The sequence below is a fragment of the Pinus tabuliformis genome, chromosome 8 (genome assembly GCF_031772625.1).
Source record: "Pinus tabuliformis cultivar Carrire ecotype Pingquan chromosome 8, CPIR1, whole genome shotgun sequence".
Lineage (NCBI taxonomy): Eukaryota > Viridiplantae > Streptophyta > Pinopsida > Pinales > Pinaceae > Pinus > Pinus tabuliformis.
In genome coordinates this window covers 1,068,765,503-1,069,053,860 of record NC_142294.1, presented here as the reverse complement: position 1 = coordinate 1,069,053,860, position 288,358 = coordinate 1,068,765,503, and positions in this window count along the sequence as shown.

Sequence of the window (288,358 nt, the reverse complement as noted above, 5' to 3'; positions counted from 1 at the left end):
CACAAGAGGTTGCAGATTATATGGGGGAATCAGATCCACGACAACACTTGGAAAGGTGTAAGGATAGATGGAACTGAGAGGGGGTTCCAAAATAACTTTGGGTGCATGGGTTCATACACACATTGGGGACATTTCCTAAAGCCTGGTACATATAAGAAAAAGTAAGGAGGCAGGTGGGAGATTGGGACACTCTGGATGAAAAATTCATTAGTAGTTTCTCTTTCAGGGATAGTGATAGAAGGCTGATCGAGGCACTGTGTGCTATCAAACACATATTTTTCACATCAGGCCAGCTCTGGGATAGATGCATAGACTGTTGGAAATACTGAGAGGGGGTTGAATCAATATTTTTTTAGCAATTATCACTTTTTAATATTTTTCAGAGCATTAGTTAATCATTAGTTATTATTATTATTCTTCTTCAGATGATCATAAATAGTAATCAATAGTAGACAACACCATACAATAATGCAAAAGATAAAACAAAGGACACAAAGATTTTTAGGGGAAAACCCCCTTCGGGTCAAAATCCACCGAACGCTTCTTTAGTAATTGTATTCTCCATGTTATAATAAAATTGATTACAACAAGATTTCAGCAACAACTGAGGGAGGCATCAACCCCCTAATTCATAGGCTATAACCTATAGGATGCTACTAGACCCGAATATCTGGTTTCAACCAGAAGGGCACCCGAATGCCTTGTAGATCAGGCCATAACCTGATGAGTGCCCCAACACTCTATTTACCAGCTATTGTCAGAAAGGATGCTTCGCTGCCCTGTTCTTTTATCAGCCACAACTAAATGGATGCCACAAAATCCTATGCAAGCCACAAATTTCCCTAACACCACCCTGCCACCCTGAAGTGTTCTCAGGCCACAACCTGAAGGTGACTCCAGTCACCTGCCTTGCACCACCCTGCCACCCTGAAGAGTCGACAAACCACGTTTCACAATTTTCAGACTGGATCCCCTTGTGCTTTGAATCAAGAAGATGTTGTATATTAGTCAAATTCTGGTAGCCACTGATCACTTGAAAAATCAAACTCATATTGAAAAATGCTGCACATCAAAGGCACTACTCAACTGCACAAAACTGTCACTGCTTAACTGCACATAACTGTTACTGCAGTGCTGCTCACGAATGAATAAGCATCAAGAATCAATATATCATGCTGCCACACTGTATCAAGTTGCACACGATGATACAACCATTTGGCACTATGATGGAAAAAACCAAGGTGCCTCAGGTCATCCCTATGACCTGCCTCTAATGCTCTCAAATTTTGCCCACGAAGAGCTACCTGTAGTGCCCACTCTAATTTCCTAACCCTAATATGCCATTATCTTGGATACTTTATTATATGCGGACCTCCGGTTGAGGAATCGTGACACATAACTCTATTATTAGTGAATGTGATGTTTATTTATGTTCTCCATTGACATTATGGTGATGATAGTATTAATGGTTAGGTATGTTCTAAAATTAATGGTTATGCACATTTTCTATTGATATTATGATGATTGTGGCATAAATGGTTATGTTTGTTCTCTATTGAATTTATGATGATGATAGCACTAAAGGATATGCATGCTCTCTATTGATATCATGATGATGATAGCTTTGATGGACAGGTATGTTGTCTATTGGTGTTACGATGTTGATAGCTTTGATGGATATGTATGTTTCCATTGATGTTATGATGATGATAGCCATGATGGATGTGTCCCCTATGTTACCTACTTGCATTAGTTCTGGTTCACAATGAACAATGATGTGAATGACTTGGTGATGTTAATGATGCTATTATGACAATGACTAACATTGAAAAACCTTGATACTAATGATTATTGAGTATGGCAGGAAACCATCAGAGGCACTCGCACATGACGAGTTGATGGCACCTGGTTTGATGAAAATTCATATTATTTTATCTTTGAAAGTCTAATTCGATCTTGGAATCTGCCATATATGTTTAACTATATTTTGATGATATGTTAATGGTTGCAGGCACAGATTAGTTGCTTGACCGAATGACTCACATACGGGTGATGGGGTTGTACAAGTGGATGGAACTACATGGGAGGGGTGGGACAGTGTCCCTGATCTCACCCACTAGCACTCCCACCATGACTTGGGCTAGAAGGGTTGAAACAACTTCGCCTTGAATATCACGATGCCATGAGGGCAGGTCCCCAAGTTGGGTCGCTCATGAGGATTTTACCGGGGGGCACGCATCAAGGCGGATTCCTTGATCCCCGACACCATTAGTCTCACTATAGCAGGCAACATAAGAGATGATAGCGGTCTATGATGTTGCACCTATATTTTTCCTTCGTAGTCACTAAATTCTTGAAGGGCAAGTGGTGTGGCACCCTTGGAACTTCAAGGGAATTTCTTGAAGGGCACGACCAACCTGGCACCCTTGGCATCACAAATAAAATGTTAGGCGTGGCACCCTTGGAACTTCAAGGGAATTTCTTGAAGGGCATGACCAACTTTGCACACTTGACATCACAAATAAATTTTTAGGTGTGGCACCCTTGGAGCTTCAAGGGAAGTTCTTGAAGGGCACGACCCAAACTTGGCACCTTGGAATCATTAAAAATAAATAAATTAATAAATATAATCAAGAAATGAAAACTAGTTAAATTTACATCAAGGGTAAATGATGTTAGAAACTGAGGTAATTATATCAAAAATAAAACTTGGGTTAAGAGGATCATAGGAAGAAATAAAATAGATTACCTTAAAAATTCTACCCTTCCCATGTTGGAAAATACTAGGTAGATTATGTGGTTTAATTAGGTAAAAGGAGAAAGAGGGATATAATTGTAAGGATAAATATTAATCCTAAACTAATTAAACCTAATTAAGAAAATAAGAAGGTGAATTAAAATAAGAATAATAAATTAAATTTAGAGAAATGTAGAGAACCTCCATGTGGCAACAACCAACATAAGAATATCCATCTAAGAGATAACTTGAGTTAAATTAGGGGGGTAGATAGGGGATCAAATCTTAACTCATTAATTGACTTTAGTAATGAACCCAAATCAAGGAATAAAAAGGGAGATAAAGAGGCAACTAGGAGAAGAAATAGGAATCTTGTTGAGGTGAGGAAAATATTAATTTTAAATTAAAATTTAAGTAAATAATCAAGCTATTGAATTATAAAAAAAAATAACTAATTATGCATGACATGCCAAGTGTCACCTATGAGGACTCCTATAAAAGAAGGGGCAAGCCATGAGAGAAGAGACTTGGGGGAACCCTATTGTTGGATGGATGAGATGATGTCAAAGCAGTGATTACGATCCTATAGTGAGTTTGGTGAGGTAGAGGATTTTAGAGAGGGGACTCTTGAGCCAAGGAGTGCTCTCCTCTACCAGCTATTGCAATTCTCCATTGTACAACCCCATTGCAGCTCGGGGGTCCGCGGGGAAGAAGAGTACCCAAGGAGTAGGCTGGGAGGTTAATCGGTGGGTCATCGCATTCGGATCAAGTACATTGCCATTTATTCACGGAGGTGACCGACAACAAAGGAATACTAGCAACAACAAAGCAAACAGAGTCTCGTCTTCTGGTGAATGGTACATATGTGTTGCAATAGTATTTTGGTCTTAGTTAAATGTATGTAAATGTTATGATATGTTTCTTGAAATGAATTCCTAATGTGTTTCTCTTCTAGTTGCATTTTGCTGTGATTTAAAAAAAGAAAGATATGTATATAGTCTGGATGTGGTCCTTACACTTGGTATCAGAGCACAAGTTTAACCCTTGAGGCCTATGGGCCCATGCATGCATGACTAGTTTTGTTTGCTATATGTGGGTATTTTTCTAAAATCAAATTACTCAAGTTTCAAAAAAAAAAAGAAGAAGAAAAGAAAGAACAGTTTCTTTCCAGCTGGCCATTCGATTATATCCGAACGACACATAATATTCAATCTCCAGGATTTGTCAATTATAAAATTTGATACCACCTTTCCTTTTTACAGAGGCTTTCCATAGCTCTAGAAAATTGCAGATTAATTGCTGTACATCTGTCTATTCAACCAACTTGCCAATTATAAAATTTTGTATTGATACGACTTTCCTTTTTACTCTAGCTTTTCCATAGACCTCGAAAATTGAAGACTAATGGCTTTTCTAAAGGACTGGCTGCCAAGCAAACGCCGGACATTATGATTACATGTAACCTCAATAATTTCAATGAGTGACTAAACTCTGTCATTGTCCTAGTTACCTATATTTACAGCAAAGCACACAACATCAATGGTAAGTATCCTTCGGTACAATTTTGGTGGCATGCGCAAAATTGCTGATTCTCATTTACAGTATGAAACCAACGTAAAGGATATGGTGTACATTGGGGCTGGACCATTGCCCTGTTTTATATTAACTGTTGAGTGGACATAAGAGGTGGAGTTAGAATACAGTTCAAAGTCGAAGCGAATAATCTGTGTGGTCTTTTCTTAATGAAAAAGGAGCATGGAATATGCGGGACCATTCGTTCCGAGATTGCGACAGGTCCTGCCAAATCCCTTGTTGGTAACCCATGGTTACGCTGTAGTGGTTTTGTAAGAACTCGTTAATCTCCATCCTGGTCCTCTTAAACGGGTCTCTAAAAATCTGAAATTGAGAGGACACACTGATTGTGACTGTATACTGTGAGTATATAGTGTGCATTTCGTAAATAGTCCGAAATCGTAAAATAACATTGGGGCAGAGGCCTATATATTTCCACTTGTGCTGCTGGTTAGCAGTGTAGTGCAGATAAGCTGTTGTTGACATGGCTTGTTTAAGATTGCAGAGCTGCTGCTTTTTCGTTCTGGTTTTTGCTTCTGGGTACTAAATTGAGCTATTTTACATGAATCCCAGGGATGTAAACCGTTGAATAAATTCTTATAATTAGAACTTCCATACAAGCATACTTTCAACTTATGGACTGATCCAAGCACTAAAACTGACTGTTGTGTTCGTACTGAAGTGTTCATAGGCATGGTCAGAGAAAACTCTCCTGCCTGATGACATGTGTGTTGTTTTATAGTTTGAAATCTCAACAAAGAATTCTCATTCCTTACTTGTAGTTCGAGGAGATTCTTAAATTGCGGAAGATTATTGCAGTTTTTAGCCCTTCCCCATCAATCGTGTGCAGTTTTTCCCCTGAGGAAGAGATCAACCTTGACGCAGCAGCAACTTTATTAGTTTTAAGAACACTCCCAATTCACCTTAGATAAGTAATACAATCTAATGAATAAAGCCCTTTATATGAATCAGAATCAAGACTTTTAATAATCCGGGAAGATTTCTATTCTCTTAATTAGAAAAACGCAGATCTAACATAAAACCTTCAAAACAGTGTTGAACACTGTTAATCAATAGATATTATATATATCGCTACCACAGGTCTGGTTCTGCCAGCTAAATTCGTTCACACCTGGAGATACAGTATGCGCCCAAGTTTATGTTTTAACTATTCCAATGCAATATCACACCAACTCGGTATACGCTCCCTTCAATCTGCGTTCATATGGTGTCAATCATCGATTTTCCCAAATGGCTATTTTCAAAACATAACACTATGGATAGTCACCAGATCTGGTTGTCCAATATCGAATCAACCATTTAACTCGATATGCCACAATAATTTGGCGTTTTCTATGCTCCAATGCGAAACTGCCGGAGTTGCTAATCGCAAAACTAGTGAATATCCAATCTCATCTGTTACCACAGATCTGTTGTGTTCTCAACTACAGTTGGAATCGCCTTATTAATATTACAACTGACAATTGACAATATCCAGAACTTTGATGCGAGATTTTAGGAATCGGCAATTTCCATAATTCGGTGTTGTCCCTAATAATCCGCGCAGTCTATTCTAAGCTGTTCTCTGTGGGAAGAGATTTCACTCACAAAATTTAACACGTACAATTTGTCATAACACAGATATTTTAACAATTTTAAATAAAAACCACAGTTCGAACCACTTCAGGCAATTTTCAACGCATTAAGCTGCATACAATTAACACAGGCCACATCTATTCCATTAATTACACAGATCAACCAGATCGAATTGCCAGATCTGTCCCTCGATTGTACACAAACCTCAGTTGTAGATTTTTTTTATATATAAAATGAAACAGAGTTTTATATTTAAACTGAAAACAGAGTATTGCTCGCAAAAATCCCCCTAGACTGATATCTGTTTGATTTTTTTTAACATAACTACTCCACTAATCTGAGCTTTTCGCTCCACAAAAACCTCGCCTAACTCTTCTCCCCTATCACATTAATTTTCTAATAATAGCTTAACTGAAATCTTCTATTTATTAATAAAGATCTTAACATAATCTCCTATCTCTAATTCTGGCTTACACCTGTTCGAACAGATTTTATCACTAAATCTAAATAAAACAGTCTTCTTATTACAATAATAACAAGCTATTTGAAAATCAACCCCCACAGTAACTCAAGTTTGGCAACTTGAGCACGTTTCTTGAATCTTCTTATCAGACATGCTCATTACTTTCCTTGTTACTAGAAGATGGCTCTATTTCATAGTCAGGTTGCCTTCTTCTCTTGGTCATTTACCTTCTACTATCACTTGGAATTTGAATTTTGTGTCAAGCACTATAAAATTATAGTGGCTGCTTGCAAGGTCATTGTTCTAGTATAATTCTCGATTGAGGTAAATCATTATAATATTATACGAATGCATTTGCATTTTTATATACAGTGAATAACTTCAACTGACCTAACTATTGAAAGGCATTTATCATATCCATACCTAAATATACAGTCAGTTGCTCCAATGTACCCAAATCGTCCAAAATGATTTTTAATACCACTAAACTTGATGATTAATTCACTGAAGGAAGAACATTGGAGGTGCTAGTAACTGAGGGGAGGGAGCTGCACATTGCATTCGCTTTTCACTTTCATAAATACTTCATGCTTTGGGGGTTGAACCCATAAACATGCTTGATCTACATTTAGTTTCCTTTTATTGGTGTCAAATTAAATATAATCTTGTATGATTACTTTTAAATAACTCTGTTTTTAATGGAAGACATTTTTATTATTCTAATACTCTAGTATGCTAGCTACCAAAATTTTCAATTTTTCTTTAATTTTAATTTTAATTATCAGAATTTTATTTGTAATGAATTATTATGATATTTCAGAAGAAACACTTAATTTTAGCAAATGCAAAATGGAATTCTTCGAAATTACTATGTTAATCTATTATATCTCATCATTAAACTGTCAATCCTCTGTTTTGTAGTTGCAATTCTTCCCAGAAATTTGTTTCTGCATAAAATTCTCTGATCTCCATTCATGATATTTGTGTACCCCCTCCATCTAATATTGACAATCAAGCCTACATTTCCATTTCTTCGTAGTTACTGATATTATTTTACGCTGAGCAAATATTTCAATCTGGCAAAATAAGTTTCTCATATGCGCAACTCCGAGAAAATGTTGATGTTCCATGGTAGGCTAGGTAGTAATTGTTTAGCAATGACCAAAGTTTCTGATATTAAAATTTCCATTTTTCTTTAATTTAATTTGCAACACTATGTATGTCCCAGTCTCATGATCAGATACCTCGAGACATTGACAATCCAAACTCTAATCACCTCAGAGAAGTCAAGCATGCTGTACATTTAATTTGCTGGATCTAACAATGAAAAAAAAAGCACATGGTTTTTTTCTTTGGAATTCGAGAATAAAAAAAAAAAATGCAAATCATCAGTTAAGAGAATAGGCTTTAAACTCGAAATATTTATGACTAGAAATCCAAATTTTATACTATTAGAAGCATGGTAGCTTCTGGTAAGCAATCTGTGATTGCTTGTAGCAGATGTTGGGGTTAAAAACCCAATGATTTATTGCGTCAAGGTTGGAGATAGTTGATATAAGGTTTTTATACATCCAATCTCACACAATGTCAACATATTCTTGCTCCTTCCTCTTTTCATGGCCTGGCCTGGTATGTTTGTAGGGTTGGCTGTCTGTTTTTGTATGGTCTGGTGTTGGCGTTATGTGGAGGAGAAGGCAATTGGATTTCTATCTTTTGTTTTTGTCAGAGAAAACAACTTCAAGGAAGGCCAGCTGGATTGGTTTATGCCCTGAAATTACTGAAGAGTTTTTTACTTCAGTTCAAACCCTGCTTTAATGTGCAACTCAGATACCCAGAGATGGCTCTGGCTCTGGCTCTATTCTATTTGTTGCTGCTTCTGTTGAAACCCTGCTTTAATGTTCAACATAGGTACGCAGAGATGGCACCGGCTAGCCAAGTTTACTCAATACAGCTTCTCGTTAACTCAGTTTTACATGTTTAACCTATTTAATTTTTCATTAACCCTGCAGGTTTTTCCTTTAACCCAACTATGTTATATAACTCGCCTCTCTTAATAATGACTCTAGCACACTTCCATTAGATCAATTCTAATTTAGTCGGTAAGTGTTTCAATTAATTTAATTGACCTGTTTACCCAACGTCTATAAGTTAATCCCTATGGTTCATTAATTTGTTTCCCTCAGATTCTGCTCTGTTCTGCTTTGCCTAATAGGATTGATTTTTTTTTTTTGCAGATGGTGCACTTGTATCTGGTCGTCTTAGCCATAAGATACTATGCTTCATAACAGTGTTCTAATAAGAAATTTTTGGTTAATATGCTTGGATAGGGGTTGGTCTGTAGGCGAAACCATTTATAGATTCATTCTTGGACCACCAGGCACATGCCTCGAAATTGATTTTTTAATAAATTAGTTCACTCAGACCAACTACGAAAATGCTATTAAAAAAAAAATAAAAACCAATTATTCTTAACGGTTAAATTAATGGTTTTGATTTATTTGAATTAAACTTGAGCTTACCTCAGTATAATATAGATATATATAACAAAAAATTATATATATTTATGATGGTTGATTTCGGCAATCTATGATGGTTGATTTTGGCATAAAGTTTAAATATTGTAAATAATGTTATAGGAAAATCTATGATAGTTGATTTTGGGATAAAGTTTAAATATTGTAAACAATGTCATTTATAACATAGATTGCACCATTTACAATGCTTATTGCCACTCTGAGCATTGGATCCCAGCGGAGTGATTCTAGATCTCATTCACCATTATCTACAGCTATTATATATTGGTCGCAAAGATATTTTGACACCAGATTGGTACAGTCAAATCTCACTGTAAGACTACATTATTTGTTAATTAAAAGAAATATATATATATATATATATATATATATATATATATATTATGGTTGCTATGTGAAGAGTACAAAGTCATACACAAACCTTGGTTGCCCATAATTACATCAACTTTCTTGACATTAATTAAGATATGCCAAAATGGCTCATGATCAACACTACTATAATTTGAAAACTATTCCAAGAGTGAGAATCTTTCTAGATAAACATTACAAATTTAATTCTATAAAAGTATTTGATTTTGCAAAATCATTTATTAAAAGTCACTAGGAACTATTATGAAAAAAAAAAGAAAAAAAAAGAGACTTGCATTATGAACATAGTATGAAGGATGATCATAATAGGGACAATTGTTGGACATTACAGCTCAAGCTCATGTTCGAAGGAACTATACTAGAAAGACATTCTTGAATATTCAAGAGGTTAAAGGAATGAAAATTAGAAGCATTAGTTTTTATGACAATGTTTCATGAGGGCCTAATAGAACTAATTAGGTAAAAATAATAATAATAAATAAACAAATTTGTTGAGAAAATTACTTAATCCAAAAGATGAAAACGATTTTGTTGACTGATTTTAATAGCGAAAATTTGATAAAAAAAAATAAAAAAAAATCAGAGATGCCTGTTACCAGAAGGTTAGCATGAGTTTTAGGAAGGGTTCCTAGGATATGTGTCGTATTTGTTCTTTATGTTCTAAGGACTTCAGGACGAAGTCCATTGTTAAGAGGGGGTGTATGTAGTGCCCACTCTAATTTCCTAACCCTAATATGCCATTATCTTGGATACTTTATTATTTGAGGACCTCCGGTTGAGGAATCTGGACACATAACTCTATTATTAGTGAATGTGATGTTTATGTATGTTCTCCATTGACATTATGGTGATGATAGTATTAATGGTTAGGTATGTTCTAACATTAATGGTTATGCACATTTTCTATTGATATTATGATGATTGTGGCATAAATGGTTATGTTTGTTCTCTATTGAATTTATGATGATGATAACACTAAAGGATATGCATGCTCTCTATTGATATCATGATGATGATAGCTTTAATGGACAGGTATGTTGCCTATTGGTGTTACGATGTTGATAGCTTTGATGGATATGTATGTTTCCATTGATGTTATGATGATGATAGCCATGATGGATGTGTCCCTTATGTTACCTACTTGCATTAGTTCTGGTTCACAATGAACAATGATGTGAATGACTTGGTGATGTTAATGATGCTATTATGACAATGAATAACATTGAAAAACCTTGTTACTAATGATTATTGAGTATGGCAGGAAACCATCAGAGGCACTCGCACATGACGAGTTGATGACACCTGGTTTGATGAAAATTCATATTATTTTATCTTTGAAAGTCTAAGTCGATCTTGGAATCTGCCATATATATTTAACTATATTCTGATGATATGTTAATGGTTGCAGGCACAAATTAGTTGCTTGACCGAATGACTCACATATGGGTGATGGGGTTGTACAAGTGGATGGAACTACATGGGAGGGGTGGGACAGTGTCCCTGATCTCACCCACTAGCACTCCCGTCGTGACTTGGGCTGGAAGGGTTGAAACACCTTCGCCTTGAAGATCACGATGCCATGAGGGCAGGTCCCCAAGTTGGGTCGCTCATGAGGATTTTACCGGGGGGCGCACATCAACGTGGATTCCTTGATCCCCGACACCATTAGTCTCACTATAGCAGGCAACATAAGAGATGATAGCGGTCTATGATGTTGAACCTATATTTTCCCCTCGTAGTCACTGAATGCTTGAAGGGCAAGTGGCGTGGCACCCTTGGAACTTCAAGGGAATTTCTTGAAGGGCACGACCAACCTGGCACCCTTGGCATCACAAATAAAATGTTAGGCGTGGCACCCTTGGAACTTCAAGGGACTTTCTCGAAGGGCACGACCAACTTTTCACCCTTGAAATCACAAATAAATTGTTAGGCGTGGCACCCTTGGAGCTTCAAGGGAAGTTCTTGAAGGGCACGACCCAAACTTGGCACCTTGGAATCATTAAAAATAAATAAATTAATAAATATAATCAAGAAATGAAAACTTGGTAAATTTACATCAAGGGTAAATGATGTTAGAAACCGAGGTAATTATATCAAAAATAAAACTTGGGTTAAGAGGATCATAGGAAGAAATGAAATAGATTACCTTAAAAATTCTGCCCTTCCCATGTTGGAAAATACTATGTAGATTATGTGGTTTAATTAGGTAAAAGGAGAAAGAGGGATATAATTGTAGGGATAAATATTAATCCTAAACTAATTAAACCTAATTAAGAAAATAAGAAGGTGAATTAAAATAAGAATAATAAATTAAATTTAGAGAAATGTAGAGAACCTCCATGTGGCAACAACCAACATAAGAATATCCATCTAAGAGATAACTTGAGTTAAATTAGGGGGGTAGAAAGGGGATCAAATCTTGACTCATTAATTGATTTTAGTAATGAACCCAAATCAAGGAATAAAAAGGGGGATAAAGAGGCAACTAGGAGAAGAAATAGGAATCTTGTTGAGGTGAGGAAAATATTAATTTTAAATTAAAATTTAAGTAAATAATTTTGGGAGACCCTTGATGAGAGAGAGACATTTGGGTGGGTGAATAATCAAGCTATTGAATTATAAAAAAAAATAACTAATTATGCATGACATGCCAAGTGTCACCTATAAGGACTCCTATAAAATAAGGGGAAAGCCATGAAAGAAGAGACTTGGGGGAACCCTATTGTTGGATGGATGAGATGATGTCAAAGCAGTGATTACGATCCTATAGCGAGTTTGGTGAGGTAGAGGATTTTAGAGAGGGGACTCTTGAGCCAAGGAGTGCTCTCCTCTACCAGCTATTGCAATTCTCCATTGTACAACCCCATTGCAGCTCGGGGGTCCGCGGGGAAGAAGAGTACCCAAGGAGTAGGCTGGGAGGTTAACCGGTGGGTCATCGCATTCAGATCAAGTACATCACCATTTATTCACGGAGGTGACCGACAACAAAGGAATACTAGCAACATCAAAGCAAACAGAGTCTCGTCTTCTGGTGAACGGTACATATGTGTTGCAATAGTATTTTGGTCTTAGTTAAATGTATGTAAATGTTATGATATGTTTCTTGAAATGAATTCCTAATGTGTTTCTCTTCTAGTTTCATTTTGCTGTGATTTAAAAAAAAAAAGATATGTATATAGTTTGGATGTGGTCCTTACACTACCAACATATGCCTTTTCACTATTGATCTGTGCTCATACACTACTATCCATCTTCACGTCAATTTGCCATACAATGAAATTAGATTTCCTTCAAAGACCTGCTAACTTGTAAGGTCACGATCATGTCATCACCAAAAGACTTCTAGTACAAATCCCTAGGTCGTCATAATCATAGATCTAAGTTAAAGTCAAAGTGTCAACTCATAATCATACCAGTTTTAATGATACAGTCAACCATATGTTATTGCTAAGTTTAACAAGATTGTTGTCATGTCACTATATATCTAAGGACATAGTACTATTATAAGGTTTCTCTCACTATCTTACTAATACTGTAAACACAAATCATACAATCAATATTATTCGCTTGATTTTTCCATCTTCAAACGATAAAACACACTGCATAAGGCAAGCCATGTCACTATTTTCACTATTACACTAGGCCTGTCACATAAATGTCTATATGTCAACAAAGTCTAGTCACCAGAAGTCATTATCATCATTATAGTCTCACTGTTTTTTTCTAATTGTTGTAGGATCACATGAAGTAAGTGTTATGGCATAATGATTATTTGGTACTGTACTTTGGTTCAAAATTACAATGAGAGATTTGTCAACAAGATGCTAAATCAATCATGGGCTTAGTGCATTTGATACCTGAAGTTACTCACTGATACATGATGAGATTACAACCATTGTCTCATAGTGAAATTCAATGTCATAAATTGAGAACTGTAGGTGGTCAAACTTCCTATACACTGCTTCAAGGTAAACTGATTTTTTTTGCTGGCTTAAATGCCATTTTCTAGTTTACATGTCAAGTCTATATCTCAAGTTACTGTAGATCAAGGTCTGTCATATCAAATATTTCTCCCACATAGTCCAAACAACAGTGCCTAGTCAATATCACTAGTATGCTACACAAACGTGCTATACTACTAAGTTATACATCTGAGTGATTATCTTCCATCAAGATTATACTGACAACCTATACAAATAATTACAGATGCTACCTATACATATCATTATCATATGGGAAATATGTGATTCCATATGCTGTCCATATAAATGAAAAATATAGTAATACCAAACAGTTTGGGCCACAAAAGCGAGTCATCATAGCACTTCTATTGCGTTGTAAGGTAATTAAGTTCACTGCCCTAATTCCTAGGTCCGAATCTTAAAACAATTCGTTGTAACTGTTAGCCCTGAGGTGCAGCGCTGCTAGTTTCAAGATTAGAGGAAGAAGATGGTCTGCTTTGTTGTCTTGGAAAGGGCCCCACATGGGCCATCACTCCACTCTCCCCACTCTTCCACTTACATTCTATCCCGCTCATATCTTAACCCGACCCTCACTTCATAGCAAAACCCTCTTCCGCCTTAACCTTAACTAAATTAACCCTCGAAGAGCTTACCTTTCCATCCATATGCGCCCTCTGAAAATTTCTCGAGGACATCCCGTACCTCCATATTCCCTTTGCCGTCGATCTTCCCCCCTGCCGATCAGACGACCCGTGTTTCACCCGATCGACGAAACATGCTCGATCGATCACCGTTGTAAGATCACTTCCGCTAGATGTAACGGCTGTTGCTCATATCGCACGGGCAACTAATGAGAGGAATGCTAGCCTGATAAAGGCGATTTTTCTCTCTCCTCTACTGCTACGTGTCATCTGCTAAGTGGAATCGGGCGGGCTCTGACACTTACCACTAATCGCCCGATGCTCGTCCGATGGAAACCGCTCCCGCCTTAGAAAACCGCCCTCGATCGTTATTCGCTGAGCACTTCTTCCACTCGACTACCATCAGATCTGTCCACCTGAGATCTAATGGCTCGGACTTAACCCACTCCTGCCATGACTGCAAGCCTCATGCAATCGATCTCCTTCGTCCATTTCTCCCGATCCAGCGGCCCTCGTCCATGATTGCTTCTGCTTGTCCTTCACCACCCCGCCATTACTCTGTCCGTCCGATGTAATTCATTCAACAACGAACCGCTCGTCCTCTACCATCCTGCCATTACCCTGTTCTTCCTGATTTGCACATCCAGCTGCCCATGAACCTCATACTCTACTTCTTGTCAGTTACCTGAGGAGGAAGGTGGTTGACTCTGTCAGTATTGTGACAGTCAGGCCGTTGAGCTCAATTAACTGAAAGTATGGCCGAAAGAGAAAGGACGCAACACGATACAAGCAAACAGAATTAAACAGTCATGGAGCCTCACTGGCGCAATCAAGTTAGCCACCTAATAGGGCTGCACTGTACCAAAATTAATTATCGTTTTTGTAATAGAAATGGAATTTTGTCCTTGTACGCAACCAAGAAGTTAAAGACAGTGGGGATAGATTAAGGCACCTCAAGCCCTAAAAAGCTTGAGAGCATTGTAAAGAGCTATAAATCGCTGAAAGTAAGATGTAATCAGGGTTCAATTTCTGGAGACTATAGAGACTTTGCTACTCAAGCTTCTCATCTTCATCCATCAGTAATACAAGCTTCTTTTGTTGTCATATGTTCAATATTCCAATTTCTCTTCTGTTCTAAGCTTGCACTTGAACATGTCGTTCAGGTTTCTTTTGTGTCCAATGCCAGATAACTATCATCTTATCTTTGCGTTGATGTATTAGATTTGCAAGTTTCATTGACTATATGTTTATATATGTATCTTTTGGTATGGTTAGTATTCTCCATTCATTCACCTAATCTACAAACTATTGAGCATTGGTGGTCTAAAGCCTTGTAGGCTGACGATGTTCGTGCATGTCTTGAGTAATAACAGAGTCAAAGTGGTTATCTGGCTTGATCCAAACCATTATTTATTCCAATAGTTTAGAGAACAATATTGAAGATTATATGTTACCAGGCATCTCCGAGTTGCAACCTAGGAGAGTTTCTGGAGTGATAACAATAACAATCAATCAAACAAGCATATTAAAATACTTTTATTAGGGTGATTTACAAAGCAAAGTCATAAAAATTTTCTTCCCTAACCAATACCGTAACTTGCTGTAGCAGTCCCAGGCACAAATTTGCTACCCTAACTAGTCCTTAAGCAATCATAGTACTTCGCTTGTTCTTAAGAGCTTGTTATTGCATCAAAAGAGACTAACATGGTTATGGAATAGATGGTAGGAGGCTTCAAATGATAGGCTGAAAAAATAGCTTAGTTATGAAGTAGTTAGAAGCATGCCCATGAAGATATGTACCGAATACTTGTTCAGGATGCCAAGAATAGTCTCCAAACAAAAATAAACTTACCTCAGAAAAGGCTTCACTGTTTTGGAGGAGAGATTATGCTTGAATGTTTGCTTGAAAGATTCTTGAAAGTTTTCTTGTAAGAGAGATTATTACCTCACTGGAATGTGCCTCAGAGAGGCTGAAAAAACAAAGAGAAACACCACCGAAAATTTCAGAGAATAATCGTTGAGAGTGTGATATGGTTTGACGAGGAGTATGAATGTTAGGAGGGGTGTTTTGCTGAGGATAGAATGGATTAATTTATGTGAGTGTTATGCATCATAAAAATAATTTTTAGGTTTAATAAATTTAATTTAATTAGTAATTGTCAATAACTTTTTTATTAAACTCTAAATAATTGTACACTAACCTTCTTTGGTGTGTTTTGTAGGTGATACATGAGTGTCTTAAGTCAATGATTGGTTTATTGTCTTTGGTTTTGAAGTTATGTAACTTATATGGGGTGAGATTACAATGATAAAAAATGTCATATGTTGAAAATCATAGGAGGATGTGTCATGTCACTACCCCTTGGGGTTTTAGCCCAAAAATGGTGGTCACTAACTTCAATTGTGAATATCTCTGAAACCTGGAGGCCTCTCAAGGCGTACCACATCTCAAGAGAAACATATTTTCGAGGAGAATATAATGACATAGATATCTGACCCAAACTCAATTATTTGACCTACCAAAAACCCTCGACAAAGTCAGGGCACATCCTCAGTCCAGGGAACACAAACCATAGGACTTTGGTTTTTAACCATCCAACAATATAGCTACCACCTTGATGTAATCTGACAATTACTAAGAAGCGTTCATTAACCATTTGACATCAATGACTAGTGTTTTTGGTCAAAGTCAAACCCAGTCAACCCCATGGGTTGACATCAATGATAACACCATCCAACAATCTCCCCCTTTGTCATTGATGGCAACACACGTACTTCCCCTGTGAGTACAACTCCTCTTGCCTTCATGCTTCGCATCCTTCTCAAGATTTCAATCTCCTTCTCATGTTTTTCTCTCCCCCTTTGACATCAATCTAAAAGGGTTACTCCCCTTGAGAATTTTCTTGCTTCATGTGGACCTGTTATCTGCTTGTGTTCTCCTTGACGAGAAGTCTTGTAATAGTATATCTGTTACGATCCCTATGGACTTGTGTCCTATATGTGCTTCCCTTGAAGAGAAACCTTCCTTTATGAACCTGTAATCCTTCAACTATTCTGCTTCCCCTGAACCTGTAATGAAAGTGCCATCTTGTTCAAACTATCTGTCTGTCAATCGTAGACTTGTGCCATATATTGTTGCACAGACAACTCCTCTTCAAATTTCAAGGAGTCGATGAGTTGAATCGTTCATAATAGTGAGTCATCTAACAAACCATATTGACTCGAGTCATTAATTGAAGCAACTATTGATTCCTTACGACCTATTACAAATCCTAAAAGCGTAACTATTGAGACCTTCTTGCCTTCTTTCTTTTCTTGCTCATCTTGTACTTATTCATCCTGTACCTGTTTTCTTTTCCAAACCTTCTTATTCTCGTCGTCAAACTTTTCATTCATGGTTGATTCCATCTTGTACCTGCAGTGACAAGCTATGTGTCCATAGTTATGAAACTTGAAGCATTCAATGTTGTCCATATGTGATTCCATCTGACATCTGCAATCACGAGCACTATGGCCATAGTTATGGCATTTGAAACACGCAATGTTTGGCCCATCTAGAACGTATTCTCTTCTGACAAAATCATTGTGGAACTTGTCTCGTGATCCTGTAAACTTGCTTCTAGGGTTTTGTAGATAATGACTGGACCTGTAAAAAACTTGACAATCCCTAACCATATGTCCATAGTTAGCACATAAAAAGAAATAACCATAAAATGAATGTGCGTACTTGGATAATTCATTCAGATACAATGGTCCATGATAATTGTACATGTCAACAACTTTACAATCCCTGGCCATATATCCATAGTTAGCACATAAAAATAAATAACCATTAAATAAATGAGCATACCTGGAAGATTTATCATTCTTCTTTGGAGTCAGTGCTGTAGTCCGTTGTCGTCCTTTGCTCTTGACTATGTTGGTCTTGTTCTTTGGAGTTGAAACATTCTTCTTTGGATTTTCACTTAGATCAATTTCCTTCTTAGAATCATCCTACGAAGATGTGGAGCTTGTACCTTCATCAACTAGAGCTTTACCAACTTTAATTGCCTTCATTTTTGCTTCATGATGTAGGAGCATCTAGACCTAGCCAACAATGTGATGGTGTGGTCACATGTTGTGGCTAATCAAAGTTTGGAGGAAGAGTTAGTTATTTAAATTGTATTAATTTCAAATTATGTAAGTGGTTAATTGTTGCCTAATTCTGAATAGAATTGGGAATAAAATGGCAAGTGATCCTCCCTGCGTGGAGATCAAGCCAATTAGATATATTGATTAGTTAGAGTAAGAGTTGATTTCTTAAAATATAGTGAATTCCTTCATTTGTGGAAGGAAACTGTTAGATAGAACATATATGTAATTTCCTTTCTTTTCTGGAAGGGGATTCGGGATTGGAGACAGAGAGAGAGGATTCACGAGGGAATTGTAAGCCTACGAGAAGATCAGGAACAAAAGCCACTAATTTGTAGAATCAGGGCAGAGAGGAAAGATTCAGGAGAGGATTGAGTAGAGCGAGATTAAGTATAGTATGTGGATTGTATTTGGATAATAGAGATCTTTCATTTGTGTAATCGGGCCAAGGCGAGAATCTGTAATTATCTTATTATGAATGAATGATTGCTGTGTTTATGATTGATTATCGGGCTTGCGGAAACCCTTGTATGCTTTCAGATTCTTTGTATTCAGGCGAGTGATTATACCTTAGTTTTGTTATGTTTAAACACCTAATCGTATGATTGATAGAAGTCGGGGCTTTATTTTAAATATCATTGTTTGATGTGGGTCGGCAAAGTCTATTTACATAGTTTTGGTCCCACAATCGAAAATCCCATTTACACTAAGGATCGTCGCAAAACATGGAACCGGATTCGAAATCCGGATTTGAAATCTTATAAAGGGTGGCTTATATCCATATCGGGTCCGTAAGAAAATCGGATCGGTGCTTTAGAGTGGCCAGAGCCTGGTTGGGAGGAATGCGACTATGCAATATGCGATTAAATTGTAACTCTTAGATCATGATCAAACGTGAACGTTGGATTGAGTAAGTAGTTTCGTAACAGTACATGGTAATTCGGGCGGCTCAAGAGCCATAAGCTGTATTGAAGGACAATCGCCCAATCCCATTCACCCTTCGACACGTAGCAACGAGGGTGAATAGGGAAACCACTTTATCGGGTGGTTAATCCCTGTATTAATTGTCCGCCCGAAATAAGATGTGGGCTGTCGGATCCACTATGTGTAGGTCGATGGTGGAGAATCGGCGCGTCAATTTAAATGTTCAGAGTGAATGTTGGCCGTTGGATCAGAGGATGTATTGAATGGTGGAGATGAGCTGATCAGAGATCGGTGATTGGAGAGTACAGTAGGAAGGCGATGGACCAAGAGTGGACCCGCTGATATATATTAACGTGGATGTATAATATTTGAGATCAGGGTATATGTGTGGAGTGGAGTTTTCCCGTGTATTTCCGCATTTCTATGTATTGTGATAAAAAGTGTTGACCAGGGTTTTTTTAGGCTAAAGTGATAATGAAGCACTTCTGATAGTGTAATGGCCCGATAAGTTTAATTGGTCCTGGCCTAAAGCAAAAGCATATGAGAACACTTCCGAGAGTACGGAATTGTGGGTATAGCCCAAGGTAATAAAAGTTTTATGAGGGATAAGAGTCCCGATAAGGTGTTTAGGGTGTGGCAGCCATATGGTTGCATCATTTTTGGTATCAGAGCAGGAAAAGGGAAGAAAATTTCCTGCGAGAAGGGTGTTTTGTTTATGAAGATTTATGATACAAAGGTATGAAAGTTGCAGCGGTTGAATGCAAGTTGGGCACCAGATTACAGCAGTGAGATTGTAAGAAGAACTTTTGGAAGTTCTTAGAGATTGTAGCAGAACCTCATTCTAGCTGAGGCTTGGATTAGATAGGGACAAAGGAGTCCTTAAGAGTAGTGAGTGAAGCAACCAGAGAGAGCAATATTTCTCAGTGCAAGTTCTAAGGAAAGAGGACTTGGAGACTAGGTAGAGGAGAAGCTTGGTGAGAAGATCAACTTAGAAGGAAGTTGATTGGTTGCAGGTGTAGAATCTCACACAGAAGAGAAGATGGCTATGGAAAGTCATATGGAAGGTTCAAAAGAAGGCTACAAGATGAATGAGGAGGGTGCTCAAACAATCCATAGGAAATAGATGAGTCAAGAAGAGATTGACAAGGAAATAGTTGAGATAATAGAAGAACTCGATGTGTTAGTAATGCTGCTAGAGGAGAACCAAAGACAAGGTTGGGTATTGAAGAAGAAGCTAGTGAAGTGGCCTAAGTTGCAGAGAAGGCTGCAACAAGCACATGTAAAGTGGTTGATAGAAAACCTCAGAGAAGCAAAGGTAGAAATGGAAGTTTCCATTTGTAGACCAAAACAAGGTGAAATGTTGGGCGAAGAGGATAATGAGAGATCAATTGAAGATATCATGAACTATTGGAATAGTTCAGAACAATTAGGAGATATGTTGACAAGGGAAGCATATGAGGCAATGGAGCCTTGTGATTTTTATTCTCATAGTTTGTGCATGTTTGCAGGATATGCAAAGGATGATGGACAGTCTGGTGAAACTGTCACAAACAGGAATGAAGCTCTTGAGGTGAAGTATGATGGAGAATGCCTTTTAGAGGAAGAAGGTGTTGATTTATTGCAGCAGAAGGAGTTCATAGATGAATTTATGTTTGGTGTAAGACAGTCAGATGAAGTTGATATGGACTATAAGTCTAATGAAAATTCCATAGTGGTATTACAAGAAGGTAAGCAAATGAATTCGTTTGATGGAATTGATGAAAGAACTTTGCAATATGATAATGCAGAAAACACGATAACTTAGGAGGATTGCCAGAAAAAGAATGAAGCTAAGAATGGAAGTTGTGATGAACTGCTGGAGAGATTTCATATGGAAATAGAATTCTTGGAAAGATTGCTTAAGGAACCTGAAGGAGAAATGAAGCTTTCAGAACCTGATAAAAAAGAGAATATGGTTACTATGCATTATAAGGATGAAATGTATTTAACATTTATAGAGTTAAGTAAATGTTTAGACTCTTTAGTTAATGATGTGATTGCAGGTATGGAAGACAACATTAATAAATATGATGCTGAAATCAGAGAAATTGGGCAGAGATTAATTGAAGGTGAGATGAAAGATCAGGAGCAACAAGGAAGTTATGTCCTTAGAGTCATGAAGGAGATAGACGGATTAATCCCGCAAGATAAATATGGAAGGAACCAACAATTTAAAAGAGATGATCAACAACATGAGAATGAATTTGAGGAAGGCATTAGATTGCAAGAGTATAGAAACTGGCAGCAGAATGAAGAACAAGAGATTAGTCTAGCAATACAAAGAAAGACAAGTGAAGACTGAAGATACAGATGGAGAATGAAGAAAATGGTCAAGTGGAAGCTATTGCAACAGAGGTGGAATGGCAAGCTGATGAACAAGTTCAGGGAGTTTGAACAAATTCATATTGATTTGTTAGAAAAGGAGAGACTCAAAGGGATGGCGTCACAACAAGAAGGATCTGTTGAAATCCAGACGATCTATGATGGAATATTGGTGCTTGAAGTATCAAAAGAGGATGAAAGGTATTGTATTTTTAAAACTGAAAGTTGTTGTGTGTTTGTAGGTTATGTAAACTTGAGGGAGAATAGGCAGCTGTTGGAAACTGTCATATCAACAAGTGAGAAGATGACTACCCACAGTCATATGAATAATAAAGAGAAAAGTTACAGTCAAGTGAAGGAAGATGTCCAGTTAGATGACATCCAAAGGATAAGTCAAAAGGAGGATGGCAAAGGAATTATTGAGATCAAAGGAATGTTTGGAAAGGAAGATATCCATTCACATGAATATGGAACAAAGATTTTTCTCAAGAAAACTGATGAAGCTAATACAAACCAAATGGAGAATCTTATGAAGACCTTGGTATCTCATAGTTTTGAAACTAATATTTTGTGTGTAAATGCAAGATACATTGAAGTAAGGCAATTGTTTAATGTTTTCATAAGAGAAAGGAAAAACAAAGATATGATTTTTCAGAAGTAAGAAGAGGGAAATTCACATAATCTTGTGATGCAGAGGAAAGAGCAGCTGTTAAACATAGCTATAGTGAATTATGCAGATATTGGACAACTATTGAGGACTGAAGCCAGAGGAGAACAAGTACTAAAGGTTGATATAGAATACTTTGTAGATATTAAACAGTTATTGAAGATTATTGACTTTGAAGAAAGCCAGAGTAAAGAAGGACTATATGGAAAAGAAGTTGTCAAAAATGTTGGCATAATGAGAAAACAAGGTAAAGCATTTGTGTTTAATGAATTGATTGATTCTGGTGAAGATTTATATGCAGAAACAAGGCAATGTGAAGTCAATTTGAAACAAGGAATTGTTCTAAAGATCAGATCGAAGTAAGGAATGATGAGATTAGAATGTCTCAGAAAGATGGAATGATGTTGAATTTAAAGTATGAAATTGTTGAACTAGAGATGAGTTCAAGGGATGATAGTAACAAGAATACTGTTGTACCAAAAGAGTTATTGATGAAGAAGAGGTTGAAGATGACATTCTAGAAGCAAACAAATGTGATGCCATGATCTTTAAGGGTGAAGAAATTAAATTACTAGAAGAAGAGTCATTCCAAGTACCTAAGCAAGCAGGAAGAATTCTTAGTTTTCAAGAAATTTGTGGAGTTGCAGGTATACTGAGAATTGAAGTAAGAAGATGTGAAGCCATGAGTGAGAAACCAGAAGAAGGAACTGGAATTGTTGCAGAGGATCAATGGAGTAGGTGTTGGCATAGGGATTATGATGTTCTTATGCAAGAACACATCCAGTTGCAGGAGAATAGTATTCATCATCTGAGAAGTGAAGTGGAAAAATAAATTGATGAGTTGTGGAAACTCATAAAACAACATTCCAATAAACTAATAGAGGACAAAAGAAGGAAGGAAGATTGGTTGGAAAGAACGGTACAAGTGAAGGTAATGGTAAATTGCTATTTAAAGTGTGGAATCCTGACATAAATTGTGATGTTGAGAAAAAAGTAGTAAGATATATGGAAAAGACAGCAACAGGCAGTGAGAGCATAGCTAATGGTACAATGCAACATAAAGTATGGAAACCTAAAGAACAACAAACAACATTAGTAACCAAGGATAGACTACTGAACAAAGTATGGGATCCAAGAGGAAACAGATCAGAAGCACATGATCATAAGATCATGATTATTTTTTACCTTGGGAGTCTGATGCAGGAGCATCTAGACCTAGCCAACACACCATCACATGTTGTGGCTAATGAAAGTTTGGAGGAAGAATTGGTTATTTAAATTGTATTAATTTCAAATTATGTAATTGGTTAATTGTTGCCTAATTCTGAACAGAATTGGGAATGAAATGGCAAGTGATCCTCCCTACGTGGAGATCAAGCCAATTAGCTATATTGATTGGTTAGAGTAGGATTTGATTTCTTAAAATATAGTGAATTCCTTCATTTGTGGAAGGAAACTGTTAGATAGAACATATATGTAATTTCCTTTCTTTTCTGGAAGGGGATTTGGGATTGGAGACAGAGAAAGAGGATTCATGAGGGAATTGTAAGCCTATGGGCAGATTAGGAACAAAGGCCACTAATTTGTAGAATTAGGCCAGAGAGGAAAGATTCAGGAGAGGATTGAGTAGAGCGAGAGTAAGTATAGTATGTGGATTGTATTTTGATAACAGAGATATTTCATTTGTGTAATCAGGCCAAGGCGAGACTTTGCAATTATCTTATTATGGATGAATGATTGCTGTGTTTATGATTGATTATTGGGCTTGCGAAAACCCTTGTATGCTTTCAGATTCTTTGTATTCAAGTTGGGTGATTATCCCTTAGTTTTTTTTTATGTTTAACACCTAATCATATGATTGATAGAAGTCGGGGCTTTATTTTAAAGATCATTGTTTGATGCGGGTCGACAAAGTCTATTTACATAGTTTTGGTTCTGCAAGCGAAAATCCCATTTACACTAAGAATCATCACAAAACACAGAAACAGATCTGAAATCTGGATTTGAAATCTTATAAAGGGTGGCTTATATCCATATCAGGTCCGTAAGAATATCGGATCGGTGCTTTAGAGCAGCTAGAGCCTGGCTTGGAGGAATGCGACTATGCGATATGCAATTAAATCGTAGCTGTTAGATCACGATCAACCATGACCATTGGATCGCGTAAGCGTTTTCATAATAGTACATGGTAATTCGGGCGGCTCAAGAGCCATAAGTTGTATTGAAGGACAATCGCCTGATCCCATTCACCCTTCGACACATAATAGCAAGGGTGAATATGGAAGCCGCTTTATCAGGTGGTTAATCCCTATATTAATTGTCCACCTGAAATAAGATGTGGGCCGTTGGATCCACTACATGCAGATCGACAGTGGAGAATCAACACGTCAATTTAAATGTTCAGAGTGAATGCTGACCGTTGTATCGGAGGATGTATTGAACGGTGGAGATCAGCCGATCGGAGATCGGTGATTGGAGCACGCAGTAAGAAGGCGATGGACCAAGAGTGGACCTGCAATATATATTAACGCGGATGTATAATATTTGAGATCAGGGTATATGTGTGGAGCGAAGTTTTCCTGTGTATTTTCGCGTTTCTATGTATTGCGATAAAAAGTGTTGATCAGGATTTTTTTAGGCTAAAGTGATAATGAAGCACTTTCGATAGTGTAATGGCTTCGATATGTTTAATTGGTCCTGGCGTAAAGCAAAAGCATATGAGAATGCTTTCGATAGTACGGAATTGTGGGTATAGCCCAAGGTAATAAAAGTTTTATGAGGGATAAGAGTCCTGATAAGGTGTTTAGGGTGTGGCATCCATATGGTTGCATCACTTCATCTATCTTATCTTGCAAGCGTTATTTTTGCAATCCCTTGAGTTTGTTGATATCATCATGGGTTGCATCAAGTTCTTCTTGCTTTTGAGCAAGATCTTCTTGAAACCATATTTTCAAGATCTCCCTTCTTTTTTCTGCCTCCTCTACCTGTAGCTTGAGAAGAGTGGTCTTCTCTTCTTCTCTATTGAGAAATTATATCCGTTCCTCCCACTTCTCATTTTCAATCTTGAGCCTGCTTATTTCTGCTGAAGTTGTTTCTAATTCCTTTTGCTTTTGGCAAATTGCAGATATGTTTCTTTGATCAAATTGCTTCTTTTCAATTTCTGCTTCTTGCATATGTTGTTTGAGCTTATTAATATCTGCAAAGGCTGTGTTGATATTAATTGTCTTCAACCTGTTAAAATAAAATTGATTACATCAAGATTTCAGCTACAACTAATGGAGGCGTCAACCCCGTGATTCACAGGCTATAACCTGTAGGATGCTACTAGACCCTAATATCCTATTGCAACCAGAAGGATGCCCCAACACCCTGTAGATCAGGCCATAACCTGACGAGTGCCCCAACACTCTATTTACCAACTGCTGTCAGAAAGGATGCTTTGCTGCCCTGTTATTTTATCAACCACAACTGAAAGGATTCCACGATGCCCTGTGCAAGCCACAACTTTCCCTAGCACCACCCTGCCACCCTAAAGTGTTCTCATGCCTCAACATGAAGGTGACTCCAATGACCTACTTTGCACCACCCTGCCACCCTGAAGAGTCGACAGACCGCGTTTCACAATTTTTAGACTGGATCCCCTTGTGCTTTGAATCAAGAATATGTTGTTATCAATCAAATCATGCTAGCCAATGATCACTTGAAAAATCAAATTGATCACTGCACCATGCTGCACATCAAAGTCACTTCTCAACTGCACATCACTGTCACTACTTAACTACACATCACTGTCACTGCAGTGCTAGTCACAAATGAATAAGCATCAAGACTCAATATATCATGCTGCCACACTGTATCAAGTTACACATGATGTTGCAACCATCTGGCACTACTATCAAATGATGGAAAAAACCAAGGTGCCTCAGGTCATCCCTATGACCTGCCTGTAATGCTCTCAAATTCTTCCCATGAAGAGCTACCAACATATGCCTTTTCACTGTTGATCTGTGCTCATACACTACTATCCATATTTACGTCAATCTGCTATACAACAAAATGATATTTCCCTCAAAGACTTGCTAACTTGTAAGTTCTTTGATGTTGATTTTTTCAGAGTAGAAGCAATACTTGATTACCTAGAAGAAATCATGCTTTCCTAGATACAAGAAAATGTCTAGATGAGTACACAACGAAGCAAAGAAGACACACATTCATGTGAGAAGCCGATTACTAGCTAATTGCAGGGCACATATACAAATTGGGCTTAGATAAGGTGTTGCAGTAGTATGTCCTTCACCATGAGTGACACAATGTTTTATGGGAGTGCCACTCAAGAGTTGTGGGTGGCCACGTAGGAGGGAAAGCCACTGCGTGGAATGTGTTGTAGGCAGGGTTATGGTGGCCAACGGTATATAAATATGCCAAAGAGTATGCTAAGGGATATGATGTGTGCCAGAGAGTCGGAAACCATCACATTGTGACAAGATCCCATTACAGTTGGTACGTGCCTTCAGATATTTGAAAAATAGGAAGTTGATTTCATAGGGCTGATCAATCCACCGACGCGTCACACTCAAGCCAGGTACATAATCATAGTGACAGAATATCTCATAAGATGGGATGACGCAGCACCAGTGAAGGACTGCACAACAAACACACCTACAAGGTTTATATTTGAAAATATCATCTCATGGTTTGGGTTCCCCAGGAGCTTAACCAACGACCAAGGAACTCATTTCATCAACAAAACAATTGCTTCTCTGTTGCAGAACTTCATGATAAAACATCACAAGAGCAAACCATATCACCTATAGACCAATGTAACTCTGGATGCATTCAACAAAATACTAGAAAATTGATTAACTGAGGTGTGTTCAGCCAATAGAGATGATTGGGATGAAAGGGTACCAACAATACTATGGGCATACCACACTACAGTAAAAAGACTACACAAACAAACACCATTCCAACTGGTGTATGGACGAGAAGCCATGGTGCCGACAAATTTCAAAATCCCAAACATGTTTATTGCCCAGGCCACAAAAATGACAAAGGAGGCATCACCCTAGAAGTGATTAGAGGAGCTATTGGAGTTGGATGAAGCAATGTTCCTGGCAGATTTTCACCAGTCGATCGAGCAAAAAGGTAGGAAGCATGGTAGGATAGACACATCAAGAAGAAATCCTTTATATCCAGGAGGCATGTTTATTATATGATGAAAAGTTCCAAAAGTTCTAGGGAATCTATAGATGCAATGGCCAGGGCCATTCATAGTTGCGAAAATCAGGGAGTTTGGAGCTGTCAAGCTCGTGCAACTAGATGGAGTATTGTTACTAGGTTGGGTGAATGGTGCATGCCTGAAAACCTTCCATGCATAAAATATTAACATTCACAATTGACTGGGTCTCTAAAAGGGGATCATAGGTAGGATTAGGAGAAGTCACTAGGAGTCAATTAGTCAGTTGTCATTTACTAGGTTGAGTGTTAGTAAGTCAGTTAGTCATTTATCAAAATATTTCCAATAAGAATCTAGGCAACAGTTCAGTTTCGTCTTAAATGTCACCACACCACAATTTTTTTTGGTCGAGGGGGGGGGGGGTAGGTCACAGGTGTTAGGATTCCTTAACATAATAATTAGACAATAATGTTGGTGTCAGTCCAGATTTCCATAAAATATTTCCCATTATAGAAAAAATTAATTCCTAAACACCCTCCATTATGTTAGCATAATTACCCATCAAATCCACCTTGTATTTTTCAGAAGTGCGTCAGCCAAGTCAGGTCCAGCTCAGTTGATAGTGGATCAACATGTTCGAGTCTGCATAGGGAAAGTTGCCATAGTAATTAGTTAGTGAGTCTCGTCAGAAACGTCATGTAAAGGTGGTCTACTTATTTTTCATGTCAATGCTGAATTTCTAAGAGTTTGAAGCTAAGGTGATAGAGTCGCTCTAGTCGCAGTTGAGTTCTCGGTGCTGTCATCCTAGAATTTTCTGTCACCCACTGGTAATTGCAGTCTATTAGCAACGTTCTAGCATGAAGAAGCCAATTATTTCCATTCCTGAAGTTGTGTTGGACAGAAGGATTTCAATTGCAGAGCCGCACTACTGAAAATACGATAAGGTTGTGCTCACCGACAATGATTTGTTGGATTATTTTTAATTCTCGGCCCTGAAGCGGGAAGTATATACAAAGATAGTCACAAAGGAGGATGGGAAAACAATAGTTAGGGTCAAGAACGACTGCAGGGGCCTTCAACGGTCCACATTGTTAAATTTGAGGAGTGTGCCTGTGTTTGCCACGACTCTCATAGCAATGCAGTGAACTAAATTGTTGATCAACATGATGCATGGTGGGTCCCTTTGGGTGGAAAAGTAGTACCCAATTCATGTAGTCGATATTCAAAGACTCACAGGTCTATCAACAATGGGGGATTTGATTTTGATAGTGTTCGAGATGAATTCGAAGAGAGAAAAGAAAGAGGGAGATGTCGACTACTACTCCAAGTATAACACCAAGAGGGGAGGAAAAGGAGTGTGCATCGACCTCATTAATAAGGAAAATATTAAGTTTTATTTCTATATCATTACCGAGAAGTTGATGCGCCATTTCTCAAAGAATGCTTGCACACTAGGCACAATATCAGTTGTAGAGCATTGTACAGAGGGCGCCCAACTGACTTGGTGCATGTTTCTACTTAACAAGTTGTTTGAGGCCTGTAAAGATGTTCATAAGCGGAGCACCAACTTCATCTATGGTTATCTGGTCATGGCTTTAGCGATGTGGAAGCAGTGCCCACCAAAGGGTAGGGACTTGGCATCCATTTTAGAGGACCAACCCTTAGCTCTCTGATATACACCATGGAGGACTTCGAGAGACCCGAGAAACAAGGAAATGAATGAGGCTTCCTTTGGAGGGTGGTATGTTAAGATGCTTCAAGTGATTAGAGCCACTGAAAGAATCTCCAAGTCTTTGCTAGATGACTATTCAAAATCAATTTGGTTTGTGACTACTAATGGGAATACTTTCATCAGGCCGCATTGCATTCACTCGCACACCTTCCAGATCGGGCCCAAAAATTTGTGCTATCAGCTGAAGCTTTTCATGTAGAGGTCGTGCCATGGTCGAGGGTTGTAGGGGAGATTAGAGAAGGAAGTACCTGTACTCATCTGAAGGGACAGTACCACTGTTGTTATCAGAAGAAATAGTTATGGACACTAGGAAGCGGATCGCGGACCATGAGTTGGAGTGGGTCTTCACTCAAATGAAGAAGCAAATGAGTCTGCTCAAGAAAACCATTACAGGCATAACCAATTCATCAGGTTTAATTCCTAACCTAGTTGAATTGCAAGGTTTTACGCAAGAAAATCCTCTGGTCACCACCCCCCTTGTTGTTTCCTTACCACCTGTAGGACCTCATTCGTAGTCCAAGCTGATCATTCCCAAGCCTCAGAAAACAAAAAGCACCAAGCCACTGACTGCAACCAAGAAGAAAAAGGTAAACCCTGTAGTGCCAATTGTCGACCTCACCATGGAGGGACTCTAGACCACCACGACCTACCCAATCATATAAGAACTCCTAGCCTCCACCTCCACTATTTCACCAAACTCACGCGACCCATCCCTGCATACCGCATCCACTTCCACAACCCTGTCAGATACCATTCCCTCTGGGACTCGACTAGGCACAAAAGATATGGAGGTTGAATCCATTGTTCATTCCACCATGATAGTACCCAGTGGAGAAAACATCACCACCTCCATGATATCCCTGCTATTAGAGTCGGGCCCACTACTGAACACAATGCCCATCGCCTCACAACCACTTGTTACAACTATCAAGCCCTTATTGGCCCCCATTTCTTTAAATTCTCCTCTTATACCAAATCCTGTTTCTATACTAGCAACAACCCAATTTGCAGAAACTTCGCAACAAGCCACATTGACCCATGACCATTCAGATAAATCCGTTGCTAGTGGGAAACCCTTGAAGAGATGATCCCTGAATCCATTTAGTATGCAACAAAATGACCTCCATAATGGCTATCAGCTCATTTGTTTAGTTTTATACAACCAGCTATGCAGAGGGCTACCCAAATTCATAATGACCTTGTCGTTGACCATGAGCAACAACAATAAAAAATTGTTGCCCTTATGGCCGAATGAAACCAGCTATACCAGAACAACCAGCAACTGCAGGAACATGTTTATCAGATCACTTCATGGTTCCAAATTCTTTGGCCAACCATTTCTAATGTAGTCATTGAAGCTTCAGAGGAATTTTTTGCTTGCACCCTGGTCGAATGCTACGACCACATCCAAGTTGCATGTAACACGCTGATCTCCTCCAACAGAGACCTCAGACAGAGCCTCGACGCTACAAGGAAGGCGCTGCCAGATTCTTCCATGACGTATGTTGATGAAATTGAACAAAAGATCACTGCTACCGCCGCTCTGAAAGCCTCTATTCTCAATGCTCTGAATGATGGGTAGACATTGATGCAACAGGTCCATGACTGGTTCGTCAGTCTAGCAAAGAAAAATCAACTAGTCTACCTGCTTTTCCAGAGAATTCATCAGCTCCTCGTCGACATCAGGAGCTCTAAGGACAAATATCAGAGGAAGAAGTTTGAAGCAGAGGTAGCCTCTCCAGAAGTTTGTGTCCAAAGTGATGATGGTAGTCTGTTGCAATAGTATATAGTGTGAAAAGAGATTAACAGTAAAGACAACTGCCAAGGAAAAATTCAGAGTTCAGACCCAGTCAGGTCTTTCGAGAGATAATAGATCACATGCTCACTAAGATCATCATGACTTTGAACCAAGACCATACCAATGGAGGATGGTGAGGCTGCCAAGTACAGGAGAAAGTCATGTGAATAGTTGGGAGCACTAAGAAGTGGGGCAGATATAAGTGCCTCTTTCAAGGCATAAAATGATCGTTGGGCTTGATCATCCCACAAGTATGGTACTCCTTTCTTTAGTAGGCACATAAAGGAATTTTTCAGCTCGGCATAGTTCACGATGAATCATTGTAAGAAGTTTTCTTTCACTTGCAAATGTTGGAGCTGAAAAATGGATTGTGGTGCGGGAAATTGAGTAATTGCCTTTAACTTATAGGGATCAACCCTAATCCCATGTTTGGAGACAATGAAACCAAGTAGGCATCTAGATTCAACAAAGAATACACATTTGTGTGGATATATACGTATGATATAGAACCTACACCTAAGAAAAATTTCTCGGAGATGAACTAGGTACTGGGCTCGCTTCTTGGAATGGGCTAGAAGGTCGTCCAAGTAAGCTTGAACAATGTGTCTGATATTACGGAATGCGTAGTTCATGTTCCATTAAAAGGTTGCTCCAAAATTATTTAGACCGAATGGGAGTTTTATATATACAAACATTCCCCAAGGGAAAATGAAGGTGGTTTTATGCTGATTCGCAGGTTTTATGGCGATTTGGTTATAGCCTGAGAAACCATCCATAAAGGAGAAGGATTTGCAACTGACACAATCGTTGATTATCTGGTCAACGAATGGTGTCAAATAATTATCTTTTGGACATGCAATTTTCAAATCCTGATAGTCGACATGGACCCCAATGGTACCCTGTTTTTTATCTATAGGAACCATATTGGAAACCCATTTCGTCAAAGGAACCGCGTAAACATAACCAACACATAATAATATTTCCACCTTAGTCTTGATGGCTACAATTCTCCGGGGGTGGACTAGTTAGAGTCTTTGGTAGACAGGCCTAGAATTTCCATAAACCTTGATCTCATGCTCGACGATAGATGGATCTATTATGATCATTTCCTCATAAGACCAAGCGAATACATCGTGAAATTCCTTGAAAATGAAGGTGAAGCTGGAAATTTCCTCAAGATTGCAATCAACTCCAATTTGTATATTTTCCACAGTGCCTGTCTTGACTGAGATATCAATGAGAATTGTATTTGAAATATTTCCCATGTTCCCTTTCGAATCCAAAGTTTGGACGGTTATATAAGTAGAGGGAATGACCTCAAGTGGTTCAAAGGATAGGATTTGTATGGGTAGCGTCCAAGTCAGGTATCAAAATGCGTTGGTGAGAGTTTTCCCAAGGTCGCTCCTCTAAACACATTATCTCTTGAATAACTTCGTCTGAAGGTAGGACTTGATTGAGGTGATTATTAGAGGGAGCAGTTATGGGAGAGGATATGGCACTGTTGGTCGTGAGCAAAGTGACAGGAGAATCAGATGCATATTGAATGGCTTGATAGGCCACTTCGATTGGTGACAACAACATTATTTTTCCATAAGAGTCAATGCCTGAAGGGGCCGAGAGGATCTAGGGATTGGTTGGGTTATGAGGAATAGTGGAGACCATAGAAACCATATTTGGAACTACAGGCGACGAGAGAGGAAAACAACCCATCAGGGAATAACCCTTCGAAACACCGGTACCAATACTAACATAAGAGTTAGGTATTCCATGCACTAAAGGTACAGTTCTGCTAGGCAATGGAGAGTAATCTGGGGTGCAGAAGGACAACTGGTCCACTGTGACTATTCTTCCATCTAATGGAAATAGGATGATGTAGAAAATCATAGACACGATGGCAGTCATGGCATAAGTCCAACTGCGGCCCAAAAGTAGATTATAGTCGAGTTTTCGATCCACGACTTCAATGTCCACCGTTACCATTTTCCCACTCAAAGTGATGGGGTAGTCGACAAGGTAACCTTTTGGGATGAATGTATGGCCATCGAATGCTTTAAGGGAATTTGACGACAGAGAGAGGGTTGGAGAACCCAAGGTGAGCCAACATGAAGTAGACATGATGCAGGTCGAAGCACCTTCGTCAATGATAGTTCTATGTACACCTCAGCCTTTAAAAAAAATTGCAACTAAAATGAAAGTTGGTGGGAAAGGGGAGGTTTACATTTCTCCATGTTGAATATTGCTAGCATGGAATCTTGAGGGTCAACCGTACCAATAGCCAAAAGAAAATCTTTCCTTTGTGCTGGACAAGTTTGTAATACTTCGAGTCAGACATAGCTGACGGTGCTTGCATCAAGTCTTCTACAATGCTGTAGTTCTCGGGAACACGTGCAGATGTATTATGTGTTGTGCGATGAAGGCCCCCTTTTGGATGGTGAATTATAAGATCAACAACAGAGCTTTCGATATGAATATCATTGGGCAGCAGTGGGTTTGAACTCGAGGCAACATCTTGAGTGTTAGCAACTGGAGCTCCATAAGTTTTGGCTCGTGTTTGAATATCAACCATTTCAGAGGTGTAAACGATCAACGATCCTTCACTAGAGGAAGGGTGATTTGAACTGCCATTGTCCCTTAGCGGGGGTTGAGGTGGGTTCGTAATAAGATGTTGCTACTACTGAGAAGGGAAAGGGTTGTGTAGGACCACAAGGGTCTAACTAGTGTCCTTTTGAGCAAGAAGATCTGTGCATTCTTGGAGACATGGACATAGATGTGCCATATGATCTTCCGCACAGATTTTGTAGGGGAACTTGACAACTTTTTCCTTTTCACTGTCAGGTGGTGCAACAACTTTCTGAATTGGGTTGGATTGCTTGGCTGGCTACTCCTCGGAAGGAGCGGTATTTTTCTTATTCTTCTTATTCTTATTGTTGGGTTTTTGTGTAGACCGCACATAGTTTATCACAGTGGTAGGAAGAGCAACCAATTGGGTAGTGGGATCAACATACAACTGGGTAATGTGCCCTCTAAGTTGTTTTATAGAAGACCTAAAGGTAGTGCTGATAATACCATCAGTGTGCACATCGGGTTGTTGAGTAGCAGAAGCATTGGAAGTTCTGGGGGAATTGGGGATTACGTCGTATAATTTGCTAGACTGTGAATAAATCAAATATAAGTGGTGGGAACGACGAATGGATTGGTATTCAGTGACCGCACCACCTAGGGCAACATCCCTAACGATTTGGGGAAGAAGAGATTTACATAACCAATCTACTAATAGATAATACGGAATGGGGACTTTGACTAGCCTCCACATACATCTCCATTCATGAATGTGATCGGAGATATGGGTGGAGGTGTCTTGGCGTAAGGTAGTAAGGAGTTACATCCCAGTTTTGTAGTGAATGGGTAGTTGAAAGTGCTTTAAAAATTTCATTGCCAAGGTACCAAAGGTATTGACTGACGCGCATGGTAACTCAATGTACCACTTGACAACATTGCGAGTAAGGGTGCGGGGGAAGAGTCGGAGCCGGATACTATCATCCACCATGGATTTTGATACGCACCATAGATGATAGGTGGTGACATGTGTACCCGGATCATCCCCCTGTTTTCCTTTAAAATTCAGGATGTCGACATGTATTTTATGTTGGATTGGAGGCCTATGTAAGTTATGGTAGATGGGGTCATCGGTCAGTTTTTACAGATCGGGGATGTCGAGTATGACCAGGGTGATGATGAATGACTTGAGGGACCTTGTGGTCTACCTATCATATTGTTCTCGACATTATACATAGGGTTTGCTGAATAATAGTTTCCTTAAGGAACAATCATATAGTGTGGCTGTCCATATGGGATGTTAGGCTGGGGGATATAAGCTTGATTTCCCCTAGGATAATAATTTCCCCCTTGACTCAATTGAGATTGGGGATGGGGTGCCTAAATGGATTGAGTGAGACCGGGTTGAGGGATCCCACCAGCCATGTAGTGTAGTTGACTAACATATGGAGGATTGATGTCAAATAATGACTATCCAGCTTGTCCTATAAGCAGAGGGGGAACCGTAATGCCCCTCGCCGGTATGTGCATGTTGGGAACAATGCCCTATGGAATTTGAACTTGGGGGTTTGAACTAAACAAAGGATTCCAACCAAAGGGATTACTGAAGGGACCCATGCTAACAATGCTATTTGGAACACTAGCCAAAGGTCTAGGAGCAGACACAAAAGGGCCAGGAACCGGTATGTATGGGGTTATGCTCATATTATGTGTAACTAAGTTGCTACGACATAGCATAGTTTAGATAGCAGGGTTTCTGATCAATTGTGTATTACTGACTATTAGTTGGGGTAGTGAGGGTGGACCAAAGTTGTCCACAAAATCCCACGAACTATTAGTCGTCAACGGAATGGTGGATGTAGGTACAGTTGAAGACATGGTAGGTACAGGTGCAACTTGAATCAATAACAAGTGTCAAAGGATCACCGATGGGAGGATTATAAGGAGGTACAAAACATTTAGTGAAAAAATATTCCACAGTATTGAGTCCTAGGATGTATTGTTTGATTTAGTGTTAGATACTAGAGATTGATTACCCGAAGAGGGGTAATATGGATCACCGAGGCTTGGTGGATCCTCCATAGTCAATAGAGGAAGACCTTGTTGTTGCCGAGATTGACGACGAGGGCCATATGTAGCCATGGTGACTGATAGATTTGATCAACTTTTTTATAGTGATATTGATTATAGTCTTAGTGATAATAGTCTAACACCTAAAAAGTAAAATACTCTAAAAAGTCAATTACCAAGTAGGAGATATGGCTCTGTCTAATAACCACCGTTTGCTCGAGATGAAACCCAACATCATAATGGATAAAAGAGAGGGTTGGTCAAATGTAAAATTATGATTACTCTTTAGCTTCACCTAAAACTCAGATTAAGGGGCCAATTACTCTTGTGAAGATGGGCACCCTCCCAAAAACTGAAGACAAAGTAGGTTCGTCTGTTTAGGTACCAGGGTAGCCCACCCTAATCACCTTCTGTTCATCCCTAAAACGTATGGCCACTATGGTTACCTAAAATCATAGACACTATCGGGGCGGATATGGCCGCAGACAATATGCTATGTGGGCAGGATACTTGAGTCCCTGACTTAGCTCCAATACCCCCGAAGGGATCCCTGATACACAAAATACCCAATGGAGATGCAATCGAAGGCGGGTTGTTGTAACATAAATAGTTTTGATAAGTTAGATATTTATAAAAGAGGGTGTAAAAAAATGAAAAACAAAAAAATAGAATAAAAGAATGAAGATATGAAATTAGTTGAAAAAAATGAAAAGAAACCCCATCAAAAGTAAAATAAGTGCACAAGTGAGCAAGCTCAAATACCACTTGAAATAAATCATGTTTGAATCCTATAGTAAAATCACGATCAAACATGTTTAAATTTATGTTTTAGGATTATAAAATAATTCAACCAAGCTGTTTAATCTTTGTTGACATTAGAAGATAGGATAGATTAGAGGAAAAAGTGACATAATCATTTAATATGGGTCAATTGTATATTTGTAATAGAATAGGGTTAGAAGTTTCTTTAGGAAATAAAAGGCATGCTTGATCAAATGCACCTTTATAATTATAATTATGCTTGATAGATTTATTTTAGTTAAAAATAAACTAATCATGTCATTAAACATGACTAGTGCCATGTAATAATCTTTAAAATTGAGTTTTATTTTTCATCGGGAAATCATTTGATTTCTTGTTGTTTTGCAATATCCAAATCACACTTATTGACGACCATGATTTTCCCCACCTAGATCAATGGCAGGGAAACCTATTCGAACCCCCCCTCCCATTTCACGTTAATGTCAAGGGGGGTCGGGTCCCAAAAGTGGTATTGCTTTTCACAGGCCCCATGCAACGTGACACTCTCTCGTGAGTTTGCACCCCCTCGTCCTAAACCGCTTACCATCTCCCCTGCCCCCCTCCGAAATCCTCTATCTCTCCTCCACTCCCGCCAACGGTTAGTAAATCATCTCTAGTGAATTTCTCTTCGCTTATCATATTCCGCCACTTGTCCATCCATTATCCGTTTCTACATTCCTATTACACTCCTATTCGTTACCATGTTCCCGTTATCCATTAATGAACTTAAATCCCATTTGGTAACGGTTCCATCCAAATGGTAATTGATTGAGGCTTATAAAAACACTTTGACTCATTTCGCGTGAAAACCCTAGCTACTTTGATCACTGTTCTAAATTGTAAGTACTGTTCAGAGTTTCTGCACTCATACTATGAGCTCCAATCAAATTTCGACAATTTCAGAGCCCAGATACCCTCCACATAGATTTATTTGTTTATCTAGGTACCTGTTAAAACCAAATTATGTCCTACGATATTCTTTCTCTTTCAAAATCCACATTCATGGCACCAAAGGGAAAAAACCAGTCTTCTAGTGACGTGGAGTTACCCTCGCTTTACCCACAGTATGCATATAGTCCTATGCATAAATCGTTTTCCCAGGAATAGATATGACCTACCAGGTCAAAACTTCATTAATGGTGATGGTTAAGGCCCTTTCCATTATCTTTCATATGGAAACATTTTAATAGACTAACCCAAAGTCTAAACCTTTCATATCCTTTCCATCGGGACTCCTTCACTTCTGTCGGGACTCAAAAACCCCGCATATACCTTCGTTAACCTTTTATTAACCTTTAAGCCAACATATATACTTAAATCCCATTTATAAGTGGACTTATACATAAAATCCTCCTATCGGTGCTTAATCCTTTATAACCCGTTTACAAAGGAAGTATACGCATTAGCATACATTTTCCACCTTTATACAACGTCTGCATAGATATCGATAAATGGCTTTATCGCAATCGGCCATCGTAGTTACCCATGGTCTTACCACATATATGCTCTATCGCACCTCCGACTCCGATATGCAACTATCGGAACAATTAAACCATCCTTTTGTATTAAAGGACTCGAGCATGCACTTTATGGAATACAAAGGAATACATTGAAATCCCAATCTGAACACATAAGGCCGGACTTCGAAGTTTATAAGCCCGCGTCTATATTTATCGTTGGGTCCGCCCTTCCATATCAAAAATTTTGCTGCATTGCTCCTCCTCCGATCTTTGATCAATGAAGCCTCCGATCAAATCTTGACCGTCTGTTGTATCCTCTGATCCAACGGTTGATATTACTTCCGACCGTTTAAACTTGCGCGCCTATTCTCCACCGTTGATCTACACCCAACAGATCTGACGGCTGTCGTTGATATCAGGTAGATAACAAACATGAGGATTAACCACCCGATAAAGTGGTTTCCTCTCTCCTCTCACTGCCATGGGTCGTTTGATGAGTGGAATCAACGCTCGTCCTTCAATACCGCTTACGGTTTTGAGGCCGCCCAAAATCCACTTTCACTATTACAAAACCGCCCTTCGCCAATTGTTCTCCGCTACTCCTTTTTACTTAGCTTTATGCTGTTTTCCAGTGTTGATGTGGTTCTCGGGTTTCTTCAAAGGTTTCACCCTTTTCACTCTTCCACTGCTCCATTTACTTCCGAACTTGATTTTTGCGTCTTTCTTCAATCACTGTCCCTTTAAAGCTCTACTTTGATCCTTCGAATGGATTCAAAGATCCATTACACTCCTCTGTCTCACTCTCCTCCCTCTTTGTGTTCACTGAACTTCACTTGCATGAATATATATATTATGCAGAATCTTTGATAGACACATTTATCAGTCAACACTCGAATCACACATCTACGCACTCATAATCGAATTCTCTGTGTATAAATACATAAACAAATTATTACATGTTGAGACTCTGTCTCTCTGGCCTGATCTTCTAATTAATGGACTTTGTTCATTATTTGCCCGTAGGCTTACAAACAATCCAATCTGTTATCTTTCTACCCTATCCAACCTCTCCAATCTCTGTCTATGCCTTTTTGGCTTACATTTATACAAATGGATTCTAAAACCAATTTCTGGTTTAGATCCATAAACTCCTCAACTAAATCCTAAAATCTCTTTCTCATCCCTAAGGATTTTCTCAAATCCACAAAATCATGAACTGACTCCTAATTTAAGATTTACAATCACTTCTCAATCCTCTCATCACTCAACTATCCTAAATCTCTCATGTTCTCCTATATTCGAGAACATTTACAATTAAGCCTCTCAATATTCAATTAATTCCTATTGTCATTAAAATCACTCAAAACATTAAATAATTACATTAACTCAATGATTAGGAAACCAACTTCCTTGAAACACAAGACCCCCTAAGTCTACTAGAATACATTGATAATGTTGAGCTGAATGCTCCTGCATTAGACTCCCCATGTAAGAAAATTTATGACCACCTGGTCATAAGTCTGGATAATTGTTTCCTCTTGGATCCTAGACTTTATTTTGTAATTTGTCTTTGCTTGTCAATTGTTCTATTGTTGTTGTTGCTTGTTGCTATTCTCTAGGTCTCCATACCTTATGCTGTAATGATCCACTTGCCTTGCTTTCATAGTCTGCTACTATCTTCCTCTTGTTGTCACTATTTTCCTTTCTTGTTGTTATCTTCTTCTGAGACACTTTCATCATTAACCTTCTTATCAGTTCAATTTCTCTGTCCAGTATATCCTTAGTTCGTTGACTGTTTTCATCTCTTGATTGCTGAACTTTCATTCTTGCTTGTTCTTCACTTATTCTGATCGCTTCCTTTTCATCCTTACCCTCTTCTTTACTGTTATCTTGCACCTTTTCAACTGTTGCTAGATTGTCTTTTAGAACAATTTCTTACTCTGTTTCCTGCACCTGTCAACTTCTTCTTGATTATTATTTATGACAACTTCTTTGTCATCCTTCTTCAACAATTTATCCTGAACATTTATCCTCTGCTCTTCTAACTTCCTCCTTTGAAAGTCTAATTCTCTATATAACTCAATGATTTTACTTGGAGTGAACTTTGGAAATTTTACACAATCTCCCATTTCTTCATTTGCTATTAATCCATCATCACATGATCCTTCTTCCTCTGCTAAATCTTTATTAACATCCTTCAGTAGATGTTCTTCCTCTTCTTATTTCATTTGGCTGTCCTCCTGTGCCAAATATGTCCCATCTTCTGCAACAACATCTTCAATTATAATACAATCATTATAATAAAAAATATAAGGTCTCTGTACCTCTTCTTCCATTGGCAACACTGTAGTATGTTGCTATGATATCTCTTCTTCTGTTAGCATATCAGTTTGTTGATTCAAACTCAAAGAACTCTTGAGATTTTCGGCTAGTCTCTCCTTCTCATCATCTGTTTCAATGATGTCTTTCAACACGTGTCCACTGTAGCGAACTAATTCTTTCCTAGTCCCTTTGTCATATTCTGCTTCAAAAATTTCATCTTCTGGAAGGTATTCTTTCATGATTTTGACAACTTTAAAAGACTATCTATCTTCTTCCAAACCTGCAATCATACACAAATCATTAGTTTTAAAAATACAACACCTTCTGGTCTCACTTGATGCTTCAGTCATCAAGTATTCTGGCTGCTTTGAATCATTCATATGATCCAACTCCTCTGGCTCTTCATCACTTTCAAAAAGTAATGGTCCACTTTCTGGTTCACATATCGAAACTTCAACATCTTCTTCATCATCTACCTTTTGCTGTAGCTCAACTCTTTCTAGATTCTTTGTCTCCAATTTGGCATCTATAATCTATTCAAGTTCCCTTAGTTCCTTTATTATCTACATATTCACTTGTTGATTCCTCTTCTCTTTTAGCCTCTGCCACTTCACTTTCTTTCTCATGACACAATCATGCTTCTGGTCTACTTCATTTCTTTGCAACATCTCCATTAACACTTCAAGTTGAACTGCTATCTCAACGTTTTCTCTATCATATTCTTCATCACTCATTCTCATGCCATTTTCCTTAGCATCCTTCTCCTTTTGTCCTCTGTTGTGATCTCTTTCAGAACCTCTGCTATGGCTGTCACTAGTCATCATCCTCTCCATCTCTATGAGTTCCTCACTTACTCACTATGAGCTACACTAAAGCTTCTACAACAACAAGTCTTCCCTGCTGCCACTTGTCTCACCAAGATCTCCTCACTTAGTCTTTTGGTAAGCAATTGGTTCCCTATCTCTGGAACCTCCTTTGAGCACTCTTCTCTACTCCTTCTAGGCTTCAACTCATCTGCATCTTCTAAGAACACAATTGTCCTCTTTATCCAATATATATTGGAATTCATCAAAGTTTTGCCACATTTTTCTTCCACTTAGAAACTCTTACCAGCTTCCTTTATCTCTTAGCAATTCTACCCACATCCTTTGTGGAATTGCCTTTGGGAGTTGCAACAATACTTTTGCATCAATGCAAAGACTACAACTTTCCAATCTTCAAATCCAGTTAAAGTAAAACCATATCATCTTACCTTCAATATCTCTGTCTGATCTTGTCCTCCCATTCACTTGCACTTTTGAATGGACTGTCCTTTCCACTAGCCTTCAGCTGTATCTTCAAATTCTGCTACTTCAAAAACTTACAAAGTCCTTCTTACAATTTAACTACTATAATCCTGGTCTAAATATCATTCATTCAATATCTGCTAATCATTAGAAAAATTTACATACCTTCACCTACCTTTAGGATCTCACCATTTCTGCAAATCTGTGCCAGCAGATCTTTATGCTTCCACTACACAAATTCTCAATATTCAACTACTGTCAATCGGATTTAGAATTTGATTCTTTCTTCCAATCTTATGCCTTTATCTTGGCAAAGCTTAACTATGAGCAACAATTTCTCCTTTGCTGAGTTTTCTTCCCACTCAGAAATCCTTAACAGTTTCTTCCATTATTGCTTCTTAAGGCTTGATCTTCTTTTGTTGAGATACCTCATTAGCTGCAACTATCAATATTCAATCTATTTCTTTATCCAGCAAAACTCAAAACAAATTTAAATAAAAAAATTCCTGTATGATTTCACAAGTAGTATCCATTCACCCTTCACATTCGAGTGAATCTCCATTCTCCAAACATCGTTGTGGATTCTTTATGTTTCTGCAATATCTTCTTAATTCTTACTCACCTGCCTCTGTGAACTTAACTGTTCTTCTCCATTCTCCTAGATTTACTCTGGTTGCTTAACTATCAGATTAGAATTTGATCTCCCTTACATACATACACATCTTTCCAAATATCTCTGTTCTAAACTCTTTCACACATAATTTCTTTGTTCAGCTCTGATACCAAAATGACGCAGAGTTACCCCTACTTTACCCACAGTATGCATATAGTCCTATGCATAAATCGTTTTCCCAGGAATAGATATGACCTACCAAGTCAAAACTTCATTAATGGTGATAGTTAAGGCCCTTTACATTATCTTTCATATGGAAACATTTTAATAGAATAACCCAAAGTCTAAACCTTTCATATCCTTTCCATCGGGACTCCTTCACTTCTGTCGGGACTCAATCACCCTGCATATAACTTCATTAACCTTTTATTAACCTTTAAGCCCACATGTATACTTAAACCCCAATTATAAGTCGAATTACGCATAAAATCCTCCTATCGGTGCTTCATCCATTATAACCCATTTACAAAGGAAATATGTGCATCAACATACCTTTTCCGCCTTTATATGCCTCTGCACAGATATTGATAAACGCCTTTATCGCAATCGGCCATCGCAGTTACCCACGGTCTCACCACATATATTCTCTGTCGTGCCTCCGACTCCGATATGCGACTATCAGAACAATTAAACCACCCTTTTATATTAAAAGACTCGGGCACGATACTTTACGGAATACAAAGGAATACATTGAAATCTCGACCTGAACACATAAGGTCGGACTTCAAAGTTTATAAGCCCGCATCTATATTTATTGTCGGGTTTGCCCTTCCATATCAAAACTTCTGCTGTGCTGCTCCTCCTATGATCTCTGATCACCGAAGCCTCCGATCAAATCTTGACCGTCCATTGTATCCTCTGATCCAACAGTTGACATTACTTCCGACTGTTTAAACTTGCACGCCTATTCTCCACTGTCGATCTACACCCAACAGATCTGACGATTATCGTTGATATCGGGTAGATAACAAACGTGAGGATTAACCACCTGATAAAGTGGTTTACTCTCTCCTCTCATTGCCATGCATTGTTTGATGAGTGGAATCGGTGCTCGTCCTTCAATACCACTTATGGTTTTGAGGCCGCCCGAAATCCACTTTCATTGTTACAAAACCGCCCTTCGTCGATTGTTCTCTACTACTCCTTTTTACTTAGCTTTACGTTGTTTTCCAATGTTGATGTGGTTCTTAGGTTTCTTCAAAGGTTTCACCCTTTTTTCTCTTCCACTACTCCATTTACTCTCGAACTCGATTTCTGCGTCTCTCTTCAACCACTGTCCCTTTAAAGCTCTACTTTGATCCTTCAAATGGATTCAAAGATCCATTACACTCCTCTATCTCACTCTCCTCTTTGCATTCACTGAACTTCGCCTGCATGAATATATATATTATGTAGAATCTTTGATAGACAAATAATTTATCAGTCAACACTCGAATCACACATCTACACACTTAGAATCGAATTATCTGTGTATAAGTACATAAACAAATTATTACATGTTGAGACTCTGTTTCTCTGACCTGATCTTCAAATTAATGGCCTTTGTTCATTATCTGCCCGTAGGCTTACAAACACTCCAATCTACTATCTGTCTACCCTATCCAACCTCACCAACCTCTGTCTATGCCTTTTTGGCTTACATTTATACAAAGTGATTCTAAAACCAATTTCTAGTTTAGATCCATAAACTCCTCAACTAAATCCTAAAATCTATTTCTCATCCCTAAGGATTCTCTCAAATCCATAAATCATGATCTGACTCCTAATTTAAGATTTACAATCAATTCTCAATCCTCTCATCACTCAACTATCCTAAATCTCTCATGTTCTCCTATATTCGAGAGCATTTACAATTAAGCCTTACAATATTCAATTAATTCCTATTCTCTTTAAAATCACTCAAAACATTAAATAATTAAGTTAACTCAATGCTTAGGAAACCAACTTCCTTGAAACACAAGACCCCCTATGTCTACTAGAACACATTGATAATGTTGAGCTGAATGCTCCTGCATCATCTAGAAATAAATCTAAAAATGATGACAACCCTAAGACTTCTGCTACCCTAGACCTAGATCATATGCCATTAGCTAACCAATACTTTAAGATTTCTAACACTGAGTGTGAATTCGACTTGTTCGAATTACATCACTGGTTAAAGCAAAATTATCTTGATCAACATGATGGCATTAACCTTTGGGAATCATTATTGCCTATGTTTATCTTTCCTCAGACACACTATTTCCCCATTCTGGTCATGTGGTGTCAGGCCAGGTATAATCCGCTGCAAAGAACCATTGTGGCTCAAAATGGAGACATTCTGGTCTCCATTACACCAGAAACCATAAACCAGATGATGTTGATTCCTCAGAATGACTCCCTTAGCCATTTTTCTGCAGTTGTTCTAATGGACCTATATCATAAGTTAACATATCCTCAGATAGCTCAAAGTTTTTAGATTTTTCTCCCAAAAGACTCTCAACTTACTAAGAAGAATCCCCTTTACCGAGCTTCCATGTTCCCTAGGAAATCCAAGAAGATAATTACCCTTGCTTCTCGCCTTTTAGGGTATCCATTAGACTAGTGGGTAGACGAGCCTATCTTAGGATTTCTATCCATTTTATCTACTGAGCACAAGACAACATTCATGTATAATTTTAGCCAATTTTTGGTTGATAATATGAATGAATAGATGATGAAAATTACTACTGAAGGCATTTTCAATTATTCATATATTCTAGTCTACATGTTTCTTTTTAAGCAGGGAGACACGTTTCTAATAAACCTACACATACAAGATGATCAGGGCATCAATCAAGTAGTGAAACAATTGACCTCGTTAGTCAGAAGAAACTCAACTGAGTTTGAGTTTGAGTATTCACATTTCATTGACAATTTTGTTCATGCAGTTGCAAGGCTTCTTAGCAGTTAGGATGAGCCTAGGATTAGTGCAGAAATTAAAAGGGTTTTACACTTGAGTGAGCAGACAATGACTGCAGATTGGTATTTATACTAGAATGACACAAAAATAAGAGTATATGGATGTGAGTTGGCTCCATACAAGTTGCAAAAGTATGTTACAATGAGAATTTTCTCTTTGGAATATATAAGACAAATGATAAATATGGATGAAATCCATTTTGTATCAGGTAAAAGGAAGTCACAATTCAAAATAAAGACTCAAGTAGGCCCATTTATATGCAAGACTAGAACAACATGTGATGAAGCAGATTCCATTCTCAAGCAGTTCAACTTTTATCCCAGTTTCACCTGGTCATATGATCCATTTAGTTTTATTTCTAATCCAAGCGTGGAGCTCAAAACCACACCTTATAATCATACTCCCAGGCCAGAAATTGAGAAATTTATGAATCAAGACCACTGGGAGGAGAATACACTTCAAGAAGCAGAAGAGAAGACTCTATCTATAGCTACCCTTCACTCTCCTGTACCTCAAGACAAATAGGGGAAAAGGAAAAGAGAATAACCCTCATCTCCACCGTGTACAAAAATAAGTGCTGAATAATTTATTATTTAGTAGAAGAAGCAAAAGACACGACTCCTAGATGTGATCATTCAAAAGGAGGAAGAGAAACAGACTATTGTTATGAGTGGTTTGCAGTTTTCTACTGGGTTAGAAGAACACCTCCCTGACACCCCATCCTCTTCGACCTCATAGAATCCTTCAGACAAGTCATAGTTGACAAAATTGGCTGAACTAGATGACCCCAATATCTTCGCAAGTTTTTGTAGATTAAGCAGAAGAATGAAACCCTAAATGCCAACAACTATGCTTAGTTTTGGAAGCAAACTTCTACCTCCCAGCATAGGTTGTTAACAACATTTTATAGTGAAAAAGGAAGAATGAAAATAACATTATTACAGGCTCAAGTGCCATCTCTAAAACTTTTACGGATTATAAGAAAACCATTTTCTCATTTGATACAAAATTAATACATCCCATTGAGCAAATGGATATGCATAGACAATCTGAACAAATGATTTTCTCCACCATGAAAAACACTGCCATAGAGCTTTCAAAGTTAAGGACATATCTTTCAAATGTCCAAACTCAATTGAATTTGGAGAATATTTCTTCATTAGCAAAGGACACTAGAATTAAAACATTGGGAGATTTGGTGATTAAGATGGGATATGATCCCGGTGATGTCAAAGAAGTGGAGGAGATCATTAAGAAGAATAATTCAGACATTGTAGCACTTAGAAAACAATTGAAATTTCCTTCTACAAAAGATCCATTGACAAAAGAGATTGAAGAAAGTGAACAGAATAGGGAAGACATGCTCAAACTAATCATTGAGTAAAATATACAGATGAAGGAGATGGATGAACAAATTGAGAAAATCCTTAAAGAAAAATAAGAGGTTGCATAGTTAATTACAACTCCAATGACAACCATACCCATCACAGTTGCAGATACAATAGGAGATTCGACATCAACACCTGATGATTTAAGTAAAGTTGTGTAGGACTTGTCTCTTCAAAGATACAAAAATGACAGGCTCTAGCGAAATCTAAAACATGTAGAAGCTCAAAAGATTAAAAATGATTCTCTTTTGGTAGAAGAAATGCAAAAATCTCACCAACTAGCCAAGAAAATTGACAATTTGGAAAATGAGTCACTAATGGCTCACACCTTGGCCCAAGCCAAGGAAAGGATCTGGGTAGATATCAATCACGCCATAATTGAGTCTTTTCCATCTATCCAGATTATATTTGAGCAAAAAGATTTAATCGATAGATACAAAACAACTATTGAGCAGGCCAAAACAACATTGGGACAAAAACCAACGGAGGCCACTTCCTGATCAGAATCTTGAATTCAAAGACCAGGTTAGAGTTGGAACAGATTTAGATTGTAAACAGAACAAAGACTATTCTGGAGATCAAAAAGGTATTACAGAAAAGGAATTTGATGACTCAATTGGAGACCAAGTCTCAAGCTCTAGAAAATGTTGTCCAGAGATTTCACACTAATTTCAATTTACTAAATCAAAGAGGACTGTCGGGCTAGTAGCACCAAATGACAAACTTATCAGCTTGGAAGATTACTTTGAGAAGCTTTACAACATTTCCATAGATACATCAAAGTTTTCTGGTATTAAGGGACATGTCACAGGGAAAGCATTTATTGAAGAATTAGAGTTTGATTTAACTATCAAACATGAAATCAAACATATCTTCATCAACAAGCCAACTTTTGAGAAGTATACTGAGGTAGATGAAGTATATAGAAAGCTAATAAATCTTTCTATATGAACTGATGAAATATGGGATGAGTTATGTGATACTATTGAGTAAAAAGTTTTTATATCCAACAGACAAACAACATGACAACATTTTGGGGGGCCAAGTCATCAACAACTTCCTTGAAGATAGTGCCAACATCTCAACAGTTTAAGAAATTATATATTTTTGTACTATTTTTTAAAATTAGTTCCGATGTTTCTAGAGTCTTATATTTTTGTATGAACCCTTGCACGAGTTTTTCTAAAGAAAAAATGTATTAGACTGAATTCACTTCACATTAATGAAAGGATTCTGGATTTGCTTCAAACAACTTGCTTCTTTGTGAGTTTGTGTTAATGTTTTCACTTCTTTTTTGTTATTCTACATATATTTAAGTTTTATGAAGATAATTAGGTAAGAGAAAACTGAATATCAGCCTATCTTAAAGCCCCATGAAGTTATAATCTATTTTAGGGAATAGTTTATTGGAATGTTTGTCTTTACAAGATCCTCTACATTTATAAATTATCAACCATCTTCATAAGGCTAAATATATTTTGTTGGGCTGTAAACATTGTTTACTTGAATGCTTCCATATGATTAACTAAAAATTCAGTTTGGATATTTAGGAAATCATAGCTTCTTATAATTCTACCTTTTCATACAATATAAATCAAGTTACTGTTCAGAGGTAAAGAATCAAACTTTTCATAGTATGTAATACTAATAAGGTTTAAACGCTTGCCTTAACCTACTCATCACATTGCTTATCCAAAAAACTTTTAAAACAAACAAAATATTTTAGATGCTCTCGCATACTTAATTAACCTAGAACTATCTTAGAGGACAACATCAGATTGCTGCCATTGCTGGGGAATGAAAATTGAATTATTTTTCTCTGGGACAATGATAAAACTCTTCCTTTAAGGTGAATAAAGGAATAGTAGGTTAAAATTTTTCACTTGGCGAATTCACAAACCCAAATTGGCTCCTTCAAGACATACCAGGTCTCATTCTGACTTTGAAATTGTCTCTCCATTATCTAATCCAGAGAGACTGGTAAGAGAAGCCTCTTTAAGAAGGAGACTTGAGGCTTCTTCCTCTTTTTCTGTACCTTTACAACCTAAGGATATTTCAGCTTCTAATCCCTTTAGGTCTGTTCCATCTCCATTAGATTTGGCTAACTTAACACTTAGGGTTTTAGAACTACTATCCAAAGGAGTTGATTTGCAATCATCTCTTTTAGTCCATTCATTGGAATCATATAAAATTCCTGAAATACTTTCAGATTCACCCAAGTCAGAAGAAGAATTGGATGTACATTTACCTGAGTTAAAACCTACTGATTTTATCTCCCCTAGTCATTATACATTTCCATCTACTTCTACCCAACCCGAGGAAATTTTTTCTGTATATTCAAAGCCTTTGTTTGTAAACAAAAAGGAAGTTGAAAGAGAGGTCCAGAAGTTAGTAATAAAAACACCTTTTAAAACTATAAGAGATCCTCCACCCTCTTTTCCTCCTCCACCTACTTTTACACCTCCATCTTCACCTACAATTTCATCATCCTATACCTCATCATCATCTACATAATCATCATCTACCACATCTTCTACTGATTCATCTTTGTTATGAAACCAGTTCAAGAAAAAGATAGAAAAGATAGATCAACGCCTTAGAATTCAGCCTCTTCGAGGGGGCAACCTCCTTTACATTACATAAATGAACAATTCTTGGATGATTCAAATGACAAAACCTCCTTTCTATATATAGGAGTCTAAGGAGTCACAATATAACCCAGTCGACCTAAAAATAATAATATAAAGCCACAAAAATAAGAATAGAGGGATTCTATGGGGCACAATAATAACAATATGGGGATAACAGGGGCACAACAATATTAATAAGGGGTACAACTACAATAGTAATGGGGTAATCACTAGTATTATAGGGACCCAACATGCCCCTCTCCTTCAAAAAAGTGTTGTCCTCAATGCTTGAGAAGTTCTGGATGCTTCTGTATAAAATTCTCATCCTCCCATGTGGAATCTTCAATGGATAAGTTCTTCCACTTGATAAGATACTCCGAAATTGATTGATTTCGTAGCTGTCGAGTTCTTCTTTCTGTGACTGCTTCCGGTTCCAATATAATTTTTCCTTCCTCTTCAAGTTCTGGCAATATTGTTTGAACTGGGATCTTGTCTCCTATACCCTTCTTTAAACATGAAACATGGAAAACTGGGTGCAATCGAGAAGCTGCAGGAAGCTCCAATTTGTATGCCATAGTACCAATCTTTTGCGACACCTTGCATGGACCATAATACTTTGGTGATAATTTATTATCCTTCTTAGCTTGCTTGAGGGACATTTGCTTATATGGTTGTAGCCGTAGGAATACCAAATCACTTACATCAAAACTTCTTTCGCTACGATGTTGATCTGCCTGTTGTTTCATTCTATTCTGTGCCAACACGAGGTTATCCTTTAAGAGTTGGAGGACTTGTTGTTGATGTTCAATGTGATGTTCCATTGCTTGAACCTTAGGATTTTCTCTTAAATATGATGTGATGGATGGTGGCTGATACCCATAAAGTGCCATAAATGGGGTCATTTTTGTTGCTGTATGGAAGGAAGTGTTATACCACCATTTAGTCAGAGGCAACCATTTGACCCATTGTGTCTGTTTATCAGATACAAAGAAACGAAGATATCCTTCCAAAAATATGTTTACTATCTCAGTTTTCCCATTAGATTGAGGATGATAAGATGAGCTATGTGCTAACCGAGTTCCAAGACAAGAAAATAATTCTGTCCAAAAATTTCCAGTGAAAATGGGATCTCTGTCACTTACAATAATCTTTGGGTTTCCATGTAGCTTTTGAATTATTTCCATAAATGCATTGGAAAATGTACTGGCTTTAAATGGATGTGATAATGCACAAAAGTGTGCATACTTGGTAAGTCTGTCAACTACCACCATGATGACACTCTTTCCCTCAGACTTGGGTAAACCTGTGATAAAATCCATTGAAACCTCCTCCCAACGTTGGCTTGGAATGGATAAAGGTTGTAATAGACCCGGTGTCTTAATTGTTTCAAATTTATTTGGTTGTAAAACCAAACATTCCGCCACAAACTTTTGAATATCTGATTTAAGGCCATCCCAAAAAAATTCCTTCTTAACCCTGTGGTAAGTTTTTAAAAATCCTGAGTGCCCTCCTAAGGGAGAAGTGTGCAATTCCATAAGAATCTTTTGTTTTAGCTGGGAATTCTTACAGAAGTATAAGCGATCTTTGTACCATAACGCATCATTTTGCCAGCTAAATGTATCAGACACACTGGAATATTGTTGTAACTTTCGAATAAGTGCCCACACTTCTTCATCATTCTTCCATTCCTCCCTTGCTTCGTTTATCCAATCTAGTTGGATAATAGAAATGGCGCACAACAATTCTTCCACATCCTCATCCTTTCTTGAGAGTGCATCTGCCACCACATTTTTCTTCCTTTTTTGTAGATGATTTCAAAGTCATAACCCACATCTTTGTGACCCACTTTTGTTTCTCTTCAGAGGATAATCTTTGTTCTAAAAAGTATTTTTTTACCTTGAAGTGTCTTCCCATTAGGTAGGGTCGCCATTTCTTAAGTGCATGGAGTATTTCCAACATTTCCTTCTCATAAATAGATTTGTGTAAAAACTTTCCCTTGATTGGACGACTTTCAAAAGCAATGGGTCTTTCATCTTGCATTAAAACAACACCAATTCCATTTCCTGAAGCATCACATTCCACAATAAAGGTTTTTGTGAAGTCCGGTGTAGCTAAGACCGGTGCTTGGCACATTGCCTCTTTAAGATGTTCGAATGCCTTTGTTGCTTCTGGAGTCCATGAAAATGCATCTTTCTTCAATAATGTTGTTAGAGGTGCTGCTATTCTCCCATAATTCTTAACAAACTTGCGATAATACCCTGTCAACCTGAGAAATCCTCGCAGATGCTTTATGGATGTGGGAATTTTCCATTCCTTAATGGCTTTAATTTTGCTAGGGTCTACCTTAACTCCTTCATGAGATACAATATGACCCAGATATTCCACCTCTTGTACTCCAAAGAAACATTTGGATCTTTTTGCATATAATTGTTTTTCCTCCAATAGTTGTAGCACCCTGTCAACATGTTCAACATGATCCTTCCAAGACTTGCTGTAGATTAGTATATCATCAAAAAATACTAACACAAATTTTCTAAGGAATGGTTTGAAAATTGAATTCATCAAACTTTGAAATGTTGAAGGTGCATTGGTAAGGCCAAAAGGCATGACCAAAAATTCATAATGAACCTCATGAGTTTTAAATGCTGTTTTATGAATGTCTTCAATTTTCATTCTGATTTGATGATATCTTGAACGAAGATCCAACTTGGTGAAGTAAATTGATCCATGCAATTCATCCAGTAATTCATCAATGACAGGAATGGGAAACTTATATTTAATAGTGAGCTTGTTGAGCTCCCTATAATCCGGACACATGCGCCATGATCCATCCTTCTTGTGCATCAATACGACTGGAGCAGAGAAAGAACTTTGACTTGGTTGAATTATACTAGCCTCTAGCATTTCTGCAACCATACGTTCAATTTCACTGTTTTAGGCATAGGGATATCTGTACGGCTTGATGTTTGGAGGAACACTTCTTGGAATTAGATGAATAGCATGATTATGATCACGAATAGGTGGGAGACCTTTGGGAGTCTCAAATACCTTGGAATGATTGTCCAAGACTTTTTGGAGATCTGGAGAAATAGATGATTCCACTGTGGACACATCTAGCGAACATAATTGTGCAATTACACCTCTTTGTTCCTTTTTCAGAAGCTTTGTCATACCGTTAGAGCTGATTATCTTTCCCGGTTTCCCTGCAATACCCCTTAATTCAACTTCCTTTCCTTCCACATAAAATTTCATGAAAAGTTCTTGAAAATTAAAAGCTATTGTACCCAAGGATTGTAGCCATTGGACTCCTAGTACAACATCAACACCTCCCATTGGAATGGAAAGCATTGGGCTAGTCAATACATATTCTCCCATTGATAGCTTGATATTATGGCACTTTCCTGAGAAATTTATTGTTCCTCCATTTGCAACCATCACTTGACACTCTAGTGCTGGATATAAGAAGCAATTCAATTCTCTTGCTATCTTACAATGAATAAAATTGTGGGTACTTCCTGAATCAATCAACACTATTACCTTTTTCTTCTTGACTTGTCCTTCTATCTTGATGGTTTGAGGAGTGATAATTCCCGCCAATGCATTACAAGATATGGTCGGATTCATTTCTTCTTTATCTAGGCTTTGTTCCTGGAGTATATCCTCTTCTTTTGACCTTTCTTGCTCCTTTTCTTCTTCCTTTTCACAATCTATGTAGAATAATTTCTTCTCAGCACACTTATGACCTTTAGTGTATTTGCTATCACAACTGTAACAAAGCCCTTTTGCTCTTTTTTCTTCCAATTGTTGTGGTGTCAACCTTATAGGTTGTGGAATACTAGTGGCAACAACACTTCCGTCTTTATAGTTGTGAGTGGTATGCTTCCTGGTTGCCATAATTTTGCTTTCCATTTTTCTTGCTAACTTGAATGCCTTCTCTAATGAATCAGGTTCCCAAAGGCAAACATCATGTTGGATATTATCCTTTAAATACCCTACGAACACATCAATCCTATGCTCCTCTAGAATATCTTTTACCCTTATGTTCAATTTTTGGAACTCCTCAATGTGCTCCATTATTGAACCCTTTTGTTTGAGACTTATCAATTGGCTAAAAAAAGTGTTGCTTTTTGTATCCTCATAATGTGCTATCAATTCTTTCGTAAAAATTGCCCAAGTGATAAATTGTTTACGAGAGCAAAGCCATTGATACCATACAAACTAATTTGGTTCCAAATATAAAGTTGCAATACGTACCTTTTGTGTGTTTTGCACATTATTGATATCGAAAAATTGCTCCATCTGTAATATCCATGTTGCGGGATCCTTGCCGTCAAACTTCCTCATATCGATTTTTGGAATATGGTGGGTCTTTGATCCAACATTAGAGTCTATGGAATGACTAACATTTCTTTTGTTCTCATCATGAGTTTCCTTTACTACCCTTTCACTATTAGTGACTCTTTCCTGTAGCAACTTATTCATATTTATCTTCAATTCTTCCATGTCTGTCTTCAAATCTATCTTCAAAACATCCATCTTAGCTTCCACGTCATTCATCTTAGCTTCTACACCTTCCTTTAAATAATCCATCTTAGCTTCTATGCCTTTCTTTAAACCATCCATCTTAGAATCTGTTCCTTTTTGTGCAAGGGACAGTTGTTGCACTTGGTCTTGTAATTTTGATATATCATGTTGTATTTCTTCCTCTTCTTCATGAGTGATGCTAGAGATTTCAGGTTCCTTACTAGGTGTTTGCATTTCTTTTCTCGGGGCATCAGTTACTGATAATAATGATCTACTATGCCCTTTGAATTCCTTCAAAATAAATTTTCAAACCAAGCTTAAGCAAAAATTTAAGAAAATCTACACACCTTTTTTCATTTTGTAGGAGCTCGATATTGCCTCTGATGTATCTCTGTACTTTCCAATCAGCTAGATCTGAATTTGTGACCTACAGTAGCCCTCTGTGTCCTCTTTCCAATGCCACAAGTTTGACCCAAATTGGATTCTCCAAGGAAGAGTTATGCGAAATCTCCCACAGTGACTTGATTATAGACTAGTTCAGTAGAGCGAACTTGTACGATGTGCCATGAGTCACTGTTTCGACCTTTGGATCTGAAAAATGCATACAAGAAACTATAGTCCGTCCTCTTTCTGTACCTTCTTATGGAATTTCAATCTGATCCCTAGAGAGAAAGTTATGACGCTTTTCCCCAGGTCACCTGTTTTGAATGTAATTCAGGAGTCTCCAGAAAGACCAACTTCCTCAGATCAATTCTCCGCAAATATAGCGCAAACAACTCTGAAATTCGGACCCGAGGTTCAAAGTGATTTCTTCTCAAATGGGTTATTTTTTCAACTTCTGAAACGTCGCAGAAAAAAAGTTATAGCGAAAATGCCACGATGACCTATTTGGAGCAACGAAACCCTAGAATCCAAAGCTCTGATACCAAATGTTATGAAACCAGCTGAAGAAAAAGATAGAAAAGATAGATCAACGCCTTAGAATTCAGCCTCTTCTAGGGGGCAACCTCCTTTACATTACATAAATGAACAATTCTTGGATGATTCAAATGACAAAACCTCCTTTCTATATATAGGAGTCTAAGGAGTCACAATATAACCCAACCGACCTAACAATAATAATATAAAGCCACAAAAATAACAATAGAGGGATTCTATGGGGCACAATAATAACAATATGGGGATAATAGGGGCACAACAATATTAATAAGGGGTACAACTACAATAGTAATGGGGTAATCACTAGTATTATAGGGACCCAACAATCTTCATCTTCAAATATGGCTGCTTTTCAATCTATTGTTCAAGCTAGGTATGCTTCTTTACAACATCCTAATATACTTAATAATTTTCCTAACGGTTATTTAAAACACCTACCAAGGTTTAATGAAGAAACTAGTTTGTCTGCTAAAGATCATTTAGCTACCTTCTTGGATTTTGTTGATAACATGAACATAGAACATGAAGATGTATATATGAGATTGTTTGTTCAATCACTAGAAGGGAATGTTATAATTTGGTTTAGAAAACTAAGAGTTGATTCTATTCGATCTTGGAATGAATTAACTACCATATTTAAGAATGAGTGGGGGGTTAAGAAGGATCCTGTTTACTTTCTCACAAAATTTGAAGAACTGAAAAGAAACGATGGTGAGCCAATGGTAAATTTCATAAAAAGATTCAATAAACTTTATCATAAGATGCCACCTAACTGTAAACCACCAGTAGCAGTAGCCAAAGTTAGATTTTCTAAAGCATTTGAAGATGATTTTGTAGTTATGCTTAGGGAAAGAACATCTCATACCCTAGAAGACATGCAAACAAATGCCATAGAAGTTGAAGCCAATAGGTTAGCATAAACTAAACTCAAATCTAAGGTAGAAAAAGCTGAGAAGAAAATGAAAGCCACAGAAGAAGGTTCTTCCTCAAAAACTAAAAATGAAGATCAAAAGATAGATGAAATCACTTCATTACTTATAAATCTTTCAAATAGAATTTCAAATATAGAAGTTCAGCCTAGAACAATTCAGCAAAGTGCTTCTAGACCTCAAACTCAATTTAGGAGAGCTCCCCATACCCAAATCTTACAAAGACCAAATATTGATCAACCAAATATTGATCAACAAATTCAACTTCCATTAATGATTGATGATCAGTAACCTAAAGACACTAGCCCTTTGATTACCGAGGATATAAATAATATTGATCATTCATCTGTACAAAATTATATTGTCTCTATTCCTTCAAATCAGTCTTCTCAATATGATCAAGAAGACTCACAAGTTTCAAAGTATTAGGCCTTTTCTAAGTTTTTAAATGCAGAATTGAATAGGAGATATGACTTAAGACCTAGGTCAGGCCCTGGTATACCTCCCAAAAATTCCATTGTAAATGAACCACAAATCAAATATATCAAATCTCAAACAACAACAATCCAACCATTGAATCAGTCAAATGAAACAACTTCAATTGATAAAACTTCTTTAACCAGTTTCAATGTTGAAAAGGAAATAGAGAGTCAAAATACCCATTCCTTTATTTGAACTTTCAAAGAATCCAGGATATAAAAATCAAGTTTCTAAATGGACCCAGTCATCCAGTGTTGATGCTGAAGGAGGTAATAGGCTTACAAGATGAAAAACCTTCAGTAGTCTTTGGTCCCAACTCATATATGATTGATGAAAATGTACCACCTTTCTATGTAACTCTAAAAGTTCATGATTTCTTATTATATAAATGCATGTTAGATTCTGGAGCCTCCCATAATATGATGCCAAAGGTAATCATGGACCAAATTCAATTAGAGGTTACCCAAACTTATCGTGATCTATATACTTTTGACTCCAAGAAAGTACCGTACCTTGGACTTATAAAGGATCTAGTGGTCACTTTAGCTCAAATACCTGTTAAGAGTGTGGTATTAGACATTGTAGTCACTGATATCCCTCCTAAATTTGGCATGTTATTATCAAGATCCTGTTGTGCCAAATTAGGAGGAAGTCTTCAAATGGACATGTCTTATGCTACCATTCTTGTATATGGGGGTGAGCATATCAGATTATACAGAGAAGTAAGATTCATGAATACTGTTTACAAATTAGATCAAGCAAGAAATCATCCCATTTATTAAGTAGGTCAAGACTTTGGATGTTTTGAATTATCATAAAATAACTTACAAAACACTCAACTTAGGATTGAAAACATTGTAGAAAAACCAAAGACCATTAAGACTTATATTTGGAGATTATACTTTGATGGTTCTTGCTCAAAGGAAGGAGATAGAGTTGGTATTGTACTAGTTTCACCAGAAAAAGAGAATATAACTCAATCCTATAAGCTTGAATTTGATGTGACAAATAATGTAGCAGAGTATGAAGCCTTCCTTCTAGGATTGGAATTAGCCAAAAGCCTTAAAGTGCAAAATCTAAGTGTATTCAATGACTCTAATCTCATTGTAAAAAAAGTATTGAATCTTTTTCAAAAAAAGAATCCTAGACTTAGATCTTATAGAAATGAGGTATGGGATTCAGTGGATAATTTCTTTCAAGCATTTAACATCACTACTATTCCAAGGAATGAAAATATTCATGCAGACTCTTTAGCTGTTTCAGCTAGTTCTTTTAAAATTCCTAATCAAATTCTTGTGCAATATCAAATTCAAGTTAAGTATAGACCATAAATTCTTGAAAATCTTAAACATTGGCAAATATTTGATGATGATGAGTAGTTGAAATCCTTTTTGCAAGTAATTGATGAATTTTCAGCCTTACAAATTGAAGAAGAACAACTGGATAATAATGAGTCGAATAAGGAAAATCAAACTTCACCATTTGACTCAAGAATTGGTGATCATAGTATCATTCAATTATCTAACAATTTCATTCATAAGCGCTTGGTCCCTCTTGAAAAACTGCTTGACCATAACGATGTTCCTAAAAATCCATTATCAAATTCACCTGAAGAAGATATAGAAGAATGTAATATTGGAACTTTAGAAGAAATCGGAAATGTTAAAATCTCTCCATCCTTGCTAGTGATAGTGAAAGATAAATATTCAGCTCTCCTTAAAGCTTATAAAGTCAGTTGAAGATATATGATACAACCCTTATTGAGCATAAAATCCCTTTAAAACCATAAGCTAAATATTTTAAGAAAAAGTTAAGGAGAATTAATCCCGTCATTCTCCCTACCATTGAAAAAGAACTTAAAAAGCTACTTGATGCCAAGATCATAGTTCCATTGAGATATTTTGATTGGGTAGCTAATTTAGTTCCAGTAAGAAAGAAAAATGGTGAAATCAGACTGTGTGTAGATTTCAAGAACTTAAATAAATCATCTTTGAAAGATAATTATCCATTGCCCAAGATGGACCAATTGCTTCAAAAACTTTCAGGTGCTAATAGAATTTCTATGTTAGATGGTTTTTCTGGATACAACCATATCATGGTGATCCCAAAAGATAGAGAAAATATAACATTCACAACTCCTTGGGGTACATTTATGTATGCAAGGATGCCTTTCTGATTAACCTGTTGTAACACAATTTGGTTTTGATAAGTTAGTATATTAGCCAAAAATAGTTTTAAAATGTTAAGTTAGGATATGGATGCAAAAAGAAAAGTTAAAATGTTAGGCCAATTTAATGTTTTATAGACATCCATATCAATAAAATGATAGGTGTTAGCTTCCCTAAACAAACTAGGAAAAAGAAAAATAAAATGTTAGGGAAGCAAAAAGAAAAGAATGGATTCATTTCATATTTTTATAAATGCATGGGCTGTTAGTCAAAATGCGCCATATTGGGAAATGTCAAATTATGTTGATATACAATTATTTCCTTAATTGGGATTAATTCTTTGATTTAAAAACTTTGGCATTTGAATTATATTGTAACACGCAAGTTTGATTTGACCCCACTGAGCAACCCATCACCTCACATTAACACTCCGCCACCTCTCACTTAATCTATGCCCATCTCCCAAGATTTGATGACCCACACAACATTTCGGCCCCCCCCCTCACCATATGAACTTTACCATTTGGGGGCAGGGGGGGGGGGGGGGGTGTCCGAAATGGGCGGTATTCGAAACCGCACCCATCCTTACATATCAACACTACAACATTTCGGACCCCCCTTGGGCGAAACTGTTAACCGCCTCCCCGCCTCCGAAAAGAAGTTTCTCCACCTCCCGATACCACTCTTCTACCCGTTTCTCTCCCACCACTCAACTTCCACCACATCATTTGCCCGTTGATTCTGCCAATCACATCCTCTCCCTCCAAAACTAAGCCATTACATAATTAAATGGTTTAGTCGTTAATCCAATGGACCCGTGCCACCCTCAACGGAAAAACCAGACTGTTATATAATTCTCCCTTTCACTCATTAACCGGTTACTGAATTCATACACTGCCACTATTATTGCTCTGTTACAGGTTTGCTGGACCAAACTCCAACATTTTCACCCACCAGCGACACTGTCCTCTCACTTGTTTTCAACCTATTACCTCTGTTCTTGTCCTCAAATTCTAAGTCCCCTCTATGTATTGATGCTTGTAATCCAATTTTCACTATTGTCCTTAGCCTTATCTGAAGATGCCTCCAAAGGACAAGGGACTAGAAGAACCTGTCAATCCTCTGATCTATCCTCCCATTGATTTTCACCACATCCCTTTAGCTAACAGAGACCATAAAATCCATGGAACTCTCTACGAGTTTGACCTTTTTGAAATGCATTTCTGGCTCAAGGACAAACACATAGACAAATCCAATGAAATACAGTTGTGGGAATACAATTTACCCCACTACATTTTTCCCCGTACCGACAACACCCCAGAATTTGGTAGGAAGTGTCATGCATGTTATTTTCCAAGACAAAGAGCCATCATTGCCCCCACTGGAGAAATTATGTTTACTATCACTCCTCAAGCCATAGACCAGATGATGCAAGCCCCCACAGTAGAGAATGCCACCCCCTTTTCTTATGAAGCACTTGTTGAATTGTACAAGAAATTGAACTTTGCCAATAGGACCAAAACCCTTGAAATTTTCTTGACAGAAGATTCCCCATTGCCAAAGAAAAATCCTCCCTATCCCTCCTCTATTTTCCTTGAGAGAGCCAAGAAAATTATAGCAATCATCTCTTACCTCCTTATCTACTACTTAGATCAGTGGGTAGATGAGGCCATCATAGGATTTCTCTCCATTTTCTCTACTGATTCTAAGCCCTCCATCATGTTTAACTTTAGCCAATTTCTTGCAGATTCAATTCATGAGCAGTTTATCAAATTCCAGACTGAGGAGGTGTTCAAGTATGCTTATGTGTTAGTCTATATGTTCTTATATTTTCAGTGAGACAACATAAAGCTTTCTTTACAAAAGCTGGATGCAAAAGGGAACCAACAGTTAGTCATCTTTTGGACTACTCTGGTGATGAAAGAACACAAGGAATACACATACAAACAGTTCGTAGAGATGTTTGTGCATCCAACAATTAGTCTCTTAAGCAACACAACATAACCGAGGATCAGTGAGGAAATTAGAAAGGTGTTGCAACTATCAAACCAAGTTCAGACATAAGATTGGTACCTCTATCAGAATTATACAAAATTGAGAATATTTGGGTGTGAGATTGCCCCTTACAAGCTGCCTAAATTCCTCCTAATGAGGATTTTTGCTCTAGAGTACATAAGACAAATGCTTAATATGGATGAGATCCACTTTGTAGTTGCCAAGAAGAAGTACCAATTCAAAATTAAAACATAGATAGGGCCTTTCATTTGCAACAACAGGGCAGCAGGGGAAGAAGCAGATAAACTACTAAAAGAAATGTAGTTCAACCTTAGTTTCACCTGGTCATATGATCCACTGGGGGTCATTTCTAAATTAAGAGTGGAAAACAAATCCACTGCCTATTTTCACACAGCCAGAATAAAGATAGCGAATTATAAAAACCAGCTAGAATGGGCTGAGAACACCCTACAAGAGGTATAAGAGCAACTGGTATCATCCTCCACAGTAGGGACTCAACCATGCAAAAGAAAACAACTAAGAGAAGCATAGAACAAGAGTCCCCTTCAGGGACTGAAATTTTCAGTGAAGGATTCAAAATTATGTATAGGAAGAAGGCCAAGCTTAGTTCCAAACTAAGCCTCAGCAAGGATTCAGAGCAGGAGAACATTATCACCACTAATGAGCCACTTGTTTCCTCATTAGTGGGTGATCAGACCACACTATCTCCCACTACCTCCACGACTTCACAAGATCAGAAACACATGTATACCAACACATCTACTATAGGGGAGACAAAGAAAAGTATAATGGATATTTTTAAGGAGATAAAATTAAGGAATGAGGCCTTGAATATTAACACCTACAATCAGCTCTATAAGTAGACTTCCAGTTCTCAAAGCAGGCTATTGTCAACCTTTGATTCAAAGAAAGGTAAAATGCAAATGGCATTCCTCCAAGCATAGGTTCCCTAGCCCAAGGAAACATCAGACTACAAGAAGACAACATTTGAGTTTGATGTAAAAGACATACATCCCATTGACCAAATGGAGATGCAAAAGCAGATTGGGAAAACAATTTTTTCCACTATCACTAACATTGCTATGAATTTGTTTAAACTGCACGTTACATTGGCTAATGTTCAATCACAACTGAAGAAGGAGAAGTTCTCTGCACTTGCCAAAGACACCAGGATCAAAAATCTGGAGACCTTGGTGATCAAAGTGGGTTATAACCCTACAAACATCAATGCTGCAGAAGATATTGTAAAGAAAAAGAATTTAGACATAGCAGCATTAAGGAAGCAGTTGAAATTTCCAACTACAGAAGATCCTCTAGCCAAGGATATTGAAGAAACAGAGACACAAAAGGCAGACATGATGAAGCTCATCATGAATTAGAGTGCACAATTGAAGCAAATGGAGACAGAGATGGAAAAAATGATTAAAGAAAAGGAGAAAGCTGCCAAAATGGTTGTTGTCCCTTTGGAAGCACTCCCTATCACAACCATTCCTAGAGTCATATATTCTACAACAAGCATATGGGATGCTGTAGATTAGTTGGAAAATGCAGTATAGAACATGTCTCTCCAGACTGAAGAGATTAAAATATTGCAGGCTCAAGTCAATCTTCTACAAGATCATCAAACAAAGACTGAGACTTTTCATGTAGCAAAGCTATAGAGAGCTCAAAATCAGATAGAGGCATGGAATAAGTCAACAACTGAGTCCTCTATTGGCTACACACTGGCCCATGTTAAAGAAATCATACGAAACAATATCATTGAAGAAATAGATGAAATCTGGCTATGTATCTAGATTATATTCATGCAGAAGGAATTGATGGAGAAAGACAAGCAAACCATTTCCACTATCAATGCTGAATTGGGATCTGCTACAACCAACAACATTATAAAATTCCTCAATTCAAAAAACAGATATGAGCTAGATGATCTATGAGTAGATGACAGAACAGAAACCATCCTGGAAGTAAAAAAATTTCTAACAAAGAAGAAATTGGTTGTACAACAGACAAAGAAATGTCACACTCTGGAGGTAGCAGTTAACAAGTTTTTCACTAGAATATATGCATTGAACAAGAAAGGTCTGCCTTCTTTATTAATGATCAATGAAAAATTTATGACTAGGGAAGATTACAAGAAGAAGCTTCAATACATTGCAAAGGATACAACTAAGTCTTCCCACATCAAAGGTACTATGACAGGGAGAGATTTTTATGAAGCTATGAACAACATAAGTTTTATCCAACATGAGATAAAAAACATTTTTGCAGTAAAACCCACTTTTGCTCGATATACTGAGATAGATGAGATCTACCGCAAGGTAACAAAGATTTCTGTTCCAGATGAAGAGCGGTGGGATAAGTTGTGTGAATTCCAAGATTAAAAAGACAGGTCAACTTCACCAGCGCAACACCCGAATAGTGGCCACTCAGCAATTGTTCTCCTCCAAAGCAGGGCCAGATGTCCAGATCACTTCACCAGATTCATTCCTTTTGATCGCATTATTTATTTTCTATTAGTTCAAAGTCAATAATAGAATGCCGTGTCACTGAGGCATTAATTGTAATCTTTTTGTAAATTTTGTTTAAATACTTCATTCTGTCGAAGTATTGAGAGTTGAACCCTTGAACAAGTTATCAAGTAGATTTGTACTAAGCTGGAGCATTTTTTGAGATAATAAAAGATTCTTGATTTGCCTCATATGGTCTGTCTCTCAGTGAGTTGTATTCCATCTTATCTATTCATTATGTTTTCTTCATATAAATTAATTCTTTTGCAATCATTCGATTTAAAATTTAATTGAATATTAGTTTCAATTTGAATCCTCTGTGAAGTTGTAATTTAAATAAGAGATTAATTTACATAACTATTTGTTATTGTAAATTCCTCTTTGAACATAAATTACGCTAGATCTCTGCAATAGTTTGATTATATTTTGTTGATTAAGAAAGCACTGTTTTCTTAATTTCTTCTTGTAAATGGTTAAATATTCAATTTGAATATCAAATCAATTATACCTCTCCATACTCTACTTCTCCATCACATTAAAATCAAACTAACCATGTGCAGTTAAAGAACAACCTTTCATTTTATCAAAAATCCATCTAAGTTTAAAGCACCTGTTTATAAATAGTTCACTAGTCATCCAATCACTCAAAATAACAAAACATTATAGATTCTTTGGCATAACTAATTGACCTTAGGGTATTTCAAAGGACAACATCAGATTGGTGCCATTGTCGGGGCGAAGGACTGAAAGCTAAATTTTCCTTGGGGCAATGATTCTCCCTTTCCTTTAAGGTGAATAAAGGATAAGGATATAGGTCAAAATATTTCACCCAATGATTCCACTTGTCCAAGTTGGCTCCTTTTAAGCATACTAGATCACCTTTTGATTATGAGATTGTTAACCCTCTACCAGATCCATAAATGCTTATTAGGGGATCCTCTTTAAGGAGAAGACATAGAACCCCTTCTTCTTCTTCAACTTTACACCCTAAAGACATCTCATTTGTAGATCTTTTTCATTTGTGCCATCCCATCCTGATTGGACTGAACTACCTCCTAGGGTTTCTGAAGTCCATTATAGAGGAGTATATCTTCCATCAACCTTTTTAATACAATCACTTGAGTCATATCAAGTCCCATCAATTCCTATCAAATCACCTTCAGCTGAGGAAGAATTGGGTTTACATTTACTTGAATTCAAGCCTATAGAATTCATTTTTCCAATTCTTTATTATATTCCATCAACCTCTACTAATCTTGTAGAGATATGTTTTGTCTATTCAAATCCTTTGTTTGATAATAAGGAAGGGTTTCCACCAGGACTTCAGAAGTTGGTTATTAAAACCCCTTTGAAATCCTCAAATATGTCTCCTCCCTCTTTCTCTCCTCCACATACTAATACGCCTACCGATTCATCTTCAACCCCTTCGTCTTCATCATCATACACTCAATCACCCCAAACTCCTCCTGCTATTATGGTTTTTCGACCCATTGTGCAAGCAAGGTATGCTACTCTAGTTCTCCCTCCAAACTTGGCAAATTTTCCTGATGGATATCTAAAAGATCTACCAAGAATTAATGGAGAAACATGTCCCTCAGCAAAGGATCATGTATCAACTTTCCTAGATTTTGTTGACAATATGAACATATAACAGGAAGATGTTTATATGAGATTATTTGTACAATCCTTAGAAGGAAATGTTAGGATCCGGTTTAAGAAACTTAGAGCTGACTCTATTAGAACAAGGAATGAGCTCATAACTATCTTTAAAAAACCAATGAGGGGTAAAGAAAGATCCTGTTTACTTTCTCACTGAATTTGAAGAATTGAAGAGAAACCTTGGTGAACCAGTTGCTGAATTCATCAAAAGATTTAACAAACTCTATCATAAAATGCCTGCTAATTTTAAACCACCAGTAGCAGCTGCAAAGGTCATATTTTCTAAAGCATTTGAAAATGACTTTGAAGTCATGCTAAAGGAAAGGGTTTCTAATACATTAGAAGACATGCAGACAAATGCTATAGAGGTAGAAGCTAATAGGTCAGCTTCTGGAAAACTTAAAGCTAAAGCAAAAAAAGAAAAAAGAAAACTAAAAGCTAGGGTTGATGACTCATCTTCTTCGAAATCTAAACTTGAAGATTAGAAATTTGATGAAATTACATATTTAATTAGAAACCTTTCTAATAGGATTTCTAAAATTGAAACAAAACCTAGAACTGCTCAACAAATTGTTGTCAGACCTCAAGCTCAAACTCAATTATGAAGAACTCCTCAAATGCAGATTCTTCAAAGACCAAGTTCTAATCAAAACATTCAACCACCTTTGTTGATTGATGATCAAAAACCACATGATACATGCCCTTTAATCACTGAAGATATCAATAATATTGATTCTTCAACAATACAAATGGAAATAGTTCCTTCATCTTCACCTCTGTCTTTTGAACAAGAACAAGGAGATGCTCAACTTTTAAAATACCAAGCATTCTCTGAATTTCTGATTGCAAAATTAAATAAGAGGTATGATATAAGACCAAGATCAGGTCCAGGTAGACCTTCAAAATCTACCATTATAACTGAACCTGAAATAAAATCCATTCAAACACAAACTCCAACACCTCAGACTACAGAGTCATCCACTGAAACCTTTTCATTTGACAAGACCATTTTGACAACATTTAGTATTGAAAAGGAATTGGAAAGGGTCAAGGTTCCTATACCATTAGCTTAACTTTCCAAAAACCCTGGTTATAAAAATCAAGTGTATAAATGGATACAATCCTCTAGTGTAGATGCTGAGGGAGATGTTATTAGTTTGCAAGATGAAAAGCCCTCAGTAGTGTTTGGCCCTAGTTTTGATATGATTAATGACATTGTTCCACCATTTTATGTAACTCTAAAGGTTCATGGCTTTCTTTTGTATAACTGCATGCTATATTCTAGAGCTTCTCATAACCTTATGCCAAAGGTAATTATGGACCAGCTTCAGTTACAAGTTACTTGTTCTTATCATGATCTTTACACCTTTGATTCAAAGAAAGTACCATGCCTAGGATTGATGAAAGACCTAGTATTGACCTTAGCTCAAATACTTGTCAAGAGTATAGTTTAGACATAGTTGTCACTGATATTCCTACCAAGTTTGGCATGCTTCTATCTAGATCATGGCTGTGCTAAACTTGGTGGATCACTTTAGATGGACATGTTTTTTGCTACTATTCCAGTCTATGGAGGTGAACATTTAAGGTTATATAGGGAAGTCAGATTCCTTCATATTTTTTGTACGTTCGATCAAGCAAAAAATGACCCTATCTATGCAGTAGATCAGGATTTTGGTTGGTTTCAATTATCTTCACAAAATTCATCAAACACTCAACTTTCCATTGAAAATATAGTTTCCAAACCTAAAATTGTAGAATCAGGTATCTGGAAACTTTATTTTGATGGCTCTTGCTAAAAAGAAGGAGCATGAGTAGGAATTGCTTTAATTTCACCAAATAAAGAAAACATAACTCAATCATGTAATCTTGAATTTGAGGTCACTAATAATGTGGCCGAGTATGAGGATTTTCTTCTTGGTCTTGAGCTAGCTAAGAGTTTAAAGGTTCAAAACTTGAGTGTCTTTTTTGATTCTAAGCTTATAGTGAAGTAGGTTAGAAATATGTGTCAAATGAAACACCCAAGGCTTAGGTCCTATAGAAATGAAGCTTGGGACACAATTGAAAATTTCTTCCAAGGATTTAACATAACTGCTATTCCCAGAGATGAAAATATGCATGCTGACTCACTAGCTGTCTCAGCAAGCTCTTTCAAAATCCCTGAGCTGGTATTGTTAGAATACCAGATTCAAGTCAAGTATAGACCATCAATTTATGATAACCTTAAACACTGGCATATTTTTGAATATGATGAACAATTAAAATCTTTCCTTCAATTCATTGATGAATTCTCAAATATGAAAATTGAAGAAGATCAAAAAGATACTCAAGAATCAAATCACCAAAGTCCAAAAACTTCATTCAGTCCTAAAATTCTTGATGATATCATCCAATTATCTAATAATTTTATTCCTAAAGGATTAGTTCCATTGGAAAAACTATTTGATAATAATGATGTCTCTAAAAATCCCTTATTTAATTCACCTAAAGAAGAAATCGAAGAATGTAATATTGGGACTTTGAATGATGTGAGAAATGTTAAATTGTCATCAACCTTGCCTTTGGATGTAAAAATCAAATACTTGAATCTTCTTAAAAATTACAAAGATTTTTTTGCTTGGTCTTATAACGAGTTAAAAACTTATGATACATCTTTGATTGAGCATAATATCCCTTTGAAACTAGAATCAAAACCCTTTCAGCAAAAACTAAGAAGAATCGATCCCATACTACTTCCAACCATTGAGAAAGAACTTAAAAATCTACTTGATGCTCATATCATAGTACCTTTAAGGTATTCTGATTGGGTAGCCAACCTAGTTCCTGTCAAAAAGAAAAGTGGTGAGATTAGGCTATGTGTATACTTCTGAAATTTGAACAAATCATCTTTAAAGGATAACTATCCATTGCACTAAATGGATCATATACTTCAGAAAGTTTTAGGTGCAAATAGGATTTCTATGCTAGATGATTTTCTGGTTACAATTAGATCATGGTAAGTCAAGCTGACCAAGAAAAAACTACTTTCACCACTCCTTGGGGTACATTTATGTATGCTAGAATGCCATTTGGGTTAACCAATGATGGAACCACTTTCAAGAGAGCCATGGATCTAGCATTTGTAGGTAAAACATATGAATTTACTATCATTTATTTAGATGATTAAACTATTTTCTATGATTCTAATGAAAATCATTTAAAACACTTGAGCAAGGTTTTTGACAGGTGCAGGAAATTTGGCATATCCATCAATCCAAAGAAATATTTATTTGCTGTAAAGGAAGGGAAATTAATAGGGCCTATAATATCCAAGGAGGGAGTAATAATTGACCCAAAGAGAGTTTCAACTATTCAGATCCTATCTCTACCAAGGAATAAGAAAGAGATACAAAACTTCCTTGGAAATATTAATTTTCTCAGAAGGTTCATCCCTAATTATGTAGAGATAGTTAAGGATATAATTGATATGCTAAAGAAAAACAATGAAGTGAAATGGACAGTTTCTGCTAGATATGATTTTGATAAGACCAAAAAGGCTATATCTAAGGCCCCTACATTAGCTAGCCCTGATTATTCTTCACCTTTTAGCATATTTTATTTTGCATCTGGGACAACCTTAGCTACTGTAATTTTACAGAAGAACACAAATGGTGATGACCAGCCTATAGCCTTCTTTTCCAAAGTTATGAGGGATGCTGAAATTAGGTATGATATTATTGAAAAACAAGCTTATTCCTTAATTCAAGCCCTCAAAACCTTTAGAACCCATGTCCTGCATTCACACATTAGAACTTATGTCCCTAATCATGTTGTTAAAATTGTTTTGACTCAGCTTGATACTGATGGAAGAAGAGGGAGATGGATTGCTAAAATCCTTGAATTTGACCTTGAAATTAAGACCACAAAGCTAGTAAAAGGCCAAGGCCTAGCCAAATTGTTAGCTGAATCCAACTGCAAAGTATTGGGAATAAATATGGTTTCTGAAATTTCATATGGGGAGAATCCACAAGAACCTTCCTTAATATTAGGGGAGAATCCACAAGAACCTTCCTTAATATCTGGGGAGAATCCACAAGAACCTCCTCCTCTTATAGAAGGGGAGAACCCACAAGAACCTCTTTCTTCAGATCAAGCCATTCTTGTTCACATAGATCAAAAATATCTACTCTCTGATTGGTACTCTGATATTGTGCAGTTTCTTAGGGATTTTCAATGTCCAGCTGATCTTAACTTGAAGCAGTGTAAAGCCCTGAAGCTTAAAGCAATAAAATATTGCATTATCAATGCTAATATATACTAGAAAGACCCTCTTAATATCCTTCTTCTTTGTTTAACTGAAAATGAAACATAAGGAACTATAGATTAGTTCCATGCAAGGTTTTGTGGTGGACACTATGCCTGGAGAACAACAAGATACAAAATTTTAAAAGCATGTTTCTACTGGCCCACACTTTTTAAAGAAGTTGGAGCAAGAGTAAGAAGTTGCATACCATGCCAATTATTTGCAAGAAAACAGAAACTGTCAGCACTTCCTTTGGTTCCAGTATTGGTTCATGCTCCTTTTCTACAATGGGGGTTGGACTTTATAGGGGAAATTCATCCATAATCAAGTAATCAACACAGATGGATTTTAACTGCTATAGACTATTTTATCAAGTAGGTAGAATCCATACCTGTTAAAAATGCAACTGATACTATTGTGATTAAATTCCTTGAAGAAAATATCCTATCAAGATTTGGATGTCCTCAACAGATTGTTATAGATAATGCAACAACTTTCAGCAGTGTTAAAATGATTGAGTTTTGTCAAAAATATTCAATCCTATTACACCATTCTACACCATACTATCCATAGGGTAATGGCCTAGCAGAGTCTTCAACAAGAGCTTAGTTAAGGTCATTGAGAAGACTCTTGAAGACCATAAAAAGAGTTGGGACAACCACCTAGTCCATGCAATTTGGCCAAATAGAGTTTCTCCTAAGAAATCAATAGGCAAGTCTTCTTTCCAATTAGTTTATGGCAAGGAAATAGTTTTTCCTACTCATTTAGCTTCACCTGTTATGAGATTCCTTTAGGAATCCTATGAAGAAAAATATGATTTCTCAAGAAGGATTAATCAAATTATTGAGTTGAATGAAGACAGGGATGAAATTCAGTACAAGCTAAGGAAATACCAAAATAAGATGAAAGAACTATTTGATAGAAAGGTTAGAGAAAGAAATTTCAAGAAAGGTGACCTAGTGCTTAGAAGGGATACAAGGAGAGAAGATAAAGACAAGCATGCAAAATTTGACAACCTCTGGTTTGGTCCTTTTAGCATTGCAGAAGTCAAGGGGAATAATACATTCATCCTACATAATTTGGAAGGAGAGTATTTCTCATTGCCAATCAATGGGAAATACTTGAAACATAAAATTCAATATTATTTTTTCATCTATTCATTCATAATATGTAAATATCCAGAGAGTTCATTTCATTTTTGAAAATTTTCAAGTGAGTATCTGTTTCAGCAAAGACTCCATGGCCCAAGGAGAAGGCACTTGGACCTGCTTGTTCTTTGCATCCCACAAGGGGAAGCAGTTTGCAACTGGATCCGATGTTGTAACATAATTTGGTTTTGATAAGTTAGTATATTAGCCAAAAATAATTTTTAAATGTTAAGTTAGGATATGGATGCAAAAGAAAGAAAAGTTAAAATGTTAGGCCAATTTAATGTTTTATAGGCATCCATATCAATAAAATGATAGGTGTTAGCTTCCCTAAACAAACAAGGAAAAATAAAAATAAAACGTTAGGGAAGCAAAAAGAAAAGAATGACTTCATTTCATATTTTTATAAATGCACAGGCTGCTAGTCAAAATGTGCCACATTGGGAAATGTCAAATTATGTTAATATACAATTAGTTCCTTAATCGGGATTATTCTTTGATTTAAAAACTTTGGCATTTCAATTATATTATAACGCGCAAGGTTGATTTGACCCCATTGAGCAACCTATTACCTCACATTAACACTCCGCCACCTCTCACCTCATGTGCGCCCATCTCCTAAGATCCGATGGCCCACACAACATTCCCCCCCCCTCATCATTTGAACTTTACCGTTGGTTGGGGGGGGGGGTCCGAAATGGGTGGTATTCAAAACTGCGCCCGCCCCTATGTGTCAACACTATAGCATTTCAGACCCCCCACAAGCGAAATCGTTAACCGCTTCCCCCCCCGCCCCCTCCGAGAAGCAATTTCTCCACCTCTTGATACCACTCTTCTACCCTTTGTGCTCCCTCCACTCACCTTCCGCCATGTCATTTGCTTGTTGATTTTTCCAATCACATCTGCTCCCCCCAAAGCTAAGCCATTAAATAATTAAATGGTTTAGCCGTTAATCCAATGGACCAGCGCCACCCTCAATAGAAAACCAGACTGTTATATAATTCTCCCTTTCACTCATTAACCGGTTATTGAATTCGTACACTTCCACTGTTATTGCTCTGTTACAGGTTTGCTGGACCAAACTCCAACATTTTCACTCGCCAGTGACACTGTCCTCTCACTCGTTTTCAGCCTATTACCTCTGTTCTTGTCCTCAAATCCTAAGTCCCCTCTGTGTATTGAAGTCTGTAATCCAGTTTTCACTACTGTCCTTAGCCTTATTCAAAGATGCCTCCAAAGGAAAAGGGACCAGAAGAACCTGTCAATCCTCTAATTTATCCTCCCATTGATTTTCACCACATCCCTTTGACTGATAGAGACCATAAAATCCATGAAACTCTCTACGAATTTTACCTTTTTGAAATGTATTGTTGGCTTGAGGACAAATACATAGACAAATCTGATGACATTCAACTGTGTGAATCCAATTTACCCCACGACATTTTCCCCATACCCACAACACGCCAACATTTGTTAGGAAGTGTCATGCATGTTATTTTCCAAGCCAAAGAGCCATCATTCCCCCCACTGGAGAAATTTTGTTTACTATCACTCCTTAAGCCATAGACCAGATGATGCAAGCCCCCACAATAGATAATGCCACCCCCTTTTCCTATGAAGAACTTGTTGAATTGTACTAGAAATTGGGCATTGCCAAGAGGCCCAAAACCATTGAACTTTTCTTTATAGAAGATGCCCCATTGCCAAAGAAAAATTCTCCCTATCCCTCCTCTATTTTCCCTGAGAGAGCCAAGCAAATTATCATAGTCATCTCTTACCTCCTTGGCTACTACTCAGATTAGTGGGTAGATGAGGCCATCATAGGATTTCTCTCCATTTTCTCTACTAATTCTAAGCCCCACATCATGTTTAACTTTACCCAATTTCTTACAGATTCAATTCATGAGAAGTTTATCAAATTTGAAACTGAGGAGGTGTTCAAGTATGCTTCTATGTTAGTCTATATGTTCTTATATTTTCAAGGAGACAAAATTAAGCTTGCTTTACAAAGGCTGGATGCAGAAGGGAACCAACAGTCAGTCATCTTTTGGACTACTCTGGTGATGAAGGAACAAAAGGAATACACATACAAACAATTCGTAGAGATGTTTGTGCATCCAGCAATCAGTCTCTTAAGAAGCACAACATAACTGAGGATCAATGAGGAAATTAGAAAGGTGTTGTAGCTATCAGACCAAGTTCAGACAGGGGATTGGTACCTCTATCAGAATTATATAGAATTGAGAATATTTGGGTGTTAGATTGCCCCTTACATGCTGCCTAAATTCCTCCTAATGAGGATTTTTTCTCTAGAGTACATAAGAAAGATGCTTAATATGGATGAGATCCACAGTGTAGTTGACAAGAAGAAGTCCCAATTCAAAATTAAAACACAGATAGGGCCTTTAATTTGCAACAACAAGGGAGCAGGGGAAGAAGCAAATAAGCTACTATAAGAATGTAGTTCAGCCTTAGTTTCACCTGGTCATATGATACATTGGGGGTCATTTCTAAATTAAGTGTAAAAAACAAATCCACTTCCTTTTTTCACATAGCTAGACAAGAGACAGAGAAGTATAAAAACCAACTAGAATGGTCTGAGAACACCCTACAAGAGGTAGAATAGCAGCTGGTATCATCCTCCACAGTACAGAATCCAACCATGCAGAAGAAAACAACTAAGAGAAGTAGAGAAGAAGAGTCCCCTTCAGGGACTGAAAATTTCAGTGAAGGATTCAAAATTATGTATAGGAAGAAGGCCAATCTTAGTTCCAAACTAAGCCTCAGCAAGGATTCGGAGCAGGAGAACATGATCACCACTAATGAGCCACTTGTTTCCTCATTAGTGGGTGATCAGACCACATTGTATCTCACTACCACCATGGCTCCACAAGATCAGCAGCAAATGCAGACCAACACATCTACTACAGGGGAGACAAAGAAAAGTATAATGGAAATTTTGAAGGAGATGAAAGTAAGGAATGAGGCTTGAAGATTAACACCTACAATCAGTTCTAGAAGCAAACTTCCTGTTCTTAAAGCATGCTGTATTCAGAGAAAGGTAAAATTCAAATGGAATTCCTCTAGGCACAGGTTCCCCAACCCAAGGCAACATTAGACTACAAGAAGACAACATTTGAGTTTGATGTAAAAGAAAAAAATCCCATTGACCAAATGGAGATGCACAAGTAGACCAGGGAAATCATTTTTTCCACTGTTACTATTACTGCTATGAGTTTGTCTAAACTGCAGGTTACATTGTCCAATGTTCAATCACAACTGAAGATGGAGAAGGTCTCTGCACTTTCCAAAGACACTAGGATCAAAACTCTAGAGGACTTGGTGATCAAATTGGGTTATGACCCTTCAAACATCAATGCTGCAGAAGAGCTTGTAAAGAAAAAGAATTTAGACATAACAACATTAAGGAAGCAATTGAAATTTCCAAGTACAGAAGATCCTTTGGCCAAGGATATTGAAGAAATAGAGACACAAAAGGCAGACATGATGAAGCTCATCATGGAGCAGAGTGCACAATTGAAGCAAATGGAGACAGAGATGGAAAATATGATTAAAGAAAAGGAGCAAGCTGCCAAAATGGCTATTGTCCCTTTGGAAGCACTCCCTATCACAACCATTCCTACAGTCACATCTTCTACAACAAGAACAGGGGATGATGCAGATTAATTGGAAAATGTAGTACAAACATGTCTCTCCAGACTGAAGAGATTAAATATTGCAGGCTCAAGTCAATCTTCTACAAGATCATCAAACAAAGATTGAGACTTTTCATGCAGAAGAGCTACAAAGAGCTCAAAATCAAATAGAGGTATGGAAGAAGTCAATAGCTGAGTCCTCTATTGGCTACACATTGGCCCATGTTAAAGAAATCATATGGAACAATATCATTGAAGAAATAGATGAAATCTGGCCATGTATCCTGACTATATTTGAGCAGAAGGAATTGATGGAGAAAGCCAAGCAAACCATTTCCACTATCAATGTTGAATTGTGAGAAATTCCCTCTATAGCCAACAACATTATAAAGTTCCTCAATTCCAAGAAAAGATATGAGCTGGATGATTTAGGAGTAGATGACAAAACAAAAACCATGCTGGAAGTAAAGAAATTTCTAACAAAGAAGAACTTGGTTGTACAACTGACAGAGAAATGTCACACTCCGGAGGTAGTAGTTAAGTGTTTTTTCAATAGAATAGATGCATTGAACAAGAAAGGTCTTCAACAAGGAGAGCTTTTTATGAAGCTATCAACAACATAAGTTTTATCCAACACGAGATAAAACACATTTTTGTAGTAAAACCCACTTTTTCTTGGTATACTGAGGTAGATGAGATCTACCGCAAGGTACCAAAGATTGCTATTCCAGATGAAGAGCAGTGGGATAAGTTGTGTGAATTCCAAGATTAAAAAGACAGGTCAGCTTCACCAGCGTAGCACCCGAATAGAGGCCACTCAACAACTTTTCTCCTCCAAAGCAGGGCTAGATGCCCAGATCGTTTCACCAGATTCATTCCTTTTGATCACATTATTTCTTTTTTGTTAGTTCAAAGTCAATAACATAATGCTATGTCATTGAGGCATTACTTGTAATATTTTTGTAAATTTTGTTTAAATACTTCATTCTGTCGAAGTATTGAGTGTTGAACCCTTGAACAAGTTATCAAGCAGATTTGTATTAAGCTGGAGCATTTTTGAGATAATAAAGATTCTAGATTTGCCTCATATGGTCTGTCTCTCAGTGAGTTGTATTCCATATTGTCCATTCATTATGTTTACTTCATACAAATTAATTCTTTTGCAGTCATCCGATTTAAGTTTAATTGAATATCAGTTTCATTTTGAATCCTCTGTGAAGTTGTAATTTAAATAACAGATTAATTTACAAAACTATTTGTTATTGTAAATCCTTTTTGAACGTAAATTACATTAGATCTCTGCAATAGTTTGATTATATTTTGTTTATTAAGAAAGCACTGTTTTCTTAATTTCTTCTCGTAAATGGTTAAATATGCAGTTCGAATATCAAATCAATTATAGCTCTCCATACTCTATTTCTCCATCACACCATGTGCAGTAAAGAACAACCTTTCATTTTATCAAAAATCTGTCTAAGTTTAAAGCACCTGTTTATAAATAGTTCATTGGTCATCCAATCACTCAAAACAACAAAACATTATAGATGCTTTGGCATAACTAATTGACCTTAGGTTATCTCAAAGGACAACATAACCAACGTTGGAGCTACCTTTCAAAGAGTTATGGATTTAGCATTTGTGGGTAAGAAAAATAAATTTGTTGTCATTTATCTTGATGATTTAACTATTTTTTCTAATTCTAATAATTTTTTTTAAAGCACTTGAGGAAAGTTTTTGACAGGTGTAGGACTTGGATTTCTCTTAATCCCAAAAAGTCTATGTTTGCAATTGAAGAAGGAAAATTGCTTAGCCATATTATTTCTAGGGAAGGAGTGGTCATTGATCCTAAAATATTTTCAGCTATCCAAGCACTTTCATTACCAAGGAATAAGAAGGAAATTCAAGCTTTTCTTGGCAAAATCAAAATTTTAAGAAGATTTATACCTAATTATGCTGAAATAGTTAAGGATATCACTGATACGTTGAGGAAATATCATGAAGTTATATGGACAATTCCAGCAAGATATGCTTTTGACCAAATTAAAAATTCCATTCCAGAAGCCCCAATACAAGCCAGTCCAAACTATTCTGAACCATTTAGCATCTTTTTGTTTGCCTCCAAAACTACCTTAGCTATTGTTCTTTTGCAAAAGAATGAGGATTTCGATGACCAAACTATTTCCTTTTTTAGTACAGTTATGAGAGATGTTGAACTCAAATATGATATTATTGAAAAACATGTCCATTCCTTAGCTCAAGCACTGAAATCTTTTAGAGTCTATTCCCTTCACTACTCCATTATTGCCTATGTTCCCAATAGTGCTATTAAATATATGTTAAATCAGCCTGATACTGATGGAAGATGAGGAAGATGGATTACTAAGATATTGGAATTTGATATTATTATCAAAACTACAAAGTTAGTAAAGGGTCAAGGCTTAGCTAAACTCTTAGCTGAGTCAAATTGTAAAGTCTTGGGAATAAATTCTATTTTTGAAATTTCAACAGAGAAGAATCCACAAGATTCTTCTCAATCTTCAGTAGAGAAGAATCCACAAGAACCTTCTCAATATTTAACAAAGAAGAATCCACAAGAACTTTCATCTTCAATCTAATCAAATCCTATTTATATTGATGAAACATTTTTGTTAGTTGAACGATACACTGATATTGTGCATTTTCTTAGAGATTTTGAGTGTCCATCTGAATTTACAAAGAATCAATGTAAAACACTAAAGTTGAAGGCTATAAAATACTTTATCATCAATGCAAATATGTATTGGAAGGATCCCCTCAACATCCTTTTACTTTGCTTGACAAAAAGTGAAACAAAAGGAATTATTGTTCAATTTCATATAGGTATTTGTGGAGGACACTGCTTGGAGAGCTATATCATATAAAATTTTAAGAGTAGGATTTTATTGGCCACATTATTTGCACAAGTAGAAGCAAAGGTTAGAAGTGTACCCAATGCCAAATGTTTGCTAGAAAGCAGAGATTAGAAACACTTCCTTTAGTTCCAGTACTAGTTCAAGCACCTTTCCTACAATGGGGATTGGATTTCATTGGGGAAATTCATCTAGCATCAAGAAGACAACATAGATGGATATTAACTGCCACATATTATTTTACCAAATGGGTAGAGACAATTCTAGTGAGAAATGCAACTGCCACTGTAGTTATTAAATTTATTGAAGAGAATATGCTATCTAGGTTTGGATTCCCCCAATAGATAGTTACAGACAATGCAACAACATTTAGCAGTGTCAAGATGATTGAATTTTGTCAGAAATACCAAATTTTGTTGCATCATTCTAACCCTTACTATCCACAAGGAAATGGAATAGCAGAGTCCTCTAACGAGAGATTGGTTAAAGTCATTAAGAAAACATTGGAGGACCACAAAAGGAGTTGGGACAACCATCTCATATATGCAGTTTGGGAAAATTGAATCTCTCCAAAGAGGTCAACAGGTAAATATCCATTTTAGCTTGTTTATGGTAAGGAAGCCATATTTCCTGCACATCTAGCTTTTCCTGTCATTAGGTTTTTGCAAGAAGCAAATGAAGAACCTGATGTTTTTTCTAGGAAAACCAATCAGATTATAGAACAAAATGAAAACAAAGAGGAACTTCATTATAAGCTTCAAAAATATCAGAACAAAATGAAAATTATGTTTGACATAAAGGCTAGAGAAAGAGATTTTAAAGAAGGAGATTTGGTATTAAGATGAGCTATAAGAAGGGAAAATAGAGGAAAACATGGAAAGTTTGATAATCTTTGGTTTGGACCTTTTAGTATTGTAGAGGTTAAAGGAAATAATATTTTTATCTTGCAGAACTTGGAAGGAAAATATTCCTCATTGCCTGTCAATATGAAATATTTGAAGCATTATATCCAATATTGATATTCCTCCATTCATTCATCATTTGTACATCACCGGATTATTTTTATTTTTACATGCACTGAGTGGTTGTTTTCAACAAAGACCGCATTAGCCCAAGGAAAAGGCACATGGATCTGCAAGTTCTCTGCATCCTGCAAGAGGAAGCAGTCCCCAGTTGGAACCAATGTTTTAACATAAATAGTTTTTATAAGTTAGATATTTATAAAAGAGGGTATAAAAAATGAAAAACAAAAAAAAATAGAATAAAAGAATGAAAATATGAAATTAGTTGAAAAGAATGAAAAGAAACCCTGTCAAAAGAAAAATAAGTGCACAAGTAAGCAAGCTCAAATGCCACTTTAAATAAATCGTGTTTGAATCATACAGTGAAATCATGATCAAACATGTTTAAATTGATGTTTTAGGATTAGAAAATAATTCAACCAAATTGTTTAATCTTGGTTGACATTAGAAGATATGATAGACTAGAGGAAAAAATGACCTAAGCATTTAATCTACATCAATTGTATATTTGTAATATAATAGGGTTAGGAGTTTCTTTAGAAAATAAAAGGCATGCTTGATCAAATGCTCCTTTAGAATTGTAATTATGATTTGATAGATTTATTTTAGTTAAAAATAAACTAATCATGTCATTAAACATGATTAGCGCCATGTAATAAGCTTTAAACTTGAGTTTTGTTTTTCTTCGGGAAATGATTTGATGTCTTTTCGTTTTGCAATATCCAAAGTGCACTTATCGATGACCATGATTTTCCACGCCCAGATCAAGAGTGAGGAAACCTATTCACACCCCCCATCCCATTTCACATTAACGTTAAGGGGGGGCTTCGAAAAGCGGCATTGCTTTTCACAGGCCCCACACAACGTGGCACTCTCTTGTGAGTTTTCACCCCCCTCATCCTAAACTGCTTACCAATGCCCCCCCTCCGAAATCCTCTATCGTTCCTCCACTCCCACCAACGGTTAGTACACCACCTCCAACACATTTCTTTCCGCCTATCATATTTAACCACTTGTCCATCTATTACCCGTTGCTACATTCTTGTTATCATTTTCCCATTACACTCCTATCCATTACCATGCTCACGTTATCCATTAATGAACCTAAATCCCATTTGGTAATGGTTCCATCCCAATGGTAATTGATTGAGGATTATAAAAACAATGACTCATTTCACACAGCTCCCCTAGCTACTTTGATCACTATTCTAAATTACAGGTATTGTTCAGAGTTTCCACACTCCTATCGTCAACACCTATCAAATTTCGGAAAATTCAGAGCCTAGATACCCTTGACATAGATTTATTTGTTTAACTAGGTACCTGTTCAACCAAAATTGATTCCTCTGATATTATTTCTCTTTCAAAATCCACAGTCATGGCACCAAAGGGAAAATCCCAGTCTTCTAGCAGTAAATCTAAAATTGATGACAACCTTAAGACTTCTTCTACCCTAGACCTAGATCATATGCCATTAGCTGACCAATACTTTAAGATTGCTGACACCGAGTGTGAATTCGACTTGTTCGAATTACATCACTGGTTAAAGAAAAATTATCTTGATCAGCAAGATGACATTAACCTTTGGGAATCATTATTGCCTATGTTTATCTTTCCTCAGACCCACTATTTCCCTGATCTGGTCATGTGGTGTCAAGCTAGGTATAATCCACTGCAAAGAACCATTGTGGCTCAAAATGGAGACATTCTGGTCTCCATTACACCAGAAACCATAAACCAGATGATGTTGATTCCTCAGAATGACTCCCTTAGCCATTTTTCTGCAGCTGTTCTAATGGACCTATATCATAAGTTAACCTTTCCTCAAAGAGATAAAATTTTGAGATTTTTCTCCCAGAAGACTCTCAACTTCCTAAGAAAAATCCCCCTTACCCAGCTTCCATGTTCCGTGAGAAATCCAAGCAGATAATTGCCCTAGTTTCTTTCCTTTTAGGGTATCCATCAGACCAGTGGGTAGATGAGCCTATCTTAGGTGAGCACAAGCCAAAATTCATGTATAAATTTAGCCAGTCTTTGGTTGATCATATGCATGAACATATGATGAAAATTACTACTAAAGGCATATTCAATTATGCATCTATTCTAGTCTACATGTTTCTTTTTCAGCAGGGAGACAAGTTTCCAATAAACCTACACAGGCAAGATGATCATGGCATCAATCAAGCAGTGACATAGTTGACCTTGCTAGTCAGAAGAGACCCAACTGAGTTTATGTTTTCACAATTCATTGACAATTTTGTTCATACAGTTGCAAGGCTTATTAGTAGTTAGGATGAGCCTAGGATCAGTGTAGAAATTAAAATGGTTTTACACTTGAGTGAGCAGACAAATATTGGAGACTGGTATTTATACCAAAATTACACAGAAATGAGAATATATGGTGTGAGTTGGCTCCATACAAGTTGCCAAAATATGATACAATGAGAATTTTCTCTTTGGAATATATATGACAGATGATAAATATGCTTGAAATCCATTTTGTATCAAGTAAAAGGAAGTCACAATTCAAAAATCAAAACTCAAGTAGGCCCATTTATATGCAATACTAGTACAAAAAGTGATGACACAGATTCCATTCTCAAGCAGTTCAACTTTTAGCCTAGTTTCAACTGGTCATTCGATCCATTGAGTATTATTTCTAATATAAGGGTGGAGTTCAAAACCACGCCCTATAATCATACCCCCAAGCCAAAAATTGAGAAATTTATGAATCAAGATCACTAGGAGGAGAATACACTTCAAGAAGCAGAAGAGAAGACTTTGTCTACAACCAGCCTTCACACTCCTGTACCTCAAGACAAATAGGGGAAAAGGAAAAGAGAAGAACCCTCATCTCTAGGTTGTACAAAAATAAGTGCTCAAGAATTTATTATTCAGTAGAAGAAGTAGAATGTTGGAAATAATACTGAGAGGGGGGTGAATCAGTATTATCTGATCAATAATTTTAATTTCCCAAACAGATTTATATATGTTACTTTAGCTAAGTGAACTAGCGTGTACACGCGACTGTACTTAAAGCAACCAATGTATATGCAGAGAATTTTTGATTTAGACAATTTATCATGTATTGAAATTTAACCAGTATATCAGAGATTTATTAGACAATGTAGTATAAGTAGAATAAAGCATCACACATGAACACCAAGATATAAGGTGGAAACCCAATATGGGTAAAGACCACCTATTGCTGTCATCTCTATCTTCTTTTTAATAATAAGAAAATCTGTTTACATTCTTGTACTAGTGCAATCTCATACCAGTATGCAGGCACCCACCTGCAGAAGGCTACAACCTTCTCTCGTTCTCCAACTACTACTGGAAGGGAGCTACAACCCCCTAGCTCTTGTACTGGCCAATATGTTTACTTGTACGTAGGTGCCAGCCTACATAAAACTCCACTCTTCTACCAGGGACCATGTTTCATGAATTTTCAGATTGGATACTCCTGGAACACAACACTACAATCTCAAGGCCACGTTTCATTCAATTTTCATACTGGACCCATCAACAACATCATAACTGTAATACAATCATCAAGTACATTTTCATCAACAAATCACTGAACTTGAATCTGATTATTCAGAACACTGTCACCAGAATACAGTCACCTGAACCCAAAGTAGAACCCAGAACTCTGCAACAGCAAACAGAAACAATTAAAACATACTTTCTAAGGTATACGCTAATTCCATGTGTTGAACCTGCGTGTATACACGCTTTTATCAAAGCCAACCAGCGTACACATCTGTAAATATTAATTCATAATTTTGCAGCTATTCCAGACTTCAGTTATACCTAGATCATAATATTTACAGAATAACACACGTGTTAGTATTCAGATCTAGATTATACATGATCAAACCATATAATGATAATTCAATTTAAGCCTTAAGATCTTGATCCATCATTAGATCTTATCCCTCATCAACCACTAAGGTTCATCCTTGGTTCAGATCTAGCAAAGCACCATAAGCCAATAACCTACATACTAGATCTCACACTTCATCAGATATTCGATACTTGCACACCTTGGCCTAATGATCTTCTCCTCCTTATATAGTTTTAGGCCTTTCTCAATACCATGGATCAAAACCACTTAGGACCAATACCTTGGACCAAATACCTAGGGTCAATACCTTGGACCAAATACCTTGGACCAATACCATGGATCAAAATACCTTGGACCAAATACCACGGACCAAAAGCTTAGTTTTCCAACATATACGCGCTTTTCTTTCTGTGAAAGTGCGTGTGTACATATACACAACTTGTGTTTAGTGAACTTGCGTGTATATGCAGCTTGGTCAAGGTGAACTTGCATATACCTCTTTTTCTTCATTCTTTGTAGTCTGATTTGTAATTCTTTGTTGTTGTCATGCTGCACCGTGATCTTTCATCTGAGTGAGTTGCCATCAAGGACAACACCTGTATCATAATGCCAACAATCTCCCGCTTTTGACTTGATGGCAACAAAAAAAAACACTAAGTCACTCTCCCCCTTTGACATCAAGGGCAAAGGGTTAACCAAGATATTCTCTCCCTTTGACATACATTATGCTATTCATGCTCCTTCTGAGTACATGCTAAAATCTCTGATTGAGCTCCACTTTTGTACATGCTGAGATGCACTAAAACCGTCCATGCTCCTCCTGAGCACAAGCAGAGTTTGCAAAAATATTTTCCAAAAGAATAACATTACTCTATAATTCAATTATGTGAGGGTGACCTTCCTATCACTAATGACACATACATACATCCATCTCCCAACCAAGTGGGGATATACCAAATGTTTATAATTGACAGAAACAATAAATATTACATCATCCATCCCATGTTAAGTGGGGATACAAATTACATCATTTGTCCAAGAGGACTCATTCAAATGTTTGAGAAGACATATCACACCCTAGAATTTTATATGACTTAAGAAACAAATGATACAAATATCTGAAGCCATAGCTACACTCAACAACCATAATGCCAACAATGCTGAATGTACGTGAAGGCTAATGCTCCCCCTGAACCTGTGCTACCAATGATCAAGGCATCTTTGTCAGTCAGATAAAATTAATGAACATAGCATATAGACATTAATCATCAATATTAGTCAGAGCACCCATATCAGATCCTACCCCACTGTTTTTCTTGTCTGAAACACATATACGATCTTTTACCCATAGCAACCTGTGTGTGTATCCGACTCTACTTTATGAAACACGCGTATAACAACCTTTTTCTAAAAAAATTGATTTAACAACAGGATGATGAAGCAACTACTCCCAGCCTTTGTCTGAGATATTCAAATGTTTCTATGGGCAGTGGTTTAGTGAATATATCAACAACCTGTTCTTTGGAGGGAACATACTCCAATTTGACCTTTTATTCAAGCACTTGTTCATGTAGAAAATGGTATTTGATGGGTATGTGCTTGGTCTTGGAGTGCATGACTGGGTTCTTTGAAATACGAATGGCACTTGTATTATCACATAGAATGGATATGGGTGGAGTACATGTGATTTGAATGCCTTGCAAGGTTTGCATCATCCAAAGTAGTTGTGTGCAACAAGATGCAACAGTCACATATTCTGCTTCAACTGTAGATAGCGCAATTGAAATTTGTTTCTTGCTGAACTAAGACACTACCTGGAACCCATATAGAATGCACCACCACTAGTGCTTTTTCTGTCATTAACACTTCCTGCTGAATTTGCATCTGTCTATGCATGGAGAGTGAGATCTATATCTCTAGGATACCATAAACCAAAGTTCTGTGTTCCTTGAAGATATTTGAAAATTATTTTGACTGCCTGAAGGTGTGATTCCTTTGGATTTGCTTGGAATCTTCCAACTATTCATACTGCATGCATGATGTCAGGTCGGGTACCTGTTAGATAAAACAGACTGCCCATCATGGATATGTAAGTTGGTTGATGTACTGCTGCTGATTCATCATTTGAGCTGAGACTGCATCCTGTTACCATTGGGGTACATACAGGTTTAGAATCTTCCATGCCATACCTTTTTAAGGTCTATTTGAGATATTTATTTTGTGAAAGAAAAATACCATATTTATTTTGTTGAACTTGTAGACCAAGAAAATAGGTAAGTTCACTAAGCAAAGACATTTCAAATTCTTGCTGCATTACTGAAGCAAAATTATGACTCATGAATTCTTCATTGCTACCAAAAATGATATCATCAACATAAACAACAATAGTTAGCAATTTATCAGTGTCAATCTTTGTATATAGATTGCTATCTGCTGAACCTTTTGAAAAACCTTGTTGGTGTAGATATTTTTCAAGATGGTAATACCAGGCCCTTGGAGCCTGTTTCAGACCATAGAGAGCCTTTTTGAGTCTGCATACAAGTTTTGCATCATTTCCAAGAATGAATCCTTCTGGTTGTTCAATATAAACTTCTTCTTCTAAATCTCCATTAAGGAAAGCAGATTTTACATCCATTTGGTATACTTTGAATTTCTGAAAGCTAGAAAGAGTAAGAAACATCCTTATGGCTTCAAGTCTAGCAACAGGTGCAAAAGTTTCTTCAAAATCAATACCTTCTTGTTGAGCACACCCTTTACAAACAAGTCTGCCTTTGTTTCTAATGACTTCTCCATTTTCATTCAACTTGTTTTTGAATATCCATTTAGTTCCTATTATATTTTTATCTTGAGGTCTAGGAACTAATTCCCAAGTATTATTCTTTTCAATTTTCTCAAGTTCTTCATTCATGGCCTTGACCCAACATTCATCTTTGCATGTTTCATTTACATTTTGAGGTTTGGTGGAGGATAGTAATTCTAGATAGCTTGAGGTTTCTGTAATAGTTCTTCTTGTTTTTACACCTGCTTCTTTTTCCCCTAAAATTTGAGTTTCTGGATGATTTTTCTGAACATACCTGGATGGAGTATTTTCTTCTACCGTTATCTCTTTTTTTGGTGCTTCATTGGTTTCTTCTTCAATATCATCGTGATTTGATATGGGAAAATACTCCCCATCTTCTTCATTTTCATAATCTTCTATTTTTGCTTGTTTAGGATTTTTGCATGCTTCATCAACTACAACATCAATATTTTCAACAATTTTTCCAAGTCTTTTATTATAACACTCATATCCTTTACTTCGTGAAGAGTAACCAAGAAGAATACCTTCATCTACTCTGGGCTCAAACTTACCAAGTTTTTCCTCAGTCCTTTTGATATAACATTTGCTTCCAAAAACTTTAAAGTATTTTACAGTAGGAGTCTTACCATACCAAAGTTCATGTGGAGTTTGAGTGCTATTTACCCGAACATTTGCTTGGTTAAGAATAGTTACAACAGCAAATGCAGCTTCACCCCAGAAGGTCGCAGGAGTTTTAGATTCATCTAGCATAGCTCGAGCCATTTGTTGAACAATTATTTTCATTCTTTCTACCACTTCATTTTGCTGAGGAGTCCCTACGGTGGAGAATTTCCTTTTTATTCCATGTTGTTCACAAAAGTCAAAGAATTCATCTGAGGTAAATTCCCCTCCTCGATCTGATCTGAGGCATTTGATTTTTCGATATGATTCATTTTCAACCAAAGCTTTGAAGGCTTGGAACTTTTCAAATGCTTCATCTTTATGCTTTAGCAGACCTATCCAACACATTATGGAAAAATCATCAATGAAAAAAATGAAGTATTCTTCTCCACGAGGTGACTTTTTCCTTGATCCACATAAATCAGTATGAACAAGTTCAAGAGGCTTACTAGCTGACCCTTCTTTTTCAATGAAGTGAGCTTTGGTTTTCTTACTGAATTGACATGGTTTGCATATTGTATTTTCAGGGATGTTGATATCTGGAAGATCACGAACAACCTTGAATTTGCCTGCTTTTTTATTTGAGAGAAGCTTAGATGTCCCAATCTTCTATGCCACAGCTAGTTTTCATAGTTTTTGCTTAGATAACACTGTTGTTGGCCTCCCTTGAGTATGTATAAGTTTTTTGGAGTTTTTGTACCTTTGATCATGGTCTCCCCTGTATCAAGTTCACGAAATCCATTTGATTAAAGCACCACTTCACTTCCTTGATCACACATTTGACTGACACTCAACAGGTTATGCTTTAAACCATCTACATACATAACACTTCCAACTTTAACCTTTTCTTTCAAGAAAAAGATCCTTTACCTTTTATGACAATAGGAGTGTCATTTCCAAATGAAACATTCTTTTCCTTTTCTAAGGCATTATATGAGTGAAGTTTTTCTTTGTCACCTGTCATGTGCTTTGAGCATCCACTGTCGATGTACCACTAATTTTCTTGTCCTTCTGCATAGAAGGCTATACCAAATATTTCTATTTGAGATTCTTTCCTTCTCCATGTTTTGGGATTTAATTGAGTTTCCTCCTTTTGAGATGATTTTCGAAATTTTATCCTGCATTCAGATTCTTCATGACCAAAGTTGTTACAGATTGAGCATTCTATTTCATTTTCAAGAAGAGAAAAATTATTATAGGAACTTTTCTTGACACCTATTACACTCTTTTTATTTCGTGTTTCTCTAGTCATGATGGTTTTGTAAGCAACACATTGAGCAACTTTGTTTCCAAAATTAGTTACATGGAAAACATTGCCCATTAACGAAGTTCCTGCGACTATCGAATCTATTGACCTGGTGATTGTAGTTTCTGTTGATATTCATCTTTGGAACAAATTGAGTATGATTTACCTGAGATTGGTTGTGGCTTCTATTCATCCTTGGAATAAATTGAGTCTGATTTACTGGGTGATCTGCTTTATTCCTTTGCTGACGATTGTCATACTATTCACTGGTCTTTGCTGCATCAAGATAGCTTTTAGTGGAAGTTGACGACTTCTGTGATTGAGATGCTTCTTTAGTATATCCAAGACCTATCTTTATCAGAGGAGAACGTTGTACTTTGATAATTTCAGCTAAAGTTTCTGATCCTTTAGCAAATCTAAGATTGAGAGATTTCATTTTCTCAAGATCCTTTCTTATACCCATAATTTCACATTCTAGTTTTTCATTGTGTTTTTCTTTTTCAAAAGTTGGTATGTCAAGGTATCTATAATCATAGTCTTTTCTTCTAAACAGATTTTGAGTTTAGAAATTTCTTCATGAAGGTCGTCTCCTTCTAAAGCATCCCAAAAATTATCATCTTCGTAAGCCATAAGAAGTCTATAGTCATTACTATTTTCATCTTCATCACTATTTAATAAACCATCGCTATCTTCATGAGTATAGTAACTTCTTTTATTTACAACTTGTTTTCTATTCCATTTTGCATATTCCTTCCATTTTTCATGTTTATCTTTATGAGGACATTTGGAAGCATAATGACCGACTTTGCCATAGGCAAAGCATTTGAAAGGTAGCTTACCTCTAAATCTTCCAGAACCTCGTTGAAGCTTCTTAACAAAGTTTACTTCATCTTCTTCTTCTGAAATATGTCCCAATTTATTGTGTTCTTCCTTTCCTTTTGCCGAAGATTTAAATGCGACTTCTCTCATATTTGATGGACCTCCTTTTCTGATCTCAAAGGCGATTAAGATTCTGTGAAGCTGTGTCATAGTGATAGTCTACAGATCCTGTTTTTCTTCTATGGCAGACACTTTTGGTTCAAATTTAGCAGACAAGGATCTCAAAACTTTCTCAACTAAGGTAACTTCCTTTATATCTTCACCCAGATTCTTCATACAATTAACAACCTCATCTATATGTAAGAAGTAACTAGCTATACTTTCATCACTGTGCATCTTAAGAGTTTCATACTGAATTCTGAGAGTTTGAAGTTTAGCACGTTTTACCTGAGAGTCTCCTTTGTAGCTCAGAACGATTTTGTTCCATATTTCTTTGGCTGATTTGAGCTGCATGACCTTGACAAACTCTAATTGTGACAGACTTCCCAATAAGGCATTGATAGCTCTGGAATTTGTTTCATATTGCTTCTTACCTGTCGTATCTGTAGGAATTGCTATTGGAAATGTATATCCTCCTTCCACAATTTCCCAGACATATGTTCTAAGTGATTGTAGATAGGTTGTGGTTCTTATTTTCCAATAAACAAAGTTTCTCCCATCAAACATTGGCGGTCTGATGGATTCCACACTTTCTTGATTACTCATGATGATGGATCTCCCTTCAAGTGATCAAGCTTCTTCTGAAGGACCTACTCTGATACCAATTCTTGGAAATAATACTAAGAGGGGGGTGAATCAATATTATTTAATCAATAATTTTAATTTCCCAAACAAATTTATATACGCTACTTCAACTAAGTGAACTAGCATGTACATGCGACTATACTCAAAACAACCAACGTATATGCATAGAACTTTTGATTTAGACAGTTTATCATGTATTTAACTTTAACCAATATATCATAGATTTATTGGACAGTGCAGTAAAAGTAGAATAAAGCATCACACATCAGCATCACACATGAACACCAAGATATAAGGTGGAAACCCAATGTGGGTAAAAACCACATGCTGCTGTTGTCTCTGTATTCTTTTTAATAATAAGAAAATCTGTTTACATTCTTTTACTGGTGCAGACACATACCAGTATGCAGGTACCCATCTGCAGAAGGCTACAACCTTCTCTCATTCTATAGCTACTATTGGAAGGGAGCTACAACCCCCTAGCTCTTGTACTAGCCAATATGTTTACTAGTACGTAGGTGCCAGCCTATAGAAAACTCAACTCTTCTACCAGGGACCATGTTTCATGAATTTTTAGACTGGATACTCTTGGAACACAACACCACAATCTCAAGGCCATGTTTCATTCAATTTTCATACTGGACCCATCAACAACATCACAACTGTAATACAATCATCAAGTACATCTACATCGACAAATCACTGAACCTGAATCTGATTATTCAAAACATTGTCACCAGAATACAGTCACCAGAACCCAAAGCAAAATCCATAACTCTTCAATAGCAAACGGAAACAACTGAAACATACTTTATAAGGTATACACTACTTCCATGTGTTGAACCTGCGTGTATACGCGCTTTTATCAAAGCCAACTAGCGTACACATATGTAAATATTAATTCATAATTTTGCAGCTATTCCAAATGTCAATTATACCCAGATCATAATATTTACAGAATAACACACGCATTAGTATTCATATCTAGATTATACATGATCAAACCATATAATGACAATTCAATTTAAGCCTTAGGATCCCGATCCATCATTAGATCTTATCCCTCATCAACCGCTAAGGTTCATCCTTGATTCAGATCCAAAAAAGCACCATAAGCGAATAACCTGCATACTAGATCTCACACTTTATCAGATATTCGATACTTGCACACCTTGGCCTAATGATCTTCTCCTCCTTATATAGTTTTAGGCCTTTCTAAATACCATGGATCAAAACCACTTAGGACCAATACCTTGGATCAAATACCTAGGGTCAATACCTCGAACCAAATACCTTGGACCAATACCATGGATCAAAATACCTTGGACCAAATACCATGGACTAAAAGCTTAGTTTTCCAACATATATGCGCTTTTCCTTCTGTGAAAGTGCGTGTGTACATATACACGACTTGCGTTCAGTGAATGTGCGTGTATACGCAGCTTGGTCAAGATGAACCTGCGTATACCTATTTTTCTTCATTCTTTGTAGTCTGATCTGTAATTCTTTACTATTGTCACGTTGCACTGTGATATTTCATTTGAGTGAGTTGCCATCAAGGACAACACCTATATCATAATGCCAACATAGAAGACACAACTCCCAGATGTGACCATTCAAAATGAGGAAGAGTAGTAGACTATTGTTATGAGTGGTTTGCAATTTTCTACAGGGCCAAAAGAACACCTCCCTGACACCCCATCCTCTTCAGCCTCACATAATACTTCAGACAAGTCACAGTGAACATAATTGACTGAACTAGATGACCCCATCTTCAGCAAGTTTTTTCAGATTAAGCAGAAGAATAAAACCCTAAAGGTAAACACCTATGCTCAGTTTTGGAAGCAAACTTCTACCTCCCAGGATAGGTTGTTAATAACATTTGACAGTGAAAAAGGAAGAATGAAAATGACATTCTTACAGGCTCAAGTGCCATCTCCAAAAACTTCTGCATATTATAAGAAAACTATTTTCTCATTTGATACAAAATTAATACATCCTATTGTTCAAATGGATATGCATAAATAGTCTGGAGAAATGATTTTCTCCACCATGATAAATACTGCCATAGAGCTTTCAAAGTTAAGGACATCTCTTTCAAATGTCCAAACCCAGTTGAAATTGGAGAAGATTTTGTTGGAAATAATACTGAGAGGGGGGGTGAATCAGTATTATCAATTTCTTTTCAATATGCCTTCCAGATTTATACTTTAATTTATTCTTCAGATATTGATCATTAATTTGTATGTTAGTGCCATATAATAATGAACAAGAACAAGAAAAATAGATAAGCACACCAAAGAATACCAGATATAAGGTGGAAACCCAATGTGGGTGAAAACCACCTGCTGCAATATGTCTCTATCTTCTTTCAATTAAAAAATTCTTTTGCAAGGATTTTGTACTGGTGCAGTCCTTTACCAGTACGCAGGCTACAACCTGCAGAGAGCTACAACTCTCTCTCGTTTTCTAGTCTCTCCTGGAAGGGAGCTACAACCCCCTTTGCTCTTTTACTTCTTTAGGGACCACATTTCATTAATTTTCAAACTGGATCCAAGAAGATCAAATAATCATCAAGTACATGAAAATCACCCAATCTCCTTATACAATCAACCAATGAATCACCCAACTTCTCAGAATGCTGTAAACAGAAAAGTAATACCAAAAATCTAAACCCAGAACTCTGCAGCAATAGATAAAAGACAGCCAACAAATGTTTCAAGATAGGTCCGCAACTTCACAAATAGTGGCCTGCGAATACCCGCAGCTCTTCTGTGTCTAAACTGCGCAGATCCACACCTAGTCAGTCTACTACTCTGCGTATCTCCGCACCACTCGTTTTGCTGCCCTGCGTACCTCAGCTCAGATCCACACCTGCACTGCCTGCCTGAAAGCGTACCTCCGCGACTTGTTCTTTTGTTTCCCTGCGCACCTCCGCACTGCGCCTTCTCCTGCGCTGCGTACCTCGCACTGCGCCTTCTGCTGCACTGCGTACCCCCGCACTACACCTTCTCCTGCGCTGTGTACCCCCGCACTCACGCCGTGGATCGCCTACGAACATCTGATTAGGGCCAAATTAATAGTCCTCCAATGTGCCATAGTCAGTCAGATCCACAGATCTGATCATGCACCCAAGAGATCACGACTTATCAATAGATTCGCCTTAAATTTTCTCCTTGATTTAGATCTATCTTTTAAAACCAATCACCCAAAATTTTAGATCTTAAGATATTCAAATTTCACAAGTGTCTAGCCAAGTGATCTCTTTTCCTTTTTATAGGTAAGCCCTTATCCAAACCATGGGACAAAATCATCGTAAACCAATACAAGGGATCCAAACAGGGGTTCAAATAATTTAGATCCTAAACCACGGGCCAAAACCATAGGATCATGAACGACGAGCTAAATACCAAGGGCCAAACATAAGAAACCCCACGTGAGTGCGCTTCTTTGCATTGGAGTGAGTGAATTGGGGGAGCGCACCTTATGAACGGATAACTTGCGGGTATGTCCTGGACGGCAAACCTGTGGGTTTGCACCTTTTGAACGATGCACCTGCGAACCTCTTATTTTTCATCATTTTGAGAGACTGAAACAGAGTTTTGCCACTTGAGTGAGTTGCCATCAAGTACAACACCTGTACCAGAGAGCCAAACTAGAATCATAATGCCAACATCTCCCCCTTTGGACTTGATGGCAACCTCAAGATCCTCAACGTCATTCTCCCCCTTTGACATCAAGGGCAAAGGGTTATGCTCCCCCTGAGAACATGCTTAGACCTTTGCTTTGCTGATCATGCTCCCTCTGACTAAAGATCAGATTTGCAAAAGGAAAATTTCTTCAAGAAGAACCATAATCCACCATACACCATAAATGACCGTGAAAGAGATAGAGACATATTGCAGCAATATTCAGATCAACATCCATGTTCTCCTTCTGTACTTCCTCTAAGATCTTCTACCATAATGCCAACAATGCATTATTAGAAGAATATATGCTCCCTCTGAACCTGTGCCGTTCGATCTACGACCAATCCACAACCCAACAAATGTACGCGTATACCCCATATGGAACTTGTGTACAACCAACAGTTTTTGAAACAGATGAGATTCAACAACAAGATGATGCATCAACAACCCCCAGATTTTGCCTGAGGTATTCAAAGGTCTCCCTGGGCAATGGTTTGGTGAGTATATCAGCAACTTGTTCCTTAGAAGGAACATACTCCAACTTGACCTTTTGTTCAAGCACTTGTTCCCTGAGAAAGTGATACTTGATTGGTATGTGCTTGGTCTTTGAATGCATGAATGGGTTCTTTTAAATGCTGATTGCACTTGTATTATCACATAAGATGGAGATAGGTGGAGTACAAGTGATCTGAAAATCCTGCAAGGTTTGCATCATCCAAAGGAGTTGAGTGTAGCAAGATGCAGTAGCCACATATTCCGCTTCAGCTGTAGATAAAGCAATCGAACTCTGTTTCTTGCTGAACCAAGATACTAATCTGGAACCCATAAAGAATGCACCACCACTTGTGCTCTTCCTGTCATCCACGCTTCTGGCCCAATCTGCATTTGTATAAGCATGAAGTGTGAGATCTGTATCTCTAGGATACCATAAGCCATAATTTTGAGTTCCTTGAAGGTACTTGAAAATTCTCTTCACTGCCTGAAGATGAGTTTCCTTTGGATTTGTCTGAAATCTTCCAACTATTCCCACTGCATGCATGATGTCTGGTCGGGTACCTGTCAAATAAAGAAGACTTCCAATCATAGATCTGTAGGTTGGTTGATGCACTGCTGCTGATTCATCATTTGAACTGAGGCTACATCCTGTGACCATGGGGGTACATACTGGTTTTGCATCTTCCATGCCATATTTCTTCAAAATCTGCTTGAGATACTTGGTTTGAGACAAGAAGATCCCGCTTCATTTTGTTGGATTTGCAGTCCAAGAAAATATGTCAGTTCTCCAAGCAAAGACATTTCGAATTCTTTCTGCATCACCAAGGCAAAACTTTGACTCATAGCTTCTTCATTGCTGCCAAAGATAATATCATCTACATATACAACAAGTATTAGCAATTTTTCATTTTCAATTTTTATATAAATATTGCTATCTGCTGATCCCTTTGAAAAACCTTGTTGATGAAGATATTTGTCCAAGCAGTAGCACCAAGCCCTTGGAGCCTGTTTAAGACCATAGAGAGCCTTTTTTAGTCTACATACAAGATTTGGATCATTCCCAAGGATGAACCCATCTGGTTGCTCAATGTACACTTCTTCTTCTAAGTCTTCATTCAAAAAGGCTGATTTTACGTCCATTTGAAATACTTTGAACTTCTGAAAGCTTGAGAGAGCAAGGAACATCGGATGGCCTCAAGTCTAGCAACGGGAGAAAACGTTTCTTCAAAGTCTATTCCTTCTTGTTGAGCATACCCTTTACAAACAAGTCTAGCCTTGTTTCTAATTACTTCCCCATTTTCATTCAACTTATTTTTGAAGATCCATTTTGTCCCTATGATATTCTTATCTTTTGGTCTAGGAACCAACTCCCAAGTGTTGTTCTTTTCGATATACTCAAGTTCTTCATCCATTGCCTTGACCTAACATTCATCTTTGCATTCCTCTCTTACATTTTGTGGTTCAGTGGAGGAGAGTAATGCCAAATAGCTTGAGGCTTCTGCAATTGTTCTTCTTGTTTGTACACCTGCCTCTTTCTGCCCCAAAATCTGAGATTCTGGATGATTCTTCTGAATGTACCTCGATGGAGTCTTCTCTTCTATCCTTATCTGTTCCTCTGGTGCCTCTTGAGGTTTTTCTTCATCATCAATTTGATTTGGAGAGTAGTCTTCATCCTCTTCGATATTTTCATAATTTACTTGCCTAGGAATGTATCCTTTTTCATCAACCACTACATCAATGCTGTCAACAATTCTTCCAAGTCTTTTATTGTAACACTTATATGCTTTGTTGTGGGGAGAATAACCAAGGAGAATGCCTTCATCTGCTCTAGGTTCAAGTTTTCCAAGCTGTTCATCATTATTCTAAATATAGCATTTGCTTCCAAAAATTTTGAAATGCTTTACCGAAGGAGTCTCACCATACCAGAGCTCATGAGGAGTTTGAGTGTTGTTCACTCAAACATTTGTTTTGTTGAGAATAACAACCGCAGCAAAAGCAGCTTCACCCCAGATGGTTGCGGGAGTCCCAGACTCATCAAGCATAGCACGAGCCATTTGTTGGACCGTTCTGTTCATCCTTTCCACCACTCCATTTTGCTGAGGAGTCCTAGCTGTAGAGAATTCCCTTCTTATTCTAGTTCTTCACAGAAATCGAAAAATTCATTTGAGGTAAACTCCCCACCTCTGTCGGACGTGAGGCACTTAATTTTGTGATCTGATTCGTTTTTAGCCAAGGCTTTGAAAGATTTGAATTTTTCGAATGCTTCGTCCTTGTGTTTCATAAGTCCCAACCAAACCATCCTGGAGAAGTCGTCAATGAATAATATAAAGTATTCTTCTCCTCAAGGTGACCTTATCCTAAATAGACCACATACATCTGTATGGACTAGTTCAAGAGGCCTGCTCGCTGATCCTTCCTTCTCAGGGAAGTTAGTTCTGGTTTGCTTACCAAACTGACATGATTTGCATATGGTGTTGTCTGGAATTTTGATATCTGGAAGACCACGAACTGCCTGGTATTTGCATGCTTTCCCTATTTGTAAAAAACTTAGATGCCCCAACCTCCGGTGCCATAACCAATGTTCATCATCTTTGCTCAAATAGCATTGTTGTTGTCCTTCTTCAAATATGTATAGATTATTTGGAGTTCTTCTGCCTTTGATCACTGTTTTTCTTGTATCAAGATCACGAACACTACATCCATTTGATCGAAATATTACCTCTGTTCCTTGATCGCACATCTGACTGACACTTAGTATATTATGCTTCAAGCCATCAACATACAAAACATTTCCAGCTTTGACCTTTTCTTTCAACTGAGCAGTGCCTTTTCCTTTTATGGCTGCAGGGGTATCATTTCCAAAAGAAACTTTCTTTCCCTTTTCTAAAGCAGTATATGATTCAAGTTTTTCTTTATCACCTGTCATATGCTTCGAACATCCGTTATCAATGTACCATAAATTTTCTTGTCCTTCTGCATAAAATGCTATCCCACATCTTTCTGTTTGTGGTTCCTTTATTCTCCATGTTCTGGTGCTTGAGGCTTGTTCCTTTGTCTGTCGAAACCTGCTCCTGCATTCAGAATCTTCATGACTGAAATTATTACAAATAGAACATTCAATTTCATTTTCAAGGGCAAAAACGTTGTTATAGGTCCTTTTCGTAATCCCAGTCATACTTCTTTTTTTTTGAGCTTCTCTAGTCATGATTGTCTTATAAGCAACAAATTGAGCTGCTTTGTGACTGAAGTTATGGCAAGAGAAACATTGGCCATTGAAGAAGCTTCTGCGATTATCCATTCTTGAAGCAAATTGAGAAGTTTTTACCTATGGCTGGTTGTAGCTTTTGTTCACCCTTAAGATGGATTTCCCCTGGTTTACCTGGTAGTATTTGTTTGTTCTTGATGTAATTTGTCCCTGCCTTACCTGGTGATCTCCATTGGGCTTTTGCTTATTCCTCCTTGCTGCATCAAGATAACTCTTTGAGGTGGATGCTTGATATGTTTCTCCATTATAACCTAGACCTGTCTTGATTAGTGGAGAATGTTGTACATTGATAATCTCATCCAGAGTTTCAGATCCTTTAACAAATTTAAGATTAAGAGCCTTTGTTTTCTCAATTTCTTTTCTAAGGCCAACAATTTCACATTCTAACTTCTCAAGAGATTTTTCTTTTTCATCAAGTTGGAATTGCAGAGTATTAATGATCATATCTTTTTCTTATAAACATATTTTGAGTCGAGAAATCTCTTCATAAAAACCATCTACATCTATAGCGTCCATGTAATCATCATCTTCAAAAGCCATTAAAAGTTTATAATCATTACCTCGTTCATCTTCGTCACTATTTGATAGGCCATCACTGTCTTCATGAGTGTAGTAACTTTTCTTAGTTGCATTTTGTTTCTTGTTCCATCTAACAGGTTCCTTCCCTTTGTCAATCTTATCCTTGTGAGGACATTTGGTAGCATAGTGACCGACTCTTCCACAAGCAAAGCATTTGAAAGGTAACTTACCTCGGAAACGACCAGTACCCCGTTGAAGATTTCTGACAAAATTTGATTCTTCTTCTTCTTCTGACACGTGTCCTGACTCATAGTACTCTCCTTTGCCTGAAGCCTTAAAGACAGCTTCTCTCCTGTCTGATGGACCTCCTTTCCTCATTTCATAAGCAGTTAGAATTCCGTACAGCTGTGACATTTTGAGGCTTTGTAGATTCTCTTTTTCTTCTATTGCAGAAACTTTAGATTCAAACCTAGGGGACAAAGATCTTAGAACTTTTTCAACCACAACAACCTCTTTTATTTCTTCACCCAAATTTTTCATACAATTAACAATCTCATCTACACGAAGAAAATAGTTAGCCACACTTTCATCATTATACATCCTGAGATTTTCATACTAAATTCTGAGGGTTTGAAGTTTTGCTCGTTTTACCTGATCATCTCCTTCATAGCTCAGAAAAATCTTGTCGCATATCTCTTTTGCGGGTTTAAACTGCATTACCTTAACAAATTCTGATTAAGATAGGCATCCTAATAGAGTATTGACCGCCTTTGCATTTGTTTCATATTTCTTCTTCTCAGCCGGATCTGTAGGAGTTGCTGATGGAAAAGTATACCTTGTATCTATGATATCCCAGAATTTTGTACCAAGAGATTGAAGATAGGCAGTAACTCTTACCTTCCAATAAACGAAGTTTGTCCCATCAAAAATCGGTGGCCTGATTGATGCTTCCCTCTCGTAGTTTCCCATGATGAAAGATCTTTCTTCAAGCGATCAAGCTTCTTCTGAAGAACCTGCTCTGATACCAATTGTTGGAAATAATACTGAGAGGGGGGGGGGTGAATCAGTATTATCAAATTCTTTTCAATATGCCTTCCAGATTTATACTTTAATTTATTCTTTAGATATTGATCATTAATTTGTATGTCAGTGCCATATAATAATGAACAAGAAAAAGAAAAATAGATAAGCACACCAAAGAACACCAGATATAAGTTGGAAACCCAATGTGGGTGAAAACCACCTGCTGCAATATGTCTCTATCTTCTTTCAATTAGAAACTTCTTTTACAAAGATTTTGTACTGGTGTAGTCCTTTACCAGTACGCAGGCTGCAACCTGCAGAGAGCTACAACTCTCTCTCATTTTCCAGTCTCTCCTGGAAGGGAGCTACAACCCCCTTTGCTCTTTTACTTCTTTAGGGACCACATTTCATTAATTTTCAAACTGGATCCAAGAAGATCAAATAATCATCAAGTACATGCAAATCACCCAATCTCCTTATACAATCAACCAATGAATCACCCAACTTCTCAGAATGCTGTAAACAGAAAAGTAATACCAGAAATCTAAACCCAGAACTCTGCAGCAATAGATAAAAGACAGCCAACAAATGTTTCAAGATAGGTCCGCAACTTCACCAATAGTGGCCTGCGAATACCCACAGCTCTTCTATGTCTAAACTGCGCAGATCCGCACCTGGTCGGTCTACTGCTCTGCGTATCTCCGCACCACTCGTTCTGCTGCCCTGCGTACCTCAACTCAGCTCCGCTCCTGCACTGCCCACCTGAAAGCGTACCTCCGCGACTTTTTCTTCTGTTTCCTTGCGCACCTCCGCACTGCGCCTTCTCCTGCGCTGCGTACCTTGCACTGCGCCTTCTGCTGCACTGCATACCCCCGCACTGCGCCTTCTCCTGCGCTGCGTACCCCCGCACTCATGCCGTGGATCGCCTGCGAACCTCTGATTAGGGCCAAATTAATAGTCCTCCAATGTGCCACAGTCAGTCAGATCCACAGATCTGATCATGCGCCCAAGAGATCACGACTTATCAATAGATTCGCCTTAAATTTTCTCCTTGATTTAGGTCTAGCTTTTAAAACCAATCACCCAAAATTTCAGATCTTAAGATATTTAAATTTCACAAGTGTCTAGCCAAGTGATCTCTTTTCCTTTTTATAGGCAAGCCCTTATCCAAACCATGGGACAAAACCATCGAAAACCAATACAAGGGATCCAAACAGGGGTTCAAATAATTTAGATCCTAAACCACGGGCCAAAACCATAGGATCATGAATGACGAGCTAAATACCAAGGGCCAAACATAAGAAACCCCACGTGAGCACGCTTCTCTGTATTGGAGTGAGTGAACTGGGGGAGCGCACCTTATGAACGGATAACCTGCGGGTATGTCCGCACTTCCTGGACGGCGAACCTGCGGGTGCGCACCTTTTGAACGATGCACCTGCGAACCTCTTATTTTTCATCATTTTGAGAGCCTGAAACAAAGTTTTGCCACTTGAGTGAGTTGCCATCAAGTACAACACCTGTACCAGAGAGCCAAACCAGAATCATAATGCCAATAGATTTATTAATTAACAAAGGACACTAGAATTAAAACATTGAAGGATTTGGTGATTAAGCTGGGATATGATCCCGGTGATGTCAAAGCAGTGGAGGAGATCATCAAGAAGAAGAATGCAGACATTGAAGCACTTAGAAAACAATTGAAATTGCCTTCTTTAGAAGATCCATTAACAAAAGAGATTGAATAAAGTGAACAACATAAGGAAGACATGCTCAAAATGATCATTGAGCAAAATATACAGATGAAGGAGATGGAGGAACAGATTGAGAATATCCTTAAAGAAAAAGAAGAGGTTGCACAATTAATTATAGCTTTAGTGACAACCATACCCATCACAGTTGTAGATACAACAGGAGATTCAACACCAACACTTGATGATCTAAGTAAAGTTGTTCAGGACTTGTCTCTTCAGAGACAGGAAAATGATAGGCTCCAACAAAAGCTCAAACATGTATAAGCTAAAAATATTAAAAATGATTCTCTTTTGGTAGAAGAAATGCATAAATCTCACCAGCTAGCTAAGAAAATTGACCACTTGGAAAATCAGTCACTAATGGATCACACCTTGGCCCAAACCAAGGAAAGGATCTAGGTAGATATCAATCATGCCATAACTAAGGTTTGGCCATCTATCCATATTATGTTTGAGCAAGAAGAGTTAATCGATAGATGGAGAACAACAATTGAGCAGGTCAGAACAACATTGGGACAAAATCCAGTAAAGGCCACTTCCATGATTAGAATCTTGAATTCAAAGACCAGGTGAGAGTGGAACAGGTTCAGATTGCAGAAAAAACAGAGACTATTCTGGAGATCAAAAAGGTATTGCAGAAAATGAATTTAATGACTCAATTGGAGACCAAGTCTCAAGCTCTGGAAAACATTTTCCATAGATTTCACATTCAATTCAACTTACTAAATCAAAGAGGACTGCCAGGGCTAGTAGCACCAAATGACAAACTTATTAGCTTGAAAGATTACTACGAGAAGCTTTACAACATTGCTACAAATACATCAAAGTTTACAGGTATTAAGGGACATGTCACATGGAAAGCATTTATTGAAGCATTAGAGTTTGATTTAACTATCAAACATGAAATCAAACATATCTTCATTAATAAGCCAACTGTTGAGAAGTATACTGAGATAGATGAAGTATATAGAAAGCTAATAGATCTTTATATACGAATTGATGAAAGATGGTATGAGTTATATGATACTATTGAGTAAAAAGGTTTTATCTCCAACAAACAGATAGCCGAACAACATTTTTGGGGGCCAAGTCATCAACAACTTCCTCGAAGATAGTGCTAACATCTCAGAATTTTAAGCAGTTCTATATTTTTGTAAATTAGTTTAGATGTTTCTAGAGTCTTATATTTTTGTGTATATAAAAAGTTGCTCGATGTATTAAGGTTTGAACCCTTGCATGAGTTTTTCTAAAGCAAAATTGTATCAGACTGAATTCACTTCGCATTAATGAAAGGATTCTGGATTTTCTTCAAACAACTTGTTTCTTTGTGAGTTTCTCTTAATGTTTTCACTTAATTTTTTTTATTCTACATGTATTTAAGTTTTATGAAGATAATTGGGTAAGATAGAACTGAATATTAGTCTATCTTAAAGCCCCATGAAGTTATAATCTATTTTAAGGAATAGTTTATTGGAATGTTTGTCTTTATCAGCTCCTCTACATTTATAAATTGTCAACCATCTTCATAAGGTTAAATATATTTTGTCGGGATGTAAACATTGTTTACTTGCACGCCTCCATATGATTAACTGAAAATCAAGTCTGGATATTTAGGAAATCATATCTTCTTATAATTCTGCCTTTTCATACATTATAAATCAAGTTACTGTTAAGAGGTAATGAATAAACCCTTTCATAGTATGCAATACTAATAAGGTTTAAACACTTGCCTTAACCTACTCATCACATCGGTTATCCAAAAAACTTTTAAAACAAACAAAATATTTTAGATGCTCTAGCATAATTAATTAACCTAGAATTATCTCAGAGGACAACATCAGATTGCCGCCGTTGCCGGGGAATGAAAATTGAATTATTTTTTCCTGTGACAATGATAAAACTCTTCCTTTAAGGTGAATAAAGGAATAGTAGCTTAAAATTTTTCACCTAGCAAATTCACAATCCAAAACTGGCTCCTTCAAGACATACCAGGGCTCATTCTAACTTTGAAATTGTCTCTCCATTATCTGATCTAGAGAGACTAGTAAGAGAAGCCTCTTTAAGAAGGAGACTTGCAGCTTCTTCCTCTTTTTATGTACCTTTACAAACTAAGGATATTTCAGCCTCTTATCCCTTTAGGTCTATTCCATCTCCATTAGATTGGTTGACTTAACACTTAGGGTTTTAAAACTACTATCCAAAGGAGTTGATCTGCAATCATCTCTTTTAGTCCTTTCATTGGAATCATATAAAAGTCCTGAAATACTTTGACATTTACCCGAGTTAAAACCTACTGATTTTATCTCCCCCACTCATTATACTTTTCCATCTACTTCTAACCAACCTGAGGAATTTTTCTATATATTCAAATCCTTTGTTTGAAAACAAAAAAGAAGTTGAAACAGAGGTCCAGAAGTTAGTATTCAAAACACCTTTTACAACTTTAAGAGATCCTCCACCCTCTTTTCCTCCTCCACCTACTTTTACACCTCCATATTCACCTACAACTTCATCATCCTCTACCTCATCATCATCTACGACATCATCATTTACCACATCTTCTATTGATTCATCCTCATATTCAAATATGTTTGCTTTTCAACCTATTGTTCAAGCTAGGTATGCTGCTTTACAATTTCATAATATACTCAATAATTTTCCTGATGGGTATTTAAAATACCTACCAAGGTTTAATGGAGAAACTAGTTTGTCTGCTAAAGATCATTTAGTCTCCTTCTTGGATTTTGCTGATAACATGAACATAGAACATGAAGATTATATGAGACTGTTTTTCAATCACTAGAAGGGAATGTTAGAATTTGGTTTAGAAAACTAAGAGCTGATTCTATTCAACCTTGGAATGAATCAACTACCATATTTTAGAATTAGTGGGGGGTTAAGAAGGATCCCGTTTACTTTCTCACAAAATTTGAAAAACTAAAAAGAAACCATGGTAAGCCAGTGGCAAATTTCATAAAAAGATTCAATAAACTTTATCATAAGATGCCACTTGACTGTAAACCACCAGTAGAAGCATCCAAATTTATATTTTCTAAATCATTTGAAGATGATTTTGTAGTTATGCTTAGGGAAAGAACGTATCATACCCTAGAAGAAATGAAAAAAATGCCATAGAAGTTAAATCCCTTTCATAGTATGCAATACTAATAAGGTTTAAACACCTACCTTAACCTGCTCATCACATTGGTCATCCAAAAACCTTTTAAAACAAACAAAATATTTTAGATGATCTGGCATAATTAATTAACCTAGAATAATCTCAAAGGACAACATGGGCTACCTTCTCTCACGTTCCAATGTTGTTTCGCATTTAGCTCTGCTTTGACTAGAGTGGTCTCGGATAGTATGAGTGCGACAAGAGTTTCCCTCTTTAATGACACTAGCCTCAGTTTTACAATCTTGGACAGTTAATTCACAAATTCCTAGCCCAAGATCCTAGCCTAGACTAATATGTGTTTATACTAAAAACGTGTTGCTAATTTCTATTATAACGAGATAGATTTTAAATGTAAAAAATTAATGTCTTCAGAAGGGGTGTTGACACATGGAGTTTTGTGGGACTTTGACACAAACCATGCAGAAAATGATTTTTAATTTCAGTGCAACGAATAAGTTATTTCTACAAGGAGAGAATCATTTATACATCAATCAACACCTTGCATCTAGTGTAGTAAACAAAAACACAACTTGTAGACATGAAATGCTTTCTAACAACTAACCCAATATACAATTCAGAATATAACAGACTAAACAGAAAAAAAAATTAAACAAATTTGATTTTATTTTTCTAAAAAACATAAGCACTTAAGCTATTTTCCTAAAACTAAAAAATGCTTAGGAAACATGCAACCAAAGAAAAGTGCACAGCTACAAATCCTTGAACAGACTATAGGCAACTTTCTCAACCCAGGAGTTCACAAAATTGGCTGCTGATCAAGATATGGCTGGCTAACGCACTTCAAGAGAAGGCATATAGAGTTAGTGACAGGACTAATGCTCTATCTGCAAGCCAAAAGAGCGTTATAACTCTCTGGTTGCACTACTGTGGTGTGTTAGGGGGGTAGAAGCTCTAAAAGAAGTCTTTCAGGGTCATAACAAAGGCTGAGCATAGTGAGGAGGGTGTTGTAGGGTCCCAAATGGTCAAAAAGGGAACAATGAAGAACAAGAGGGCATGGAAGAAAGAGAGATCCACGAACTTGGTAGGAAAAAACCGAGGACTAAGTATAGTCCCCAGTGGAGTTTCCAATTCTGCGATAGGGATTAATGCATGGGTGGTTGTGGCTAGAATACCCTTAAGGATATTCCTGGGATCCTTGTAGACAGATTAGATTAACTGTAGATGGCACAAAGAAGCATATACATATCCATATTAATGTATGATATTCAAAGCAGGAGGGAAGAGATTACCTTAGATCTTGATGCAGTTTTGCTGGAGAACCCAATGTAGTAGAGTGGAAGACCTCTTTACTAGCTCCTAGATCAACACCTACATATAAAAAAGACAAGAAGTAATACTACATCATGTAAACTCTGATAATCAAGACATTAATACATAAGGATATCAAATAAAATGAATCTGAGCTACTCATAAACTATGACATTGCATTAAAATGTAATAGAACACAAGATAAACACCATAGAGTAGACAACACAACTGCAGGTCTATATTATTAATAGGAAAGGATGATTACAACCATATGGTGAATCAAGCTTCCCTTAATCCTCCAACTCCTTTCTCTCTCTCTCCTCTTAACCACTTTATTAAAAACTATATCTCATACAACGTTTCAACAATAAGTTGACAATTCTATAGAACGAGAGGCTTATCCTTGCCAACTCTCTCATGAGTTCCCTTTGGAAAAGTCTAGGATGTTTCCTTTCTTTATTTCTCTTTCCCTTTCTATCAGGATCCATTATAAATAACAATATCCTTAAACGTGTCGAAGGTAGATGTTTTCTGCTTTTTGGGATGACATATGAGTAAAGAGTGGGATATTATTTAGTCAACCCGCTCATTTGACCTATGGAATCTCACAAAATTTGACTAACACTGTCCCTAAGGCAACATAGTGAGTTACCCTAGGGACTAATGCACCTGGCTCATACATGGGGAGAGTTATAACTCATCTTGCTAGTTCTAGCAGAGTGTTACCCTAGAAAATAGGCCTATGAACTTAGTCTTGTCTTCAGCCAAACTGTCTTTCTCCTTTGAGATGATGAGGAGGTCATTTTCCTGTATAAAAGATGCCCCCTAAAGTGTGAGGTTAGAGACAAAGATGATGGCCGAAATACTTTAGAATTTTCATGTTGCAAAAAATAGAGAGAAGATTGGAGCTTTTGGACTACGGGAAAGCTGATACAACCACATATGTTAAAATCTAAAATCATGTCTTGATTCAGGCATTCCCACGCTCAATCTCTATGTTAGAGTGATTTCTCAATAAAGAGGTATGATGATCATGTCCACCGATAAGAACAATGTGGAACTGTGTCATAATATGATCATCCTGACGAGTTGTCTTTGAAAAAACAATATTCGCATCTTAGGAGAGGAAAAAAGGCTGAGTGATGTAAGCTTCTACCCAAGGTCTTGATCACTACTTCATTTAAACAACATATTTTGACACATGTGAATAAAGGCGTTGAGGCCAAACATGTGCAGAATCTTCTGATTACCAGTCAATAATGAAAACTGTTAACAAACATGAGGATGGCCACTGATAATGATGATGGTCTCCAAGATGCATAGTACAATCTAGCGAGTGTGAATAATGATGTTGTCATCGAACACTCATAGAATCATTCGATTGGGAGTCAATAATGAAAACCCCCAATCAAACATGAGGTAACCTGCCACTAATGACTACAAGTTCCAAGGCACTGATATGTCTCTGGATCTGCTTCCTAGATAGAGTGTTGAAGTCGATAGGAAGAGACCTATCAAAAGGTAGGCAATAATGTGTCCTACATCAATTGACACGAAATGGTACAAGAATGATTGTTTTTGAAGATAAATTTTGAGAAATGGGTCAAATAGATGGAGGGCATGATGAGAGTATATAAGCGACGATTGATATTGGAAAAAGAGGATAAAGGAATCCCTTGAACAATAGAAGGCATGACACAAAGGTTAACTAGGCAACTTTAGACTCATGAAAACCAAATAGTGTTAGGATACAGGGATGCAGGAACATCATAATATATGGGCTAAACTCATAGGATGGTAAGGCTCATCTGAGATGCTGATAAAAATGAGGTTTTGATGAGGGAGTGCCATGTTCAAGGGAATGACTGCTACCAAAAATCTTTCCAAATACAGACATAGAGAAATTGTGTTGTCTAAATTTTCCCCATCTAATTAAGTTAACGAGTCCAGATGGGTAAACTCAGTGGTCTTTTCATATTTAGAGAGTCTAAAAAGATCGTAAAGAGAAACTCTAGGGGGGTCCCTTTGTCATAGTTGATAACCAGGTGCGACAAATGTTTAATAGTATACCCGACATAGTTCCTTTTCCGTAAGTTAGTCTATTGAGTCCAGATAAAGTAATAAACCTATTCTCAATAGACGTTTGCCTCATTTTGTTATGAGTATGAGGGGACAGAGTAAAATTGATATTCTTCGTGAAATTTTAATGAGTCATGTGAAGACAAACTCAATAGATCTTCATCATGGAGTCAAATGAAGAAAACTAGATATATGTTTTTTAGTTTAATGAGCGAGGAAAAAGAAATAAAAGAACTTCTCATGCCTTCTTCATAGATTTAATGAGCCCGAAGAAGGGAAAAATGTAGGGACTTTTCAATTTAAGAGCGAAAAGAAAGCGCTCATATCATCGTCGTAGGAGTTTTACGAGCCCAACGATGATAACTTAGGGATTTTTTAGTTCAAGAGTGAGAAAGATCCCATAAAACAAAGCACTCATATTGAGTCAAACATGGTTGTTTATGCAATTCAATACTAAAATTATTCATCAGAGCATAAGTAATATTGACAACATATCAAAATGGTGTATGATAAACGTTATAGGAATGAAAAACTTCGATTTCAATGACTAGCTAAGGTGAGTCATACCTCCAGAGTGACTATAAGAAAGTTTGGAAGCCTTATGTTTCACCATTTGAGTTCTGTGAGAGTTTTCTAGAGTGAAAAAGGAGCAAACTTCCCTGAACAATTGCGAGCAATCCAGCCGTCCATTCGACGCGTCATCTATTCCAGGTAGATGGTATAACCCTCATCTTACATTCTATTACCTTTTTCAACTGTTTTTGGGGTGAATTTTTTATTTTTATTTTGGATAAGCCCTAGTTATTTACCGCGACTAACACTACCTCCTATGGCTAGAGGAGCATTAAACGCTCTTCATGACCTGTAGGGATACGTTAGCATGCCCTCTGGGCCTTTGGGAGTAGTGTTAGGCTGTGTGGGCACAAGTTAAAATCCCCATGCATGTTTTCCTATGGATTTTACCACCAAAATGACTGATTATTGGGTGATGTGATGCAGGTTTGGAGCCATCAACATGAGTCTTTGGAGGGAAAGAGCTCACAATAGTGAAGAATTACAAATGCTTAATGATTTGACATGCTTACTTGCTTTGCATAGATGTGGTTTGATGAAGCATGCCAAACTTGACCTGATGAAGGGTTAGGAAGCACTTCTCAGCTGGATTATCCAACAATGGGATGAACAACAAGGTGTGTTCAAGATCAGAGATCACGAGCTTCCGATCGAAAGAGATGACATTTACTTTCTTACAAATTTATTGTGCAGAGGTACATGAGTAAACTTGATCAGTAGCAGAGTAGATCCATGAACCACCCTTGAGTTGGTCCAAACTCACTATAGGCCAGACAGTGGATTAGTTAGTAATAGGGTCCCCATTGAGCGTATTAGGACTAGGCCTATGAGGGCCATTCTTTGGATGATCATGCGCTTGGAGGGGTCCAAGAGCCAACACATAGATACAAAATATCAATTGTTACTAGCCATTGATTGTTTGCAGCCCCATATATTCAACTGGTGCGAGGGAGTTCTTCGCCAGGTGAAGGCAGAACTAACAGCTTGTAAGACTCGGGCCCAAAGAGAGTTTGGGTATGGTACTCTTATTGTATCCTTATTTCTTGAGAGAGTTCCCATGCTAAGGCCTCAAATGAGTTTGGGTCAAGCTGGTCCTAGGGAGCCAAGGCACGGGTGATGGGCTTCCCTAGTTCCTTAGACTGGACAGGGGCTGATTCAACACTTCTTCAAAGATGACTTATTCAAGTGGTTCAATGGCCAAATTCTCATGATCGATGATTATGCCTATGAAAGCATGGATTTCACGGGAGATCCAGAGTTGATGTTGCCACCTGGCACTTAGTGGGAGAAACAAGGTAAGAGGATTTCATTAGAATACAAAAATTATTTTTTTTAAGTTTTGAAAGTTATGTAATGTTTTTGATTTATGGGTGAACAAGTACTGACATGAAGCATTTAATTGACACAGATGTGGCACTAGAATGTCCTACGAGGATGCCCCGCTAGGCAAGGCGAGGGGACCAACTACCTAGGGCTGGAGTAGGTGCGGTAGCCACCGAAGAGGGATATGACACATAGAGTCTCCATGAGGTTCTTAGGAATTTCGAAGGCCTAAGCATGGGCGTGCCACCTCTTCCCATGAGGGACATACCAACTCATATGCAGCGACACACAATGGGTGTGCCTGAGCGATTTCTGGTTCCTCTTAGGAGGTTAGCTAGAGTTGTTCTGAGTTATCATGAGTAATAGTCTTAATAGTAGTATGGTATAGCTGGTAGGTGCCATAACAAGGCTTAGTAAAGTCATTTTGTACTTAAAAACACCCAAGTTTTGGGAATTTTTGATGTAAAAAGATTGGACTAGATATATATATATATATATACATATAAATGTGTTCTTTTATTTTTTTGTAAATTTTTAACTGTGTAAATTTTTACTTTCATGCATGCATCTATAATGAATGAGACATATGCCAATCTAATACATAATTTTCTAATGACTCAGCTACTGTATTAAATTATTGAGGAATTTGTTCATATGTAATAAACTCAAATTGAAGTTCCAAGAGTTGTACCCTTAAATAATTATGTAACAAGATTGGATCATGAATGTGATAATGATTTGTCAATTGCATAACAACTAGCTAAGAGTCTAACCTGACCACCAAATTGGAGATGTCCTGAGATGATGCTTCAGTGAGAAGTGTAATTACAGACATATACTCAACAATATTGTTGGTGTAAGTACTAACAAAACTCCCTCTGAACTAAGTAGTTCCGACTCAAGTGTGTAAATGACCCACGCAACTGATGCAATGTGCCGTGTGTTATGTCTGGCACAATCCGCATATACTACATATGGTAAGGGTGATGAAGACAATGCGCAACGAAAGACATTCATGAGACAAATACTCATGAAAGCCAAAAAAACCAGTCACAACAAAAGAAGCAAAACTTATAAATACATAAAATCACAAAGAAAATGCCTAGTGAAATACTAGGCATAATACTTTTTCAGATAGAGCCCATTTCGGGGCTCCACGAGTGGGATTGCTTCATAGTTCTGATGCTCATAGGAACCTTTTGAGAGGACCTTGGTAACGACATATGGACCAATCCACAATGGTTGAAGCGTTCCTGCCCCCAAGAGGTCATTCTTTTGATCATACACTAGAAAATATCACCCTCTTTGTAAGAACAAGGCTTGGCATTTTGTCATATTGGGCTTTGAATCGATGCTTGTGGGCTTCGAGGGCTAGTGTTACATCTCAAAGAGTCTCGTCTCGCTGATTGAGAGATAGCAAGTGCTATTCTTCGGCAGTGGTGCAGGGCAAGAGTTCAACAACGAGTTTCCATGAAGGAATCTGACACTCAATAGGTAGCACTGCTTCTAGGACATAAGCAAGTTGGAATGGTGTAAAGCCTGTAGCCATTTTGACTGAGGTTCGATATGCCCATAATACAAGATATAACATACGGTTCTAGTGGGTTTTGTGATTGCCTACTAACTGGCAGATCATGGTTTTAAGGACGTTGTTAACGAATTCCACTTTTCCATTAGCTTGGGGGTAGTAGGAGGAAGAATGTTCTTGCCTAAAACCGAGCAACGATGTTAAGTCAGACATCATGTGGTTCTAAAAGTCAGAACCATGGTCTATAATGATTGTGCGGGGCACACCGAAACGACAGATCACCTGATTGAACAGGAATAATTCCATGGTTTCTCCATCGGCTATGAAAGTGGGAATGGCTTCTTCCCATTTCGTAAAGTAGTCCACAACGGCAATAATGTAGTTGTGTCCATTAGAGGAAGTGGGGTTGCATGTGACAAAGTCGATGCCCCATTTGGAAAAGGGGCTGACAAAAATAAACAGGTGTAGGGGGCCGGGGGTGCACGCATTTTATTTGTAAATATTTGGCAAGGGTGGCATTGCTGGATTGCCTTGATACAACCTTTAAACAAGGTCGGCCAATAGTATCCCGCGTGTAGAATTTCCTGGGCAGTAGCCATGCCAGAAAGATGACGGCCACATGCCATCTTCACGAGTGAGTCAACGTCGAAGAAATGTATCAGCGCCACAAAGATATAAAGTATCATTCAACACTAAATAGTGCTGAGCTTGGTTGCAGATGCAATGACGATCACCTGATGATAGATTAGGGTGGGATCGTTGTGATTGGAGGTAGAAAAGAATGTCACTGTACCAAGGGTTAGTTGAGTTAATTAGATAGACAGATTCCTCTAGAAGAGGATCATGGGCTATCTCATTTGGATCGACTATGGGAAGATCTGATAATAATTCTATGAAGACTAAGGATTTTTTCACCTTGGTAGTGGCGAAAACCAAATCAAATTGTGGGAGGATAACAATCCATTTGGAATATTTTCCTCTGATCACTTGACAAGACAAAATGTGTCTCATGGAATTCTCCAAAGCAATGATGATAGTTTGTTGCAACAGTATATAGTGTCGGAAGTGATTGACAACAAAGGGAATTACCAAGGACAACTTTTCCACATGTAAATATCAGAGTTCGGCCCATCTAGGCCTTTCGAGGGATGATAGATCACATGCTCACTAAGATCATCATGAGTTTGAACCAAGACCATACCAATGGAGGATGGTGAGGCTGCCAAGTATAAGAGAAAGTCGCACAAATAGTTGGGAGCACTAAGCAGTGGGGAAATATAAGTGCCTCTTTCAAGGGATCAAATGATCATTGGTCTTTATCATCCCACAAGTATGGTACTCCTTTCTTCAGTAGGTGCATAAAGACTTTCATCAGCCCGACATATTTCATGATGAATCTTCGTAAGAGGTTTGCTTACCCTTGCAAACGTTGGAGTTGTATAATGGATTGTGGCGCGGGAAATTTAGTAAGTGCCTTTACCTTATCAGGATCAACCCTAATCCTATGTTTGGAGACAATGAAACAATGTAGGCATCCATACTCGACAAATAATATGCATTTATATAGATTCATACGTATGTTATAGAACTTACACCTAAGAAACATTTCTTGAAGATGAACTAGGTGCTAGGCTCGCTTCTTGGAATGGGTTGGAAGGTCGTCCAAGTAAGCTTGAACAATGTGTCTGATATCATGGAATGTGTAGTCCATGGTCTGTTAAAAGGTTGCTCCAACATTCTTTAGACCGAATGGGAGTTTTATATATGCAAATATTCCCCAAGGGAAAATTAAGGTGGTTTTGTGCTGATCTGCAGTTTTTATGGCGATCTGCCTATATCATGAGAAACCATCCATAAAGGAGAAGGATTAACAACTGACACAATTGTCGACTATTTGGTCAATGAACGGTGTCAAATAATTATCTTTTGGACATGCAATGTTCAAATCCCGGTAGTCGACACAGACCCGGATGGTACCCTATTTTTTATCTACAGGAACCAGATTGGAAACCCATTCTGTCAAAGGAACAAGGTAAACGAAACCAACACGTAATAATTTTTCCACCTCAGTCTTGACGGTTCCAGTTTTGTAGGGGTGGAATGGTCAGAGTCTTTAGTGAACATGCTTAGAATTTTCATAAACATTTATCTCATGCTCGATGATAGATGGATCTATGTTGGACATTTCCTCGTAATACCAAGCGAATACATCGTGAAATTCTTTGAAAAGGTGGGTGAAGATGGAAATTTCCTCAAGATTGCAATAAACTCCAATCTGTATATTTTCCACGATGCCTGTTTTGACTGAGATATCAATGAGCATTGTATTTGAAATATTTCCCATGTTCCCTTCCGAACCCAAAGTTTCAACAGTTGTATAACTTGAGGGAATGACCTCAGGTGGTTCAAAGGACAATATTTGTATAGGGGTTGTGCCCAAATCAGATATCGAAATGCGATGGTGAGAGTTTTCCCAAGGTCGCTCCTCTAAACAAATGATCTCTCGAATAACTTCTTTTGAAGGTAGGACTTGATTGAGTAGATCGCTAGAGGGAGAAGTTATGGGAGAGGGGATGGTACTGTTGGTTGTGACTTAAGTGACAGGAGAACTAGATGTAGATTGAATGACTTGATAGGCTAATTTGACTTGTGACAACATCATTTTTTCTCCATAAGAGTCAATTTCTGAAGGGGAAGGGAGGATCCAGGGATTGGTTGGGTTATGAGAAATAGTGGAGACCATAGAAACCGTCTCTAGAACCTCAGGTGATGAGAGAGGAAAAAACCCATCAGGGAAGAAACCTTCAAAATACTGGTACCAATATTGACATAAGAGTTAGGTATTCCACCCACTAAAGGTACAATTCCACTAGGCAACGAGGAGTAATATGGGGTGCAGAAGGATAGCTGTTCCACCGTGATTATTCTTCCATCCAATGGAAATAGGATGATGCAGAAAATTGTAGACACAATGGCAATCATGGCAGATTCCAACTACGGCCCAAAAGAAGATTATAGTCGATTGTTCAATCCACGAATTCAATGTCCATCGTTATCATTTTCCCACTTCAAGTGATGGGGTAGTCGGCAAGGTAACCTTTTGGGATGAATGTATGGCCATCGAATGCTTTAAGGGAATTTTATGGTGGAGAGAGGGTTAGAGAACCCAAGGCGAGGCAACATGAAGTAGACATGATGCAGGTCGAAGCGCCTTCGTCAATGACAGTTCTATGTACACCTCGGCCTTTCAAAAAAATTTGCACTTGAAATGCAAGCTGGTGGGAAAGGGGAGGTTTACATTTCTCCATGTCAAATATTTCTAAAATGGAATCTCGAGGGTCAACCACACCAATAGCCGAATGAAAAATCTTTCCTTTATGATGGACAAGTTTCCAATACTTTGAGTGCATAAATATCTGATGATGCTTGTGCCAAGTCTTCTACAATACTGTAGTTCTGGGTAGCACATACTGATGTATTATGTGTTGTGCGACGAAGTGCCCCTTTTGGGGGGTGAATTAGAAGATCAACAATAGGCTGTTTGATATGAAGATCGTTGGGCGGCAGTGGGTTTGAACTTGAGGCAACATTTTGAGCGTTAGTGACTGGATCTCCATAAGTTTTGGCTCGCATTTGAAGATCAACCGTTTCAAAGGTGTAAACAGTTGACAATCCTGCACCAAAGGAAGGATGATTTGAACTGCCATTGCCCCCTTGCTAGGGTTGAGGAGGGTTCACAATAAGATGTTGTTGCTATTGAGTAGGGAAAGGGTTGTGTAGGATTGCAAGGGTTCGGCCAACGTCCTTTTGAGAAAGAAGATCCGTGCATTTTTGGAGACGCGGACATCGATGTGTCATATGGTCTTCCATACAGATTTTGAAAGGGAGCTTGACAACTTTTTCCTTTACACTGTCAGGTACTGCAACAACTTTCTGCTTTGGATTGGATTGTTTGGCTGGCTGCTCCTTAAAAGGAGTGGTCTTTTTCTTATTCTTCTTATTCTTTCTACTGGGTTTTTGTGTAGACTGCACAGAGTTCATCGCAGTGGTAGGAAGAGTAGTTGATTGGGTAGTAGGATCAACATACAACTGGGCAATGTGATTGCTAAGTTGTTTAATAGAAGATCCAGAGGTAGCACCGACAATACCATCAGTGTGCTTGTCAGGTTGCTGAGTAGTGGGAGCATTGGAAATTCTAGGGGCATTAGGAATTACATAATATAATGTGCCAGACTGCAAATAACTAAAATCTAAGTGTTGGGCACAATGAATGGATTGGTCTTTAGTGACCACCACCTAAGGAAATGTCCTTAGCAATTTGGGGAAGAAGAGATTTACATAACCTATTTGGTAATAGATAATCTAGAATGGGGACTTTGACTAGCCTCCACCTACGTCTCCATTCATGAATGTGGTCGGAGATGTGGGTGGAGGTGTCTTGGCGTAAGGTAGTAAGGAGTTACATCCAGGTTTCTAAGCGGATGGGTAACTGAAAGTGCTTTAACAATTCCATCACCAAGGCACCAAAGGTATTAACTGACGTGCGTGGTAACTCAATGTACCACTTGGTAGCATTGCCAGTAAGGGTGCGGGGGAAGAATTGGAGCCAGATACTGTCATCCACCATGGAGTTTGATATGCACCATAGATGATAGGTGGTGACATGTGTACCTGGATCATCCCCTTGTTTTCCTTCAAACTTTAGGATGTCGGAAGGTATTTTGTATGGGATTGGGGGCCAATGTAAGTTATGGTAGATGGGGTCATTGGTCAGTTTGTATAGATCAAGGATGTTGAGTGTTGCCAAAAAAGGAAAAGTATTTGGTGCCCCTGAGTCTGACTAGGGTGATGACGAATGACTTGAGGGACCTTGCGGTCTGCCCATCATATTGTTCCCAACATTATACATAGGGTTTGCTGAATAAGTTTCCTTGAGGAACAATCATATAGTGTGGCTGTCCATATGGGATGTTAGGCTAGGGGATATAAGCTTGATTTCCCCCAAGGATAATAAATTCCCCCTTGACTCAATTGAGGTTGAGAATGGAGTGCCCAAATGGATTGAGCGAGGCTAGGTTGAGGGATCCCACCAACCATGTAGTTGGCCGTAGGCACTTAACTGACATATGTAGGATTGGTGTTAATTACTGACTATCAACTTGTCCTATAAGAGGAGGAGGAACCATAATGCCTCTTGCCAGTATGTGCATGTTGGGAATAATGACCCCTGGAATTTGAACTTGGGGGTTTGAACTAAACAAAGGATTCCAACCAAAGGGATTACTGAAGGGACCCATGCTAACAACGCTATTTGGAGCGCTAGCCGAAGGTCTAGGAGTAGACACAAAAGGGTCAAAAACCGATATGTATGGGGTTCCGCTCATGTTAAGTGTAACTAAGTTGCTCGGATTGGCATAGTTTGGATAATGGGGTTTCTGATCAGTTGTGTATCACTGACTATTGGATGGGGAAGTGAGGGTGGACCAAAGTTGTCGACAAAATTTCATCACCCGTTAGTCGTTGACGGAATGGTGGATGTAGGTATAGTTGAAGACATGGTAGGTACATGTGCAACTTGAATCAATAGCGGTCCCAAAGGATTAGTGGTGGGAGGATTATAAGGAGATACAAAAACCTCAGTGAAAAGATCTTCTGGCAGTATTGAGTCCTAGGATGTATTGTTTGATTCGGTGTTAGATACTAGAGACTGATTACTTGCAGAGAAGTAATCCAGATCACCGAGGCAAGATAGATCCTCCACAGTCAGTGGAGGAAAACCTTTCTATTGCCGAGATTGACGACGAGGGCCGTATGTAACCACGGTGACCGATATATTTTATAAATTTTGTTTTATAGTGATATTGATTATAGTCTCAATGATAACAAATCAACACCTAACAAATAAAAAATACTCTAAAAATTCAATCAACAAGCAGGGGATATGACTCTGTCTAATAACCATCGTTTGCGGGAGATGAAACCCAGTATCGCAATGGATAAAAGAGAGAGCTGGCCAAATTTACAACTATGATTACTCTTGAGCTTTGCCCAAACCTTAGATTAAGGGGCCAAGTACTCTCATGAAGATGAGCACCCTCCCAAAAAACAAAGACATGGTAGGTTCATCTGTTTATGTACTAGGGAATCCCGCCCTAGTTACCTTGTCTTCGTCCCTAAAAAGCATGACCACTATGGTTACCTCAAATCACAAACACTACCAGGGGGGAAATGGTCGCAGACAATACATTGTGTGGGCAGGATACTTGAGTCCCCAACTCAACTTCGATACCCTCGAAGGGATCACCGATACATAGAATACCCAATGGAGATGCAATCGAAGGTGGGCTACCTTCTCTCACATTCCAATGTCATCTCACATTTAGCTTTTATTGGCCTGGAGTGGTCCCAGATAGTATGAGTGCAATAGGATTTTCCCTCTTTAATGACACTAGTCTCAGTTTTACGATATTGGATAGTTAACTCACAACTGCCTAGCCCAAGATCCTAGCTTAGACTAATATGCGTATATACGAAAAAAGAGTTGCTGATTGATTTTATTTCGAGATAGATTATAAATGTACTTTATTAATGTCTTCGGAAGGGGTGTTGACACATGGAGTTTTGTGGGACTTTGACACAAACCATGCAGAAAATGCTTTTCAATTTCAGTTCGATGAATGAGTTATTTCTATAAGGAGAGAATCATTTATACATCAATCAACACCATGCATCCAATGCAGTAAAAACATGCACAACTTGTAGACATGCAACACTCTTTAACAACTAACCCAATATACAATTCAAAACCTAACCAACTAAACATAAAAAACTTTAAACAAACTTGTAGACATGCAACACTCTCTAATAGCTAACCCAATATACAATTCAAAATCTAACCAACTAAACATAAAAAACTTTAAACAAATTTTTATTTTCTGTAAGACAACATAGCGTTATAACTCTATGGTTGTAATAGTGGTGGTGAGCTCCAGTATTGCAGCAATAATGGTGCAACTCCTGGGGCTTTTTTCTTTACTTTTGTCATCCCGGTAGTTCGTAACAAACTTGGAAGCGACGGTGCTGTATGCACAAGTACTAGCTCTCACTACAGACTGTCACTTGGTCAGCTGGCACAAGATCGCTAAGAGCTTAAGCCAACTTCTATGAATTCTTAGAAGAAGGTTTTAACTGTGATGAAAGAAAGCTAACTCTACAATGGCTATTCTATTTGTAGAAAGAGAAAGAAAACTGAAATGAAACACAAACCCTAGAAAACCCTAAGCAAACCCTAGTTTACCCACTAACCCTACTTTTGCAAGAAAAGAGATGGAAACTAATGAAATGAGTGCCATTGACTACTAAAAAGGTAAATTTCATTTATTCAAGCTACTTTTGAAAAGAAATGAGAAGAAATCATCTTTTTGTGCTTTTGAGTATTTTTATGTGAAATTATTATTCTTGTGATTTATCTGGTTGTGATTGTGCAGAGGTTTGGTGGCAAAGGAAAATGGGGTTGGCCTTTGCAGAGGGTGAGGAAGGTGTGGAGAGGTCCTAAGAAGCCCTTAGTACCCTTCTGAAGACTTACATAGCAATCAGATTTCGAAAAATCACTCACAGGAAATTCTATAGGAGGCTGTAGGGGATCTACAGGAGGAGGCCGAGAGCTATTTTTGGAGTTTTGAAAGTGGAAAAATGATGGGAATGGGTAAATGAAGGCTACATGAAGTTGTTGAGGTATCTAGAACATGTCAATGGAGATCACGAACGAACGTGACGGTTGGATATGTTCAAATGGAAAGAAAGCAACTTTATGGAGAAAAACGCAGAAATTAAGGCAGCTTGGCGAAATGTTGCAAATGACTTGGGAAATATATGAGAAGTGAGCTGGTGCTGATTGTTTTATGGATGTATGGTGAGTTGAGGTGTCCTGCAAAACTGAGTGGGAAAAACTAGCTGTACTATGAAATCATAGATATCACTAGTTAACCTAATTCCTGACCTAAACATAAAAAATGCTGAACAGTAACCTGTGAATAGAAAAGCATGCAGAGAGATCTATGGTGAAAGAATAGGAAATGATCTAAGCAACTGAATCTGAACCAATATCAATTTTTCCAAATCAAGTTATCACACTAGCAATTGCATGGAAGAGCAAAAAATTATGTTTTTGGTGGCAGAAGTAGTGCCTTGACCTCAAATCATAGTCCTAGGAAGGGAGAAAGGAGATTGGGGCCTGTTGTTGGCCTTTTTTAGTCTTATTCTGTCACTGCAGTAACTTACTTGAGCAATGGAAACAAAAAAAACTATGCTAACCATCAAAAGCAACCTAATCTAGCAAAGTAAAATGAATCTATGCAACAGAAATTAACTCATGAACTGAAGCAAAAACATATAAGTACACAGTAAGAGGTGTTGGGAAGCTTGGGTTGGGCCCTAAACCAAGAGCTTCAACCCAATGAAAGAGATCAGTGCTGTCTCAAAAACTATTTCATCTTCATTATCAAAAATAACAGTCACATTACATAAACTGTTCTAAAAAAGGAACTCGAAAATGAGCTGAACACAATGTTGCACAAAAGTGCGAAAATTTACTAATAACTGGCTAACTGACTGAGGCTATAAGCCTCCTTATTTATACAAATGGAGTCCTCCAACAGTCCTCCTAAAATCAAGGAACTTGGCTTCCTAAAACTGGAGATAGACAACAATCCTTCTTTACTTGCTCGGTTGCCCTTTGGAATCATCAATGTGGACCTTTGTGCTCTAAGTTGTTGATGGAGGATTCGAGGAAAGGGGTCATAAATGAAGGAGACACCCCCCCTACAAGTCCTCTTCCCTGTTTTTTTTCGAGTTTTGGCTGCCATTTGCTCACAAATCCCTTGACTTTGTTCAAAATTGACCAAAAAGTATACATAAGGCACACATTAGATTACATGGAAAAATGACTAACCCAATTCACTCTATTAGCATAAATATATTAAAAAACTTGCAGTAAACTAATGAGAATGGTGGATTAAGTTGAAATAAGAGGTAGAATGAGCCCATATAATTACCCATTTTTGGGGCTCATCATCACCCCCCTACTGAATGGGTTGCTCATCCTCTGAGCAACTAATCTAACTCTTCATCCTTGATGGCTCTGACAGATTCCCTGACATCCCAAGCCTTTGATGTGATGTCTTCCTCTTTATCATAGAAACCTGCTTTCCTATCCACTTCTTCCCACTATTTCTGTTCCTTCTCCTCTTTTACTCCTTCGAGCAATCCTAGCAGCAGTGGAGGACTGAATTTAAGGCAAATCCAATTTGCATTCAAGATTTGCATTAAGTGCTTATACAGGGCACTCTCCTCATGGCTTCCCTCATCCTGTTTGGGAAGTGATACTCCTTGATCCGTACGTTGTGTGGCAATGTATTCCACCTTTTCAATGCAGTCATCTCCAAACAATCTCTCCATGTCCTTGAAATGAGCAATAGCCTGGGCTTCCTTGTCAACATAGTTAGGGACAACTTGAGGGTTAGCTACAAGGTGTTGGTGGGCATAGATGAGAGCCAAGGGTTTTGCGAGTTATGCTCTAATCATCAAGGGTTCACTCACCTCTTTTTCCATCATTTTTTGGATTTATACTGCCCTTTTCTCTTCATGGCTCATCCAAGATGCCATAGCCATCACCTGCAAGTCTCCCAACGCAACATTTTGATCCCACAATTTCAAGTAAGTAAGTGCCATGTTGTGCAAGTAAAATTCTGCTAGCTTTTCTTTGTCCTCAGCTGATCTGTGATCAATAAATGCATAAATTAGCCATAATCCTGAAAAGGTATTGTGTCCCTATGGGCTAGTGTCTTAATCTAAAATTGGAGCTACTGATCCTTTAGGTATAGTGCATATGATTTGGCTGGTTGCCTGCACTGTAATGCCTCCATTGCCCAGCTGACCATGCAGGCTAACTGGGCTTCCTTTTCCTATAACTGCCTTTTCAAAATCAACACTTCATTTTCTGCCTGGGATTCTCTTTCCTGTTGCCGTTTTTTCAATACCTCACTGTCTGTCTGGGGTTCCTCTTCTTGTTGCTGTTTTTTCAATACCTCACTGTCTGTCTGGGGTTCCTCTTCTTGTTGCTGTTTTTTCAATACCTCACTGTTTGTTTGGGGTTCCTCTTCCTGTTGCTTTCTTTTTAAGATTGACAACACATTTCCTCCTTGAGGTTCCCTTTATTGCAGCTGCTTCTTCAACATTTCATTTTCTTCCTCCAATTGAGCTCTTCTCATGCTTTCTGTATGCCTGACCATGCTCAATTCTTTACCCATTTCTCTCAAATTGTTTTCCATGTGCCCAATGTATTCTACCCCTTTTGATTTTGCAATCTACATCTATGTATGGGTCCTGACTCTTTCCTTTTCCAGCTTGAAGAAAAGAGGGACTGCAAAATTTTGTGGGATGATCTTCCCACCTTCTAGAAGGTTGTAGTAGGAGCCTAAGTTAGGCTGACGTCTAGGCTCTGGTATCTCTTTTGCCTTGTATTCCTCTGGTTCTGTTCTTCTGCTTTCTTTTCAACTTTTTTAGTTTCTTTGAGCTTTTCCAATGTCTCCTGTAGAGAGGCTTGCACCTCCTGTAGGACTGCTTTAGAGTCCATTAGTTTGATCCTTTCTTTCTAGGTAGAGATCTTAGGGCTCCTTGTTTCATAAGTGATGGAGATTTTAAAGGGAGATTCCTCCTTTATTGCAGTAGGGACATCCTCAATGATGATGTGCTCCTTTGAAGGTGGTTGAGGCTTCCCCATCTTGATTCTGGTGCTCTTTTGAGCCTTGAAGTACATAGTGATTGTCTCTTCTTTTCCCCTTGGGCTTGGCTGGAGTACTAAGTGCAGCAAGAACAGCTACTGCTTCTCTTGCTAGTGTCTCAGGGGACACTTCTTCTTACTGTGTTTATTCTTTTCCATCTGTTATTTTTCCTGTGTCTGCTGTCTCCAATTTTGTTTTTGATGTCTTTGGTGTTGTTTTCTCCTCTGTTTGCTGAGTTTTTGCCTTTCCTATGGCAGTCTTTTTCTGAGCTGTCTTGGGCTTCTTCTTTTCGGTTCTTGTCCTCTTCTTTTTCTTTGCTGTGGTTTCCCCTTTTTTTGCTTTTGATGTTGTTTTATTCTCTGCTTTAGGCTCATCTGTGGTGGTGTCATGTTGGTCCTCTCCTCTTTATTTTTTTTTTTCTTTTTCTTCTTCCAATTGAATGTTTTGTTCTTCTTCATGGATTTCCTTCTTAGGTTCCTCTTTTTGTTCTTCTTCTTCACTTCCAAACAGATTAAGGTCATCAGTGAGAGTTTTGATATCATCCTCTTTAGTCATGTTCCTGAAAATCTCCCAGGCTATGGGGATTGTGTAAGTATGGAGGGCATCCTCCACTAGCTATTTAATTAGCCTATGGTGGGCCAATTGGTCTGGAACCCTTGCCTTCAGTTTGGTGCTGGAATCTATCAAGGATTGGAGGAGAAAATATGGAATACCAAGTTTTCTAGATGCAGGCAAGTCCATGCCATTTCTTAGTTCATGTAACAGTTTTAAATGATACCCATAGACTATGTTGTATCTTCCTTCATAGGAGATATATTTCATGATCTGATCGTTGACCTCACCCCATGGATAAGGTATACTTGTCCTCCAGATCCCATTCTTATCCTCCAAAGGATGTTCATCAGGCTGGAAAAAGGTCTTCTTAGCAACTTGACCTAGTGGTTTTTCTTCATTGCTCCAGGGGAGCCCAAGTGGAAGACCTGTAATTTTGCTGATGAACTCTAGTGTAAGTTTTATGGTTAGACCCCCTGAAACTCACTCTAGCATGGGTTTTTGAGTGGGGTTTTAAAGACAATAAAAATTCCTCTGTGACTTCCTCATCATACCCATGAAATTTTTCAAAGAAAGGCATCTAGTTTGCCCTGGTAAAGAGGGCTACCACTTCTGGGTGTTCATGCAGTTTGGTGGAATTCAAAGGCTCCTTCCTCATAAAACCCCCTATCATGATATTCAGAGATTGCTGGAATGTTTTAGGTGAGGAGGAAAGCATAAAATTTTCAAACCCGAGAACAGAGGAACAACTGAGGTTTTCTTTCTAGCACCAGAGAGAGAATTTTTCGCGTTCTTCCTTTTGAACAAAAGAAATTTGTAATTTTCCTTCCCTTCAAACTCTGTTCTCAAACTTAATTTACTTCTCAGTCTGTTTGAGGGAAACAATATCTTTAAAAAAAATAGAGAGTATACCAGATAGTGTTTTTTCTTTACACAAAGTAAGCAGACCACCCAATGCAAATTCACTATTTTATAGGTTTAATTTCCTATGGTTGCGTCATTTCTTTACACAGAAGAATACCACAGAGGAGAAAAAGATAGTTTTTCAGTGCAAATATTAAATTGAGAAACTGTATATATTTCTAAAAAACACAGGCAAACTTCTGTTCTCACTTTTCCTTTCTTTTTCAACTCAATACTTCACTTCAAATCCCACTGCCTTTTGTAGATATATGAAATGCAGAGTGGGTTTTATTGAGCCTACCTTTTCGAGCTCAAATTTGGCATAAAATCCCAAATTTTCCTCTGTAGAGCTGCTCATTGGCCTTTTTGTAGAAAGGCTCCTGTAGACTGTGTTTCCACTCCTGTAGAGTGCGATAATGCTCCTGTAGAGCCTGATAAGCGGAAGGGTTTTGAAACTGACAGAGAGCGACTGTTCTGAGGTTCTGAAGGTGGTAGGTAAGTTTTTGCAGTCGAGAGCACGACGATGCAAATGAAAATAAAGGTGATGAAGGCATCGACTGCAGTGTACTTAAGCTTACAGGCGTTTTCTATGGTGACGAGGTGAGGTGGCAGGAAGGGTATGTTATCCCCATCTGGACCGTTGGTCCCTACTCTAGTGCCATTATGATACTTCATGTAGCCTACCCACAATCACTTCCATCATTCCCATTATACGCCCCTACCACTACTTGTTTTGAGTTTTCTTCCCGAGTTAACTGAACACACACGCTGATTGCACCCATTGAACGCTATTTGAATTGGACGAGGTGCTGTTTGAACTAGACGAGGGGTGCTGGTTGAACTGGACGAGGGTGGCCAGTTAGCTGGCCCCTGATTTTGTTTAATCTCGACCATCTCAATTGTTCATGCAGTTTCTAAATTATACTCATGCAACATAGGAACGGGTTTCGTCACTTACCTGTTAGTTGCTACCGTGTTGTTGCATGCTCAGACTTTGGCACTCTGTTCTTGGATTGCTGTTGCTGGCACCTGTGGCTTTTGGATTGGTGACTCAACTTCCTTGTATAGGTGACCTTCAATCAGGACTGGTTCCTTGCGCGTTTTATCATCTATGTCTACATTGACCTTGCCTTTGGAGCTCAATTTTTAAGGTGATCAGCTATTACAGGAATCCTGTAGGATTTCTTGTAACTGCTTCTCCCTCTAAAATTTCTTGTTGATGCTTGAGTAGGGATTGGAGAGATAGCTAAGGAAGGTTCTAAAGGAAAAGGAAAAGCAGCTGGTATGCACCAGGTAAGGAACAAGTTAAGGATGTTGTTGTTTACTCTTCATTTTTTTTCTTAAAAACAATAGAAACAGGCTTTTTGTGTTTTTTGTGCAGGGAAGAAAGAAGCGAGTGGAAATGAAGTGGTGCAAGTATGGAATGGAGAATTAGGGGGATGAATGGTGGTGGGAAGGTCCACAGGTATTCTGGACAAATTTCTAGCCCTCTGATTCTTTTCTGAACTTGATTTCAAGCTCTCTATGATTTCTACAGGAGCCTCCTGTAGAATACACAGAGCTTCCTGTAGGATGCATAATTTCCAGAACAAGTGAGACTAGGGACTGGGGAAAAGACAATGGCGATGGAGAAATGATCTATCAGGGGTGTATTCAGCCTGGCCATGTCCCTTTTCCTTTTGTGGCCCTCCTGCAATCTGCAAAGCATTCAAAGAAAAGTTAATTTTATGTTTCTGTTTTTCTTTTATTTTATGAGACAGTTGGGGTGCCTCCAGGAGGTTTTCACTCTCACTGCTTGCCCTGGGCGCCTCCAAGGGGAGTTTTTCACCCAAGGATCTTTTATTCTCTTTCTCTTTTTTTTTTAGGGTGTGCGTGGAGTGGAGGTAGAGACTTGCTCCACTGCCAACACTGTTTTACTCAGATTCTCAATGAATTCTTACTTAGAGAGGGGCTTCCGGTAGATTTTCAACCTATGTCCATTGAAAAGTATGGGGATGGCTTCTTCATCGATAGTCCGGATCAGAACTGAACCATTGTCATTGCACTTTTCTACTGTGTATGGTCCCAATCATCTTGTCCTTAGTTTATCCTTGAAATCTTTATATCTTGAATCATACAGCAGCGCCCAATCTCCTTCCTGGAATTGTTTCTCTTTGAGGTGTATGTCATGCCATATTTTCCTTTGAAGCTGGACTACCTCTGAGTGGAGAAGGGCCTGCAATCTCTGTTCATCCAATCCATTTAGCTGAAGTAACCTTTCCTTTTGTGCATGGCAGAGATCTAGGTCCAGCTGAGCTGCCATCCTTATTGTGTTATATCAAATTCTATCGACAACAAAGCCTCCTTCCCATAAACTAGCTCATAGGGTGTGAACCCTGTGGTGGTTTTCCAGGTGGTGTTATAGGCCCAAGTGGCCTCAACCAATCGATCTGCCAATCTTTTCTGCTGCTGCTCACCACCTTGGTAAAAATCCTTTCCAAAGCTCTGTTAGTGACTTCCACTTGCCCATTTTCTTGCGGATGATAAGGGGTGGAAGTTCTGTACTTAATTTTGTAATGTGTGAGCAGGTCTTCAATCAGATTGGAGGTAAACTGACTTCCTTTATCTGTGACTAATCTTCTTGGATAGCCAAACTTGTAGAAGATATTCTCTCTCAAAAACTCAGCTACTTTTTCTTCTATCGCTGCCTTGATTGCCTTTGTTTCTACCCATTTTGTCAGATAATCAGTGCACATAATGATGTAAGGTTTCTGTTTTGAAGGATGGTTGATAGGACCCACAAAGTCCATGCCCCACTTCTCAAATGGCTCGAAAGTCACTTGAGGTTGCAGGGGCATCTCATCCCTTGGAGTAGGTTTCCCCATCCTTTGACATCAGTCACATTGGCTGATATATATCCTTACATCTTGATGAAGAGTGGGCCAATAGTAACCTGCTTGCAGAATTTTGAAGGCAGTCTTCTTCACTGCAAAATGGCCCCCACAGGGCCCATCATGACAGGTTAGGAGAATGTCAAAAACTTCCTCCTCCCTGACACATCTCCTCAAAATCTGATCTAGGCAAGGTTTGAAGAGATTGCCCCCAATCCAGGTGAATGGGGCACTTTTCCTCACGATCTTGCTCCTCTTTTGAGAACAGGTGTGGCGGAAACTGTGCAGAAATCAAGTATTTTGCTATATCAGCAAACCATGGAGAGAGTACTGAGATTGCAAATAGGTGTTCATCTAGCATTTGATCATCCACCATTCCTTCTTCACCTGCAGCCAGATCTATTCTAGACAAAAAATCAGCAACAACATTTTCCTTACTCGGCTTATCAACAATGGTTAAAACAAATTGCTGCAATAAAAGTAACCATCTAATAATACGAGCATTTACATCTGGTTTGTTCATTAAATACCTAATTATAGCATGATCAGTGTGTACGAATGTTCGATAGCCGATGATGTAGTGTCTAAACTTATTTAGGGAATGGACTACAGCTAGGAGCTCCTTTTCGGTTACAGTGTAGTTTAATTCTGCCTTGGACAAGTTTTTACTTACAAAATATATGGCATAAGGCAGATTCTCATCGACTTGCCCTAAGGCTGCTCCTATCACTTTGTTCAAGGCATCTATATGAATGTGGAAAGGTAGGGCCCAGTTTGGACCTCCTAAAATTGGGGTAGTCACCAGTTTACTTTTCAAGGTATCCAGAGCCTCTCGACAGTTGTTATTCCATATGAACTCAGCATCTTTTCCCAAAAGACCAAACAATGGAGAGGCTAGCTTATTGAAATCCTTAATCAATCTTCTATAATACCATGCTAAACCTAGGAAACTTCGAACATCTCTTACCTTTTGAGGAGGTGGGACCCTTTGGATGATGGCAATTTTGTTGGGGTCCACCTGTAATCCTTGCTGAGAAATTGGATGACCTAGCATGGTCCCTTCAGTCATCAAGAATTCACATTTTTCAGGACTGAGGGACAGGTTCATTTCAATAAACTTGTTCAAAACTTTTCCCAGGTTAGACAGAGCTTCTTGAAAGTCAGAACCATAAGGGGTAAAGTCATCCATATAGATTTCCACTGAATCATGAACTAGTTCAGTGAATATACTCAATATAGCTCTCTGGAAAGTGGCAGGAGTATTACACAATCCGAAGAGAAGGACCCGATATGCAAAGGAACCCCAAGGACAAGTGAAAGTGGTCTTATCTTGGTCTTCCGGACTGATTTGGATCTGGTTGTACCCACTAAACCCATCTAGGAAGGAGAAGAACTTCTTCCCTGCCAGGCCATCTAACACTTGATCTATGAAAGGCAAAGGAAAGTAGTCCTTCTTGGTGGCCTTGTTTAGTTCCCGATAATGGAAATAGATTCTCCACTTCCCGTTTTTCTTTGGCACTAGCACCAAAGGAGAGACCCATTCGCTGTCAAAGATAGGGTAGATGAATCCCGCATCCAGTAACTTTTGCAGTTCTTCTTTGACAATGTCCTTAAGGGCTAGATTCATCCTCCTTTGAGGTTGCCTGACTGGTTTGCAATCTTCCTTAATGTAAATGTGATGAGTATAGACTGAAGGGTGCACTCCATCTCCTTGTAGCTCCAAAAAAAGCATCCAAGTGGTTTCTCAATAAGCTACATAGTTCTTTCTCCTGAGAGGTGGATAGGGATGAGTTGATCTTCAAGGTTCTTTCTTGGCCGAATTCCACATTTTTAACTCGGAGATAGGTCAGATCAGCCACACAGAGATCAACTAAAGGATTGGCTTGGGTTTCTTCCATAAGCTCTTCTAATGGAAACACACTGTGGAATGGATTCTGAATCAAGTTTTCAATAAGATCATCCTCAGTTTGTTGGCCCCCCATGGTAGCTTCTACTGCACACAGTGGTGCGGAATAGACTTCATCCTCATCTTCCTCCTCCAACTAGAGAGGTAAATCATGCTCTAACAAAGGTTGGGCAGGAGGATATAGGACTAGCTACTTGGACATATGATCATTCTTGATTGTCATGTTGCTAGCTCGATAACTGATGTAGGCATCTGCAGTAGCCAACTAAGGTCTTCCCAAGATGAGAGGATAACCAGTGAGCTTTGCCTTTGGTTGGAGAACTAGGAAATCAACAGGGTACTCCCAAGAATCAATGGAGACCATTACATTTTCCACAATCCCCTCAGGGGTCACGGTGGAGCGGTTTGCTAACTGTAGTATAGTTGTGGTCTTTCTCAGAGAACCCTGAAGGTTGAGCTTGAGCATAGTGTCCTTGGTCATCACATTAATGGCAACCCCTAGATCAATCAAGGTATGGGGGATTATGGTGCCATTGATGTGGACATCGACTATAAGACTTCCAGGGTCTAGATATTTCGAATAGATTACCTGCCCCAACATTAGGTCGGACAATTGTCCTATGACATTGATAGTTGGAGCTTCTCTTTTGCACCTGCCTAGGTGCCTGAAGCACTTCTCCTTGATCATCTTGTTGTATATAGGCACATCTTTTATGGCTTGGAGAAGTGGTATTTTTACACATAACTGTTTCAATTCTCCCAGAAGTTCAATTTCTTCTGGGGTCGGTTGTGTAGTTGAAGTTAATCTCTCAGGAAAGGGTGGAATAGATTTTGGTTCACTTTCCTGTTTTTCTTCCTCATCCCCCTTGGGGGAGGCTGGTTATCTGGGAGAACCTTCCTAGATCGTAGGTTAATTTCCTGAATCTCCACAACATAGGTCGGGCATGATGTTCCCCAATATATACTTGTTGGGCCTATCTGTTCTTGGGGTTCGGGTTCGGATCAACAGGTATTTGAGGTTGCCTTGGTGGAACAGGAGGCAATGGTTGTGGTTTGTGGTTGAGCAGGTGGTGGAGGCAAAATAGCGGGAGGAGAGTTGTATTGGGGCCTCCACCCCTAATGATGTGCATTCCACTGAGGCTGTGGCCGAGCATAAGAGTGAAATGAATGAGCAGTTGGTTGAGCATGGTATTGAAATGGATATTGCCAAGGAGGGGGTGTGGACCAGGAAGGATGAGTAGGGGGACCCCAAGAAGGCATGGAAGTGGCTTGATTGGGGTTGTAATAGGTATGGAATGTCCCTTGCATTCCTTGCTGGTAAGGTCTAGACCCATGTGGCCTCCTTTGGTTCATGAAATAGAGTGGTTCAGTGGCTCCTTCGGTTCCCTGGTATGCAGCTTTAAGTCTGGGCAAGGAAGGGCATTGATTCGTAGAATGGTTTTCTTCACAGACTGAACACACTTCTATAAAGTTCAATGAACATTCGTTCCTAGGATGCCTTCTGGTGCACCTAGGATAAAAGATGGCTAAAGCCCTTTCTGTTTCCTCTTGTTTTCTTTTGATATGAAAGGTATCCATTTGCATGGCAAGAGTCTACCTCATCTCGCTCTTGAAATCTTCCAGCCGATTCTCAAATTCATTTCCAAGAGATGAACTGGATGAGGATGGGCTGGCTAAAGGTTGACTTCCCCTACCTCTCTTTCTAGCTGCCCTAGAATGGTTTCTAAACACAGTCTTTATGTCATCATAAGGTAGTTGGTAGATGTCCCCCCCAGCCAACAAATGAAGGGTATCTAGAAGGTCTTCTGGGACCCCTCTGAGTAGGACCAACTTCAGAGATTTGGGGTCAAGTGTGCACCTGACCCTTTTATAACTGAGCTGAAATCTCTCTTCATAGTCTTCGAAGGATTCATTGCTTCCCATGGTCATTCGGAATATTTATTCCTTGGTATCCTTTGACCTACAGTAGTCCCGATATTTTTTGTTAAAGGCTTGCTGCATATGAGCCCAAGTTGTGATGTTGTTGCCAGGTAACCCCATGAACTAGCACAATGCTGCATCCTTGAGGGTAGAAGGAAACAGTTTCAACTTCTACTCATCTTCTACATAGTCATAGGTTCGATAGAGAACAAAAAATTCAAACAAGAAGGTATCAGGATCTTCGGTAGTCTACCCATGGAAGTGGGGTAGGGCTGAAGGACATGTTTTTCATTTTAGTGTCCCCATTATTCTCTCGGATAGGAAAGGTACCCTCTACTCTTTCCCCATTTCCTCTAACATTTCTGTTTTCAGCCATGGTCTCAGGAGGAATGGTTTCTTGCTCTTCTTCTGCTATAGGATCTTCGTATATCTCTGGTGGTTCACCTATAGGTTCTTCTGGATCACTGCCATCGAAGAAGAGAGAAGGGTGACTTAGTGATGTGGTGGGGGTGTTGGGTAGGAATTTTCTTGAATTGTCTCTATTCCTACGAGGCATGAAAGGAAATCTCTTTTTGGGTGATTTTTGTTTTTTTTTTTTTCTGCTTGTACTTGCAAAAATGAAATGGATTGAACAACAAATTGCAACTAACTAAAATGAACTCGCTGAAATGAAATTGCAAAATTGAAATGAAAACATGAAATGACTAAACTACTCTTACTGAAATGGAAATTGCAGAATTGAAATGAAAGCGGAAATGACTAATCTATTCTTGCTGAAATGGAAATTGTAGAATTGAAATGAAAGCAGGAAAATTCCTAATCTACTTTTGCAAAAATTGAAATTGCAAAATTGAAATGAAAGCAGGAAATGACTAATCTATTCTTGCTGAAATGGAAATTGCAGAATTGAAATGAAAGCAGGAAAATGCCTAATCTACTTTTGCAGAAATGGAAATTGTAGAATGGAAATTACAGAATTGAAATGAAACAACTACTTTACTTTTGCTGAATTAAACTACTTAGCAGAATGTTGCAGTAGAAAATAGAAGAAAAGAAGTAATCAAAAAATACTCTGATGCTTCCTTGGCAACGTCGCCAAAAAGAATGGTGAGCTCAAGTATTGCAGCAATAATGTTGCAACTCTTGGGGCTTCCTTCTTTACTTTTATCAACCCGGTAGTTTGTAACAAACTTGGAAGTGACGATGCTGTATGCACAAGTACTAGCTCTTACTACAGGCTGTCACTTGGTCAGCTGGCACAAGATCACTAGGAGCTTAATCCAACTTCTATAAATTCTCAGAAGAAGCTTTTAACTGTGATGAAAGAAAGCTAACTCTACAGAGGCTATTCTATTTGCAGAAAGAGAAGGAAAACTAAAATGAAACGCAAACATTAGAAAACCATAGCAAACCCTAGTTTACCCACTAACCCTACTTTTGCAAGAAAAGAGATGGAAACTAATGAAATGAGTGTCATTGACTAATGAAAAGGTAAATTGCATTTATTCAAGCTACTTAAAATAAATGAGAAGAAATCATATTTTTGTGCTTTTGAGTATTTTTATGTGAAATTATTATGCTTGTGATTTATCTGGTTGTGATTGTGCATAGGTTTGGTGGCAAAGGAAGATGGATTTGGCCTTTTCAGAGGGTGAGGAAGGTGTGGAGAGGTCTTAAGAAGCCCTTAGTACCCTTCTAAAGACTTCCATAGCGATCGGACTTCGAAAAGTCACTCACAGGAAATTTTACAGGAGGCTGCAGGGGATCTACAAGAGGATCTATAAGAGGAGGCCAGGAGCTATTTTTGGAGTTTTGAGAGTGGAAAAATGATGGAAAAGGGGAACTGAAGGCTAGATGAAGGTGTTGAGGTATTTATAACTTTTCAAGGGAGATCAAGAACGAACGTGATGGTTGGATTTGTTTAAATGGCAAGAAAGCAGCTTTATGGAGAAAAACGCAAAAATTAGGGCATATTGGCGAAATGTTGCGAATGACTTAGAAAATCTATGAGAAGTGAGCTGGTGCTAACTATTTTATGGATGTATGGTGAGCTGAGGTATCCTGCAAGAGATCTGCACATTTACTTATCAAAACTGAGCAGGAAAAAACTAGTTGTACTATGAGAACAAAAATATCACTAGTTAACCTAATTCCTGACCTAAACATAGAAAATGCTAAACAGTAACCTATGAATAGAAAAGCATGCAGAGATATCTATGGTAAAAGAATAGGAAATGATCTAAGCAACTGAATCTGAAACAGTATCAATATTTCCAAATCAAGTTATCACACTAGTAGCTGCATGAAAGAGTAAAAAACTATGTTTTTGGTGGCAGTAGTAGTGCCTTGACCTCAAATCATAGTCCCAGGAAGGGAGAAAGGAGATCAGGGCCTGCTATTGGCCTTTTTGAATCTTATTTTGTCATTGTAGTAACCTACTTGAGCAATTGAAACAAAAATAGCTATGCTAACCATCAAAAGAAACCTAATCTAACAAAGTAAAATGAATTTATGCAACAGAAATTAACTCATGAACTAAAGCAAAAAAATATAAGTACACAGTAGGAGGTGCTGGCAGCTTGGGTTGGGCTCTAACCCAAGAGCTTCAACCCTCTGAAAGAGATTAGTGCTGTCTCAAAAACTGTTTCATCTTCATTATCAAAAATAGTAGTCACATTACATACACTGTTATAAAAAAGGAACTCGAAAATGAGCTGAACACAATGCTGCAAAAAAGTGCGAAAATCTACTAATAACTGGCTAATCTACTAAGCCTCTAAGCCTCCTTATTTATACAAATGGAGTCCTCCAATAGTTCTTCTAAAATCAAGGAACTCGGCTTCCTAGACTGGAGATAGACAACAATCCTTCTTTACTTTCTTGGCTGCCCCTTGCAATCATCAATGTGGACCTTTGTGCTCCGAGTTGCTGATGGATGATTCAAGAAGAGGGGTCATAAATGAAGGAGACACCCCCCTTATAAGTCCTCTTCTCTATTTTCCTTGAGTTTTAGCTGCCATTTGCTCATAAATCCCTTGACTTTGTCCAAAATTGACCAAAAAATCTGCACAAGGCACACATTAGACTACATGGAAAAATGACTAACCCAATTCACTCTATTAGCATAAATATATTCAAAAACATGCAGTAAAATAATGAGAATGGTGTATTAAGTCGAAATAAGAGGCAGAATGAGCCCATATATTTATCCATTTCTGGGGCTTATCAACTGGGGTGCATTAGGGGGGGCAAAAACTCTAAAATAAATTTTCAGGGTTAGAACAAAGGCTAAGAACAATGAGGAGGGTGATGTAGAGTCCTGAATGGTCAGAAAGGGAACCAAGAAAAATAGGAGGGCTTGGAAGAAAGAGAGATCCAAGAACTTTGTAGGAGGAAAATGAGAACTAAGTATAGTCCCCAGTGGAGTTGCCAATTGTTTTATAGGGATTAATGCACGGGTGGTTGTGGCTAGAATACCCTCAAGGATCTTCCCGGGATCCTTGGAAGATAGATCAAATTAACTGCAGTTGGCACAAAGAAGCATATACATATCCATATTAATGTATGATATTCAAAGTAGGAGGGAAGAGATTACCTCAGATCTTGATGCAGTTTTGCTAGAGAACCCAATGTAGCAGAGAGGAAGGCCTCTTTGCTAGCTCCATGATCAACACCTGCATATAAACAAGACAATAACTAATACAAATCATATAAACTATGATAATCAATACATTAATACATACAGATATCAAATAACATGAATCTAAGCTACTCATGGACTATGGCATTGCATTAAAATGTAATATAACATAACATAAACACCATAGAGTAGACAACACAACTACAGGTCTATATTATTAATAGGAAAGGATGGCTACAACCATATGGTGAATCAATCTTCCCTTAATCCTCCAACTCCTTTGTCTCTCTTGCTTCTTAACCTCTTGGTAAACAACTATATCTCATACAAAGTTTCGACAATAGGTTGACAATCCTTCAACATTTCGACTTTCTGACCCCTTTCACAATGCCCCAAGCCTCCGATATATAGAATGAGAGGCTTATCCTTGCCAACTCTCTCATGAGTTCCCTTTGGAAAAAGCTAGGATGTTTCATTTCTTTATTGCTCTTTTTATTTCGATTAGACTCCATTAGAAATAGCAATATCCTTAAATAGGTCGAAGGTAGATGTTTCTTGCTTTTCATGCTGACATATGAGTAAAAGGTGGTATATTATTCAATCAACCCACTCATTTGACTTGCAGAATCTCACACAAGTTGACTAACACTATCCCTAAGGAAACACAATGAATTTCCTTAAGGACTAATGCCTGTGGATCATGCATGGATATCATTATAACTCATCTTGCTAGTTGTTGGGGAGTGTTACCCTCGAAAATAGGCTTGTGAACTTGGTCTTGTCTTCAGCCAAACTGTATTTCTCCTCTGAGCTGATGAGGAGGCCATTTTCTTGTATAAAATAAGGAGGAGTATGGTGATGGAGAAATGGATATAGGATGAGCATGCCAATCCTGCAAGTCACTGGTAGTATCTGCAAACTAAAAATCAACCCCTTCTTACTCTTGGAAATAACATAAATATGGTGATTAAATTTCAAAAAATTAAATCAAGATGGAAAGTGTAGAAAATTTGTTATAGGTTAACCTGATAATGCAATATAAATGAAAGCAGAATACTATAACCTACTTCTACTATCAATTTGCGGAAGCTTAAAGATCACACTAAACAATATAACCAGAAGAATAAGAATAAATGGCACAATACAGATGAAAATGCTGTAGAAATTTTGAATAATATGACACATATTCAACATAAATTATCCCGATTATACACTATTGCGGAAAACATGCATAATACATAACCTCCTCTACGTTGATCATCAATTTACAGAAGCAGAAACATTCACATGCGTACATAGAAGCATCAATCACACATATCAACACAATATTTTCTCGAGGAAAGAATCTCGCTAAAAACCCCAACTATTTGTATATTATAGTGATTGAATCATGTAAAAATACATAGTACAATATTCCTCACAAGTACTCAGTACTATCTCCACATGCTACACACAATACAGCTTAGATCTGATCTCCAAATCTCCCCCGCTGCTTGCCTGCCTCCATAGCTCAATACCTGCTCAAGAATGGTTTACCAAACTCATATTTAACCTCCAAAGAATCACTCACACTGGAAAAGACGTGAGAAGAGGCTATAATAGTTGGTATTGGCCAATTCATTGGCATACTCAATCCCTTTGATTGTGCAAATCCTCATGCACAACTATAGTCACAACTGATAGCAATCTGATCCTCTAGCATCTGTCCTTGCTGAACTGAACGTGCACTGAAATGCAACTGAGTTAACTGATGTATTCTATAGTTGCATTATGAGTTAATAATTAGTTTAACAACTCATCATTAGTCTATTTTCAGTTAGACTAATTACAACTATTTTAACCAAGTCAAATTGAACACAACTTCATTAACTCTACAATCAACTCCACCAAACTCAACTGATTGAGTTCTAACTGAAGTCATAAATGCAACAACTTGACTAACACATAAGAAAACGTATTTCGTTATGTCCGCTGCATGTACCACATCTGTAGCTCAAACTGAAGTGCTCCAAGAGAATAAGATAAAGTTTATAGTCTAAATATTATTATGAGACAATAATATTTGACTTTTCTATTTTTGATTAGCAGTTTAAAAATAGACTCTGATCACTCCTACTGTGATCACTCCTGATGTGATCACTCCTGCTGTGATCATCCCTATTGGGATCCAAAAATAGAACTTGCGCCATAATTTTCCTGTGGGCCCACTTAGTGAAGGCGACTCTTTTCACTAAGCTCCATCATCTTGTTGCATTCTCAACAAGCATTTCTTGTTGCACACTTTTTAACAAATACTTTGGGGAAAACCTCAGCTCAAAACCCCACACTATTGTATTATCATACATGGTGGAAATACGTAGGAATTATACAAATTTTTAGCTCTCAAAGCTAGCCAGCTCTTAGTACAATCCTCACAGATGCTCACAGGAAATCTTGGCTTCTCTTTGGCTTTCCTCTCTGCCCTCCAAGCTCCTATTTCCTTGCATTTTTCTGTGTGGATGATTCTAGCCTATTAGCAAGTGGAAAAACAATCCTTCAAAACTGCGCAATCCTCAAGGATAAAGCCTTGATTGCATGCATGAGTTTTCTCCATGAGAAAACACATGCAACTGATAGTACACTGTCCTTGAACATTAATCTCAACTGGGTCTTTTTCAGAATAAACATGCATGAGTTTCTGATGAGGGAATTTTCAGTTAACTGGAGTAGCACTTGTTGAATTCATTAATGCATCAACTAACTGTTAACTCGCTACTAGTTCCTCAAACAGTTTGGAATTAATTTAACTCGACTTAATTTAGTAACATGAGTTAACTAATTACAACTCAAATATAAATAAATCTTATCTCCTTAATTTAAGGGATAACTCTTGCATGACTTTAGAAAGACTTCTAACTTGAACTTCTTCAACTCATTAATTTAAAATAAATTAATTAATTATTTTCAAGTAGATGTTAAGACTAAATTTGATTTTAATTCACAGTTTAATTCAAGGAAAAATTAAATTGGAATATTCTTGTTGCCATATTTCAACAAGGATCGTTGAATTTTATTTCATCAAGAGCTACTGTATCTTATAACATGCATCCAATCCATGTGCAAAGACATAATCTTAACTTCAACAATGTAAACTTTTAAACGAGAACGATAAACTCAAAATGAGAACTCTGCCCAAAAAATCTCGAAAAAACATGAAAAATAGTGCTAAAAATGAAAAGTGTGTATACTAGAATGGTGGTTTTTTTTAGGGTCAATTTTGAACATGTTTTAAAAATGGTAGTGAGAACGAATTTTTTGTGCAAAGATTGTGTAAAAACCAGCCTGAAAATGAAAAGTGCTAATAATGGAACGATGGATTTTTTTTAGGGTTAATTTTCAACATTTTAAAAAATGCCAGTAAAACCGAATTTTTATGTGCAAAAATTGTGTAAAAAACACCCTCAAAACGAAAAGTGTTGATGCTCGAGTAACATTTTTTTTTGGTTAAATTTTCAACATTTTGAAATAATGGTGTAAAAGATTTTGTTATGACTCCGAAAAACATCAAAATTTCAAAAAATTAAAGAAAACATAAAATTAAAAATAAAAACAATGAAAAAAACACAAAAAAAAAGTATAAAAAAAAAAAAAAACAAAACGTAAATAAAAATATATTTAAAAAAAAATCAATCATAAAAAAAATAAAAAAAAATATAAGAATTAAAAAGTTAAAAAAAAATTAAAGAAATAAATAATAAGAAAAACATATTTTCAAAAAAATAACATTTTTTTTAATGTGGTGAACCATAAAAAAATTTGGAAAAAATAAAAAATAAAATTAAAAAACTATAAAATTAAGTAAAAATAGGAATTTTAAAAAACTATTAAGAAAAGCTAAAAACTTAAATTAAATTAAATTAAAAACAAACTAGATTAAAAAAAATAGAAAAATAACAAAAAAAGATAAAAAATAAAAAACTACAGAATTAAGATTAAAAACATTTTCACAAAACCCTAAAAAGCAAAAATATGCTGAAATTAAAAATAAAATAAAAACCCAAAAACAATTAAAATTTTAAAAAAATACATATTTTCAAATTAAACATCATTTTCAAAAAATCATTAAAATTAAAAAAGCTAAATATATTTTTGATATTTTTTACTCGAAAACAATTAAAAGTTAAAAAAATATATATATTTTCAAATTAAACATCATTTTAAAAAAAACAATAAAATAAAAAAAAAGCTAAATATATTTTTGATATTTTTTAAAATGGCATTTAAAATATTTAAAATATATATATTTTACAACTATATATAAAATTAAAAAAACATTTAAAATTTATGTATATATATATATATATATATATTTAACAAAATTTATTTAAAAAAAAAAAAAACAATTTTATCAGCCACCGCCCCCACGAGCCGCCGGGCGGTGGCTATTCGATTCCGAGAATTGAATAGCCACTTCCCGGCCACCCCCACGGGCAATTGGATGGTGGAAATCCGATTCCGAAATCGAATAGCCACTTCCCAGCCACCACCACGGGCAGTTGGGTGGTGGCTATCCGATTCTCGGAATGGGATAGCCACTACTCAACCACCTATGGGGGTGGCCGGGTGGTGGTTATCTGATTCTCAGAATTAGATAGCCACCGCTCAGTTGCCCGTGGGGGTGGCCGAGTGGTGGCTATCTGATTCTGAGAATCAGATATCCACCTCAAGGGCGGTCAGGGGTGGTTATTTGATTCTTAGAATAGGATAACCACCGCCTGATCACTGGTGGGGGGCGGTTATCTGATTCTCAGATCGAATAGCCATTGCTCGACCGCCCGTGGGGGTGGATATCTGCTTTTCAGAATCGAATAGCCATCGCCCGAATGCCCATGGGGGTGGCTATCCAATTCTCGGAATCGAAGAGCCATCGCCTGATTGCCCATGGGGGTGGCTATCCGATTCTCGAAATCGGATAGCCATCGCCCAGCCACCTGTGGGGGTGGCCGCGCAGTGGCTATCTGATTCTCAGAATCAGATGACCACCACTCAGTGACCCGTGGGGGTGGCCCGACGGTGGCTATCCGATTCTGAGAATCGGATAGCCACCCCCATGGGTAGTCGGGCGGTGGTTATTCCATTCCGATTACGGGAACTGATACTGTTATGCGTTCAATATTTGTAATATGTGATATTTGCATTAATTTTTAAGTTAATAATTATTTTTTGAAAAAAGAAGTGATTATTATTATTTTTTTGACATGAAATTCATAAAAAAATATTATTTAACCATTTTTAGTTAAAATTTTCGTATAAAAATTGTGATTTTGACATGTCAATTCTAGCAAAAAATTATCAAAACGTGTAGTTTTTTAGTTATATTTATGTTAAAAATGGTTATTTTTATGTCCATTGTTAAAAAATATTGTTGTTTAGAAACAATTATTTCATGTGGATTGAAAAATTAATTAAGGATGTATAAATATGTAGAATATCGAAAATTCAAAATATCGACCTTCTAATTTAAAAATGCAAAACAATAAAAACCCACTACAAAAACATTAAAATTAAAATAAAAACAAGAAAATATGAAGAAAACGACCACTTAAAAAATTATTAAATTTACAAAATAGTTATTTACATTTCATACATTAGGAAATTTAAAGTCAAAAAATAGGTCTTTTAAGAAAAGGGTCTGATGCACAATTACCACTTTTTAAAAATAGCATGAAAATCATTACCATTCTAAAATGCAATATACATAAAAAAAATTAAAGTGCCAAAAACTATGCTCTAAAAATAACATGTGTGTTCTGCATCACCCCTTTTCAAAATCAGGTCACTTTTTTGCTATCTCTACGAAACAGGTAACAGTATCAGTTCCTGTTTCAAAGTTTACATTGTTCTTCTAGAATGTAGAAACAGAGTATGCAAGAGATCTATAAACCAAAGCTTAGCAACTTTTAAAGGAAAAAACACATATTTTTAGCTTCTTGTTGTAGAATCCTCAACCAAGCTTCCACAAGAGTGGTGGAAATCAGGCCCACAACCACAATTTTTGCCAACTTCCTCCTAAACAAGAAAATAAATACCACTACTCAAACAATGATAAAATAAAATACATAATAAATATTAGAGCCTTTGGATTGGGCCCTAACCCAAGGGTCTCATCCCTCCAAAGTTAACTTAGATGCAAACCAACAATGAACTTTTCATTAACATGAAATGGAGATCAAATAGATCATATCAATATGGAAATAACAATCTCAAGTGCTTGGATCTCAATATCTCTTCCTAGCTCCAAAAGTTCGAATCCTAATGATCCCTTAGGAATATTTATTTATACAAAATATGACTGAGAGGAAACTCCCTTGGAAGGAGGGCTTCTTCCCTCCAAAACCTCGAAAATAGTGGATCTATCTCCCTTAGATCCTCTCATTCACTTAAGTTCATCAACTTGCGATAGACCTCAAGCTGTAGATGAGTGTATATGACTGATTCTAGGGATCACATCGAGTCAAAGGAGAGTAAATGCAGGGGACACACCTCCTATACTTCCTCTATTTCCTCCAACGTGCCTTTTCATCATAAATGTACTAAAAAATGCTCTTTTCTTACACATAAAACACATTAGGCCATGAATTATGACAAGCACCCTTTAGCCTTCACACTAATAACATTATAGCTAAAAAAATGTAAATTAATGTAAGGAAATAATATTTTTATAGGTTGTAGGATAGTAAAATGGGATTTAAAATATACTTATTGATGGGACCCATCATCAACCCCTGCTAAAAGTTTTACTCATCCTCTAAGCAACTTAGTCACTAATGTGTGGTTGATGCATGGACCCGGTGGCCTCTCTGACATCCCAAGGCATCTCATATGGTGTGCCTTCTATTATCACTTTGTAATTTCCCTAGTCCGTGGAGAGAAAGCCAGAGGTAACAACAAAACCACTTGCAAAGCTGGGATCTATCCCGTACAGCTTCAGAGAGGGATCTCTCTATCTGATTTAGATTTATGTTTTGAGATATTAGGCTAGTTTTAGAGTTCTGAGGTTGGTTTTTCAAACGTGTGGTTGAAAACTATAGGGAAGGTCCATTCAGCATGGAGTCATGAGTCTTTGGGTGATCAAACACAAAAATGACAGAGCAGCTATAACAGGGCAGGATAGGAAAGATTTTTGATCTTTAAAAGTATTCGGTGGAGTGAATAGGGTGAAATATGATTTAGATTCAATTAAATATAGAGCATGCTAAGATGAATTCTATACTTGACATCAAATTGAAAACATTAATATTGTTTACTGGCCAGAGAATTATGTACTTAAATGAATTCGACCCTTTGTCTTCTTGAAACAATAGAGACAGAAAAACCTATGAAAAATAGAGAAAATAACAATTTCACATGAGAAGGAACATCACCAATTGCTTGATAAGGGAATCCTGGAACAAAATATTTGTATTATTGAAATTAATCACTTTAGTACATGCACAAATTACATCAAAATGTTTGCTTTCTTCATACAAGTTCCAACCTTTTCTAAGTCTTATTTCTAAATATTTATAGAAATCTATTACATCTTAGATCAGACTTCAAAATAAGATATATTTACAAAATAATATATGTTAGAGACACAGATATTTCAGAAAATAGAAGAAGAAAAATAAGGAAAATCTGCTAAAATTCACTGCTCTGTTGAGGTTTGAAGGAATCTATTGATGACTGTGGCTATTTTGTTGCAAATGTTGTTCCTCTGCTTCCAAAATTTGTGGGCTTCAATTATCCTTTACTCGATCAATTCTAGCAACTAGTCCCACCTTTCTTCACTTGGGATAGAAAATTTTACCATGTTTCTGAACCTTTCATCCACTTCGGTGTAAGTGTCAAAAGTTGGCTTATTGACAAAAAGGTGATGGATTTCATGTTGAATATTCAAATCAAACTGTATGCCCTGTATGAATTCTTCTCCACTTATAACTCCTTTGGCCTTTACAAACTTTGAAGCATCAATAACTATGTTACACAATTGTTTCTGGTAGTTTTCTAATAGAATCAATTTGCCATTAGAATTACTTAGAGTAGGTAAACCCTTTTCCTATAGTAGTGTGAATTTTTTGTAGAACCTCCTGACATGCAACTCAAGGTCTTTGCATTTTTTCTCCATATGTATCATCAAATTATTTTTTGTTAAGGCCCTCTTAACTTCCATTACTATCACTGTCCTATTTAGAATGTTCAGGTCTTCTATGTTCATCCTTGGCCTTGGAGTTTAGTAGTTTGATAATCTTTTGTGCCTCTTCTAGCTTGTGCTCCAAATCTGCTTTAGTGTTTTGTATTGTTGTATTGAATCTTTGCATGAGTTCCTCCTACTCAAAAGTAATTTGAATTGAAGGCCACATATCTGTTATATTGGCATTTATATTCTGCCAAAATTTGTTCTTGGCCTCTCCCAACATTTGAATGACAAAAGATTGGTCCTCATATTTTTGAATTTGCTGAATGAGCTTGTAGTTTTTCTGCATTTTTGTTAAATATGCATTGTCAATTTTAATTTTATTCTCCTCCATCCAAGTTAATGATGCTGACAATTTCTCTTTCTCGGTCTGAAATGGTGACAATTCTTCCACAGCTTTGGTAATCTCTTCTGTAGAATTTGAAGATGTTTCTTTTGCTGAAGTTTATGCTATTGTAACTGTGCCTGATGTAGATGTACCAGTTGCTGCTTCCCACTATTCTTTTTCTTTTAACAATGATTCCATGCCTTGCTCCATCTTTTGTATTTGTGCATTTTTCTCAACGACTATGGTAAACAGATTTTCCTTTCAATTTCTATATTTGCAACTTCTTTAGCTTATGATTTTCTGTGGATGGTAGCTTTAGTTGCTTTCTTAATTCTTGAATATCTGCCTCTTTGTTCTTTATGAGCTCTTCTGTTGCCTTGATATCAGCAGGGTCATGTCCAAGTTTTATTATCAAATATTCTAGAGATTTGATTATGTTGTCTTTAGAAAATGAGGACATCTTCTCAATCTTCAACTGGGAATGCACGTTGTTCAAAGATGACTGTAGTTTGGAAGCAACCATGGCTGAACTAGTAAGTGTTGAAAATATCAACTCCCCTATTTGCTTGTGTAAATTGATTTGATCGATTTCATGTATCTTCTTGGTATCAATTGAGAAAATGGAGGCTTTGTAGTCTTCAACACTCCTAGGAGCTAGCACTAAAGGTTCCATGAAGGCCATTTGGAACTATCCTTTCTCTGAGTCGAATGCAGAGAGAAATATGTGTTGTGTTTTAGTTGTCTGCTTCCAAAATTTTGAGTAGGTTGAAGCCTTCAAAGCTTCATTCTTCAACTTTATCTCCCTGTACCTTGAAAATATGCTCTGCTGAGTGGAAATTTGAGAACTAGATGATACTGGAGACTGGACTGTTGTTTTTGTAGTAGGTGACTAAATTGTTTCCTCTACTTAAGGAAAAGGATTTACAGGAGTTCCTGTAAAAAATACTGTGGCATACTGCTATGTATATCTTTCTTCTGGAGATTCATCTCGGATAGTAATCACCAAAGGATCAACTTGAGGGTTTGGATTTTGAGTAGTGCTTAGGTCCTTCTTTTTCTTTTTAAAAACAATAAATTCTACACCTTGTGTTTCAGAATCAATAGGGAACATGTCCTCTCTCCCCCTTTTGGCCTCAGAGTAGGTGTTTGCATGGATGACTGACTAACCAGTCATTCTTCAACTTCTTGTAAAGTACCCCCTGTCCATTCCTCCTGGTTAGCATAGTGTTCAATTTTATGCCTTGGTGTATGAGCACATGAATTACTTTTCTACGCCAATATTAGTTTTGTAACGATATCTAGAGGATCATAAGACCAAGAAAAACTAGGCTTGAATTTCATTTGACTCAAAATAGCTTCCACCTCCTTTGTTGCAGCTCTTGTGTTGATAATATAGGGACCTATATGAGCCTTTAGGTTGAACCGTGCTTTATTTTTGTAGAAGACAAATGTAGCTCATACATGTTTAGCATTTTCCTAGCGTATTCTAATGCAAATATTCCGATTGGTATAAACACTGGAAACCTATAAGGAGGTAAATCTGATCCACATACCCTAATTTCAGTGTAATTCTCATATAAATACCGGTCTCCAACTTTAGATTGCTCTGAAAAGTGCAAAAAATTCTTTATCTCTAGTGAAATCCTTGGGATCAGATCACTGCTAAGCAAACATAGTGAGGTATGTAGAAATTTATCAACAAAATCAGTATAAGAATACTCCTCTAAGTTATTTCTAACTAGAGAAGTCCAGTGAATCATTGACCAAGGATTGCCTTCATTATCTGTCTTTTGTAAAGGAAATATGAACCTATCTAACTGATAAAATAGCATAAGGTAAACCAAAACTGATTGATACTTAAAAACACCTTCTGCTTTGAAATTTACAAACTAATCATGGATTGAATTGGACAAAAACTGACTGTAGTTGAAAAGAATTGATGGTTGTTTTCCAATTGCAAAAATTGATAAAAATACTAGAACTATCTCATCTACCCACTAATCATTATGATGCCCAAGCATTTAGGTTACCATAGAAATTACCTATTTGGTCATTTTTGGGAATATTGAGACTGGATATGGGGGATTTGTTTGGGGTAATTCAACATTTTCTGGAAGGAAATATTCAAAAAATTGTGCTTTCTGAGGGAAAGTCAGTTTTTTATACAATTCCATTAAGACATAGGTAGGGAAAGGATGATGGGAGGTTTGGTATTCAATTTGTAGGGCTTGACATATACTTTCAGGGGAAATGGATAAAATGACTTCATTTTTATGGGAAATGAAAACCTTTTGGCTTGGTAAATATCAGAGATGGCACTAGACAAAAAATTCAGGGAAAATGTGAGTTTGGGGGAAGACAAACTGAAGGAGAAGGGATTCCGAAATGCTAATATCAACACTTTTATGCATGAATCTTTTTTTTTTTCTTTTTTTTTCTTTTTCCAGTTATGAAGTTCGTACAAGTCGAATTCACATTGCGACTCAACCATTTTATATAAGGTGTCTATTAGAGGAGATTTTTCAAAATCTAAGGTAGGGGAATGGTGGGATTTGGCTCTGTAACCTTTCCCTTTCCTTTGCGAGTTGACATCTTGGAAATGAAATACAGGAGGTGGAAGAAAAATCACAGAAAAATGCTTGATAGAAATAAATTTGAAGAACACAGTTACCCGGGTGGAATTTGTCGACTGTGCAGAGGGAAAGTTGTTGTTGAAGGCTAGTAGTTGGTGACAATTTGATTTTTGACCTAAGGGAACAATGTCATGCTCAAAGGAATGAATTTTGGCCTCCAAGGGTTTTTTATACAGTTTCGATTGGTTGGATAACAACACAATTACCATTTATGGAGCAAGAGAGATTTATTGTTAAAATGGATAACAATGGGAAATTTAAATGAAATAACATTCATTTAGGATTTTGCGATAGATTTTGAATGTTGAACGACTATCTTTGACATGGACGGGGTGATGTGGCAGGATAGATGGAAGAAGCAAAGTGACAAAGGTAACATGTATGTGAAGGGAGATGAGTGGTGGAGGAGATACCATGTGGTGGGAGCAGAATGATGGATGTGATGGGCCGTTGGTGGGAGATGGAGTGACGGTATTTCAAAGGGGGGAGGGGTGGAGGCAGTAAATGGTATCGGGAGGGGACCCCTTGAAATGCTCTAGGTGATGCCACATTAGCCTAGGGGGTTTTGGTGGAAACCACTTTTCGCCTCCCCCCTCGTGTTAACTGTCGAGAGTGCCTGGGGGGGGGGGAATTCATCCCTCCGTCGTAGATCATGGCGGAGTTAATCCAAGTCGTTGACTCTAGTGCAATATTTATTCACATACGACAAATCAATCTTGTCATTTTATTACATACCAAATACATAATAATCAAATAAAACATGAAAAAAAGGTGTAAAACTTTATAAATTTGAAATTTTCGGAATATAAAGCGACATTTTGATTAGCTTGCTATAAGGGCACATTTTTATTTTTTTTATTTTTATTCTTTTATTTTTCATTTTCTTTTCTTTTGTTTTTCATATATATATATATATATATATATATATATATATATATATATATATATATATGTGTGTGTGTGTGTTAATCCCCAATTTAGTTTTTTTCATTTTCTTCCTCTTTTTCTTTTCTCTTTTCCTTTCTATCATATTTTTTTTTGAGTTTTTTCTTTTTCCTTTGAACTTTTGAAAATAATTTGCATAATAAAATAATTATTTACAATATCTCATAGTAGAAAATCAATAGATAATAATCAATTGATCCTATAAATTATAGGACCCTAACACCTTCCTATGGATAAAACCTTGCATTTTCCTCTATGGCTGCCCACTCCCTTTGTTACTCTGCTTGATCTTGTTGGACACCTAATCCTCTAAGGGTTGGTGTGGAAGCTGAACAGCCAAAAGGAGTCCAAGAGACCACTTGGAATATGAGTCCAAGTGTCACACCATGTACTATAAATGTATATCATTTGTTAATAATAAATGTACTCTCCTATTTATCATTCATATTCTATTGCTACCATGTGTGCTTAACATGGTATCAGAGTTGGATGGTCATTCCTGGCCCTCTGCCACTTATATTTTCTATTCTGAAACCCTTGTCAGCTATATTTGAGTTGGGTTCTCTCCTTACACCTGCCATCTCTACCCATTCTTTCGAAATAACAAAAAAAATGGGTGTTTTCCCTCATATTTAGATATGTCACCTGTCTTTCTATTTGATTCTTTAATTCATGTCTTGTATGTTTGAATGGTGCTTCTGAGCTCTATGTTAAGCAGTTGCACATTGTTTTTGAAATTGTCATTGAATGAATTGTTGGTTGAGCTATTTGAGATGAATTGAATGTTGTGTTGATGTACCTGACACGTTTAAATACCTGAACGTTGGTGATTCCCTGTCCATGAATATAACGCTCCTTCCCTCGGGAATATCAACGCCATTCTCGTTGCGATTCTACTGAGCATAGTAACTCATCAAGTCCCATACCCCGTAGCTTCATTATACTCATTATCTCGTGGCCTCCGTTGTTGTGTTCTTGGCCTACATTATCAATTGTTCAAAGATTCCAACCGTGGTATATCGCTGTGGTACACTGTGGTGAATTCCGCTCCCATACCTTTGATCACTACGGTTAATACATAGTCGAATCCTCGCTTATATAGCTCCCATCCACAACACTCTCGGCCATATTCTCCTATTGTATTCCTTCTGCCCTTGGGAGCTGCTTAGTTTATTCCTCGTTAAGTTCATCATTTCGACCTTTTACGTGCCGTCTCATTCGCCCAATCACAGGTTCTCGCTCACTAATTTTCGGTTCAAAGGGTTTTATCAGAGATTTCCACCGCTATTTGTAGGGCATTTCAAGTTCTTAGGGTGGAATTCGACTTGTCTATTATTCGACAGACCATTCAAGCCTTTAGTTTGCTTGACTAGGATGCCTCAAATTCAATACTTAGATAAATACACTGATGATACTTATGAATACAGGAGTCGATTATACCACACAATCATACATTGAAGTGGAAGCATGGTGGCCTATGCATAGTGGATGTGTGTGAATTGCTAATAAGTTCTCTAAGAAAAATTTCCTTGTTGCTAAAAAAAATAAAAAATATAAAGTGTTGATAATAAGACTCAAAAGCTAGTTGATCTCAGCCTAGAAGGCAAAGGTCTCAACTTCACCAGCTTCCACCATTCTTGGTCCTCCAGTCACAAAAGATCCTAATTAGATTGATGCGCAAATGGAATTATTATTTTATATGTGCATTTGGCACCTCGTTGACACCATCTTTTGGTGCAAATTCTACACCCACATTCGGTTCTACGACATCTATTCCATTTGGATCTACTTCAACACCTGCATTTGGAGAAGCACTCCATCTCCTTTTGGCTATTAAGTGGATCAAATCATCTGCCATCACTCCATGCCTGTTGAAAGGAGTCAATTCATCTAGCCATTGGTGAAGCCATGTTGCAATATTAGGATCAAAGGAATCGTATTGCAACCACTAATGTTATGTTTTAGATTTGATTTCTACATGCCTGTAGCAGTGAGTTTATGAGAGGTTGAGTTCGTGTACATGTTCCAAATTTCATGTGCCCGTAGTAGCTTGTAATGTGCATATAGTAGTCTATCAATATCATTGTGGTTTATTTTGCTTCGTTAAGGAAGGGAAGATCTAGAGAAAGAGAGCACTTTACTGGGTTCATCAAAGAATTGCACTGAAGGTTATTTGAGCTGAAAAATGGTTGTCACTCATGGAAATGTGCATGCAGGAGTGGGATGCGAAAATCTTTGAAGAAACTTGGCTATCCATACCCTCATCAACATAATATTCTGACGGATTCTCCAATTACGATATGTTCTACATGGACTGACTTGATTTCAACATCTTCCGAGAACCTAATCTAAACTTTGTATGGATCAAACCTGCTCTTGAGAGGATAATGAAATTACAGTTTTGAAGAAAAGAGGTATTGACTTGTTGATTCCAGAGTTGTTGATTCTTTGTTGTATTCACTACTGCATAAGTATGTATGGTTCATGAAAGTAGTGTTCTTTTAGCATCACAGTGATTGTTGCTGGTTGATTGGAACACAGATTGTTAAAGCCCAGAAGATAGCTCTAATTTATGATGTATTATATTTATTAAATACTTTGATACAATCCAATGACTATGGGATGGTAAACATCAACAAGGACAATATTTCTGATATCATAAACTGTCTATAGAATGCACAGGAAAAGATTGATTTTCTGCAACTAGAATCTCAGTGCCAGTGAGATGAGCTTCAGCAGAAGCATAGTAATTCTGAACCTATTTAGAATAATGAGACAGACTCCCATCAGCATCAACAATATAAATTTGAGGTTGAATCACATCCAGTGCCCTGCTCAAAAGTAGATTTGCATGCAGAAGTAGAAATTCAGTCTGCACTTCCCAAGCTCATCATCAGACCTTGGGAAGAGCTTGTCCACAACAAGCACAGAATTGGTCTTGGATATGGCAAGGACGTTTCCTTTCACATTCCAAACTACTCAAAGGCCATTCGGTTTCAGAGTGCTAGTTTCCTTCATGACAATTCATCTTCATCTGTTCTACATTCTGCCCCTCTTTCACAACAACAGATTGTGAAATTCCAACACTGTGGCCGAGTTGGCCATCTAAAAGATCACTATTTTTATCTTCATACATGTAAGCACTGTCATAAAAATAGTCATTCTTCAAACAGATGCTTCAGAAACAAACCTCCTGCAAGAACAAAGATTCATCTTGGATGGATCACTTCTTGGCAATGGGCATCAACAACCAAGAAGATATTCCAGTCATATGTCAGAACTTGTTCTAGAGTATTAAGCAGTCTTGCAGTTGAGTTTTCTCCATCATCTCACCTTGTATCTGATAGGGGGGGAAATGATGGTCATCTACAAGCTTCAAAGCCACATCAAGCGAGCCTGAGCCACAACCTACCACACCAGTTTCAGAGTTGTAGCCAGAGACAAAGATGCCCTTGAGCATGCCTTTAGTTGGTAATTTGGGACACTTCCTCTAGCAGAAGACTTCAGCTTCTTGCCAGTTTCAGAAGAGTTCCAGGAATAGAATGGGGACACTTCCTCTAGCAGAAAACTTCATCTTCTTGCCAGTTTTGGAAGAGTTCCAGGAATTGCATTAAGCATTCCAGTGTTGGTGGTAATCCTTAAACCATCACAGGTTGATACCTCCCTTTTAAGGTTGAGATTCTCCCTTTTATGCGGGGTGAGACCTCCCTTTCATGGTTGAAGGTTTCCCTCTTCAAAAAATCAGGAGCTCTTCCTCTAGCAAAAGACCTGAGCTTCATGCTAGACTTGGAAGAGTTCTGAGAACTGCACTAAGCGTTCTAGTGTTGGTGGTCATCCTTAAACCACCACCGTTTATACCAACATTTCAGAGAGCACATTCAGCCTAGCGCTACCATGCATTTTTTCACATTTTGTATTACAACTCTCTTCTTGGACATATACATAACCCTTCAGATTAAGGGGGGAATGTTGGACACCTAATCCTCTAAGGGTTGGTGTGAAAGTTGAACAACCAAAAGGAGTCCAAGAGACCACTTGGAATATGAATCCAAGGGTCACACCATGTACTATAAATGTATAACATTTGTTAATAATAAATGTACTCTCTTGTTTATCATTAATATTTTGTTGCTGCCATGTGTGTTTTTAACATATCTCTTCTCTCTTGTTGTTCCAATAGCAAGGCGGGAATATTTTTTAGCCCTATACAATTGATTTTCAACCTTTGAATCATTCTTTTGTAGAGCGGGGTCCTTTTCGAGGCATTCCTCAACCTTTCAGAGGAGTGATATTCTCTGATTTACAGATTGTGGGACAGAGCATGCCATCTCCTTTGGAAATCCTGTAAGCTCTTAGTCCCCGACAACCTAAAGGTATCCTTGAAATGGAGGATAGCTTATTGTTGTGTTTCCATGTAGTGAGGGACCAATTGGGGATTAATAGATATGATGTTTTGGTTATTGATGACATCCTTGGGGCTTATTAACTCTTCCATGATGTATGATGGCTCACTTGGTTCTTTGGCCATGACTTTCTTTACTTCCTTAACCCTTGTTTTTTCATGTGTCAGCCAAGAGGCTAGTGAAATCAGTTGTGCGCCCCCCAATCTTGAATTTGGGTCCTATAAATTCATGTCTATGAGGATCATGTTGTGCATATAAAATTCAGCTAATTTGGCCCTATCCTCAATGCTTACCTTCTGGAAGAAGTCAATCAACCTCTGATAATCCTGAAAGGGTAAGGAGCCATATTGTGCCATTTTTTTGATTTGAAACTGCAACCATTTTTCTTTGAGGAAGATGGCATACGATGTGGATGTATTCCTACATTGGATGGACTCCATGGATAGGATTTCCATGGTGGCAATTTGTGCCTCCCTTTCATGTAGTTTCTCCTTTAGTCTCTGATTCTCTAATTACAGTTTCTCTGTCACTAGGGATTCCTTAAGCCTCAAGTTAGCCAATTCCTTACCCATTTTTTGCACCTTTTCCTCCATGAGTCTCACATCCTCTACTTTCTTGGATTTTGCAATTTGCATCCACTGGTGAGTTTTTCCTCTCTCTTTTTCTAACTCAAACAAGAGGGGTATTACAAAATTTGGAGGTATAATTATCCCTCCCTTAATACATTCGTAATAGGATCCAAGATAAAGTTGTGGATTGGGCTCTTGGAGTCCTTAAGTACATTCTCTCTGTTGGCATTATGATGCATGTGTTGTATTTGATGGCAACCCTCTCATAGAAGAACATCTCACTTACATATAACTGGATCAATCTACAGATGTGACTAAATGCATGGGATGCAGGTCAGCTCAAAGGAATAAGAAGATCAAGTTCTAAGTATGACAAGTTAGCTTTTCCATCAAGTCCAAAGGGGGAGATTGTTGGCATTATGAGACAAGTGTTGTCCTTGATGGAAAAATGACAGATTATAGTGCAGCAGGTCAGTAGCAAAGAATTGATGATTAGACTACAAAGAATGAAGAAAGAAGAGTATATACGTAGGTTCACTATATACCAAGTAGGGTATACACGCAGGTTCACTATATACCAAGTTGCGTATACGCAGGGTATACATGTAGGTTCACTATATACCAAGTCGCGTATACGCAGGTTCACTATATACCAAGTAGGGTATACATGCAGTTTCATGCACGGAAAAGCACGTACATGTCGGAAAGCTTACTTTTGGTCCGTGGTAGTTAGTCCTTGGTATTTGAACCTATGGTTTTGGACCATGGTATCTCAACAAGTGTGTTGATCCCAAGTATTGGGATCTTGGTATTGATTTATTATGGTTTTGGACCATGGTATTGAACAAGGCCTAAGACTATAAAAGGAGAAGAAGATCATTAGGCAAGAGCATCGAAAAAGTCTTGAATATCTGAAGAAGTATGAGATCGAGTATGCAGGTTATGGGTTGATGATGCATTGCTTGATCTGAGCTAAGGAGGTATCTCACCGGTTGATGGAGAACAAGATCTAAGGATAGATCGGGATCAAATGGTTTGATATGAACTATCTCTATATGATTGATTATGTTTATTCTAGATCTGTATACTAACGCTTGTAATAATCTGAACTGGGTATAACTTAAGTTTGAAATCGCTGCAAGTCATGATTGAATATTTATAGATCTGTACGCGGGTTGGCTTTGGTGTAAGTGCGTATGTACGCAGGTTGAGTTCATTGTAGTAGCGTATACCTTTTGAGCTATGATATTTGAAGTTACAGGTGGTTCTGGTTGTTGAAGGGTTCTGATGACAGTTTAAAGGTGTCAGTATTCTCCATATCTTGTTTGGTTGTTTGTGTTTAGCTTCAGTATTGATGGATGAGAACTAATATTGGATCAGGATCATAATGACTCATATTTATGAGATCTGATGGACTAGATCTGGGTGCTAACACATATATTATCCTTGTATATGTCATGATCTGGTTATGTCTGAAGTCACGAAGTGCAACAAAGTTATGAATAAGTGATTAATGACATATATGCTGGTTCATCTTGATGAAGTTGCATTTACACGCAGGTTCGGCACTTCCAAGTAGCGTATGCACTATGATGCATAATTTTGATGGTACAGTTGGTTCTGATTGTTGTTGCAGAGTTCTGTTGTCTGCTTTGTGTTCTGGTGACTGTGTTGATGATAGAGTTTCAGTGTTTCAGAGATTCAAAGATTGATGATGCTAGTATTGATTGTTTTGTGCTTCAATGATATTTATGAGTCTAGTATGAAAATTGGATGAAACGTGGCCTTCGGATTATGTGTTGTGCTTCAGGAGTATCCAGTCTGAAAATGTATGAAACGTGGTACCTGAAGGAGAGAAGATTGTAGGCCGGCGCCTACGTACTAGTATCTTAGCTAGTACAAGAGCAAAGGGGGTTGGAGCTCCCTTCCAGGAGAGTCTGGAGAACGAGAGAAGGTTGTAACCTTCTACAGGTTGTAGCCTGCGTACTGGTAAAGGACTGCACCAGTACATTGTAAAAGAAGTTTCTTAATAAAGGACGCTAGAAATGAATTTCAGCAGGTGGTTTTCACCCACATTGGGTTTCCACCTTATATCATGGTGTTCATGTGTGTTGCTTATGTGTGTTGATCTATCTGTTTTACTGCTACTGTTAACTGTTACTATGGCTAATAATTTTCTGATGCACCCATTGAATATCACATAATTGAATCATGAGTTTAATGGGTATACGCTAGTTGCAATAGACACAGTCGCGTATATACGCGGGTATACTTAATTGAAGTAGCGTATATGAATCTGAGTATGAAAATGAAAAAGTTTTATTGATTAGATAATACTGATTCACCCCCCCCTCAGTATTATTTCCAACAATTGGTATCAGAGTAGGTCCTTTGGTAGAAGCTTGATCGCTTGAAGGAGATCCGTGGAACTATGGGAAAGAAGCTTAAGAAGAAAGCATCTAAGAAGAAGAAGACATCTCAGAAGAACTATGACAGTGGGAGAATCGATTGGGGACCAGGTATAAGAAGCTCTTCAGATTCAGAATAAGATTCAGAATCATTTCAGAATGAAGATGAACTATCAGGTATGAATTTACTATCCTCTAATGCTCCAGCTATCTATCCATTTGAAAAAGATGAAAGTGATAGCGAAACAACTAAATTTGCTCTGATGGGTGAACAAGAAAGATATCAAATAGAGGCAGAATTTAAAAGACTGAAAAACAAAATTAGAACTCAAGAAGAACTTTTGAACATAAAGGATGGTGCCTTCAAAGAAGCTACTAAGACTCAACGATAGTTATTCAAGGACAAATATCAAAAGTTACAGGATGAAGTAACATCTCTAAGAAATGAAGTCATTGAAAAGAACACAACAATCAAGGAGCTTAGAGGTCGATCCAGTTATTATGAAAGTCTTGAAGCTACGACCCTCTCGCTAAAGGAAGAACTTCAAGAAACAAAGAAGCAGAATAACGATCTACTCCAAGCTATTGAAAAATAGGAAAACGAAGTTATCAGCGTAGAATCTCAACTGGAATGTGCCTTCAGAATTCGTCAAATGTAGCAGGATGTGAATGAAGAACAAGAAAAGGAGATTCTCAAACTAAAGCAACAAATGGAAGAGGAAAGAAATGCTGAAGAATACATGAAGAAACAATGTCTGGAAAAGGAAGAACAACTTCAAGTTGAGGTAAATATCTTGAAAGGTAAATTAGAAGAAAAGGATAAACTATTACGATTTCAAGATAGTACTAAAGCCTTGGATGATATTCCTAGTAGTCAAAGGTCTCCTGCTATCAAGACTGGTCTTGGTTTTCATGAATCTGTTGAAGGTGAATCTAGTTCACAAGGTGAGGCAAGGAACTCTAAAGAGAAATCCAAAATGATTAACAAGGAGATGAGAGGTCAACCTCATCAACAATCAAGGAAAGAGATTCTTCAAAGAAAATATCTTACTCCTAACTATGGTCAGCCATTTACTCATATGAATAATATTGAATGCTATGAATGTCATAATCTTGGACATGTTGCAGCTAGATGCAGAAGAAGGATGGTTCAAGATCATCACACAGAAAGATCATGACATTCCAGGTACTTCAATGGATATTGTTTTTCTTGCAATATGTTTGGTCACAAAGCTGCTGATTGCTACAGGAGGAATATGAAACATGTAAGATGTTATGCATGTAACAAGCTTGGACATATAGCAAAGGAATGCAGGAACAAAGGACGGACATCACACCAAAAGGAGAAAACATCATCACACTTGAAGATATGGAAGAAGAAGGAAGTACAGTCAGACAGATGTGGCACAACACAATGTACTCAGATACAGCACAGCACATACATAACAGACTCAGAGGGAGCTGAAAGTATAAAATTTCAGTATCCTGAATCTCATACGCAAGTTCCATAAAGGGAAGTCATGTATATACGCGAGTTAGATACTGCAAAGCCACGTATATGTCAGTCTGAGGAAAAGCAGTGGGGACATGCTCAGAAAAAGGATCTGATATGATTCAGTCCATTATTTGCTCTATTGGTTAATAGTTACAGTCTGCTCACGATGTGTGGAAATGTTTTGATACTTGTAAGATGTCTAGAAGTGTTTTGATCCTAACTAGATGATGATGATGTCTTGATGCTTATTACTGATATACGCATGATCAGATCTAACAGTAAACAGATGGCTCAGGTTGAGGGGAGCATATGCCTTTAATAATGCATTGTTGGCATTATGGATTAATAGTCCTTGGTGATGATACTTATATGGCTAAATGATAGATCTTGCTATGATGTGGTTGTGAGTTGTCTATGATAAACTCTCATATGATTCTTGAAGTAACATAGTAGATGTTCAGATCAGATTTATGGTTGATTATTTGATGATGCATATATAGTGCTTACATGGAAGTACAAAGCTTGAATACACATCTTCCTCACTTGATGATGAGTCACTCATATACTGCTGTTGTCATATGCATAAAGATCATACAGTTATGATGCATGCACTCATGTGGATAAGGATTGTTGATGTTGATGATATCAAGAAGTTTTGTCAAAAGAGCTTGAGCTCAAGATACATAGTGCTGATACATGGATGACTACTCAAAGTTGATTTGTTGGAGACATGATGATGAGTTCTTATCTATATGATGATAGGTTGATACTTACATATGTTGATTGATGCAGATGTTCCCAAGAAATGATACTTAGATCATGTAGATCTTGATGTTGATGAAATGGCTATGGTGGTTTCACACATGATATAATGTGAATGACTCTGAATTCTGTTCAAAGGGATGAATTGATGCAGACATACCTTGTTATAGGTTGATGACTTATTCTCTACAGGACATTTACAGGTTGTTGATCTGGAATTGGTTGTACGCGAGTTTCACAAGGAGTATCCGTGTATATACGCTAGTTTCTGTGGATACAGTCGCGTATATGCTGGTTTGAATAAAATCAGTGGGCCAGACTCTGGGTGAGAAGAGTCTGATATGGGTCTGACAGAGACCATCTGGCACAGGTTCAGGGGAAGCAGATTAACTTCTAATAATGCATTGTTGGCATTACCTTAGAAGCGTTTGGTTCTAGTTCACATCTGTTGTTGGTTTCAAGTGAAACAGAGGCAGATGGAGAATAGAAGGAGATCATGGTTGCTGATCTAAAAAGTGTTTGACAGATGCTGCTGCTATCAGTTATTGGTGACTTTCATAAGTCTTGCTCTAGATATTTCGTCTCTATGTCATGTATCTCTTTTATGGTGTCAAGGTCATGTAACGACCTATATTGGTTTCCCCACTATACCTGGGATGAAGATGTAATGTTCTTGCTTTAGCATGTGTAAACTTTTGATGTATCCCCACTTGGTTGGGTGGATGAGTCAATTCTAGTATATCCCCACGTGGTTGGGAAATGGATGTATGTATTGAGTCTTTTGATGATAGGAAGGTCTCTTATGATGTATAAGTCATGGTTCTTCTTGAAGAACATCTTTGTGCAGATCTTGACTTCAGTCAGGAAGAGCATGAACAACACACTTCAACAATACAGAGACTTGGCATGTACTCAGGGGGAGCATGGACAGATTAGTACACTTTGGCATATACAAAGGGGGAGCACATTTGGAGATTTCAGCAGGTACTCAGGGGGAGTATGGACAGCAGAATGTTTATCAAGGAAAGAGAATATCTTGGTCCACCCTTTGCCCTTGAAGTCAAAGGGGGAGAGTGATTTGGTGTTGTTGCCATCAAGTCCAAAGGGGGAGATTGTTGGCATTATGATGCATGTGTTGTACTTGATGGCAACCCTCTCATAGAAGAACATCTCACTTACATAGAACTGGATCAATCTACAAATGTGACTAAATGCATGGGATGCAGGTCAGCTCAAAGGAATAAGAAGATCAAGTTCTAAGTATGAAAAGTTAGCTTTGCCATCAAGTCCAAAGGGGGAGATTGTTGGCATTATGAGACAAGTGTTGTCCTTGATGGCAAAATGACAGATTATAGTGCAGCAGGTCAGTAGCAAAGAATTGATGATTAGACTACAAAGAATGAAGAAAGAAGAGTATATATGCAGGTTCACTATATACCAAGTAGGGTATACACGCAGGTTCACTATATACCAAGTCGCGTATACGCAGGGTATACACGTAGGTTCACTATATACCAAGTCGCGTACACGCAGGTTCACTATATACCAAGTAGGGTATACACGCAGTTTCATGCACGGAAAAGCGCGTACATGTCGGAAAGCTTACTTTTGGTCCGTGGTAGTTAGTCCTCGGTATTTGAACCTATGGTTTTGGACCATGGTATCTCAACAAGTGTGTTGATCCCAAGTATTGGGATCTTGGTATTGATTTATTATGGTTTTGGACCATGGTATTGAGCAAGGCCTAAGACTATAAAATGAGAAGAAGATCATTAGGCAAGAGCATCGAAAAAGTCTTGAATATCTGAAGAAGTATGAGATCCAGTATGCAGGTTATGGGTTGATGATGCATTGCTTGATCTGAGCTAAGGAGGTATCTCACCGGTTGATGGAGAACAAGATCTAAGGATAGATCGGGATCAAATGGTTTGATATGAACTATCTCTATATGATTGATTATGTTTATTCTAGATCTGTATACTGACGCTTGTAATACTATGAACTCGGTATAACTTAAGTTTGAAATCGCTGCAAGTCATGATTGAATATTTATAGATCTGTACGCGGGTTGGCTTTGGTGTAAGTGCGTATGTACGCAGGTTGAGTTCATTGTAGTAGCGTATACCTTTTGAGCTATGATATTTGAAGTTACAGGTGGTTCTGGTTGTTGAAGGGTTCTGATGACAGTTTAAAGGTGTCAGTATTCTGCATATCTTGTTTGGCTGTTTGTGTTTAGCTTCAGTATTGATGGATGAGAACTAATATTGGATCAGGATCATAATGACTCATATTTATGAGATCTGATGGACTAGATCTGGGTGCTAACACATATATTATCCTTGTATATGTCATGATCTGGTTATGTTTGAAGTCACGAAGTGCAACAAAGTTATGAATAAGTGATTAATGACATATACGCTGGTTCATCTTGATGAAGTTGCGTATACATGCAGGTTCGACACTTCCAAGTAGCGTATGCACTCTGATGCATAATTTTGATGGTAAAGTTGGTTCTGATTGTTGTTGCAGAGTTTTGTTGTCTGCTCTGTGTTCTGGTGACTGTGTTGATGACAAAGTTTCAGTGTTTCAGAGATTCAAAGATTAATGATGCTAGTATTGATTGTTTTGTGCTTCAATGATATTTATGGGTCTAGTATGAAAATTGGATGAAACTTGGCCTTCAGATTATGTGTTGTGCTTCAAGAGTATCCAGTCTGAAAATGTATGAAATGTGGTACCTGGAGGAGAGAAGATTGTAGGCCGGCGCCTACGTACTAGTATCTTAGCTAGTACAAGAGCAAAGGGGGTTGGAGCTCCCTTCCAGGAGAGTCTGGAGAACGAGAGAAGGTTGTAACCTTCTGCAGGTTGTAGCCTGCGTATTGGTAAAGGATTGCACCAGTATATTGTAAAAGAAGTTTCTTAATAAAGGAAGATAGAAACGAATTGCGGCAGGTGGTTTTCACCCACATTTGGTTTCCACCTTATATCATGGTGTTCATGTGTGTTGCTTATGTGTGTTGATCTATCTGTTTTACTGCTACTGTTAACTGTTAATATGGCTAATAATGTTCTGATGCATCCATTGAAGATCACATAACTGAATCATGAGTTTAATGGTTATATGCTAGTTGCAATAGACACAGTCGCGTATATACGCGGGTATACTTAACTGAAGTAGCGTATATGAATCTGAGTATGAAAATGAAAAAGTTTTATTGATTAGATAATACTGATTCACCCCCCCTCTCAATATTATTTCCAGCAATTGGTATCAGAGTAGGTCCTTTGGTAGAAGCTTGATCGCTTGAAGGAGATTCGTGGAACTATGGGAAAGAAGCTTAAGAAGAAAGCACCTAAGAAGAAGAAGACATCTCAGAAGAACTATGACAGTGGGAGAATTGATTGGGGACTAGGTATAAAAAGCTCTTCAGATTCAGAATCAGATTCAGAATCATTTCAGAATGAAGATGAACTATCAGGTATGAATTTACTATCCTCTAATGTTCCAGCTATCTATCCATTTGAAAAAGATGAAAGTGATAGCGAAACAACTATATTTGCTCTGATGGGTGAACAAGAAAGATATCAAATATAGGCAAAATTTAAAAGACTGACAAACAAAATTAGAACTCAAGAAGAACTTTTGAACATAAAGGATGGTGCGTTCAAAGAAGCTGCTAAGACTCAACGAGAGTTATTCAAGGACAAATATCAAAAGTTACAGGATGAAGTAACATCTCTAAGAAATGAAGTCATTGAAAAGAACACAACAATCAAGGAGCTTAGAGGTCGATCCAGTTATTATGAAAGTCTTGAAGCTACGACCCTCTCGCTAAAGGAAGAACTTGAAGAAACAAAGAATCAAATAAAGATCTACTCCAAGCTATTGAAAAATAGGAAAACGAAGTTATCAGCTTAAAATCTCAACTGGAATGTGCCTTCAGAATTCGTCAAATGTAGCAGGATGTGAATGAAGAACAAGAAAAGGAGATTCTCAAACTAAAGCAACAAATGGAAGAGGAAGGAAATGCTGAAGAATACATGAAGAAATAATGTCTGGAAAAGGAAGAACAACTTCAAGTTGAGGTAAATATCTTGAAAGGTAAATTAGAAGAAAAGGATAAACTATTACGATTTCAAGATAGTACTAAAGCCTTGGATGATATTCTTAGTAGTCAAAGGTCTCCTTCTATCAAGACTGGTCTTGGTTTTCATGAATCTGTTGAAGGTGAATCTAGTTCACAAGGTGAGGCAAGGAACTCTAAAGAGAAATCCAAAATGATTAACAAGGAGATGAGAGGTCAACCTCATCAACAATCAAGGAAAGAGATTCTTCAAAGAAAAGATCTTACTCCTAACTATGGTCAACCATTTACTCAGATGAATAATATTGAATGTTATGAATGTCATAATCTTGGACATGTTGTAGCTAGATGCAGAAGAAGGATGGTTCAAGATCATCACACAGAAAGATCATGACATTCCAGGTACTTCAATGGATATTGTTTTTCTTGCAATATGTTTGGTCACAAAGCTGCTGATTGCTACAGGAGGAATATGAAACATGTAAGATGTTATGCATGTAACAAGCTTGGACATATAGCAAAGGAATGCAGGAACAAAGGACGGACATCACACCAAAAGGAGAAAACATCATCACACTTGAAGATATGGAAGAAGAAGGAAGTACAGTCAGACAGATGTGGCACAACACAATGTACTCAGATACAGCACAGCACATACATAACAGACTCAGAGGGAGCTGAAAGTATAAAATTTCAGTATCCTGAATCTCATACGCAAGTTCCATAAAGGGAAGTCATGTATATACGCGAGTTAGACACTGCAAAGCCACGTATATGTCAGTCTGAGGAAAAGCAGTGGGGACATGCTCAGAAAAAGGCTCTGATATGATTCAGCCCATTATTTGCTCTATTGGTTAATAGTTACAGTCTGCTCAGGATGTGTGGAAATGTTTTGATACTTGTAAGATGTCTAGAAGTGTTTTGATCCTAACTAGATGATGATGATGTCTTGATGCTTATTACTGATATACGCATGATCAGATCTAACAGTAAACAGATGGCTCATGTTGAGGGGGAGCATATGCCTTTAATAATGCATTGTTGGAATTATGGATTAATAGTCCTTGGTGATGATACTTATATGGCTAAATGATATATCTTGCTATGATGTGGTTGTGAGTTGTCTATGATAAACTCTCATATGATTCTTGAAGTTACATAGTAGATGTTCAGATCAGATTTATGGTTGATTCTTTGATGATGCATATATGGTGCTTACATGGAAGTACAAAGCTTGAATACACATCTTCCTCACTTGATGATGAGTCACTCATATACTGCTGTTGTCATATGCATAAAGATCATATAGTTATGATGCAGGCACTCATGTGGATAAGGATTGTTGATGTTGATGATATCAAGAAGTTTTGTCAAAAGAGCTTGAGCTCAAGATACATAGTGCTGATACATGGATGACTACTCAAAGTTGCTTTGTTGGAGACATGATGATGAGTTCTTATCTATATGATGATAGGTTGATACTTACGTATGTTGATTGATGCAGATGTTCCCAAGCAATGATACTTGGATCATGTAGATCTTGATGTTGATGAAATGGCTATGGTGGTTTCACACATGATATAATGTGAATGACTCTGAATTCTGTTCGAAGGGATGAATTGACGCAGACATACCTTGTTATAGGTTGATGACTTATTCTCTACAGGACATTTACAGGTTGCCGATCTGGAATTGGTTGTACGCGAGTTTCATAAGGAGTATCCGCGTATATACGCTAGTTTTTGTGGATACAGTCACGTATATGCTGGTTTGAATAAAATCAGTGGGCCAGACTCTGGGTGAGAAGAGTTTGATATGGGTCTGACAGAGACCATCTGGCACAGGTTCAGGGGAAGTAGATTAACTTCTAATAATGCATTGTTGGCATTACCTTAGAAGCGTTTGGTTCTAGTTCACATCTGTTGTTGGTTTCAGGTGAAACAGAGGCAGATGGAGAACAGAAGGAGATCATGGTTGCTGGTCTGAAAAGTGTTTGACAGATGCTGCTGCTATCAGTTATTGGTGACTTTCATAAGTGTTGCTCTAGATATTTCGTCTCTATATCATGTATCTCTTTTATGGTGTCAAGGTCATGTAACGGCCTATATTGGTTTCCCCACTATTCCTGGGATGAAGATGTAATGTTCTTGCTTTAGCATGTGTAAACTTTTGATGTATCCCCACTTGGTTGGGTGGATGAGTCAATTCTAGTATATCCCCACGTGGTTGGGAAATGGATGTATGTATTGAGTCTTTTGGTGATAGGAAGGTCTCTTATGATGTATAAGTCATGGTTCTTCTTGAAGAACATCTTTTTGCAGATCTTGCCTTCAGTCAGGAAGAGCATGAACAACACACTTCAGCAGTACAGAGACTTGGCATGTACTCAGGGGGAGCATGGACAGATTGGTACACTTTGGCATATACAAAGGGGGAGCACATTTGGAGATTTCAGCAGGTACTCAGGGGGAGTATGGACAACAAAATGTTTATCAAGGAAAGAGAATATCTTGGTCCACCCTTTTCCCTTGATGTCAAAGGGGGAGAGTGATTTGGTGTTGTTGCCATCAAGTCCAAAGGGGGAGATTGTTGGCATTATGATGCATGTGTTGTACTTGATGGCAACCCTCTCATAGAAAAACATCTCACTTACATATAACTGGATCAATCTACAGATGTGACTAAATGCATGGGATGCAGGTCAGCTCAAAGGAATAAGAAGATCAAGTTCTAAGTATGACAAGTTAGCTTTGCCATCAAGTCCAAAGGGGGAGATTGTTGGCATTATGAGACAAGTGTTGTCCTTGATGGAAAAATGATAGATTATAGTGCAGCAGGTCAGTAACAAAGAATTTATGATCAGACTACAAAGAATGAAGAAAGAATAGTATATACGCAGGTTCACTATATACCAAGTAGGGTATACACGCAGGTTCACTATATACCAAGTAGGGTATACACGCAGGTTCACTATATACCAAGTCGCGTATACGCAGGGTATACACGCAGGTTCACTATATACCAAGTCGCGTATACGCAGGTTCGCTATATACCAAGTAGGGTATACACGCAGTTTCATGCACGGAAAAGCGCGTACATGTCGGAAAGCTTACTTTTGGTCCGTGGTAGTTAGCCCTCGGTATTTGAACCTATGGTTTTGGACCATGGTATCTCAACAAGTGTGTTGATCCCAAGTATTGAGCTCTTGGTATTGATTTATTATGGTTTTGGACCATGGTATTGAGCAAGGCCTAAGACTATAAAAGGAGAAGAAGATCATTAGGCAAGAGCATCGAAATAGTCTTGAATATCTGAAGAAGTATGAGATCCAGTATGTAGGTTATGGGTTGATGATGCATTGCTTGATCTGAGCTAAGGAGGGATCTCACTGGTTGATGGAGAGCAAGATCTAAGGATAGATCAGGATCAAATGGTTTGATATGAACTATCTCTATATGATTGATTATGTTTATTCTAGATCTGTATACTGACGCTTGTAATAATCTGAATTGGGTATAACTTAAGTTTGAAATCGCTACAAGTCATGATTGAATATTTATAGATCTGTACGCGGGTTGGCTTTGGTGTAAGTGCGTATGTACGCAGGTTGAGTTCATTGTAGTAGCGTATACCTTTTGAGCTATGATATTTGTAGTTACACGTGGTTCTGGTTGTTGAAGGGTTCTGATGACAGTTTAAAGGTGTCAGTATTCTGCATATCTTGTTTGGCTGTTTGTGTTTAGCTTCAGTATTGATGGATGAGAACTAATATTGGATCAGGATCATAATGAATCATATTTATGAGATCTGATGGACTAGATCTGGGTGCTAACACATATATTATCCTTGTATATGTCATGATCTGGTTATGTCTGAAGTCAGGAAGTGCAGCAAAGTTATGAATAGGTGATTAATGACATATACGCTGGTTCATATTGATGAAGTTGCGTATACACGCAGGTTCGGCACTTCCAAGTAGCGTATGCACTCTGATGCATAATTTTGATGGTACAATTGGTTCTGATTGTTGTTGCAGAGTTTTGTTGTCTGCTCTGTGTTCTAGTGACTGTGTTGATGACAGAGTTTCAGTGTTTTAGAGATTCAGAGATTGATGATGCTAGTATTGATTGTTTTGTGCTTCAATGATATTTATGGGTCTAATATGAAAATTGGATGAAACGTGGCCTTAAGATTATGTGTTGTGCTTCGGGAGTATCCAGTCTGAAAATGTATGAAACGTGGTACCTGGAGGAGAGAAGATTGTAGGCCGCTGCCTACGTACTAGTATCTTAGCTAGTACAAGAGCAAAGGGGGTTGGAGCTCCCTTCCAGGAGAGTCTGGAGAACGAGAGAAGGTTGTAACCTTCTGCAGGTTGTAGCCTGCATACTCGTAAAGGACTGCACCAGTACATTGTAAAAGAAGTTTCTTAATAAAGGAAGATAGAAACGAATTGCAGCAGGTGGTTTTCACCCACATTGGGTTTCCACCTTATATCATGGTGTTCATGTGTGTTGCTTATGTGTGTTTATCTATCTATTTTACTGCTATTGTTAACTGTTAATATAGATAATAATGTTCTGATGCACCCATTGAAGATCACATAACTGAATCATGAGTTTAATGGTTATACGCTAGTTGCGATAGACACAGTCGCATATATACGTGGGTATACTTAACTGAAGTAGCGTATATGAATCTGAGTATGAAAATGAAAAAGTTTTATTGATTAGATAATACTGATTCACCCCCCCTCTCAGTATTATTTCCAGCACTCTCTCCTCTTGAGTTGTTGTTATCCCTTCCTGTAGCACTTTTTCTTCATCCTATAACTTTTTTCTTTCTTGTAGTAGCTCTATTTTATCCTATAACATTTATATTTGTTCCTTGAATTGCTTGGTTGTGACTGCCCTAGTGGTTAGCCTTCTCATGGGTGTTAAAGTCTACTTACCCTTGGATTTAGGGGGGTGGCTTCTTCAATTTTCCTTTTTCCTTGTCGCAATCCTTCTTTTTGGTGGCTAGATGATTCATCAATTGTGATTGGAACTGTTGAGGAAGGTTGACACTTCCCTTTTTTATTCTTGTGCTCTTTCTTCTTTTAAAATATAAGGGATCTTCCCTAGGATTCCTTATCTTTGTTTTTACACGTGTGCTAAGTGATTCCAGAGTAGCAACCACTTCTTGTTCTATATTCTCCTCTGAGAGGCTTATTTGTTGTCTCTATTTTCCTTTCTTATGAGATCTAGAGGGCTCTCCATGGGTCTCCTATTCTACTTTTTGTTCCCCTCCTCCATGCTCCTCTTCTATATCTTCTCCTTCAACCTCTTATACCTTCTATTCAGACTCTTCCTCTTGTTCTTCAATCTCTCCTTCTTCCTCTTGCTTATGCCCAACACTAGATCTTTTGGTATCTTCATGTTGTGTTAGGGTTTGGGTTTGAGTCTCAATGAAGGCCTCCCTATCCATGTGCACAAAGTCAGTCCACAACAAAAGGCTTCTAATATGGCTTAGGGCATCCATAAAAATTAACCTTATGAGGCCATGATGAGAAATGTAATATTTCTTCCCTTCCCTCACCCTCTAACTCATTTCGATTCTGGAATAAAGGAGGAAATGTGGAACACGGAGCCTACTTGGAATGGGAAATTATTTTTGGAACCTTAGTTCATAGAGAAGCCTAAATTGATAGGAATATATAACAATCAAAATCCCTTATTAGTACATGTACTTGAGGATTTTATAGGCCACTTCATCCCAAGGTTAAGGGAGGCTCTCTCTTCTTATTCCATTTTTGTCTTTAACAAGCTTCTCTTTAGGGAGGAAGAAATTTCTCTTGGCTATGATGGATTTTGTTATATATTCCTTGTCCAATTTGACTCATAAAGGTATGATGGTCACTTTACTAATTATTTCTACATTTAAATGGATGGAAAGTCCCCTTATAACAATGGTGGCACTCTCTTCTAAAGGAGAGTGGAGGGCCATGGGAAATTCTTGGGTTATCTCATCATCATACCCTTTTGTTTTTTCAAAGAACCCCATCCACTGGTGGTTTAGGAAAATGTCTCTGAGAAGAGGATGTTGATGGATTATATTGGTGTTTGTGGGTTCTCTTCTGTTGAAACATCCCCCCATGGCTCCTACTACTGCCTCCTCAAATTATTTTAAAGAGAATTTTGGTGAAGAATTGTGCTCTGAGTGGTCTAGGGTGTCACAATATGGTAAGGATGTTGGTGGTGATTTTTTCTAGTTAGGAGGAGAATTATATCCCAATATCCAAGAGAACTACACATTCTCCCAACTTTCCTTCCTCGTGTGAAAAAAACAATTTTCAAAAGAAATCAATTCTGCAAGAGTTTCCTACAGGATGCCTGTAGCAGGCAGAATTTTACTCAAAAATTGCATGGGGAGCGAGGAGAAAAGATGCTACTTACCCATATGGGGATGCTTTATTTATGTTTGTGGGAGTTTGGAGGAAGTTTCTTGTTGACTTGGGCTCAATTTCACCTCTAATCCCGATCATGAAGCACCTCCTCTGTAATTCTATAGCAATTATGATAATACCATAGCAATTGTGCCTGATCATGTAGCACATCCAAATCAAATTTGTAGCTCCTCTATAGCTCCTTAGGGAACTCCTAGTAGTAGCTAGCTCAAGTTTCAATTCCTTAATGAGCCTCTCTAACTATTTTGGGAATGAGAATTGGTGCAACTAGAGTCAGGCCTCGTCCTTTTATTTCCTCTTTGGTAGTGGGCTCGGTGTGCTTGGTGAGCTGGCCCCTACATGTATTTCCTCTTTTAACCATTGGCCCCACTCCTTATGATTATCACCCTCCTGGTATGACTTTTCCATGTTGCATGGGTGGTTGAGTAAACTGCACTTCTTACTATTTGAGGGTGGCCAAGTTTACTAGCCACCTCTATCCCATAAAAACTCTATCCTCGCTCATTAAAAATATTTTTTAACCACTATTCACATAGGGGAAGAGGCAATGGATGTCGTACCTGAGCCTACTTGTGATGTCAAGTTTATTTAGATGCAAGCATGTTACTACTGAACCAATGGTCAATTAACTGCTCTCTGAAGGTACTATCTTCCATACATTTGTCTCATGCAAAAATCCTCATTTGAACAAAATAATTTGTTTATGCCTTTTGGTAGGTGCTTGAATGATGAAGTCTCTCTTTCATGAAGGTTATTCCATTGTTCGATTTTCTACTGTTGGAGTGGGTTAGTTACCTTGCAACTACCTCTCAAGGATGGTGTGGCTTCTTTAAATCTCAAGGATGGCCTCACTGATGCTTAAGGATGGCTAAAGTGTCATTCTAGAGTTGCAAAAGTTCCATGCTTCTGGTTTTGTAGGATTTATGTGTAGGTTTTAACCCCCTACAGAAATTACCTGCATATGAATTCTAAAAACATAAAATAAACAATGGCGAGAGCATAAAACATAAAAAAAAATATACACAAAGATTTTCCCCTGTATCCCAAAACCAGGACTACCAGATTGATTTGTCATTATGTTTCTTTCAATGTTACAATACATATATATACATGTCGAAGCATCCATAAACCCCAATCCATTAACCCTGGATTAGAACATAATCATATTTCCCTTGACCAGATCTACAAAATACCATAGGCAGAAAACCATCATGCCCAAAACCATGTGCAAAAACCACGCACAAAACCATACGTAGGTCTACCCACCTAATATAGGGTCCAAAATAAAATTCCCTGAGGCCATACCTCGGACCCCATAGAGGGGGGCTACCAGCCCCCTCAAACCCCCCAACAAGGGGTCTGTTGTCCCCCCTGTGACCCCCCCGCTGCACCTGGTGCAACAAAGGGTGAGTTGCCCACCCCCCGTCTAACCCTGCGACTTCACTAATGGGGCTAGTCATGGAAAGAATATAACAGACACCCAACATTCTTCCACTTGTTGTTTTATTTCCACAAGGGTCCATAGGAGATCTTAGTCATTGGTCCAACCCTGCAACACCCATTATTTATCTGCACCAAGAGAACTTCTTAGTGCTCACAAACTTTTTCAATGCATCTGAAATATTCTTCAAAGTGTCCACCTTCACCAACAACACCCTTTTGTCCTTAACCATATCCCTTACAAAGTGATACTGAACATCAATGTGCTTTGTATTTGAATGATAAGCAGGGTTCTTTGCCAAGAAAATTGCACTTTGGCTGTAATAGTCTATCCTTATAGATCATTGTATTAACCCCATACTTGAACACAATATCTGTAACAAAACTGCTTCCTCACTTGCATGAGTGGCTGTCATGTATTCTACCTCTGTAGTTGAAAGTGCCACTACAAACTGTCTCTTACTCATCCAACTAACTACACCTCCAAATATATTAAACACATACCCACTTGTAGATCTTCTATAATCTAGATATCTAACCTAGTCTGCATCAACAAAGCCATGGATGTCCAAAACTGTTAATTTTAGGTATGTTCTATGCTAGAGAAATTTATTTAAATTTTCACAGTTAGCAATCACATCAACATTAAGATAAACTGCATATAGAACATAAATATAAATCGCAGAAGACAAGACAAGACAAGAGAACACAAGATGTGGTGCTAGCCAAGGACAAACCCCAATGTGGGGAAACCCTTGATCAATTCTTCTTTTATGTTCTTCAAATTTAAACAGAGAGAGATAGTACATTTACAACAGAAGTCAACACTTTGACTTATCAAGATATGATCATAGATCATCTCCTATAATGATGATACATGAGATCAGTTGAAGACATTTTGCTTCACCTGATTTTGCATTTCGTCCATTTGTTGCACCTTACCGTGTAGCACCATGTTGTACCATCATAGTGTTGGACTTTGATGATTGAGCTACTCTGCTCTCATCATCATGCTGCCTATTATGTTGTTCCTTACTTAACTTTCCCATCATGCTGCATCTTTACTTCATCATTCCTTCTGTTGAGAACATCATGATGCACATTCACATTAGTGCCATCGAGATCATAAGAACATATCACGAAGATCATTCCTTATATACTTATTGATCACCAAGTATAAGTCATATCCCTATAGATTTGACTGGGAGAATGCCGAGATATATATAGTGATCTTCTATGCTATAATAGTTATGCAGAGAATGTAGTCCTTCTGCTTCAAACCCTAACCACTACTGGCTATTATGCTGAGACTGCTTTAGGAATACCTCCTGGATCTACTTCATCAATGGTGTGCCAAGATTGTAATGTTGCTTCGAAGATCATTGAGACTGGGAGGAGGCAAGATAGTGAGAAGACCGAAACTCCATGAGCGTGTAACTGTCTTCATTAATTGTTTCTATGTCTGCGTATTTTGGAGTCTCCATTACCTGTGTATATGAGTCTTTATAACATCGTTTAGTCATGCCTTGACCCAATACCTCTGCGGCTTCATACCTTGGCTGCGGCTAACTAAGTTTCGATGTATGATTGTGTTTCCATATATAACTGTGGGTTCCATATATAACTGCGTGTTCTATGACTGCATTCTAAACTATGGGTTCACATATGACTACATTCCATATATAACTGAGAGTTCCATATATGACAGCGGGTTCCATATATGATTGTGTTCCAAACTGTAGGTTCCATATATGAGTGCGGGTTCCATATATGACTGCATTCCAAACTGCGGGTTCCATATATAACTGCGGGTTCTATGATTGCGTTCTAAACTGTGGGTGCCATATATGACTACAGGTGTTCCTTTTATGACAATGGATTAGGGTAGTAGATAGGGTATCACATTGACTGTAATTCATCACAGCGTTTAGGGCTTCACATGCTTGGGATATTATCCCCTCATCTACGTCTAGACTTATTCATGACCATTGCTCCTACCTTTTAGATCTAGGGCATCATTTGTACATAGGCCAGCGTATCCTCTATGTTTTTTTCCTTCTCCAAAAACCCAAGACGTGGAGAGGAGATCACACACGAAGAGGATGTGTCTACCTAATGATTTCAAGTTCTCTATATTTATACTAAAAATATAGATGATGAATAGACACGACTATTGGGCTTCTGAGCCTACTCAAGTTGTTGGCCAACTTGACAATTTGTCTTATAACATAAAAAAATTCATAACTCCATGAATACTTATTGGAATCGAATGATCTTTATATCAATCCTACACCTCTCGATGAGAGGGATCCAATAAAAATATCAGCTGCCATAAATAAGCTGACCCATATGGAGTTTGGTCCTAGTTGCCAATTTTAACACTCCCTCTCAACTAGGGAGAATTCCATCCGCTGATCCATATGTCCGAAGGTACTATCTCAGCCATCAGTGCCCTGCACTGCTCTGCTCAGCTATTCTCAACTCTGCTAGGTCTGCTCAGCTCTGCTAGCTCTGCTCTGCTCTACTCAGCTCTGTTGGCTCTGCTATGCTTTGCTGGCTCTGCTCTACTTTGCTCAGCTCTGCTCGCTCTGCTCTACTTTACTTAGCTCTGCTGGCTCTGCTCAGCTCTATTGGCTTTGCTCAGCTCTGTTGGCTCTACTCATCTCTACTCAGCTCTGCTGGCTCTACTTTGCTCTGCTTATCTCTGTTGGCTCTGCTCTACTTTGCTCAGCTCTGCTCTGCTGAACCATGAAGAATAAGAATTGATTGAGAATGTCTTATACCATTCTCCACTGACCCGAAGTCAGTCTCAGAGTGCATATCACTGGTCCCAGACCAGTCTCAATCGACCCAAAGTTATCGTCATAGTGGGTACCACTCCTACTACTGGTCCCAAACTAGTATCATCAGTCTCAGAGAGTGTACCATTGGTCCCAGACCAGTCTCAACTGACCTGAAGTCAGCGTCATAGTATGTACCACTCTCACTGGTCCCAGACTAGTCCTCCACCGACTCAAAGTCAGTATCATAGTATGTACCAATGGTCCCAGACTAGTCTCAACCGACCTAAAGTCAGCGTCATAGTGGGTGAAACTCCCACAACTGGTCCCAGACTAGTATCATTTATCCCAGATCAATGAAGGTCATCCTAGCATAGGGAGTACAGTAGATACAACGATGCGTCCATCAGTACTACTATGGTCCCTATCCTCATTTCCCTACTCATTGATTAGATGAGAGGTACTTCCCATGAGTCCCAGACTCTATGGGTAGGATGCGTCGACAAGAAAACTAATCAATCCTGTCCTCATAGGAGAACTAATCATCCTGCTACACAATCGTCATGGAGAACACATCATCCAGACCTCACAAGAGAACTAATCATCCTGCTACACAATCGTCATGGAGAACACATCATCTAGACCTCACAAGAGAACTAATCATCCTGCTACATAGGAGAGCGAATCATCCTATCCCACAAGAGAGCGAATCATCTTGTCCCACAAGAGAGTGAATCATCTTTTCCGTAGGAGAGCGAATCATCCTATCCACAGGAGAGAAAATCATCTTGTCCCACAAGAGAGTGAATCATCTTGTCCAGAGGAGAGCGAATCATCTTGTCCATAGTACACACCACCAGGGAAGGGTGAGTCACCCTGTGGTCATATGTTTCTTTAGCAAGAACCGCAAGCCCCCAGAGCTCCCAGAGCTCAATGTATGCAACATGTAAGACCCTTTTACAAGGGTCTCTCGATGACTCCAAGTCGTTTGGGAAAATCACAAATTTGATCTTTCCCTGGGGCTCTGACCAAGTGTAGCACCTGTACATCATCTCAATGCGATGGAGCCTCCTTGCTCATCGACTTACTATATCCTAGATAAGGTAGTATCTGATGTCTATCGGCTGGAGCAATCATTGAATACGAGATTCCTCAATAATCGAATCCCACCTCTGGTTGTCACGGAGAATCACAGTGGTATTCATCATGTGTACTCACTGAAGAGTTTCCATAACCAGGCAAATTCATACGAGGTCATACTCGTAGTTATGTATCTGGTCTCGGCGGTACTTATAACAACCGACTTTTGCTTCCTGCTCATCCATGATATTGAAGCAGAATCCAAAGAGAACCAACACTGAAAAGTGCTCTAGTGATCCTCCACACTGCCTGCCTAGTCAATATTCGAATAATTATGCAATTTTCACATTTCCAACAGTGTATCTCAATCCATGAGAGATTGTGCCTCGAAGATATCTCAAAATATTCTTGGCACCAATCCAGTGAGGCTCAACCAAATATAAGCTCACCATGTTAATTGCAAAACATATGTCCAGAATCCAACTCCATCTTACTTCTGCAAATGAGAGGGTCTGCACCTGTTAGAAATAGTTCATCCGCATAAGGTGCCCATATGAGAGGTTTATCATCCACAACCTTCGGGTAATGGTTTGGATTAGTTTCACTGCTAGTGAATCTCAACTTCATCAGACAACTATCGATCCTCTCATACTACACTCGGGGTGTTTTGCTTCAAGCCATAAAGGGCTTTCTTCCATTTGTATATGTGAGATTCCTGATTACCAATCTCAAACCCCTCGGGTTGTTCCACACCCGTGGGCTTGCTACATGAGGGGAATGGTCCCCTTGTAATATTTTCTTTCGGTACATCTCAGACATGTACCTTCATGCTCTTTTTGAATTCAGGCATCCTGGTCACCATCTGACTCACAAACCTCTGGTGCTAAGTCAATGGACATGGTCCCCAGTGGACTTGATACAACCCTGAACTCTAAAACATCTTTGAAAAATCTATTTTCAAACACGTACCTTTCCATCGATGAGTGCCACCCCGAAACCTTTTACTTCCATTTCTAAGATGGACACCAGGTCCTTCTTGCGATCAGGTACATAAAAGAGATTCTGGGATTCCTTGCTTTCTTTGAAGAGTTGACCATTTCCTTGATGACTTGCATTACTTATCATTCCTCTGATCATTAAAGATGTCCCTGGAATGATTATTATCTTCAACAAAAGATGTGTCCTTGTCCTTCAGACACTCCTTCGCATGATGGCTGAACTTATTGCAACCAAGGCATCTACTTTTCCTTCCACACTTAGATCCGAACTTCCCAATGAAGTGATCTTTAAGTAGGCTATCAGAAACTTCCGCTATGCCATTCTGATAATATTCTCTTCTTCGACTTCACACTAGGTGAATTAGAAAAGGGATGAGGAACCCATTGATCCTTTTTTCCTGTCCGCACTGTCTTCGATGATTGCTCTTTCACTCTTGCTTGGGCATTGTCTTCACCTCAGCTCTGATACCATGTTAATTTTAGGCATGTTCTATGCTAGAGAAATTTATTTAAATTTTCACAGTTAGCAATCACATCAGCACTAAGATAAACTGTAGATAGAACATAAATATAAATCGCAGAAGAAAAGCGAAGACAAGGGGACACAAGATGTGGTGCTAGCCAGGGACAAACCCCAATGTGGGGAAACCCTTGATCAATTCTTCTTTTATGTTCTTCAATGTTTAGCAGAGAGAGAGATAGTACATTTACAACAAAAGTCAACACTTTGACTTATCAAGATTTGAGCATAGATCATCTCCTATAACGATGATACATGAGTTCAGTTGAAGACATTTTGCTTCAACTGATTCTGCATTTCATCCATTTGCTACACCTTACCGTGTAGCACCATGCTGTACCATCACAGTGTTGGACTTTGATGACTGAGCTACTCTACTCCCATCATCATGTTGCCCATTATGTTGTCCCTTACTTAACTTGCCCATCATGCTGCATCTTTACTTCATCATTCCTTCCACTGAGATCATCATGATGCACATTCACATTAGTGCCATCGAGATCATAAGAACATATCACGAAGATCATTCCTTATATACTTATTGATCACCAAGTATAAGTCATATCCCTACATATTTGACTGGGAGAATGCTGAGATATATATAGTGATCTTCTATGCTATAATAGTTATGCAGAGAATGTAGTCCTTCTACTTCAAACCCTAACCACTGCTGGCTATTATGCTGAGACTGCTTCAGGAATACCTCCTGGATCTACTTCATCAATGGTGTGCCAAGATTGTAATGTTGCTTCGGAGATCATTGAGACTGGGAGGAGGAAATATTGAGAAGACCGAAACTCCATGAGTGTGTAACTGTGTTCATTAACTGTTTCTATGTCAGTGTATTTTGGAGTCTCCATTACCTGCATATATGAGTCTTTATAACAGTGTTTAGTCATGCCTTGACCCAATACCTTTGCGGCTTCATACCTTGGCTGCGGCTAATTGCGTTTCCATATATGATTGTGTTTCCATATATAACTGCGGGTTCTATATATAATTACGGGTTCTATGACTGTATTCCATATATAACTGAGAGTTCCATATATGAATGCGGGTTCCATATATGACTACATTCTGAACTGCGGGTTCCATATATGACTGCGGGTTCCATATATGATTGTGTTCCAAACTGCAGGTTCCATATATAACTGCGAATTCTATGACTGCATTCTAAATTGTGGGTTCCATATATGACTACGGGTGTTCCTTTTATGACAATGGATTAGGGTAGTAGATAGGGTATCACGTTGACTATGATTCATCACAACGTTCAAGGCTTCACGTGCCTGGAATATTCTCCCCTCATCTGCGTCTAGAATTCTTCATGACCATTGCTCCTGCATTTTAGATCTAGGGCATCATTTGTACATAGGCCAGGGTATCCTCTATGTGTTTTTCCTTCTCCAAAAACCCAAGACATGGAGAGGAGATCACACATGAAGAGTATGTGTCTACCAAATGATTTCAAGTTCTTTATATTTATACTGAAAACGTAGATGATGAATAGACACGACTATTGGGCTTCTGAGCCTACTCAAGTTGCTGGCTGACTTGACAATTTGTCTTATAGCATAAATAAATTTATAATTTCATGAATACTTATCGGAATCGAATGATCTTTATATCAATCCTACACTTCTCGATGAGAGGGATCCAATAAAAATATCAGCTGCCATAAATAAGCTGACCCACATGGAGTTTGGCCCTAGTTGCCAATTTTAACAAAAACTCTATCCAATCCTGGTCTTCCTTGGTAGCACAGACCATAATCACTAGTGCCATGCAAATACCTGAAAATTCGCTTCACTGTTGTCCAATTCTCCTCCCTTGGTTTTGACATAAACTTGCTCAATACTCCCACTGCATGTGAAGTGTCTAGTCTAGAACATACCATTACATACATTAGTCTACCAAATGCACTTACATAAGGAACATGGGACATGTCCTTTTCCTCTTCTTGTGACTTGGGACACTTTTTACCAGATAACTTTACACCTACAGGAATAGGAACCTTCACTGGTTTACTATCTTGCATATTAAACCTCTGTAGTATTGTCTTGACATACTTCCTCTGGTTTAACCAGAGCTTCCTCTTTCCTCAATCTCATTCAATTTCCATGCCTAAAATATAATTTTCAACACCAAGATCTTTCATGTCGAATTTGGAGGACAATTGGGTCTTCAATTCTTGGATATTTTCTTTGTTATTTCCAGTCAACAACATATCATCCACATACAAGACCAAATAAATAACATGGTCACCAATTAATTTAAAATACACACAATGATCTAGTTTGATTCTGGTGAAGCCAAGTCCCCGTATAGATGTATCAAATTTACGATACCACATCCTTGGTGACTGTTTTAACCCATATAGAATTTTTTTAACCTGCATACTAGTTCTTTCTTACCCTTCACTGCAAAGCCTTTAGGTTGCTTCATGTAGATCTCTTTTTCTAGATCCCCATGAAGAAATGTTGTCTTCACATAAATCTGTTCTACCTCAAAATCAAAAGTAGTAGCAACAGATAAAAGTAATATAATAGAAGCTACCTTGGCAATAGAAGAAAAAATATCACTAAAATAAATTCCCGACACCTAGGAATAACCTTTTTCTACCAACTGTGCTTTGTATTTCTCCACCTTGCCTTCTCCATTCATCTTATTACTTCTAATGGGTTTCCTTTCAGCCGACAACTCCACTAGATCCCCAACGTCATTTTTGTCCAAAGATGCCATTTCATCAACCATGGTCTCTTTCTAGAGTTTGCTATCCTCTAAATCTACTACTTCCCTGACAGGTCTGGGATCATAATCAGTAATAGATAAATAACAATTTGAATAGAAAGCAACTAGACTATACCTTTCTGGCTGCCTTCTTTCTCTAACTGATCTTCTCACAACTGGAGTTTGTGGCTCTTCATCTTTTGATTCCTCTTCTGCTGTAGAATTTGATTCCTCCTCCTTTAGCTCAAACTCTATCTTCTTAGATTCCTTTGGTAGTAATTCATGTTTAATAACATCTTTCACCTCTCTAAACACCACATTGCGGCTGTACACAACCTTCCTTGTCTCTGGGTTCCAAACCTTATAACCTTTTAAACCATCCTTATACCCAATAAAGATGCACCTTTCAGATTTACTATCCAACTTGGTTCTTTTCTCCTTTGGAACACATGCATATGCATCACATACAAATATCCTCAAATGTGAAAGAGAGGGTTTCTTACTAGTCCATACCTCATGTGGAGACTTATCCTCTGACGTCGATGAAGGTGATCTATTGACCAGGTAACATACAGTCTCCACCGCCTGTCTCCAAAATTCCCGTCTTAACCCGACATCACTGAGCATGCTTCTTTTCTTTTCATCAATGTCTTGTTCATTCTCTATGCAACTCCATTTTTATGAGGTGTGTATGGAGTAGTCTTTTGCCATGCTATACCACACTTCTTACAAAACTCTCCACCGTTATCTGTCCTCAACACCTTTATATTCTTCTCTGTCTCGTTTTCTACAAGAGCCTTAAATTATTTAAACCTGTCAAAGACTTTATATTTCTTATTAAGGAAATATATCCATGTATTAATTTAGAAGTCATCTATAAATGATACATAATACACAGACTTACCGAGTGATGGAACAGACACAGGTCCAAACACATCACTGTCCAAAGATCTAATGTCTGTTTCGCCCTCTTAGCACTAGAGGGGAAACTCCCCTGATTCTGCTTCCCATATACACAATTTTCACAAAAATCAAAATCCAGAGAGAAACTAGACATACCTTCTACCATACCATTACCATGAAGTATTTGAAGGCCCTTCTATCCAATATGTCTAAGAATTTGATGCGATAGCATGGTATTTTCTTTAGAGGCCACTAGATTTCCTACTCCACTTTCAGAAAACACAGAACTGTTGCACCCATCAATAATAGCTTTACGCTGAACCTTTTACAGAGTTCCAATCTGAACTCCCCACATCAATACCAATGCTCCCTAAACCATCTTGCAGGTATTTTTCTCGAACACTGTTTTTACACCTGCACCGTCCAACTTTCTTACAAAAATAAGATTTCTGGCCAATGCAGGAATATGCATAACGCCTAGAAGTGTTCCAATCCTTCCAACTTGCAACTTCAACTTGAATTTTCTACGACTAACGATTCTAGACTTCCTGTCATCCCCTAAGAAGACATCACCACCATCATATTTATCATACTCGTAGAACCACTCCTTGTGGGGAGTGAAGTGAAAGGATGCACCTGAGTCAATCAACCATGCCTCATGATCTACAAGTGTACTTGAAGAAGAAGCCAAGTACACATCCCCACCTTCATCTGAGGTGATTTTCACCTGTGCAGAAGGAGCACCATCAAATCCATTTCCTTTCTTAGGAGCTTTAGATCTACAATCCTTTTTGAAGTGCCCTTCCTTTCCGCATTTCTAGCACACCTTTATAGGTTTTCCTAGAGATTTAGATCTCCCACTTGAGGATTTATTTTTGTTTCTATTTTGGGTCCGTCCTTGTATAGACAAGGCCTCACCATTATAGCCCTCTATATTTTTTCGTCTCATCTCCTACGACACAAGGGTGAGACTATTTCATCAAATTGTAAGGCAGTCACATTGCTACCTATTGCAAAAACCAGATTATCCCACGAATCTGATAGAGAACACAACAAATTTATGCACTTATCGTCATTTAAATTTTTATATCAACAGATAAAAACTGGTTTACCATAGTATTAAAGGCGTTCATATGCTCTGTCACCGAGTCTGCATCATTCATCCTCAGGTTATACAACATTTTCTATAGGAACAATTTATTCACCAGAGACTTAGATTGGTACAAAGTCCCTAACTTGTCCCACAAAGCCTTCGTTGAAGCTTCCCCTGATACATTCAAAAATAATGAATCTGAGATACACAACAATATTTTTCTCTTTACATTCTGATCCAAATTCGCTTAGTCTTCAGCTGACATTGCCATCGGTTTAGTACCCAGATCTACCGTGATCCACTGATCTTTATCTGCCAGCAAATCCTCCATCCTTAGTTTCCACAACTCAAAACTCTCCATTAAATTTATCTCTATCTTTCCACTGCTTGCCATCTTCTTTCACCAAAAGAATCGATCCCACAGATCTCCCACTGAACAGGGTCTACCACAAGGCCGAGAAAAACCCCTCAGCAGCAAAGGCGTACCCTTGAAGCCAAAACAACTCCGATACCAAATGTAGGTTTTAACTCTATACACAAATTACCTGCATAGGAATTATAAAAACATAAAATATACAATGGCGAGAGAATAAAACATAAAACATATATAAACATAGATTTTCCCCTTGATCCCAAAACTGGGACTACCAGATTGATTTTTAATTATGTTTCTTTCAATCTTACAATACTTATATATACATGTCGAAGCATCCATAAACCTCAATGCATTAACCCTGGATTAGAACATAACCATAGTTCCCTTGACAAGATCTACAAAATACCATGGGAAGAAAACCATCATGCCCAAAACCATATGTGAAAACCACTCATAAACCCATAGTTAGGTCTGCCCCCCTAATATAGGGTCCAATTTTTTTTCCTCGGGGCACTGCACTAGACCCTATAGAGGGGGGCTACCGTTCCCCTCAAACCCCCCTACAGGGCGACTACTTCCCCTTGATGCCACTCCCTGATATGCCTGGCGCAACGAAGAGGGTGGATGCTACCCCCTGCACCACTTGACGCAATGAAGAGAGGGCTGACAAACCCCCCTCTAACCCCCCGACTTCACTACTGGGCTAGTCATGCAAAGAATATAATAAACACCCAACATTGTGCAAGCTTCTACAAGATTGATCTCTTTTCTATAACAGTCACACAACTTCTACAAAACCCTCATATTTCTTCATGGAATGCACTTAGTGGCTTGGATAATTCATGGTGAGTCTATGGACAAGAATGGGAGCTCTGATGGTAGCAAAAACTTGTGAAGAAGGGGTGAAAATAGAGTCTTTTTATGAACAATGGTGGAATTTCTGAAGGTAAAGTGCCTAAATGGAGTGTGGAAGAGGTAAAGGAGGATTGATGAACCTCTTATGTCATTTCCCCAAAGAGAATATGAGATTTTTCCCCTTTCCCTAGGAATATCTCAAACCTGTAGCACTTTTGGCCAATCCTCTAGCAGTCTAGGAGAGTCCTGCAGCACTTTAGGATTGAGGAAAAATCAAGTGCAGTTGTTTTCTTGGTTATGGAGGGATGTAGGGAGATGGGTGGAATGATGGAGTAAATGCTAGAGGCTAGTTAGGGAGATGGAGAAATGGGAATATGGGCTCTTTTTCTTTGACTGTTGTCCTTTTGACTATCTGGAATCCTACAAAATAAAAGTGTTAGAAAAATTGATGTAATGATTCGTTAAACTCTGTGTGCTTCCTCCTTTTGTTTCATTTTTTTTCTCTCTCCTTTTCTTTGAGACATGCATACTGCCTCTCAAGATGTTTTCAATTTGCAGGCCTACCTCAAGCACCTCAAAGGGGGTTTTCAACTGGGTATCTTTTCATCTTATTTTTCTCTTTTTTGTTTTTGCCCTGGAGCTGACTCATGGAGGATTTCAACCCTAGAGTTGGCCTTAGATGGCTCATGGAGTTTTTCACCTATACCATTTATTTTCTTTTTTTGTTATTCTTATTTACTTATTATAAGTTAGATGAATCGGGGGCTGTGAGATCCCCAATTACATTCAACCCCTTGCTTATTGAACTAATAACTCCTCTTTTCACAGAGAATTTTTATATAACCTCAACTGGTAACCATTAACTAGTAATTGAATTCCTTCCTCATTAATTGTTCTCAGTTGGACATATCCATTCTCATAACAATTTTCGACTAGATAGGGGCCCAATCACCTTGTAATAAACTTCCCTTTGAGATCCTTGAACCTTGAATCATACAGGAGGGCCCAATCAACCTCTTGAAAGGCTCTCTCCCTAATGTGTTTATCATGCTAGATATTCCTTTTTAGTTGGACTACCTCAGTGTGTAGGAGACCCTGCAATCTGAACTCATGCAAGCCATTGAGCTGAAGTATCCTTTCTTGTTGTGTTGTGGTGAGGTCCAAATCCAATTGGGCTTCCATCCTCAAGTTATTGTACTTTAATTCAATGGAAAACAATTCTTTATTTCCATAGACCAACTCAAATGGGGTGAATCCAGTAGTTTTCTTCCAGGTGGTATTGTAGGTCCAAGTGGCCTCTATAAGTCGGTCTACCCAATCCTTTTTACTATTGCTAACAACCTTGGTCAAAATGTCCTCCAAGGCTCTGTTTTTGACCTCCACTTGCCCTTTTTCTTGAGGGTGATATGTAGTGGTTTTCTTGTGCTTGATATGGTGATGCTCCATGATGTCTTCAATCAACTTTGAGGTGAACTATGCCCCTTTATCAGTGACCAATTCCCTTGGAAAACCAAACTTGTAGAATATGTTCTCCCTTAGAAATTCAGCCACTTTCTGCTTAGTTGTTTCCTTCACTACCTTTTCTTTAGCCCATTTTGTCAATTAATTAATGCACACAATGATGTAATTCTTCTACCTTGATGGGAGATAAATAGGCCTAATGAAGTCCATGCCCCATTTCTCAAATGGATCCAGAGTCACTTGAGTTTATAGGCACATTTCATCCTTGGGTGTAGGATTTCCCACCCTTTGGCACTCATCACATATGGTAGTGTGCCTTTTTGAATCCTGATGTAGAGTAGGCCAGTAGTATCCAACTTGTAAAACCTTAAGGTTGTCCTTTTAACAACAAAATAGCCCCTAAAAGGTCCATCATGGTAGGTCGGGAGGATGTCAAAGACCTCCTCTCTTACACATCTCCTCAAAATTTGGTTTGGCCCCAACTTGATGAGATTTCCCCCGATCCAGGTGAAAGGGGCACTCTTCCTGATGATCTTTCTCTTCTCCTTGGAGGATATATTATGAGGGAATGTCCCAACAACAAATTAGTTGGCTATATCAAAAAACCAAGGAGATAACACTGAGATGGAAAACATGTGTACATCTGGAAGTTGATCATCTACCATCTCCTCATTTGCAGGAAAGGTTAGTCTTGAAAAAAAACTGCAACCACATTCTCTTTTCATGGTTTGTCAATAATAGCTAAATCAAACTGTTGCAATAGTAACAACCATCTAATGATTCTAGCATTAACATCGAGTTTATTCACTAAATACTTAATGGTTGCATGATCAGTGTGAATAAAAGTTTGATACCCAATGATATAGTTCCTAAGCTTATTCAAAGAATGCATCACAGTTAGGAGTTCTTTTCTAGTGACTGTATAGTTAAGTTCAGCCTTAGAAAAGTTCTTACTGATGAAATATATAGTATAGGGTAGGTTGTCTTCCACTTGTCCTAAGGCTGCTCCTACAGATTTATCTGATGCATCTATGTGGATATGGAAAGGAAATGCCCAATTGGGATCCCTAAGGATGAGTGCAGTGGTCAACTTCTCCTTTAGTACCTTAAAGGCCTCTTGAAAATTGTCTGTCCAACAAAAGTACGAGTATTTGGCTGGTAATCCAATCAAGGGTGAAGCTAATTTACTAAAGTCCTTAATGAACCTTCTATGATACCCAACCAATCCAAGGAAGCTTCTGACATCCATTTTTTTTAAGGGTAGGGACCCTTTTAATGATAGAAATGTTGGGATCAACTTGTATCCCCTCCTTAGATATTGAATGGACTAAGACAATCCCTACTTTCATAAAAAAATCACATTTCTTAGGACTTAATGAAATATTCATCTTGATTCATTTCTTTAAGAATTTAAATAGATTAGAAAGATATTCCTGTAAGTTACATCCATAAGGAGTGAAGTCATCCATGTATATTTCAATAGTGACATGAACAAGGTCAGCAAATATACTCAGAATTACCCTATGGAAGGTAGCATGAACATTGCACAAACTGAATGGAAGGAATTTATAGGAAAAGGTACCCCAAGGAGATGTGATTGTGATCTTTTATTTGTCCTTAGGGCCGATCGGTATTTGGTTGTACCCATTAAATCCATCGAGGAAGGAAAATAATCTCTTCCTTGCAAGACCATCTAGGACATGGTAAATGAAAGGTAGAGGGAAATGGTCCTTGTTTGTAGCCATGTTAATCTCTCTATAATCAACATAAATACTCCACTTCCCATTCTTCTTGGGGAATATGACAAGAGGGCACACCCACTCATTGTCTGAAATGGGGTATATGAACCCTGCATCTAGTAGTTTTTGCAATGTTTCTTTTACAATGTCCTTAAGGGAGAGATTAATCCTCCTATGGGGTTTGCACAAAATATTTCATCCTTCCTCGTTGTAAATATGGTGAGTAAAAATTAAGGGATGCAAACCTTTCATTTCCTTATAGTCCCAAGAAACATCATCAAGATGTTTCCTTAGTGCAATGCATAACTTCTCTTCTTGCTAAGTTGAGAGAGAGGGGTTGATCTTTAGAGTTATAGATGGGATAATTTCTACAACATTGGAATGATCTATATCAGGGTCAAAAAAGGACATATCAGTCCATGGATTTCCATTAGATTGTTCCAAGTATTCTTCCACTAGTTCATTAATTGGCATGGCAGTGGGAGGTTGATTATGTAAGATATGGTCAATAAGGTCATCTTCATCAAGCTGCCTACCTCCTACAACAATATTCTAGTGTACAGTCTGGGTAGAGGGATGTATGATAAAAATATTCTTCTTCCCTTTCCTCTATACACAAGGGTAGGTCATGCTCAATAGAAGGTTGAGCAGGGGGACATAGTATGAGATGCTTTGAGAGATGCTCATTCTTGATGGTCATGTTCCCAGCCTTGCAATTAACGTAGGAATCAACAGTGGCGAAGTAAGGTATTCCTAGGATTAGAGGGTAACCATTAAACATGGTTTTAGGATGGAAGACAAGGAAATTTGTGGGATATTCCTAGAAGTTGATGGAGACCATCACATCCTCAATAAATTAGGCAGGGAATACTATAGATTTGTATGCAAGATGTAGTATTGTGGTGGTTTTTCTCAAAGCTCCTGAGAGGTGGAGCTTGAGCATGGTTTCTTTGGTCGTAACATTGATTTTAGACCCAAGGTCAATCAAGGTATTAGGGACCATAATTCTATCAATGTGCACATCCACTACTGGGCTACCAGGATCCAAGTACTTTGGAGAGATTTCCCTCCCAAGCATTAGATCAAACAACTATCAAACAACATTGATAGTGGAGGTATCTCTTCTTCTTCTCCCAGGATTTTTAAAACATTCTTCCTTGATAATATTGTTGTAAATGGGGACATATTTGATGACTTGGAGAAGGGAAGATTTGACACAAAATTTCTTCAATTCTCCTAGAATTTTAATCTCTTCTAGGGTGTGTTGTTTGGGTTGGACCAAACTTTGAGGATAGAGAAGTGCATTGGCTTGAGGGGTACTATCTTCCTTCTCTTCTTCAAGTTCTTCAGGTGGATAAGGTGGGTGTGCATCTAGAAGTACTTTCCTAGACCGAAGGTTAATCTCTTGGATTTCCATAGCATAAGCAGGATAATATGTCTCCCCACTGTAAACCATTTGTGCTTGCTTATTATTCGGGTTTGGATTGGTTTAGGTAGTAATTTGAGGTTTATTAAGTGGGTTGTGGCAAGGGAGTTGTGGTTGAGGTTGAGGAGGAGGCATTAAGGCAGGAGGTTGGGATGCCTGAGGCCTCCATCCTTGTGAGGGGTTTCCCCATTGAGGAGGTTGAGATTGATATGGTTGGAAAGGTGGGTTGACATGATTATGGGGATGCTGAGGAGCACAGGACCAAGGAGAGGAAATGGACCATGATCGATGATTTGAATGGTACCAAGGCTAGAAAGGTGCATTCTGATTTGGATTATAAGGATGATAATGTGTGTTACACAATATTTTTTCACACCTCCTTTTCACTTCCTGTTCCATATCCTGAAGTGCCAAAACATTGACAACTGTATAGCATATCCATCATGATATACAAACAAAAACCTCGATGAAGAATCAAATGAAAACTAACTTGGATCCATTCTGAAGAAGGTTAACTAAAAACCTAAATTTTTGCATCAATGCATTTTGATACACTACTTTCCCGTGCTAATGGTAGGTTACATGGTTCTACACTATCACTGCTAGCATGTGTTTTGATATGAAAACCCATGTTGAACCTCTTCTGGCAGGTTTTAGAAAAATCGAGGAGAAGCTTCATGCACTAGAACCTTCGAGAACAATGAGATGGATATTGGTTGTTGTTGATATGGTCGAGCTCTCCCATTTGGACCTCCCGATCATAATAATGGGATTTCCCCTTGAGATGTGGACCTTCCTCCCTCTTTTGTGGATCCCTAATTCCCTCAACCTTCCTATAAATTCACTCCTTTCCATCCCCAAATGGTTGGTTATTGATTGTTGCATCCCTATGCTGAGATTATGCTTACATGCTACCCATTATAGCTTGGATAAGTAGTTCTTAAAGAGTCTTTTCTTCGACTTGGAAATCCACCAAAAGGAGGTCTCAAACATCAAGTCATAGGTTGTATGCTTCTCTTTTTAGCTCATTAAAATATACATCTAATGTTCACTTTCCATAATTGTGTAAATGTTTATGCTTTTATCTTAATATTCCTTGATCTATTAAGTATTTTATGTTTGATGTATGCCATATATGCTCTTGTATTTTTCATATCTCTTTGATATTCCTTGCAGGTACTCAGACGTGAAGAACAAGTAAGGAGCGACGTCTGGAGAAAAAGAATCAAAGTCATCTCCAAAATATTGAGTGATTAGAATTAGAGAGAGGTAGGTTTCTCCTTCTCTCTGCATTTTTTAAACATAAACTAGGAAATTGTATGTTAGTTTGTTTGGTTTGTTGCTAGACCCACTCATTGGGCTAAAGGGACCGCCTCTATCTATAGAGGGGATTTACCTTCACAACAATGTGCAACTTGCATTCCTTTTTGATATGGCCTGGGGCCTCCTTTAGTTAATGAAGAAGAGTTGCTCCAAGCCATTTTCTACCCCTTGGTATACAACTTTTAGGCCTGACAGAGAGGGAAATTTATTTGTTGCATGGTTTTCCTCACAGATAGAGCAAACCTCTATATGTTCAATGGGAACTCATTTATGGGATGCCTCTTAGTGCATCTAGGGAAAAGGATAGCTAGTGCCCTTTCTGCTTCCTCTTGATTCCTTTTGATCTGCATAGTATCCATTTGCAAAGGAAACATTCTGCAACATTTCCCTCTTAAAGTATTCCAACATACTCGCTATCTCATGTTTGATAGTTGACGTAGAGGGAGATGAGTTGACTAGGCCTTAACTGGACCTACCTTTTCTTCTAGCAGCACTAGAATGATTCTTGAATACTGTCTTGATGTCATCATATGCCATCTGATAAATTTATGCTCTAGGAAACATATTGAGGGTCTCCATCCCGATCCTTGAGATAAGTAATAGCTTGAGTGACTCAGGGTTAAGGGTACAATTGGCCCTCCTATAATTGAGTTGGAATATTTCTTCATAATCCTCTAAGGATTCATCTGGTCCTAGGGTCATCCTAAAAATTTCCTCTTTTATCTATTTATACCTACAGTAATCCATGTACTTCTCATTAAAGGCTTGCTGCATTTGTGCCCAAGTGGTGATGTTGCCTCTAGGTAAGCCCATTAAACCATGCAAGGTTGCATCTTTGACGGTGAATGGAAACAACTCCAACTTTTGTTCATTAGAGTACAGTCATAGATCCTACAAACAACAACAAAATCAAACATGAATCTGTCAGGGTCCTCAATGGTTAGGCCATGGAAGTGTGGAAGGGAAGTAGGGATGATATTCTTCATCCTGGCCTCCCCATTAGTCTCTTAGATGGAAATGTTAAGTTATGGTATCTTCTATGCTTAGAGCAGTTTACTTATCTTTCTTATTATTATCCACAAATTAGCAATCACATGTACATTAAGTAAAGTGCAGATAGAACATTTAAACGATCAATAGAAAACAAGCCAAGACAAGAGACACAAGATGTGGTGGCTAGCCAGGGACAAACCCCAATATGGGGAAACCCTTTGATCAAATCTTCTTTTATATTCAATAATTCAGTAGAGAGAAATAGTACAAATATCTGATTTATATCAACAGCAAAAAACCCTAGATCAAACTCATCAAGTCTCCACCGGTGATTCGTTCATCATGTACCAGTGCAAGACTTCACCGTGCACCAGTCCAAGACTTCACTGCGCAGTCCAAGACTTCGCTGTGCACCAATCCAAGACTTCGTCATGCACTAGTCTAAGACTTCACCATGTACCAGTCCAAGGCTTCGCCACACATCAGTCCAAGACTTCGCTATGCATCAGTCCAAGACTTCACCGTGTACCAGTCCAAGACTTCGTCGCGCATCAGTCCAAGACTTCGTCGTGCACTAGTCCAAGACTTCGAACGACTTGTTTTGGCACGGGTGAGAGAGAGAGAGAGAGACTTTTAACAAAGGAGAGAGAAGAGACTCTTTTTCTGTGCATGAGAGAGAGAGATATGATGAGAAGTCAGTGACCAAATGAGAAGGAGTCATCATGTATTTATATCCAAACATTGAAGGTGAATAGATGTGTCTGTTGGGCATCTGAGCCTACATAAGTTGCTGGCCGACTTTGATAATTTGTCAATAATAAAAATAAATTCATATCTCCATAAATACTTATCAGAATCGGATGATCTTTAGATCAATCATACACCTCTCGATGAGAGGAATCTAGGAAAAATATTATCAGCCATGAATAAGGTGACCCACATGGAATTTGGCCCTAGTTGCCAATTTTAACACTCCCTCTCAATTAGGGAGAACTCCATCTACAATTCGTCTGACTGTCGCTACTATTCATCCACCAAATGCACTGCCTTGTACAGCTTGACCCCTACTTTGCTCTGCTCTACTTTGTTCTATTTTGCTCTACTCAAACTATGAAGAAGAAGAAGTGATTGAGGATGTCTCATACCATCCTCCACTGAACCAGAGTTATTCTAGAGTGTGTACCACTTTCATTGGTCCCAGACTAGTCCTCTACTAACCTGAAGTCAGTTTCAGAGGGTGTACCACTCTCACTAGTCCCAAAACAGTATCATTGAACCCAGATCAATGGAGGTCATCCTAGCATAGGGAGTATGATAAATACAACAATGCATCCATCGATAAAACTAATATGGTCCCTATCCTCATTTCCTTGCTCATTGATCAGATGAGAGGTACTTTCCATGAGTCCCAGATTGCATGGGTAGGATGCCTTGACAGGAGAACTAATCATCCTATCCACAGGAGAATGAATCATCCTGTCGAGTGGATACCACAAATAACTAATCATCCTGGCCTACAGGAGAATGAATCATCCTGTTCCACAATCGCCATGGAGAATGAATCATCTTGGTCCATAGGAGAACTAATCATCATGTTCCATAGTCACCATAGAGAATGAATCATCCTGGCCCACAGGAGAACTAATCATCCTATTCCATAGTCGCCACGAGGTGTCACAGGGGAAGGTTGAACCTTTTACACTATACAAAGTGCACCAACAGGGGATGGTGAGTCACCCTTGTGGTCATATGTCGCTCCAAAAAGTAACCCGTGCTCCCCTAGAGCTCCTAGAGCACAGTACATCATAATTGACTCATCAGAGGGTCTCTGAACGACACCAAGTCGTTCTCTTAAAGTCAGGAATTTGACCTTTCCTAGGGGCTTTGTTATAATGTCGGTGACCTGTTCATTTGTACCGATATGTTGGAGCCTTATTGCTCCTCACTGCACCATATCTCGAATATAGTGGTACCTGATATCGATATGCTTGGAGCGATCATGAAATACAAGATTTTCTGATAAACGGATCCCACTCTGGTTGTCACATAGAATCATGGTGGTATCCAATGTAAATCCAAACAGCTCACTGAAGAGCTTTCGCAACCAGACTGCCTCACAGGAGGCCATGCTAGCAGTAATGTATTCTACCTCGGCGGTGCTCAAAGCCACTGAATTCTTTTTCCTGCTCATCCAGGATATCGAGGTAGATCCCAAAGAGAAGAAGCACCGGGAGGTGCTCTTTCGGTCCTCCACATTGCCTACCCAATCAACATCAGTATGCCCAAGTAGTCTCACATTTCTGGTAGTGTATCTTAATCCATGAGTGATTGTGCCATGAAGATATCTCGGCAGATTCTTGGCACCAATCCAATGTGAGTGGTGAGGCTCAACCATATGTTGACTGCAAAGCATATATCCAGATGGGAGTTCACCAAGAACATTAATGCTCAGATGAGCTGTCGATACTCGGTAGCATTTTGTAAAAAAGGTCTGGAAACACTACCGCTTAACTTCTTAAAGTTAAGCTCCATCAGGGTAGTTATAGGCTTGCAGTCCACCATGCCGAATCTTTCCAGTATCTTCACCACATACTTTCCTTGAGATAGGAAAATCTCCCCTGGTTTCTGCCAGACTTCGAGTCCTAGGAAATAGTGCATGAGTCCTAGATCTTTCATCTCAAATTTAGAAGCCGGCTCCCTCTTGCATTCATGAATGAGAGGGTCTACACCTGTTAGAAAGAGATCATCAACATATAGCACCAGTATGAGAGGCTTCTCATCTATAACCTTAAAGTAAAGGTTGGGGTCGGCTTCACTCCTAGTGAATCCCAGCTTCATAAAGTAGCTATCGATCCTCTCAGACCATGCTCGGGGTGATTGCTTTAGCCCATAGAGGGCCTTCTCCAACCTGCAACCATGATATTCTCGATCATGAATCTCAAATCCTTCGGGTTTCTCCACACATACCTCTTCTTTGATCGAACCATGTAAGAATGCCGTCTTGACATCCATCTGATGTAGGTTCCATCCTTGCGAAGCAGCAAGGGCTATGATCGAGCGGCTGGTGGTATATTGGGCAATAGGTGCAAATATCTCGTCATAGCCTATACCTTCCTCCTGGGAGAAGCCAGGAGTGACAAAACAAGCCTTATACTTTTCCGCACTTCCATCAACTGCATGCTTTATCTTGTAAAGCCATTTTGAAGTGACAACTGCCTTGTCCTGAGGTCTAGGGACTACATCCCAGACATTGTTCTTCATAATATAATCATATTCTTTGGTCATAGCATCCTTCCATACTTGATGCTTGATGACATGTGAATTAAGAAGGCTCATTTTGGATGATCGTGCTCATTATGGTTAGGTATCCTTGATCGCTGTTTGGTTTCTTACTTTCACGGAAGGTTCCTCAGGGTGCTGTGTGTACTTCAACATCATCAAGTGTCCCCCTAAGCCATGAAGGACTCTTCCTTGAAGAGGAAGGCTTAGGTGGTGGAGGATCAGTAGGATCCAAGGCTTTTTCCACATTGGGCATTTTCTCATATTCTTTTTCTTTCGGTTCTCTGGTGTCAGCTTCTTGAGTGTTCCTCAAAGTAGGAAGATTGTCCACCTTGCTAAGGGCCAAATCTTCGTCAAAGGTGACATCATGACTAATCTCGACTTCCCTTTGACCATCTACACAGATTCTATAGCCCTTAGTATTTTCACTATAACCCATAAAGATACCTTTCTTTCCAGATGCACCCAATTTATTCCTTTTCTCTTTCGACACATGAAAATATACCGGGCTTCCAAAAATTCTAAAATGAGATACATCAGGTTTCTTACTGGTGAACATTTCTTCAGGAGTTTTGGAACCCAATGCTTGATGAGGGCATCGATTTTGTACATATACAGTGGTGTTTTTAGCTTCGGCCCATAGAAACTTCGGAAGTCTTTGATCATGGAGCATAGCACGGACAGCTTCCACAATCGTACGGTTCTTCCTTTCTGCCACACCATTCTGCTCAGGAGTATAGGGTGTAGTGGTCTCCCTCTTAATGCAAGCCTAAAATTCATGAAACTCAAGGGATTCATATTCAATCCCATTATCAGTCTTGAGGATCTTGATCTTCTTTTCGGTTTGATTCTCGATCAAGGCTTTGAAGTGTCGAAACCAGGGGAACACTTCATCCTTCTTTTTCGAGAAATATATTCAAGTCTTGTGAGAATAATTATATGTAAAAGTGAGGTAATATAAATATCCTCCCAAAGAGTTCATATGCATCATATCGGATATGTCTGAGTGAACCAACTGCAATATATCGTATGTCTTGCTTTGCTTGAGGGGAATGGTCCCCTTTTCAGCTTCCCTTCGGCACATCCTTGACATACATCTTCTTGCTCTAATCTGAACTCGGGCACCCCAGTTACCATTTTTCTTACATCAAGTAGAGCTTTATAATGAAGGTGAGTAAACCTCCGATGCCATAATTCGGACTGAAGAGATGTGTCACAAGTCCTGACACCCAACGAACTTCCTCTGACCTGATAATATGAATCAACTTGAAACCCAAGATTAAAAGCATCTTCAAAGTTATTTTTCCATACGCGTACCTTGCCATTGCTGAAAGCCACCTTGTAGCCTTTGTCTTCCATTGCAGAAATGGACACCAGGTTCTTTTTGAGATCAGGTACATATAATACATCTTGTAAGTGGATGGTATTACCCTGATTTAATTGAAGAGTGACATTTACTACGCCTTTCATGGGATATTTTGAATTGTCTCCAAGAACAATTTCCAGGTTGGTTTCTTTCTCTACCAGATTATAGAGAGCTTCTTTATAACTAGTGAAGTGCCTTGAGGCACCACTATCAATAAGCTAATTTCCCAGCGAGTCCGGGGGAGCAGTGGTAGATAGAGTAGCTGGTAGGTAATATTCATCTTGCTTATTGTTAACAGTGTTAGATTCATAATTGGAATTTCTTGCCTTCTTGAATGGTTTTCCTCTTCCTTGATTTCCAACACTTCTTTTACCACTACCATTTGACTTGCCATTCCTTTGATTGCTTTGAGAGGGATTTTGATCATCATCTCGGTATGTCCCTTTTATCAGGGCACTCCCTTGCATAGTGACCCATTTTATTGCAATTGTAACATCATCCTTTGAATCCTCCCTTGGTCCATTTGTTCCTAGCAGTAGCGGATGCATTTGATGGAGGCTCAACAATTCCGCCTCTCACATGGTCCAACACTTCCTATTCTTCTAATGTTAGATCGAGAGACATATTCCATCCGTGATAGGCAGACTTCTCACAGAGTCTGTCTTCAGTAGGGAAGTGTGTTGAGGACCCCATGATTTCTTTCAGATAGCCTTGCCAACCTTCTCTTCGGTGATTGCTCTTGCTCTTGCTTGGGCTTTGTCTTCACCTCAGCTCTGATACCATGTTAAGTTATGGTATGTTCTATGCTTAGAGAAATTTACTTATCTTTCTTATTATTATCCATAGATTAGAAATCACATGTACATTCAGTAAAGTACAGATAGACCATTTAAACGTTCAATAGAAAACAAGCCAAGATAAGGGACACAAGATGTGGTGGCTAGACAGGGACAAACCCCAATATGGGGAAACCCTTTGATCAAATCTTCTTTTATCTTCAATAATTCAGCAGAGATAAATAGTACAAAGATCTGATTTATATCAGCAGCAGCAAACCCTAGAACAAACTCGTCAAGTCTCCACCGATGAGTCGTTAACCATGCACTAGTCCAAGATTTTGTCGTGCACCAATCCAAGACTTCGTCGTGCATCAGTCCGATACTTTTCCATGCACCATTCCAAGACTTCGTCGTGCACCCGTCCAAGACTTCGCCATGTACTAGTCCAAGAATTTGCCACGCATCAGTCCAAGACTTCGCCATGCATCAATCCAAGACTTCACCATGTACCAGTCCAAGACTTCGCCTTGCATCAGTCCAAAACTTCACCGTGCACCAGTCCAAGACTTCGAATGACCTGTTTCAGCTCGAGTGAGAGAGAGCCTTTCAGCATAGGAGAGAGAAGAGACTCTTTTTCTGTGCAGGAGAGAGAGAGATATGATGAGAAGTGAGTGACCAAATGAGGAGGAATCATCCTGTATTTATATCCAAACGTTGAAGGTGAATAGATATGTCTGTTGGGCGTCTGATCCTACATAAGTTGTTGTCCGACTTTGATAATTTGTCAATAATCAAAATAAATTCATATCTCCATAAATACTTATCAAAATCGGATGATCTTTAGATCAATCCTACACCTCTCGACAAGAGGAATCTAGGAAAAATATTATCAGCCATGAATAAGGTAACCCACATGGAGTTTGGCCCTAGTTGCCAATTTTAACCGGAAAAGAATTCATTTTTTCTATTTTCAGCCATGTCTTGGATAAGTGATATAGGCTCTTCCTCCCCTAGGGGTTTTTCAAAGATTTTAGATTGCTCACCTAAGGGGTTGTTTAACTCCCTTGTGGTCAAAAAGGGAAGTTCAAAGTCACCAAGGAAGAATTATGGTTGGCTGCTTGAGGGGGTGGGGGTTTTTGGTATGAATTTCCCTTGATTATCCCTACTCCAATGAGGCATGAAAGAACTTTTCACTATTTTTTTGAAATTTTATCCTTTTTTTTTTGAGTTTTAAAGTCAATATTACTGATGCAAAAAAAAAAATATGAGCAACTTCTAAGTAGAAAAAAAACCTACTTGGAAACCTCCCCGATAACAACACCAAAAGGTGACGAGCCCCAATATCACAACAAGCTTTTTGAGACTCCCAAGGCTACCAAGTTTAATTATCAACCCAAGGTTCGTACAAACTTAGAGGTGACAATGCTAGATGCATAGTAGGTCAAGCTCTACTAATGTCACCTTCAGTAATGAATTAGATTAGGGCATACAAAGAACCCTCCTTTTACTAGCTTTCAAATAGAACTTGCATGAAAAGACAAGAGTCTGCTCTAATCATAGGAAGGTAAACATTATCCTATTTGTAGAAATGAAAGTGCTATTCATCAAATGTAAAGATTCACTATAATTGCAAGAAGTTAAAAGACTATACTAATTGTAGAGATGAAATATGCTAGCTTACTTGCATATGAAAATCAATATTATACTTACGGAATGCAAATCATTACTCTACTTGCAGAATGTGAAAATTTTCTTGAAAAAGGAAACTTGATCTAAAGTGTATGACTAGAAAATCTAGCATAACTTCAAAAACTAAGTCTAATATACTTGTATTGAATAGTTTCCCTTCTTATCACTAATTTTAAGATAATTCATCTTTAGTAACAGAGTCCTTACACATTACATAAGAGAACAATCTTTGTGATTCAAATGTGGAAATCTTCCTACTAATTCTAATTCTTGTTATTTACTTGTAGTGAAGAAAGGATGGGTCTAAAATGTTCCTTGGTCCTCCCAAACCATGTATTCAAAGTATATAGGTCATTATTCAATCCCAAGATACAAAAATATAGCTCTTAAATCAAATTTGGTCAAGTTTAGACAATGCTACATGATGCTACAAGATTTCTACATGATTGCTACAAGATGCTATAGGATGGCCCTATTTTGCTACAAGATTGGATCCAAGATAATCTTGAGGGTAGGAAATGTGTTATGAAGGTGGTATAAAGTATATGAAAATGTATGAAGGATATTTGAAGACTTTTTCCAAACTTAGCACCCCTCAGAGGCCTATCTTGCACAAACATACATGCTCACAGTGTCCCCCAATGACCTTGAAAAAATGATCTCGATGGTAGAATTTGAGAGAAGCATGAGGTGTAAAGGAGTAGGATGGTGATGAAAAAATGGATGTAGGATGAGTGTGCCAATCCCTGTAATTCACTGTATTACCCGCAAAATAGCAACCAACCCCTTCTTACTCTAAGAAAGAACATAAATCTTGTGATCAAATTACAACGAAACAAATCAAGATGGAAAGGATGAGTTCAATTTTATTTCATCAAGGTCTACTCTATCCTACAACATGCATCTAATCCATATGTAAAGACATAATATTAACTTCTAGGATGTAGATAATAAGTATGCAAGAGAGCTATAAACCAAATCCTAGCATCTTTCAAAGGAAAACAAACACATATTTTTGGCTTGCTGTTGTAGACTCCTCAACCACATTTCCACAAGAGAGGTGGTAATTAGACCTACAACCACAATTTTTTCAATCTAACTTCTACCTAAATAAGGAAGTAAATACCACAATTCAAATAATGATAAAAGAAAATACATAAGAGAGACTATAGTCTTTGGGTTGGGCCCTAATCCAAGGGTCTCAACCCTCCAAAGATAAGCCAGATGTAGACCAACATTGAACCTTTCATTAACAAGAAATGAAGTTCAAATACATCATATCAAAATGGAAATAATAGTCTCAAGAACTTGGGATCTCAATATCTCTTCCTAGCTCCAAAATTTTGAATCCTAATGAGCCCTTAAGCTTATTTATTTATACAAAAGATGATTGAGGGGAAACTCCCTTGTCCCTCCAAAACCTCAAAAATAGTGGATGTAGATCCCTTAGATCCTCTCATGCACTTTATTTCATCGGCTACCAGTGGACCTTGAGCTATATATGAGTGATTCTAGGGATAAATTCGAGTTAAAGGAGAGTACATGCAAGGGACAAACCTCCTACACTTCCTCTAGCTGCTTCCAACACGCCTCTACATCATAAATCTACTAAAAAATTATATTTTTCCTTCACATAAACCACATTAGGCCATAGAGTATGACAAATACCCTTTAGTCTTTCTACTAATCACATTATAGCAAAAAATTGAAAATTAATGTGAGGAAAGTATTTTTTTATAGGATGGAGGATAGAAAAATGGGCCTTAAAATATACTTATTAATGGGATCCATTAGGTGTAATACAACATAAACTAAACCATATCATCATATCATTATCCTATCGACATAAGTAAGGGTAATACAGTATGATGAGTCAAAACAATCAGAGTATGAATTTTACATCTCTGGCATTGCTATGTTGCCAATAGGCCTAGAGAGTACCCCAATGGAGTCACTTTAGGAGCACAAACATTGCTTCATTGCCAACAAGCCTATATAGTACCCTGACAAAGTCACTTTCTTTACCTCCCTGCACAGTAAGCCTTTCTCTTCTTTCACCCTTTATTTTCTTTCTTTCAATAGGAATATGGATAGGAACTTATTATTTTTCAATGGGCAGAAGAGGGATCCCAACTTATTGAGAGAAGAATATGTTTCTCCTTGAGAGACAAGTTTTATAGCTTTAATGATTTAATTGCTAAATTTTTTCCCCTTATATTACTCTACTCAGATAGATAAAAAAGTACACACTATTCATAATAGGTTCGAGTGTAGGAATGAGAATCCTAAATGGATATGGGCATCATGGTTTTCTTACAGCTTCCCAGCTAAAGGATCATATTTTCCATTAGAAAATCATTGACTTGAAATATGTAAACCAAAACACAAAAGAGGGTAACAAATAAGCGAAATTTTGCATGTTACCACAACTTTCCTTTTACAAAATATTAGCGACATCATCTTGAAGCTCAAAACCATCTTTATTCAAGGACTAAAAAGGAGAAGTGGAATCACAAAGTAGGAATGAAATGCATCTAACGAAATGAAACCTATCATATCCTAATCTAAACAATATAGGGCCAGGTCATGTGAAATGGAACTTCCAATGCATCCATAGGAGCTGCTCCTAACCTTTGGATGGAAGGATGTGATTGTGAAAACCAAGATAGAATATAGTGCAACGAAAAGGATAAACAATGCAAATATACACATTGACACAAGGAAACATGAAGTGTGATCATAGTGGTGTAACATACTCGACTGTTGTATCAAATGAAAGACTCCATAACAATAGTAATCACCGGGTTTGTGGCCATAAAAGAATTTATGAAGTGCACGTAAGTATAGGCCATGAGACATTGGTCTAGACTGATAAGATTCTCCCAGGACTTTGCAATAGGATCATGGAAACAACCTTTAGGGAAAATTTGACAGGAAAAACCAATCAAAGAAAAATCCACATCATAAGAAAAATTAACAGACTGACCACAATCCATGTTGTCGTGCGAGTGATATTCTTCTAGGGATGATGCAGAAGATTTATTAAAACCCTTATTTTTTTCCACATCATGGATTAAATATTTTCTTGAGGTGGGGTGTAGCGGTGGAAGTTCAATAGTGAAATTAAGATTTCTTCCCCTAGGGTTGAAACATTTTACGTGAAGAAAATGAGAATCCCTCAAGAGAGAGATGATGCCCCACGTGATGACATTAGTGATGAAATTATGAAAATGAATCATGAACTGTCCAAAATAAAAAATACTGTCAAGGTGGTAGGAACCTAACATAACCATAAGTGTAGAATAAAGTGTCCTACTCACCTGACTTGACTTTGAATTATGAGAAAACATGGTCAGATACATATCAAGACAAGAATCATTATTCAAATCATGAGATTCAAAACATGAAGGGTGATTGGATAGATTTTCGAGATTATCGTAAAAAATAATCAATGATAAGCATGCCATCTTCTTGATCAAAAGGAGTTATACCTCAAAGAAAATCTTCAATGATCGCATCAGACTCCATTTGAAATTCTTACAAATCTGAATGTTCTTGTAGAAATAAAGGTTCATCCATGTTACTTTAACAATCATTCCCATATAATTCAGTGAAAAGTAAATCATCAGGGTCAAGGTTGTCCAAGAGTTCCACTTGACTAAGGATTGACAAGAGGAATATAAGATTCAAAGATGGATGATTGATAGGATCAGACAAATCACCATCAAGGGTGAAAGAAAAATCAATTCTTCATCATCACATTGATCTTTTGTTTTAATGATTGGTTGAGGTTTAAAATACAGAACATCAAAAGGAGGAGGACGTGGGAAAAAAGGAATATCTGATTATTCCTCAGGATGTTGAAATTCATTTTTATCTAGAGGAAATAATGGATCAGATTCAAAATATTTTTTCAACATCCAGACTAAAAAATGAAACTTCTCACCCAATAACTGCCAATCCACATCCTCAACTGGAAATTCATAACAAAGATGAAGGAATCTCTTAACAAAATGTTCAAGGGATTCATTCAATTCCATTTTAAGTTGATCAATTCATTGAGAACATCTTGATATTCATGTTTGTCGAAGACGCAACGAAGCTAGTTAACCAATTGTTTAAAAGACGAGATAAAAGTAGTTGGTAGATAATAGCACCATTACTTCACACGACCATCCAATGTAAGGGTAAAAAATCGTGCAAGGATATCTTCAAAATAAAAACCACTTGATATTTGTTTTTGAATAATTACGTAATCAATGATTGTTGTTGTACCGTTGCCATCAATTTTAAATGTGACAAGTTATGTAAAAATTCCATGGGGATTGAAAGATCTAAAGCTTTGGAAAAACATCTTGGGATTATGATCTAGGATGAAGAAATAAAGTTAGGAGATTCAAACAGACTTCAAAGGCTCAGCTTTTCATTTGGCCCTCCTTCTAGCACCAAATATTTTGACGATGTTGGATGCTACCAACATTTTAAGGGGATCTCCCTGATGTGAAATCCCAATTAGACCTCACATTGTTTGGTGTAGGAGTCCCATCTAGTCATATGGTCCATCCACCATTGGAAAGGTTTCAAATATATGCCTTGGTTATGATTACACACAAAAGAACATGACACCTCTTTGGGGCAGCAAGTATGTTAGCTTTGTGAGACACCCAATGTAAGGTGCAAGAGGGAGACTTCCACAACTGGTAAAGGAAAACAAGTGTATGATTAGAAAAGTAATAGTGCTATCCTAAAGGGGGACCTGAGAAGGAAGAGAAAAGCTTATTGATTACCTACAAATTAGTCCATATAATAAAATTAACAATCATTAAAGCATAATAACACTCATTCAATAAAAAATATATCTAAACAATGAATTAGTTCATTAACTTAGTATGTAATTAAAGCAACATATACCATAAACATAACAAGAATAGTCATACTATATCTATGATATATTTATGAAGAAGTGTCGACTCATAAATATTTTGATTAAGAATGAAAGATCCTAAGTACATAGTTACATATATGAAACACTAAATCCAATAGTGGAACATGAAGCCACAACTTGCTTCTCCAAAGAATTACCTTTATCCTATGCACTACAAGAGAAGCCAAGGAAAGAATCCAAGCCCCTAGCTTGAGTTATGAGGAGCTATTTATAACAAATAAAAATTATGTTTGAGCTTCCTCATGACTCTTCAACTCCTATCACTGTTTATAGTATATTCATGACATATTACATTCCATATGTGACTATTCATATTACGCATGTGTCCCTAGGGCTTCATTACATACCTTCTATTACATAAGACAAATTATGTATGAGATAATGGTTATATAAGACAAACTGATAATTGGAAAAATGCTCATCAAATTGATAAATCATTTTCTTCCTCATGGAGCTCATTTGTAATGTATGTGTGCCATGGTATTAACTCCATTGAGATGGCTTTGACCTGAACTAGAAATTCCCCTACATACCGCATATTCACCTCTAGTGCCTCCTTCAATATGGTATTGGAGCTTGACTGTACATTATTCCATAGCCATGAAAGTTTCATATGTGCTTTGACTAGTGTGATGGCGTACTATAATAATGTCCTTGGTGACCTCCAAGCCTTCTTGTTATCTTTCTTGCTCGATCTATTCATTGTATTTTCTGATCTCCTAGAAGATGATCTCTCTATCTATGATTGCTTCAAGTGTTCTTATTGCAGGCATCCCATGTTCCTGTGTTTGAGACTCGAAACCATAATGTAGTCGATTATAGACAACAATAGTGCTAATTGTCTATTCTCCAATATGCATGTAGTTTTGATGGTGGAGTCTCAATTGAACTTTGTTTATCTCCATGAAAATAATGTATTTTTTCCAAATGTTGAGAAGCATTTAGATACTTGGTAGCCCACTCCTGAATATGGTCAACCACTTTGTTTGCTACTTTCAAGAGTTTTACCCCTTCCTATGCTTCTTCTGAACCCCAACAAGAGGAGCTGTCACCTGCTGCGTAAGTATCATCTCATCATATAGTCGTACCATGGTGTCCTCCATTGGCCCTAGTTACTCTTGCATGGTTGACTTCCATTCTGTAGTGTTGAAACTTTGTGATGATAGCCATTGATTCTCCGTCATAATATGTTTCGCCTATTGATTCACCGCAACAAGTTCTTTACTCAATATAGAATTCTCACTTAGTAGATATTCAAAGTTGTCTTGTGTTGCTATGGATAAAGCACAATTTGCCGCCATGATTGCCCTAAGATTCCTTATGGTGTTGGAAGTTATCACCTTCGCTATAGAAACTAAGACTAGATTTTGAGGATCCCTAAAAAAGTATATATACATTTGCAACATGACCCTCTTCTTAATATGATCAAATGTGACACTACATACATCCATGAATTTATCTGTCGGTGGAGGTGTGATCCCCATTTCACCGAATGAGAGATGACCACCTACGAGAGGAGGTTCCTTTAGGGAACCTGGTTCATCATCCATAGGTTGGATGGTATCATCTTCTTCCAACTCTTCCTCTTCTATCTTTTGAGTCAATTGTTCTTCTTCTAGTCTCTGTGTTTCTTCTTCCTCTTGGGACTGCCTTTGTTGTTCCTCTTCTATCCTTCTCCTTTCCTCCTCTTATTTCTTCTCGAGCAACTCAACCTACTTCCTCTTCTCCTCTTTTTCTACTTCCCTCCTCTCCTACTTTCTTTGAATAGACCATAATATTAAAAGGATCAAATTTCCACTTCTTGGTACTCTCGCTTGTCGAATCATATATGATACTCTTCTTAGGAGCTACTTTCCTTGTTGGAGGGGTTATCTATTTTTCCTCCTGGTCCTGCAAATATTGAGCTAGTCGTGATGAACTTGTCTTTGTTGTTGGATGTATATTTCTAACTTCATTATATCGGTTCTTCACTTTTTAATCTTTGTTGTGAACATCGATGAATATCCCATATTGAAACCAATCCTTTCACAATGTTGCTTGAACACTCTCCTCGGATCATATCCATGAAAGTATTTAGTGGTGAAGTGCAAGTGATCCAACTCTTTTATTTTTGTTGTTGTCACCTTGTGGCTCTTCAAATCATATAATTTGATCCTCAATGGGAAGGTGGGCCAAGGGGATTTCTTCCTCCTATGAAGAACTCCTGAAAATCCCTTTTCCAACTGATTTTCTACTTCCTGCATGACCACCTTATTGGTCACATATCACGACATGAGATGAGGGATATCTGAAAACAAAAACATCTTATGTATGTTCCCTCGTGTGATGCAAAACATTTCACAATATCCTGTAGTGACTCCTTCACCCAATCAATCATGCAAGGAAGATATATCTTGAATATCATATGGAAGATAACTGCAAAGAAGTGCTCGACCAATATATCATATGCACCTCTAAAGCTTGAATCCGGAACTGCTGGGAACAACCAGAACTACCAGAATTGCCGGGAACTGCTGGAATAGCTGGAACTGTTGGAACTGATGGGAACTGTCGGAACTGACGGGAACTGCCAGAACTGCTAGGAACAAGCGGAACTGCCGAGAACTACCGGAACAGCCAGAGTATCTGTCTCCAAAGGAGAGAAGCATGCAAGGGACAACAAACTAACATTGGGACAATTGTATGGTACTTAGCAGCAAATACACCAAGCATGCAATGTTACATATAGCATGCAAGGGAAAGCTAGTGTGAAACAAAAAGCATGCTAAGGAAAACAAGCAAGCAAGGAACAACAAGCAAGAAAGGTGTAGCCTACACATAGGTCAATATGGAAACATGGTGTAGCAATGGCACATAATGCAGTACGATGATGGGTATAGTCATGATTAATGAAGCGTGATGAGATGCAGCATAGTGATGATGGGTGCAGCATGGTGCAGCGTGGTGGGGTGCAACATGATGACAAAATGTAGCACAACGATAGGTGAAGGAGCCACCTTGGAGAATCAGTTGAAGCCGCATGTCTTCAACTGATCTCATGTATCATCTTCTAGAGATGATCTATGCTCTTATATAGATAAGTCAAAATGTTGACTTCTTTTGTAAACGTACTATCTATGTTTATGTTATATTTGTAGTTTACTTTAATGCTGATGTGATTGCTAATTTGGAAAAGATATTGAGCTAACTGTGAAAATTGAAATAAATTTCTTTAAGCATAGAACATACCTAAAATTAACATGGTCTCAGAGCTAAGGTGAAGGCAATGCCCAAGAAAGAGTGTAAGAGCAATCATTGAAGATAGTTGGGAAAGGAAAAAGGGATCAACGGATTCCTCATCCCTCTTCAAATTCACCAAGGGTGAAGTCGAAGTAGAGGATATTATCAGAATGGCGCAACAAAAGTTTTTGATGGCCTACCTAAAGATCACTTCAATGGGAAGTCCAGATCTAAGGGTGGAAGGAAAGGTAGATGCCTTGGTTGTAATAAGTTCGGCCATTATGCAAAGGAGTGTTGAGGTAGGGACACATCACTGGATGATGATAACGATCATTCCAGGGACATCTTCAATGATCATAGGAATGACAAGTAATGTAGGTCATCAAGGAAATGACCGACTCTTCAGGGAAAGCAAGGAACCCTAGGTATGAAAAATAAAATGTTGTTTCTGAAAAGATAAAGAAGCGTTATCTTGTATTGGCCCTCTCCTTCAGATTCTTTGGGAATCTGGCTTATTGATCGTAGTGCTTCAAGAGACCTCATCAGATAGAAGGGTGCTCTCTTGAATTTAGTAGAGACGAAAACAACCGTGGGATTATACTTGGAGTCGATGCCACCTATTCCAGAAAGGGTGTAGGGAATGTTACCCCTCAATTGAATGAGGGTAACTCTATTCATTTACAAGAATCTGTTTTATGTACCTAATCGCAAGAAGAACCTAGTGTCCATGTCAAAAATGGAAGTCAAAGGTTTCAAGGTGGCATTCATCGATGGAAAGGTATGTGTTAAAAAATAGAATTTTCAAAGATGCTTTTTCTCATGGGTTCAGGGTTGTCAATTTGTATCAAGTTGAAGGATGGTCCATTGGGGATCATGTCAATTGACATATCACATCTATAACACAAGAGGTCTACCTATGGGGCCCTACCCAATGTGAGACAGATGGTGATAGGGATGCTTGAATTCAAGAAGAGTATGAAGGTACATGTCTGAGATGTATAGAAGGAAAATATTATAAGGGGACCATTCCCCTCATGCAACAGGTCCATAGGTTTGGAACAACTAGAGGAGTTTGAAATTCATGATCAGGAATCTCATGTATACAGGTGGAAGAAAGCCCTCTATGGCTTGAAGCAAAACACCCCGGGTGTAGTATGAGAGGATTAATAGTTGTCTAATGAAGCTGGGATTCACTAGGAGTGAAACCGATCCAAACCATTACCCGAAGGTTGTGGATGATAGACCTCTCATATCGGCACCTTATGAGGACGACCTATTTCTCATAGGTGCAGATCCTCTCATTTGCAGAAGTAAGAGGGAGTTGGATTTTGGATGTGGAATGATAAACTACAAGCCTGTGACTACCTCGAGGATCTTAACTTTCAGAAGTTATATGGTAGTGATGTCGGACCAGATTTGGGAAATGCCTCTGAGTTTTATAAACTCATTCGTGTTGATGTTCTTGGTGAACTTCTGTTCGGACATATGTTTTGCAGTTACAATGGTGAGCTCATATTTGGTTAAGCCTCACTCGCTTGGTGCCAAGAATCTTCTGAGATATCTTCAGGGCACAATTTCTCATGGATTGAGATACACTACCGTAAATATGAAACTGCATGATTGTTCGAATGCTCACTAGGCAGGCAATGTGGAGGATCACTAGAGCACTCCCCAGTGCTGGTTCTCTTTGGATTCTGCTTAGATATCATGGATGAGCAGGAAGCAGAAGTTAGTTGCTATAAGCACCGCCGAGATCGAATACATAGCTACGAGTATGATCTCGTGTGAAGCTGCATGGTTGCAAAATCTCTTAAGTGAGTTGCTTGTACACATGATGAATACCACTGTGATTCTCTGTGACATCCAGAGGGGGGATTCGATTATTGAGGAATCCCATATTCGATGATTGCTCGAGTAGATAGACATCAAATACTGCCTTATCTGGGATATGGTAAGTCGATTAGTGAGGAGGCTCCATCACATTGAGACTGATGTACAGGTTGCAGTCATTTTGTCAAAGCCCTAGGGAAAGGTCAAATTTGTGACTTTCTCGAATGACTTGGAGTCATTGAGAGACCTTCTTATAAGGGTCTTGCATGTCGCATGCATCGAGATTTGGGAGCTCTAGGGGGCTTGGGGTACTTACTGGAGCAACATACGACCACAAGGCAACTCACCCTCCCCTGGTGATGCACTATGTACAGGATGATAGGTTCAAACCTCCCCTCTGATACCCCATGGCAACTGTGGAATAGGATGATTAGTTCTCCTGTGGGCCGGGATGATTAGTTCTCCCGTGGAAACTACAGAATAAGATGATTAGTTCTCTTGTGGGCTAGGATGATTAGTTCTCCCATGGAAACTATGAAACATGATGATTAGTTCTCTTGTGGGCTGGGATGATTAGTTCTTTTTTGGGAAGAATCTTCGGCGAAAATCACATAGAAATATTTTTGCCGACGTGTTTCGAACCAACCAGTGTGGTTCATTGTCAGGACAAGTTGAATGAGGAAATCTTGCTATGCATTATAAATAGATCGGGCAGAATGTCCAATGACCAAATTTCCAGATCAGGTAACGACTAAAATGATAACAGCTAGATTGACCAGGGAACGGCTAGTTAGACCATGAAGGGCATAATTTATTTAATTAAGTTCAGTTATTAATTTCTTAATAAATGGACCATTTTTATAATTGCAAATATATGTTAGAATAAGCGAGTTAATATATTATAATTATAAAATAAATCAAGTCATAGAGAATAGTTGATTATATTTTAATTAAATATAAGTTAATTATATTTTAAATAAAATATAAGTTAAGGGACATTTAAATCTTAATTTAAATTAAGAAAATAAATGAATAAATTAATTGGTTATCAAAGATGTTTATAAATATTAGTTAGTTGAATAAGTTAAAAATAGAATAATCTATAAATAGTTATTTCTTTCTTAAAATAAAAGCTAAAGGACCTATATTTATGAATATATATTAAAATAAATAGATTAGTATCATATTTGAAGTCAAAGAGTATCCCTATAAAAATATTAGAGAGATTACAATATAGATTATTAAGGGTAAAAAAAATAAAAAAATAAAATTAAAAATAAACAAAAAAAGTTTAATAGTCAAAAATAAATATTAGAGAATTCAAGTATTCAAAAAAAAAAAAAAAAAAAATTAATTAAATTTTTTTATAATAATAATAATAAATAAATAAATAAAATAAAAATAAAATAAAATAATAATAAAATAAATAAATAAATAAAAATAAAAACAAATAATAATAATAATAATAATAATAATATTAATAATAATAATAATAATAAAAAATCAAATAAATAAATCAAAACAAATCAAATCAAATAAAAATATTAATATTAGTTTAAAAGTCAAAGGGTTTAAATATTAGAGAAAAAAAAATACTAAAGGGAGAAAACAACTAGGAGGAGAGGGTTGGGACCCAACAACTACTGATCTTCCAGCCATCCTCTCTATTGAGATTGTTCAGCCTTTTCTCAATCTCAAGGGCTTCCCTAAATTTCCGGTGATGAAATTGCGACACTCTAGCAATCACACTAGCTTCTTCGATGCAGACATGATGATTGGTTTTCTCCACATGCTTTGCTAAAGTGGAAGACTTGGTTCTCATATGCTTGAGGTCAGCTGCGTGCTCACTAATCCTTTGGTTAATGAAGCGACCAGTCTCACCGATATAGGGGGTCCCACAAGAACAAGGAATAATATAAACACCTTTCATGTCCTTGGGGTCGATAGGATCCTTCACAGATTTGAGGGACTTATGAATGGTGTTAAGAGGTCTAAAGGTTGCGGGGACATTATGCTTCTTAAGAATCCTCGCAATCATATTCGTGGTCCATTGGACATAAGGAAGATGTACACCAGGAATCCGATCCTTAGGTTCTTTTCTAGATAACGAATTCTTAGTAGCTTTGAGGAAAGCCTTTTGTCCCAAATGTATGCTATAACCGTTCTCAACAAAGACATTAAGGAGATGGGATTTCTCCTCCTCAAAGCTCCTTTCATCAAAGATCCTTACAGCACGAGTCACTAGGGTGTTGTGAACACCCAACTTCTAGGTCGGGAAATGGTGGGAACTAGCACGAAGATACTGCTCTGTATGAGTTTTCTTGCGAAACACTTGGTGGGAGAGGGAACCATCCTCATCCTTCGAGATAAGAATATCAAGGAATGGCAGGCAACCATCGACTTGTTGTTCCTTAGTGAACTTGATGGCCGAGGATTGATTATTGAGATGATCAAAGAAGAGATCTAACTCCTCTTGGCCGTGAGACCAGATGACATTAGTGTCATCCACATAACGCTTCCAAAGCTTGGGCAGAAGACAGGCTGATGATTAGTTCTCTCATGGAAACTGTGGGGCAAGATGATTCGTTCTCCTATGGACAAGATGATTAGTTCTTCTATCGAGGCATCCTACCCATGCAGTCTAGGACTCATGGGAAGTACCTCTCATCTAATCAATGAGTAGGGAAATGGGTTTAGGGACCATAGTAGTACTATCGATGGACGCATTGATGTATCTACCGTACTCCCTATGCTAGGATGATCCCCATTGATTTGGGATCAATGAAACTGATCTGGGATCAATAAAATTGACTTCGGGCTAGTAAGAGTGATGCGAAAAACTCTCTTCAGATGAAACAGACTTCGGGTCAGTAAAGAATGGTATAAGACATTCTCGATCAATTCTTCTTCTTCATGGTTCAGCAAAGTAGAGCAGAGCACAAAAAATCTTAGCAGAAAAGAGCTTAGTAGAGTAGTGCAGGGCACTGATGGCAGAGATAGTACAGTCGGACATATGGATCAACGGATGGAGTTCTCCCTATTTGAGAGGGAATGTTAAAATTCACAACTAGGGCCAAACTCCATGTGGGTCATCTTATTAATGGAAGCTGATATTTTTCTTGGATTCCTCTCATCGAGAGGTGTAGGATTGATCTGAATACCATCCGATTCCGATAAGTATTCATGGAGATATGAATTTATTTGTGTTATGGGACAATTCGTCAAGGTTGGCCAACAACCAAATAAACCCCACATGTGCTCAACGTTTTAGTATAAATGGAGGTGGCCTTCAAGTCATTTCAACACACTTGGGATCTCTTTCTCTCTACTTGTCTTTGGGTTTTAATAGGAGGAAAAATCCTAAGGGATAACACTGCCGTAATCTAGAGGGTAGAAGCTAGAACTGCCAAGAACTGCTGGAACAGCAGGGAACACTGACGCAGAGGGAAGAAGCCGGAATTGCTGGGAATAGCCATAACTGCCAGGAACTGTTGGAACAGCCGAGAAAGCTAACGTAGAGGGCAGAAGCCAGAACTTTTAGGAATTGCCGGGAACAACTGGAATTGCCAAGCGTTTCCAAAATTGCCGGAACTTCCAGGAAAACCAACACAGAGGGCAGAAGCCGGAACTGCCAGGAATAACCGAAATTGCCGAGAACTGTCAAAGCTGCCGGGAAAGCTGACACAGAGGGTAGAAGCCAGAAGTACCATGAATAACAGGAACTACCAGGAAAGCTAATGTAGAGGGTAGAAGTCGGAACTACCGGGAACTGCCAGAACTGCTAGAACTGCCGGGAACAGCTAAGAATAGCCGAGAACGGACAAAACAGCTAGAACTGACGGAACTGCCAGGAACTACCAGAATAGCCAAAGAATCTATCTCCAAAGGAGAGAAACATGCAAGGGGAAACTAACTAACATTGGGACAATTGTATGGTACTTAGCAGCAAATACAACAAGCATGTAATGTTACAACCAACATGCAAGGGAAAGCTAGCTTGCAACAACAAGCATGCTAAGGACAACAAGCATGCTAGGGACAACAAGCAAGCAAGGGACAAAAAACAAGCAAGGTGTAGCCTACACATAGGTCAGTATGGAAACATGGTGCAACAATGGCACATATGTAGTACAGTGATGGGTACCGTCATGATTAATGAAGTGTGATGAGATGCAACATAGTGATGATGGGTGTAGCATGGTACAACGTAGTGAGGTGCAACATGATGACGAAATGCAGTACAATGACAGGTGAAGGAGTCACCTTGGAGAATCAGTTGAAGTTGCATGTCTTCAAGTGATATCATGTATCATCTTCTTAGAGATGATCTATGCCTTTATCTAGATAAGTCAAAGTGTTGACTTCTGTTGTAAATGTACTATCTCTCTCTCTATTTGATGAACTATTGAGGAACATATAAGAAGAATTGATCAAGGCTTTCCCCACATTAGGGTTTGTCCCTGGCTAGCGCCACATATTGTGTCCTCTTGCCTTGGCTTGTCTTCTACGATTTATGTTTATGTTCTATCTGTAGTTTACTTTAATGCTAATGTGATTGCTAATCTGGAAAAGATATTGAGCTAACTGTGAAAATTGAAATAAATTGCTCTAAGCATAGAACAAACCTAAAATTAACAGCATGACTGGGAATATGGATGCAATCCTATGCATCTTGGACTTGTTAATGTTGATGTACACTTCCAAGTCCTCCAAGTTTACAGGAAAATGTTTATGCATGAATGTGTTGTTTATACTACTCCATGTGACCCTAGTAGTCTTATCAATGAAGCACTATGTGTCTACATAAATGGGAACTTTTGGCTTGGTAAATTCAACATGTTTCTCAGTGCTTGATTCTGATACTTCTTTGGAGGCCACTTTACGGGGAGGCATGGCTCCAACAGATGATGAAAGGGTGAAAATACTTGTAGCTTGAACAATTGTTTGTGGCAACAGACTCATAATGAAGAGATTAATTTTATGCAACCTAACTATGTAGAAATATCTCCTAAATCATGTACAAAGAGCCATCAAATGTAAGTGATCTTTAAAATCTATCAACGACAGTATAAAATCAGTTGCATGCATAAGAAAGCAGGCATACAAACTGGAAGGGCACACTTTCAAATCACAAAGGAATGTTAAGGGTCATTTAGGGATTTACAATGCGCTCATGCGCTTGAGCAAGGGAATGAAATCATCAAGGGTGCAGTGACACACTTTGAAGCATCAAATGGGTGAATTGATGGGCCTTCATGCCTTCATAGTGCACTCATGCACTCAAGGAGACAGAGAGGGTGCACTAACACACTCCGAAGGGAAGAAGGAACATGTCTTCAATCCTTTAGTCATTTAGGGTGCACTCATGTGATCAAAGGCAAGGAGGGAACATTAGCGCATGCCGAAAGGATGAAAGAAAATCATTTGAATCTTTGACTTGTGCTCATGCACTCAAGGGAGGGTGCAATTCTTCGTGATGAAAGAGTGCACTCAAGAGGAAAACTTGGTCATTATGGGCTCAATTTTCAAGGTTGATCAAACTTTGTGTTCCAAAAGTGAGATATACCTAAGGAAAGCTCAAGAACAAGTTTGACAACAAGATTGTTGGAAATACTGAGAGGGGGGTGAGTCAATATTCCTTATAAATTAACACTTTTAAATCTTTTCAGAGAATTAGTTAATCTTCAATTATTATTAATGTTTATGCAGTGATAATAGTAAATAAAAGAACATGGTAGACACAAGAATTTTAGGTGGAAAATTGATCCGGATTTAAACAGGAACTCAAAAAAATACAGACATAACCATATACACAAAGATGCAGTGAAAATAATGCTTTATTTCATTAATGGAAAATACTGAAATATGCTTACAACCAGAAATGGAAATAAACCAGCTAGGGCGATGGTAGCTTATCTTTGAGAAGAGATGTGGTAGCTACATGCCTTTGAACTGTGTTACAATGAGGCTCAAAGGCCTATTTATTGTTGAGAAATAATGTAAAACCCTTCACATCCCAAAACCTAACCCTAGAAGATGAAACGCCAAATTGTGGGCCCTGTTTGGGTAAATTGGTACATCAATTTCCCAGGGTCGTAACTTTGGCATACGATCTTCGTTTGACGCATATAATAGCTCGTTAGAAAGATCTATCCGAGCACTACAACTTTGGAAAGGGTAACATCAGTCCATGGACCCGTGTTGCCCCTAGATTTCCCAAAAAAACGTCGTTTAGGGCCTCAAAATGGCTCCGGAAGTTTAGGACTCGAAAAACTGTTAAAAATAGTAAACTGTGCTACAATTTTGGAAAATAAAAAACTGAAAGAGATAGTTGTGGGGGTCCAAATGGGATAGGTGGGTGGCCACCAACATCCACATGGATCATTCCTCCCCCGTTAGGAAGCAATTGTCCCCATTGCGTTGAGTTCCTCCATTTGCTGAACTTGGTCCCTGGTGCGATGTTATGCAATCTCGGATGTGTCCAGTAATGGTGGGAAGCATGGTCGAGGGTAGTACACATTGAATACGTGGTGTAGCTGAAAGAATGGAGTAATGCTGTGCTCCAAAGCATTATTTCCCACAGCCTTAGTAATGGTGTAAGGACCATGTTGGCATGGTCGGAGCTTTTGATGGGCTCTTATAAGGCGTTCTTTATGCAGATGTAACTAGACTTTATTGCCCACCTGAAGCTTGTGTGGTACCCCTGTGGGTGAGGAGAAGTTGTTCCTATGTTCTATCATGACCGTATTCCTTTGCTGCTGTTGCTGCGTGGAGGAACCCTTTGCAGGGGTCATGGATGTGGCAACGATCTTCCCCTTACTTTGGGAGCGAACCAGACAGATGAATTTCCTAGTCTGGGAGATGAGCGTGCTACCTTTCTTAGTAGTGATTAAAGAGGTGGCAGTATGTGGGGCTACCTCTGGTATCCTGTATAATGAATCACTCGGAAATGATGACAGCGCGAGGCCTTGACTCATACACAGCATGTCGCCTCCATAAGTATGGTTGGCCTAATAGTACATCACAAACATCCAAAGGTGTAACATCACACAATACCTCATCTGTGAAGGGCTTGATGCTGTAGGGAAGGCGACACTACTGGCGGACTTTGAGATCTCATCCTTCGTGAAGCCACCCAATACTGTACGGTTGCGGGTGTGGTGTAGTCGGTAGGCCTAACCGCTTCACGAACTCTACTGAAATGAGGTTCTTTTGGCTGTCACTATCGACAATGAATTGCAGCGGCGAACTCTTCACCCACATTTGGGAGTGGAAAAGACGTTTCCCCTCCTTTGGGTCTTCGGGTTCATTCTTTTGGATCTTGGTGGTGGCAACAATGACGCTGGGCTCTGCATCAATGATATGTTTCCCTTTGCCATTCACCTTGTTGGGTTTTGACTCAGGGTTGGAACATGCATCTAATTCAGAAGCCTTCAACTCGGCCACCAGCGACTGCTTGGTCCGGCACTCACTTGTGTTATGAGTGGGACTCTTGTGGAACTCACACCACTTTCCTGTGTCCTTCTTCGACTTTGTGGTGTTGTTCTTTTCTTGCGGCTTCGACAGGTTGTCTTGGGTCACCCCGCATTGGATTTGTCCTTTGGTCTTCGAATTTGAAGATCTAAAGTCTCGCTTCTTCTGTTTGAACTTTTGCTCGATTTTGAGAGCATATCGGTACGTTGTGTAGAGTGAGGAGATGTTCAGGAGCTCCATCTCTTCTTGGATGTATCTATGTAGGTAGCCACGGTATTTGAGTACCAGATGCAACTCAGAATATTTGATACCTAACTGTGTGCGAAGAGTATGAAAAATGTTTGTGAACTCCGGCACATCTTGGTCCCTTCCCTGCCACAGTGTGGTCCATTTCATGTATTTGTCCTCATAGCTTTTGACAGGGTAGTACTGCTCATTGATGGCATCCCAAAATGAATCCCAAGTGGGTGCGGCTGAAAATAGTGAGCCCATATTTTCATCCTTCTGCTCGCAGTAGGTTTCCCACCAGTCCTTGATGTGGGGGGCTGCTTTGAAAAGAGCAAAAACAATCTTTTCCCGACTCGAAAATTCATGAACAGAAAAATAACCCTCTAGCAGATTTAACCATTTATCTACGACATCTGTGTCTATTTGACCCTCGAATATGGGGATTTCAAAATTAACTTGTACCTTAAAGAGTGTGGCATTTCCATAGTAGCTGTTGGAAGCCGATGCATCGCTTCTGGGTAGCCGCTGAAGAATCTGGGCGAAGCTGTCCATCATCGCGTTCCGTTGTCACCCAAGGGTTTCTTTGAGCAAGATTTTGAGAGGATCTCCTGCCCCCTCATCTTTCTTCTCATTCGCCATGGGAGGCTGTCGGGATTTTCGAAGCTGGTGTTGCAAAGGTTCAACCAGTTCAAGCCCTAACTCCTTATATCCCGACCTTGTTGGCGACATGCAAAGAAAAACAAAGAAAAAGCAGACCGCTCTGATACCACTGATCCGGATTTAAACAAGAATGCAACAAAATACATAGATAACCATATACACAAAGATGCAATGGAAATAATGCTTCATTTCATTAATGGGAAATACCGAAATATGCTTACAACCAGAAATGGAAATAAACTAGCTAGGGCGATGGTAGCTTATATTTGAGAAGAGATTTGGCGGCTACATGCCTCTAAACTGTGTTACAATGAGGCTCGAAGGCCTATTTATTGTTGAGAAACAATGTAAAACCCTTCAAATCCCAAAACCTAACCCTAGAAGATGAAATGCCAAATTGTGGGCCCCGTTTGGGTAAATAGGCACATCAATTTCCCGGGGTCGTAACTTTGGCATATGATCTCCATTTGATGCGTATAATAGCTCGCTAGAAAGATCTATCCGAGCACTACAACTTTGGGAAGGGCAACATCGGTCCATGAACCCATGTTGCCCCCAGATTTCCCAGAAAACGTCGTTTAGGGCCTCAAAACGGCTCCAGAAGTTTAGGACCCGAAAAATTGCTAAAAATAGTAAACTGTGCTACAATTTAGGAAACTAAAAAACTGAAAGAGACAGTTGTGGGGGTCCAAATGGGATAGGTGGGTGGCCACCAACATCCACCTAGATAAAAAACCCCCTTCGGGTAAAAAACAACTGAATTCTTTTCTAATAAATTGTTTAATCTTCAGCCCTAACTGAAATGAAAGCAACAACTTCCTAGAATTCTAGAAAAGCTTTCTTCTACAACTCCCACTGGAAGGATGCCCCAATGCCCTGGTTTCTTCAGTAGTCAACTGAATGGATGCCCCAACGTCCTAGACCAACCTACCACCTTGAAGTGTTGATAGGATCCAACCTGTAGGTGACTTCATGCACCAGCCTAGCACCTCCTTGCCACCCTATAATGACTAAAATGAGACAAGAGTGTGGATTCCTGTACCAGGGACAACAATCCACAATACAATATGATTTACAACGATTTTTCCCGAACACCCAATCACACTATGACCTGCAACCCAACCATGACATTATCCCAACAGAGACTCCTATACCTCCCAATAATGCCTTTTTGACTCTAGGCAGATTGACTCTTTTACAATAATGATTCTTCCAATGATGATACTTTAAAAATGACTCTTTTACAACTTTACAATGATGACTCTTGGCCTTGACACTTCTTCACAATATATATATGGTCGTCCTCTCTTCAAAGGATGTCCCATTGCAATGCTTCCTTTGATTTGATACTTGTCCTATTGAATTCTTGCTTGAAGTTGTACTTGAATATTCTTCTACCTGCATGCAAAATTTTCCGGGAGAAACCAATCCCAAAACAAAGAAAAATACCCTTCAACTTACCTCTTCCTGCAAAACACATGTAAGTGCATAATAATGAATAAATACAAATTAAAATTACAATGCGTACCTAAAGTGTGCTTTTCACTTTTGTTGTTGACTTGTTGCAACAGTAGAAAAAGACTCCCACTCTTGATATAGGTTTGGACTCTATGCAAGACTATATCCAAAACTGACCTAAAGATATATACAATAAAAACTGATGAGAGACCCTAGACTTGTGATGAACCATGTTCTAAGTACAATGTTGATTTGGGGTAGCATCGGATGTGCTCTAGCCACGAAAATTGGTGGAGAGGCTAAAGCGCATGAGATATCCAATACCCAGAAATGGTTTGGGTAGATTCTAAATAGTTTGGGAGATATTAAAATAATTAATATTTTTAATGGAGTCCCTAAGTCTAAACTTAGGGAAAATAAAATATTATTGTGAATTAATATAAACTGTGTTAGAAGGGTCCAAAAGTCATGGATCAAGCTAGAGTTAATCTTAGCCATTGATTAGGGACTTAATCTCGGTCATTGAATTGTCAAAGAGAAAAGTATAAAAGGAGGCTTGAGGGTCACTTGGAGAACACACCGAGTTGATCAAGATTTCAATTTTTTGGGGTAGGGTTTGCTAAGCAAGTCGAAAGAGTGATCAGAGTTGTAGTTGAGGGGAAGTGAATACAGAAGCAGAGAGGCAGAGATAGTACCAGGAGGATCAGTGCAAAAGCCAGGAGAGAGGGATGCAGAGCCAGCTAGAGGTTCACGTAGAGCTAGCCAAGGCTCACGCAGAGGCAACCAAGAGCTACGCAGTGCCTCAGAGAGCCAGCATGGGTGACGTAGAGGCTCTAAGGGCTGACGCAGCGCAAGCTAGGGTGACACTAGGCATATGTTGGGCCAGAAAGGCTTGACGCAGTCCTTAGAGGCCGATGCTGGGGTTTTCGTGGGGCAGATTGGAGCTGGGAGCTTTTGGAGTGTTTATGTGGGGTTTCAGTCGGAATATCTGCTTCCGAGTAGAGAGGTACTATTGTCGAGATTATTCTCTGTTGGGTGAGCCAGTTTTGGCACCCAGATTGTATTTAGAAACTACATAATAATAAAACCCTCAGATAACTGCACCGGTTTTCCTGCATTGGGTTTTTCCGTGGACATTGGTCCAAAAACAATAGTGTCACTTGTGTGCTTGTTTTGTTTCCTTCAATTTATGGTATATAATGTGTTGAGCATGTATTTGTATTTATTTTTAGTATTTACATGGTAAATAACTTGTTAATTTAACATAACAATTAGGCAGAAATAAATTAGAAAAGTACATGAAGGGTTTCTAGCAGTTAGACTTAGAAATTCCAACATGGTATCAGAGCATGGTTGCAGATCACAGGAGAACTGAGGACATCAACCGAGCAGAGCAGCAAAAACAGAAAACAACCGTCCCGAGTGATAGAAGTTGTTCCTAGCAGAGAATCAGCAAGGAAGGGGTGATGCAATGCCTGTGTCATCAAGTTTGAGCCGAGAAGAGGATCAGCGTAGTGGCAGGGGGAGTAGACTCAACTTACATAGTGCATGATCATCTTTCTCGGTCAGGAAGGATTGACGCCCGTGGCCAGGATGTGTGGATTTCACCAGTACCGGGATTGCGCAGAACCTAGAAGCTCTAACCTTCAGGTTGTTGGGGCTGAGGAGGCTGGGGGTAAGTTGTAGAGTGAAGTTGGTAGGGTATTGAAGTCAGAACAATACCTAACAAGGCAAGACCAAGGAGGATGGAGTTGCTACCGAGGATTTCTAGGCAAGGAATCCAGATCAGTGGTGCAACTGCACTAAGGATCGGAGTGGGGCCATCTCGACATTAGCAGAGGCGTTTCCAGAAGGGAAATCGAGGCTCAAAGGGAGTCACACTAAGAACTTCCAGAAGGGAAGTAGAGGAGTAGCGAGATGGAAGTGAACGGGGTAAGAGACCAGGATAGAATAAACGGAGCCTCAAACTTTGTTGTTTGGAAGGCCAAAATCTTATCCATTTTAGATAGGAACCATCTCAAGCACTTCGCCTTGAGGAAAATAGCAGTCCTAGTTGACACAACTAATAACGATAAGTATGAGGATGAAATGGTGAGGGGTAAGAGCATCATCCTTGATGGGGTGAAGGACCATGTAGTACCACACATTGCCGAGAAGAATACGACAAATGAGATGTGGGAGGCCCTAAAGAAGTTGTATCAGCATACTTCCATGTAGAGGAAGATGCTACTAGAAAATTAGTTGTGGTCATACCAAATGTAGAAGGGAGAACAGATCGACACCTTTCTTGGTCATTGAAGGAGATCCGGGATCACCTGAATTCCATAGGGGCCATAACGGATCAAGAATTGATGGTGAGAACAATCGTGAGTCTCAGAAGACTAGGAGGTGTTTTGTCCAGAGCATATTGGGCAGGGCGACCCTTCTAGTTTGGGAGGAAACGTGGGCGGCTCTTTGCCAAGAAGAGATCACAAGACTAAGCAAGGCGGGAAGTAGCAGAAAGGGGATCAGAATCAAGAAAGAGGAAGAGGAGGAAGCTGCCCTAGCATATGAGGGAAAGCAGGAGAAATGGAAGAAGAAGGACCTATCCAAGATTAAATGCTTCAACTATGGAGAACTAGGCCACTATGCGAGGTAGCTTCTGAGGAAGAAGAGCAAAGGAGAGGCTTCTAAGACCAAGTGAGAACTAGCAAGAGCGGAGAAGGAAGTGGAGACATATGATGATTGTGCCATGGGTGATCACATGCCACTTAAGCGGAGGTGGGGAGACATCGAGCTGTAGTCAGACGGACTATAGGAAATGAGGGGCAGGATACTCGAGGTACCTAACCTCTTGGATTATACCTTGCTACGGGAGCCCCGAAGAAGAGTAGCAGGACTGGCGGATGTCAATAGAGACGAATGCAGATGGAGTGACAGAGAGGGCTATAGTGCAGGAGTCCTAGGATAATCTGAGGCAACAGTGGGAGAGGCATAGAGTTGTTGCAGCAGCAGCGTAGATGTCATAAAGGGAGCACTTGTCAGCAACAGAGGAAGCTTCAGCATCAGGGGTGTTTCCAGCCTGACAAAGATATTAGAGTTGGGAGATCAGATACTTACTTCTTAGTAACTGAGTTGCAGTGCAGCAATTAGTAGTGGCAGTGCTATGAGCAACATGATGTAGCATGATGAGAGGGGATGCAATGCAGATGTAACAGTGGTAGTAGCAGGGCCATGGGTAGTAGCACAGATGCAGAGGTAGTTTCCATATGGATGCAGCAGTGGCAGTGGCAGGGCCATGGGTAATAGTAAATGATGCAGTAGTGCTGAGGATGTTGAGTAGTAGGCTTAGCATAAACACAGGGATCGATGCCAGATGATCAAGGTGATGCTCAGTGAGGAGTATTATTAGAGCATAGTCCTCGCTAAGAGGGAGTGTTGATTTAGGGTAGCATCGGATGTGCTCTAGCCATGAAAATTGGTGGAGAGGCTAAAGCACATGAGATCTCCAATACCTAGAAATGGTTTGGGAAGATTTTAAATAGTTTGGGAGATATTAAAATAATTAATATTTTTAATGGAGTCCCTAGGTCTAAACTTAGGGAAAATAAAATATTAATGTGAATTAATATAAAATTATGTTATAAGGGTCAAAAATTCATGGATCAAGCTAGAGTTAATCTTAGCCATTGATTAGGGACTTAATCTTGGCCTTGAATTGTCAACGAGAAAAGTATAAAAGGAGGTTTGAGGATCACTTGGAGAACACACCGAATTGATCAAGATTTCAATTTACTGGGGCAGGGTTTGTTGAGGAAGTCGAAAGAGTGATCATATTTGTAGCTGAGGGGCGGTGAACACAAAAGAAAAGAGGTATATATAGTACTAGAAGGATCAACGCAGAAGCCAGGAGAGAGGGACGCAAAGCCAGCCAGAGGTTCACGCAGAGCCAGCCAGGGATCACGCAGAGGCAACCAGGTGCTGTGCAGCACCTCAGAGCTAGCGTGGGTGACACAAAGGCTCTAAGGGCTGACGCAGTGCTTCTAGAGGTTGACGCAGGGCGAGCTAGGGTGACACTGGGAAGACACAATCCGTAGAGGCTGGCGCTGGGGTTTTCGTGGGGCAGATTGGAGCTGGGAGATATCGGAGTGTTTATCCAGGGTTTTAGCCAGAATATCTACTTCTGAGTAGAGAGGTACTACTGCCGAGATTATTATCTATTGGGTGAGTCAGTTTTGGCACCCAAATTATATTCAGAAACTGCATAATAATAAAACCCTTAGATAGCTGCACCGATTTTCTTGCATTGGGATTTTTCGGGACATTGGTCCAAAAACAACAGTGTCACTTGTGTGCTTGTTTTGTTTCCTTCAATTGATGATTTGAAATGTGTTGAGCATGTACTTGTATTTATTTTCAGTATTTACATGGTAAATAACTTGTTAATTTAACAGAACAAGTAGGTAGAAATAAATTAGAAAAGTACATGAAGGGTTTCAAATAGTTAGACTTAGAAATTCCAACATACAACAACAAAGACCATTATATCAACTATAACAAGACAAGTAACATGAACTTACAACATCATATAGATTTAGCAGACTTGGTGTAGCATCAACAATATGTAGCATCAAATTTGTAGTATCAAGAATAGGACATCCGAAATGTGGTATCAAAACTATCTATGACATATAGAGACATAGAGAAATAACCGAGACCCTGTATGTACTTACGTTGTTGTGAAAAAACATACGTTAGATATGATACTCATATTTCAAATGTAAACACTAATCATACATACCTTGTTGTAGGAGACTTACCCTTGACTATTGATGTGTGGTCCTTACTGCAGTGATCCTTGAATGCATGCTTTTTCTTGCCTTCTAGGAGCTCTATATTGAATTTGTTGTATCTATGTAATTTCAGATCTCAATGGTCTAAAATTCTGTCCTGTGGTATCCCTACACGTCCTCTTTCCAACCCCACAAATATGATGAAGATTGTATTTTTCAAGAAAGAGTTATGCACAATCGCCCATAATGACTTGATTATAGACTGGTTCAGTAGAGTGAACTTGTACGAAGTGTCATGTGTCACTATTGCGATCTTCAGCCCTGAAAATGCTACTTTATAGACTGGTTCAGTAGAGTGAACTTGTACGAAGTGTCACGTGTCACTATTGCGATCTTCAGCCCTGAAAATGCTACTAAACAAACTACAATCCGTTTTATTTCTGTTACTATTGACGAAATTTAAATCCAATACTCAGAGAGAAAGTTATGACAATTTTCCCAACGTCACCTATTTGACATGGAATTCGGGAGCTAATAAATTCCTGACTTCCACAGATCATATCTCCGAAAATATAGTGAACCAAGATCTAAAATTTGGTCACAAGGTTCAAATTTCGGCTCAAATGGGTTTTAAGTTTAGCTTCTGAAGCTTCACATAATGAAAGTTACAGTGAAAATTCCACAATGACCTATTTGAAGCCACAAAATCCCTACTAGAGGAGGATATGAGGGTCATTATTTATATGAATGTCTTGAGTTGAGAGGGTCCTCAACAAGTGAACATTGGAGGGATTTTAGGAGAAAAAAATAAAATTATTAATTATTGACTATTCAATGACCACAACCAATTATGAGTGCCATGTCACAATCCCATAGGGTTTTAGCCCACCAACTGGGATTACTAACTTCAAACATGAATATCTCTCAAATTGTGAATAATTACTTGGCGTGCCATATATCAATAGAAATATATCGATGAGTAGAATCCATCTAGAAGATCCTTGAATCATAATAGAGACTAAAAATCATTGATCTATACAACCTTTGGTCCACATCTTTTGACAAATTTTCTAAGCTTAACTTGCAACATGTTACCATGGGGGTAAGGACTCGCTTGCAATCTTCCATATAGAATTTCTTGAGAATTTCTTTGATGTACTTGGTTTGATATATGAATACTCTTTTATCCTTCTGAGAAATCTAAAGCCCTAAAAAGTATGTCAGTTCACCAATCATAGACATTTCAAACTCACTTTGCATTTTTGTGGCAAAGTCTTTACTTCATCTGTCATCACTGCTTCCAAAGATTATATCATCCACATATACTTTGATAATAGTTAGGTTATCTCGATCCATTTTCACATAAATATTGATGTCAAAACTTCCTTTCTTTAATCCCTATTGATGTAGATATCTGTCAAGATAAGCATACCAAGGCCTAGGAGCTTGCTTAAGACCATATAGAGCCTTCTTTAATTTGCAGACGTAGTCTTCTTTGTCAGGGAGAAAAAAACCTTCGGGTTGTTCAACATAAAATTCTTCCTCCAGTTCACCATTTAGAAAAGCTAACTTAACATCCATTGGGTAGACCTTGATTTTTCTCGAGCAAGCATAAGTGAGAAACATCCTGATAGCTTCCTTTTTGGCAACGGGTGCAAATGTTTCTTCAAAATTTATTCCTTCAACTTATGCATATCCTTTGCAGACTAATCTTGCATTGTTCCTTATAACCTATAATCCTTCAATTGTTTTTCTCCACCTGAACCTATAATGAAACTGCCATCTTGTTCAAACTACCTTCCTGTCAATTGTAGACTTGTTCCATATACTACTGCATAGACTCCTCCTCTACAAACATTAAGGAGTCAACAAGCTAATTGTTAAAAATAGTGAGTCACCTAACAGGCCATCTTGACTTGAGTCATTATCTAAAGCAATTTCTAATTTTTCATGAGCTTTTGCTTTTACAAATCCTGAAAGCATAACTATTGAAACCTTGTTATCTACTTTGTCTTCCTATATCTGTTTCCTTTTCCAGACCTTTTTATTCCTGCAATCTCGAGCCATGTGCCCATAATTGTTACATTTGTAACATTCAACATCATCTCTCAAATGATCAAATCTGTTGATATTCTGATGAGTTCTAGAATATCCATTTTTGAGAGATCTCTTGGAATTATATTCATACATGTGACATTCTGCAGCTCTATTTCCAAACTTTCCACATGAATATCAATGACCATAAAAGATATGTTGATACTTGGGAGGAAATCTTCTTCGAGGAATTGTCTTCCAAATTTCTTCCTATGAATTTTGATCTCTTGATCTAGCTGGGAGATCTACCTGTTTGGTAGATTTTGCATATCCATCTTCTTTAGTTTTCATAGAAGGACTTGACTCCTTTTAGAATTTTTCTTTGTAACCAAGACCAGTCTTGTTGTTGCATGATCCCTGGTTGTTGACGAGTTCATCCAAAGTCTTTGAGCTGTTGGCATAGTTTTGAAGAGTTTTTACATTTTTTACTTCCTTTTGTAAAGAAACGATTTCATCTTCCAATGCTTCTCTTTCCTTGTTGTTTTCCTTTAATTATTTCCTGAGTGATTCTTCAATTCATTTGTATTCTTCAACCTTGATTTTAAGATTTAGGACCTATTCCCTCTCTGTCTTTAAATCGTCTTCAAGAGTGTTGACATGCTTCTTCTTGGCCTTGAGCTCCTTGATAACCTTGATTACTTCGACGTTATGAAATTCAACCTCAGTCATTTCTTCTTCTTCGTCAGGTGCCTCATGCTTATTGTGCTTGGCCATAAACAATACTCTTCCATTGAATTGTTCTGCGTTATCACCGTCTTCTTCGGATGAGGAGCTATCTTCTTTGGAGAAGAAACTTTTCTTAGAACATTTCTTCTTGCCTTGCTTGTTGAACTTCCTAGAACTTTTCTTTCCTTGCGTAACAACCTCATTTTTGTGAGGACATTTGGCTACAAAATTCCCAACCTCACCACAATAAAAAAAATTAATGGAAGTTTACCTTTGAATTTTCCCATACCTGTTCCCATTTTCCGCGTGAAGTAGGAAAACTCTTTATCTAAGAATTCTTCTTCATCTTCTTCCTTTTCCTCATCCTTACAATTGCAAGGTTTTTTTTTTTTTCTTTTTTTGCGGAGTCTGCTTGTCCTTACTATTCTTCTTGGATGTGGAAAATGTTGTTTCTAAGTGAGATGTGCCATCCTCTTCTTCAATCTTCATTTCTTATGCCGTAAGATTTCCATGCAATTCATCTATGTTGAGAATGGTCAGATTCAATCTATCTTCCAAGACAGATACCTTAGGGTTAAATCTTGCTAGCAAAGGATCTTTTGGACAACAATTTTCATTTCAACAGGTTCTCCCAAACCTTCCAATGTATTTGTTTTTTCATCAATACATTGAAAGTATGCAGCAATATCTTCATCTTCCCTCATTTTGAGTTGCTCAAATTTTGCCTTGAAAATTTGAAGCTTTGCTTCTTTCACCTTTGAGTCACTTGCATATATATTTTCAAGCTTGCCCCATATCTGTTTAGCAGTTTTGCAACTCAATACCTTAAGATAAACAAATTCGATAAGCCCACTGATAATAAGATCTTTAGCCTTTGCATCATATACAATATTTTCTTACCTTGTTCATCCTGGGTCGGTGTGAAGCCTTTGTCAACAATTTCCCATACTTCGTATCCTTGCGCCAACATATGAACCTACATTCTTCCACTCCAAAGTGCATACTTATTTACATTAACAAAGGAACTCTATTCTTTGTATACTCTATGATCTCCTTCTGATTATTAGACTTCTATTGAAGGAACCAAACTCTGACACCAATTGTTAGAAACACTGGGAGGGGGTGAATCATTGTTCCTTAGAAATTAACACTTTTGAATATTTTCAGAGAATCAGTTAAGCTTCAATTATTATTAACGTTTATGCAGTAATAATAGTAAATAAAATAACACAGTAGACACAAGAATTTCAGGTGGAAAACCCTCTCCGGGTCAAAAACCACCGAACAATTTTCCAATAAATTCTTTAATCTTTAGCCCCAACTGAAATGAAAGCAATAACTTCCTATAATTCTAGAAAATAATTCTTCTCTAGATCCCACTAGAAGGGTGCCCCAACACCCTGGTTTCTTCAATAGTCAACTAAATGGATGCCCCAATGTCCTAGACCAACCTACCACCCTCAAGTAGTCACATGATCCAACCTGTAGGCGAGTTCATGAGTGTGTGGATTCTCGTACCAGGGACAACGATCCATGATACAATATGATTTACAATGATTTTGACCGAACACCCAATCACACTATGACCTGCAACCCAAGCATGACATCATCCCAACATAGACTCCTATACCTCCCAATAATGCCTTTTCGACTCTAGGCAGATTGAATCTTTTACAATAATGATTCTTCCAATGATGACACTTTTACAAATGACTCTTTACAACTTTTCAATGATGACTCTTGGCCTTGACACTTCTTCACAATATACAGATGGCTGTCATGTCTTCAAAGGATGTCATGTTGCATGCTTCCTTTGATTTGATACTTGTGCTCTTGGATTCTTGCTTGAAGTTGTACTTTAATCTTCTTCTATCTGCATGAAAATTTTTCTTGATGAAACCAATCCCAAAACAAAACGAAATACCCTTCAACTTACCTCTCCCTGCAAAACACATGTAAGTGCATAATAATGAATAAATACAAATTAAAATTACAATGCATACCTGAAGTGTGCTTGTCATTTTTTTTGTGACTTTTTGCAGCAGTAAAAAAAGGCTCCCACTCTTTATATAGGCCTGCACTCTATGCAAGAGTATATCCAAAACTGACATAAAGATATATACAATAAAAACTAATGACAAACCCTAGACTTGTGATGGACCAAATTCTAAGTACAACAACAAAGACAATTCTATCAACTATGACAAGACAAGTAACATGAACTTACAACATCATATATATTTAGCAGACTTGGTGTAGCATCAAGAATATGTAGCATCAAATGTGTAGTATCAAGAATAGGACATTCGAAATGTGGTATCAAAACTGACTGTGACATATAGAGACATAGAGATATAACCGAGACCCTGTATGCACTTACGGTTTCTTGAAAAAAATATGTCAGATATGATACTCATATTTCAAATGTAAACACTAATCATACATACCTTGCTGTAGGAGACTTACACTTGACTGTTGATGTGTGGTACTTATTGCAGTGATCCTTGAATGCGTGTTTTTTCTTGCCTTCTAGGAGCTCGATATTGTATCTATTCTATCTATGAAATTTCATATCTCCAGGGTCTGAAATTCAGTCATGTGGTAGCCCTATGATTCCTCTTTCCAACCCCATAGGTCTGACCAAAATTGGATTCTTAAAGAAAGAGTTATGCTCAATCTTTCATAATGACTTGATTATGGATTGGTTCAGTAGACCGAACTTGTACGAAGTGCCACGTGTCACTGTTGGGACCTTCATCCCTAAAAACACTACTCAACAAACTAAAGTTCGTCCTCTTTTTGTGACCATTTATGAAATTTAAATCCAATTCTTAGAGAGAAAGTTATGATGATTTCCCAATGTCACCTATTTGAAATGGAATTCGGGAGCCTATAAAAATCTTGACTTCCTCAGATCATATATCCTACAATATAGCGAACCAAGATCTGAAATTTCGTCAAGAGGTTCATCAAGATTTCAGCTCAAATGGGTTTTAATTTTTGCTTCTGAATATTCACAGGAAAAAAGGTATAGCGAAAAGTCCACGATGACCTGTTTGAAGCCACAAAATCCCTACTAGTGGAGGATATGAGGGTCTTTATTTATATGAATGTCTTGAGTTGAGAGGGTTCTCAACAAGTGAATGTTGAATGGATTTTAGGAGAAAATAATAAATTATTAATTATTGACTATTCAATGACCACAACCAATTATGATTGTCATGCCACAACCCCATAGGGTTTTAGCCCACTAACTAGGTTTACTAACTTCAAACATGAATATCTCTCAAACCGTGAAGAATTACTTGGCGTGCCTATTATGGCCAACAACAACCCCCCTTCTTATTTTAGTTTTATTAGTAATACTAAATAAGTGAGGACCCTTCATTTAAAAAAAATAAATAAATTAGAACTTCTATTCCCTTTTTGAATAAATCTTACTATCATAAACTTAGGAGAATACCCACAAAAATCCAGAAGGACTTAAGTTTTATGATGAGTTTGAACAAAATCTTTCTCTCAATAATAAAGCATCGCATCGCAAAAAAGGTAATAATGACACCATATGAAAAAACTCCTAAGATTGCGAAATTGCGTGGCGAGATCGCACACTGAAGAAACTCATCGTGCGTCGCAATTTTCATATGCCTCAAGTATCACTTAAGGTGAAATACCTCAAACCGGCGATATGCAATAACACATCTTGCAAATCACATTTCGCAGAAACACATGGTAATGAATGATTGTCAAAACACAACTGATTAGTGATATTGCAATCTACGATATTGCAATTAGCGATATTGCGATCTGCGATATTGCGAAGCAAATCGCAAAATCGCTTTATCGTAGATCTGCAGGGCACATTGTTCCAAAAAGTTTTTCGCAATCCAATGTCAAGTTATGCACATTAATGTTAATTTAATAGGTTAGCTGATGATCATTAATGAGATAAGGTTTTGATCTGATCGAGAGGTCAGTTCACGTAGGGTGGTATATTTTATATGATTTCAACATTTAAAGCTTTCCCGTCACCTTATGCATATCATTACTCTTTCCTTTTTTGTAAATTGCAGGAGCGGAAAGTAGAAAGGTATACATAGCAGTGTTATGGGGAAGAAGGAAAAAGCTTCTATTTTTGAAGTCATCTAACAAGAACGTGCAAGAGGCGAAAACTGGCACCAGGGAAGCTTGGATCGAGAAACGAAGGCAGTTTCCAATGCACGATTAGTGCTTAGCCAGGCAAAACCCATTGAGAAGGAAATCCTCTGAATGTTCAGTCGCCTGAAAGCCCGGAAAATTGTAGGAAAAAGTGCTAAAGGCTAAAGGCAAAACTCGAGCTCTAAAAAACAATGTTATTTATCAGGGATATCCTTAAGTGGTATGTAAACTTCTCTCAAATGCACAACATCTACAGAACAGCTGGAGGCAAAAGGTTGAAGAAAAAGTAGAGTTCATCAAGAAGTTAACCAAGTTGAATTGGGATTCTTACTGGCAGTACTTGGTTAAACCACACAGTCAATGCATGACTCTCAAATGCCTCACTAACTCTGCCGAGAAAATAGCACGAGCACTTGCCGATTCTGTTTTTGCAGGGCAACTAAAGTCGGAGGTCGGCCAACCAACTCTCCTAAAGCTGATGTTGAATTCTTGCGACCATAGAGAACAGATACATAGATAGTAATTTCCAGATTCAGTTTTAGTTTTATTTTTGCCTTAGATGAGGACGGTCATTTAAACCTCCTCCTATATTTTTGTAATAAACTAGTTTTAGAATTTAGCTAGTAGTATTTCAATCCTTCTCATGCATTTAGAGAAGGGTCCTGAAATTTGTCAAAAACATTTCCTCAGAACATGCACTTCTGCACCCTCGAAGGAGGTTTTTGATGAATGAATGGAACAATATTTATTGATATCTGTGTTTAATATCTGCTACTGAAATTGCACTTTTGTACTCTTACTAAATGTTGAATTAAGAAGAGATAAATCATTATTGCTGAAGCTCATGAGTAGAACTTGTTATCAATGGTACTTTTATCTCTTAACGATTTCTGCTTATGTGTTTAAGTGATATTTATGTTTATTTATCTATATATGAACGCTTGAATGTTTGAGTTATCATTTGTAACTTTTGTATGGTGATGGCTATTCTATTTATGCTTAATATATGAATGACTTATTACGCGATATGCTTTTCACAATTATTTCGGCTAACTTTTTATACGAAATGGTTCATCTTTATTGAATTTATTTCTCATAGCAATTGAATGATCTTTATTACCAATTGCTGTTAGAAACTATTTTAGATCGCATAATTGAAAGATTAAATCCCAGGTTAGTTTTAGAATTAGATATTTCTATTCATTAGAATACAATTGCATGTTGTTAAATTAGATTTAGAATAAAAGCATTTTACTTAGGAATTATTATAAAGGAAATATAAATTCTCAACACATACACACACAAATTGGGAAACTGGTCCCATTATCCCCAGTCGGACCCACCATCCCAAACGGAAAAGGAGCTGCTAACCAAGGTCCGGACCGAGTGGGTATCCCCCTTGTTGTAGACCCGATTTTCGGGGCTTCAACATATTTGGCGCTAGAAGGAGGGTTCAAACTATGAATGGCTAGTAAATCTAAATTTAAGTACCATTCTGAGATTAAATCGCCCTCAACATCTCCCCCGACTTCTCCATTGCACTTAGAATCTATAAATGTTGAGCGAGAAATCGATAAAACAACAACCACTGCCACAGACCCGAATATTTCAGAGAAATCGACTATTGAACCTCTTGAAGTTGAATCTTTGACCCATAAACTTCAAGGATTTTCTATATCACCCCAGAAATTTGAAATATCTCAAGGTAGTGTGACTTCGCAATGTAATCCTTCTCATCCTCTTACTAGATTGCAGAGTGAAAAGTTTGGTATCGAGCCAACTGAATTACCTCTACCTAAAAGGAAAAGAGCGAGGAAATCACCAAAAGGGTCTGATAGCGAGACTCTTTCATCATCGTCATCCATATTGACCTCTCCACTATGAATTCAACCATCCACTCCTCCACTTCAAATTATTGTCCAACACACTATTGGAACTTCAACATCTCCTTCACAATCATCTGGAACTGTAATGTCCTCATCTTCTCAACCACAAGGAACATCTTCTGCGCTTTCTTCTATTAGTAGTTCAACGATGGCCCAAAACCCATGGAATAAACCAGGGGCAGTCTTAATGCCTGCTCCCTTGAGTCAATTACCGGCCCATCTTGAAAAATGGTTGCCTAAGTTTAATCCTGAAGCAGGCATGCTAGCAGAAGAACACATCAACAACTTTATGTTATCTATAAATCTCAATGGAGTTACTAATGAAGATGCTATTGTCTAGCTCTTCCCTTACACTTTGCAAGGAACATCTGGATCTTGGTATTTTTCATTACTATCTGGATCTATCACTAGTTGGGATATTTTCCAAGAGCAATTCTTGACTAAATTCGGTGATGATAGGTCTACTGCGACATTGATCAATGACTTGTCGAATCTTAAGACCGAAACAAGAGAACCTATCAAAGATTTTAACTCACGTTTCAATAAAATTTTGAATAAAATTCCTTCCGCTTCCAAGCCTAGTGAAGAAGTTTGAAGTGAATGGTACATATCTGCTTTACAATCAAACATAGCAATCTTTGTCAATAGGGCTGCCAAAACAACTTTGGTTGATAATATGAAAGAAGCAATAGTAGTAGAAAAACGTATCATAGCTTTAGAGAAGAAAAATGTTGTTGATGAACAAAAATCAAAGAAGGTCACTTTTAAAGAAGATCCCAAGAAAAAACAAGCAAAGGACCCATTTAATTTAGAAGGATTGCAGAAAGTTTTGAAAACCATGTCTAATGAGATGGTTGATATTAAGAAACAAGTAGTAGAAACTTCTTCTAAAAAGCCTTACAGGCCTTATAGAAGAAATCCTTCAACTGATTCAAAACCTCCCAAAGATATTACAAATGCAGAATCAGAAGAAGAAGAAGAGGAAGTTTCTAATGAAGAGCCCACTGATGAAGAAGAAGTTGTAGAAGTGCAGGGAATGTGGAACTTCATTCTCCCTGACGAAGAGGATCAAGAGGCATCCCCAGTTAGTACCAGAAGTAGAAATCAACTCGATCCTCCACAATCAACTCCTAAACAGAAGAGCGCAAGCTCGATATCTAAAGATAAAGTCGCAGGTAAGAAAACGTCACCCAAAGTGACTCAAACAAGCCCAACCCAATCCTATTCACCAACTCCATCCAAAACGTTGATTGTTTTTTATGAGATGGAGTATAATATCATAGAAGACATGAAGAAGACTAGGGCTAAGATTACCTTTTATGAGTTGAGAAAATTAAAACATCAACAAAAGCTCATTTTGAAAGAGTTACACGCGATACCTGTTTCACCTCTACCTGCCACTATAATCTCACAAGCTTCTCATGAGATGGGAAGACCTCCAACTAATGTGATTAATAAAGTTGATCCAAATGATATCGCTTTAATTAGAGGAAGGTCAAGATCTTATACTCCCCCATTTCTTCTTACTTATGAAGTTTTCAACAAAAACTTGCATAATTGTTTAGTAGATTCAGGAGCTTCATCTAATATCTTACCTAAATCAATATGTGCAAAGTTGAACATTCAACCGCAAAAGTCTGCAGTACGCATAGTTCAGCTAGACCGGTCGCAAGGTGAAGTGATCGATGAACTAAATCAAGTTACCATAAGGCTGTCAAGTTATTGATATTCTAGTTGCAGAGATTCTAGAATTGTATGGCTTAATTCTTAGTAGGGATTGGTTTGAAAAGCTTCATGGATAATTTGCTACCAATTGGTCACATATGTGGCTCCCTTACAATGGTAAACCGAATCAGATAAAGGTTGAGTGAGAAAGACATAAAAAATACATAGTAACAGAATTGGAAGGAGAAAATGAACCTATAGCATACAACAACAATATAATTGGCAACTATTCTGTTGATTCTTTCTTAAGAAATTTTAATGCTCATACTTCGCCTTACTTAGAACATTCCGTTTTGTCTCAAGTATAAAACTTTTCCCAAATAGATTGTTCTAAATGTGTTGATTTTATAGATAGTCCTGTAAATAAATCTTTATTTTGGAAGTTTTTTGACGGTTCTAAGTCTAATGATGGAGCAGGGGCAGGATGCGTATTACTTAGTCTAGAGAGAAACAAAACTATGCTAACTTGTAGACTCGAGTTCGATTGCACCAATAACACTGCAGAGTATGAAGCTTTAGTCCAAGGATTATACAAGGCAATCGGATTAGATATCAAGTATCTACAAGTCTTCAGAGATTATTAAATTGTAATTAGATAGGTACGAAATACTATACATTGCCTATCAGGTCATTTAAAGCATTATCAATATTTAGTGCAAGATCTGACTGAACATTTTATAGCATTCAATATTTCATCAATTCCCAGACTCCAATACGCTAGTGCTGACCTCTTGGAAAACATAGCTTCCAAGCTCATTCCCTCAAAAGACTATAGCTCAGACAGATTTTCAATCGAATTAATCTTTAGAGCCTCAATTCCTGACAATGATACAAACTGGAGAATTTTCAATGACGATCCTGATATTGTAAGCTTCCTAACATCAGAGGGATCCTACACTAATCAAATAATTGATGAGGACCAACATGACAAATAGTTTCAACAAGAAAGCACTAATAATGCTATGCCAAAATCAGTAGTCAAGTTGGAAGACCTATATGATTTGAAAGATCGATTCAAGAGATCTACCAATTCAAAAATTCAGAGCTCAACCATGAACTATGAATTAGTAAATCTAGGAACTGATACCAAGCCGCAAAATATCAACCTATGTCTTGGCCTAACCAAAGAAGAAATATTAGCTTATGTTCGTCTCCTGAAACAATAAAAAATTGTCTTTTCCTAGAACTATGATGATCTAAAGACTTATGGCACTTCTATCATTTAGCATACTATCCCAATGATAACCGATGAAAAACTCGTCCAGCAAAATCTGAGGAAGATCCATCCTAATCTGGAAAACCAAATTAAGTCTGAGCTCAACAAATTATTGAAAGCCAAAATTATTTTTCTCGTTTGACCTTCTAGATGGGTTTCTAACTTAGATGGGCCAAGAGGAATATGAAGCATTCAATTTGATTAAGCAAGCGATTGTAAACGCCCCATCTTTAGCAATTCCGAATTTTTCCGATCCTTTCATTTTGTATACATTTGCCTCTGATAGATCATATGTTGTGATACTCACTCAAGCAAATCAAGACAAGGCAGAAGCCCCAATTGCCTTTTTTAGTTCAAATCTAAAAGGGGCAGAATTAAATTATTCTGATGTCGAGAAACAAGCTTATGCTGTTTTCAAAGCGATCAAGCACTTCAGACCCTTTTTGCTTAAAACCCATACAAAGATCATAGTGTCGTTTCCAGCGGTAAGAAATCTCTTAGTACAGAAAGATGTGGGTGAGAAAAGAGAAAATTGGGTTATAGCCTTACAAGAATATGACGCTGAAATTAAACCGACAAATATCATAAAAGGTCAAGGCTTTTGCAAAATTCTGGCCGGAGCATTGCTTATTTTCGAAATACCATCTTCAGAAGTACAAATGTAAGAGGTAAGCCTAAACGACATTGAATCATTATATGATGATATCATATTTTATCTAAAGAATGGATATGCTCTTTCAAACCTGGATTATACAAAGAAAAGAGCCCTAAACGATGTACTTTTTAGGATGAATTATGATTTTGTTCTCCTTCGCTGTCTTGAGAAATCTGAAGTTGAAAAAATGTTGCAGGAACTCCATAATGGATCAGTAGGTGGAGATTATGTTGGAGATGCTACAACACATAAGATCTTGCGCGCAGGGTACTATTGGCCTACACTATTTAAAGATGTGCATAGCTATGTAGGGAAATGTCAAGTTTGTCAAACTGTTGTTGGAAGACAAAAGAAACCGTCATTGCGTTTGTAAACAGTCAATATCGATCAACCCTTTGATCAATGGGGAGTGGATGTAATAGGTGAGATCGTTACTCACTCTTCTAAACAACATAGGTATATCCTTACAGCTATAGATTATTTTACTAAATGGATAGAAGCCGTTCCTCTCAAGACAGCTAATGTTGAACACATCATCGATTTCATAGATCAGTTCATAATCACCAGGTTTGGTTTACCCTCTGCTTTAATGTTTGATAATGCATCATATTTTTCTGGCAATGCAATGACTGAATTTGCGCTCAAAAGAGGTTTTAAGCTTAAATACTCTGCCAATTATTACCTGCAGGGGAATGGGTTAGCTGAATCAACAAATAAAAACTTAATCATAATCATTAAGTGAACCATCGATCAAAATCATAAGAATTGGCACAAATCTTTGATGTATGCACTATGGGTAGACTGAATAACACAGAAAGCCTCCATTGGCACTTCTCCCTTTAATTTAGTTTATGGGAAAGAAGTGGTTCTCCCAACTCATCTAACAATTCCCTCTTTGGCCTTAGTTCAATTTATTGACGAAACACCAACTTCATCCTTACAGCTAAGACAACTGCAAATTCTTAAGCTAGAAAAACAACGATAATAGGATAAAATAACTCATGCTCATCATCAAGCATTAGTAAAAGCTTCTTTTGATTTAAAAATGGTATCCAACAAAGTCTTTCAAACTGGAGATTTAGTTTTAAAATGGGATAAGGCTCACGAAGAAAAAGGCAAACACATGAAATTCCAACGAATGTGGCTTGGCCCATTCCAAATTGCGGAAATCATAGGTCCATCCACTTTTATGTTGCAGGATTTAGCAGGGAAAAGAGAATCTTCACCTATTAATGGGCAGATCCTTAAAAAATACTTTCCATAGAAGATCATTTTTCGATTTTTGTAAATTAGTTTCTCCTTTTATTTTGATAATAAAACCAATTGTAAATGGTTACGTTTGGAATTCATGAAAAATACTAGTATTTCTTTTAGATTTTGTTTGTTTTCGCTTGTATAAATAGAATCGATTTGGAAAATTGGTCATTACTGTTGAAAGCTACAGTCAAAGGGTATAATCTTGGAAATGATACTAGTTTCAACTTTGTGAATTTTGATAAAAAACAACCTTTAGTGGGAATTTGTTTTATATCAGTCAATGAAAAGCATCAATAACAAAAAAACAAGGATTCTCTGTAGAAAGTTCTTTCCAAAAACTTTACAATTGTCGTGCAGAGCTCTTCTTAAGGAATCAATGACTTCCTCCCCACCTAGAGAATTACGAGCTTCAAGGAATAATCCAGTGATACACTTTAAAATTAAAGAATAATAGGTCTCATCACGAGCCGACTTATCATGATCACTGATATTATAGCTTGATGACTTTGCCAAAATTGCATACCACAACAGGGAAATGACTCAAGATTGTTGCAATCAAAAGACAAGGGGTCTCATCATGAGACAACTCGTTCAAAAAAGCTATAAATCAAGTGAGTGGCACTGTCATAATTTGGCTACCAAACCAAGGCATTGTTCTTTAAGAATTAAAAGGAAATAAAAGCAATAAGTGTGGATATGGATTTCCCTTTGAAAATCATATATTTCTCCAAGTAGGATACAAGATCATTGCTAGGTAACAGGTAACCTTGTCGAGGCTATAAACGCCTGCTGGCAGCAGAGGCTCTACCTACGACAAATGAGCATATTTAAAACTAATTTACAGAAGAGACTTTGTTTTTATCTTTACAAACTAAGTAGTGGCTGATGTAAATACAAATACTAGCTTTAGGAAGTAAATAATCAAAGTTAACATAGAAGAAACAAACTAGAATTACCAGCTGAAAGCATAATATACTTTATCTTTCTATAATAAAGTTTGATTTTCCAAAAACCCTTCTGTTTTGGAAGTGTAGAAAATTTAAAATAAAATTAGAGATAACTGGTTCTTCCAAGTGAATCACCAATTGTTGTGGCCAACAACAACCCCCCTTCTTATTTTAGTTTTATTACTAATACTAATTAAGTGGGGACCCTTAATCTAAAAAATAAAAAAAAATTAGAACTTGTATTCCCTTTTTGAATAAATCTTACTATCATAAACTTACGAGAATACCCGCAAAAATCCAAAAGGACTTAAGTTTTATGATGAGTTCGAACAAAATCTTTCTCTCAATAATAAAGCATCGCATCGCAAAAAAGGTAGTAATGCCACCATATGAGAAAACTCCTAAGATTGCGAAATTGCGATGCGAGATCGCACATCGAAGAAACTCATCGTGCTTCGCAGTTTTCATATGCCTCAAGTATCACTTAATGTGAAATACTTCAAACCGGCGATATGTAATAACACATCTCACAAATCACATTTTTGCAGAAACACATGGTAATGAATGATTGTCAAAACACAACGGATTAGCGATATTGCAATCTGCGCTATTGAGATTTGCAATTTGCAAAGCAAATCGCAAAATCGCTTTATCGCAGATCTGCAGGGCACATTGTTCCAAATTTTTTTTTGTAATCTGATGTCAAGTTATGTGCATTAATGTTAATTTAATAGGTTAGTTGATGATCATTAATGAGATAAGGTTTCGATTTGATAGAGAGTTCAGTTCACATAGGGTGGTATATTTTATATGATTTCGACATTTAAAGCTTTCCCGTCACCTTATTCATATCATTACTCTTTCCTTTTTTGTAAATTGCAGGAGTGGAAAGCAGAAAGGTATACGTAGCAGTGTTATGGGGAAGAAGGAAAAAGCTTCGATTTCTGAAGTCATCTAACAAGAATTCGCAAGAGGCGAAAACTGGCACCAGGGAAGCCCGGATCAAGAAACAAAGGTAGTTTCCGATGCGTGATTTGCACTTAGCTGGGAAAAACCCTTTGAGAAGGAAATCCTATGAACGTTCAGTCACTTGAAAGCCTAGAAATTTGTAGGAAAATGTGCTAAAGGCTAAAGGAAAAACTAGAGCTATAAAAAACAGCGGTATTTATCAGGGATATCCTTAAGTGGTATGTAAACTTCTCCTAAATGCATAGCATCTACAGAACAACTGGAGGCAAAAGGCTGAAGAAAAATCAAAGTCCATCAAGAAGTTAACCAAGTTGAATTGGGATTCTTACTGGTAGTACTTGGTTAAACCACACAGTCAATGCATGACTCTCAAATGCCTCACTAACTCTGTCGAGAAAATAGCACTAGCACTTGCCGATTCTATTTTTGTAGGGAAACTAAAGCCAGAGGTTGGCCAACCAACTCTTCTCAAGCCGATGCTGAATGCTTGTGACCAGAGAGAAAAAATACATAGATAGTAATTTCCAAATTCAGTTTTAGTTTTAGTTAGTTTTATTTTTGCCTTAGATGAGGACGATCATTTAAACCTCTTCCTGTATTTTTGTAATAAACTATTTTTAGAATTTAGCTAGTAGTATTTCAATCCTTCTTATGCATTTAGAGAAGAGTCCTGAAATTTGTCAAAAACGTTTCTTCAGAACATGCACTTCTGCACCCTCGGAGGAGGTTTTTGATGAATGAATGGAACAATATTTATTGATATCTGTGTTTAATATCTGCTATTGAAATTGCACTTTTGTACTCTTAGTAGATGTTGAATTAAAAAGAGATAAATCATTATTGCTGAAGCTCATGAGTAGAACTTGTTATCAACGGTACTTTTATCTCTTAACGATTTCTGCTTATGTGTTTAAGTGATATTTATGTTCAATTATCTATATATGAATGCTTGAATGTTTGAGTTATCATTTGGCACTTTTGTACGGTGATGGATATTCTATTTGTGCTTAATATATGAATGACTTATTATGCGATATGCTTTTCACAACTGTTTCGACTAACTTTTTATACGAAACAATTCATCTTTATTGAATTATTTTCTCATAGCGATTGAATGATATTTATTACCAATTGTTGTTAGAAACTATTTTAGATCGCAAAATTGAAAGATTAAATCCCGGGTTAGTTTTAGAATTAGATATTTTTATTCATTAGAATACAATTGCATGTTGTTAAATTAGATTTAGAATAAAAGCATTTTACTTAGGAATTATTAGAAAGGAAATATCAATTCTCAACACACACACACAAATTGGGAAACTGGTCCCATTATCCCCAGTCGAACCCACCATCCCAAACAGAAAAGGAGCTGCTAACCAAGGTTCAGACCGGGTGGGTATCCCCCTTGTTGTAGACCCGATTTTCAGGGCTTCAACAGTGCCATATATCAACAAAAACATATCGATGAGTAGAATAAATCTAGAAGATTATTGACTTAGAATAGAGTAAGTTGTCAAGTCAAAATGCCCATGTAAGATCGGGGTAGCCCCTGGTGCTGCTTGGGTTGACATCAATGACAACCACTGATCAACACAAATTTCATGATAGGAATGAGAAGGAGAAGGATATGTAAGCTTATATGGATCCTATTGCAATCATGGTGGAATGTATAAGGTAGAGGAATGTGCAGAGTCTTTGTATTCGTCAACAAATTACCAATTTCAGAATCAAGATTGAATAGAAATGCTAGTAAATAAACTAAAAAACAAGGAAACACCAGTAAGAAAAGTGTTAAATTTGGAAATTAAGGCCAAACTCCATGTTGATCATCTTATTAATGGAATTTGATATTTTTATTAGATCGCTCTCATCGAGAGGTGTAGGATGGATCGAAAGATCATCCAATTCTGATAAGTATTCATGGAGATATGAATTTATTTGTGTTATGGGACAATTCATCAAGGTCGGCCAACAACGAAATAAACCCCACTTGTGCTCAACGTTTTAGTATAAATAGAGGTGGCCTTCAAGTCATTTCAACAAAATTCGGATCTCTTCCTCTCTACTTGTCTTTGGGTTTTAGTAGGAGGAGATATCCTAAGGGATAACACTACCGTAATCCAAAAGGCAGAAGCTGGAACTGCTGAAACTGCCAAGAATAGCTGGAATTTACGAAACTACCGGAACTGCCGGGAACAACTGGAATTATCGGTACTACCGGGAACTGCTAGGAACTATCGGAACTGCCGGGAATAGCCAGAATTGCCAGAACTGTTGGAACTATCGGGAATAGCCGAAATTGCCAGAACTACTAGAACTTCCGGGAACAGCCTGAATTGCCAGAATTACTGGAACTGCCGGGAATAGCCAGAATTGTTGGAACTGCCGAAACTACTAGAATTGCCAAAATTTTCAGAATTGCCAGAACTACCAGGAAAAGCCATAACTATCAGAACTACCGTGAAAATTCAGAACTACTAGAACTGCCAAGAATAGCTGAAATTGCCGAAACTTCCGGAACTGCTGGAACAGCCGAGAAAGCTAACGTAGAGGTCAGAATCCAGAATTACCGGGAACAACCAGAACTGCTGAAAGTATCGCGAACAACCAGAATTGCCACAACTGTTGGAACTGTCGGGAACTGTCATAATTGCCGAAAATATCCGAAACTTCCAAAATTGCCGAGAAGTACTGGAACAACCGGAGCATCTATCTCTGAAGGAGAGCAACATGTAAGGGATAGATAACTAACATTGGGATAGTTGTATTGTACTTAGCAGCAAATACACCAAGCATGCAATGTTATAGCTAGCATGCAAAGGACAGCTAGCATGCAACAACAAGCATTCTAAGGACAACAAGCATGCTGGGGACAACAAGCAAGCAAGGGACAACAAGCAACAAGGTGCAGCCTAGACATAGGTCATTATGGCAACATGGTGCAGCCTAGACATAGGTCATTATGGCAACATGGTGCAGCAATGACACATAATTTAGTACAGTGATGGGTATAGTCATGATTAATGAAGCGTGATGAGATGCAGCATAGCGATGATGGGTGCAACATGGTGCAATGCGGTGAGGTGCAGCATGATGATGAAATGAAGCACAACGATAGGTGAAGGAGTCACCTTGGAGAATCAGTTGAAGCAGCATGGCTTCAACTAATCTCATGTATCATCTTCTTAGAGATGATCTATGCTCTTATCTAGATAAGTCAAAGTGTTTACTTCTGTTGTAAACATACTATCTCTCTCTCTTTCTCTTGAACTATTGAAGAACATATAAGAAGAATTGATCAAGGGTTTCTCCACATTGGGGTTTGTCCCTGGCTAGTGCCACATCTTGTGTCATCTTGTCTTAGCTTGTCTTCTGCGATTTATGTTTATGTTCTATTTGCAATTTACTTTAATGCTAATGTGATTGCTAATCTAGAAAAGATATTGATCTTACTGTGAAAATTGAAATAAATTTCTCTAAGCATAGAACATACCTAAAATTAACATGGTATCAGAGCTGAGGTGAAGACAATGCCTAAGCAAGAGTGAAAGAGAAATCACCGAAGACAGTTGGGAAAGGACAAAAGGATCAGTGGATTCCTCATCCCTCCTCAAATTCACCAAGGGTGAAGTCGAAGCAAAAAATATTATCAGAATGGTGCAACAGAAGTTTTTGATGGACTACCTAAAGATCACTTCATTGGGAAGTCTGGATCTAAGGGTGGAAGGAAACACAAATGCCTTGGTTGCAATAAGTTTGGCCATTATGCGAAGGAGTGTCCGAATGGAAGAGACACATATCTTGATGAAGATAACAATCATTCTAGGGAAATCTTCAATGATGAAAGGAATGACATGTAAAGCAGGTCATCAAGGAAATGGACGACTCTTCAAAGAAAGCAAGGAACCTTAGGTATGAAGAATCAAATGTTGTTTTTGATAAGATAAAGAAGTGTTATCTTGTATTGACGCTCTCTTTTAGATTCTTTTGGAATCTGGCTTATTGATTGTAGTGCTTCAAGGCACTTCATTGGATAGAAGGGTGCACTCTCTAATTTGGTAGAGATGGAAACAATCATGGGATTATACTTGGAGCCGATGCCACCTATATCAGAAAGGGTGTAGGGAGTGTTACCCCTCAACTGAATGAGGGTAACTCGATTCATTTACAAAAGCTCTTGTTATGTACCTGATCGCAAGAAGAACCTGATGTCCATTTCGGAAATGGAAGTCAAAGGTTACAGGGTGGTAATCATCAATGGAAAGGTATGCATTTGAAAATAGATTTTTCAAAGATGTTTTTGAGTTCAGGGTTGTATCAAGTAGTAGGAAGTCCACTAGGGACCATGTCCATTAACACATAGCATTGGAGATCTGTGATTCAGATGGTAATAGGGATGCCTGAATTAAAAAAGTGCATGAAAGTACATGTTTGAGATGTACCAAAGGAAAATCTTATAAGGGGACCATTCCCCTCATGAAACAGGTCCATAGGTTTGGAACAACCCGAGGAGTTTGAGATTCATGATCGGGAATCTCATGTATATAGGTGGAATAAATCCCTCTATGGCTTGAAGCAAAACAACCCAGGCGTAGTATGAGAGGATTGATAGCTGTCTGATGAAGCTAAGATTCACTAGGAGTGAAACCGATCCAAACCATCACCCGAAGGTTGTGGATGATAGACCTCTCATGCCGACACCTTATGAGGACGACCTATTTCTGACAGGTGCAGACCCTCTCATTTGCAAAAGTAAGAGGAAGTTCGATTCCGGATGTGGAATGATAAACTGCAAGCCTGTGACTACCTCGAGGATCTTAACTTTCAAAAGTTATATGGTAGTGATGTCGGACCAAATTTTCGAAATGCCTCTGAGTTTCATAAACTCATTCGCATTGATGTTCTTGGTGAACTTTCGTCCGGACATATGTTTTGTAGTTATCATGGTGAGCTCATACTTGGTTGAGCCTCACTGGATTGGTGCCAAGAATATTCTGAGATATCTTCAGGGCACAATCTCTCATGGATTGAGATACACTACCGGAAATATGAAATTGCATGATTATTCAAATGCTGACTGGCTAGGCAGTGTGGAGGATCACTAGAGCACTTCTCAGTGTTAGTTCTCTTTGGATTCTGCTTCGACATCATGGATTAGTAGGAAGCAGAAGTCGGTTGCTAGAAGCACTGCCGAGACTGAATACATAGCTGTGAGTATGATCTCGTGTGAAGTTGCATGGTTGCAGAAGCTCTTAAGTGAGTTGTTTGTACACATGATGAATACCACTATGATTCTTTATAACAACTAGAGGGGGGATCCAATTATTGAGGAATCTCGTATTCGATGATTGTTCCAATAGATAGACATAAGATATTGCCTTATCTGGGATATGGTAATTCGATGAGTGAGGAGGCTCCATCGCATTGAGACTGATGTACAGGTCGTAGACATTTTGTCAAAACCCCAGGGAAAGGTCAAATCTATGACTTTCCCAAACGACTTGGAGTCTTTGAGAGACCTTCTTATAAGGGTCCTACATTTTGCATGCATTGAGCTCTGGGAGCTCTGGGGGCCTTGGGGTACTTACTAGAGCAACATACGACCACAGGGCGACTCACCCTCCCCTAGTGGTGTGCTATGTACAGGATGTTAGTTCTCCTGTGGGCCAGGATGATTAGTTCTCTCGTGGAAAATGTGGAACACGATGATTAATTTTGTTGTGGGCCAGGATGATTAGTTCTCCCGTGGAAATTATGGAATAGGATGATTAATTCTCTTGTGGGCCACGATGATTAGTTCTCCCGTGGCAACTGTGGAACAGGATGGTTAGTTCTCTTGTGGGCCAGGATGATTAGTTCTCCTGTGGCACCTGTGAAACAGGATGATTAGATCTCCTGTGGAAATTGTGAAACATGATGATTAGTTCTCCCATCGTGACTTTGGGGCAGGATGATTCGTTCTCTTGTGGACAGGATGATTAGTTCTCCTATTGAGGCATCCTACCCATGCAGTCTGGGACTCATGGGAAGTACTTCTCATCTGATCAATGAGCAGGGAAATGGAGTTAGGGACCATAGTAGTACTATCGATGGACACATCGATGTATCTACTGTACTCCCTATGCTAGGATGACCTCCATTGATCTGGGACCAATGAAACTGATATGGGATCAGTATGAGTGGTTTGAGACACTCTTTTGTGATATTGATTTGGGATCAATAAAACTAACTTCGGGCCAGTAAGAGTGATGTGACAAACTCTCTTAAGATGAAACTGACTTGGGGTCAGTAGAGAATGGTATAAGACATTCTCGATCAATTCTTCTTCTTCATGGTTCAGCAGAGTAGTGCAGGGAACTGATGGCAGAGATAGTATAGTCGGACATATGGATTAGTGGATGGAGTTCTCCCTAGTTGAGAGGTAGTGTTAAAATTGGCAACTAGGGCCAAACTCCATGTGGGTCGTCTTATTAATGGAAGTTGATATTTTTCTTAAATCCCTCTCATCGAGAGGTGTAGGATTGATCTAAATATTATCCAATTCCGACAAGTATTCATGGAGATAATTATTTATTTATGTTATGGGACAAGTCGTCAAGGTCGGCCAGCAACCAAATAAACCCCACTTGTGCTCAACATTTTAGTATAAATAGAGGTGGCCTTCAAGTCATTTCCACACACTTGGGGTCTCTTCCTCTATACTTGTCTTTGGATTTTAGTAGGAGGAGAGATCCTAAGGGATAACACTACCCTAATCCAGAAGGCAGAATCTAGAACTACTAGGAATAGCTAGAATTTTGGAATTGCAGGGAATAGCTGGAATTGCCGGAACTACCGAGAACTATCAAAACTGCTGAAAATAGCAAGAATTTCCGGAACTACAGGAACTTTTGGGAATAGCTGGAATTGCCAAAACTGCTAGGAACTGTCGGAATTGCCAGGAATAGCTAGAATTGCCAGAACTGTTGGAATTACCGGGAATAGGCACAATTGCCTGAATTGCTGGAATTGCCGAGAAAAGACGGAATTGCCAGAACTGCCAGGAAAAGCTGGAACTGCTGGAACTGCTAGGAATAGCTGGAATTGCCAAAACTGTTGAAACATCTGGGAACTACTGAAATAGCCAGAAAAGCTAACACAGAGGGCAGAAGCCAGAATTTCTGGGAACAGCTAGAACTACCAGAACTGCTAGGAACAACAAGAATTGTCATAACTGTCGGAAGTGCTGGGAACAGCCGGAACTGCCAGAACTATCGGGAACTGCTGGAACAACCAGAGTGTCTATCTTCCAAGGAGAGCAATATGCAAGGGACAAATAGCTAACATTGGGACATTTGTATGGTACTTAGTAGCAAATACACCAAGCATGCCATGTTACAGCTAGCATGCAATAGCAAGCATGCTAAGTACAACAAGCATGCTAGGGACAACAATCAAGAAAGGGACAACAAGCAAGCAAGGTGTAGCCTACACATAGGTCATTATGGAAACATGGTGCAACAATGGAACATAATGCAGTATAGTGATGGGTATAGTCATGATTAATGAAGCGTGATGAGATGCAGCATAGTGATGATGGGTGCAGCATGGTGTGGTGCTGTGAGATGCATCATAATGATGAAATGTAGCACAATGATAGGTGAAGGAGTCACCTTGGAGAATCAGTTGAAGCAAGATGTCTTCAACTAATCTCATGTATCACCTTCTTGAGTTCTGTTGTAAACGTACTCTCTCTCTCTCTCTACTAAACTATAAGAACATATAAGAAGAATTGATCAAGGGTTTCCCCACATTAGGGTTTGTCCCTAGCTAGCACCACATATTGTGTCCTCTTGTCTTAGCTTGTCCTCTGTGATTTATGTTTATGTTCTATCTGCAATAGTATAGTCGAATATATGGATTAGTGGATGGAGTTCTCCCTAGTTGAGAGGTAGTGTTAAAATTGGCAACTAGGGCCAAACTCCATGTGGGTCATCTTATTAATGGAAGCTAATATTTTTCTTAAATCCCTCTCATCGAGAGGTGTAGGATTGATCTAAAGATTATCCGATTCCGACAAGTATTCATGGAGATATGAATTTATTTATGTTATGGGACAATTCGTCAAGGTTGGCCAGCAACCAAATAAACCCCACTTGTGCTCAACATTTTAGTATAAATAGAGGTGGCCTTTAAGTCATTTCAACACACTTGGGGTCTCTTCCTCTCTACTTGTCTTTGGGTTTTAGTAGGAGGAGAGATCCTAAGGGATAACACTGTGTAGAAATTTTGAATAATTTAACACATATTCACAGAGATTATCCTGATCATACAATTATAAGCGGAACATGTATAATACATAATCTCCTCTACGTTGATCATCAATTTACATAAGCAGAAACATTCACAGGCACACATAGAAGCATCAATCAAACTCATAAACACAGTATGTATCCCGGGGAAAGCATCTCGCTAAAAACCCCACACTATCTGTATATTATATTGATTGAATCATGTAACATTACAAAGTACAATGCTTATCACAAGCAATCCAGTACCAGCTCCACCTGTTACACACAATACAGCTCAGATCTGATCTCCAAATCTCCCCCGCTGCTTGCCTGCCTCCACTTCTCAATACCTGCTCAAGAACTGATGAGAATAGCTTCCCAAACTCGTATTTCACCTCAAAATAATCACTCACACTTTGTTGGACATGAGCAAAGGCTACAATACTGGGCAAATACGTGAGCAAACTCATTGGCACACTCAATCCCTTGATTGTGCAAGATCTGGTGCACAACTATAGTCACAACTGATAGCAATCTGATTCTCTAACACCTGTCCCTACTGAACTGAACATGCACTGACATGCAACTGAGTTAACTGATGTATTCTATAGTTGTATTATGAGTTAATAACTTGTGAATTAATTAATAACTAATTCACCCAACTCATCTCTAGTCTATTGGTCAGTTAGACTAAATACAACCAGTTTAACAAAGCTAAACTGAACACAACTCCATCAACTGCACCTCCAGTGCACTAAACTCAACTCACTTGAGTTCTAACTGAAGTCTTGCATGCAAATATTAGTCATCCCATAGGTAACCACGTATTTCCTTCTGCGATCTGCATGTACCACATCCGTAGCTCATCCTGAAGTGCTCCAAGAGAATAAGATCAAGTTTATAGTCCAAATATTATTATGAGACAATAATATTTTACTTTTCTATTTTTGATAGCCAGTCTAAAAATAGACTTTGATCACTCACATTGTGATCACTCACACTGTGGTCACCCACACTGTGATCATCCACACTGTGATAAAAAAATAGAACTTGTGCCATAATTTGCGTACGGGCCCACTTAGTGAAGGTGACTCTTTTCACTAAGCTCCATCATCTTGTTGCATTCTCAACAAGCATTTCTTGTTGCACACTTTTCAACACTCCCTCTCAACAAGAAAGGCTTCCTCTCAAACCCGATCCTGTAACTCTGGAATGTTCTCCATGCAACACATCTGGCCGGTCCACTTGCTCTGTCATCAAAGTCTCTGACTGCTATTGCCTCTGTCGACTGAAAACTATGCATCTCTGTGCTCTTCAGTATCTGACTGCTCTAGCCTCTGTCACTTTGATCTCTGACTGCATCCGTGTTGCTACTAGTTCTATCTCCCAGCATTGCATCTGCACTGCACCTCCCAAGTGACCACCCTGTTGGGCTAGAAACACCCTCTGATGCTGAAGCTCTACCTACTGCTGACAAGTGCTCCCTCTCTGACATCTGCGCTACTGCAACATCTCCATGCATCTCGCACCATTGCACACCTCTCTGTGCCTCCTAGCACTGTGCAAAACACTTGTGCCTCTCGCATTGCTGCAGCCTGCTAGCTATGCGTTGTCCTGGGATTCCCTGCACTGTCGCTCTCTCTGTCGCTCCATCCGCATCCGTCTCTACCCAATCAATCAGTTCCTGCTACTACACATCTGGGGCTCCCGTAGCAAGGTCTCATCCAAGAGGTTGGGTACCTCAAGGATCCTGCCCCTCCTCCTTGGGACAATCAATCCACATCACCCCACCTCCTACCTGGAGGTATGGCTGCATGCGATCCCTCAGCCCACCTGGCTCAAAGTTTCCCCCTACTAGAGGTCTCTGGATGAGTAGATGTCTCTACTCTATCTCCTCTCAGCTTCCCCTATTGTGGCTCCTCCACAACCTCCTGAAGCTGCTGCACCAATCGTGGCTCCTCCACAATCGTCTGAGACTTCTTCTGGCTCTGCATGTTGAGAGGTAATATACGCTCCCTCTCAACCACCAAGTCTCCATCAGTTGCCTCGCTGCTCAAGGCTTTGCATGCATCTTGAACCTCAAGAGCATACAGGTTCCTGACCCATGAACCAATCTCATGACAAGGAAAGCATCTCACCTTCGACTTGTCAACCTTCTTCCCATCACTGGAAGAACAAGATTCAGAAAGAGAACCCTTCTCCTTCCCCTTCTTCACCTTACTCGCTAAGGCAGAGTTCTCCTCATCCTGCATGGATGAAGAACTGCCTCTGGTGCTCCGTCTAATCTCCTCCTGCACAAGATCCGACCAAAGTCTCTCCCATCCTGGCAGTTTCTCCCTTCCATTCACCGAGTCCTGGTAGCTATGCCAACTCTTAGGAAGGTCAAGGAGTGCTAGACTCACCATCCTCATCCGACAGTCACCCCCACACTTCCCAGCTCATCCCGACATTGGGTGAACTTCGTGAGATACTGGGGCATACTGTCTCCATTCTCACACTGAATGTTTCTGAGTTTATCTCTTGCTTTGGAATTAAAGCCGAATTCCACCAGCTCAAAACTCAACCGCTTCCGATCTAAAATTCGTGAGAATAAAGTATTTCTTGTACAGAGATTGACTGTATGGGCATTCACCGGATATCTCACCTTCCAAAAGAAGGATGAATCCAGAGGCTACCTGGCCCGATTACAGACTCTGCCTGAAGAAATAAAATGTAAACAGTTTCTGAATAATAGATCTGATGATCAACCCTCGCTTGATATCCTGTAAAAATCTCTTCTACAAATCAAGCAGCTCCGATACCATGTAGAAATCTCTTCTACAAATCAAACAGCTCCGATACCATGTAGAAATTTTGAATAATTTAACACATATTCACAGAGATTATCCCGATCATACAATTATAAGAGGAACATGTATAATACATAATCTCCTCTATGTTGATCATCAATTTACAGAAGCAGAAACATTCACAGGCACACATAGAAGCATCAATCAAACTCATAAACACAGTATGTATCCCAGGGAAAGCATCTCGCTAAAAACCCCACACTATCTGTATATTATATTGATTGAATCATGTAACATTACAAAGTACAATGCTTATCACAAGCAATCCAGTACCAGCTCCACCTATTACACACAATACAACTCAGATTTGATATCCAAATCTCCCCCGCTGCTTGCCTGCCTCCACTGCTCAATACCTGCTCAAGAACTGATGAGAATAGCTTCCCAAACTCGTATTTCACCTCAAAATAATCACTCACACTTTGTTGGACGTGAGCAAAGGCTACAATACTGGGAAAATACGTGAGAAAACTCATTGGCACACTCAATCCCTTGATTGTGCAAGATCTGGTGCACAACTATAGTCACAACTGATAGTAATCTGATTCTCTAACACCTGTCCCTGCTGAACTGAACATGCACTGACATGCAACTGAGTTAACTGATGTATTATATAGTTGTATTATGAGTTAATAAATTGTGAATTAATTAATAACTAATTCACCCAACTCATCTCTAGTCTATTGATCAGTTAGACTAAATACAACCAGTTTAACAAAGCTAAACTGAACACAACTCCATCAACTGCACCTCTAGTCCACTAAACTCAACTCACTTGAGTTCTAACTGAATTCTTGCATGCAAATATTAGTCATCCCATAGGTAACCACGTATTTCCTTCTGGGATCTGCATGTACCACATCCGTAGCTCATCCTGAAGTGCTCCAAGAGAATAAGATCAAGTTTATAGTCCAAATATTATTATGAGACAATAATATTTGACTTTTCTATTTTTGACAGCTAGTCTAAAAATAGACTTTGATCACTCAAACTGTGATCACTCACACTGTGGTCACCCACACTGTGATCATCCACATTGTGATAAAAAAATAGAACTTGTGCCATAATTTGCCTACGGGCCCACTTAGTGAAGGCGACTCTTTTCACTAAGCTCCATCATCTTGTTGCATTCTCAACAAGCATTTCTTGTTGCACACTTTTCAACACACTGCCCTAATCCAGAAGGAAGAATCTAGAACTACCAGGAATAGCTAGAATTTCTGGAATTGCAGGGAATAGCTGGAATTGCCGAAACTACTAGGAACTATCAGAACTGCCGAAAATAGCCAGAATTTCCGGAACTGCAGGAACTTTTGGGAATAGCTGGAATTGCCAAAACTACCGGAACTACTAGGAATAGCTGGAATTGCTGGAACTTCCAGGAACTGTGGGAACTGCCAGGAATATCCAGAATTTCCAGAATTGCTGGAACTACCGGGAATAGCCAGAATTGCCGGAATTGCTGGAACTGCCGGGAAAAGACGAAACTGCCAGGAAAAGTTGAAACTGCTAGAACTGCCAGGAATAGCTGGAATTTCCAAAACTATTGAAACTTCTGGGAACTATTGAAACAGCCAGGAAAGCTAACACAGAGGGCAGAAGCCGGAACTGCTGGAACAACCATAACTACCGGAACTGCTAGGAACAACAAGAATTGTCATAACTTCCGGAAGTGCTAAGAACAGCCGGAAGTGCTAGAACTATCGGGAACTGCCAAAACAACCAGAGAATCTTTCTTCGAAGGAGAGCAACATGTAAGGGACAACTAGCTAACATTGGGACATTTTTATGGTACTTAGCAGCAAATACACCAAGCATGCCATGTTACAGCTAGCATGCAAGGGACAACTAGCATGCAACAGCAAGCATGCTAAGGACAACAAGCATGCTAGGGACAACAATCAAGAAAGGGACAACAAGCAAGCAAGGTGTAGCCTACACATAGGTCATTATGGAAACATGGTGCAACAATGGCACATAATGTAGTATAGTGATGGGTATAGTCATGATTAATGAAGCGCGATGAGATGCAACATAGTGATGATGGGTGCAACGTGGTGTGGTGCCGTGAGGTGCAGCATGATGAAGAAATGTAGCACAATGATAGGTGAAGAAGTCACCTTGGAGAATCAGTTGAAGCAAGATGTCTTCAACTAATCTCATGTATCATCTTCTTAGAGATGTTCTATGCTCTTATCTAGATAAGTCAAAGTGTTGAGTTCTGTTGTAAACGTACTATCTCTCTCTCTCTCTACTAAACTATAAGAACATATAAGAAGAATTGATCAAGGGTTTCCCCACATTAGGGTTTGTCCCTGGCTAGCACCACATATTGTGTCCTCTTGTATTATCTTGTCCTCTGTGATTTATGTTTATGTTCTATCTGCAATTTACTTTAACGCCGATGTGATTGCTAATCTGGAAAAGATATTGAGCTTATTGTGAAAATTGAAATAAATTGCTCTAAGTATAGAACATACCTAAAATTAACAAAAAGCAAGATCGATAGTGAAATCATGAAAGAAAATGAATAGGTTTGACATGAAAAACTTAATTGTAATACAAGTTGATGAAGAGTTTCTTCATCCACAGATGTGAGCCCAACCCATTTGAGAATGATTATGCAAATGAATGATTAATTGGGTTAATTTAAAAGAGTTTACATGAAAAAAAATTTCATGCATGATCACCACTTGTCGACAAGTGAAAGGATTAGTTAAGGGAAGTTAAGTGGGCTCCTATTTTCTAGGAGTGCACCCACATGTAGCAAAGAGGCTCATGCATGCATCTAGGAAGATCACACGTCTTCAACATGAAGGAGTGTGCTCAAGGAGGGCATACTTCTTCAACCCAAAGGAGTGCACTCAACTCAAGTGCATGTCTTCATCAACTTGAAGTATGCTTTTTCCTTAAAGAGTCATTTTCTTGCTTTTGTTTTCCTTTTAGGCACTTTTGAGTGCTTTTCAAGTGTGTGCATGGTGAAAATGCTAGTTTCTAAGTAAATATAAGTCATGAGTTCACCTAACCATGGATGAGATAACACAAGTGCTTCTAAGGTTATGCGACGAGACTTAGGAAACAATGACTTAGGGGGATGTGACACTAGGAAAAAATACAAAAATAACAAAACAAACAACATGACAACACTAGGGGGCTTGAAATGACAGTTCACGTAGGCTCCAAAGTTGACTTAGGAAAAAAATTTGGATGGTCATTTTTGCAACGAAAACACTACAATTCTACTCCCTAATTTATCAGCTACTATTAAAAGGAACTACTACCCATGGTTGTATTAGCTACCACTAAAAGGAAGCTCCTACTCCCCAATTTATGAATTGCTACTGAAAGGAGATACTACCCCTAATTTTATCAACTTCTGCTGAAAGGAGATTCGATTGTTGAATGTTTTCTAGACACTACTCTAAGGATCTACAACCCTTGAAATTCAAGCCACCACTTGTTAGCCATGTTGATGTATTTTTCATTAATTTTCAAACTCAGATCAACAAGACTTTCTTGCTTCAAAGAAATTTTGTGTTACTATTATACCTAAATGCCTTCCTTGCATAGATAAACTCTTTTACCTTCTTCTAAAACACCACCTTCTGTTATATATGTCTCAACCACATCAAATCAATTCTCTCAACATCTCATCCACCATAAGAACACCATCAATAAATATTATTCATCGATTTCAAACCTCTACTACATACACCGAAAACACCATTAAAAACAATATCACCAATATAACTAATGCATTATTTTCATCTATAAAACACCTTTTATATACCAAATTTGATATGTTATTCACTCCTAATGCATACTAACATTATGCATCTCCCTGCATCGACAACTACCAACTTGGTTGTTCAATTATGCTTATAAATTAATTGAACTAATATTTTTTGGTTTAAAAATTTAGTTAACTTCAACTATTTTCCATGCATAAAACATTATATTTGCTTATGTCCCATTTATTTCAAGTCTTCTAGATGTTTTCAAAAATATTCAAACTCTAATCTTCTGTCTCTATGAGAAAAATTGAGCTAAACTGCCTAAATTTACAATTTTGGAAAATATTAGGGTTTAACTATAACTTCCAAATTGGGTTGACTCCAAATTTGACCAATTTGCTAAATCTTCATCCAAAATGTATGTGATCCACCATAATGGTTCCAACTTGTTCATGCCATGTTTTCCAAGTTTAGCTCACTGCTGCTTATGATGAAATTCACCAAATGTGGCACAAAATTCCAAATATAGCTCCTGACTCATTTATGATTTGTAAACATCCCAAAGCACTTTGTTCTAAACCAAAGGGCTTAACCCATTTAATACAATCAAGACTGTATATCGACTTTACCCCCATATACACAAAACCTTCACAAAACATCATCTAGGAATGCCTTCGTTCTAAGCCTTAGGGGCCTAATTATACACATAAACTTTATGCACCCTTGGTCACCTTGTGCACAAAAAACCAAATCTTGGTGCAAAGCCCTTAGCCCCTAGCTTTTATTTCCCTAAAAAAATCAATAGAGTGCTTCATTTTCCTCTAGGGTAAATCCTTGAGGGTTATGTGCCTTGGTGGGACTACTTCTCATGTTCCACTTGTGTGCCTATGATTAGTCCTCAAATTTCGCTCTTTATGCCACCTATGATCTAGTGTGTCTCAATGCCTCGCCAGCCCGGAGAAATCACATGCAAATCATTTAGAAACTACTGGGGTGCCTTACCTTCTGAGTTCTAATTCATTGCTAGCTTGTATGTCATATGCCAAAATGCCATGTGTCACTCATTTTTGGTCCACTAGGTACTTGAAAATTCCAAATGTACATGTGACATGTCATGCCCTCATTGGTGCCATGTCATGTTGACATCATCATGCCATCATGTCTCCATGTTACCTTTTGTCATCTAATGAAAATGCACCATGTGTCTACCTTTGATTCATCCATGTGGTCAAGGGTACAAATGCGAGGGAATCCCGAGCATATTATTTTTGTTAATTTTGTTTATTATTTTATTTTGGCATGTCACTCTAATAGTGTTGTAGTTTACCTTTCGACCTCATGCAACTCCCATGTTCCTAGTACTTTTTGTTGTGTCTGCCTTTGGAACCCCTGGGGAGAAACTTCTGGGGTGATGTGTCTACCATTTCCTCACTACTATGAGTCTTTTCTAGTCAGAATTTGTGTGCTCAACCCTGTTTCCTCCCTCGTCATCTCAACTCCCTATTCTTGGAAATTTGGCCTTCCTCTCCCTTTGAAACTTTTGGTGAGAGCATTCTGGGGTGACATGTCTAGTGGGCTCCTCCACTAGCCAATCACTACTCGTTTCACTGCCATGTTTTTTGTTGTTCCATTATATCATTTACTACTAATGGTTTAGCGTAGATTCCCCCATGTGGTTTCATGGTAAATGGGGGGGTCCCACTTTTAGCAAGGACGTTAATCTTCTGATCGATGGTTTGAAAATACGCAATAGAAGAACCCCCCTATCATTAACCCTTGTGTGGGAACATGCCTATGGAATTGCTCTAATGGCTTAGAGGGAATGCGTGGCACACATCCACAAATAAAATTTCCAAATTTTTAATCGTTGTCCTTTGCGAATATTTTTGTTATGTCTGGCCAAACACTAAACTAGTGCCATTTTGGAAAGATCCACCAAGTTTAGCTTTGTAATTTTGGATATTGATTAGCTAACTTTGACTGGCCATATATTTCGATCTAGAAGGCATTTTGTAGAATTTCATATACCATTGGAATATCATTCCTAGCTTTATCCATCTCAACACTTGAACTGACCTTATGAACTGTAAATGGCTACAAAATCTCTTCTTCTTGATCATTCTTCTTGAAATCACTCCTTTGACATCACCTTTGACACCAATGCTTGATGTTAATGAAAACATATTCCAACATGGTGATGTTAATTTAGGAATAGGAACGAAAAGAAGCAAGACAGAGCTAGGACATCTTTCACTATTATCCACTTTCAAGCCTAACAAATTTGAAGAAGCCAACGACGATGAGCTTTGGATCAAGGCAATGGAACAAGAACTAGATCAGATTGAAAGGAACAAAACATTGGAATTTGTTCCAAGACCTGGGGAGAAAAATGTTATATGCACAAAATGGGTCTTCAAAAACAAGTTGAATGAACATGGATAGGTAACCAAGAACAAAGAAATATTAGTTTGTAAAGGATATGTGTAGGTTGAGAGAATAGTCTTTGAAGAAACATTTTCTCCATTTTCTAAGATGGAAGCTATCAGGATATTCTTGGCTTATGAGTGATCAAAAAAGATTATGGTGTACTAGATGGATGTCAAATTATCCATTCTAAATGGAGAATTGGAAGAAGTGGTCCACATAACGAAGTCAGAAGGATTTTTTCTTACAAACAAGATATACTACATGTGAAATTTTAAGAAAGCCTTTATATGGTCTCAAACAACCCCATTGAGCCTCATATTCACATTTGGACAGGTACTTGCAACAAAAAGGATTTAAAAGAGGAAGTGATATCAATAGAGACTTGTATATAAAGATTGAATAAGATAACTTCACACTTATTGAGGTATACATGGATGATATCATTTTTCGAAGTGACAATGATAGGTTGAATAAGAAGTTTACCAATGACATGTAGAGTGAATTTGAAATTTCCTTAATTGGTGAGTTGACCTTCTTCTTAGGACTCAAGATATCTCAGGAATATGATGGTTATTCATCTCTCAAAACAAGTATATCAAAGAAATGTTGAAGAGAGGTTTCAAATGGAAGATTGTAAGCAAGTTAGCACTCCCATGGTGTCTGGTTGTAAGTTAAGAAAGGATGATATATCAAAGGAGGTAGATCAAATACTGTATAGATCCATTATTGGAAACCTACTATATGTGACAACTTTGAGACCAAATGTGATGCATGTAGTTGGGCAGGTAACATGTTTCCAAGTAGCACCAAAATAATTCCATGTTGTTGCAGTGAAAAGTATTTTTCAATACCTCAAAGGAACAATATATTTTAGACTTTGGTATCCAAAAGGAAATGATCTAACTATCATAGTTTATGTAGATGCAAATTGGGAAGGTAGCATTGATGATCGTAAAAGTGCTAGTGGAATAACCTTATACTTGGTTGCTTGCCTCTTATCATGGTTGAGAAAGAAGCAATATTCAGTCTTTTTGTCCACAACAGAAGCATGATAGATCACAAAAACCACATGTTGTACTTTTTATGCTCCTGTATCAATAGGTGTCATATTTCATGATTGACTTGATTAGCTCTGCAATATGTACATACCTTTTCTTGCTGTAAAGGTTTCCATATTCTCAAAAAATCAAAATAATTTAAAAAATGAAAAGAGGGTATACCCTAAAAGAAAAATCAAGGGCTAAAAAAGAATAAGATGGTCAGAAAAATGAAAGAAATGAACCCTAGAGAAAAAAGGACCAGGAAAGTGTGCAAGTCCAAATGCCACTACTATTTCATTTTGCTATAAGTAAAGTATCATGTGTAGTTTGTTGAACTTTATGTTGTAGTTGATGAATGGCCAAACAGCTTAACCTTGGCCAGCTCATGTTTGAATTTCTTGTTTTAGAGATAGAGAATAGAAACCTGTGCAAACTATTTAAACCTAGCAGGTAAGTAGATAGGTACAGAAGCAAGGAGCTCAAAAGTTTAATTTTAGCTCTGGAAGAAATAAGTGCAGACTTAGATAGGCTTGTCATGTAAAGAAAAGAAAATAAGATTTATGAGGGTTAGCCAGTCCAAGTGCACCCAATGGTAAAAGAAGAAAAAATGTTAGGTACTGTAGGCTAGGTAGGTAGTTTTGGTGTTTCTGAAGCATGCTTATGATTAATTTTGTCTCTCAAGATGTTCATCTTATTGTTATCATAAGTACTATGGCAGATATTTGAATACAGGTCAAGCAAAGCATAACTAACTTCCCTCCTCCTTTCCCCAAATCATTTACTAATTTCCCCAGGGGTATTAAGATCTGCTTGATATCCTCTAAACCACTTATCTCATCCCATCTCATAAATAGCCTAAGGAAGTTCCTACTTTACTTAGGAAAATGACCATATTCTTTGTATAAAATCCTTTTTCCTCTAAGCCTAAGTGTTAAATATTAAAATTCCAACATTATGCTTAGCACTTTTTATATCATTTCTCATATTGACTATTAACATTATTATATAAATCCCTTATAATAATTCCCCTTCCTCGTATTATGTATAATACGATCCCCAAATATTAATATCCTGCTCTGGTTTTATTATAAATCTGAGCACTGTACAAATCGGGACTTAGAGGTTTATCTGAAACCTTTTAATAACCCTTCCCACCGCGCCATTTAAAGGATTAATTAACATTTTTTTTTATTAATAACTTAACCCATCACCCCGCCAACCAATCAAAAAAGTCCCGAAACCATTAAAAAACATTAAATGTGATCGGCCCCCCACACATTAGCCACCCGTCATCTCCGTGCAGCACCCATCATCCGATCTCGACCCTCGCATCTGATGGCCGCAGATCATATCGCTAGCCCTCTATCCCCTGAACTTTACTGCTTGGGGGATTAGCGGTATCACCGCCCGTACTAGGATGCGTGGCGTACTCCCGCACTGCTTGCACCCCCCCCCCCCCCCCCCCCACCGAAACCACATAAGCCCATAAGCGGTGCGGGGTAAAACCACTTATTGCCCTCCCGCTGACCCCTCGCTGACGTCACTGCCACGTCTCCATCCCATACCCTTCACTAAACAACAAATATGTCCCATCCTGCTCACGTCATCTACTTAATAAATGCCAAAATTACCCGCCAACCCGAATTTCGTTAAAAAGCGATGAAATGTCATTTTCACTGTAAAATCTCTTTGTTCACGCTCCTATGCAAAATAACGACTGAAGCTATTGTACCTACTTTCAACCGCCAACCGGTCGAGGAAACCATAGCAACGCACTCTGCACTCCGTCATTCGACCTACAGTTGCTCAATTTGCGTCCTTAATCGAGGTATTTATCTGTTTTACCGGCAACCATGTAAATTCCACTTTTTCACTGAAAATCTCACCTGTGAAAGCCAAATTCAAGTTGAGACCAGTCTGTGTAGCCCACAAAAAGACTCCTAGACTTGCTGTTCAGTCCAATTTCCTGCAAACATCCCAAATTCCAGTTTGAAAACACAAGAACCAAACATGGAAGCACCCGCAGCTCTGAATGTCGCGCCTGTAAATGCACCTCACAAAGATTTGAATTATCTGCCTCTTGCAGACAAAGATTTTCAAATAAAGGACTTAACTACTGATTATAATCATCTTTAGGCCTTCTGCCAAATTAGGGATAGTTATCATAACAACTTTGACATTTTTTGACTATGGGAATCAAATCTGCCCATGTACTTTCTTCCCTCAGTTCATGTTTTCACATATATCATTCACCAATGCTGTTCCAATTATGACACTGTTCATAGGGTAGTTATGACACCTTCCCAAACTGTCCTGTTTTACATCACTACTGAATCCATCAATGAGATGATACATTTCCATTCCACTGAGCCTCTTGATCCTCTTTCCATGGGATTTTTGCTAGAAAAGGCCTCTCAATTACCCAGCTCAGAAATAACTCGGATTGCCCAGATGTTCATGTCACCAAAGCACCAACCTAAAGGCCCTCCTCCTTATCTACAAGCTTTTTTCACTGAAACTGGTAGGCTTATTGTTGACATGATATCCTCAGTCTTGGGATTTAGAACAAGTGAATATGTGGATGATATCACCCTGGTTCTATTATCAATGTTTACTCCAGGACAGCCCCCTGCTGTAAAGTATGACTATGCCACTTTCATTGCAAACAAAATCCATGCTCAATTCATGAATTTGGAGAGGGAAGGAGTCTTTAAGTACACATATTTTATATACCATATGTTATTGTATTATCAGCTAGACAGCTTTCCATTTCCCATCAGAAAATTAGACTCAAAGGGAAATCGAAGGTTTATGATCTTTTGGACCTCGGTCTTCCACAATACCTATGAGTCCCCTTATACTTATAGTGAATTCATTGACTTGTTTGTACACCCAGCCTCCACTTTGTTGATAGGAGTACCTCCTCCTAGGATTTCTGGTGATATGAAGAAGATTTTGCAACTTTCTAAACAACACAGGATAGGTAACTGGTACCTCTGCCAGAATCACACAAAAATCAGAATGTATGGCTATGAACTTTGCCCCTTTAAGCTGCCCAAATATGTGCCCATGAGGTTATTTGCATTAGAATATTTCAGGCAGATTATCAATGCATACCTAGCTCATTTTTGTAATGCAAAGAAGAAGGCTCAGCTAAGAATAAAAAACTAGTTAGGCCCTTATGTTATCCATTATAGGGAGGCCTGGAAAGATGCAGAACAGATCTTAGAAGACCACCTCAGATTGAAGAAGAGCTTTGGGTGGGTGCCATATGACCCATGTAGTTTCATAAGTAACAGAAGGGTAAAGTACAGACTATCAGTGTATATACATCATAATATCCCAGAAATTGAACAGTATGCAAATCAGGAAGAATGGGTAGAAGGGACCTTAATTGAAGAAATTACTGAATAGGAAAAAATGGAAAAAGTTATGAAAGATCTTGAAAAAACTCTTGACTTGGACTCTTTTGGATAGGTATCTTTCAAATTGCATCAACAATCAGGAGTTGGAACATCCTCTGATGGAACTTCTGAGCAGCCTGCACAAAGAATCATCGCATTAGTCACAGGAACCTCAAAGGGGAAGGAAGTGGAAACTACAAAGCAACCAATAATGACTAATCAGCCAGGGGGATCCAAAGAACATGAGCAAGTACAAATTCCTCCTACCCAATCTAAAGCACCAGAGATCCTAGCATTGCAAACTCCTTTAAATGAGGAAAATGGCAAAAAGAGAGACAGAGAATATACCACACCTATTAGTGGACCTGCAAAACAACCGGGTGCAAAGAGACAAAGATTGCATCCTCTGTTAGAAGAGGAAATCATTGAAAAAACCACAGACAGCCTAAGAGGTGAGAGGGTAGTCAGCCAACAAACTCCCCAGTGGTAGATACATCAACTAGTTCACATAGGCAAGAGCTAGAAAGGCAACATAGTGTTGAAGTGTCATCTACCAGGCCACAAGGCAAACAACCCTCTGACATCAAATGGACATTTACAGAGATAAAGGCCAGGAATGATCTCGTGAGAATTGAAATTTATAATCAATACTTAAAAATGGCCCCCTCAACCCAACAAAGATTGATGTCTGCTTATGACATTAAAGAAGTCAAAATAATCATGAGTTATTTTAAGCCAAAGGTACAACAACCCCAGTCTGCAGTAGATTACATCAGAACAAACTTAGAGGTCCTAGCCAAAGACATTCATCCAATGGACCAGATTGAACTCCACAAGTAGACTGGAGAAATGGTTTATTCTACATTAACTGACAAAGCAATGTTGGCCCACCAGTTACAAAGTTCCTTAGACAACACAACTGCTCAGTTAGATTGGGAAAAAGCTTCTTCTGTGGCCAAAGATAATAGAATCAAATCATTAGAAGATATCATCATGGAACTGGGACATGACCCCAAAGATGCCAAGGGCATAAAGGCACTAATCAAGAAGAAGGAAGAGAACATTACTACCCTCATGAAACAGCTGAAGCTACCTCCTTCAAGACACCCTCAGACTGCAGAAATTATAGAGCAGAGATTAGAGGAGGACATGATGGACCTACTCATGAAAATCAATGAAAGATTAATTGATACAGATCAGGCACTTACAAAAGCATTAAAAGAGAAGCAAGGAGAGTCAACCTCCCAACCACCTGAGGTAATCCCTACAGTCACAACTGCAGTACCCTCAACAACTGGATCAGCATTGGCCCCAAATGTCCCAGTAGTGACAACTCAGATGATCACAGGTACAACATCAGCAGGAGCAGCACCAGGCAGCAGTACAAGTATGAACACAGAAGAATTGATAAAAGCCATGGAGGAACTGAAACTCCAAGTGTCAGAGCTAAAACAAGTAAAGGAAAAATTGGTAAAAGTAGAACATAGTTATGATAAATCCAAAATAAGTGTGGCAGAGAAAATAAGAGAGGTTAAATCATTACATAACAAAGTCAGAACATTAGGGAAGGATCTCACTATGGACAAGCCTCTAACGGAAATCAAAGGAATCCTTTGGACCAACATCACTCAATCCTAAGTAATGTTTGTCCATCCATCTAGACAATTTATGAGCAGATTGACTTGGTGAATGCAACACATGGAGAAATTCAAAGAGCAAGAGCTTTATTAGTACAAATTCCTGATCAAGCCAACTGGATCATTCATTTTTTGAATTATAGAAATAGAGAACAGTTGGAACATCTCGGCATCCCAGATAGAACAAGCACCATTTTGGATATCAAAAGAGTTCTAACCAAGAAAACTTTAATGCAGAATTTAGAGAAAAGATGCCAGGATATGCAAGTAGAAATCAATTCTTTCATGTAAAGATTTACAATTTTGCAGGATAAAGGGTTGCCAAGTCTCTTAGGAAATAATGCCAAGCTAATGAAACACACAGATTGTGTACATAAGTTGAACACATACGTTGTTGATCAGGTTAATTCACCAACAAGTGCTTTAGGAGAAAAAGAACTCCCCTCGGGCCAAAGTCTCTATGATAATTTGGAGAACTTATTTTATATTGAACATGAAGTAAAACATCTATTTCAGCTCCAGCCTAATTATTTTAGATATAAAAAAGCTAATGAAACACTGAGGAAACTTCAGAGGCATAAATTGCTAGATCAACAATATTGGGAAGACTTGGGAATTTTGTAAATTTCTCTCGGATAAAGTAGAGATTTCGGGCTATTTCTCCATGATAGTGAGGCTCAAGCGGATCAAAGCATGTCTGATCAAAGTAAAAGAATGTCCAGCCAAGGCGGAACAACCAGCACAGAGTATCAGTAGAAGACTGTCGTAAATCGACTCGCAGCACCTACTACCGGTACATTTAATAAACATAGAACTGCCAACACAGCTTCAATTTATTGTTTCCCTGTTTTCGAGACTGTTAGTCTCCATCTTTTGTAAAAGAAGAGATTACTTATCACTAGATATTATCTCCATCAGATATTTTGTAAGATATTTTGATATTTTGTATAAATACCCTCCCAAACAAAGTATTTGTGGTTGGTGGGTATTCATAGTTTCTGACTGTAATACTGAGATTTTCTGGAATAAAAGGCTGTTGGAACGAATTTTGTTTGGCCTACTGGATGAGGAATTGATACTGAGGACTTGTTACAGAATTCTTGAATCAATTTATGGATTAATAAGTCCCTTCTAACTTATGTTTTACAGTTTCTACGTTTATTATATCATCTATGTTTCATGATCTCAATAATAGAGAAAAAGAATAATTCAAAATTTGCTTGACTGCACTCTGTTTTCAGTCTTTGTTATTTTATATGTTTTCTTCAGAATTAGAATAAACAGTGAATTCTTAATTGCTTTTGTTTCCCCTGATTCTTCCCCGTTGAGTAGTTGCTAAGGAATTCTTAATTGTTCCTTAACAGTAATCATCCATTTTCTCTCTATCAATATGATGAAGGATTCTTAATTGCCCTTCACCCATTTGACTCCATTCCATCTAATTCTAGCCTTTAAGTTGTTCCATGTTTGACTACCTTTTTCTATGATACCATCCTCTCTTAAGAAACCTGATTCAGGAAGCTATCCTTCTTTGACTCCATCATGCACAATGGACTGAAACTCTTCAGTTTTACTTCATTATTCTATTGAATCTCTCCATCCAAAACCTATAAAAAAACCCTTGTATTTCATAACTATCCTAATAAATATCAAAACAAAGCTAAATCATAAAGAAAGAGCCCTCTCTGAATGCAAATTAGCTAGAATCTATATCTAAATGATTGGTTTTTGGTTACCTCGACCGTATTCCCTTTCTTACAACTTTTGGGAACAACCTGAGCGATAACATCATTGGCGACTCCACTGGGGATTCAGAATAATTGTTTGTTATTGCTGTTTATTTCATAAGCTACAGATGGAGCCTGAAGTTAGCCAGGTAGCATTTGAAAATGCTTTTTCTATGCAACTGCAGGACTAGATAAATGATGCTTCAGTCTATCTCCAGCCTAGTTTATGTTTTGAGCATTCATTTCAATCTTTGATCAGTTCCTTGTTTCAATAAAATCTTTAGGAAAATTCTAAGCTCTTACATTTAAAACCTCCTAGAAGATACTGTGAAAGTTGTATTGTTGAAATATTCTAAGAAAAACCAAAAACATACTCAGAAACTGGCTCCAAAGAAAAAGATCCATTACACCATATCAAATCCTGATCCAAATCCCCCACCTGTGTTTGAAAATCCTAATCGGATTCCCAGGATCCTTAGAAAACAAGAGAGCCAAGAACATTCTGCTAGTTCACACCTTGACACACATTAGCAGAAACCTATCTAATCTGAGCTTACTCTTGGAAAAGCACCAATCCTTTCTATCATTACTATAGCTTCTCATAGTTCACCATCAGTAACCCAAACCATCCTTCCCACTCCTCCATCCACAACTCACATTTCCACTATTATCCCTGCTCTTCCAGCTACCACACTTGTCTCTGCAGTCATGGCAAACTGATATGCTCCCCTGCAATTACCTACAAATCCAGGGGCCATGCCCCAAGATTATCAAAGAAAAATAACCTATTTTGACGGTACTGGCACTTACACAGCTCAACAACATACCAAGAAAATGATAGATTATTTTGAAAACTATGAGATTGACGATGATGATGTCAGAATGAAAGTCTTTGTTCAAAGTTTAACTGGGGATGTTAGAACGTGGTTTAGAGCACTCCCTGCAAACACTATCAATGACCCAGAAGCTCTTTATCAGACTTTCTTCAATAGATGGGAAAAGGAGAAAGATCCTCTCCACATTTTATTAGAATATGAAAACTTGAAAAGAGGCCCACAAGAAACTGTTCAAGATTACTGTACCAGATTTAATAATGTATACAATGCTATTCTTCATAATCTCAAACCTCCCCCAGATTTGGCCTTGATCAAATTCCCTGATGCATTTGACTCTGATATGGCATACCAGCTTAGGGAAAGATCTCCTCAAAGTTTAGAAGACATGCAGAGTATAGCTATCAGTGTTGAGGCCAACCTAATTTCTAAACGAGCTCGAGCTAGAGCTGAAAGGAGGGCACCTTTCAAAGAAGAACCTTCTGTATTCGAACAGAAATTAGATGCCATAATCAAAGGAATAGATAGACTTGGTGATATAGTAGAAACAATTGAGAGGAAATCCCCTTGGGATGGTCAACCGAGCAACACTGGGAGAAATCCAAATTTCAGGAAAAATCGGAACCCTAATGCTGGAAAGATCGGGCCTGACCAAAACATTAGGCCCCCATTTCAAGAAAATTATGCTGAAGCTTCAACTTCTAGTGAGCCAACAGAAGATACTCAAATTAACTTAATGGGCCACAATAGTGAACAACAAATTTTCTTGACCCAAGAAGAACAGGAAGCTCACACTCTTAAACAATTTCAAACTCAACTAGGTGAATCATTTGATTTTAGGGAGGGATATGACACAGCCATTTATGAAGTTTACAAGCAATACAATCTGAGGAGTAGAAGAATAGATGTCTCTGATGCCAATAAACAGAAAGAAACCAAGCAACCTAACAAAGCTAAGATCAAGAACCCCTTGGTACAAGCTCTTCTTAGAACAAATCCTGACCCAAATAATCCAATAGTGGAAGATGTATCAGACAATCAACAACCTAACAGACAACCTTCCACTTCCATTCCTCCCAAAGGAAATGTGGAAGAACCTCCAGAAATTGACATAGAAGCAACTTCAACCCATAACAACACTCATGTAAAAGAGAAAGACACAGAAAATACAACAGAAAAAGAAAATCTCGCTGCCTAAAATGAAAAAAATTCAAACAGAAAAACCTTTCAACCTTGAGACCGAAATAGGCAAATTAAAGATATCTATTCCATTGTTAAAATTGGGTAAGCATGATGTATACAGAGATAAAATTAGCAGATCACTCCAAATTTCAGAGAATAAAGATTCAGTAAATCTCTTTGATGACCAACCTGAATTAATTTTTGGCCTTGAGGTAAACGGAAAATCAGTAGATGGAGGGGTTCCCCCTTTCTATGTAAGTCTGAACATTCATGATAAAATACTTCATAATGCCATGTTTGATTCCGGTGCTTCTCATAACTTAATGCTTAAATCTGTAATGGAGAAGTTGGACCTAGATATTACCAGGCCATACAAAGACTTATTCTCTTTTGCTTCAAGCTAGGTCAAATGTCTAGGATTAATCAAAGATTTATGTATATCATTAGTTCAATACCCTGCCAAGACCATCTTAATGGATGTGGTGGTAGCTGACATCCCACCAAAATATGGCATGTTGTTGTCTAGATCTTGGGGTGCAAAGCTATAAGGATCTTTACAATTGACATGTCTTATGCTACCATTTCAGTATTTGGTCAGCCAAAGAGATTGTATCGAGAAACTCTAATGAAATATGTGGTAAGTAACCAGGAAGAACCCCATAATTTTTCCATCTACTCCATGCATTCTGACATGGACTCCTTCATTCTATACAATGCTGAAGTTAATCCTGCAAATAATATCAAGGTTTTAGCACTTGAATAAGAAAAAGTTATAAACGAAAAGTCCAGTCTTCAAATTCAAGAAATTTATGAGAATGGTGATATATCAGACACTCAAGAGAAACCAGATGAAACTCAAAAGCCAAAATTCCTTAGCAAACAAATTTCTAAGACTCCCAATACTAACTATGAACATGAGATCCTTTGGTATTTGGAATTTGATGGTTCATTTAATAAATTAGGGGCAGGAGTGGGGATTTGGGTGCACAATCTAGAAAATGATCATTCTCAAGGGCATGCATATAGATTAAACTTCAAATTTACCAATAATATGGCTGAGTATGAAGCCCTCTTGTTAGGACTTAAATTGATCAAGAGTTTAGGGGCAGCTAGGGTATCGGTTTTGGGAGACTCTGATTTAGTCATTCAACAGATGAAAGGGAACTTCCTCACAAATGATCCCAGATTAAGATCTTACAGAGGGGCAACAATTGAGATCCTCAATACATTTCTGGAAACACAGCTGGCCAAAATTCCAAGAAAACACAATTTGCATGCTCACAGTTTGGCAACATTTTCCAGCACTTGTAAATTGCCATTTGAACCCAATCATCAGTTTACAGCTAAGATTAGACACGGGCCAACCATACCAGACAATGTAAAGAATTGGCAAGTGTTTAACAATGATATTTAGATTAACAATTTCTTGACCCTAGAGGAAGAATTTTCTAGCACTAATATAGACACGGACACTATTGGTGAGGTTGATCAAATAGATAAAATTGAAACATACATTTTAGCAGACACTGCAACCCAAATACTTCACCCAACAAAATTTACCAATAAAAAGTTACAGGAGCTTAAAGAAATAGACATTGATGAGATTGTCGGAGGAGAATCTGAAGTTATTGATTTAAAAGACAATTATTTGCCCATAGGATTAACTTCTCTGAAAGATTTCTTTGATTCTAATGATATCCCAAAGAAACCCAAGATGCAGCCCCTAAACGCAGACATTGAGGACTATAATATAGGAATTCAAGAAAATCCTAAAATGATAAAACTATCCAAAACTCTACCCTCTGATCAAAAGCTTAAATATGTTAAACACCTCAAAGAATTCCAGGATGTTTTTTCCTGGAGCTATGAAGATCTGAAATCGTATGACACCTCTGTAATTCAACATACAATACCCCTTAAAGAAAATAAAAAACCATTCAAGCAAAAACTTAGAAGGGTCAACCCTGTACTACTCCCTTTAATTGAAAAAGAAGTCAAAAGAATGTATGAAGCTGGGATAATTGCTCCTATCAGGTTTTTAGAATGGGTGTCTAATTTAGTGCCCACTAGGAAGAAAACAGGAGAAATTAGATTGTGTGTTGACTTAAGGAATGTTAATAAGGTTTCTTTAAAAGATCACTACCCCTTACCTAAGATGGACCACATTTTACAACGGGTAGTAGGTGCCTCTAGGATTTCACTTTTGGATGGGTTTTCAGGCTTTAACCAGATTCTTGTCCATCCTAATGACCAGGAAAAGACCGCTTTTACAACACCATGGGGAACTTTCAAATATGTTAAAATGCCTTTTAGACTTAAGAATGCAGGGGCAACCTTCCAACGAGCAATGGACATAGCTTTTGCAAAATAAATTCACGATTTTTCTGGTCATATATCTAGATGATCTTACTGTGTTTTCTAAATCGGATCATTGACATTTAGATCATTTGTGACAAGTGTTTTAACCTGCAGAAAGTATGGTATTTCATTAAATCCTTAGAAGTCCCTGTTCGATCTAGAAGAAGGTAAATTGTTGGGTCATATCATCTCTAAAGATGGCATCAAAATTGATCCTGATAGAATAGAAGCCATTCTACAAATACCCCATCTCAGAAATGTCAAAGAACTTCAAGCTTTCCTAGGAAAGATTAACTTTTTAAGAAGATTCATACCTAACTTGGTTGAATTAATTAGATTGCTGAACAACATGCTAAGAAAAGATTCCAAGGTTAAATGGACAATAGAAGCTAAACAAGCATTTGAAGAAATCAAAATCGCTTTGACCAGGACACCAATCCTCACAAGTCCAAAATTTGACAGATACTTTATAATATTTTCATTTGCATCAGAACACACTATTGCTGCTATTTTACTACAGAAAGATGATCAAGGATGTGAAAAACCCATGGCCCTTTTCAGTAAAGCACTTAGAGATGCACCGCTAAAATACCCAATCATGGAAAAACAAGCTTATGCACTTGTGAAAGCTATCAAATACTTCAGAGTCTACATATTATACTCCCATATAATAGCCTATATACCAAATGTTGTTGTCAAATATATCCTGACCCAAGAGGGGATTGAAGGCAAGAGAGGTAAATGTATTGCTACTATATTAGAGTATGATATTGAAATAAAACCTACAAAGCTTATAAAAGGACAGGGATTGGCTAAACTTATGACTGAAACCAATTGCCAAGCCTTGGATATCAATGAACTAGATAATGAACAGGAGATGGCGATTCCAAAAATCAGCCAGGCCTTCCTAGAATCACCTTGGTATGCTGATATATGTTATGTATTATTAAACCTGCAAGCTCCTCTAGGGTTATCCAGAACAAAGAAAGGTTTTTAAAAATGAAAGTCTCAAAATTTGTATTTTAGACAATGCTCTTTTTTGGAAAAATCATGAAGGTATTCTATTAAATTGTCTAATAAAAGATGAAGCTGACAAAGTACTCAAAGAATTTCATGCAGGGGACTGTGGTGGACATCTTTACTGGAAATCAACTGCAGACAAAATCCTAAGGGCTAGATTTTACTGGCCCACCTTGTTTGCTGATGTCAAAAGTTTGTCACTGCTTGCCACAAATGCCAAATTTTTGAAGGCAAGAGGAAACTTTTACCTTTACCCCTTAAACCAATTTCCACCGAAAGACCATTTCAACAATGAGGTTTGGATTTTATTCAAGAAATCCATCCTCCCTCTTCTGGCCAACATAAATGGATCCTTACTGCCACAGATTATTTCACCAAGTTGATAGAAGCCATCCCTTGTTGGCAAGCCAATGATACTGTAATCATACAATTCTTAGAAACCAACATCTTGTCCAGATTTGGCTATCCTGAAAAGATCATAACTGATAATGCTGCTGCTTTCAAATCCAAGAAAAAGATAAGATTCTGTCAGAAGTACCACATCACCTTAGGCCACTCCATAGCCTATTACCCTCAAGGTAATGGTCTAGCTGAGTCCTCCAATAAAAGCCTGATCAATATTATTAAGAAAGTATTGGAAGAAAACAAGAAAAACTGGCACAAGAAGCTTACTAATGCACTATGGGCAGACAGATTAACTACCAAGAGATCCATTGGAACTAGTCCCTATGAGCTAGTCTGTGTTATGGAGGTTGTATTTCCTTCCTCCTTGGTGATCCCTGTAATGAAATTACTGCAAGAAGCTCAGGTACAGCCCAATGAAATTTAAAGAAGGATAAATTAGACCATCCATTTGCAACAGACTAGGGAAGAGGTGTACCAAAGATCCCAAGTATTACAAGAAAAGCTCAAGAAGATATTTGATAAGAGGACCAAGGCAGAAAATTTTTACCTAGGGGGCAAAGTTTTAAAATGGGATTCCAGGAGAGAAGACAAAGGAAAACATGGGAAGTTTGACTTCCTATGGAAGTGACCTTTTATTATCCAGGCTTCATAAGGCAACAATACTTACTTTCTGAAAAACCTGTATGGTACACAAGTAGAAGAAGGACCTGTCAATGGCAGAATGTTGAAACACTATGTTGATCCAGTTTGTTGATATATGTTGACTTTGACTTGTACATAAGAAAGTTTAGTTTCTGCAGCCTTTCACAGAAAAAGAATGAGGAGGAAAGTGCAAAAAATTTTGAAACACAGTGAAAGAGTCTTACCATTTTTGTTTTGCTCAAGAAAAATGTGTATATGTTACATGATCCGTTTGTACAGTTTTTCTACTTTCAGCAAAGGAAAATTTCAGAGCACAGCAAGAGTTGTACATAAGGCCATCTAACCTGTTGTTCTTGACTTTTCACCAGGAAAAGACATCCCCAAGTGGAGCGAGTGTTATGTTCCTATATCAATAGGTGTCATATTTCATGATTGACTTGATTAGCTATGAAATATGTACATACATTTTCTTGCTGCAAATTTTTTTCCATATTCTCAAAAAATCAAAATAATTTAAAAAATGAAAAGAGGGTATACCCTAAAAGAAAAATCAAGGGCTAAAAAAGAATAAGATGGTCAGAAAAATGAAAGAAATGAACCCCAGAGGAAAAAGGACCAGGAAAGTGTGCAAGTCCAAATGCCACTACTATTGCATTTTGCTGTAAATAAAGTATCATGTGCAGTTTGTTGAACTTTATGTTGTAGTTGATGAATGACGAAACAGCTTAACCTTAGCCAGCTCATGTTTGAATTTCCTGTTTTAGAGATAGAGAATAGAAACCTATCCAAACTGTTTAAACCTGGCAGGTAAGTAGATAGGTACAGAAGCAAGGAGCTCAACAGTTTAGTTTGAGCTCTGGAAGAAATAAGTGCAGACTTAGATAGGCTTGTCATGTAAAGAAAAGAAAATAAGATTTATGAGGGTTAGCCAGTCCAAGTGCACCCAATGGTAAAAGAAGAAAAAATGTTAGGTACTGTAGGCTAGGTAGGTAGTTTTGGTGTTGCAGAAGCATGCTTATGATTAATTTTATCTCTCAAAATGTTCATCTTATTGTTATCATAAGTACTATGGCAGATATTTGAATACAGGTCAAGCAAAGCATAACTAACTTCCCTCCTCCTTTCCCCAAATCATTTACTAATTTCTCCTAGGGGTATTAAGATCTGCTTGATATCCTCTAAACCACTTATCTCATCCCATCTCATAAATAGCCTAAGGAAGTTCCTACTTAGGAAAATGACCATATTCTTTGTATAAAATCCTTTTTCCCCTAAGCCTAAGTGTTAAATATTAAAATTCCAACATTATGCTTAGCACTTTTTATATCATTTCTCATATTGACTACTAACATTATTATATAAATCCTTTATAATCGTTCCCCTTCCTCGTATTATGTATAATACGATCCCCAAATATTAATATCCTGCCCTTGTTTTATTATAAACCTGAGCACTGTACAAATCAGGACTTAGAGGTTTATCTGAAACCTTTTAATAACCCTTCCCACCGCGCCATTTAAAGGATTAATTAACATTTTGTTGATTAATAGCTTAACCCATCACCCCGCCAACCAAGAAAACAAGTCTCGAAATCATTAAAAAACATTAAATGTGATCGGGCCCCCGCACATTCACCACCCGTCATCTCCGTGTAGCGCCCATCATTCAATCTCGGCCCTCGCATCCGACGGCTGTAGATCATATCGATAGCCCTATATCAGTCGAACTTTACCACCTGGGGGATTGGCGGTATCGCCACCTGTACTAGGACGTGTGGCGCACTCCCGCACTGCTCGCGCCCCCCCACTGAAACCACATAAGCCCATAAGCGGTGTGGGGTAAAACCACTTACCGCCCTCCCGCTGACCCCTCGCTAATGTCACTACCACGTCACCATCCCGTACCCTCCGCTAAACGACAAAGATGTCCCGTCCTGCTCACGTCATCTACTCAATAAATGCCAAAATTACCCGCCAACCCGAATTTCGTTAAAAAGCGACGAAATGTCATTTTCACTGTAAAATCTCTTTGTTCACGCTCCCATGAAAAATAACGACTGAAGCTACTGTACCTGCTTTCAACTGCCACCCGGCCGAGGAAACCACAACAATGCGCTCTGCACTCCGTCATTCGACCTACAGTTGCTCAATTTGCATCCTTAATCCAGGTATTTATCCGTTTTACCAGCAACCCTATAAATTCTCCTTTTTCACTGAAAATCTCACCTGTGAAAGCCAAATTCAAGTTGAGACTAGTCTATGTAGCCCACAAAAAGACTCCTAGACCTGCTGTTCAGTCCAATTTCCTGCAAAAATCCCAAATTCCAGTTTGAAAACACAAGAACCAAACATGGAAGCACCCACAGCTTTGAATGTCGCGCTTGTAAATGCACCTCACAAAGATTTGAATTGTCTACCTCTTGCAGACAAAGATTTTCAAATAAAGGACTTAACGACTGATTATAATCATTTTCAAGTCTTCTGCCAAATTAGGGATAGTTATCAAAACAACTTTGACATTTTTGGATTGTGGGAATCAAATCTACCCATGTATTTTCTTCCCTCAGTTCATGTTTTTCCAGATATCATTCATTAATGTTGTGCCAATTATGACCCTGTTCATAGGGCAGTTATGACACCTTCCCAAACTGTCCTGTTTTACATCACGATTGAATCCATCAATGAGATGATACATTTCCATTCCAATGAGCCTCTTGATCCTCTTTCCATGGGATTTTTTCTAGAAAAAGCCTCTCAATGGCCCAGCTCAGAAATAACTCGATTGCCCAGATGTTCATGTCACCAAAGCACCAACCTAAAGGCCCTCCTCCTTATCTGCAAGCTTTTTTCACTGAAACAGGTAGTCTTATTGTTGACATGATATCCTCAGTCTTGGGATTTATAACAAGTGAATATGTGGATGATATCATCCTGGTTCTATGATCAATGTTTACTCCAGGACAGCTCCCTGTTGTAAAGTATGACTATGCCACTTTCATTGCAAACAAAATCCATGCTCAATTCATGAATTTGGAGAGGGAAGGAGTCTTTAAGTACACATCTTTTATATACCATATGTTGTTATATTATCATCCAAACAACTTTCCATTTCCCATCAGAAAATTAGACTCAAAGGGAAATCGAAGGTCTGTGATCTTTTGGACCTCGATCTTCCAAAATACCTATGAGTCCCCTTATACTTATAGTGAATTGATTGACTTGTTTGTACACCCAGCCTCCACTCTGTTGATAGGAGCTCCTCCTCCTAGGATCTCTGGTGATATGAAGAAGATTCTGCAACTTTCTAAACAATACAGGATAGGTGACTGGTACCTCTACCAGAATCACACAGAAATCAGAATGTATGGCTGTGAACTCTGCCCCTTTAAGCTGCCCAAATATGTGCCCATGAGGTTATTTGCATTAGAATATTTCAGGCAGATTATCAATGCAGACCTAACTCACTTTTGTAATGCAAAGAAGAAGGCTCAGCTGAGAATAAAAAACCAGTTAGGCCCTTATGTTATCCATTCTAGGGAGGCTTGGAAAGATGCAGAACATATCTTAAAAGACCACCTCAGATTGAAGAAGAGCTTTGGGTGGGTGCCATATGACCCATGTAGTTTCATAAGTAACAGAAGGTTAAAGTACAAGCTATCAGTGTATATACATCATAATATCCCAGAAATTGAACAGTATGCAAATCAGGGAGAATGGGTGGAAGGGACCTTAATTGAAGAAATTTCTGAACAGGAAAAAATGGAAAAAGTTATGAAATATCTTGAAAAAACTCTTGACCTGGACTCTTTTGGACAGGTATCTTACAAACTGCCTCAACAGTCAGGAGTTGGAACATCCTCTGCTCGAACTTCTCAGCAGCCTGCACAAAGAATCAGCGCATCAGTCTCAGGAACCTTAAAGGGGAAGGAAGTGGAAACTACAGAGCAACCAATAATGACTGATCATCCAGGGGGGTCCAAAGAACAAGAGAAAGTACAAATTCCTCCTGCCCAATCTAAAGTACCAGAGATCCCAGCATTGCAAAATCTTCTAAATGAGGAAAAAGGAAAAAAGAGAGACAGAGAAGAGACCACACTTATTAGTGGACCTGCAGAACAACTGGGTGCAAAGAGACAAAGATTGGATCCTTTGTTAGAAGAGGAAATCATTGAAGAAACAACAGATAGCCTAAGAGGTGAGAGGGTAGTCAGCCAACAAACTTCCCCAATGGTAGATATATCAACTAGCTCAGATAGGAAAGAGCTAGAAAGGCAACATAGTGTTGAAGTGTCATCTACCAGGCCGCAAGGCAAACAACTCTCTGACATCAAACGGACATTTACAGAGATAAAGGCCAGGAATGATCCCGTGAGAATTGAAATTTATAATCAATACTTAAAAATGGCCCCCTCAACCCAGCAAAGATTGATGTCTGCCTATGACATTAAAGAAGGAAAAATAGTCATGAGTTATTTTAAGCCAAAGGTATAGCAACCCCGGTCTGCAGCAGATTACATCAGAATAAATTCAGAGGTCCTAGCCAAAGACATTCATCCAATGGACCAGATTGAACTCCACAAGCAGACTGGAGAAATGGTTTATTCTACATTAACTGACAAAGAAATGTTGGCCCACCAGTTACAAAGTTCCTTAAACAACACAACTGCTCAGTTAGATTGGGAAAAAGCTTCTTTTATGGCCAAAGATAGTAGAATCAAATCATTAGAAGGTATCATCATGGAACTGGGACATGAACCCAAAGATGCCAAGGGCATAAAAGAACTAATAAAGAAGAAGGAAGAGGACATTACTGCCCTCAGGAAACAGCTAAAGCTACCTCCTTCAAGACACCCTCAGACTGTAGAAATTATAGAGCAGATATCAAAGGAGGACATGATGGACCTGCTCATGAAACTCAATGAAATATTCACTGATACAGAGCAGGCACTTGAAAAATCATTAAAAGAGAAGCAGGTAGAGTCGACCTCCCAGCCACCTGAGGTAATCCCTACAGTCACAACTATAGTACCCTCAACAACTGGATCAGCATTGGCCCCAAATGTCCCAGAAGCTACAACTCAGATGATCATAGGTACAACATCAAAAGGAGCAGCACCAGGCAGAAGTACAAGTATGACCACAGAAGAATTGATAAAAGCCATGGAGGAACTGAAACTCCAAGTGTCAGAGCTGAAATAAGTAAAGGAAAAATTGGTAAAAGTAGAACAGAGTTATGATAAATCCAAAATAAGTGTGGCAGAGAAAATAAGAGAGGTTAAATCATTACAGAACAAAGTCATAACATTAGAGAAGGATCTCACTATGGACAAGCCTCTAGCAGAAATCAAAGGAATCCTTTGGACCAACATCACTCAATCCCTAAGTAATGTTTGGCCATCCATCCAGGCAATTTATGAGCAGATTGACTTGGTGAATGCAGCACATGGAGAAATTCAAAAAGCAAGAGCTTTATTAGGACAAATGCATGATCAAGCCAACCGTCTCATTCATTTTTTGAATTATAGAAACAGAGAACAGCTGGAACAACTCGGCATCCCAGACAAAACAGGCACCATTTTGGATATCAAAAGATTTCTAACCAAGAAAACTTTAATGCAGAATTTAGAGAAAAGATGCCAGGATATGCAAGTAGAAATCAATTCTTTCATGCAAAGATTTACAATTTTTCAGGATAAAGGGCTGCCAATTCTCTTAGGAAATAATGACAGGCTAATGAGACGCATAGATTATGTACATAAGTTGAACACAGACGCTGTTGATCAGGTTAATTCATCAATAAGTGCTTCAGGAGAAAAAGCACTCCCCTCAGGCCAAAGTATCTATGATAATTTGGAGAACTTATTTTATATTGAACATGAAGTAAAACATTTGTTTCAGCTCCAGCCTAATTTTTTAGATATACAAAAGCTGATGAAACACTGAGGAAACTTCAGAGGCATAAATTTCCAGATCAACAATGGTAGAAAGACATGTTGGGAATTTTGTAAATTTCTCTCAGATAAAGCAGAGATTTTGGGCTATGTCTCCATGATAGTGAGGCTCAAGCGAATCAAAGCATGTCTGATCAAAGTCAAAGAATTTCTGGCCAAGGCGGAATAGCTAGAACAAAGTATCAGTAGAAGACTATCGTAAACCGACTCGCAGCACCTACCGCCGGTACATTCAATAAAGATAGAACGGCCAGCACAACTTCAATTTATTATTTCCCTGTTTTCGAGACTGTTAGTCTCCATCTTTTGTAAAAGAAGATATCAGTCATCACTAGATATTATTTACCTCAGATGTTTTGTAAGATATTTTGATATTTTTTATGAATACCCCCCAAACAAAGTATTTGTGGTTGGTGGGTATTCATAGTTTCTGACTGTAATACTGAGATTTTCTGGAATAAAAAGCTGTTGGAACGAATTTTGTTTGGACTAATGGATGAGGAATTGATACTAAGGACTTGTTACAGAATTCTTGAATCAACTTATGGATCAATAAGTCCCTTCTAACTTATGTTTTACAATTTCTACGTTTATTATATCATCTATGTTTCATGATCTCAATAATAGAGAAAAAGAATAATTTAGAATTTTCTTGACTGCACTCTGTTTTCAGTCTTTTTTATTTTATATTTTTTCTTCAGAATTAGAATAAACAGTGAATTCTTAATTTCTCATGTTTCCCCTGATTCTTTCCTGTTGAGTTGTTGCTAAGGAATTCTTAATTGCTCCTTAACAATAATCATCCATTTTCCCTCTATCAATATGATGAAGGATTCTTAATTTCCCTTCACCCATTTGACTCCATTCCATCTAATTCTATCCTTTAAGTTGTTCCATGTTTGACTACCTTGCTCTGTGATACCATCCTCTCTTAAGAAACCTGATCTAAGAAGCTATCATTCTTTGACTCCATCATGTCCAATGGATTGAAACTCTTCAGTTTTACTTCATTATTTTATTGAATCTCTCCATCCAAAACCTAAAACAAAACCCTTGTATTTCATAATTAGCCTAATACATATCAAAACAAAGCTAAATCATAAAGAGAGAGCCCTCTCTGGATGCAAATTGGCTAGAATCTGTATCTAAAAGATTGGTCTGTGGTTACCTCGGCCGTATTCCCTTTCTTACAACTTTTGGGAACAACCTGAGTGATAACAGTACTCTGGTTCCATGGATGAAGAAACATTTGCAAGACATCCAAGTGAAATTTTATGAGCCAATTCTGATGTTCTGTGACAACACTAGTACCATAAGTCTCTCAAAGACTCTTGTCATGCACTAAAAGACAAAAAAAACCATATTAAATATTACTTTCTTTGGGAGTAGGCCGTAAAAACAAATATAAAGGTAGAGTACATTCAGACATAAGATAAGATATATTACATATTCACCAAACCTCTACCTCAAGAGACCTTTGAGTACCTTTGTAAAAATCTTTGGATTCTACCAGGTTCACATTGATATTAATTCCATCCAGAAAAGTAGACAAGGGGAGACAAGCATGTTGTGGGATAGATACCTCATTAGGTGGATTTACCCTTTCCCATTGATGTCAAAGGGGGGGTTAAATCAAGGGAATAAGATCAGAAGCATGGAGACAGGGGGAGCAGTGATCACAAGGGGAACAAGTGTGTTTCCATCAATGAATAAGGGGGAGATTGTTGAATTGGTTGTGATTGATGTCAATCCAAGTAGCAAAAAATGAAGCCCCATCTTCAATGACATACATGACAAGTAATTTTAGGATCATTTGTCCCATTATCATTCTCATTTGATGGTCCTCGTCATGTCAATTCCAATGATCAATGGCACACCTCATTACTCTTCATGGTTGAGGAGATATGCTTGTTTAAATATTGTGCCCCATATGAATGGTCAATGAAACCCAAATGAGATCCTACAAGAAATTTTATTATCTAAGGAAATTCAAATTAAATGGGCCTATCCTAGTCACAGTAACAAAGAGGATAAATTATCAAAAATTTCACTGAAGCCAGCCTCCCAAAATAAAATTAGTTTTGGCTCCAAAATTGTGTTTTTCAAATTTCAAAATTTTGGCTCCAAATTTGGCCTCATTAAGAGCCCTCATATATGTAAATAAAGGATCAATCCCTTCACAAAGGTAGGGAATTAACTCCCTCTCTCTCTCTGAAACATCTCTGTGGTGAGGAGTAGTTAAGCACGTCTGAAGTAGGTTGAAGTTCTTGGGCTTATATTTGGGTTTTTTATTATGGATTTTGTCAAGGTATTAGGCCTATTTTGAAGCCATTTGCCCCTTATTCAAGGAAAACTTTGTGCACTTCTTGAGGAACGCTTGAACTTCCTTAATCAAATTTGTAGCTGATACATTCAACCCTCTTTGGATCAAATAAATGGCACATATATGAGACATTTGTGCATAAGTTTAATCCCTTAATGAATATAGGGTTGGTTATTGAGGATTTGTTTTCATCCTATGGTTTTTGTGGCCCTAATCACTAAGATATCAAGTTGTGGATCAACTTGGGTGTTATTGATATTTTTATACCTATTCAACACTCCCTCAAGAACAACTTTTATGTGTTAATTTTTCTTAGGGCTATATTGTTCTTTTCTTTGATAATTTCATTTCATTATTTACATATTAAATTAACCCAACAAAATCATGTCATTATTCTATTTTACAACATTATTCAACACTATATGCAATTATATAGAAAGAAAAACATCATCATTAATGCAACGTAACATAAAGGAACAACATGAAAAAATAATTCACACATAGAGACACCAATATTAGTTGGAAATTGGGGAAAAACCCACTATAGGGAAAACCCTTTCAAGCTATTGTTGTTATTAGGTTTTCATGATTCAACAAAAGAGAGTGCAATGATCAATATCTTCAATCATAAGACTATCCAGCAAAATGAACTAAACAACATCTAAGAGATGAGCCCAATAATGATAATAATCAAAACCATGATTCAAATTCCTTCAATCAGCTATCACTATCTACAATCCACTGCTAAAAGCTGTGGTCAATTGACGAAATCTACCATCAAATGATAATACCAAACCCTAAGTCCCAACCACACACAAAGAGTGATGTGCATGTGGCTGAAACCCTTCAACCACATGCATGGGCTTACTTGCCTATGGTTATAGCTGAAAATTTTCCGTGACAAGCTTGCAATTGGAAACCAAAATTCTAGCACACATGTGAGCTTTGGACCCGGCAATCTCAGACATGTGCGAGTGAAATTCCACGAAATATCTAAGACTTTTGTGATCCAAACCAAAGAAAGAAGAATAATGATCATAATGATGATATCCAAACTAGGGTCACCTGACTTATATTTATAGCCATCCATGGGTGTCCAATTTCTCTTTTGGAATGACGTGATGATGAGCCTCAGTATTGCATCAAGAATGCTGCAAATCCTAGGGCTACCAAATTTAATTTATCAACATGGGGTTTTGTACAAACTTGGAGGTGATAGTGCTATATACACAATAGATGCATCATTCTACTCATGTCACTTCTCAACTAGGGCACTTGACAATTAGGGTTCTAGACCAGTCCTCTATTGAACTAAAGGGAGTCTGACTACTAAAATGAATGTAAAGCTAGTTCTAATGTAGGGAAAGTAAATTCTTGTCCAATTAGGAAATGAAAGCTACCAAATGGTAAATGCTATGAAATGTCATAAATCATCTAGCTATGAAATGACATAAATTACTTGAAGAAAGGAATTATGCTAATATTGCAATTGATCATCTAGCTATCAGGGCTACTCGAAAATAGAAAGTTACTCTATCATCTCAAAATTCAAACATGCATGCATTAACTATCTCATTCACATTTGCAAAAAAAGTCTTAATTTCTAACCTCAGAAATATAAAATCTAATGCTATTTGATTTTGCAGGAGGGAAAGGAATAGGAAGGTTGGTCTAGTTTTCACTTTTGGTCATGGAGTCCAAGCTAAGGGGCTAACCTACTCCTATACTAGGCTATCCTATCATTTTAGGTCAAAACAAGGTCAAAACGGGCTACTACAGGATGTCCTGATTTGCTATAGGATGTCCTGAACTACTACAAGAAGTTATATGAGAGGTTTTGGAGGGTAAGAATAGTGATATGAGGTGTTGGAGGGGTGCATGATAGTTGTAGAAGGTGTAGGGAAGGTAAACATCGCCCAAGGACAATCCCAACACCCCAAGGAGTTCAGGTTTGCGTAAGATAGCTTACTCATGGTGGCTGGAAAGTAGAGGTTCAGACTGTGGGCGAGTATACCTCGAGAGAGGTGGAGAAGACCTAGGTGAAGCTGGTTAGAGGTGTCTCTTCCTGTAGATCAATAATCCCTACAATAAAACCTATTTCTCTTTTAATTTATGAATCACTACATGTCCACATGGAAAATATGAGTTGAATTTGAGAAAGATGATCTATCTATTGTTCAGGACTATATCTATGAAATGAATTACCTTTCAAGCTATAGAAACCTTATGAAAACAATATAACAACTGAAGATGCTTCCAAGAAATCATAAATAGTTATCTAGCTAAGAATGAAACTCAATCTATGCAATAAAAAAAAGACAAACTTTGTTTTTGGGGCTGTGAGAGTGGGGTCCTATAATCATGATCCCATGAGGGAGATGAGATAGGGACCACTGTCATAAGATTTTCTGGTATAATTTCCTCCACTAAACTGCAATTCAAGTAACAATTCAAGTAACCTTCTAAGATAAACAAGAAAAAACATAAATAAACTTCAAAAACTAACTATCATTCTAAGCTAAGAATTACACTACAAAGAGGAACTTCTGCTGCTAGGGTTGGGCCGTAACCCAAGAGCTTCAACCCTCTGAGTCAACTCAATGCTGGATCAAAACAAAATTTCTCATTATCATAAAAATGTCAAGTACATCATAACAATAACAGTCAAAATGTTTTAGCTAAAAATGGCCTCTTGGCTACAACAAAAAATTGAATCCTAACAAGTCCCTTTTATATCTTATTTATACAAAACTAGAGCTACCAATAGCTCCCTATAAAATAGGGATACTTGGCTCCCTAACTCGAGAATAAATCTTCCTTTACTGTCACTAGATTGGCTGCCAATGAAATCAGTTTGCTTGGCTGCTAGTGTGTTAAGTTATGGTATGTTCTATCCTTATAACAGTTTACTTCTTTTTATTATTATATTCCACATATTAGCAATCACATGTACATAAAGTAAAGCGCAGTTAGAAAATTAAACAATCAACAGAAAACAAGCCAATAAAAGAGACACAAGATGTGGTGGCTAGCCAGGGAAAAACCCCACAATGTGTGGGGAAACCATTTGATCAAATCTTCTTTTATCTTCAATAATTATGCAGAGAGAAATAGTACAATAAATCTGATTCATATCAGCATTAGAAAACCCTAGATTAGCAGCATCAACATTAGCGGCTTCATCATCAAACTAGGGCAGACGATATTTCACAAACCGACTGTTGGATCAGATTGATTCCACCACCAAAAGTTGTGGATTTTAGAGGAGGTTCAGATGAACCTACAATGTATTTCAGATGAGGAGATCTACTAGTCCACATAGGTCAATCTTTACTTCTGCAGTTGTAGCTTCAGTTTCAGCAGCTTCCGGCTTCAAATTAGCGCAGTCGATATCTTGCAAACCGTTCATCGGATTGACTTGATTCCACCACTAAAAGTTGAGGCTTTCAAAGGAGGTTTAGATGAACCTACAACGCAGTTCAAATGAGGACATCTTCTAGTCCACGCAGGTCAATCTTCACTTCTGTAGTTGCAACTTCAGTTTTAGCAGCTTCTGGCTTCACATGTGTGAGGGAGAGACCCTTTTCTATGCAGTACAGAAGAGACTCTTTTTTGTGCAGTAAAGAGAGAGAGAGAGAGATGTGATGAGATGAGTGATTCCAAATGAGGAAAAGTCCTCCTGTATTTATGCACAACGTTGGTGTTTTAATAGATGCGACTGTTGGGCTTCTGAGCCTACATGAGTTGTAGGTCGGCTTGATAATAATTCCGTAATCAAAATGAATTCATATCTCCATGAATGCTTATTGGAATTGGGTGATGTTTATATCAATCCTACACCTCTCGACGAGAGGAATCTAATTAAAATATTATCAGCCATGAATAAGATGACCCACATGAAGTTTTTCCCTAGTTTCCAATTTTAACATAGTGACACCAAGCTGATGAGATAGAGTGTAGGAATCTTTGAATGATTTGAGGAGTTAAGGAGGAATCTCTCTTGCTTGCCTACTCCGAATTCCTATACGCAAGTGAACCCAAAGCTGCTCCAATTCCTACATTTAACACACATTAGGCCACATGACATAGTAACTCACCTTAACTATTCTCACTAAGAAAAATATAACAAAATATGTAAATAAAATTGAGAAAAGTCAATTTAATAAGCTGTAGAGTGGCATTGTGACCCATATAGTTTACCTATAGATGAGCCTCATCATCACCCCCTACTGAAATTGTTGCTCATCCTCTGAGCAACCTATTTATCTATATCCATATGTTTCATAGCCTTGGTGGCCTCTCTCACATCTAAGGCTTCTATGGATAGTGTATCTTCTTGAGGATAGAACCCTTCATTTCCCTTTATCTCTTCCCACTTATTTCTTTCCTCTTCTTCCATCCTACCTTCCATGAAAACCAACATCAAAGGTGGACTGATATTTAGTCCAATCCAATTGATCTTTAGCCTTTGCATGACCTTCTTATATAGGGGTATCCTTTCCAATGCATTTCTCAATCTCTTAGGAGAGTGGTACTCCCTGATCCGAAGACTGTGTGGAAGGTTATTCCATCTCTTAATTTGGCATGCATGTGGTTTCTCAGTACCCAACAATCTTAAAGTGTTCTCAAAATGGGAGATGGCATGTTCTTGGGGAGGCAGGTATCTTGTTGAAAGTTTAGCATCATTGGAAATGGTGTCGTGGTTACTAATAATAACAATTGAATTTATTTGCTTTGCTCTGATGTAGAGGAGATCTCTTTCCTCTTTTTCTACTATTCGCTTCACCTCCTCAGCCCTGGCCTCCTCATGACTCATCCATGATGCAAGGGCCATCAGTTGCAAGTCCCCCAACTTTGCATTGGGGTCCCACATATTAAAGTCTATAAAGGCAAGGTTGTGCATGTATAATTCAGATAATTTGGCATTGTCTTCAAGGGTTCTCTTGTTACATAGCTCGATGAATTTCCTATAATCTTGGAATGGCATGGTCCCCTGTTGTGCCAATGTCTTAATTTCAAACTACATCCATTGATATTTGAGGTATAGTGTATATGATTTGGGTGGCAGCTTGCATTGAAGTGCCTCCAGGGATATGCTTGCCATGGCAGCTAATTGTCTCCCATTTTCTTGCAACATCCTCCTCAGCCATGTGTTTTCTGTGTTCAAATATGTTCTCATGGTGTTCTCTCTATCTCTAAATTTACTCAACTCTCTACCCATCTCTAGGAGTTTTTCTTCCATATGTCCCACATTTCTACTTTCTTTGACTTAGCAATTAGCATCCATCAACGTGTCCTTCCTCTTTCTTTTTCAAGTTCAAATAAGAGAGGGATTGCAAATTTATGTGGTATCACTCTGCCTCCCTCAATAAAATTGTAGTAGAAGCTCAAATTTAGCTGCGGGCTAGGCCACTGCAACTCTGGAAAATATCTCTCAAATGTCTTTGGAGAAGCTGCCCCCTCCTATACCTATGGTGTTGCTTCCTTTCCTTCTTTCTACCCCTGCTGCTCTTCCTGTGGCTCTTTCTGTCTTTCCTGTAGTGTTTCTAGTGTTTCATGTAGCACTATTTTGGGATCCTGTAGCTGGACTATTCCTTTCTATTGGACGGTTACAAGTGTCTTTATTTTCTTAGATGATGTTGACATGGAGACAGACTTCCTAACATAGGTTATGGTATCCTTTAGGGTTGCTTCTAGTGATGTGACTTTATCAACCTTCATACCCATGGAATCTAGCTCCTCCTACTTGCTTGGTGATTCTTCAATTATGATGGGGGGTTTTTGTTGGTGTTTGTGGCTCCCCCTACTTAATCCTAGTGCTTCTTCTTGTTTTTAAATATAGGGGAGTCTGCCTCTGTATTTTCCTCTTCGACTTGATGGGTGTGCTTAAGGCAGACAAAGCAATAGCTGCCTCCTTTTCAGTGGGTTTAGGAGACAATCTTGGGAACATCTCATCTTCTTCAAGTGCAGTATTTTTCTTAGGGCTAGTCTCTATCTTCTCCTCCACCTCTCCTTCTTTATTTTTGTCTTCCTATGTTTTGTCTTCATCTGCTTCTTATTCTCCTTCTTCCTCCTCTTTTCCTTACTCTTCCTCTCCATCCTCTTCCTCTTCAAAACTAGAGGTTGGGGTTCCACCATGTTCAAGGGCTCGGATTTCGAGGAAGGCTTCTATGTCGATGTCCCTAAATGTGGACCAAAGAACATGAATTCTCAATTTGGCTTAAGAAACCTTCCATTATTATCTTAATGAGACCATGGTGTGATAACTACTGGTGTTCCCCTTCTTTCACCTTCTCACTCATGTCTATAATGGACTGTAATAAGGCACATTGAGCCTTTATTTTATGGGTACTTTGGCTTTGAATCTCAACTCATGGACGAGTTTGAATTGGTAGCCATAGACTAAACTTATTCTCCCTTCACAAGAAATGCACTTAAGGATGTGGTAACTCACCTCATCCCATGGATAGGGAAGGCTCTCCCTTCTGGCCCCATTTTTGTCTTCAATTGGATTTTCATCATTTAGGAAGAAATATTTCTTAGCAAAGGTGCTGCTAGCCTTGTCCTCCTTTCTCCATTGAACCCCTAGAGGAAGTGTTGTCACTCTGTTGATCACATCAAGGTTGATGGTAATGGACAACCCTCTCACCATATTGGTAGCACTTGTTCTTGCTTTAGGATTTAGTGCCATGGAAAAATCATAGGTTATATCATCATCATATCCCTTGAGAAACTCAAAGAAGCCTAACCAGTGATGCCTCTTGAAGATATCTACCACAGGGGGATGAAGGTGAATTCTTGATGTATCTATGGGTTCTCTTTTATTGAATCCCCCTCCCATTTTCTTCTCTGTTTTAGCTAAGTGTAGGAGGTTTGGTAGGATAAATTTAGTATGGATTTAAGGGAGGCTAAGAGCTTAACTTTCTTAGTGGATGACTGTAATTTATACAATTCCTTATAACCACATTTATTTTCTTATATAGCCCTAATTACCAAGCCGACTGTAATTAATAAAAGAGTGTAGAGTTTATCAATTATAAAAGCATGGAGAAAGGAAATATGGGCCACTTACTTCTCACTTTATTTCTTGGGATTATAAAAATTGATGATCAAGTTGACCTTAGGAACCCTCTTTCAGACTTCCTGTAGAATTCCATAGCTTCCTTTAGGATTCTAAGTTTCCTATAGCTATTTCCTATAGTTGTCTCCTCTAGGATGACCAAAGCAGGGTTCGAATTTTTGATGGCTTCCCGAGCCTGTCTTTATATCTTTGATATCAAAATGAGAAAAAAGTGCATGAAATTTTCGGGTTTATGCTATTTATGGTCGAGGCCCGGAGGGCTGTGCATGCTGGAAATGGTATGAGATTTCCTAATTGGGACCGTTGGCCCACCATTGGTGATCATTTTCTTGCTCCTCATAATCATCACCCACTCCCCCTTAACTGATTCAACCACCTTTTTAACTAATTCTCATTGATGTGACACTCTAACGTGGCATGATGACTGGGATTTCACTTTTTGATCATGAGTTGAGGGTGGCCAAATTAACTAGCCACCTCTAGCTTATAGAAAGACCTTTCTTCGATATTTATACATTTTCCATTATATCGTACTTAGGGAAGAGATGGGTAAATTTCCATACCTGTGCCTACCTTTTGTTGATCTATGCATGTTGGAATATTTTCCTTCTTTGTTGCTGCTTAGAAAAGTGCTCCTTTTCTCTCTTCCTGTGTATTTCTTCCTACTTGTATAACTAACTACTTGTCTATCCATGTGTGTAGGTTCTTGGTATCCCTTTGTTGCTCCTGTTGCTATGGAGCTTGGCTAGGAGAAACAAAGTGTTTAGATATGATGGTACTCCTTCTTTCTCTGGCTGGTAAAAAAATGAAGTCTTACGCTAGTGGTAGTAATGGAAGAGGCTGCTATAGGAGATCCTGTAGCACCCTCTTTTCTTCCTTTTACAATGGTTTTTTTCTCAGAGGGATTTTGGGTAGTGGCGTAGGGGTTGGAAGTGATGGAAGAGCTCTGATGGAGTAGTGAATGGTTGAGGTAAGGGAGGACATGTCCTCTAGTTTTTTTTCATTATGTTTTGGACATTTCCTATGTTTTTTTTTTATGAGACAGTGAGGTATGGGTATGGTGATTTGGACTAGGGATGCACGGATGATGGGTGAGTATTTTGATGAAGTGTGAGGTCCCTGATCAACCTAAAAGAGAAATACATGATGATTTTCTTATCGGGTCCCCTTTCTTGTAGCATTTTGGTACATTCTCTAGTGTTACAAGATCTTCCTGTAACAGTTACAGGACATCATGTAGCAAGCCAGAAAATGCAAAAACAAATATTTTTGATGCATGAAAATGGATATGAGTGGCAGACACATGGTTGGCATGGATGATATGGAGTTGATGGAGGGATAAATGGAATGAAACTTAGTATGTTGTACCTATAGCTCTACATCTTTTACTGCCTTCAAAAGCTGCAAAATCACAGAATTTATTTGTGGACAGGTTTGAGTTCCCTTCCATGGTATTTTTTGTTTTTTTCTTCTTTTCTCTTTTTTCTTTTTTGAAAGACACACAGACTACCTCAAGAGAGGTTTTCAACCTGCTTGCCTGCCTTGGTTGGCTCAATGGAGGTTTTCACCTAGGGATCTTTTTATTTTTCCTTTTTTTCACTCCCGGGCTGCCTCAAGGAGGTTTTCAACCCAAGGGTTGGCCTTAGATGTCTCTGAGGTTTTCATTCAGGCCTCTTATTTTAGTTTCTCATTTTTCACAAATAAAAATAGTTTTCAAGAATTATGTGACTTGGAATCTAGGACACTTCCAATCACATTTACCTCCTTACTAATGATGTCGATGAACTCCTCCCTAGAAAAAGGTCTTTTGTAAGCTTCAATTTGTATCCATTAACAAGTAAGGGAATACCGTCCTCATCAATGGTACTAATTTGAACAATCCCATTGTCATGGCAATTCTCTATCAAGTATGGGCCTAACCACCTTGTCATCAATTTTCCTTTGAATGCCTCGAACCTGGAGTCATATAGCAGAACTTGATCCCCTTCTTGAATAAGCTTGTCCTTGATGTTCTTGTCATGCCAAATATTCCTCTATACTTGGATAAATTCAGTGTGTAGGAGTGTCTGCATCCTAAGTTCATCTAGACCATTCAGCTGGAGTAGCCTCTCCTGCTATGCCTTTGTAACATCCAAATCTAATTGTGCTTCCATTATCAAGGTATTGTACTCAAACTCAATGGAGAGCAGAGCCTTATTTCCATAGACGAAGTCATAAGGGGTGAAACGAGTGGTTATCTTCCAAGTTGTATTATAAGCCCAAGTGGCTGTTGGAAATAATACTGAGAGGGGGGGTGAATCAGTATTATCAGATTAATAAAACCTTTTCAATTTCCTACTCAGAAACATATACGCGACTTCTGTTAAGTGAACCAGCGTGTACACGCGACTGTGTCTAAAGCAACTAGCGTATATGCAGATATCTTATGATTCAGTTAATCTTATCTTCAGTAAATGCATCAGAACATTATTAAGCAATTTAGGAGTAAACAGGTGCAGTATAACAGAACAGAATCATCACACAAGAGCCACACACATGAACACCATGATATAAGGTGGAAACCCAATGTGGGTGAAAACCACCTGCTGCAATTCGTCTCTTTCTTTCTTTAATGAGAAACTTCTTTTACAATATACTGGTGCAGTCCTTTACCAGTATGCAGGCTACAACCTGCAGAGGGCTACAATCCTCTCTTTCGTTTTCCAACTACTTTTGGAAGGGAGCTACAACCCCCTCAGCTCTTGTACTAGCTGATCCATTTACTAGTACGTAGGTGCTGACCCTACAACCTTCAGGGACCACGTTTCATCAATTTTCAGACTGGATCCAAGAGTACAAAGCAAACATTACCGCAATACAATCATCAACTTATACTTGCATCATAATTCATTAAACAACCCAATACCGAATCACTGAAACCCTGTCATCAAGAACACAGAACCCAAACCAGAATCTAGAACTCTGCAACAACCACCAGAATCAGCAACAACCTGAAATATCAACCCTTATCATGCATACGCTACTTCACTGTACCAAAACCGCGTGTATACGCGCTTTCTCCAAAGGCAACCCGCGTGCAGATCTAGAAATGATTACTTCTGCCTTTGCTGTCAGATCCGACCCTTACCAAGCGTCCCGAACAGATAACCAACAATACCAGATCCTCTCACTGCGTCAGCCACACACAATCCATGCACCTTTGCCTAGTGATCTTCTCCTTATATAGCTTTAGGCCTTGTTCAATACCAAGAGCCAAAACCATAGAAACACAATACCATCAACTTCAATACTAGGGATCGACACGCCCGTCGAGACACAATGGTCCGAAACCATAGGCACAACTTCCAAGGACTAACCGCCATGGACCAAAGGTACGTTTCCACATACACGCGCTTTTGCTGAAGCCAACCTGCGTGTACACGCTGATTCTCCTTGCTGAACCTGCGTATATCTCTTTCTTGTCCTGCTGTACTGAGATCTGTCTTCTAGTTAAGTTGTCATCACCTGTACCAGTCTCTGAGCACCTGTACCAACCTTCTGAGTGAGTTGCCATCAAGGACAACACTTGAATCATAATGCCAACAATCTCCCCCTTTGGACTTGATGGCAACCACCACACCAAGTCACTCTCCCCCTTTGACATCAAGGGCAAAGGGTGGACCAAGATATTCTCTTCCTTGGTATACCTTCTGCTGACCATACTGCTGTCCATACTCCCCCTGAGTACATGCTGAAATCTCCAAATGTGCTCCCCCTTTGTGTATGCCAAAGTGTACCAATCTATCCATCCTGCTCTTGCTGAATTGTGCTGTTCATGCTCCCCTTGACTGTAGGCAAGATCTGCAAAAGATGTTCTTCAAGAAGAACAAGGACTTATACATCATAGAAGACCTTCCTATCACCAAAAGACTCAACATACATTCATCATTCATCCCAGGCATAGTGGGGAAACCAACATAGGCCGTTACATGACCTTGACATCATAAAAGAGATACATGACATATTGATGAAATATCTAGACCAAGACTTATGAAAGCCACCAACAGCATCATGATCTGTACCATAAGCATCAGCCTGCAATACCATTCCTAAACAGTAAGATGTATCATTTAGCTTCATAGACTTTATCAACACCTTCTAACCATAATGCCAACAATGCATTATTCGAAGAATATTCTCCCCCTGAGTGTAAGCCAACCATGTCTGAACCATTTCCTGAGTCTGTTCTGCTCCCCCTGAGCCTGAGCCAACCATGACTGAACCTGGGTCTGTTCTGCTGCCCTTTCTCCATATACGCGACTTTGCAGCCTGTAACTCGCGTATATACGCGACTTGTCTTCATTATATAAGCGTATGCAGGATGGAATACTGAATTTTATCACTTTCAGATTCCCCTGTGTTTGTTATGTCAGCTGACTGAGTTATCCCACACCTTTCTGTCTCTGTCTTCTTCAATTCCTGCAACTGTGATGATGTATGGTCCCCTTGTCTTGAATTTTGAAATCTGCTTCTGCATTCCCTTGCTTTATGCCCATAGTTGTTGCATGTATAGCACCTTATATTTTTCATGTTCCTTCTATCACACTCAAATGCTTTGTGTCCATATGCATTACAGGCAAAGCAATACCCTCTGAAATACCTGGGATGAGATGATCTTTCTTGAACCATTCTACTTCTGCATCTGGCTGCAACATGTCCAAGATTATGACATACATAACATTCAACTTTATTCAGCGGAGGAAATAATCGTCTATCACGTTCATAGTTAGGAGTAAAGGATCTTCCTTGAGGAATTTCTTTTCTTGGTTGTTCCTTGAGCATTTCAGATTTCTCATTAGAGTTTCTTGTCTCACCTTGTGAACTAGATTCACCTTCAACATATTCATGAAAACCAAGACCAGTCTTGATAGCAGGAGATCTTTGACTATTAAGAATATCATCCAAGACTTTAGAACTATCTTGAAATCGTAAAAGCTTATCCTTTTCTTCTAGTTTACCTTTCAAGATATTTACCTCAACTTGATGTTGTTCTTCCTTTTTCAGATACTGCTTCCTTAGGTCTTCTTCAACTTTTTTCCCTTCTTCTACTTGTCGCTTTAGTTTGATCACTTCATGTTCTTGATCTTCAAGATCTTCTTTTAGAGAGAGGATCTTTGATTCAAGTCTCTGAATAGTTGTGCTCTGATCTTTTGCTATATCCTGCAATTTCTCCCTTACCCTGGTTTCCGTTTCCAATAGTTCTTTTAATTTGGCAGCTTCTTCAGTTTCTGCATTCTTCTCTTCATGTGCCATGAGACTTTTAATATCCTCGCTATCATTGGATGAAGCATTCTTCTTCTTGTGCGCCATGAGACTTCTAATATCTTCACTATCTTTAAATGAACTTTTAATATGGGAATAATAGCTTCTACCATCTTCTTCGTATATCCTTTCTTTGTTATGAGGACATCTAGCAGCATAGTGACCAACTCTACCACATAGAAAACATTTGAAAGGCAGCTTATCTTTGAACCGTCCAGTTCCACGTTCAAGATTCTTGACAAAATTTACCTCATCTTCTTCCTCTGACACTTCGAATGCGGCCTCTGGTGGTACCTCTAGTCGCATTTCAAAAGCAGTTAGGATCCCGTGAAGCTGTGACATGGTAAGTTTTCGCACATTCTCCTTTTCTTCTATGGCAGATACTTTAGAATCAAATTTAGTAGACAGAGATCTCAAAACCTTTTGAACTAAGACAACTTCCTCAAATTCTTCACCCAGATCCCTCATACAATTCACAATCTCATCCATACGCAGGAAATAATTAGCTACGCTTTCATTACTTCGCATCTTAAGAGTTTCATACCGGATTCTGAGAGTTTGAAGCTTCGCTATTTTTACCAGATCATCTCCTTCGTAGCTTGTAACGATTTTGTCCCATATTTCCTTAGCTGATTTGAGATGCATGATCTTCATAAATTCTGATTGAGTCAAAGTACCCAATAGGACATTAACTACTTTGGCATTGAGCTCATATTGCTTTTTCTCTGCTGGATCTGTAGGAGTTGCTGATGGGAATTTGTATCCTCCTTCTATGAGTCCCCAAACTTCTGCTCCAAGAGACTGTAAATATGCAGTGGTTCTTATCTTCCAGTGAGTAAAATTGTTCCCGTCAAAGACTGGTGGCTTGATGTGTGCCTCTCTTTCTGGATTAGCCATTTTGATGGATCTTTTCCTTCAAGCGATCAAGCTTCCTCTGAAGGACCTGCTCTGATACCAATTGTTGGAAATAATACTGAGAGGGGGGGTGAATCAGTATTATCAGATTAATAAAACCTTTTCAATTTCCTACTCAGAAACATATACGCGACTTCTGTTAAGTGAACCAGCGTGTACACGCGACTGTGTCTAAAGCAACTAGCGTATATGCAGATATCTTATGATTCAGTTAATCTTATCTTCAGTAAATGCATCAGAACATTATTAAGCAATTTAGGAGTAAACAGGTGCAGTATAACAGAACAGAATCATCACACAAGAGCCACACACATGAACACCATGATATAAGGTGGAAACCCAATGTGGGTGAAAACCACCTGCTGCAATTCGTCTCTTTCTTTCTTTAATGAGAAACTTCTTTTACAATATACTGGTGCAGTCCTTTACCAGTATGCAGGCTACAACCTGCAGAGGGCTACAATCCTCTCTTTCGTTTTCCAACTACTTTTGGAAGGGAGCTACAACCCCCTCAGCTCTTGTACTAGCTGATCCATTTACTAGTACGTAGGTGCTGACCCTACAACCTTCAGGGACCACGTTTCATCAATTTTCAGACTGGATCCAAGAGTACAAAGCAAACATTACCGCAATACAATCATCAACTTATACTTGCATCATAATTCATTAAACAACCCAATACCGAATCACTGAAACCCTGTCATCAAGAACACAGAACCCAAACCAGAATCTAGAACTCTGCAACAACCACCAGAATCAGCAACAACCTGAAATATCAACCCTTATCATGCATACGCTACTTCACTGTACCAAAACCGTGTGTATACGCGCTTTCTCCAAAGGCAACCCGCGTGCAGATCTAGAAATGATTACTTCTGCCTTTGCTGTCAGATCCGACCCTTACCAAGCGTCCCGAACAGATAACCAACAATACCAGATCCTCTCACTGCGTCAGCCACACACAATCCATGCACCTTTGCCTAGTGATCTTCTCCTTATATAGCTTTAGGCCTTGTTCAATACCAAGAGCCAAAACCATAGAAACACAATACCATCAACTTCAATACTAGGGATCGACACGCCCGTCGAGACACAATGGTCCGAAACCATAGGCACAACTTCCAAGGACTAACCGCCATGGACCAAAGGTACGTTTCCACATACACGCGCTTTTGCTGAAGCCAACCTGCGTGTACACGCTGATTCTCCTTGCTGAACCTGCGTATATCTCTTTCTTGTCCTGCTGTACTGAGATCTGTCTTCTAGTTAAGTTGTCATCACCTGTACCAGTCTCTGAGCACCTGTACCAACCTTCTGAGTGAGTTGCCATCAAGGACAACACTTGAATCATAATGCCAACAGTGGCCTCCACTAGTCTATCAACCCAATCTTTTATGTTGCTGCTCACAACCTTGGAGAGGATGCCTTCCAAATTTCTGTTGGTGACCTCTAATTGTCCATTGACCTAAGGATGATAGACAATTGAATTTCCGTGTTTTATCCCATCCTACCTCAACAATTTTTTTGATCAAATGTGATGGGAATTGAGCTCCCTGATCAGTGACTAGCTCTCTAGGGTACCAAAAATTGTAGAATATATTCCCCCTTAAGAAATCAACAACTTTCTCCTTTGTTTCTACCTTGACAGCCTTGGTCTCAACCCACTTTGTCAAATAATTAGTCCATACAATTATGTATTTTTTTCTGCCCTGATGGGGGATCAATGGGCCCAATGAAATCCATGCCCCACTTGTTAAATGGCTCTAGAGTCACTTGAGGTTGCAAGGGAATTTCATCCTTGGGAGTAGGTTTTCCCATCTTCTGGCACTGATCACATCGACTAGTGTATCGTCTTGCATCTTGGTGGAGAGTGGGCCAATAGTAGCTAGCTTGTAGTACCTTGAAAGTTGTCCTCTTGGCTGCAAAGTGACCTCCACAAGGCCCATCATGACAAGCCAGAAGGATTTCAAAGACTTCCTCCCAGGGAAAATTTTAAGGATGGGAATTTATCTTAAATATTAGAAACCTTGGTGAGTCTTACTAATCCATAATATGCAAACTATAAAATTCTTGGTGATATTTTAGTAAAAATATTTAAACTTCTAATGTATTATATATAGTCTCTATGAAATTTTGGTGATTTTTAAGGTGAAATATTTTTTCTTATAAAATTTGGGCGAATTATTTTTAGGAAAAAATGGGATTTAGCGAATCTTGTTTTTGGAAAAAACATGAAAAATTAGTCCATCTGCAAATATTAGCCCCTAAAATTTTCCCTGCTTCCTCCTCCCTAAAACACCTCCTCAAAATTTGATCTGGTCCCAGCTTGAAGAGATTTCCCCTAATCCAAGTGAATGGGGTTCTCTTCCTTACAATTATGCTCTTCTCCATGGATGACATATTTGGAGGGAACTCTATAACAACTAGGTAGTTGGCTATGTTAGAAAACCATGGAGAGAGAACTAAAATAACAAATAAATGCTCATATGGCAGATGATCATTAACCATTCCTTCCTCCCTTGTAGGGAAAAAAAAGTCTAGATAAAAATCTGCAACTACATTTTCTCTACATGGCTTATCAATTATAGTGAAATCAAACTATTGTAATCAAATCAACCATCTAATAATTCTAGTATGCACATTAGGCTTTTTCTTTAAGTATTTGATAGCAACATGTCTCAGTATGCACCAAGGATTGATAACCAGTGATGTAGTGTTTGAATTTTTTCAAGGAGTGGACAACATCTAGGAGTTCCTTTTCAGGCAGTGTAGTTCAATTTAGCCTTGCACAATGTTTTGTTAATGAAGTAAATGGCATAAGGAAAATTGTCATCTATCTGGCCTATAGTTGCTCCTATAGCTTTGTCAGATGCATCAACATTCATGTGGAAAGGAAGAGCCTAATTTGGGCCTCTGAGTATGGGTGCAGTAGTGTTACACAGTATTTTGTCCTGCCTCCTGCACTTCCCTGTGTCATACCCCAAAGTGCCTGAACTTAGCAATCATGTAGTGTACCCATCTTGATATGTAGCTTAGATCCTCCCTGAAACAATTATGGAAACATGCCTTGAGCCTTCCCTGAGGAGCCAAGCTCTAAAACCCTAATTTCAGGACCAACGTGACCCTGCCACTGGAAACTCGTGTTGATCACTAGTTGCACTATACTAGCCTCCCAATGCCAACACACTTTTTTCTTGGATACTCACGTTGATTCATAAAAGGAAAGATTTCCCAAAGAGGACAAGAAGCTTTGTGATCTAGAGGCTTCCAGAAAGATGAGCTGGAGGTTGTTCGGTGTGGATGTGGTCGAATTCCCCCAATATTTCCCTCTGATCTTATCCCTATGAGCTACCTCCTTGAGATGAGGGCCTTCTCCTATCTTTGGAGAGATCCTAACTCCATTTCCTTGCCTATATATTCATCCTCTCCCATTCCAAAATGGTTGGTCTTTGGCTATTTGTACCCTTATGCTGAGAGAGTGCCTACATGCTACTCATTTGGCTTGGAGAAGGAGTGCTTGGAGAGCTTCAGCTTGGACTTGGACATTCACTCAAGGAGAGCTTATTGACATCAAGGCTTGGTTGTATGCTTCCTCCTTTATTTTATTTATATATACAACTGCTAGTTCACTTTCCATTAATGTTTGTGTTAATGCATCCTTTATCTTAATGCTCCTTGATCTGTTAAGTGGATTACTTTTGATTATGATATTTGTACTTGTATGCTTCATTGTGTCTTTGATCCCTTGTGCAGGTATCCAAATGTTGTGAGCAGTAGATCTGAGCTCAAGGCGCAGGTGATTCGAGGTCTTCAATAAAGGAGTATGTTATAACATCAGAACAAGGTAGGCCATCTTCCTCTTCTCTCATTTCGATTGTAATTTAGGAAAGCATCCTTGTAGATTGTCATGTAGGTTGCTAGTCCCACTCATTAGGCTAGAGGGATCGTCTCTATCCGTAGGGAGGATTTTCCTAGACAACAAAATGGCGACTCCGCTGGGGAATCTATAATCCTTTCCATCCATTCCTTCAATCATATTCTTTGATGAGTTTGACCAACCATCAATTTCTTGGTTTGTGTCTATCATTGTAGCTATTTACAGTCACTAGTTATTTTCTGAGAATGTTTATCCTGCTTTGATCTTGAATATTTTTTGTTTTTTCCTTAGTTTTCTCGCCCAACGCTTTTTCTACTTTGACAAAAGTGATGTCAGCACTGATTTTAAATTTACAGTCGTGTTGATCTACCTTGCATCGCCCTTTTTTCCTTTAACAAGCAGGCTGATCCTAGAGGGTATAAGTAAATTGGGGTTTCTTCTTATTTTTAGTGTTTTTGACCCATGTCCTTGATTTTCTAGTGTGACTATAGTGTATTTGTCTTGATTGACATCCTTGTTTGATCACAGTTTGTCGCTTGGCTTTGTTGAAGTGTTTTTGAAGATTGAGTGCTTTTAGGGTTTCTAGGGTATCTAAGTCACCCTTCGCTCATTGCTTGGTTTGCCTCTTTGAAATTGATTGTTTCCATTCAGGAGTCTTATTGCCTTCAGGACATTTTTCTTAAGTTTCTTTCGATTCATGATAGTGAAGTAATTTTCATTAGTATTGAGTCATTTTTTATGCTTTGAAGATTGCTTTTACTCCATTGTCAAGCATAGATTACAGTTGCATGCTTTGGAAAGACTGAAAGTGAATGCTTGTTTGATTTATTTGTTTCAAAAATAAAAGTGAATGATTTCCTCATTTAAGTATTTTTGAAATGATTTGCATTTAAAAACCATAAGTGAATGAAATTTTCATTTAGTTGTTTTAGATTGCATTTTCTCCTTTGCTCATTGCATTAGTTTTCATTGTTGAATCAAAGTGAAAAGAAAGAAAAAATAGAATTAGTGCATCTTAGTGAAAGAAAAGTGATTTTTGTTTCTCTTAGGATTGCATCTTGGCGTTGCATTTGGTTTTGAAAGTGAAATACTGATCTCATTTTTACATTTTTGCATTGGAAAGATAAAGAATTGTGTTTTAATGTGTTTTGATTGATTGATGCATTATTTGGTTGACTCTCTTCCTTCATTAGTTTAGCCTTCATCGAATGAAAAGATCATTTCTATCATTTAGTTGCATCATAGGTATAGGTGACATTGTTGTGCCCTCAAACTGAAACTTAATTGAAGATAAAATTAAATTTACCTCAATTAACCTAAGGATAATTTGTAACCTAACGCAAATATCTAGAGGTCTAGGCTAGAGACTTGTTTCGATGTCTTTAAACATAGAAATTGTCGTTAAATGCCTCTAGTGTATCCCAGGGGTGAAATCCTGTCCCAATATGAAAGTATATAGAAGGTTCTCTAGTACTTTCGGGTACATAGGAGGCACTTTAGTATTATAAGTATATAGGGACGCTCTCATCAAATTGTTTTGCATTAGACAACGATAACACAGACTTGTGCTCCCCGTACCATTGAGTATATATTGGGAGACCCCACTAGGTTGCTATGTTTTAGCCACAGGTAACTAAGTCAACTTTCTTGTAA